This window comes from Schistocerca gregaria, chromosome 7 (genome assembly GCF_023897955.1).
Source record: "Schistocerca gregaria isolate iqSchGreg1 chromosome 7, iqSchGreg1.2, whole genome shotgun sequence".
Classification (NCBI taxonomy): domain Eukaryota; kingdom Metazoa; phylum Arthropoda; class Insecta; order Orthoptera; family Acrididae; genus Schistocerca; species Schistocerca gregaria.
This window is the reverse complement of record NC_064926.1, coordinates 396,345,425-396,597,913: the sequence shown is the minus strand read 5'-3', so window position 1 is coordinate 396,597,913 and position 252,489 is coordinate 396,345,425. Positions and strand designations below refer to the sequence as shown.

Genomic DNA, 252,489 nt, shown 5'->3' with positions numbered 1-252,489 from the left:
GTTATATAGCTTGTTACAGTACAGATTTTGCAAGCAGCAAAAAATTGTTATTTGTGGGTGATGTGATTGGAACAGAAATGCAGAATTGAAATTGATTTCTAATGAAATTTACTTTTTGAGGGGTTGGATTAATTGCTGCGTGGGTATGTTCTTTATCATTAATAACTCAAATCCAGATTTGCTTTTTACCTTCTGTTTATTGCTTCAGATAAACACCATATTTTGATGACATTCTTCAATTCTCACTGAATTGTACATTGTAAATTCTAAAAACATTTCAACATTTGTATACTGTGTACAAATACTAAGTAATAACGAATTCACGTGCTCTGAAATCTCTACGAAAAACTGCCTGCATGGTCTCTGCCATGCAATTATATATAATGTTTTAACACTCAAAATTTTACGAAACACTTTTAGAGAAATTACATAATACAGTTAAGAGGCAATATTTCATGAAAAGTGTGCTACAACATAATATTTTACAACACAGAAGAGAACTTTTGATATAATTACAATATTGGTAGGATTGCATTTTTAAGATGGTAGTTAATGAATTAACATTGTCAGACAACTACATTACAATATTTTTAATGACTTTTTGTTTATAGTGTCATTTTTCTTACATTCACTCAGTTTCTGCATGTGGTATGGAATATTATCCATTGAATGTTTTTGAGATAAACAAATAATAACAGATTTCAGGAACCAATGATAAACTGATTTTTCTAGAGTGTTCTATGGAAATGAATCTGTATTAAAATTAATCAATTGAAACCCAAAATTATGCCTAGATAACTCAGTAACTATACTCAAGTGGAGACAGGAGTGAATAAATTATCAAGTACCTACAGCATACCTGTATAATATGCAACTAGTGGATCATGTTGACCATGAGCTTTGGTATTGGTAATTGCAGTGTTATTACCCCGTTTTGCAATGTAACACACCCCTCTGCCCTATTCATTTCTTCCAGAGTCCTGTTCATACAAATTATGAACAAGACTCTGACAGCATGTGTCCAGAGCAAAGGACATGGGTAAATGTAGTGTATATGTCAAAAGTGGTTTTTTCTGTCTTTCTCCCCCCCCCCCCCCCCCCCCTCCCCAGTAGTTGGTACACATGATAAAATGAAATACATACAAATAAAATATTATGATAATCCTGATGCAGTTTTCATCAATTGATAGAGCATTAATTAAAAATGAAATAATGACTTAGAAATGTATTCCATTCAACTTGACTAATGAATTTTTGAGACAGGCAACATACTATCAGACTTTCAGAAAATATCATCCACACAATTCTAAAGATAAGTGCGAGATCTATCGCGCAATCAGTTTAACAGCTCACTCATCCAAATTGCTGACAATAACAATGTATATAACAATGTAAAAGAAAATTGAGGATCTTTTAGATGATCTGTTTGGCTTTAGGAAAGCTAAAAGCACCAGAGGGGCAGTCTTGACATTGCAGTTGATAACAGAAGCGAAACTGAAGGAACATCAACACATTTTCATAGGATTTAACAACTTAGAAAACGTGTTTGACATTATAAAATGGTGCAAAATGCTGAGAAAAATAGGAGTAAGCTGTATGAAAAGACAGCTAATGTACAAGAACCAATAGGGGACAAATAAGATCTGATGACCAAGAATGAAGTGCTTAGATTAAAAAGGGTAAAACAGGGATGCAATATTTTATCCCTACTGTTCAGTCTGTACACAGAAGAATCAATAATGAAACTAAGAGAAAGGTTGAAGAGTGGGAATAAAATTAAAAATGAAAGGTTATTAGTGATAAGATTTGATGATGACAGTGCTATCCTCAGTGAAGATGAATAGTTACAAGATCTTTTCAATGTGATTAACAGTCTAATTGGTACAAAATATGGGTTCAAAGGAGAAAGATGCAAGTAATGAAGAGCAGCAGAAATGAGGATACGGAGAAGCTTAACATCAGAATTGGTGATAAGTGGCGGAACTATGGAGTTCTGCTATCTAGTAAACAAAATGACATGATTGGCAAAGCAAGGATGACATAAAAAACAGAATAGCTGAGACGAAAAGGATGACCATGGCTAAATTAAGTATATTAGTATCAAACAAGAAAATTATGTAAATAAAATAGAAAGAAACTTCCACATGGGAAAAATATATTAAAAACAACGATTCCAAGACATACCAAGCGGGAAAGTTCTGGTAGACAGGCACAATAAATAAAACTCACACACAGAATTTCTAGCTTTCGCAACCAACGGTTGCTTCTTCAGGAAAGAGGGAAAGACGAAAGGACGTGGGTTTTAAGGAAGAGGGTAAGGAGTCATTCCAATACCGGGAGCGGAAAGACTTACCGTATGGGGAAAAAAGGACAGGTGTACACTCGCGCGCACACACACACACATATCCATCCGCACATACACAGACACAAGCAGACATTTGTAAAGACACAGAGATCGGGAAGAGATGTCAGTCGAGGCGGAAGTACAGAGGCAAAGAAGTTGTTGAAAGACAGGTGAGGTATGAGCGGCGGCAACTTGAAATTAGCGGAGGTTGAGGCCTGGTGGATATCGAGAAGAAAGGATATACTGAAGGGTGAGTTCCCATTTCCGGAGTTCGGATAGGTTGGTGTTGGTGGGAAGTATCCAGATAACCCGGACGGTGTTACACTGTGCCAAGATGTGCTGGCTGTGCACCAAGGCATGTTTAGCCACAGGGTGATCCTCATTACCAACAAACACTGTCTGCCTGTGTCCATTCATGCGAATGGACAGTTTGTTGTTGGTCATTCCCACATAGAAAGCGTCACAGTGTAGGCAGGTCAGTTGGTAAATCACGTGGGTGCTTTCACACATGGCTCTTCCTTTGATTGTGTACACCTTCCGGGTTACAGGACTGGAGCAGGTGGTGGTGGTGGGAGGGTGCATGAGACAGGTTTTACACCGGGGGCGGTTGCAAGGGTAGGAGCCAGAGGGTAGGGAAGGTGATTTGCGGATTTCATAGGGATGAACCAAGAGGTTACAAAGGTTAGGTGGACGGCGGAAAGACACTCTTGATGGAGTGGGGAGGATTTCATGAAGGATGGATCTCATTTCGGGGCAGGATTTTAGGAAGTCGTATCCCTGCTGGAGAGCCACATTCAGAATCTGATCCAGTCCCGGGAAGTATCCTGCACAAGTGGGGCATTTTTGGGGTTCTTCTGTGAGAGGTTCTGGGTTTGAGGGGATGAGGAAGTGGCCCTGGTTATTTGCTCTGTACCAGGTCAGGAGGGTAGTTGCGGGATGCAAAAGCTGTTTTCAGGTTGTTGGTGTAATGGTTCAGGGATTCCGGACTGGAGCAGATTCGTTTGCCACGAAGACCTAGGCTGTAGGGAAGGGACCGTTTGATATGGAATGGGTGGCAGCTGTCATAATGGAGGTACTGTTGCTTGTTGGTGGGTTTGATGTGGATGGATGTGTGAAGCTGGCCATTGGACAGATGGAGGTCACCGTCAAGGAAAGTGGCATGCAATTTGGAGTAGGACTAGGTGAATCTGATGGAACCAAAGGAGTTGATGTTGGAGAGGAAATTCTGGAGTTGTTCTTCACTGTGAGTCCAGATCATGAAGATGTCGTCAATAAATCTGTACCAAACTTTGGGTTGGCAGGCTTGGGTAACCAAGAAGGCTTCCTCTAAGCGACCCACAAATAGGTTGGCATACGAGGGGGCCATCCTGGTACCCATGGCTGTTCCCTTTAGTTGTTGGTATGTCTGGCCTTCAAAAGTGAAGAAGTTGTGGGTCAGGATGAAGCTGGCTAAGGTGATGAGGAAAGAGGTTTTAGGTAGGGTGGCAGGTGATCGGCGTGAAAGGAAGTGCTCCATTGCAGCGAGGCCCTGGACGTGCGGGATATTTGTGTATAGGGAAGTGGCATCAATGGTTACAAGGATGGTTTCCGGGGGTAACAGACTGGGTAAGGATTCCAGGCGTTCGAGAAAGTGGTTGGTGTCTTTGATGAAGGATGGGAGACTGCAGGTAATGGGTTAAAGGTGTTGATCGACATAGGCAGAGATACGTTCTGTGGGGGCTTGGTAACCAGCTACAATGGGACGGCTGGGATGTTTGGGTTTGTGAATTTTAGGAAGTAGGTAGAAGGTAGGAGTGCGAGGTGTCGGTGGGGTCAGGAGTTTGATGGAGTCAGGTGAAAGGTTTTGTAGGGGGCCTAAGGTTCTGAGGATTCCTTGAAGCTCTGCCTGGACATCAGGAATGGGATTACCTTGGCAAACTTTGTATGTAGAGTTGTCTGAAAGCTGACGCAGTGGCTCAGCCACATACTTCCGACGATCAAGTACCACGGTCGTGGAACCCTTGTCAGCCAGAAGAATGATGATTGATGATGGATCGGTCAGCTTTCAGAACACGGATAGCCTGGGCTTCGGCTGTGGTGATGTTGGGAGTAGGATTAAGGTTTTTCAAGAAAGATTGAGAGGCAAGGCTGGAAGTGAGAAATTCCTGGAGGGTTTGGAGAGGGTGATTTTGAGAAAGAGGAGGTGGGTCCTGCTTCTCGTTATCCACCAGGCCTCAATCTCCGCCACTCATACCTCACCTGTCATTCAACATCATCTTTGCCTCTGCTCTAACTCTTTGCTTTTAAATATGTCTGCTTGTGTCTGTACATGTGTGTGTGTGTGTGTGTGTGTGTGTGTGTGTGTGTGTGTGTGTGTGTGTGCGCGCCCGAGTATGTACCTATCCTTTTTTCCCGCTAAGGTGTCTTTCCGCTCCCGGGATTGGAATGACTCCTTACCTTCTCCCTTAAAACCCACATTCTTTCTTCTTTCACTCTCCTTCCCTCTTTCCTGAAGAAGCAACCGTTGGTTGCGAAAGCTAGAAATTTTGTGTGAGTGTTATTTTATTGTGCCTGTCTACTGGCACTTTCCCGCTTGGTAAGTCTCGGAATCTTTGTTTTTAATATATGGTATCAAACAAGATCTTAATATGAGGAAGAAATTTCTGAGAATGTACATTTGGAACACAGTTCTTTTTGGTAGTGAATCCTGGAGTGTGGTATAACTGGAACAAAAGAGAATCAAAGTGTGGTACACAATAATGTTGAAAATTAGGTAGACTGATAAGGTAAGGAATGAGATAGTTCTCCACAGAATCGGTGAAGAAAGGAACATACAGAAAACACTGTCAAGAAGAAGGGACAGAATGACACAACACGAGTTAAGACATCAGGCAATAACTTCCAAGATATTAGAGAAAGCTGTGCAGAAAGATAGACATTGGAATACATCCGACAAATAATTGAGGATGTTGGGTGTAGTGACTACTCTGAAATAAAGAAGTTTGCACAGAAGAGGAATATGTGGCAGGTGAAAGCAACACAGAACTCAATAAAAGAAGAAAATAGAATACAGCCTGAAGTTAGAATCCAATTCAAAAAGAAAAACTTTTACACAATATCTTTTTCATGAAGTATGTATATTATATACATATTATGATTATAACTGTTTTAAATTTCTCTTTCACAAATAAACAATAAAAGTTTTCTATACTTTCTTACAAACATTCACTTGGCTTGACCAACACATCTAGAATCTTTTCTCTTGGTTTTGTCATGTTCTTCAACAGAATTCACCTTTGTTATTTATTTACAGGAGAATTTACATATTGGCGTGTACTTCTCTTGTTGCCTCATGAGGTATCAGTCATAGTTCACAACCAGGAGATATCTGGAGTAATCTGCAGATCTTTGCCACCACAAGAAACCGTTGTAGCACAGACAGTGAAAGGAAAGGTATTTGGCATCTGATGCTCAAATGTTGACAAGGGTGATTACAGAAACTAATCTAATTGCTTAACACTAAACATATTTGCTTTAACATTGTAGATTGGTATATGACATTCATCGGCTTCATATGTTTTAAGTATTTTGTATATTTATTATACACAATACCTGCATAGAGATATACACAATGCAAGGTTTGGTTTGCAACCACAGGGCTGAGTTCGCAGATACAGGTATCAAAAAGGGCATTGCACCAGTGGACTTCTTATGGGAAGTAGATGAAACAGTTTGGAATTCAGTGCCAAAGTGGCTGAGACCAACTAGAATGTTCCTACTGGAATGTTGCAGAATACACCAAAATATTATAGAATCTTCTAGGAGATTTGGCCATGTTCTAGGTCCCTGAAGTAATTCGGAATTAGTGGGTGATGCATTACATACACATTCCGACATTTCTGGCACACACTTCCAGTTGTTCCAAAATCAACCCAAGAAGACTGAAGTCAATGTTTGTTTGAAGAAACCATTCTTTGGTCTCGAGTGAGGAAAGTACAGTTAAGAACAAATATAAGCATTCCACTGTCTAACACTGATGAAGCAAAACAATTTCTCAAAAACTCTTACAAATTAGTGAAGGCACCCCCAATTCATTGTGTAACTGGCCAAATTGAATCTTTCATCAACTTAATATTGACTTAAAAACCCTACAATGTGAAGAATTCTTTTTCTAAGGTGATTCATTGTTCTCCAGTGGGTCAAATTACACCAAAAGTGCTATAGTTACGTCATGACATGTCAATTACAGAAAACACTACAGTTATATTAGTTACGCTCAGTAGTTACACTGTTAGCATTACAAACACTTTATATGAAGTCGCAGAAAAGTTACTACAACCCCAAAAAAAAGTGTGGCAGCCCCCACTCTAAAAATAAATTAATCTGCCAATTTACAACAAGACTGCACCTTAAGCAAATCATCTCTACAGCAATACATTAGTTTATATTCAGTCCTCTTACAGAGAAGAGATGTGTCTTACTTTCATATAAAACATAGTAAAATAGTTTTACAAACAGTAACCAAAAATTACGATTGATTATAATAACCTAAAGCTACAATTGGCTTCAGGCAATTCGAGAACAACTGCTGTCATGTAGTGAAAATCAGCTGTGGCAAAAGGCAATTTATTCTCAGATATATAGCTAATAGACACCACACGGATTTTTAAAACCAAAAAGAGTATCCAAGGGCAATTTCTTACTAGAAATAAAACACAGCTATTAGTTCAAGGATCCACACAAACAAAGAATTTAAACTATAGAGAGATATGTGCCCCAGTGATCTGCTATAATTTGTTGAGGTATGGTTTAAATATTAAATATGGCCTAGACACAGATCACTTCATGATCTACTAGTACATCTACATCTATACTCGGCAAACTACTGTGTGGTACATGGCAGAGGGTATGTCCCACTGGACCAGTTATAAGGGTTGCTACCCATTCCATTCATATATTCCTAGAGTCATCATTAGAAGCCGGATCTTTCTTCAAGGGTCTGCTGGTTCAGTTTCTTCAGCATCACAGTAACACTCCCCCAAGGGCCAAAAAGCCAGTGACCATGTGTGCAGCTCGCCTCTGTATTCATTCATATCCCGTATTAGTTCTCTTTTGTATGTGCCACACATACTTGAGTAATATTCGAAACAGACAAGTAATTTATAAGCAATCTCCTTTATGAACTGATTGCACTTCCGCAGTACCCTGTCATTAAACCGAAGTCTACCGCATGCTTTGCCCACGACAGAACCTATGTGATAATTCCATTTCATATACCTAGAAAGTATTACACCCAGGTATTTGTATGAGTTGGCCAGTTCCAACAGTGACTCACTGATATTATAGTTGTAAGATACCACTTTTTTTCATTTTACGAACTGCACCATTTTACATTTCCGAACATTTAAAGCAAGTTGCCAATCTTAGAATCACCTGGAAATCCTATTGGGATCCGGCTGAATATTTATGCAGCTTCTTTCAGATAGTACTTCATTATAGACAATTGCATCATCTGCAAAACAGTCTGAGGTTTGCTATTAGTATTGTCTGCAAGCTAATCAAATCAATACAGAACATGAACAGCAAGGGTACCAACACATTTCCGTGGGGCACACCTGAAGTTACTTCTACATCAAACAATGACTCTCCAGCTACGACAGCATGCTGCATCCTCCCTATCAAAAGGTCCTCCATACAGTCACAAATTTCGCTTGATACGCCATATGACTGTGCTTATAACAATAAAGGTAGGTGTGGTACTGAGTAAAATACTTTTCAGAACTCAAGAAATACTGCATTTACCTGACTGCATTGAGCTAAAGCTTTCAGTATGTCATGTGAGAGAAGTGCAAGTTGGGTTTCACATGATCAATGTTTTCAGAATGCATGCTGGCTGGCATGAAGGATGTCATTCTGTTCAAGATACCACATTGTGTTTGAGCTCAGAATATGTTCTAAGATCCTACAACAAGTCAATGTCAAGGATATTGTATGGTAGTTTTGTGGATCACTTCTGCCTTACCTATCTTCTATATGGTTGTTTCCTATGCTTTTTTCCAAGAATTGGGCATTGTTTTTTGTTCCAGGGAGCTATGACAATTATAGTTAGAAGAGGGGCTAATTCAGGTGCAAATTCAGTATACAGGGCCGTCCATTGATAGTGACCAGGCCAAATATCTCATGAAATAAGCATCAAACAAAAAAACTGCAAAGAACGAAACTCATCTATCTTGAAGGGGGAAACCAGATGGCGCTATGATTGGCCCACTAGATGGCGCTGCTATAGGTCAAACAGATATCAACTGTGTTTTTTTAAATAGGAACCCTCATTTTTTATTACATATTCGTGTAGTATGTAAAGAGTTATGAATGTTTTAGTTGGACCACTTTTTTCGCTTTGTGATAGATAGCGCTGTAATAGTCACAAATGTATAAGTACATGGTATCAAGTAACATTCCGCCAGTCTGGACGGTATTTGCTTCATGATACATTACCCGTGTTATAATGGACCATTTACCAATTGTGGAAAAGGTCGATATCGTGTTGATGTATGGCTATTGTGATCAAAATGCCCAACGGGTGTGTGCTATGTATGCTGCTCGGTATCCTGGACGACATCATCCAAGTGTCTGGACTGTTTGCCAGATAGTTACGTTATTTAAGAAAACAGGAAGTGTTCAGCCACATGTGAGACATCAACCACGACCTGCAACAAATAATGATGCCCAAGTAGGTGTTTTAGCTCCTGTCGCGGCTAATCCACATATCAGTAGGAGATAAATTGTGCGAGAATTGGGAATCTCAAATACGTCGGTGTTGAGAATGCTACATCAACATCAATTGCACCCATACCATATTTCTATGCACCAGGAATTGCAGGACGACAACTTTGAATGTCGTGTACAGTTCTGCCACTGAGCACAAGAGAAATTATGGGACGATGACAGATTTTTCCACGGATTCTATTTAGCGACGAAGCGTCATTCACCAACAGCGGTAATGTAAACCGGCATAATATGCACTATTGGGCAATGGAAAATCCACGATGGCTGCGACAAGTGGAACATCAGCGACCTTGGCGGGTTAATGTATGGTGCGGCATTATGGGAGGAAGGATAATTGGCCCCCATTTTATCAATGGCAATCTAAATTGTGCAATGTATGCTGATTTCCTACGTAATGTTCTATCGATGTTACTACAAGATGTTTCACTGCATGACAGAATGGCAATGTACTTCCAACATGATGGATGTCTGGCACATAGCTCACATGCGGTTGAAGCAGTATTGAATAGCATATTTCATGTCAGGTGGATTGGAGGTCGAAGCACCATACCATGGCCTGCATGTTCACCAGATCTGACGTCCCCTGATTTCTTTCTGTGGGGAAAGTTGGATATTTGCTATCGTGATCCACCGACAACGCCTGACAACATGCGTCACCGCATTGTCAGTGCTTGTGCGAACATTACGGAAGCAAACTACTTGCTGTTGAGAGGAATGTCATTACACTTATTGCCAAATGCATTGAGGCTGATGGACATAATTTTGAGCATTTATTGCTTTAATGTGGTATTTACAGGTAATCACGCTGTAACAGCATGTGTTCTCAGAAATGGTAAGTTCACAAAGGTGCATGTATCACATTGGAACAATCGAAATAAAATGTTCAGATGTGCCTACGTTCTGTATTTTAATTTAAAAAACCTACCTGTTATCAACTGCTCGTCTAAAATTGTGAGCCATATGTTTGTGACTATTACAGCGCCATCTATCACAAAGTGAAAAAAATGGTCCAACTAAAACATTCATATTTCTTTATGTACTACACAAATTTGTAATAAAAAATGGGAGTTCCTATTTAAGAAAATGCAGTTGATATCCGTTTGACCTATGGCAGCGCCATCTAGCAGGCTAACCATACCGCCATCTGGTTTCCCCCTTCAAGATAGACAAGTTTCGTTCTCTGCAGTTTTTTCATTTGACACTTATTTCGTGAGATATTTGGCCTGGTCGCGATCAATGGACCACCCTGTAGAATCTGATAGGGATTCCATCGGGCCCTGGAGCTTTGTTCAATTTGAACAGTTGCAGTTGTTTCTCAACACCACTGACACTAATACCGATTTCATTCATCTCTTCAGTGGTACGAGGATTAAATTGGGGCAATTCGACTGAGTTTCCCTTTGTAAAGGAACATTTGAAAATGGAGTTAATCATTTCAGCTTTTGCTTTACTACTCTCAATTTCGTTTCCTGTCTCATTCACTAGAGACTTGACCATAACTTGAGGGCCACTTACAGCCTTTACATATGACCAGAATTTCTTTTGGTTTTGTGAAATATCATTTTACTATAATCTGCTGTGGTAGTCATTGCTCTCTTGATACCCAAATGCGTTTCAATCAGCACCGCTTTATCTATAGCTCTACCCTTTGTTTTACATCTATTATGCAGTAATCTCTGTTTCTTTAGAAGTTTCTATACAGGGACTGTGTACCATGGAGGTTCCCTCCCATAATCAACTGTTCTGCTGGGTACGTATCTATCCAGTGAATGGTCTACTACTCGAAACTTGAGCCATAGTTCACCTACATGTTCCTGCCCCGTGCTGAAAGTTTCAAGTCCTCACTGAGATATGAAGCATGTGATTTTTTTTTTTGTCTAATTTACTGAAGATATATATCTGTCTGCTTGTTTTAGTTGTCCTATGGTAATCATTGTTGTCACAACTGCATCATGGTCACTGACACCAGTTTCATCTACATCTACATTTATACTCCGCAAGCCACCCAACGGTGTGTGGCGGAGGGCACTCTACGTGCCACTGTCATTACCTCCCTTTTCTGTTCCAGTTGCGTATGGTTCGCGGGAAGAATGACTGTCTGAAAGCCTCCGTGCGCGCTCAAATCTCTCTAATTTCACATTCGTGATCTCCTCAGGAGGTATAAGTAGGGGGAAGCAATATGTTCGATACCTCATCCAGAAACGCACCCTCTCGAAACCTGACGAGCAAGCTACACCATGATGCAGAGCACCTCTCTTGCAGAGTCTGCCACTTGAGTTTGCTAAACATCTCCGTAACGCTATCACGGTTATCAAATAACCCTGTGACGAAACGCGTCGCTCTTCTTTGGATCTTCTCTATCTCCTCCGTCAACCCGATCTGGTACGGATCCCACACTGATGAGCAATACTCAAGTATAGGGAACAAGTGTTTTGTAAGCCACCTCCTTTGTTGATGGACTACATTTTCTAAGGACTCTCCCAATGAATCTCAACCTGGCACCTGCCTTACCAAAAATTAATTTTATATGATCATTCCACTTCAAATCGCTCCGCACGCATACTCCCAGATATTTTACAGAAGTAACTGCTACCAGTGTTTGTTCCGCTATCATATAATCATACAATAAAGGATCCTTCTTTCTATGTATTCACAATACATTACATTTGTCTATGTTAAGGGTCAGTTGCCACTCCCTGCACCAAGTGCCTATCCGCTGCAGTTCTTCCTGCATTTCGCTACAATTTTCTAATGCTGCAACCTCTCTGTATACTACAGCATCATCCGCAAAAAGCCGCATGGAACTTCCGACACTATCTACTAGGTCATTTATGTATATTGTTAAAAGCAATGGTCCCATAACACTCCCCTGTGGCACGCCAGAGGTTACTTTAACGTCTGTAGACGTCTCTCCATTGATAACAACATGCTGTGTTCTGTTTGCTAAAAACTCTTCAATCCAGCCACACAGCTGGTCTGATATTCCGTAGGCTCTTACTTTGTTTATCAGGCGACAGTTCGAAACTGTATCGAACGCCTTCCAGAAGTCAAGGAAAATAGCATCTACTTGGGAGCCTGTATCTAATATTTTCTGGGTCTCATGAACAAATAAAGCGAGTTGGGTCTCACACGATCGCTGTTTCCGGAATCCATGTTGATTTCTACAGAGTAGATTCTGGGTTTCCAAAAACGACATGATACTCGAGCAAAAACACGTTCTAAAATTCTACAAAAGATCAACGTCAGAGATATAGGTCTATAGTTTTGCGCATCTGCTCGACGACCCTTCTTGAAGATTGGGACTACCTATGCTCTTTTCCAATCATTTGGAACCTTCTGTTCCTCTAGAGACTTGCGGTACACGGCTGTTAGAAGGGGGGCAAGTTCGTTCGCGTACTCTGTGTGGAATCGAATTGGTATTCCGTCAGGTCCAGTGGACTTTCCTCTGTTGAGTGATTCCAGTTGCTTTTCTATTCCTTGGACACTTATTTTGATGTCAGCCATTTTTTCATTTGGGCGAGGATTTAGAGAAGGAACTGCAGTGCGGTCTTCCTCCGTGAAACAGCTTTGGAAAAAGATGTTTAGTATTTCAGCTTTACGCGTGTCATCCTCTGTTTCAATGCCATCATGATCCCGGAGTGTCTGGATATGATGTTTCAATTCACTTACTGATTTAACGTAAGACCAGAACTTCCTAGGGTTTTCTGTCAAGTTGGTACACAGAATTTTACTTTCGAATTCACTGAACGCTTCACGCATAGCCCTCCTTACGCTAGCTTTGACATCGTTTAGCTTCTGTTTGTCTGAGAGGTTTTGGCTGCGTTTAAACTTGGAGTGAAGCTCTCTTTGTTTTCGCAGTAGTTTCCTAACTTTGTTGTTGAACCACGGTGGGTCTTTCCCATCCCTCACAGTTTTACTCAGCATGTACCTGTCTAAAACGCATTTTACAATTCCCTTAAACTTTTTCCATAAACACTCAACATTGTCAATGTAGGAACAGAAATTTTCGTTTTGATCTGTTAGGTATTCTGAAATCTGCCTTCTTGCTAAACAGATAAACCTTCCTCCCTTTTTTTATATTCCTATTAACTTCCATATTAAGGGATGCTGCAACGGCCTTATGATCACTGATTCCCTGTTCTGCACTTACAGAGTCGAAAATTTCGGGTCTGTTTGTTATCAGTAGGTCCAAGATGTTATCTCCATGAGTTGGTTCTCTGTTTAATTGCTCCAGGTAATTTCCGGATAGTACACTCATTATAATGTCACTCGATGCTCTGTCCCTACCACCTGTCCTAAACAACCGAGTGTCCCAGTCTATATCTGGTAAATTGAAATCTCCACCTAAGACTATAATATGGTGAGAAAATTTATGTGAAATGTATTCCAAATTTTCTCTCAGTTGTTCTGCCACTAATGCTGCTGAGTCGGTAGGTCGGTAAAAGGAGCCAATTATTAACCTAGCTCGGTTGGTGAGTGTAACCTCCACCCATAATATTTCACAGGAACTATCCACTTCTACTTCACTACAGAATAAACTACTACTAACAGCGACAAACACGCCACCACCGGTTGCATGCAATCTATCCTTTCTAAACACCGACTGTGCCTTTGTAAAAATGTCAGCTGAATTTATCTCTGGCATCAGCCAGCTTTCTGTACCTATAACGATTTCAGCTTTGGTGCTTTCTATCAGCGCTTGAAGTTCCGATACTTTACCAATGCAGCTTAGACAATTTACAATTACAATACCAATTGCTGCTTGGTCCCCGCAAGTCCTGACTTTGCCCCGCACCCTTTGAGGCTCTTGCCCTTTCTGTGCTTGCCCGAGGCCATCTAACCTAAAAAACCGCCCAGTCCATGCTACACAACCCCTGCTACCCGTGTAGACGCTTGCTACGTGTAGTGGACTCCTGACCTATCCAGCGGAACCTGAAACCCGACCACCATGTGGCGCAAGTCAAGGAATCTGCAGCCCACACAGTCGCAGAACCGTCTCAGCCTCTGATTCAGACCCTCCACTCGGCTCTGTACTAAAGGTCCGCAGTCAGTCCTGCAGATGGTGAGCTCTGCTTTCATCCCACTAGCGAGACTGGTAGTTTTCACCAAACCAGATAGCCGCCGGAAGCCAGAGAGGATTTCCTCCGATCCATAGCGACACACATCATTGGTGTCGACATGAGCAACCACTTGCAGATGGGTGCACCCTGCACCCTCCATGGCATCCGGAAGGACCCTTTCCACATCTGGAATGACTCCCCCCGGTATGCACACGGAGTGCACATTGGTTTTCTTCCCCTCTCTTGCTGCCATATCCCTAAGGGGCCCCATTACGCGCCTGACGTTGGAGCTCCCAACTACCAGTAAGCCCACCCTCTGTGACTGCCCGGATCTTGCAGACTGAGGGCAACCTCTGGAACAGGACAAGCAGCCATGTCCAGCCGAACATCAGTATCAGCCGGAGACAGAGCGTGAAACCGGTTCGTCAGACAAACTGGAGAGGCCTTCCGTTCAGCCCTCCGGAATGTCTTTCGCCCCCTGCCACACCTCGAGACGACCTCCCACTCTACCACAGGTGAGGGATCAGCCTCAATGTGGGCAGTATCCCAGGCAGCCACAGTCGTAGTCCGATCGGGGGAAGTGTGGGACGAGCTGGCCGTTCCCGACAAACCCCCATCCGGACCCCCACAGTGATGCCCATTGGCAACAGCCTCAAGCTGTGTGACTGAAGCCAACACTGCCTGAAGCTGGGAGGGAAGGGATGCCAACTCAGCCTGCATCCGAACACAGCAGTTGCAGTCCCTATCCATGCTAAAAACTGTTGTGCAAAGAACGTCTGAATTAATCTACAGAGAGCACAAACGAATCGACACAAAATTTAAACAGTTAGTAAAATACAAGACTGCCTAGTAAATGCAGTAATGCTGCTACTTGCGCACTGCTGACACACTGCTTGGCGGCGGAAGGAGACTACGCAATTTTACACTATTCAGGTACTAAAAAGCGATGCTACAACTCTCAAATACTATAATATGCCTGAAATTTATGAATTAAACAATGCAAGTACCAAAAACACGCAAAGAAATTAAGAATTAAACTATGCAACAAATGAGTGAGCTAGGAGTATATGACTTTCTGCTGGCAGCTGCTTATCCAACGGCGGCAGGGAGCACACTGGCTGTGACCAACCGACACTGGCCGTTCAAAACAAGAACAGAAGACAGACGACTACGCGAATTTACACTATTCAGGTACTAAAACGCAATGCTACAACTCTCAAATACTATAATACGCCCAAAATTTATGAATAAACAATGCAAGTACCAAAAACATGCAAAGAAATTAAGAATTAATGTGGACAAAAACAGAAGACAGACGACTATGCGAGTTTACACTATTCAGGTACTAAAACGCGATGCTACAACTCTCAAATACTATAATACGCCCGAAATTTATGAATTAAACAATGCAAGTACCAAAAACATGCAAAGAAATTAAGAATTAATGTGGACACCCTCAAAGAGGTCAGGTCTATTTGTTGCCATTACTCCAATATATTTCCATCGTGAATATGGTCCATAACTGTGTGTTGTAGGTAGTTTTTGGGGAAGGCATTTAGTAATGTTTAACAGAAAGTTTCATCACACCCACCACAAACGGAACTGTAATTTTCCCAGTTAACTGTTGGATGATTAAAGTTTTCACTGGTGATTACAGTATGATCTGGGAACTTATGTACTACTGAACTGAAGATTTCTTTATAGTTTTTGGTTACATCAGGAGATGAATCTGGTAGGTGATAGAAAGATCCAATTATCATTTTCTGGTCACTCCTGATACTAAGTCTTGTCCAAACAATCTCACCTGCTGCTTCAATTCCTATCTCGGTGGATTTGAGTTTCTTGTCTACTGCAACAAATACACCAACTCTATTTCCCATTTGCCTCTCCAATCGATATACACTTAAATTTTCCCCAACAATCTCATTGATATCAATTTCAAGTTTCAACCAGATTTCTGTAACCAGTGTTTTGTAAGCTTAAGTGACTTTCACGTGTGCTTCAAACTTTGGTGCTTTGTTCCAAATGCTTCATCAGTTTACCATTAGAATTTTAATACTCTCACCTTTGGGAGGCATTTCTTTTGATCTCACACTGATACTTCTGGGTTTCCTACAGCTATCATTATCTGAATTAGATGGGGATTTGCCTAATCTAAAAACCCTTGTGTGGACCCCATACACAGTCAGCAACTTGAGTAGCAGCCTCAGATGTGTAATACACACCTAATCCATTTAGGGAGACCTACAGTTCTCAATCCTATGGTCCAGGTAGCTGCAGCCTATCTTATCACAAAACCTTTGACATCTCTGGCTCAGTCCTTCCACTTGACTCAGAACCAAAGGACCATGATCAGCTCAGTAGACAATGCTGCGAATTGTGAGCTTCATTGAATCTCCATGCACAAGGACAATCTTCTCAACCTTCTGTGCCAATCATTGGATAGACACACGTATGACCCAGAGACCAGACAACAGGCAGCATTTGCCCCAACATGCGGCACAGTCTGCAGTTGGTTGCACCCTGTTCCCTCAGTGGCTGCTGGAATAGCCTCTTCAGTATGTTGAATGAGGGCGCCAGACATACGCAATGAGTGCACCTAGTGTTCTTTCCTGTCCCTTGTTGGCATTTCACTATGGGGTACCATCATTTGCCATATGTTTGAACTGACAATGATTAATAGACCCATACTGTTTCATGTTTGCCTCTTGATACTGGAGAAAACAGGTTTCCCCAAAACAGGTTAAGTGAGTCCCACTGGCTCAGTTTCAGTGAAAGATGGCACCTCAAACTTGCTGATAAGGGAACTGGTATAACACTCCAAGTCCTCCCTGGTCCCTGTCCAGCCTGTACAGGACACCTAGATCTACCTTTGCCATGCCACTTAAAGTCAAGTGGACAACTAGTGGCAGATCCTACTCTTTCTACAGAGGAGACAGGATCCACAAGAGAGGATAGTACCTGAGGTACCTCTGGTATTGGCATCACAGGTACACAACTCTCGGTAGCTCTTCCAATATACCAATTCACAGCAGCTGCTAATCATCTGACTGCAGCCAGGGTGATTTCCAGCTGCTTATGAATGCCAACCAACTTAACCTATGTTCACGAACAGCATTCACAGTGGGGCTGCATTTTGGCTGATGCAGTGTATTACAAGGCACTGAACAAATAACTTAAATTAAGCGTGCTGATTCTCATTTAATATGTTACGCTAAAATGTTGCTAATTCCCTATAAGAGTTGAAGCAGAAACACAAAACGAGATTTCTATTAAGGCAACACAAAAATGTGTAATATAAATTACTAGTTTCCCAAAACACTTCAGGTTACTTACAGTTGTTAGCAAACTAAAAAACAGAGTTAATTTATTTTTAAAAAATGCAGGTGGTATACAGGGCTTCTCCTCTTCAAGGGAAAACTAGATGTAACACATTTTGTAGGAAGAATATCTGTTACAGTAACTAAATTACAAATGCCAATTTACTACAAATTGGTTGTAGATTATGCAAAGACTATGGTAGCTTCTGGAAATTCTCAAAAACAAATGTTTATTTGTGTTGATGTACAATGAAATTCAGGGGTGGTGATGTCTTTTGTGTATCCAGAACACTTAGATGTTGTCAAGAACGCATCAACGCTACGAGAACATTCCTACATGGTGATCTGAAAGAGAAGATTTGTGTCAAAATGCCAGGTAATATGGGGGCTGTCAAAATACTAGGTTTCGTGATTAATAGCAAATTATCAATGAATGAGCCCACAGTGTATGTGTGCTAAAACCTGTCTCATGTAACATACCCTCTGAGGAGACTGAAGGATGTATAAACTGACCAATATCTTATAACAGACATTATGTACTATTTCATAGCCAAATTAAGTATGGCCTGCTGTTATGGGGACAATCTTCATGTTTCAAGAATGTGTTAATGGCAATGGAAAAATCTGTCAGGATCATTACTTCAAGCAAAAGACTGGAGCGCTGCGAGCCTATATTCACCTGATTAGGTATAATGATTATTTTCAACTGTTTGTGTTTTTATGCCTGATCAGTGAAAACGAAAATGGGGGCTTTCAACTCGAGAAGTGCAATGTCTGCTACCAGGATTATTCAAAAGGAAAACTGCACAGTTTCAAACGCTTTAGATGAAAAAGACTCGATGTGGAGCTGATTTGCCAACTTCACACTGTTCTCACATAGTTGACTTACTTGGTACGCAAAGACGATCTTCCTCTCTGGATAGCCAGCCACGTCGATCCCCAAAAACTACTTCTCTGAAGAATAAAGCTGGTTAAGGGAATTTACCCGACTCTCTCTCTCTCTCTCTCTCTGTCTCTCTCTCTCTCTCTCTCTCTCTCTCTCTCTCTCTCTCTCTCTCTCTCTCTCTCTGTCTACTCTGAAATAAGTGAATACTCGTGGAATACTTTTAGTTTAGTCTTGGTATATTTCAACTTCCACAAAGAACAATTTCATCATTTCTCACAGAAATATTCAAAAGCTTGCAAGTCAATCAATTTGTCTCGCACTAGACTCAATTAAATATGTATACAATAGTGTTGGTTTAACAACCACATAATTTATGAACATGTCTTGTTTCTAGCAAGTCCAGCACATGAATTACTTGAAAGTCTAATCTCATCTCTTCATTAGTCCTTAACATCATCACAGTCACTACAAGCACTTAATAATACATAAACACTCCTTGTTCTTCTCTACACATACACTTAAACTCTATGGAACGTACAGCAGGTACTTGTCGGCCACTGTTCAGCTGCTGCGTCCACATTTTGCTTGTGACTGTTTTTAGACCTGCACACACAAACATGCAATGCACAGTAGGTCAGATTTGTCTCTCCCACACTTCTGTTTAAAATATCGTGTGTTTGAGATGGAGGAAGGCCAAGTGGTTCTAGAATTTACGTGGAAATTCTCGAAGCACTACATATTCCCCCCTTCAGATCGAACACACAATTTTTTATAGGTATGCAATCATTATGTACATTTATATCAAATATAATAACAATTCATATTTGAACAGTATACTTTGTTCTTTTCACAACTGTGAATGCCCTTTTTCTTATTATTTAGCCATTCCTTACTTTTTCCGTCTTACTTTAATTGTAAAATGTGAACATTTCAATCAATGTTGGAGTTCGTTTTCTTATATCTAGGAATCATGAGGACTACACCTTTAGTTTCCAATTGTAAGTTCCAAGTGTTCATGACACTTGAGTACTTCATTCTAATTCCTTGCACTATTTTCTCCTTAGTACGTACTAGTATTGTTATTTATAGTAGGTTATAGTCTGGAGGAATGCTGGGCAACTGAAAGTGTTTTTTTATTACACTTGTAAACTCACATAAAACATAATAAAGCTAGTGGTATATAGAATTCAAATTTACCAGAATATTTCCTATCAAATGTGTGACTTCTGTCACGATACTGTCTTTTTCCACTATGATCAGTAATTATACTTTACATGTGGGTTGACACTATGAGTTCACTTCCTCCTTCTGTTCTGGTAGGTATGCCCCTGAATAAAACATCCCTATTCATCAGACCACAGGCCGTCCTATCTCTATGTAGGTACACCTGCCCTATATCCTTAGCAAATGCTGGGTATGCCCCCCTTATCCTTTATGGATAGATCTCATGGTTCATTGCCCTAGTATACATCTTTATGTATACTATAATGAAATATTTTCTCATAAAATAAAAATCTATTTTACACTTCACTCTCACTTCTTAGTACCTCATTTAATACCCTCGAGTCCTCCTCTACTTCTCAACTTCTATATTCTTAGTTGATACTATGTCTACACATATTATTCAACTCATGGTAGATACTGTGTCTACCTGTTTTCTTCAATCCCCACTATCCTACTATTCATCAATTTATCCAAGTATTCGCTACACTGACATTTCTTAAATAAGCATCACAATTTACTCCAATCTGGCTTGCATTCTCCTTCATTACTCATGCTTCCTGCTTATGAATACTTGTTGTAAGACCATCATAGTTTTTCTATACTTATGTTCATATGCAATATGGAATCTTCATTGTTCTTATATATATTAAAAACAAAGATTCCAAGACTTACCAAGCGGGAAAGCGCCGGTAGACAGGCACAATAAAATAACACACAAACACACACACAAAATTTCTAGCTTTCGCAACCAACTGTTGCTTCTTCAGGAAAGAGGGAAGGAGAGGGAAAGACGAAAGGATGTGGGTTTTAAGGAAGAGGGTAAGGAGTCATTCCAATCCCGGGAGCAGGAAGACTTACCTTAGCGGGAAAAAAGGATAGGTATATACTCGCGCGCACGCACACACACACACACACACACACACACACACACACACACACACACACACACGCATCCATACATATACAGACACAAGCCATATTTAAAGGCAAAGAGTTTGGGCAGAGATGTCAGTCGAGGCGGAAGTGCAGAGGAAAATATGATGTTGAATGATAGGTGAGGTGGCAACTTGAAATTAGCGGAGATTGAGTCCTGGTGGATAACAAGAAGAGAGGATATATTGAAGGGCAAGTTCCCATCTCCGGAGTTCGGATAGGTTGGTGTTGGTGGGAAGTATCCAGATAACCCGGACGGTGTTACACTGTGCCAAGATGTGCTGGCCGTGCACCAAGGCATGTTTAGCCACAGGGTGATCCTCATTACCAACAAACACTGTCTGCCTGTGTCCATTCATGTGAATGGACAGGTTGTTGCTGGTCACTCCCACATAGAAAGCGTCACAGTGTAGGCAGGTCAGTTGGTAAATCACGTGGGTGCTCTCCCACTTGGTTCTGCCTTTGATTGTGTACACCTTCCGGGTTACAGGACTGGAGTAGGTGGTGGTGGGAGGGTGCATAGGACAGGTTTTACACTGGGGGTGGTTACAAGGGTAGGAGCCAGAGGGTAGGGAAGGTGGTTTGGGAATTTCATAGGGATGAACCAAGAGGTTACAAAGGTTAGGTGGACGGCGGGAAGACACTCTTGGTGGAGTGGGGAGGATTTCATGAAGGATGGATCTCATTTCGGGGCAGGATTTTAGGAAGTCGTATGCCTGCTGGAGAGCCACATTCAGAGTCTGATCCAGTCCCAGGAAGTATCCTGCACAAGTGGGGCATTTTTGGGGTTCTTCTGTGAGAGGTTCTGGGTTTGAGGGGATGAGGAAGTGGCTCTGATTATTTGCTTCTGTACCAGGTCAGGAGGGTAGTTGTAGGATGCAAAAGCTGTTTTCAGGTTGTTGGTGTAATGGTTCAGGGATTCAGGACTGGAGCAGATTCGTTTGCCACGAAGGCCTAGGCTGTAGGGACGGGACCGTTTGATGTGGAATGGGTGGCAGCTGTCATAATGGAGGTACTGTTGCTTGTTGGTGGGTTTGATGTGGATGGATGTGTGAAGCTGGCCATTGGACAGATGGAGGTCACCGTCAATTATATTAAAAACAAAGATTCCAAGACCCACCAAGCGTAAGTGTGTTTGTGTGTTCTGATTATTTGATCTTCTTATGTGAAAGTAAGTTGTAAGCTATTGGAAACCACGAAGACTAGGAAGGACTTCAATGATAGAAGTATATGAATATGGAAAGAGGGAAAAAATAGTTATGTCCTCAAAAGAGAAGTAAGAGAGGAAAAATTAGAACTGGTTGCTAAGATCGAAGAAGAGAAAGAAGATAGCCCCGAAGACAGGAAACCCTTCCCACCCCCCTTCCCCAGGAACCCTACCTCGCCGGTACTTGAGTGAGAAGCTGGAGGAGGTATGGTGTTAAATTGTCTCACACTGAATGGACATTCCCATCTCCGCCCTTGAGGTCCCCGAAAAAAATCTTAGCAACCCTATGGAAACGGCAAATGGTGAAGAACCAGTCACACTTGTTTGCGAGGGTTGTTTGAAAGGTGTGATGTTTGTTCTGTGTTAGCCATGATTTGTCTGTTGATATAAATCATGCTCTTATTTACACTACCCACCCCTTTCAAAATCAATACAAACCCTCCTGTCTACATCATATGTCATGAAAGGTATAAAATATTCTATACAAAATAGAAAATCCATACACTACAGTATGATGGTTGTTTAATTAGTTACATGATATTACCTTTTTCCACAAATATAATATTCTATTCTGTTAATTTCGTTCAGAGATCACTGTTTATCCGTGATTCTCTTAAATCATTTATTTTGTTGTCATATCCAGTTTTCTCAGTACTAAAATTACAGGATAATTTAAGAATTCACGAATAGATTACAGAATAGTTTAAGATTTGAAGGGAATTTGGTGCAGGAAACTATTTTGGCAGAAACACCGAAAACAACTCGGGATCCAACGGTTGTCACTCTGCCCATTAACACAGAGTGTTAATGTCCTTGGGGGTAGATGACTCCACCAGGATCCCATGGATCTGATATTAACTTTGCTTGAGCAACTGCAGACCAGTACTTCTCATTAAATTTTGTATGAAAGTCTCCCCACTGCAAAACAGTCACCACTTCACTAGGTAACACAACATTATGTGATGACAACTTTTTTTTACTTTGTTTTGGATAAGCTTGAATTCTTTCCACGTGTCGTCCATAACCTTGCTAGTTTCATTAAGTTTGGAAGAAGCAATAATTTAAAAGTTTCCAAAGGTTATATTCTCGGTAACTTTTCGATCTATAATTTGTTCAAATGGTTCCACCAAACTACATACATTTATAATATCAAAGTTAGATATATTCTCTTTGAAGTATCTATCGAAATTATCCACTCGTGTACTGACAACTGCAATTTGTGACTGGATTATTGGTATTAATTCACTATTCTTATCGAGGTACCCTTTTAAGGTATGCAGTCTCTGTTTTACAGCAACAAACTTAACATTACACACATTTTCAAATGATCCTAACCTTCCACTGAGTTCAGATTCCACATTAATACATTTATCTTCAATATCAAATTCTGACTTCTTTGTCAAATTATGGAACTGATCATTCTATCTTTGATTAAAGTCAGTGAACAGTTGATTTACGTGACTACTTAAAGAACTAGTTAGTTCACTTTTCAAATCTGTCTTGAGATTTTCTACTCTAGAAGTTAAAACCTCGAATTCAGTCTTAAAATTTCCAATACCTTCACATAAATTACTTAAGTCTTTACTTTGTGAATCTACCTTAGCACTTAACAAACCTAAAGTTTTATTCTGAACATCCAATTTATGATTTAAATGAGTATTCACTAAATCTAACTTAAGACTTTGAGCATTTAAAGCTGCATTTAATGCCTCTTTTAAAGCTGCTGAATCTGCACTTTGGGCTTCTAATTTAGCATTTTGAGCTTTGATTAGGTTTACTAATTCAGACCAGTCTGGCCCTTGTTTGCTAACTGTCACAGCCATGCCTGGTTCTGACATTTCTCCAATTTGCTGTTCCTGATCCATATTCTTATAATATTTAGACCCAGTAATCATTAAAAAAATTCAACTCTGAGTGTAATAACTACACCAATTAAAGTCAGTCTACAGTTTGTATCTGTTCTTGCTAAGGTACTAAAGTTCTATTTTGCGGGCACCCGGCATAGAGTTCTCGCAACGTAGGTAAGCAGATGTGATGTAGTGGTCAGCACCGATGAACAGCAAGCTGGTGGCATCAAACATTGGTGTCAACGTCGGAGTCGGTAGGCAGCTGTGGAAGCAGGTCAGCACCAGTGAACTGCAACTGGTGCCAGTGAAACGGATGTTGTTACCGTGTCAGCGTCGCCATAGTGTGTGTGTGAGTTGTATACTCCCCCACAACATCTTCTTAGTTGAGTTTCTCATAGTATCTCTTCTTAGTCCAATATGTTGACGTTTACTTTCTGTTCTTTTAATGTTATTACTTCCTTCCATCTTCCCTTTTGTTGCATCCACAAATTTTTCCATTTGATTTTTGGACTTAATCCAATTACATGAAACAGTTCTCATCTTGTTATATTCGGTTGCTATGCAACACATCATATCTTCTTCTTTGCTTTCTTCTTGAAATTCTCATTTTTTGAGTCCTTTTCACTGGTCACCATACTCTAACGCTTTAGACAATAGAATCTGTGGAGTAAATACATAAACTTTATTTGTTTACCAATGAACGATGATGTACTGGATTATGCAGAATAACATTGTCGCATTTGACATGTAAATATCTCCACCATCCTGTATTTCAATCACATTTTGAGCTTTAGAAACGCATTAAATTATCATTCATGAGCGAGATGGTTTAAGAACCATTCGTAAATATGAACATGTCTTGCTTCTAGCAAGTCCAACACATGAATTACTTGAAAGTCTAATCTCATCTCTTTATTTGTCCTTAACCATCATTACAGTCACTAAAAGCACAGAATAATGCATAAACACTCCTTGTTCTTCTCTACACATACACTGAAACTTTATGGATTCTACAGGAGGTACTTGTCGGCCACTGTTCAGCCGCTGCGTCCACATTTTGCTTGTGACTGTTTTTAGACCTGCACACACAAACATGCAATGCACATTAGGTCACATCTGTCTCTCTCACACTTCTATTTAAAATATCATGTGTTTGAAATGGAGGAAGGCCAAGTGGTTCTAGAATTTATGCGGAAATTCTCGAAGCACTACAATTCTTGAAACAGCTCCCATTATAAAACGTCCTGACAGATTAAAACTGTGTGCCCGACTGAGACTCGAACTCGAGGCCTTTGCCTTTCGCGGGCAAGTGCTCTACCATTTGATCTACCGAAGCACAACTCACGCCCGGTCCTCAAAGCTTCACTTCTGCAAGTATCTTGTCTCCTACCTTCCAAACTTTACAGAAGCTCTCCTGCGAACCTTGCAGAACTAGCACTCCTGAAAGAAAGGATACTGCGGAGACATGGCTTAGTCACAGCCTCGGGGATGTTTCCAGAATGAGATTTTCACTCTGCAGTGGAGTGTGCTCCGATATGAAACTTCCTGGCAGATTAAAACTGTGTGCCCGAACGAGACTCGAACTCGGGAATGTAGGAGACGAGATATTGGTAGAAGTAAAGCTGTGAGGACCGGGCGTGAGTCGTGCTTCGGTAGCTCAGATGGTAGAGCACTTAACCGCGAAAGGCAAAGACCCCGAGTTCGAGTCTCGGTCGGACACACAGTTTTAATCTGCAGGAAGTTTCACATCAGCGCACAGTCCGCTGCAGAGTGAAAATCTCATTCTGGAAACATCCCCCAGGCTGTGGCTAAGCCATGTCTCCACTACATCCTTTCTTTCAGGAGTACTAGTTCTGCAAGGTTCGCAGGAGAGCTTCTGTAACGTTTGGAAGGTAGGAGACGAGATACTGGCAGAAGTAAAGTTGTGGGGACCGGGCGTGAGTCGTGCTTCGGTAGCTCATATGGTGGAGCACTTGCCCGCGAAAGGCAAAGGTCCTGAGTTCGAGTCTCGGTTGGGCACACAGTTTTAATCTGCCAGGAAGTTTTATATCAGTGCACACTCCGCTGCAGAGTGCAAATCTCATTGTGGAAACATTCCCCAGGCTGTGGTTAAGCCGTGTCTTCGCAATATCCTTTCTTTCAGGAGTGCTAGTTCTGCAAGGTTCACAGGAGAGCTTCTGTAAAGTTTGGAAGGTAGGAGAAGAGATACTGGCAGAATTAAAGCTGTGAGGACTGGGGGTGAGTCGCGCTTCGGTAGCTCAGATGGTAGAGCACTTGCCCGTGAAAGGCAAAGGTCACAAGTTCAAGTCTCGGTTGGGCACACAGTTTTAATCTACCAGGAAGTTTCATATCAGCGCACACTCCGCTGCAGAGTGAAAATTTCATTCTGGAGCACCCATTATACTCTAATAGAGAATTTTTCAAGAGTGGCTAGAGTGACTGGACAAACTAACACTGTTTCAATTTGTTATATATGTCCAGGAGACAAAGAGAACAGCAAGTCAGTTACTGGTTTCCTATTTAAATCACAAGGAGCTGTAATTTCCTGGAACAGCAAGAAACAACCCAGAGAAGCTTCATCAACTATTGAAGCTGAATTCATGAGTCTGGCTTGAGCATGTCACAACGTAGTCTCACTCCGAAGGTTAGAAAAAAGAAATATCTTCATGCTCTGAAAGTGTCCTCAGAAAACATTATCATGATAACTTATCCATAATAAGTGGCTGTAGCGGAAGAACAAAACATATTGATATTGGACGTCATTTTGTAAGAGGAAAGGTAGACTTTTGTCAGCTCAGTTAGTAGTGGAACAAATCCCTACAAAGAAGTTGCTCACTGATATGTCAGCTAAGTCACTTGGAAGAACAAGACATTACAAAATGATTCAGAAATGTGGACTGATTGTATGAAGTTTTTTTAGGCACTGAATCTAGTGGGAATGCTGTAGATGTGAATCTATGCCCTGTTGATATAGTCCTATATGTTTTTTTGTCACTGACTCTGTCTATGTTCTTTATTATTGTTCCTATGTGTGAATTCTGAATTTTATGTGCATACATTTGTATTGCAAAATGTTTCTTGTGGGCGCTTCAAACCATGATTGCTTTACACAAGATTAAAGCCAAAAACAATAGGCTTCTCTATGATATACAGTTCCTCACCACAAACCCAGTAAATGTACAGAGAAAAATAAATTGTATTTGGAAAAACTTGAGGATTATAAACAAACACACCATGGAAAACTTTTATCAGCAACTACAGCTTGTAGACTGGTCTCCTGTATATGCCCCTGTAGATGTTAAATACAAATTAATATATTTATTAATGAAGTTCCAAGTCTATTTGAAGAAATCTTTCCTAAAAAGGTACTGAGAGGAAGAGCAAATAGGATCATGAGACTCCAAGTCAAGCTATGAACTATGAATTATTTGCAAGCCAGAGTACCAAGCATGCAAAACAGATATGGAGTAACAGTAGTCACTGTAACGGAAATTGACAGAATCATCAAGGCTCTGAAAAGTAAAAACTCTACTGGAGTTGACAAAATATGTGTTATTAAAATGCTACTACAGACAAATAAGTAAAATCCTTTGCTACATTTTTGCTATGTTACTCAAGTAAGGAAGAGTTCTTGAAAGGTTTGAGTCGGCAGCTATAAAATGACTATATAAGAAGGGAGATGATTCAGATACTGATCACTATCAACCTGTCTCACTATTCACAAGTTTTTCCAAGGTTTTAGGGAAACTAAGGCATGCCAAGATTGTTAAGCATCTTAATGGCTATAATATTCATCATCAGAAAGGATTATCAACAGAAAATGCAATATTTGCATATTCTGCCAATGTTTTGGTTTCTCTCGATAAAACAATGAAGATGGTTGTAATATTTCATGTTCTAACAAAACATTTGATTGTGTCAATCACCAAACACTTCTACACAATGCTGTGTACCTGGTTATAAATGGTACAGAAGTTAAGTGGCTTCATTGGTACACTTCTGACACAAACCAGAAATTTGTGTTGGATAATCAAGAAGGTGTCTCAACATTATCAGAATTTGGTAGCAGTACATGTGAAATTCCACAGAGTCCAGTTCTGGGACCGTTACTTTTTATCACTGCTGCTGTGGTTTAGTTCAAAAGTTACTAGTGACGATGGAACAAACGTGTATGTACAGACCGTGCTGTTTTACGATATATGGACATGTGTGCTCGCGCTACTCAGCAATGTTACGTTTGTATAACAGCAAATGACAATGACATGTAAATGTGTCAGTGTGTATAAAGTTGACATGGCTTAAAGCCAAAACATCTGCATCTGATAATTGCCTAAGGCCGAAATTGTAATAGTGGAAATAAAATGTTTAACAGTCACTGTCTTTCAAAAAATTCTACATGACTGTGAATCCCAGTTATGAAAAGTTAATTAAAAGTTAATTCAGTTTCACACAATCTCCAAAATTGAAGAAACAGGTTAAAAACTAGGTGATCTCATAAAGCTATGGTGCAACTCGACCTGGGGTTAAGCCAGTTTAAATCCTGGAAGGGGAAAAAATGTTCACTGCCAGTATTTGGCCAGCAAGGGGAAGAGAGGTGATGGCATAAATCTCCTGATCGCCAGACTTTGTGCCAAAATCCTGGTTTAAATACCAAACCTCTCTGCAGTGTCTCATGAAGCAAGAGCATGTGACATTGTTGATGGTGATATAAAACTGACATATTCCACATACGGTATGTACTCACAGCATGGGTCACCAGAAAACAAAATATATAAATGGAAACACATTCCTACAAGAGGAAGTCAAGAAGTAAAGGGACTTTTGAGAAAAGGAATATTTATTCTAATGACATAAAACTGAAACATACATTATTTTTCTACATAACCTCCCTGCATTATAACATACTTTGTCCAACATTTCACAAGTTTTTTGATTCTGTGAGATAAAAGATTTTTGGTTGTACCTGTAACCAATATTGCACCACATCAATGAATTCTGCATCAGTTGCAAATCTTCTTCACCTAAGTTCTTTCCTGAATGGTCCAAACATATGGAATTTGCTTGGAGCCAGGTCTGGACTGTATGGCAGGTGTTCCAGCAATTCGAATCCTAACTCTTTTATAGTTTCAGCCATCTGTTTGGCAGAATGTGGCCAATCATTATTTTGCTGCAGGATAACACCTGTTCACAGTTTTCTGTGACATTTTGATCTGAACGCAGGTTACAGTTTAGTTCGTAACACACGGCAATAGTTTTCACTGTTTACAGTTTTGCCTCTTGGGGTGAAATGAACGGGTACTACACCTTCCATGTCCCAGAATCATAATCTTACCAACTGATGGTTATAATTTAAATTCTTCAACTTCTGGTGGTTATGTGTGTTTGCCAATCCTGCTCACAGCATTACTTTCCAGTTTATGATAATGCATCCACATTTTGTCTACAGTAATGATCTGCTGTAAAAATCCATCTCCCTTGTGATGTGTATGCAACATGTCCTTCCTTTACTCCTAATGCTGCACTGACAATCCTTTTGGTACCCATCTTACACACCCTTTCTTAAAATTTAGCCTGTCGTGTAAGATGGAATATGCTGAACCTTGACTGACATATAAAGTATCTCTTCTTCTACATCTACATCTATACTCTACAAACCACCATCAGGTGCATGGCAGAGGGTACGTCCCACTGTACCAGTTATCTGAGTTTCTTCCTGTGCCATTCACATATGGAATGTGGGAAGAATGATTGAATGAATGTCTCTGTGTGTGCAGTAATTACTCTAATCTTATCCTCATGATCCCTAAGTGACTGATACATAGGGGGCTATATTTATAGTCATCGTTTGAAGCTGGTTCTTGAAACTTTGTTAACAGGCTTCCTGAGGATAGATTACATCTGTCTTCAAGAGTCTGCCATTTCAGTTCCTTTGTATCACTGTGATACTCTCCTACAGATTAAATAAATCTGTGACCATTCATCTTGCCCTTCTCTGTGTACATTCAGTTCCCCTGTTAGTTTATTTGGTATAGGTCCCACATAATCCAGCAATATTCTAGAACCAGTCACATGAGTGATTTGTAATCAATCTCCTTTGTAGACTGATTGCACTTCCTCAGTATTCTACCAATAAAGCGAAGTTCATCACCTCCATCATCCATGTCTGAGACAATGTGATCATTCCATTTCACATCCCTACAAAGTATTACATCCAGGTATTCATATGAATTGGCCAATTCCAACAGTGACTCATTGATATCACAGTCACAGGATAGTATTTTTTCATTTTTTTTCATTTTGTTAAATGCACAGTTTTACATTTCTGAACATTTAAAGCAAGTTGCCAATCTTAGCACCATGTTGAAGTCTTATGAAGATCTGGCTGAATATTTGTGCACTTTCTTCCAAACAGTACTTCATCACAGATAACTACATAATCTCCTAAAAGTGTTAGGTTACTACTAACATTGCCAGCAAAATTATCAACATACAACATGAACACCAAGGGTTCCAACAGACTTTCCTGGGGCACACCTGAAGTTACTTCTACATCTGACAATGACTCTCGAGCTAAGGTACTGTGTCCTTCCCACCAAAAGATCCTCAGTCCAGTCACTTTGGCAGTAAGTGTGGGTGCGCTACTGAGTCAAATGCTTTTTGGAAATCAAGGAATGCTGCATCTGCCTAATTGCCTTGATCAAAACCTTTCAGTATGTCATGTGAGAAAAGTGTGAGTTTCACATGATCGATGTTTTCAGAATGCACGCTGAGTGGCATTGAGGAGGCCATTCTGTTCAAGATACCGCATTATGTTTGAGCGCAGAATACTATCTAAGATTCTACAACAAACTGATGTCAAGGTTGTTGGACAGTAGTTTTGTGGATCACTTCTACTACCTTTCTTGATAACGGGTGTGACCTGTGCTGTTTTCCAAGAACTGGACATGGTTTGTTCAAGGGCTCTACAGTATATTATAGCTGAAAAGGGACTAACAACCACATATTCAGTACAGAATCTGACAGGGATTCTATCAGGCCCTGAAACTTTGTTCAACTGTTTCTCAACAACACTAATGCTAATACTTATTTCATTCATCTTTACAGTGGTGTGAGGATTAAATTGGGGCAGTTGTCCTGGGTTTACCTTTGTAAAGTAACATTTGAAAAGTGAGTTAATTGTTTCAGATTCTGCTTTGCTACCCATAATTTCAGTTCCTATCTCATTCACTAACTTTGGTGCCACTAATACTCTTTCCATACAACCAATAGACATCTATCTTCAAGCACCTGCCAGTTCAATTCTTTCAGCTCATTTATGACACTCTTACATGGGTTGAAAATGAACTTGTGACTACTTGTGCTGCAGTCTGTGACTGAGCCAATATTCTCATTCCATTACATATCCTCACCAATTGGTATATTCAGATATTTGTATGATTTGACTGATTCCAACTGTGACTCATTGAAAATCGTCATAGAATACTATCTATTTTGTTCTCCCCCCCCCCCCCCCCCCATTCTGTTTAGTGTATAGTTTTACATTTATGAACATTTAAAGCAAGTTGTCATTATTTGCACCACTTTGAAATCTTATCGAGATCTGACTAAATATTTGTGCAGCTCCTTTATGACATTATTTTGTTACAGGAAAACTACATCATCTGCAAAAGGTCTAAGGTCGCTATTATTATTGTCTGCAAGTTCATTAGTATAGGAAGTATCAAATGTCCCAACACACTTCCCTGTGTCACACCCAATGTTACTTCTATATGTGTCGATGGTTCTTCATCCAAGAGAACTTACTCCATCCTCCCTACCAAAAAAATCCTCAATCCAGGCACAAATTTCACTTGATACCCTATATGATCTTACTTTTGATAGTAAGTGTAGCTGTGGTTTTGAGCTGAATGCTTTTTGGAAATCGAGGAATATTGCAACTATTTGTACCTGTCTAATTCATTTTATTTTATTTATTTATTTCAAATCCCATAAATCCATATAGTGATGAATCACAAGGATGTGGAATGAGTCAGGTTTACATCTTTATAGACATACAACAACCATTAGAACAAATGACAAGAATGTAGATATCTAGTGATATAAGCTTAAAGGGTGAACTAAAATTAAATAAACATGAAGTAAACAACTGAAAATAACTTTTAGTACAGAAACAAGAAAATTCATATACTGATCATCTCAGGCAGCGAAGATGATTTATAGCTAACATAATATAAACAGAGACTAGAATATAAATAGGAAATACAATAACAGATTACAGCTTCAAGTCACAATATGGAAAGTTCGCACAATGGATGCTCTACCCCAGGTGGTAACTCTGATGAGGAATCCACCATTACATCATGTAATGCAATGCGACCTAAGATTCTGGGGAGTCCCAACATTTGCGATGAAGAAAAGATGAAATATATAGAAAAGCCTTCCAAGTTTTAGTTCAAGAAGAAGAACTAATTTGGAACGGTAAATTTAAATTCTCTTCTGAAAACTGGGAAACAAAAGGAATTATAATTATTTCTGCGGAAGAACGATATACAGATTATAGCAGTTCAGGAAACACGATTCTTAGATGAGGATGTAGTTGACACACAACATTATAGAATTTATAAAGGGAAACCAGCAGTGAGAATAACGGAAAAAATACCGATGTCTGGAAAAGCATTATATGTAAACAAAAAAATTGTAGATAGTATAACAGAATTTAGATCGAATTCAGAAAGGATATCCATGTTAACAATGAAGTGCAAGAGTAAAAGTTACACCCTCATAAATTGTCATGCACCTATAAATGCTGACAACAGAAGAAATCTGGAGAAAGTAAATAAATTCAAATAAAATTTCTGCCGTCTAAACCAAAAAAGGCGACCAAGAAAGTGATCAGATACAACACCACTACAGCTAATATTACAAAAGAAAATAAAGAAAAATTTAGAGAAGAAACTGAGACAAGTAAAGAAGGTGATTGGCGTGAACTCCAGATGAAATTAACTCAAGCAGCAGAGAATACTTTAGGATTAGCCAAGAATAAAAAGAAGACATGGTGGAATGAGGAGTGTGAAGAAGTACTAATACAAAGAGCTCAAAAATGGAGAAAATGGAGATGTTCGAAAAAAGAGGATGACCTTGAACAACTCAGACAACAAAGAAAAGAAACATCAAAAATAATCCGGAAAATCAAAAGGAACTTTGAAAATTGTCAGCTTATTGAAATAGAAGAAAATTTCACCAAAAATAATTCTAGAAATTTTTACCATACTTAAAGGATATCAGGCACCAAGTATTTGTTTCAAAGATGAAAATGGCAAAACAGGATTAAATAATAAAGAAAATTGTGAAATTTTAGCAAATTTTTTTGAAAAGTTGTTAAACTGTCCCGTTCCAACAGAGAAATTAGAATTTACAGTGACACCTCAAAATCTATAGGAAGATTTCCCGCCAACAGACCTAGAAATTCATGAAGTCATCAAAACACTCAAAACAATAAAGCAAGTGGTGAAGACTCCATTACAGCAAAATTATTGAAGTGGTCAAAACCAAAAATCATAAAGGATCTACAGCTGCTTTTTGAGAACATTTGGAAAACTGAAAAGATTCCAGTTGAATGGAAAACAGCATTAATCCACCCACTACATAAAAAGGGAGACAAACAAAATGTCAGTAATTACAGCGGAGTGTCACTTCTGCCAGTGGCATACAAAATATAATCAAAAATTCTCCTCAACAGAGTGGTAGATACTTCAGACAAACAACTAGGAGAATATCAGGGTGGTTTTCGAAAGGGAAGATCTTGTGCAGAACAAATTTTTAACTTAAAGTCAATAATTCGCCATATAATGTTAACCAGCAAACCAATACTAGTGTCATTTATAGATTTCAAGAAAACATTAGACTGTATATAAGAGAAACGATAGATAAGGTCATTAGAGAATCTGGTGTTAAATCAAAACTAGCAAACATAATTCGTGATACACTAACAGATAAAGTATCTAAAGACAAATTTATGGGAGAAGTATCTCAGCCTGGTCTAACTGGTGTTAGACAAAGTGACGGTTTATCACCTTTACTGTTTAACTGTGTTCTAGAAAAAATTGTAAGGATCTGGAATTCAGACCTAAAAAATCACAAAACTGAACCGATAACTCTGGGAAGGAAAACAAATGGAATTAAGGTAAACTGCCTGGCTTTTGTGGATGATTTTGCAATACTTTCAGAAAACCTAACAGTAGCAGTTACTCTAATAAACATTCTGGAAAAATTAGCAAACAAAACTGGTCTCAAAATTTCAGCTGAAGAAACAAAATTTATGACAACTATAAAAAAAATGCACCAAATTACATAGAAATACAAATAGGTAAAATAGAGCGAGTAAATAAATTTAAATATCTTGGAGAAACTATACAACAGAATGGGCTAGAAAAATCTGCAATAGATGTAATAATTAACAAAATGGAAAGAGTATATGGTTTGACCAAAAACATTTACAACAAGAAGTGTATACCTAGAAAAACAAAACTAAAACACTACACCACAGTGGTACGACCAGAATGTTTATATGGATCTGAATGCCCAACAATGAACTATAAGATGGACAAACTAGAGGTACTGGAAAGAAGGATTATTAGAAATAAATGGGTGCAATGAAAACTGCAGATGGTTGGAAAATAAGAAGTAATGAGGAGATCTACAAAAATATAGAGAAAAAACCTGAGAATGCCTAATGATGAACTATAAGATGGACAAACTAGAGGTACTGGAAAGAAGGATTATTAGAAAAATAATGGGTGCAATGAAAACTGCAGATGGTTGGAAAATAAGAAGTAATGAGGAGATCTACAAAAATATAGAGAAAAAATCTGAAGTAATGGCCAAACGAAGATTAACCTTTTTTTGGACATATCTACCGAATGGATAGAAATAGACTAACAAAACAAATACTCCTATATTTCTGGAAGAAGAAATTGACAATAGCATGGATTACATAAGTAAGAAAAGATCTTGAAAGAAACAACATCAAAGAATCAGAAATAGCAGAAAGAAACCATTTTAAAAACAAAACACTAAATTTGGAAGACTTTCAAAGCAGAAGAAATAAAAAATCGGGAGCAACATGGACAGAAGAAAGGAAGAGACTTCATGGGGAGAAAATGAGGGAATATCCATAATGCATTTTTTAAATTTAAATGTAAAATGTAAATGTAGGTGGGCAATTAATGTGGGCTTTGATATCACATGGAAGAGAATTGAGGAGTTCAGTGGCAGAATAATGAACACGTTTTTGTACAATACTTAGCTGTTTTAGATCTCTGTGTAAATCATTTTTAGACCTTGTATTGTGATCATGGTGTGTATTATTGGGTGTTAAGACAGAATGGTTATTCAAGACAAAAACCAGCAAAGAAAATAAGCATTGACATGTGGTGCTTAATATTTGGAGCTTCTGCAGGTTTCTGCAAGAATATCTTGGATGAACACTACTCATGATTCTAATTGCTCTCTTTTGTGGAGTAAAGATCTTTTCAGCTAAAGATTGATTACCCCAAAAAATTATACCGTATGACATGATGGAGTGAAAATAGCCAAAGCAAGCTGCTTTGATAGCACTCATATCACCAACAGGGGTAATTATACGCAGGACATAAGTTGCTACACTTGGTCTTTTATGAAGAGCTAAAATATGCGCAGACCAGTTTAACGTGTCATCAATTATAATTCCCAGAAACTTAAAGGTGGCACACTATAATATATTTTGACTGTCACAGTATAAGTTGATTGATTCATTTTCTTGGAGTGATGCATGAAATTGAATATGTTTCGTCTTAATTCATTAGACTTAAACCTGTGTAGGACATCTAACTACAGTGATACATTTACCTGCTAGTTGACTTTCAAGCATAATAGTAGTGTCATCAGCAAAAAGAGTAAATTTGCTCTCAGTGTTTGTACAGTGTGGTAGATTATTGACAAAGATAAGAAACTGTAAAGGCTCCAAAATGGATCTTTGTGGCACTTTAATCTGCCCCAGTCTCTGAGACAGGACAGCCATCAAAACCATTTAGTATCACCTTCTACCTACTATTGTGTAGAAATGATTCAATCCATCTACCAGTACTACCGTTCAAACCATAAAAGTTGGTCTTCTTTAAGAAAATACTGTGGTCAACACAGTCAAAGGCCTTTGACAAATCACAGAAAATCCCAATAGGTGACATTTTATTATTTAGTGACTCAATAATTTAATTTGTGAGAGAGGAAATAGCCTGCTCTGTTGATCTATTCATTTGGAAACAAAATTGATTTTTGTTGGGGAGTTGTGTATGGTGAGGTGCTGTACAATTCTTTTGTACTCTGCTTTCTCTAATATTTTTTAGAAGCAATTTAATAGAGATATTCGATGGTAGTTGGTCAAATTAGTTTTTTCACCCTTCTTAAAATGTGGTTTCAAAATAACAGTCTTCAATCACTCTGGGACAGTACCTTGCTGTAAAGATTCATTAAAGATGTGGCACAGGGCTTGACATATATAATCACTACAGTGCTTTACAACTTTCGATGAAATGTTTTCAATACCTGTGGAGTTTTTGTTTTTTAAGGATTTGATTATATTTTTGACTGCACTAGTAGTGACTGGAGCTGTTCAAATTATGTCATATATGTGTGGTCAGCTCTTTGTAATAAATTAATGACCATATTTAATGAACTGTTACAACCAACATGATCTGCTGCAGCTAAGAAATGATTGTTAAATAAGTAAGAAATTGCTACAGGATTATGTAGCACATTGTCATTATGGCTTATCTCTATGGTGTTATCTTCCTTATTTTTTATTTTGTTTTTAGAGTTATCAATTTCAGATTTAATATTTAAGCTTTTAGATTTGTGTATTGCCACTTTTAAAACTTTACACTACAATTTATAATAAGATCTTTTAAAGGTACCATTTGACAATCTCGATGAGGCACGTAATTCCCTCTTAGTCCTGAAGGAAGTTTAAATTCCTTATGTAATCCACGGTAGTAGTAGTAGAAGAAGCCTCAGTGTTCTTTCTGACAGTTCTTTTTGGAAAAAAACACTTCCAACAGGGAGATAAATTCATTTAACAAAATGTTAATACATCACTGACATCACTTTTCCTATAAACTGGGTCTCAATCTATTTGTGATAGATGGTAATTAAAGTCAGAAAGGGTTTCAATGCTTATACATCTAAAGAATTGGTAGGTGTGGGAGATTTTGCTGTACAAACTGATTTTATTAACACTAAGCAGTTGGCCATCATGATCAGAAAGACCATTTATCACTTGCCTTATACTTGCATTGTTGATTCTGTTCTTATCAATGAAAATATTGTCTATCAGACTTTTGCAGTTTTCTGTGACTAGTGGGGAAGTTAGCCGTAAGTTGTAAGAATTCATTAAATGTACCATGTCACTCCTATTGTGACTATCAATTAAGAAGTTGACATTTAAGTCACCAGCAACTATGAAATTTCTGGATTTAGAAAAAAGTTTGCACAAAAGTGTTTACAACTTACTCAGAAAAATACAAAATTTCCCTGATGGAGCTCTGTATTTTGTAAGCACTGTAACTGACAGGTTCTTTGCATGTACTTCGATCCCACAGACTATGCTAACTTGATTCATGGCTTTCAGTATGTCACGTGAGAAAAGCGCGTGCTGGCTTCTAGATGATCGATGTTTTCGGAACCATGGTGGAGGGCACTGTGCGAGTTACTTCATTAAACTGAATTTTAAATTGCCTACATATCAGAACAGGTCGTCTGCGATATCTGTCTTCCATCAGACTCGTTTTATGCCCAAAGTCATTACTACATGGAATACGAAATTTCTAACAACTATCCAGAATATAGTACAGTAAACTTACTACCGCGTCGTACTCCAAAAGCGTCCTGGAAGCGAGGCCAACTCTTTAGCATATGGCGCGATAACAATTACGATATGCCTGTCTTGAAATTTCCATAGTGTTAGCTGTATGTAGCTGTTTATACGTTTGTTTTCGGCCAAAGAGAAGGGCTACAGGTGGTCAATACTGGGTTGGGTCTATGTAGTTGAAACTGATGTCTATCATCGAAAGTAAACGGAATGTCTCCGCCGTCCATTGTCTTCTATCGTGGTATAAAAATATTTGACATTGCGAACTGCTGACCGTCTTCGCTTTGTCATTCAAAATCTTTAATAGCTTACTCCATGTTCACAAAACAGAAAATAAGGTGACGTGTGCACCAGCTGGCCGTGCCACGTCGACACTTTAACATTCCGAGCACTGCAGTCAGTATATGCGTACAGCTGCGTATGCTTTTCGTCTAGAGATCGTCTCCTCAGCTGCAAAGTCAAATATTTTACGGCGCCAGTACTTCAGAGCAGCGGTGAGTTGTTGCGTAGACTAGTTTCATACCGTATTATCCATAAGAGCTGATTTTATTGGCATTGCTCGTTCTACCGATTATTGCTATGAACTAGTTGGCCTTATTATCTGTCAGTGCTGATGGGATCCTTAGTGGCAGTTTATTGAACGATTGGTATCTTGAATCAAGCAAACATAAGAAGTGGAGGCAGTAATTTACTTTTGTCGCTTCGATAATGTGGTTAAATCGTACTGTGAACACTTTACAGACTTCCACGTATTATTGTTTTTAATAACTGCGACTAGATTATTGGTTTATTATCAACTGACTGCCTTGGCTGAGTATTTTTTGTTTCAGCTCCATTGCCAATTCACTGTGGATGCACCTTTCCTGGATGACACACGAATATTAGCATAACCCTACATTGCGTAATGACTTCACTTAAATTTTTGGGGCTCAGAATTAGTTGAATATAAAAAGAAAATTTTGTTATTCATATTCCACATGTGAGCTTTAGGAAAATGATTCTAATACTAGGACTTCTTGAGTATGGTTATTATGCATCATCTAATTAAATAGGACCCTTAGAGGCAGAACCTTAATTAAGTTTAGTTTACTATAGTTTCATTATATATATATTCCATGGATCATAACTGCGACCTCTTGCAATGATGGGTACGTGTAGTTTTTCAATTATAATACACTGCCTTAGTGAAAAATGTGGCAACATGCTGAGCATAGAACATAATTGTCTACGGTAACTATGTATTATCTCCTTTTTTTAAAGACGCACAAAGTGCGAGAAATTGCCGTTTTCTTTCTTCGCGTCTTGGGTCTATATGGCTGATCTGTTCTAGCCTGCTACTGTAACACGCCACTAAAACGCAGTCTGTTTTCCATTGATAGTAGCTATTCCTTCCAAATACGACAATCGAAATTCAATTGACCGGTGACAATGCTTCGACTTCCCACATTTTCTCATGTAACGCTGGTACGGTACCTGCTCGTAACTAAGCTCATCAAACATAAAATATAGACTACTAGTGTAAATAAATCTGTATTCTATTTTATTCGTGTACATCACATGAAAATGCCTTATCTTTTTGAAAGCAGTACGGTAGTGCACAAAAAATGTACCTGCCACATTCGGCACTTTGTTTTTAATGCTCATTTTTCATTGTACTTAACGCAAAGCTGTATTTGTTATAGTGTCACATTTTCACATACTAATTAAAGATAAAAATCGTTAGACTGAGACCTATATAATAAAAAAAATCTTTGTTACGAAACTGTTTCAGCAGCACCAAATACGGTACCAATTATTTTATTGAACAACTACTTTTGTAACCTGTCCTCCAAAATACATTTCTTAATATACAGTTCTATCAAATTTACCATGATTTAAAACGTTATATTCCATAATATGATTTACGTCTATTTTCATGACTCGTAAATACTAATGCTTCCCGCCAAAAATTGCGGTATGAAGGTTGTAGCACTGGTGTTTTTTTTTTCTTTTCTTTTTTTTTTTTTTTTTTTTTTTAAAAGAAGCAATTATAGGTATTTCTGTATAGATTCTTGTTAATACAAATTGCAGCGTATTGTTAGTCTTGAGGTCAGGAGTAAGTAGAAAGTTAAGCGTTAGTTAAATTTTTAATTTTAGCAAGTAACGTTCGGAAAACATGCTAATTAGGTTTCATTGTCTTGTCGAAAAAACACAAAAAGTGAGTACATATTAAGATTTGAAGAAACATTATAACTTACCAATAACTAAAGTTTTCACGATATGGCACGTGGCAATAACAGGACGAAGAAAACGAGAAAAACCCTAACATCTGTTACAGTGGGGCGTACCCTCCGCCATACACTTCACAGTGGTTTGCAGAGTACAAATGTAGACGTAGATGTAGAACATCTATGATATACAGTAAAAAATAATTACAATGTTATAAATCTGACAACACAAACATGTTCCGTTTCCCAGTGCCTACAACTAAAAAGCAATATGTGATTTCCAACTAGTGTGTTCAAATGAGTAACTTTAAACATGCAGTAAAAAATACGATAAGGTAGTTCTACAGAAAAAAAGAAATGTGCATATGTCATTATTGGCCGAACATTCCATCTGCCTGGTGCAAGTCTGATTTTAGATAACGTCGGCTACTTGTGCCGATGATGATGAAGTGGTGATGACAACACACACACGCTCAGTCCCAAGCGGAGAAAATCCAGACCCGGCCGGCAATAGAACCCGGAAGCCCATTGTAGAGAGGTAGCGAAACTATCCAAAAAGCGACCACTATATTTAACAAAATGGGAGGGTGCGCTGAAAAGTAATGCCTCAGAATTTTTTATGTAAAAATCTTAAAGCTTTTTAAGTAAAGCAAACGATATCAACATTCTACGTCTTTATTCTTCATGTCTACATATTTCTCAACAGTCAACCTGACGACGAACACATTTCTCGCAACAAGATACCATTTTGTTGATACCGACATTGTAGAATGTTTCACAACCTCGCCTCTGTTTGCGCCACTTCATCACTGTCAAATTGAAGGCCTTGAAGGCGTTTCTTAAATTTTGGAAACAGATGTAAATCGGATGGGGCCAAGTCGAGACTATATGGAGGATGATAGATGACAATGAACCGAAGGCGTCGGACTGTTGCAGATTGGTAGCGCTCGTATGTGGTTACGCATTGTTATATTGAAGGTGCGCCATGTGTGGACGGTCTCTTCAAATTCGAAATTCGATTACAGCACACTGTTTCTCAGGAATTGACACATTTACGTTACAAGCCGCAATGCTACACGCTACACTTCAGTGCTCTTAAGCTTTAAGAGTTTTCACATAAAAAATTTGGAGATATTATTTTTCAGTGCACACCCGTAGATAACACCTCATTGCAAGTTCTCGTAATGTTCTAATCATCATCTCATAACAGAAGTATCAGTTTCGATTAAAAGGTGTTGGTGCCCTACAAAAACTTTTTTTATTTCTTTATTGTTATTTTCAAACCTGTTTACAGGCAGGCCTGCAGCAGCATGCTACGCCGCTCTTTGGCCTCAGAGAAACATACAAGATACAAATGATGACAATGTGATATAAAAATACGGTGGACATAGAAACGGAGACAAACACTTTTTAAAATACAACGAGCTATTCACGGGCGTAGAGTCCAAGTTAAAGGTGTTCAGACACGTGGACAGATACATAGACGAAAATTGTCACACGTAAACGTAGGTGCACAAAACGAATAGCACTGAATCTCTTAAGCACAAAACGACGGCACACACAGAAAGACGAGGCGTTGATCTCCGGCCTACAATAACTTAACATTAGGCAATATCAAACAAATAGTGTAGAACGAGAGCAGTGACGTTCGCCTGTGATTTTAATGCTGGTAGCTCTTGTAATGTAAACGAATTATTGTAATTATATTAAACATTTTATGGTTATTAAAAGCCTGTTCTTGACATAAATGCTGTGAGAGTGCTGAATGGGAAACAGTTTAATCACAGGAAATACTGTAGAGTGGGGACAAACTGCCAAGTGCAAATTTGAAATAAAGCCTTTCAGTGCCAACCATTGCTAGCAAGGAGGGAAGGAGCAGAATATGTAAAGAAACACCAACAACCACAGAAGGTGCCTTATAAATAAAAGCCAAATGTGTCTGGAGTAATTCTCTTTGATTAAATTGCAGTCAGCTCTAGACAGATAACCTATAATAATAGATTTTAACAGATGCTGCAGAAGATGGTCACACAAACAAACGTATTATCTTTTGTGGATATACAGATGTTTGTGTTTGGAGTTGTTGCTTTGTTTGGCCTCAACCATTCCTTTCTTTTTCTTTTGTTAGCATATAGACTCCATTCCTTGGCACCAGTAATGATACAGGATAGAAATTGTCAGTGTTGTTCATGAGACAATTAATGATGAGCAAGCAGAGATATATATATATATATATGGCCATCCATTGACTTGTGATTTGGGCTAAGAGCATGCAGTACACAGACACCTGATTTTTTAAACTCAGATTTTGCACAATGGTACAATAATCACAGCTCATCACATTTGCTAGTTCTCAAGTGTAATGACATGGATCATTGTGGATTAATACGTTTAAGTGCTCTTCATCAAACCCCGATGGTCTTTCTGGAAGTAGAAAGTCACTAATGTCAAAAAAGATCCTACTTAAAATGAGAACATCACTTTCTTGCTGTGGTCTGCCCAATGGCATTATCCCCACACAGGGCTCAGATGTTTCTGACTGTTTCCACTGTTGTCACCCCTCTACTTAACCCAAACAGAAAAATATCTCAGAAATGTTCCGATTTCTCCACTTGGCTCTTCATTTTATTACACCCACAGCTCCATTCTCTATCTCCAAATGACAAAATGACAATGTGTAAACTCGTATAGCAGCAGTGAACTACAGGTAAAAAATGACAATCAATAAATAAATCCATAGTAACCAGAACACCAACATGCAAAACAAAAATACTATGAACTTTTGAACCAACCAGATACACACAGGACAAAAAGTTATTCCCTCCCCCTTGCCCCCTTCCCCCTGGAGATATCACACTAATACCATGCAATGCCACCACTACCTATGATAATTGTCTCAGTTAATTAAGGAAGAGAGTCCACAGTTTCTTTCAAATATTGCTATGTCCAGTTGAAGCCACTCTCTGACGAGTGAGAATTTGAAATAAACATTCTGGCTCATGTTCAGGATAACCTGAATGAGTTGTCCAAAGTCATGTTACAAAAAATACCCCCAAAACTATGCAAAAAAAAAACTCTGGCTAGAAATGTACTCTCCACATACCGTTGGTTAGATGCTTCATGAGACTGTTGATGCACTCCATGCGTTACATCATTAGAAAAGAGATAAATTTGTGAGTTGTCAGACCGCAATACATAACTCCAGTCAGCTGATGTCCACTTCCAGCATTGTTTGGCCCATTGAAGATACACAGTTTTTTGTGCCACTCTGATCAGTGGCGTTTTGTGAAGTACCCAATACCAAGTGCCCATTGAATGCAGTTCCCTTTCCAGTGTTTGCTTGGAAACTGGTTGAGGTGGACCTGTATTCACCGTCAGCAGCAATTCCTATTGGGTTTGAATCTGACTGCCATGATACGTGCCTCGAGCACTGTTGGTTAGGATCTTTTTACAACTGTTCTTACTCTGTGTTACATGACTGTGAGTGGTATCTAATTCCATATGGACATGTTAGACAGTCCTCATTGATGCACCAAGAAGTCGGACAACTTAATTCATGTTGTGGTCATGGAAATGTTCAAATATAATAACTCCTTTCTAATATCTGGCCATGTCTCCATGTTGACTTATCTTAGTGTGCTGATTCCATACAAGTTACTATCACATATAAACTACTTCATAGCCATGTGTTATGTCAGTGGGGGAGGATCACATGGCCAACTGGTGCCAGTTCTAGACCACCTACAGAGCTCCAGTGTCCATTATGTTCTTTTAAATAGAATAATATTTTGTCTGGTGTGATTATAATATGTATACTTATAAATGTGTTTGGCAACAGGTACATAAAATTTCATTATAACTTTTCCAAGTATTGAAAAAATAGGAAAAAAGACTTTCATAAGTTGCCCACATATGAAACAAGAAACTTGAAACCCCTGCTAGAACTGTTTTATAGCATATTGTACTCTACTCATGAATCGAATTTAATTTAGTTTTATTTGCTCCCGTGGGATTACATTGTGTACAGTAAATGTATAGGCCTATGTAATGTAGGAAATGTCAGAAACAGAAAATCTTCATTATCACTTGTTTCCTAAGGAGCATTCATTATGGCTACACTCGCCAACATGAGTGATTTTGAAGAACAATATATACAAATTTGGAGTTATTCTTGGTGGCAATAGTTAGTAACTCACCCTGTATAACCTTCTTACATGTTTATTAAACCAAGCAATATTCAAACATATGGTTGCTCTCCTTCCCCGCATCCACTGTTTGCTACTATTTTTCCTTCTCTTCTTTTTCCTACTATCAATTTCCATTCCCTCATCACAATTAAAATTTCATCTTTCCAGACTGTGGCTGATTGAGGTGATGAATGGTTAGCACACTGCACTCGCATTTGGTAGGACGATGGTTCAGGTACCCGTCCGACCATCCTGCTTCAGATTTTCTGTGATTTCCCTAAATCACTTATGGTGGTTCCTTTGAAAGAACATGGTCAATTTCCTGCCTCATCCTTTCTTACCCCAAGCTTGTACTCTATCTCTGATGACCTCACTGTTGATGAGACATTAAATTCTAAATATTCTTCCTTCCTTCCTTGCTTCCTTCTTTTTAAGACATTGGTTGGTGTCATTTCGAATACTGAGCATGATACATGCTCTTTTGATCTTGCTATTTACAAATCACTCTACCAGATGCTACCACTCTGACAGCCTTTGCAGCCTTTAAAGGTTGTTGATAATATACTATGGTTTTCTGGGAATTAGTCCATGGTCTTGGAGCATGTTTTTGTGCCTGAAGTTTTATCTCCTCTTTTTCAGATATTCTCAGAGGCACTGGAAGTGTGAATAGTTGACTCCAATGACTACGCTGTAAACAGTGGATCAATTTATATTGTGCTTGCTCAGCTGTCTCTCTTTTATTGATGAATTCCGGAGTGGAAACTTTCATATTACACACATTTAATTACTCTTAAAACAATTGCCACACTTTTCATATGAATTACCCTCTCTAGTGATAAATGAGTCTTGTTTTATGTTATTTCACACAGTCACTCTTACTACTACTTTACTTATGGCAATTATCCATGGTTTATAGGCAGTTTACCTTTGCCACTTTAGGCAGCCAAGGAGCTATTGATATGTATAGAAATCTGAAAGGAATTACACTTGATCCCATGATACCAAACTGACCTGGGATGAACCAAACAATACCAGAACTGCAACTTTGTGGGGTTACAACTGAATTACAATATTCTTTTCAATATTCTTCCCACATAATACAAAATAAATTATGTACCGTTTCCTATAAATCAACAAAATTCTGTTCAAGTAATGTTCCTTCTCATTCCATTGCCATTCCATATACTTCATAGCCATTTGTGACTGCACCATGTGTTCTGTTTATTACACTGCTGCAACCTACTGCAGTGCCATCATATGTAGTAACTACTTCATCAAGTGGAGAGCTATCTGTTAAGGAGATCACCTCATGTATCAGTTAATGTGTAGCCTTTGTTCAGGTTTCAGTTAGCTAGACAAGCATTTGTAGGACATTGGTGTGACTGGGTATCCGGAATGACACTTGTGGATGAGAGAATGAAATTTTGATACTTTATTTTAGTTGGTGCAATCTAGTGTACAGGCATGTCAGTAAAGCCATATACAAGAACAGACTAACTCACTCTTTCATTGTTGTTGTTGTTGTCTGCAGTCCTGAGACTGGTTTGATGCAGCTCTCCATGCTACTCTATCCTGTGCAAGCTTCTTCATCTCCCTGTACCTACTGCAACCTACATCCTTCTGAATCTGCTTAGTGTACTCATCTCTCGGTCTCCCTCTACGATTTTTACCCTCCACGCTGCCCTCCAATGCTAAATTTGTGATCCCTTGATGCCTCAAAACATGTCCTACCAACCAATCCCTTCTTCTAGTCAAGTTGTGCCACAAACTTCTCTTCTCCCCAATCCTATTCAATACCTCCTCATTTGTTATGTGATCTATCCACCTTATCTTCAGTATTCTTCTGTAGCACCACATTTTGAAAGCTTCTATTCTCTTCTTCTCCAAACTAGTTATCGTCCATGTTTCACTTCCATACATGGCTACACTCCAAACAAATACTTTCAGAAACGACTTCCTGATACATACATCTATATTCGATGTTAACAAATTTCTCTTCTTCAGAAACGCTTTCCTTGCCATTGCCAGTCTACATTTTATATCCTCTCTACTTTGACCATCATCAGTTATTTTACTTCCTATATAGCAAAACTCCTTTACTACTTTAAGTGTCTCATTTCCTAATCTAATTCCCTCAGCATCACCCGATTTAATTTGACTACATTCCATTATCCTCGTTCTGCTTTTGTTTATGTTCATCTTATATCCTCCTTTCAAGACACTGTCCATTCCGTTCAACTGCTCTTCCAAGTCCTTTGCCGTCTCTGACAGAATTACCATGTCATCAGCAAACCTCAAAGTTTTTACTTCTTCTCCATGAATTTTAATACCTACTCCAAATTTTTCTTTTGTTTCCTTCACTGCTTGCTCAATATACAGATTGAATAACATCGGGGAGAGGCTACAACCCTGTCTCACTCCTTTCCCAGCCACTGCTTCCCTTTCATGCCCCTCGACTCTTATGACTGCCGTCTGGTTTCTGTACAACTTGTAAATAGCCTTTCGCTCCCTGTATTTTACCCCTGCCATCTTTAGAATTTGAAAGAGAGTATTCCAGTCAACATTGTCAAAAGCTTTCTATAAGTCTACAAATGCTAGAAACGTAGGTTTGCCTTTTCTTAATCTTTCTTCTAAGATAAGTCATAAGGTCAGTATTGCCTTACGTGTTCCAACATTTCTACAGAATCGAAACTGATCCTCCCCGAGGTATGCATCTACCAGTTTTTCCATTCGTCTGTAAAGAATTCGCGTTAGTGTTTTGCTGCTGTGACTTATTAAACTGATAGTTCGGTAATTTTCACATCTGTCAGCACCTGCTTTCTTTGGGATTGGAATTATTATATTCTTCTTGAAGTCTGAGGGTATTTCGCCTGTCTCATACATCTTGCTCACCAGCTGGTAGAGTTTTGTCATGACTGGCTCTCCCAAGGCCGTCAGTACTTCTAATGGAATGTTGTCTACTGTGGGGGCTTTGTTTCGACTCAGGTCTTTCAGTGCTCTGACAAACTCTTCACTCAGTATCGTAACTCCCATTTCGTCTTCATCTACATCCTCTTCCAATTCCATAATATTGTCCTCAAGTACATTGCCCTTGTATAAACTTTCTATATACTCCTTCCACCTTTCTGCTTTCCCTTCTTTGCTTAGAACTGGGTTGCCATCTGAGCTCTTGATATTCATACACGTGGTTCTCTTCTCTCCAAAGGTCTCTTGAATTTTCCTGTAGGCAGTATCTATCTTACCCCTAGTGAGATAAGCTTCTACATCCTTACATTTGGCCTCTAGCCATCCCTGTTTAGCCATTTTGCACTTCCTGTCGATCTCATTTTTGAGACGTTTGTATTCCTTTTTGCCTGCTTCATTTACTGCATTTTTATATTTTCTCCTTTCATCAATTAAATTCAATATTTCTTCTGTTACCCAAGGATTTCTAGCAGCCCTCGTCTTTTTACCTACTTTATCCTCTGCTGCCTTCACTACTTCATCCCTCAGAGCTACCCATTCTTCTTCTACTGTATTTCTTTCCCCTATTCCTGTCAATTGTTCCCTTATGCTCTCCCTGAAACTCTGTACAACCTCTGGTTCTTTCAGTTTATCCATGTCCCATCTCCTTAAATTTCCACCTTTTTGCAGTTTCTTCAGTTTTAATCTACAGGTCATAACCAATAGGTTGTGGTCAGAGTCCACATCTAGCCCTGGAAATGTCTTACAACTTAAAACCTGGTCCTAAATCTCTGTCTTACCATTATATAATCTATCTGATACCTTTTAGTATCTCCAGGGTTCTTCCATGTATACAACCTTCTTTTATGATTCTTAAACCAAGTGTTAGCTATGATTAAGTTGTGCTCTGTGCAAAATTCTACTAGGTGGCTTCCTCTTTCATTTCTTAGCTCCAATCCATATTCACCTACTATGTTTCCTTCTCTCCCTTTTCCTTCACTCGAATTCCAGTCACCCATTACTATTAAATTTTCGTCTCCCTTCACTATCTGAATAATTTCTTTTATTTCATCGTACATTTCTTCAATTTCTTCGTCATCTGCAGAGCTAGTTGGCATATAAACTTGTACTACTGTAGTAGGTGTGGGCTTCGAATCTATCTTGGCCACAATAATGTGTTCACTATGTTGTTTGTAGTAGCTTACCCGCATTCCTATTTTCCTATTCATTATTAAACCTACTCCTGCATTACCCCTATTTGATTTTGTGTTTATAACCCTGTAGTCACCTGACCCGAAGTCTTGTTCCTCCTGCCACCGAACTTCACTAATTCGCACTATATCTAACTTTAACCTATCCATTTCCCTTTTTAAATTTTCTAACCTACCTGCCCGATTAAGGGATCTGACATTCCACACTCCGATCCGTAGAACGCCAGTTTTCTTTCTCCTGATAACGACATCCTCTTGAATAGTCCCCGCCCGGAGATCCGAATGGGGGACTATTTTACCTCCGGAATATTTTACCCAAGAGGATGCCATCATCATTTAATCATACAGTAAAGCTGCGTGTCCTCGGGAAAAATTACGGCTGTAGTTTCCCCTTGCTTTCAGCCGTTCGCAGTACCAGCACAGCAAGGCTGTTTTGGTTAATGTTACAAGGCCAGATCAGTCAATCATCCAGACTGTTGCCCCTGCAACTACTGAAAAGACTGCTGCCCCTCTTCAGGAACCACACGTTTGTCTGGCCTCTCAACAGATACCCCTCCGTTGTGGTTGCACCTGTGGTACGGCCATCTGTATTGCTGAGGCACGCAAGCCTCCCCACCAACGGCAAGGTCCATGGTTCATGGGGGGAAGCACTCTTTCATAGGGAAGATGAAATATCACACCAAAGAAAACTAGTTACTCTAAAATCAATGTACAATGAATATTGATAGATACTAAGTCCCTACAGATTGATACATTTATCTTGAAGTTTTCCTTATGTAACAAGTATTTCATAAGATTTTGGGACTGCAGCTGGATGATAATGACTTCTTGCAAGTATGTCCATTTTTAGTATGAACATAGTCATACACTCTAGTCATAAAATTCATCAGAAGAAGGCTGCCTGATTGTTAGCCACTGTGTTGAGGCAAGAAAGCAACATCATCTCCTCATTATTCTTGGATCAGCTTTTTATTCGGTCCACTTATCTTCATTGTGGCATCAGAAATTTTGCATTTTCTATCGGTTAGTTTCATTTTTCTTGAATTTTTTAATGAAGGTGCACTGATCTGTTTGCCCTCCATGAAATTAACATTTTTCTGGAATGAAATATTATAGAAATAACTGGAGATAGGGAAAATTTCTCAGCTTGAAACAGAGATGTTGTTTATACTAATGATTTATTTGTTTTGTAATATTGCCACATGTTACAAAATAAAGTTAGTCAAGTCCCAACTTGACATCCACATTAGCTTTGTGATTTTAAAATTTTCTTTTTGTGCGTATGTATGTTTTGATTACAACAAATTGTAATGTAATGCTGTAGAAAATCCATATTATTTTGATGACTTATTGCCAGTAGGAGGCCATCCAAAGTTTATGATGACTTACATTGAGTCAGCTGCTTCATTTACAACATTATGGACTGGATATCTGAAAACAAACACGGCTATACTTTTCAACAGAATGAAAAATGCTCCTCTCATAGCTAAAAAATAATGTGAATATGTCCCTGGACAGATGTAAAAGAAGGGAACAAGCTTTTTGAGTTATCTGGCTGCCTCAGAGACATTTAAATCAAAATATCTTGAAATATTCACATTTTGTTACTTGTTAGTATTAGCTTCCATGTCATGTAATGTAATGCATCATGTGAATAAAATGACATGATACATAATGTCATGTTGTATTACATGACACATGCTTTCATATCATCCAAAATGGCATTTGTCGTGTCATGCAGTGTGACACAATTTGTTTAAGTTTGGGATGCATGCATCCCCACTCTGAGACACTTACTATTACAGGTGCACACCCACTCTGGGTTTTTTCTATTGTGAATGCACTCTCTAGACACACATACATTTGTGTCTATTTGTTCTTACACCCCTCACCAGACATGTAACAAGGGATAGATTTGGGGACGAAATGATCTCCTCAGGGAAAAAGATCAGCTACCTCCAACCAGAAATTAAAAAAATATATATATATTAGCATTCCCACCAGGAGCAAACCCATAAAACTTTCTAGACCTATTACATTCTCTTCAGCCACATGATATTATCGTTGTTTACTATGGCTGGTGAATCTTTTGGATTTTTGGCACAGGATCAGAGACTTTAGATGATAAATTGTAAGATGCATGTGTACCAACACTTTGGAGCAAAGAGAGCTCACTGCCCTGGAAAAGTGGGGATAGCTCATAAAAAGTGCAAATATGTCAAAATGTTTTGATTTAAATTCCTGAAGCTGCCAGATAAGTGAAAACGCTAATTCCCTTCTTTTACATTGCTAACTCTGCCTAGGTCATATACATCTTTCTTATGTTAAAATATGAGCATTTTTCATTCTAGTTTAGCTTTTACTCTACCACGAAATGTTGCAACAACAAATCCAAATTAGTCACTATGATTGGCTGAAATAAGGAGAAGAGCTGTAAAACAATGTATGTGTGGCAAAATACTATCAACTGTTAAATCCTGTACAAAATTGTTGAACATAATCTTGTTTTGTCAAACAATAAATGTTCAACATGATAGCATAGTAGTTTTTGAAGATTTTACGTGCACCTTTTGTGCAACTTTAAACTGACTATTTCATGGCAGTGGAAAAGCTTTCACAAAGCCACAGAACAACAATTAATTACACACTATATATGTTTACCTTTTTACAAAATTTGAGGTGATTCACATGTTTGAAACATGAAAGTGGTACACATGAAAAAACCTCACAAAAAATGTTTTTTGCATATAAAATATGAATGAAGCTAGATCTTTGAAAGAAGGGTTTCAATTTTATAATAAGAATGCATTTTTTATGTAGGCCTATTTGTTTCACTTGAAACTGTTTCCAGGCATTCAGTTCACATAAAAATGAATTTTTACTTGATACCTTTAGCTTGACTGTAAACTAGTGTATCTTGACGATGGATGAAGATTATTGGAAAAAAATGCTTTTGATTTTATCCATTTACATACATTCATGCAAAGTTTGGACTGATTCATACAAGCTGAAAATACAGAAGTGGCATGCTTAAAAAAACTCCCAGAAAACATGTTTTTTTGCATGTTTTTTCTCACACAATCTTAGGAGTGCATATACAAATGATGCCATTATCTGAGCCCTAATTTCAACCCAATTAAAACCTTGTACAAAAGAAATTAATCAAATTAATCAGTTCAAACAATTTGCTGGATACCAGCTCTGGTCCATCGCCCAAACCTTGCTTAATATATTGGAACATAGCTATAGTAAGACAGATGTTTGAATAGTTATACAAATGGTAACTGGTCTGTGCTAAACCACAGAATTTTCACTCCATGTTCCTAGCTCAAGTATCAACTGAGCACCAAAACATGCCCCCCCCCCCCTGCCCTTCCCCAAAAAACTGCAATTCTGCGTTGTGAAAAACATCAGAAATTACACAATATGGCGTTGGTCAATTCAGTGACTAAAGATGTATGGAGTACCTGACACCATGCAAATACTAGAATACATATTACTGTATATTTTACATTAAGAATTAATTATGAGAATGCTTTGTGCATGTTGTGTATGAATTTCATTAATGTTAACTCTAATCATATGTACATATTCTATAAACTTAGTCCACATTATTTCAATAAAGGAATTGTTTAAACAATCTACACAAGATGTAACTAACTAATTGTCTAGACCATTTAAAAAACAATCCAATTAATTTTATTTGCCGATTTATTACTGTAGATGATGTGTGTGCACAGCTCCATTCTATAAACAGAACGTTAGTCAAAGAATTGTCTGGAAAGTTAATTTCGTACTTTGAAAAATTTATAGCTAGAGTTTTCTGGGGTGAAAAGTGGATTATTGTTATTGCTTAGCTTCTGGAGGATACAATTTTGCTGTTGACTACTGCATGACTAATCTGGACAAATTTGATGAAAAATGTACCAGAAGAGGTCTGTACTGCAAAAGAGAGAAAATATTTTTTTTTTTTTGACAGAATAGTGCACATGTACATCAAGGGAAACAGGATTTTAAAGACCCACTAAATACACCACTGTTTCCACCTACAGACTGTATCTACATCTACATACATACATACTCCGCAAGCCTGCATATGGCAAGTGGTGGAGGGTACCCTGTAATAGTACGATATAGTGCACAGGATTGATGACGGCGATATGCATGTGGGCAGCATTTGGTTTACTGACGAAGCTTATTTTTACCTGGACGGCTTCATCAATAAACAGAACTGGCGCATATGTGGAACTGAAAAGCCCCATGTTGCAGTCCCATCGTCCCTGCATCCTCAAAAAGTACTGGTCTGGACCGCCATTTCTTCCAAAGGAATCATTGGCCCATTTTTCAGATCCGAAACGATTACTGCATCACACTATCTGGACATTCTTCGTGAATTTGTGGCGGTACAAACTGCCTTAGACGATACTGCGAACACCTCGTGTTTTATGCAAGATGGTGCCCGGCCACATCGCACGGCCGACGTCTTTAATTTCCTGAATGAATATTTCGATGATCGTGTGATTGCTTTGGGCTATCCGAAACATACAGGAGGCGGCATGGATTGGCCTCCCTATTCGCCAGACATGAACCCCTGTGACTTCTTTCTGTGGGGACACTTGAAAGACCAGGTGTACCGCCAGAATCCAGAAACAATTGAACAACTGAAGCAGTACATCTCATCTGCATGTGAAGCCATTCCGCCAGACACGTTGTCAAAGGTTTCGGGTAATTTCATTCAGAGACTACGCCATATTATATGCTACGCATGGTGGATATGTGGAAAATATCGTACTATAGAATTTACCAGACCGCAGCACCATCTGTTGTTGACAATTGTAACTACTGTAATTTCGAAAGTTTGTCTGCCTGAAAATGTACTGTTGTCCCAAGCATATTGCAACAAACGGTGTATTTCTATCGCTGCTCGTTTAGTTTGTATTGCCGTTTCAAATATACCGGTCATTTTTGAAACACCCTGTAGTTGTCATTTGTGGTATCTTGTTCCTTTCTTGCCCTCTCACTATGTTTACTGACAAGTTGCAGTGCAGATCTGTCAGAGTTATCCTCCATATATTTGTTACTTTTGTTGTTTAACTAAATCTGCCAAATAAATTTTTACTATTTTATAGCATTACATCAGTAATTATAGATATTGATAACTGTCAACTTCTCAGAAAGAAAGATGGTTTGCGAAATTATATTGTTCAGTAGAGACAAGTTTCGGGACAACTGACAGAAAGACATGGAAGTAGATAACAATACACTTTGCTTTTGAAACTACAGTTTCCTTTTTCAAGGAAGAAACAAGAAATTGTTAGGGGAGGGTGAACTGGTGAGAGGACAACCAGAACTCATAAGGTGATTTATTCTTCTTAGCTTGGGTTCTGAGAAGGTTATCTCCTAGTCCATCATTCTCCAGTTATATACTCTTTCATCCCTGAAGAAGGAACATATGGTTCTAAACGTTAGGAGTGTTGTTGTCTACTTGTATGTTTCTGGAGCTGTTCTGAAAGCTTTCAGTCATGAAAACAATAATTTAATGGTCTATCTTTCCATCTATGAATTAAGGATGCTTATAACTTTCAGGTAACTAATAATTTTTTATCTTTCTTGAAGCAGAAATGCTATATGGTGACTATGATCAGGAAATGCAAAAATATGATGCCTTCTGCTATGAATATTACTGCAGATTAAGGCAAAATAATGCTGCATTATACCGAGCATTATATGAAAACTGGTACAGTGCAAATAATTTTTACCCAGCACATTATGGATGGATTAGAGACATGAATTTCAGCAGCAAATTTTCTGACTCGGAGAGGTATGTAATTTTTTGATGTTGGGAAAAGAAACTTGATTTGACAGATAATGATGTAGTTTGTTGATCTGAATGTATTTAAAAAAAAATACCATCCTGGACTGATATTAATAAGTGAAAATTTCCCCCATTAGCTTCACCTATCTTCCACTGTGCCTAAAATGAGAAATAACGTTTCAAGAACCCTCCTACCTCACCTCCCCCCCCCCCCCCCCCCTACCCCCCAAAATGGTGTTCAGCCAAAGAATCAGGCAAAATTTGAGCCACACTCTCCATCAACTGCTCATTGAACTGCTGTCATGTCAAAATACTTATGCTTCAATCACATCTCAAATGCCTTTATACACCTCATTTCATTTTATTTTTTTATTTCTGGAATATCAATACTTTCATTACTGTATGATTAAAATTACTTAATAGTTGACACTTCAGCACCTGGAACTTAGTTACTCTACTCAGAGCTGTCACCATCACACAAACTGTCTACTGGTGTCAGTGTGTCATAACAAAGCATCAGTTCACTTCCAATGCTTGAGTAATTTGATTTACGTGCATAATCTGTTATTGGGCACTGCCATCAGAACATTTAACTAGTGCCAGCCGTAATACAGAAAAGTCTGTTCCATTCATATTACACAAGCTTTAACAGAGGTGCAACAGATATCCAGTGAGGCAAAGCTGTAGTGCCACATGACAAACATCAAACAACAAGCAGTTTTAATCAGAGTATAGTAGTAACACTGTTTTTTTGGCTGTTCTCTTGAAATATGCAGACTCTGTCATCTGCAATCTTAACTGTTGAAATATGATTTCTTCCTGTCTACATCTACAGCCATCCTCTAAAACCACAGTGAAGTGTGTGGCAGAGGGTGCATACCATCGTGCCAATTATTAGAGTTTCTTCCTGTTCCATTCAAATATGGAGCACAGGTGAAATGGTTGTTTGAATGTCTGTGTGTGCTGTAATAATCCTAATCTTGTCTTCATGATATATATGTGGGTGATAAGTAGGGGGTTGTAGTATATTCCTAGAGTCATCTTTTGAAGCCAGTTCTTGGAACTTTGTTAGTAGACTTTCTCAAAATAGTTTAAGTCTATCTTCAAGAGCCTGCCAGTACAGTTTCTTCAGCATCACTGTAACATTCTCCCACAGGTCAAACAAACCTGTAACCATTCATGCTGCTGTTCTCTATATATGTTCAACACCCCCTGTGGAAGAACCCTGGAGATACTAAAAGGTATCAGATAGATTATATAATGGTAAGACAGAGATTTAAGAACCGGGTTTTAAATTGTAAGTCTTTTCCAGGGGCAGATGTGGACTCTGACCACAACCTGTTGGTTATGACCTGTAGATTAAAACTGAAGAAACTGCAAAAAGGTGGAAATTTAAGGAGATGGGACCTGGATAAACTGAAAGAACCAGAGGTTGTACAGAGTTTCAGGGAGAGCATAAGGGAACAATTGACAGGAATACAGTAGTAGAAGAATGGATAGCTTTGAGGGATGAAGTAGTGAAGGCAGCAGAGGATCAAGTAGGTAAAAAGACGAGGGATAGTAGAAATCTTTGGGTAACAGAAGAAATATTGAATTTAATTGATGAAAGGAGAAAATATAAAAATGCAGTAAATGAAGCAGGCAAAAAGGAATACAAACGTCTCAAAAATGAGATCGACAGGAAGTGCAAAATGGCTAAGTAGGGATGGCTAGAGGACAAATGTAAGGATGTAGAAGCTTATCTCACTAGGGGTAAGATAGATACTGCCTACAGGAAAATTAAAGAGACCTTTGGAGAAAAGAGAACCACTTGTATGAACATCAAGAGCTCAGATGGAAACCCAGTTCTAAGCAAAGACGGGAAAGCAGTAAGGTGGAAGGAGTATATAGAGGGTCTATACAAGGGCGATGTACTTGAGGACAATATTATGGAAATGGAAGAGGATGTAGATGAAGATGAAATGGGAGATACGATACTGTGCGAAGAATTTGACAGAGCACTGAAAGACCTGAGTCGAAACAAGGCCCCGGAGTAGACAACATTCCATTGGAACTACTGACGGCCTTGGGAGAGCCAGTCCTGACAAAACTCTACCATCTGGTTAGCAAGATGTATGAAACAGGCTAAATACCCTCAGACTTCAAGAAGAATATAATAATTCCAATCCCAAAGAAAGCAGATGGGAAAATTACCGAACAGTCAGTTTAATAAGCCACTGCTGCAAAATACTAACACGAATTCTTTACAGACGAATGGAAAAACTAGTAGAAGCCGACCTCGGGGAAGATCAGTTTGGATTCCGTAGAAATACTGGAACACGTGAGGCAATACTGACCTTACGACTTATCTTAGAAGAAAGATTAAGGAAAGGCAAACCTACGTTTCTAGCATTTGTAGACTTGGAGAAAGCTCTTGTCAATGTTGACTGGAATACTCTCTTTCAAATTCTAAAGGTGGCAGGGGTAAAATACAGGGAGCGAAAGGCTATTTACAATTTCTACAGAAACCAGATGGCAGTTATAAGAGTCAAGGGGCATGAAAGGGAGGCAGTGGTTGGGAAAGGAGTGAGACAGGGTTGTAGCCTATCCCCGATGCTATTTAATCTGTATATTGAGCAAGCAGTAAAGAAAACAAAAGAAGAATTCGGAGTAGGTATTAAAGTCCATGGAGAAGAAATAAAAACTTTGAGGTTCGCCGATGACATTGTAATTCTTCAGAGTCAGCAAAGGACTTGGAAGAGCAGTTGAATGGAATGGACAGTGTCTTGAAAGGAGGATACAAGATGAACATAAACGAAAGCAAAACGAGGATAATGGAATGTAGTCGAATTAAGTCGGGTGATGCTGAGGGAATTAGATTAGGAAATGAGACACTTAAAGTAGTAAAGGAGTTTTGCTATTTGGGGAGCAAAATAACTGATGATGGTCGAAGTAGAGAGGATATAAAATGTAGACTGGCAATGGCAAGGAAAGCGATTCTGAAGAAGAGAAATTTGTTAACATCGAGTATTGATTGAAGTGTGAGGATGTCATTTCTGAAAGTATTTGTATGGAGTGTAGCCATGTATGGAAGTGAAACATGGAAGATAAATAGTTTGGACAAGAAGAGAATAGAAGCTTTCAAAATGTGGCGCTACAGAAGAATGCTGAAGATCAGATTGGTAGATCACATAACTAATGAGGAAGTATTGAATAAGATTGGAGAGAAGAGAAGTTTGTGGCACAACTTGACCAGAAGAAGGGATCGGTTGGTAGGACATGTTCTGAGGCATCAAGGGATAACCACGTTAGTATTGGAGGGCAGCGTGGAGGGTAAAAATCGTAGAGGGAGACCAGGAGATGAATACACTAAGCAGATTCAGAAGGACGTAGGTTGCAGTAGGTACTGGGAGATGAAGAAGCTTGCACAGGATAGAGTAGCATGGAGAGCTGCATCAAACCAGTCTTAGGACTGAAGATCACAACAACAACACCCCCTGTTATCCTATTTGGTATGGGTTCCACACAGTTAGCAATATTCTAGAATGGGTCACGCGAGTGATTTGTAAGTAATCTCCTTTGTAGACTGATTACACATCCCCAGTATTCCACCAGTAAACTGAGGCCTACCACATACCTTACCCATGACTGAGCATATATGATGATTCCATGTCATATCTCTACAAAGTGTTACCCCCAAGAATTTGTATGAGTTGGCCAGTTCCAAATGTGACTCACTGATATTTTATTCATAGGACACAAAGTTTTTTCATTTTGTGAAGTACACAATTTTGCATTTCTGAACGTTTAAAGCAAGCTACAGTATCTGCAGCCCTCTGAAATCTTATGAAGATCTGACTGAATATTTTTGCAATATAATGTAATTCGATAGATAAAAAATCTGCTCCCCAAGTGGCAGCAGGAGAATACGCATATAGAGAAAGGTTTTATGTACACAAGCTTTCAGAGCCAGTGGCTTCTTCCAGTACAAGGGTGGAAGAGGAAGGAAGAGGGGTGAAGGAAAAGGACTGGAGAGGTTTAGGAGAAGGGTTAGAGTTCAGAAAAGTCATCCAGAACCCCGGGTCAGGGGAGACTCACTGGATGGGATGAGAAGGAAAGGCTGATTTTTGGGAGCTGCAATGAACAAGATTTGAAAACCTTAGAGCTGAAACATGGAAGAAAGGGTCATACGAAAGACACATATTACTGCTAAAATATTGTGCACAAGTTAATAAGAGTGAAAAGCTAAGTGCTTTGTATGTTACAGAGGTGGGAGGGGGTTGGCGAAAAATACACGTCAGAAAATGAAAGATGTAGAAAACTCTAAAACTGAGTGAAGAAGGGAGTAGTTACTGTGAAGAAATGTTGAGACAGAAGAAATTAGTGCAAATTAAGTCCGGGTGGGTTGTGAGAACCAAGGCATGTTATAGCATGAGTTCCTACCCGTGGAGTTCTGAGAAACTGATGTCTAGGGGAAGAATCCAAATGGCATGTGTGGTGAAACAGGCACCAGTGTCACAGGTGTCATGTTTTACAGCATGCTCTGCCAGTTAACAGGGCTGGTGTACGTGGTTTTTAGGAGGGTGCATAGGGCAAGTCTTGCAATAGGGATGATCACAGGTATAGGAGCCATAGGGTAGGGAGATGGGTGCAGGAGGAGCATAGCATCTAACAAGAATATTGCAGAGATTGACAGGATGAAGAAAAGCTATTCCAGGTGTGATGGGCAAAATCTCAGACAAAATGGATCTCATTTCATGGCATGATTTTAGAAAGTTGTGGCCTTTTCAGAGACCAGGATGAGTGACGAGTGGTGTGCTCTGAAGTTATTTTTTTGGAGGGATCAGCAGTATCTGGATTGTATGTGATGGCCAGGGGAGTATGTTTTTGAACTCAGCTGGTGGGGTAATTACTTCCAATGACAGATGAAGTGAGAATGATGCCATATTACTGTAAAGAGTCTGCATCCGAACAAATACGTTTGCCTCAAATGCCAAGGCTGTATGGGAGGAAATTTTTGAAATGGAAAGCATGGAAACCATCAAAATGTAAGTACTGTTGTTTGTTGGTAGGTTTAATATGGACAGAAGTGTGTAGCTGCCTTTTGCTGTTGATGACATCAAGGAAAGTGGCATGGGATTGGGAATAGGACCATGTGAAATTTAATAAGGAGAAGGTATTTAGAGATTCCAGGAATTTTTAACAGGCCAGCCTCACCATGAGTCCATACAGCAAAGATATCATCATTGTATCTAAACCATATGTAGAATTGAAGGCTTATGGATCCCAAGAAATACCCTTCTAAAAGACTCCTAAAAAGATTGGGATAGGAAAGAGCCGTCCTGGCTTCCATGGCTGTACCGCTGATCCTTTTGTATGTCCTCCCTGCTCACCTTAATTAACTTTATACTTACCAACACTACTTCACCTTTGAGGGGCAGACATACAAACAGATCAGGGGTATGGCCATGGAACCACAATACTTCACCTTTGAGGGGCAGACATACAAACAGATTGGGGTTATGGCCATGGGAACCAGGATGACTCCTTCCTGTGCCAACCTTTTCATGGGTCATTTAGAGTGGGGTTTCCTGGGACCCATAAGCCTTCAGTCCCAGGTTTGGTTTAGATACATTGGTGACATCTTTGCTGTATGGACTTACGATGAGGCTGACCTGTTAAAATTCCTGGAATCTCTAAATAACTTCTGCCAACTAAATTTCAAGTTTCCCTATTCTGAATTTCATGCTAGTTTCCTTGTGTTCATCTCATCCACACGAAAAGCCAGCTGCACTACATTTTGCATCAACTTACGCTATGTTATCAAAAGTATCCAGACACCTGGGTGAAAACGACTTACAAGTTCGTGGCGCCATCCAACGGTAACTCTGGAATTCAGTATGGTGTTGGTCCATCCTTAGTCCTAATGACAGCTTCCACTCTCGCAGGCATATGTTCAACCAGGTGCTGGAAAGTTTCTTAGGGAATGGCAGCCCATTCTTCACAGAGTGCTGCACTGAGGAGAGGTATCAATGTCGGTCGGTGAGACCTGGCATGAAGTCGGCGTTGCAGAACATCCCAAAGGTGTTGTATAGGTGTTGTGAGGACTCTGTGCGGGCCATTCCATTACAGGGATGTTATTGTTGTGTAAGCACTCCGCCACAGGCCGTGCATTATGAACAGGTGCCCAATCCTGTTGAAAGATGACCACACCATAACACCACTGCACCCAAATTTTACTGTTGGCACTACACACATTGGCAGATGACTTTCACCAGGCAGTCACCATACCCACACCCTGTGTCATTGGATCACCATGTTGTGCATTGTGATTTGCCACTCCAGACTACATTTTTTCACTGTTCAATCATCCAGTGTTTACACTCCTTACACCAAGCGAGTCGTCATGTGGCATTTACCAACGTTATGTGTGACTTATGAGCCGCTGCTCAACCTCGAAATCCATGTTTTTTCACCTCCCACCTAACTGTCATAGTACTTGCAGTGGATCCTGATGCAGTTTGGAATTCCTCTGTGATGGCCTGGATAGATGTCTGCCTGTTACACATTACAACCCTCTTCAACTGTTGGCAGTCTCTGTCAGTCAACAGACGAGGTCGGCCTGTACACTTTTGTGCTGTAAGTGTCACGTCACATTTCCACTTCACTATCACGTTGAAAATAGTGGACCTAGGGATGAGTAGGAGTGTGAAAATCTTGCTTACAGATGTATGAAACAAGTGATACTCAATCACCTGACCACGTTCGAAGTCCACGAGTTCCACGGAGCACCCCATTCTGCTCTCTCACGATGTTCAATGACTACTGAGGTTGCTGATATGGAGTATCTGCCAGTAGGTGGCAGCACAATGCGCCTAATATGAAAGACTTATGTTTTCGGGGGTGTCCGGATACTTTTGATCACATAGTGTATCGTTTAGGGTGAATAGGCATAGGCAGTGGGTGTATACCAGCAACACACAATATCCTGTTGCGTATCATGCTCTACAGCATGACAGTCATGACCTTGATGGCTGTCTCACCATTAGTGCCATCTGGATTCTTCCCTGAGACACGAGTTTCTCAGAACTCTGTGGGTGCCAACTAACGTTACAGCATATCCTTGTTTCTTGCCACCCACCTTGCTTTAATTTATGCTAATTTCTTTTGTCTCAAAATTTTTTCACAGTAAGTACTCATTTCTTCACTCTGTTTTAGTTTTCTGGATCTTTAATTTTCTGATCTGTCTATTTTTTGCTACCCCCCTCCCACCTCTGTTACACACAATACACTTAACTTTTCACTCTTATTAACTTGTGCACAGTCTTTTAGCAAGAATCTCTGTCTTGCATATTATCCAGTCTTCCATGTTTAAACTCTAAGGTTTTGAAATCTCATCTGATACAGACCCCAACAATGAGTCTTTCCTTCTCATCCCAATGGTAAGTCTCCCTTGATTAAGGGTTCTGGGTGATTTTTCTGAACTCTAACCCTCTTCCTAAACCTCTCCGGTCCTTTTCCTTCACCCCTCTTCCTTCCCCTTCAAGCCTTCTGCCAGAAGAAGGAGCCACTGACTCTGAAAGCTTTTATACATAAATCCTTTATTTATATGTGTGTTATCATGCCACTGCATTATGAGTGGATTTTTTATCTATCCAATTACTGAATATTTATGCAGCTTCTTTCAGACAGTATTTCATTACAGATAACTGTATTGTCTGCAACAAGTATGAGATTAATATTAATGTTGTCTGCAAGGTCACTAATATACAACATGAACAACAAGTGTCGCAACACTATTTCCTGGGGCACACTGGAAGTTATTTCTACATCTGAACATGACCTTCCATCCAAGATAACTTGTTGTGTACTACGTACCAAAAAGTTCTCAGTCTAACATGTTAGAAGTTTCTTTTTTGTCTTGCATATACTTTTTTTAAATTGTTCCTCTTGATCATATTTTCATAGTACTTCTTCACACTCTTTAAAAAACATTTATAGTTAATTTTGTTTAATTCAGCAAATTCTGCCATGTTCCCATTAGTCTTTTCTTAAAACTCTTGCCTTCTCTTAGTAGCTGTTTTATTCCCTTAAATATTTTAATTTCTTTTTCTCTCCTCCTGTTTGCAACATCTTGTTCTGTTTGCATAAGTGTCTTTATTATATGATTTTCCTTTCATTTAGTAGTGTGTAATCATCTCTTTTGAAGATGCTAAATTTATTTATGCAGCCCATTTGATCATGTGCAGTAGTGTGCTAGATATTAGACTTAAATCATGTGTTTATAAAGCAAAGTAATCATGTTTACATATATCAAACAGTGGAATATCCAGGATGGAATTTATCAATATCATGAAAAGGAAAGTTGCTACTCTCCTTATAGCGGAGATGCTGAATTGCAGATAGGCACAACAAAAAGACTCTCACATTAAAGCTTTCGGCCTTTTGGGTTCGTTTGCGTGCACACGCACTCGTGTGTGTGTGTGTGTGTGTGTGTGTGTGTGTGTGTGTGTGTGTGTGCGCACGCGTTTGTGTCTGTTGTTGACGAAGGCCTATCTGCAACTCAGCATCTCCATTATATGGTGAGCAGCAACTTTCCTTCTCATGTTTACATATATGTATATTAAAAATTACCAATTGCATAACTTGAATTTCTGTTTTGACTTACTAGATAGAAGCAGTGTTGATGTATATATTCTCTAATGGAGCTTGCAAATGCATTTATATTTTATGTATCTTTTAGAGTATCTGGCAGCTTGGACAATTTTATTTCTGTAGAGCATGTACCTTTCAGGCATATACTATAGTGACTGAGATTACATGAAAGTTTCCTGTTAATTTTTTATTGTGTTTATGTAGAATTGACATATTCAGTATATATATCCCATTTTAGGTCACTTTGGATGCCAACACCAATAATTTTGTTACCTTTTTTTATGATGGGTTGATTGTTGATGGTGACATCGTAGTAATGCGATATGTTATTTTGACAGCTATGGAAGTTCATTAATACTATCTCTCAGGTTTTCTTACCACGATTGATTAATTGTGTTCTTTATGATGTACAACTGAGTTTTGATTCTGTTTTATGCACAGTACTTTGATGATCGTTGGGGTCATCATCTTCAGGTTGTTCAAGCAGTGTTGTTGTACATACTTGTTCCTGGGACTCCAACCAGATGGTGAACTATTGTTGTTGTCATGCTACTATTTATAGCAGAGCACCTGTTCTTCCTGTTGATTCTCATGTATTTTTCAGAGCTTGCACCATTATTCCATGAAAAAAAACATTCTCTCAGCTCTTTCAAGCTTGGTTTTTAAAGTATGTTTTTAATTCTACTAATGTATCTTTGGACTTCTGCAATTATTGTCCTTATGTAAAAAGTAGTAGAAGCAGTTGGGTTTCTAAGGTCCATGTTTCATCTGTTCAGCAATGTTTGTGTAGTGAGGTGCTGGCACAGAATTAGCAGAGCATCCTCATGGCGCTGTAAGAGTTCCCTCAGGCCACTGCTCGTAATATTCTTTCATCGTAGCTGCAGCGCAGACATCCCAGGAACCCTGTCAATTCTATATAATGGGCGCACTATCCTGCCAGGGCCTGAAGAGGGGACAAGAGTGACTTAAATAATTGTAGACCAATCTCATTGCTGACTTCATTTTCTACAATATTTGAAAAAGTTATGTATTCAAGAGTAGTCTCACATTTAAGTGAAAATAATTTACTCAGCATGTCACAGTTCTGATTCTGGAAGGGTTACTCGACTGAGAATGCTATCTATGCATTTACCCATCAAATAGTACAAGCCCTAAATAACAAATTATCGCCAGTTGGTATTTTTTGTGATCTCTCCAAGGCATTTGACTGTGTGGATCATGTCACACTCTTAGAAAAACTCTGGTTTTATGGAATTGAAGGCTATACACACAGCTGGTTTGAATCATACTTAATGAACAGAAAGCAAAAACATGTTTTTCGGGGTGCCCAGATACTTTTGTTCACATAGTGTATATGCTGATCATATTCCACGGAGTCTTCCAGTCTCCATTCTATTATCGTTACTAACAGTCAGTTTTTGTATCACTTGTAGTAATTTGATAAGTGGATATCACACTGTCTGTAGTTGAGGTTGGTGAGCATAAAGTGATTCAGCTAGATTGCTGTATAGCAAAAACATCTAGATTGAATATTAAGATCTACCCCAGAGGGATTCCTAACTTTCCATTAACATGTAATGTAGGCTCCCCCCCCCCCCCCCCACCCCCCCCCCCCCCCCACCCCCCACACACACACACACTATTCTTGGTAGTTTCACCTTTTAAAGCTTTTTGTCTAGGCATACATTCAAAAATGTACATGTTAAAGAAGATTTTACAGAGGTATTTTTGTTTAGATTAGATTTCTCCATTGGTTCACATGATTTAAAGTGAATTACATGTGTTTGCTGAACTTATAAATTTTGTACCTCAAAATAAAGAATAGTCACAATGGTATTATTTTGTTAAGTTTTGCTGTCTTCTCAAAACAGCCAAAGTGCTTGTATTTCACATGAATGTGGGGTGGTCATTAGATGTAACATCATCAGTTAAACTGCTCCAGATCCCTTGAGAATCGATGCTCCTGGCAGCGGTAGATCCACCAGCATTAGCCAACTAAATGAAAGAGGTGACATAGTGGGAAAGTACCTCAGATCTTGGAAGAGATGTGAAAGCACAGGAATTAAAGTGATTTTATATTGTACAACATAGGTGGGACATCAGTACCTTTAGTCAGGAAGTTATGGGATTAATGCGTAGCACAGGTAAGGCTGCTATAGCACCAGTGGCGGGGAAATTATAAGATTATTCTACAACACAGGTGGGGCTGGTATAACACCTATAGCTTGGAGAATTATAGGATTATTGCACAGCACGGGTGGAACTGGTGTAGCACTTGTAGCGAGGTCACAAGTGTGAGAAGGGGAAAAAAGTCTGCATAGATTCTCAATCCACAATGTCTTGAAACCATCATTAAAGCAAGGCTATAATGGCTCTCCTGCTGTTGTAAATAAACTTTTCTGAGCTGCTAAGATATAATAATACGGACAAAAAGAAATATTTGCCAATTGCAGAGCTCACGTAAGCCAGTGTTGGTAAGCAGTAGGTCAGTGCACAAACCATTCTGTTTGTGTAGGACAGATCTGTTCCTCCTATAGGTTAAGGTAGAATGCAGCCCACAGTATTTGGCTTCTCCATGTTAGTTGATAATGATAAGCAATAAGATAATAGCATAAACCTGTAGATAGTTTTCACTATTTGCTATTTCTTAGTGCTAAAGAAACAGGGTAGTATGTGTATTGATTAATGAAAAGAGAATTGTACAGGCCAAGGAGTGCCTGTTTTTATGTTAACTCTGGATATCATGTAATATTGTTTGTATACATCTGGGGTATGGCTTTTTGTATTTGGGACTACTGTTCGAGTTGTTAGAAGAATGTGATATAAGTAATAGGCAAATGTGGGAGATGGCATTTAACATGCAGAAAGTTAGTAGGAAAGATTTCCTTCCTGATTCCCTTTACCCTCTCACAAGGTAAAATGACACAATTTTTAATAGGACTTAAAGTGATCTGAACTACGAAGTGTGAAAATCAGGACATTTGGACTCAGTAGTTGAGATAAAATGTAAACAGTGCAGAGGACAAAGTGACATCATGAGAGGAGGTGGACATGTGAAATATAAAAAAAATTGTAAAGAAACTAGTGTTTCTGTTCCAGCAGAATTTAAGGGTGAATTTTCTTCATGAAAGGGAGAAAATTTTAAAGGGTGAAACTTATAAATGAGACATGGAACTAGCAGTGCAGTGCCAGAGCAGAATTGGGCCATGCCAAAGTCAGATGCTGGCCAGTGGATTGCATGTTCATCAGCTTCACTGGGTCAGCCTGCAGGAGGTATTGTGACAGTGGCATTGATGCAACCCAGAAATACCTCTGTTACCACAAAATTGGCTGCCAACAGTAGTACTTGGTCACATACAACCCAGCTTGTCATCATTTGGCCAGATGGGCAGTATGTAATGCCCAGTCTGTGTGAGTTGGAGCCATCACGACTGCTAAGATGGCGGCGAGTATAGACGTTATAGTAAACTGCTCCACGAAATTTAGTAGTATTATTGATATAAATTGCGTATTGTGCAATGAAGAGGTTATAGAAGGTATCAGATTGTGTCCAGTGATTAATAAGTGGATTCACTCATTGTGTTTGTGTAAAACAAATATGACAGATCACTCATGTTGTTGTGGCCAGGCGCAGTGTGATCCACAAGTAACTGCTCTCACGAAATTTTTAAATGGTCACAATGAATCCGTTGAAGATTGTTTGAAACAGGATTTACAGAATGCAAGAAAATACATCCTCGACATTGAAAAAGTGGTAAGTTCTTTTGAAAAAAGAAGAAACTCGGAAGAAAGTGTTATTTGTAATCGTTTCCCTAATCCTATAGAAACGATCCATTCAAAACATCATGAACCTATGTTAACATTATTCTCGGCAAATACTAACAAGTGCAGCAAGCTGTTATTATACAGGCCTACTGAACAATTAAATGCTGCGAGTGTGATGTTTAAGTCTGCCAATGATGAAAACAGCAACCTCAAAAAAGTGAGTTTAACTTCTAAATCTACAGGGAAGAAACTTAATGTCAATCCAGTGCCAAATAAAAGTGAAATATGTATATTAGGAGATAGCCATGCCAAAGGAGTAGCCAGTATAATGATAGCTATGCAATCTCGCTACAAAATTACTAGTGTTGTGAAATCAGGTGCACCTCTTGGCGAGATTGTGAAAAACTGTGAAAAGCTAACAAAAAATTCCTCTGTCTGTGTCATAATAGGTGGTGCAAACGATGTTTATCGTAATGAAAGCCATCATGCAACAAGAGCACTCAAAGAAACTTTGGAAAAACTCTCACATATAAAAGTTTTCGTGCTTAGTGTTCCACATAGGCATGACTTAATAAGTAGCTCGTGTGTTAACCTAGAAATTAACAAAGTCAACAGGAAAATAAGAAAACTCTGCTGCAGTTTCCCACAGGCTACCTTTATTGACGCAAACAGCATGGAGAGAGCTCACTTTACAAAGCATGGTATGCACAGGAACACACAGGGAAAGGAAGCTATGTGCAAACAATTGTTAAATACTATTAACTGCAACACAGTGGAAGGTCGTGCTGTAATCCCTCTGCCAGTATGCTTAATAACAAAAATGAAGAAAATGAATGGATCAGAAGTTTCAGTACCTAGATGCTCAGATGATTCTGTTTCTTCACCAAACAGAGATAACTCAATGGTTACATGTACTGCAGAAGAAGAAAAGGCAGCATTTCCACTCTGTGAACCTACAGCAACACCACTTGTGCACCTGCCTACATGCAGTTCGTCAAAAATATCACTGCCAGCAGAAACACCAGCTGCAACAGCAGTACAACCCCTGGAGCCTAGAGCAACAGCAATCTTATCCCCACCTGCAAGCTAGTCAATAGCTTCATCATCTTCAAGGGAATTGACAGCATCAGCTCAAGGTAAATCAACAAGCAAGTCAACAGTTTCATCATCTTCAGTAAAGAAGGAAGCATCTACTGAAGAAAAATCGACATCATCACAGAGAACAGGAGGTAAATGTAAAGTTGTGTGTCCTCCTCATCTGAAGGATTTTTTAACCACAGGCACGAGAAAGAAGAAACCACCAAAATAGATAATAATCCAAACAACTTCTCCATTTTTCATCAAAACATAAGGGGAATAAGAAGCAAACTAGATCAATTAGAAGTTAACATAAATAACAAAAACTTTATGAACAATGCTCAGATCTTATGTTTCTCAGAACACCATATTACAGAAGGAATTGAAATGTTACATATAGACAGTTATAGCCTTGCCACCTACTACTGTAGAGATAGCATGAGAAAAGGTGGAGTAGTAATTTTCATTAAGAATAATTTAACTTTTAGATCTGTAGATGTAAGGAAATATTGCAGTGACCAACAGTTTGAAGTGTGTGCAATAGAAGTGACATTAAACAGTTCCAAATTAATAGTAGTTACAGTGTACAGGGCACCAGGAACCAATTTCACAGTCTTTATGGTTCAGTTAGAATTGTTACTATCAACCTTATTTTCTAAAAATAATGACATTATCTTACTTGGGGACTTTAATGTCAACTTCGCAATGGAATGCAACAACAAAGTAGAGCTCTAGAATTTGCTGAGTTCCTACAATCTTACATCAGTGGTTGACTTTCCTACTAGGATCACACCTGACTGTCTATCTCTGATAGACAATATATTTTTAGATGTAAATTTATACCAGAACTTCACTGTCACTGCAATAGTAAATGGTGTATCAGACCATGATGGACAGCTCCTCACTCTACATGACTACAGACCTGTCAAGAAAGCAGTCCCATCCTGGAAGGCAATCAGACTTATGAACAAAGAGACCCTGGAATTTTTTAACCATAAGCTGCAGCATGAAGATTGGAATTCAGTTCGCAGAGTAGATGATGTTGATACAAAGTTCAACATATTCATAAATGAATTCCTATCCCACTTTGAAGAAGCTTTTCCTAAAAAGTTTGTTAGGAACAATATTTCCTCGTCCTTAAAGAAGCCATGGATCACAAAGGGTATTCGAGTGTCAGAGATCCGGGGTACAGCATAGAGTGTGACCTGGCAAAGATTGCATCGGCATCGAATCATACCAGTGTTGGGTTTGTGTCGGTTCTGGAGCGCCACGACCGACCTCATTTGACCTCTTCTGTCAGGAGAGTTAATTTGGAGTTGGAACGGCTACTTGGATCTGGTGCGGGGTCACACATTGGTGTGGTTCGTGTTGATTCACTCTGTAGGTGGGACTATACTAGACATGGCCTACACCTCAACAGGAAAGGGAAGGGTAAACTGGCTGGGCTGATAGCAGGAAATTTAAAGGGGGGAGGAACTACATCTCATGGTGGAAACTCTTTTTTAGTGTAAGATCAGTGTCCAGTGGGAAACTCAGCCATGCAAGTACTAAAGATGTCAAAAAAGTTCAAGATAGTTGCAAAAGTAAAATGAAAAATGTTAGTATATTTCATCAAAATATTGGGGGATTGAACAATAAAATTGATGAGCTTCTGCTTTGTTTAGAAGATATAGAAACTGAGAATGTAATAGATGTACTATGCCTGTCTGAGCATCACATTGTCACTGATATGCAAAAGGTTAGCATCAATGGGTACAAATTAGCTGCACATGTAAGTAGAGATAATATGATGAGAGGAGGAGTTGCCATATATGTCAAAAGCTTCCACAGTGCAAAAAATTTAGAAACTAAAAAATTTTGTGTAGAGCAACATATGGAAGCATGTGCCACTGAACTTAAACTAAAGGATGGCACTTTCATAATTGTAACAGTGTATAGGTCCCCCTCAGGGAATTTCCAGCTATTTCTGGAAAACTTGGATGCTTTGTTGTGCTATCTGTCAGACAGGGGGAAGCAAATTATCATTTGTGGGGATTTCAATGTTGATTCCCTGAAAGAGTGTAATAGGAAGAATGACCTTTTAGTATTACTCAGTTCTTTCAATTTGAGCTCCGTCATTGATTTTCCTACTCGGATAACAAAGAACAGCAGTACATTGATAGATAACTTTTTTATAGACCAAGATAAGTTTAAGGACATAAATGCTTATCCTGTTGAGAATGGTCTTTCAGATCATAGTGCACAGCTTGTTACAGTACATGACATAGCTCCATGCAGTATAATAAATCAGACTTTCAAAGCAGTGCGTTCAATTAACAATATAAATATTGCAAACTTTAGGGAAAGCCTACAGCAGCTAGACTGGGATGAAGTGTATAAGGAACCCGATGCAAACTTGAAATATAACTTATTTCACAATACATTTTTAAGGGTATTTGAAAATTGTTTTCCCAAGAAAATAGTTAAACATAATTCCAAGAAAACATATAAAAAACCTTGGCTAACTAAAGGAATAAGAATATCTTGCAACCGCAAAAGAGAACTGTATCTAACAGCAAGATGGAGTACTGACCCCGAAATTGTTCAATATTATAAAAACTATTGTGCGGTACTAAGAAAAGTTATTAAAAAGTCCAGAAGCATGTGTATCATGTCTGAGATCAGTAACTCTGATAATAAAATTAAAGCAATTTGGAATATTATTGAAAGGGAAACAGGGCAACCAAGAGCACAGGAAGACTTTAGTGCAATAAAATTGAATGACAAGTGCACTAACAAACAATCAGAAATTGAAAATATTTTGAATAATCATTTTTTAAATGTTGTGGAGAAAATAGGATCTAGATCTTCACTAGAAGAGGCAAGGCTATTAATAGAAGAGGCCATACCTGCACAGTTTGAAACAGCTGTAATTCCACCAACCTCTCCCTCTGAAATCAGTAAAATAATAAACTCACTAAAAAGTAAAAGCTCTTACGGAATTGATGGCATTTCCAGCAAAGTACTTAAAGCTTGTTCCCCACAGATAAGTAGAATTCTCAGCCACGTATGTAATAGCTCTTTGGAGCAGGGTGTTTTCCCTGATAGACTGAAATATGCCATTGTAAAACCATTGCATAAAAAGGGGGATATGTCGGATGTCAACAACTACCGCCCAATCTCTCTTCTGACAGCTCTATCAAAAATTTTTGAGAAAGTAATGTATTCAAGAGTAGCCTCCCATATTTGTAAAAATAAAGTACTAACAAAATGTCAGTTTGGTTTTCAGAAAGGCTTTTCAACAGAAAATGCTATATATGCTTTCACTGATCAAATATTAAATGCTCTGAATAACCGGACATCACCCATTGGTATTTTTTGTGATCTCTCAAAGGCCTTTGATTGTGTAAATCATGGAATTCTTTTAGATAAGCTAAATCATTATGGTTTGAGTGGGGCAGTGCACAAATGGTTTAATTCATACTTAACTGGAAGAATGCAGAAAGTTGAAATAAGTGGTTCGTGTAATGTTAAAACAGCTGATTCCTCAAACTGGGGTGCTATCAAGCACGGGGTCCCACAGGGTTCGGTCTTAGGTCCTTTACTGTTCTTGATATACATTAATGACTTACCATTCCACATTGATGAAGATGCAAAGTTAGTTCTTTTTGCTGATGATACAAGTATAGTAATAACATCCAAAAACCAAGAACTAAGTGATGTAATTGTAAATGATGTTTTTCACAAAATTATTAAGTGGTTCTCAGCAAACGGACTCTCTTTAAATTTTGATAAAACACAGTATATACAGTTCCGTACAGTAAATGGCAAAACTCCAGTAATAAATATAGAATTTGAACAGAAGTCTGTAGCTAAGGTAGAATTTTCAAAATTTTTAGGTGTGTCCATTGATGAGAGGTTAAACTGGAAGCAACACATTGATGGTCTGCTGAAACGTCTGAGTTCAGCTACGTATGCTATTAGGGTTATTGCAAATTTTGGTGATAAGAATCTCAGTAAATTAGCTTACTATGCCTACTTTCATTCACTGCTTTCGTATGGCATCATATTCTGGGGTAATTCATCGTTGAGTAGAAAAGTATTCATTGCACAAAAACGTGTAATCAGAATAATTGCTGGAGCCCACCCACGGTCATCCTGCAGACATCTATTTAAGGATCTAGGGATCCTCACAGTAACCTCACAGTATATATATTCCCTTATGAAATTTGTTGATAATAATCCAACCCAATTCAAAAGTAATAGCAGTGTGCATACCTATAACACCAGGAGAAAGGATGATCTTCACTATGCAGGGTTAAATCTGACTTTGGCACAGAAAGGGGTAAATTATGCTGCCACAAAAGTCTTTGGGCACCTACCAAACAGCATCAAAAGCCTGACAGATAGCCAACTAACATTTAAAAATAAATTAAAAGAATTTCTAGATGACAACTCCTTCTACTCATTGGCTGAATTTTTAGATATAAAGTAAGAAAAAAAAAAAAAAAAAACTTAATCATTAGTGTCATGCAATATTTTGTGTAATGTAATTTCTTGTACAGACATCTTTTATTAACCTGACACGTTCCACATCATTACGAAGTGTCGTATTCATGATCTATGGAACAAGTATTAATCTAATCTAATCTAATCTAATCTAATCTAATCTGTAAATATAAGAGAGAACTTTATGTTGCAACCAGAGGGTCAAGGGACAGAGAATTAATCAGCCATTATAACATGTATTGTAAAATCCTAAAGAAAGTTATTCAGACATCAAAAGCACTGTATTATGTAAAAGAAATTGATAACTCCAATAATAAAATGAAGACTGTCTGGCAAATAGTTAACAAGGAGACAGGGAACAATAAAAAAAGAGCTGTAGAAAACTTCATAATCAAACATGAAGGGAATCTTGTGCAAAATCCTGAGATCATAGCTGAAATCTTTAATAAACACTTCCTGTCAGTGTCTGAGCAAATAGGCTGCAAGGGTTCTGTGAATGATGCCCTGACCTTTTTGCGAAATGCTTTCCCTAACAAAATCATCCAAATGCATATTAGACCTGTTACAGTATCAGAAATTGAAAGAACAATTGCCTCCATGAAAACCAAGAACTCCTGTGGAGTAGACAATATTTCTAGCAAATTGTTAAAGCAGTGTTGTACTTCTGTAAGCAATATACTGTGTCATACTTTCAATGCCTCTTTGCAGCAAGGAATTGTTCCTGATAGACTAAAGTATGCTATCGTGAAGCCTCTCTTTAAGAAAGGGAGAAAACTGATGTTAAAAATTTCAGACCAATATCTCTCCTGACTGTGTTTTCAAAGGTACTAGAAAAGCTCATGTATTCTAGAATTTTAGAACACCTACATAAATTCAATATTCTCAGCAAACATCAGTTTGGTTTCCGGAAAGGTCTGTCAACTGAACAAGCAATATATGCTTTTATAGATAAGGTTTTGGAATCTCTAAATGAGAAAATGGTGACAACAGGGTTATTTTGTGATTTATGTAAAGCCTTTGACACTGTGAACCATCAAATACTGTTACTGAAGGCAGACCATCTAGGAATAAGTGGTGTAGCAAATAACTGGCTTCAGTCATACCTGACAGAGAGGAAACAGAAAGTAGTCTTAGATAAGTCAGACAATTTGTGTGGTGGAATGATTTCATCGGAATGGAGAGACATAAATTGTGGAGTTCCACAGGGCTCTATTCTTGGTCCTTTACTGTTCCTGTTATTTATAAATGATTTACCTTATTCTTCAATGATTCAGTGCAATTTTACCATCTTTGCAGATGATACTAACATAATGGTTAATGGTCTTAAATGTGAAAATGTTCAAGAGTCTGTTAATACTATTCCTATAGATTTAATGAAATGGTTTACTGCAAATGGTCTTTCACTTAACCTTAGTAAGACTAATTATATTCAGTTCACCCCAACTGCCAAAACTGAGGAAGAAATGACTGTTAAATATGCCACACAGGTCATAGAAAGAGTGGAAGTAACAAAGTTTCTAGGCGTGAAGATTGACTGTAGAGTAAACTGGTCCCATCACATTTTAGATCTTTACAAGAGACTCAGCTCTTCAGTTTTTGCAATGCGAATCATCTCTGACAGTGCAAACTTAAGCATTAAAAAAGCTGCATACTATGGTTACTTCCATTCTTTGATGGCATATGGAATTATTTTCTGGGGAAATCAACCTCTTGCAAAGAAAATATTCATTGCTCAGAAGCGTGTTGTAAGAGTGATGTCTGGTGTAGATCCTAGATGCAGCTGCAGAAGCCTATTCAGGAATCTGGGAATTCTTACAACTACTTCTCAATATATATACTCACTTATGTGTTTCATAAGTAAAAACACTGATTTATACAAATGTAACAGTGAATACCATCAGTATAACACAAGGAGGAAACATGATTTCCACACTGAAGGTAAAAATTTGAAGATTGTGCAGAAGGGTGTACAGTCCTCTGGTATAAAGATATTTAATGCTCTTCCTCCAGAAATCAAATGTGAAATTGCCAACAAATCTACATTTAAAGAGCTTCTGAGGCAATTTCTTTTAGCCATGTCATTTTACAGTTTGGAAGAGTTTATGAAACACAGTGAGAAACGGCCTTAAAATAAGATGTATTATCATATAAATTGAACATTAAGCTGAACATTCTTGTCACATATGTAACTCTTTTAGTGTTAACTGCTTATATTTAACAGTCTGGGTTATATGACCTTTTCAGGTTTAATTTACTTTGTTTTATACCTGTAATCTGTAGGTCTAAGGATTCTCATTCCATTATGTTGTATTATGGATCATTGTAGTGGTTAAGTAACTTTATATTCTTTACCTGTAAACATAGTGTACAAGTACTTGTCATTGACAATGTAAAAATTGACACACACTACATCCATGTGAAATTGTCACAGTTGGATCCATGGTGTAAGAAATAAATAAATAAATAAATAAATAAATAAAATCACTTTAACACTGCAGCCACTAGGTCATGAACAGGGGACTACTGCCTGTCTGCTTAGCTCGGGCAGCCAACAATGCACCAGCTACCCACTCCTGCTCTTCAGCATTAGTCCAGACTTCTACAACGGACAACACCATTGTTGTGCTGCTGAGACTCTGTGACCTTTCACAATAGAGAAGATGTTGGTGGCCATGTGTGACGAAATTGTGGCCATGCCCTGCTGCCTCATCCAGCATACCAGAAATGCCAGCTCAGTGCTCTGCCTCTCGGTCAGTGTGTGCACTCTGCTTGCCGAGAATCATTGCCTGCAATTACAGCGCTGAATATTACAAGGGAATACTGGACCTTGCCAGAAAATAGAAGTGACTCAGAAGGCTGTTTGAGCTGAATAAACTAATAAAGAGCTGTTTTATGGTCACCGCTGGTTTATCTGCAGCTTTCCCATGAGCCGTACCCACGTATCGTACCTGTCTCCAAACCGTATATGATTCCAGACATCACCCACAGAAGACTCAGTCATGCCCTGGCAGGCAAGAATTACACAACTGTTCATGTCCCCTTCTGCACCATTATAGTGCTGTGAGAACATTTTTATTTTTTAAAAATAAAGCATGTGAATGTGCTTAGAACAATAGAGTCCCTCTCCCCCTCCCCACTGCAAGTGTGAAGTGTGAAGTGCATACTATATTCAGTTTCTTCCAGTTGGGGTGTGCAATACTGCCAAAATTCATTGACAGATAAATAATCTATAAGGTGAAACTTTCATGAGTGGCAGCAAATGATGCGGAGACTTTGAATCATGACATACAGGTGTTCATGTTTCAGGCTGTCAGGGAAGGAAACTAGTGTCAATCAGTGAGCTTGTTCAGCAAGTGGATCAGACGATTCCAGAAATTTGCTGATTCACAGTTTCTGTGTTGAATGATTCATTTCCCAAAATTGCAAGGGCACCTCTCTCTACCATCGTCAGTGAGAGACTTCAGTATTGCAAATTCTGTGTGAGATGGTTTCCCAAGATCATTGGTGAACATTACAAAACATAGCAAATTGTCACTGTCTTAATGTTTCTCCAGCACTACACTGAAGAAGAAGATTTTTCAACTGAAGAAGCAAAAGAGCAATCCAAACAGTGGATCCATTCTCATTCTCTGAGTAAGAAGTGCAAGCAAACATTCTCCATCAGAAAGTTCATGACTGCTATGTTCTGGGACTGAAAAGAAGTTTTGCTGGTGGAATTGATGGAATGTAATGCAATCATCACTGCAGCCTCAAAAAGCTTGACTCTTCACCATGTACAAAAGGCAGTTCAGAACAGGCCAAGAGAAATGTTGTCATCAGGCATTGTACTTCTTCATGACAATGTTTGCCTACACATTGCAGCTGCAGCAGAGATGCTCCTGCAGTGGTTTCAATGTTAATAGACTGTAGGCTTGGATGCCTTAGATTCTCATCTCTTTACACACATAAAACACTGGCTAGGAGACAGCACATTGGTACATACAATGAGCTGTAGACCAGCATAGAGAATGTGCTGAAAGCACAGCCAACTGCCTTCTATGATGAGAGTATTAGAAAGTTGGTACCTCACCACAACAAATCTCAACGTCATAGTGGCAGCTATGTCGAGAGGTAGTTGGAAGGTGAAGCTAAATGTAGCAAATAAAAAACTCTTTATTTTCACTGTGGTTTCCATTTTGTGACCGATCAGATGGTGAAAAAAAGAAGTAGCTGTCATAATTACATAATACTGTCATGAGCTGTTTGCATGCCCTGGGGCATAGTGGTTAGCACCACTGGCTGGTGTACTGCAGTTCACCAGTCCAAACACAGCCACCAGCAGTTATTTGGGTATTTATCATTTCTAGAATGTTCTTGAAATATCTTATGTTTCTAATGTTTGTATATTCTTGACCATTCAATGATTGTGGAAGTACCAGCATTCTGGAATATTTGATGTTCCTATACATAGCTGCACTCTCCATCCAGGAAGTCAGTTCTGTTCTGACTGTAGTACATTGGTGTTTGCTATAAATGTGCTTATGATGCTAAGTGTTGTATTTAATTGTTGACCCTGGTTTCAGATTTGGACTTGAATGTGGTTAGACATAATATTGTTTACATGAAATGTATACACTGTTGTGAATATGGATACCCTCAGTTGTATAATGGAATGTGCCAGGCTAGGACTCGAACCTGGATCTTCTGCCTATTGCAAGTGGTTGCCTTATCCTACCTGTCTGAAGGAACATTGCATCATACTTCTGAATAACACAGGCATTATAATATTGTTTATAACAATGTTTGATTACAACACTAGGCATTTCAAAATATCTGTATTACTGAGCTCCAAATAGGCAATGTAACAACCATCACTTACATGGACAGGAACCATAATACAAGACTTACATCATTCTCATGGTCTGTGTTTTTAGGAGACTAATGAATTCCAAACCAGCAGTAAGTCAATTGCACAACAGACACATGCCAGTTTTCTTCAGAGTTACTGGTCACGAAATGAAATGATTTGATTGTGTCACAAAATTCAGTAAGTGGGATAACATGACATGTTCGACAAATAAGTCCTTTTACTTGGAGGACAAATGCAGCAGTGGTTAGAGAATGATGGAGAAATGCTGGGACAAATTTCGGTGTGGCCTGAGAAAGCATATGGTGTCAATCAGCAACAAGTCAGTTTAGTTAAAGAACAATTGAAGGATAGGGCTCAATATCATAGAGAAATGATACAGTCCTACGTACAGAATGCTTTGGCCTCATGCCACATTATGAATACAAAAGTGATAGAAGCTGACAGAACCCCACAGTTGATGCAAGGAGCTGTAAAAGACATGTACCAAGCTCTTCTGCTAAAGGATGTCACAACAACCAAGGAATTAATCAAGTGATGCCAGTGTATCAAGGAAATGCAACAGCAAATAATTCACAAAAGAAATATGACTGACTCTTGAATATGGTCCCTGTGGGAGACCAGCAAGACCTCGCCTCTCATATACACCAGGTAGTGAAAGAAGAGATAAGAGCATTTTATAGTAACCAGAACAGTTGGACTCAGTAAGCAAGAGACAGCAGCCATGAATTTCCTGTTGAATCAGGAAGTAATGACAAATTTGAAGAGAATCTTTGCCACCAGCCAAACATGCCAGGAAGAATGAACTCAGCTAACTCTGACTTTTTCCTCTACCATTAAGTGACAACCCAGAACCTGATGTCACAGGTACAACCAACATCTATGCCAAGCATGAACAGACCTTTGGAGGATAGAGGACAACATGACTATATGTTTCCATTGGTCATCCTGGGTGCCTGTACACTACAGCAGAGAAAGAAAGATAAATGTTTGATGATTACTACACCACCAGACATAAACCATCACAATAGTTCTATTCATGCCAGTCATCTGCAGATGATTATAGTTGACCTGTGATATACAGCCTATCGATGTACCCTGGATGAGGTGATTTCCCAACATGCTGTAGCCATTCCCTGTTGCCATACAGAGGTTAGCACCTTTGGAGATGAGGTCATCACAGACCCTCCATGAACAATAGTCACCGAGATTCTTGGAAACCTCACTGAGGTCATCATCGACAGTCAACTTGTCAGTGTGCTAGTTGACTCAGGGGCTTCATTTTTTGTAATGTCAGATGCTTATTGTCATCATCTAAAGAAGAGTACGTTCAGTGCTATGAAGGTAGTTGTGCTCAAAGTCACAGATGGGAAATATGTCCAGGCAACAGAAACATGTATTGCAAGAATTACTATTAGTGACAGAACACAGGCTTCAGAGTTTGTTGTTTCAACAGAATGTAGTCATAATGTTATTGTTGGATGGGAATAAATGGAAAACAATCTCCACTCAACACCTCAACTGCTATGCTGTCACTAAAGCTGTAGTAACTGCCTAAGCTCCAGAAATTGCAAAGTTTTTTTTTAATGAAAGACATCATTTTGAAGCATGGAACATCCCCTGTGATGATCTAGATCAAGGAAAAGTTTTCCATTAGAGACAAGCACCAGAGATAATTTCATGATGCATCATCCACAGGATGATGACTGCTTACCATCCACAGGTGAATGGTCTTCAAGAACACTTCAATAAGATGTTGTCAAATATGCTCTCAGAGTATTCTGATTTCAAACTGCGCGAGTGGGATACAGTACTGCCTGTCATGACATTTGCAGTGAAGCAAGATACTACAGGCTTTACATTATTCTTTCTGCTCCATGGTCATGAGGCTTAAATAATAGTGGATGCACATTTTTCATATCGACTGGATGATGCTCAGCTTACTACATGAAACACCTTATCACCAGGACCGAAAGTGTAGATGGCTCACATGTGGACCCTGGATGCTCAGGAAGAAGATCAAGAGCATTATAAAGTCAAACAGCTACTAGTAAGATACAGCGTGGGAGATTTGGTATGGACATTTTCCTTAGTCAAGGATTACGATTCTTTGTCAAAAAGAAAAAAAAAAACCAACAAAGAGATGTCATCCAAATCCTTGGTATAAAGCCCTACTACAGAGGCACAGATTGACGATGGAAACTTAAGATGGACCATTGACAAGATCTAGGTCCAGTGTGCTGTTGTTGTCTCCAGAGAGAACTTCTGTTTCTCCAAGAGGGGCAGGAATGCAGTGAGCTGTGTTGCATGCGATATTGTGAAGTAGTTAGCTTCACTGGCTGGAGTGCTAAGGGTCACCAGTTCAAACCCAACTACCAGTTATTATGTGTTACTTAGTATTTATCATTTCTAGAAAGTTCTTGAAATAGCATAACATTTGTAATAAACATTCTGTGTAACTGCAAGGGGACAAGCTGGGGCCTGATGCCAAAATTCAAACCCTTACTATCATCCACAACGTCAGCATTTACACCATGCCAGCAGCTCCATCCATTGCTGGTGCAGTAATCGGCATTTCAAAACACTTTGATGGCGTTTGGCAGGCCACATAGGTGAGCTCGTTGACAACAAGGCCTGCCTTGTTTTGCATAACAGCAGGCTGTCCAGCCAGGTTGGGTTTGTTGACACAGCTGGGCTACAAATTGGCATCAGCTGTGAACTGGCTGCTGCTGTTAGGTCTCCAACATTCTTCCTGGTGCAGGATGCCACCAGATTGTGTAAGGGTTGAACCAAGGCCCTCCTAGTCACTGAGCCTTGGTGCCATTACCAAAAACTTAGCCTGTCTGGACAGGACATACCCATCACACCAGCAGCATAACAAAAACATAAAGCAGCTACATCAAAAGCAGCACTATTGAGGCACACTGACCGTGCAAGGCCTCATCACGACTGGGGCAGCAGCTACTACTATCCTTGTGACACCACTTGCCACCAACATGAGCTGCAGGATTGATTCCTGACCACGAGTGTGGTATATGGACACCAGCGTGAACATGGGGTGTGCCATCAGATGAGGGTGTGCACTTATGACTGTTGTAACTTGTTGGAGTAATTAAAAGTTTTCATGCTCATTATCACTCTAGCTGTAGCCATCTTCAACTCTGATGGACTCCCTAAGTCCTTGGTAACTCAGTAAACCCACAATACCCAAATGGGAGTGCAAGTGCCACACTGACCACTAGAAGACTGGCTCTTCCACCCCTCTGTAGCAATCATTGCACCACTGATGCTCTACATGTTGGCACCCAGTGTGCAATCATCCATCTTCCTGCATCTCTACATTTGGTGACAGCAGCGGTATTGCCAAAGGTGCTATGATCATCAGCAATTCAAGTAAGTAGCAGCATGTGTATTGTGAATTTTAAAATTTTCCTGGCGAATTGACTGTTCCAACAAATTTCGGGCTTGCAGCCGGTCGTCGTTCAATAGTTCGCATGATATTTTAACTGGGCACCTGTCAGTCATCTTCAGGTGAGCCGTCGCAGATTGGTGAAAATGTCCTCCGTTCCGCAATATATAGCGTACTGTAACTATTCTGCACATGCGTCGAAAACTTGATAGATGAACCACACTGCCCGCCGGCAGTGCCCTCGCTGCTGGAATAGCGGAACTCAGTCCCCCTCTGCGTTGCTGTTTGCCACGGCCGTCGACGCACTCTGTTGTCTTCGATTTGAGCAAATTGTGGAGATGATGGGATTCCATGCACTGTCCAGATAGTAGCCGTTGGCACGGTTTAACAGATTTTCTGCCAGTCATATTTCTACGGATTCTTTAATAATGGAGTCCCAGAGAGTCAGTTGCTATGGACAAAATCATTGTTTTCTCATACTCCATTGAATGTCCAGTAGAAATACAATGTTCAGCAATTGCGGACTTGCTTGGCTGCAAAAGTTGGGTGTAACGTTGATGTTCAGTGCAGCGTTCTTTCATGGTGCGTGTGGTTTGACCTATGTAAGCCATACCACATTGGCATGGTATCTTGTAAATTCCGGCCTTTCCTAGTAACAGATTGTACTTAACTGATCCCACAAGGTCCGCAATCTTCGATGGTGGGCGGAAAACCACTTTTACCTGAAATTTTCGGAGGATTTTTGCTATTTTAAACGAAGTGTTGCCAACAATAGGAAGAAAAGCTAAAGATAGTTCTGGCATGTTGTCCTCTTTATTTACTTCCTGCTTCTTAGTTTTAACTGTTAGTGCCCTATTAATCTGCCGGATGGAATACCCATTTTCGCTGAATACTGTCTTTAGATGGGCGAGTTCTTAAGGTAAGCTATCTAGATCTAAGACAGTATGAGCTCTATGAACAAGTGTTTTAAGCAAACTCATAGTTTGCAATGGGTATGGCAACTCGATGCTTGCAGGTACAAATCAGTATGAGTGGGTTTCCGGTAAACTGAATGCCCTAGAGAACCATCATTCCTCCTTCGAACCAGGACATCCAAGAAAGGCAAACAACCATCTTTCTCTATTTCCACGGTGAACCGGATGTTGCTATGAATGGAGTTGAGGTGATATAGAAACTCCATTAATTTATCTTCTCCATGAGGCCACACTATGAAAGTGTCATCCACATACCGCCAAAAAACTGTTGGTTTCAGGGCAGCTGATTCAAGCGCTCTATCTTCAAAATCCTCCATAGAAAGGTTGACCACCAAAGGAGACAGGGGGCTACCCATGAGGACACCGTTAGTCTGTTCAAAATATTCTTGATTAAACATAAAATAAGTTGAGGAAAGAGCGTGCCTGAACAAAGCCGTGATATCAACAGGAAACATGTTGCCAATCATCGTCAAAGAATCTGCAAGAGGAAATTTTGTAAAAAGTGATACCACATCAAAACTTTCTAGAAGGTCTACACTGCTGAGACGAAGAGCCCCCAGTCTGTTGATACCTTAGCTTGAAATTTTATAACAAACTCCCAAAGGTTGTGTGTGAACTACTGATGAATAAGTTTAAGCAATTTCATTAATAGCTCTTTCTAGAACTACATGCAGTTTGGAGAAGAATGCAACAGAGCTGATGAAATGCTTCAACAAACTTTTGTAATGTAAATGTTGCCAAGCGAAGGCAATGCAAAAATAAAAAAGAAAGCATTCACTCTATAATGTAAAGTTCAGCTAAAGGTTTTTGGGGTGCAATTTGCTATTTGTCATAGTGTTTGAAACCTGTAGAAACAAAACAAACTTAGTATTTGCTAATGTGACTGTTGAAAGGTCATTGATATACCCAAGAAAAGAAAGGACTCTTAAGACGGAACCTTGCAGGACACAACACCGCAACATGCAATCAGTTACGATTCAAATAATAGCTGAACACTTAATTATTTTGTATGGACACACGTTGTTTTCTGTCAAATAGTGGAAAAAGCAGAATGGTATAATGACAGTATTATGGAAAAGGTAGATGTTGAGTCACAAACAGGCACAACAAAAATAGTGCTAAACAAGTAAGCTTTTGACCAAAAGGCTTTCGTCTATATATTTACACACACAAATTCATACATGCATGACTCACACACGCACGTAACCACTGTCTCTGGCGGCCAAGGCCAGACTGTCAGACAGATATGACTTGAACTGTTTTGAAGGATTCCCTGTTACACAATAATGTTTTAATTTACTTAGAAGGGTGTTGTGATTTACACTGTTAAATATGTTTGACAGATCACAGAATATACCAGTAACCAGTAATTTATTATCTAATAAATGAAGTACATTCTCACTATATTCATAAATAGCCTCCTCAGTAACAGTACCATTTAGAAATTCAAACTATGGATTTGACAGTATGTTATTTATAGTCAGTTGTTTAAGGATCCACTCATATATTAAAGAGTCTAAACTTTGTGAGAACAATAATGAAAGTGAAGATAGTCAGTTTTGATACAGTGCCTTAACTACAGCGTGTTTAACCCAATCAGTAAGTGTTGCACTAGTAAATAACTGGTTACCCAAATAACTGGAGATTTTATTAAAATCAGTAAGCTACTTTTATTAACTTTGTGATACCATGATTATTGTAAAATAAAGTTTTGGTTTTAAAGATTTTTTTGATAGCTGTTACATTTTCTGATGTAATGAGGAACATATTTGCATTCCTGGAATTGTTTGTAATGGGCTGGGCTTCAGCATTCCAGGGCAGCATTTATTGAGCCTGAACCATCTTATTAATTACCTATTTTAAGTGCTTGTTAAGGAGTGAGCTTATCTGTACAACACATATGTTGCCCATGTGTCAACTATTCTTTAACTCATCTGCTCCTCTACAACTGTAGATTTACAAGTTTCCTTATTCACTATAAATCATATTGTTGACTGATGTGGCAATCACCACCTCATAATGCATTTCCTCTGACGTCTGGATTACTTTCTTCAATGCTCGTATGTTTGTCTTTTAATGAACTCCTATTCTATTTCTGGATTCAAATTGCCTGCATATGTTTCATACTACATATTCACATTTTCACTTCTTGTCTGTGTACTACCATTCAAGTAATCACAGTGAAACAGAATGGAAGAAAAATTACATTTGTATTTCTCAGTTTCTGTTGTCTTCTTTCTAGTGAGATCATTCGATCCTTAACTTTGGTGCTTGGTATTGCTTTGGTACCAGAAAAGAAGAGAATCAAAGTGTTTTACATTTGTTGCTCTAGAAGTACACTGAAAATAAAGTTGCCTTACAAGATAAGAAATCAAGCAGTTCTCCTCTTAATTGACAATGACAGAAATATCTGGAAAACACAGACAAGAAGAAGGGACACAATGGTAGGGCGTTTGCTAAGCTATCGTGGTATTAGAGGAAGCTGTAGAAGGAATAAACTGGAAGCTGTAGAGGGTATAAACTGTAGGGGAAGACAGAGATTATAGTATATCCAACAAAGAATTGAGGATGTTGAGTGTAACTGCTACTTTTAGATGAAAAGATTGACACAGGAGAAGAAATCATTTAGTTGCTGCAAGAAAGATGATAAATTAAGTGCTACTTAATAATTTCTTTCTGTGACTCATTGTTGGCACACAATTGAACTTCACCTTTGGTTAAACTTTATTTTATAATTACTTCTACTATGAACTTGAGCAACAATGTTTAATGTTTGACTCTCTTTTCCTCTAACTGTCCTAGCATTTATCCTGTTGCACAGGGTCCATTGTTCTTATGATTTTGCAAATTTATTTCAGTTTAATTTTATGAAAGATGCCCTTCCTCTCACCATCATCATCAGTTAACCTAAGGAAAGGAAGTTGAGCACACCATCTGTTTGGCAATCATGTTAGTTGTTTTCTGTGCGTTATCATATTTTAACTGTTTGTGTATTGTGAAGGGGGAACAACTCAGCATTTCCATAAATGATTGTGGCAAACCACTTAAAAATCACACTCAGGTTGGCCAGTGTACCCATCCAGTGGTTGTTAATGTGCCACACACATTCCGTCTGGGTCTGGCTCACATCCATGTATCAAAAAATAGTGTGCTGCATGAACTGCATGAGCAGGTCTGTGTTAGTTCTGGATTATCTGCATGATAGTAATGCTGGAACTTTGTAGTTCTTATTACTGGCCTCTAGTATGAGGGTAGGATCATACACATCTGCAGCTAGCAGACATTTGATAGCTGTGAATGTGTGTGTATGTGAGAGCATGCGCATGTGTGTGTGTGTGTGTGTGCAAGAAGCAACTGAGTCCTTTATCCCCCAAGTTGTCATGTAAACTTTTTACAAGATAAAGATCACTGACCTATTTGAAATTTCTAAGTAGCTTTAAATTATCCAAGTATCGCAGAAGAAAGTACTGCTTTATGGAAGGTTTTGTGTTTTCTTGAATAATAAAAGGAGTGATTTAAAACTAGAGGGGACACTACAACACTTTTTAACTCTGTCAAACATTTCTGAACATGTGTTTTTATTTCCACAATTTCTTTGTTCAGGTCATCATTGCCTATAGTCCAGTCAAATGAAGAATGGCAGAAAAGTAATGACTACTCAACAGCTACAGGTAAGCTACTTCAGGCAGCAGAATGATAAACATTACGACTCACTGAATATTTGATACACTGAGCTTCAGGAGCAGTAGTCATGCACATAAACAAGACTAATTTTCACAATGAGCAGTAGGAGCAGTAGCTGGGGTGAAGGATTGTGCAAGATGGAAAGGGGGAGAAGAACAGGGAGTCAACAGGGAGTCGTGGAGAGGACGGGAAGGGGGAGAGGTGAATGAAAGGAACACGGCAGCTAGGTGAGGTAGTGGCAGCAGTTGACTGGGATAAGAATTGGGCAGTGCTGTGCTTGTCCCAATGTAGGCAGGGGAGAAGAGGTGTGAACAGGCGACAGGTGGCATCAGTGGGGAAGAAAAAGAGGAGTAACAGAGGCTATATGATCTCCAAGGAATGATTTCATCCGAAAACTAAGCTATTGGTTCAGCCTTACTTATATTATGTATATATCTTCCTCACAATGTCATAACTATACTGTAACTGGTTATTGTCACTCCTTCAATTCTACCCAGGACTTTCCAATTCTATATTAGAAGTAAGTTACTTCACCATTTCTATATTATATTATTGAAGTTTATACAGCTTTGATTGTTAAACATTTCTTTTCTTAGGTATGGAAAATAATGAAAGACCAGAAATAGATTTTCAGTATTATGATTCGTATTTCTATGGGTTTTATGATGCCATGAGAAGAATTAACCCAACAATGTATGCAATACTTTATGCAAAATGGTGTGCATCACATCATTTACCTGTTAATGAGGCTTACAGGAGTCAAATTCCACATAATATAACAGCTAGAGAATCTTCACATTTGGCGAGGTATGCCTTATCTCACCGTATATATTTTATTTGAATTATTGTTTTGCTGAAATAATATTCCAGCTTATGATTCTCAAGTATGTTGCGCATTTCCATTTATTATTAAGGATTCATTTGTCATAGCTGTCCAGTAAATCATATAATTGTAAGATGCTACCCAAAATAAATTGAGAATTTTATTGCAAAAATAAAAAACTGTATTTATATCTTAATGTCCTCCACCACCTCCAAAGTAGTCACCTTGGGTATGTATGCAACTATAACAGCATTGTTCCCTTTCTTGGAAGCATTCCTGGAAAGCCGTAGGGTGAAGGGTGTTCACGACCCATTGCGATTCCACTTGAACGTCATAAATCTAGTCATCACAACGCCATTTGAACTCAATTTTATCTTCAGGAACATGTAGAAATCACAGGGGCTATGTCTGGGGAGTAGGGAGTGTGAGCGTCTGTTGCCATGTTGTCTTTTGTGTAGAATTCCTTCACAACAAGCGAGGTGTGCGTGGTTACATTTTCATTGTGCACCAACCAATCTTCTTTTACTCACAACTCTGCTGTTTGTGCCAAGCATTTTCCCTTAGTCGCCCCAAACATTTGCAGTAAAATTGCCTGTTGACAATCTGATGAGGTAGAACAAACTCCTTATGCACTGTTGTTGTTGTTGTGGTCTTCAGTCCAGAGACTGGTTTGATGCAGCTCTCCATGCTACTCTGTCCTGTACAAGGTTCATCATCTCCCTGTACCTACTGCAACCTACATCCTTCTGAATCTGTTTAGTGTATTCATCTCTTGGTCTCCCTCTACAATTTTTACCCTCCACACTGCCCTCTAGTACTAAATTGGTGATCCCTTGATGCCTCAGAATATGCCCTATCAACCGATCCCTTCTTCTAGTCAAGTTGTGATACAAATTTCTCTTCTCTCCAATTCTATTCAATGCCTCCTCATTAGTTATGTGATCTACCCATCTAATCTTCAGCATTCTTCTGTAGCACCATATTTCGAAAGCTTCTATTCTCTTCTTGTCTAAACTATTTATCGTCTACATTACACTTCCATACATTGCTACACTCCATACAAATACTTATGCTTCTTGATACTTAAATCTATACTTGATGTTAACAAATGTCTCTTCTTCAGAAACGCTTTCCTTGCCGTTGCCAGTCTACATTTTATATTCATTCCCTGAAATTTGAAGGGAGAAAAAAAAAACATTGAAACTGACTTCATGTAGCTGTGAACATGTTGAGCTTTTATCAGCCTTGGTGAAGATGGCATTTTCCATTGTGATGATTACTGCTTGGCTTCAGGGTCATAAGAGTAGACCCAAGAATCATCACCTGCTATGACTCTGGATAAGAATTTTGGACACTCTCGAACTCTTTGTTGCAGCTCAGTGCACATCTGAATCCTGAAGTTTTGTTGGCTGATTCTGAGAAGGCGAGGGACAAACTTTGCTGCAGTTCATCAGCGAGAATTCATTAATATGTACTGTATGACAGCCAAAATTTGTTAAAATCCTCAAGAATTGTCTGCCTTTGATCTTTGCGAATCACATCATGCACTTTCATGATCATTTCTATTGTTGTACTTGTTGACAATTGACCAGAATGTGTGCCATCTTCCAAAGATTCTAATCCTTCCTTGAAGTACTTGAACCACTCAGATGTTCTTACTTGACTTAGTGCACTCTCACTAGATGTCTCTGTCAGTGTGCGGTGAGTTTCAACTACAGTTTTCCTTAACTTAAAACAGAATTTGATGCAAATCCATTGCTCCTTCACTCTATCCATTTCACAGTTCACAGAAGCACTGATACACATGCTGGCATGCACAGCTACAACTCACAACTGCATGCCCCAAAGATGATGCAACATTGTGCTGTAGTGGCTAAGACGTGTACCTTGTGACATATAGCAACAAAATGTAGTACTGCTACTGGTTTGACCAGTACAATGAAATGCTCAGATATTTTGGGCAGTACCTTGTATGTTTGAAAATATAATAAATGTGAGAGACATTGACTTTAGTCCACTTTCAGGCAGTATTGAAGAAACACTAAGACTAGAAAAATTGTTATCACAGTGCTAAATTCAAATACAAACAGTATATATGAAGCTGTTTTGTTTCATTAATTCACTTCAACAGTAGTAACATTTTCAAAAAAATGTAAGACGCTGTTACCCATCCAAATGAATTTTCTGAATTGCTTACGTCTGCTCTTATTGTTACACTTGTTACTCCTGTTTTCCTTTAATTTTGCTTCTGTTTTATTTGAATCAGTCCATCCCTATCGCTCCTGATTTCCTTTGTATCTCTACCTTGTTATTTACTCAACATTTCTACTGAACTTACTTTTCAGTCAAACCCAACTCTTTCTCCTGGATCTTTTATTTGTTTCTTTTGGCCTTATATCAGTACTACAAATCTTTTCAATTTGTTGTTACATGTTTCTGCCTCTCCTTTTTCGAACTTTGTTTGTAATGTGCAGTTAGTAAATCCTTTGGTTGAAGCTGTCAAATTAAAACAATGGCTGTTTACAGTTTTTTGCTAGTGGAAAGTTTGCTTTTGAGCAGGAATTCCAGAACAGTCTGTCTAAGGAGTGGAGGAGGTAGATGCCAAGAACATTTTCCAGTTCTAAGGGAGTTTTGTTTCCTCAGATAAGACCATACATGAAGGGGTTAGAAACAGAACATAAAAGGTTTCCAAATTTTACCATTTGGTATGTCAGATGCTTTGAGATGAAACATTTCACCAGGCTTCGAAAACAGCCTGTATGAAACTTACCTCCTGCATATAGTAAAATATGATCTGGAAGCAGTAACAGTTACTGGACCAAATAAGAACTGAATCCTGGCAACAGATATGAAGGTCCTCTGTTCGTATTACAGAAAACAAAAATAGATAGTTAAGGATTGAGGATATCAACAAACAGCAAGAATTAGGAAGAAGCCTTCAGGGATCCTTTACTGAAGTTATTGCTGTGGCATGAGCAGATGAACAATATGGCTCACCACAGTATCTCATTGGGTTACCTTGACTAAGATGTCCCAGGAAGAGGCCAAAAGTAAGACCTTCAAATTTGAGGTGGCCACCGGCAGCAGATAAAAGTGCAACAGCTGTGGAATGACAAGGTAAGTTGTAGGAGGCTTATCTACAATCTCAACTTGCTTACCAGAGTGAAAAATGATGGTGATGGTGAAAATAAAAGATGAATATGGAAATATGAAAATTTATATGAAAAACATTTGTTCTGCTTTGAAGTTCTTAGATGTTTAGCAGAAAATATGAATAACAGAAGCCTGAAAGCATAAAACTGAATGTGGTAAAGGTAACTGACTCATGTCCAGGAAACACAAGCTTCAAATTCAAATCCCACCATCCTGATATGGGTTTCAGTTACGGCCTGTTATAGTATTAGCATCTGGTACTTTTTGTCCCAGCAGATCCCAATTGTCTCAGCTTTTTTTTTTTTTTAATTCTCTTTTGAATGATAGAAACTATGGGCAGTGTTTCTCAAAACCATGCTTACCTCTGTTATCTAGTCTACATTTTCTTATAACATGTTAACAATTGTTACAAAAATTAGCATTCCTTGTTTAACATTGCAGTAATTGCACTGTGGTTTGTCAGTCTGCATGGCAGTAAATATAGATTTATAAGTAAAAATCAACAAAGTCATTGCGTATATACAGCTTACTGTGTTGAATTTTAATGTGCTAAGTACATACCCCACCCCCCTATCCCTCCACGAACCATGGACCTTGCCGTTGGTGGGAAGGCTTGGGTGCCTCAACGATACAGATAGCCATACCGTAGGTGCAACCATAACGGAGGGGTATCTGTTGAGAGGCCAGCCTTTTCAGTAGTTGCAGGGGCAACAGTCTCGATGATTGACTGATCTGGCCTTGTAACATTAACCAAAATGGCCTTGCTATTCTGGTACTGCGAACGGCTGAAAGCAAGGGGAAACTACAGCCGTAATTTTTCCTGAGGGCATGCAGCTTTACTGTATGATTAAATGATGATGGTGTCCTCTTGGGTAAAATATTCCGGAGGTAAAATAGTCCCCCATTCGGATCTCCGGGCAGGGACTACTCAAGAGGACGTCATTATCAGGAGAAAGAATACTGGTGTTCTACGGATCGGAGCGTGGAATGTCAGATCCCTTAATCGGGCAGGTAGATTAGAAAATTTAAAAAGGGAAATGGATAGATTAAAGTTAGATATAGTGGGAATTAGTGAAGTTTGGTGGCAGGAGGAACAAGACTTTTGGTCAGGTGAATACTGAGTTATAAATACAAAATCAAATAGGGGTAATGCAGGAGTAGGTTTAATAATGAATAAAAAAATAGGAGTGCGGGTAAGCTACTATGAACAGCATAGTGAACGCATTATTGTGGCCACAATAGACACAAAGCCTATGCCTACTACAGTAGTACAAGTTTGTATGCCAACTAGCTCTGCAGATGATGAAGAAATTGATGAAATGTATGATGAGATAAAAGAAATTGTTCAAGTAGTGAGGGGAGACGAAAATTTAATAGTCATGGGTGACTGGAATTCGTCAGTAGGAAAAGGGAGAGAAGGAAAGATAGTAGGTGATTCCTTTGATGGAGGTGCACAGTCTCTGAATCAAAGCAGCTGGAGTATTATGTACTTACCGTGTCCCTCTGCTTATGTTCCAACATACACTTTGATATCAACAGTATAGTACATCCTGGTGTCACAAAGAGCAAATATTTTTATTCTGTGTTTGTTTGGTTTGCTGGGTATATACTGTCTAAACTGACAATTGCCTCAAACTCACTGTAACTTCTTACTGATTGTGAGGTATCCGCAGGGAGTAAATACTGTTTTGCAAATCTGGATAAACCTATCAAAAATGTTTCTTACTGGAGCTAACTTGTCATATTTTGGTGTATATGATAGGTGATCATCATGCCCTGAATTGATGGACATCCTACTCAATATTCTCTCCACTCGTTCTAAACTGGTGTTCCATCACCTACTCAACATCTGCAGCATCCTAGTCCATCCCTATGTCACTCCCAATCCCATCCCATTGCCCCAAGGTTCATATCCCTGTGGAAGGCCCAGATGCCAGATCTGCCCAATCCGCCTACCCAGCACATCCTAATCCAGTCCTCTCACAGGTTCATGCTATCCCATCAGGGGCTGGGCCACCTGTGAAAGCAGCCATATAATTTACCAGCTCTGCTGTAATCAAAGCACAACTTTTTTATTGGTATGACTACCAACCAGCTCACAATTAATAAAATGTTCTGGGCTATTATGCCATGCTCGAATGGATTTCATGTTAAAGCAAAATGTTTCATCCTCATTTTCAGAGGGCATTTTCAAGGAGGATCATATTTTCTTCAATTGTCCAATTTACACCTTGGCTTACTACTGACGATAGCAAAATTCCACTTCTTCATACTTCCACACAGTCGCGACATCAGATGTTTTCAATTCACTAGTGCAATTGGTCATAGTCCACGGCCGTCATCCACTGTTGCTATCACACCCTGGTGGGAAGACTGGTACACATCTTCTTCAACACCAGAATCCAGATGTCATACAATTTCACACCCTCCTCCTTCCCAGTGAAATTCTTGGTGTGTTTTACAATCTCTATAGCCTTTCAGTATAGCCTTTTATGGTATCCGCTTGTCACTGTCAGTACTTGAGTACTATCAAACTGAATGCAGTGGTGTCCTGGTTGCAGAGCATGTTCTGTAACAGCTGATCCATTAATATCCCCATTTCTCCAATTGCCCTTGTGCTGTTCTAGTTGGTTTTTGACTCTTCTTTTTGTGACACCCACATACAAGTCCCCATAGCAGTGGTTGGCTAGCAACCTTGGATGATTTTAGGTGATCTTATACCTTCTGGGTGGTTTGTGGATTACTGTGATGTTCTGCTCTTTAAAGATTTTTCCTATGTGGTCAGCAATGTCCATAGTGAAAGGCGCGAAAACTTACAATTTCACCAGCACTTGAGCATATGATTTCTACACAGTGGTCTGAACACCCTTTTCACTGCAGCTAACGAATAACCATTCTTGAGCAATGTATTAGTGAAATGTTGTAATTCTGCATCAAGCAGCTCTGGTTCACAAATTTTCCTTGCTCTATCTGCTAATGTTTTTATGATGCCTGACTTTTGTTGTGAGTGGTGGTTCAAGTCCTGGTGTAGGTAACAGTCTGTGTGTGTTGGTCTTTGGTAAACCATGTGGTCAAGCTATCATCTTCTTTCTTGAGAACTAGCATATCAAGAAAATTGGATCTTCCATTTGCATCCTCCTCCATGTTAAACTGAATCTTCCGGTTGCTCCCATTGAGATGTTGGTGAAAACAACCCAGTTCCTCCTTGCCATGCCACTACAAAACAAACATATCATCCACATTTCGGAACCAAATATTGATTTTCTTGTTCACAGTTTCCAATGCCTGCTCCTTGAACTTTTCTGTAAAGGCCTTAAGCGCTTCCCATAGTGACACTATTCATCTGTTCATAGAATTCACTGCTACATTTGAAATATGTGGTTGTGAGGCAGTATTTAAAGAGTTCTGCATCATTGCGAGGGAAAATTCCCATTCAACTGTTGCAGCACTTCATTGAGCAGAATCATGGTGAATAGTGATAACCACGTCAAACTAATTAATGTGTACTCTGGCTGTACCACTATTCCATTTAATTTACTAATAAAATGTGCGTTTTTCATGATATACAAATCCAATTGGACCCCATATGGTTGTAAGAATGTTGTCAAGAACTTGTCAGTCAAATAGGTGGACGAACCAAAAGCACACATTATGGGCTTTAGAGGAACGTGTATTTCGTGCACCTTCAGCTATCCATAAAGTCTGGGTGGTAGTGCAATTGAACTGAATAGACTTTCCTGAATGCTTTGGTTGATAGAAGCCTTTTTTATCAAATGTGTAGCAGTTTTAAGAACTTTGTCAGTGGGGTCAGTACTCAGTTTCCTATAATTTTTGTGGATCTAATAAGTCATTAATCTTGCTATCATAGTCGGTCACATTCAAAACAGCCATTGCATTTCCATTGTCAGTGGGGAGAATGATAACACTATTATCCTCACTCAGACATGTTTGCCATTCCTCACAGCCACAGTTAAATTACTTTTTGGAAGCTTTGTGTGAGACAATACACTTACAGCTTCTATATGCATTTCTTCAACTGTAACTGTGTCCACACAACATACGCCTGCTTCTACACTGGCTGTTATTTCATCTGTGGTCACAACTTACAGTGTAATGGCAAAATTTCAGCCCTTGGCAAGTTTAGATCTCTCATCGTCAGGCAACTAATGTCCTGATAAATTGATAACCGCACAGGTAGCATCCAAATGGCTGATCGTCTGATTAGGTTGCAAATTATCAAATTTCTTCTTTGGTCTATTAGATGTTGTCAACATAACCTTCCTAAAACTATTGTGCAATAGTCTGTCAATTCTATGCCAGACACCACTACACAATTTATTGCTGACAGTAATTGGGACAGACATTAACTACAGTCTGTGCTAGCGAGGTTCTGGTGGATCTGTTGAATCTGCTCTCGTAGTAAAGCCTCTTCCATCCATTTGAAAATCTGCGACACCATGTCCAAGCTGCATAGCTGCTTAATCCTCGAAAACTTTGGAATAATGCTGACCACTCTGCAACAGGAATGTGAGGAAACACAAATACTGCACCCTCTTTTTCTGGAGACCTTCTGTGGGTGACAAATTTCTTGTCATCTCCTCCCTGTAGAGCCATATAATTGTAGAATGTAAAGTTTCAGTAGCAGAAATGTCACAATTAATAAAATATTCCAGGCTATTAATCCATCATCAAATGGATTTCACTTTAAAACCCAACATTTCATCCCTATCTGCAGACACTTGACCATGGCGTAATAGCCTGAAACATTTTATTAATTGTTTTATAAGAAGGAAAGCTGCTACTTACCATATAGCGGAGATGCTGTGATGATGCAGTGTGGTTTCAGTTACCTGAGATGGCAGTCATTTGTGTGAGTATGTGTGTGTGTGTGTGTGTGTGTGTGTGTGTGTGTGTGTGTGTCTGTATCTGTGCCTGTGTGTGTGTCTATTGTTGACAAAGGCCTTAATGGCCAAAAGCTATAATTGTGAGAGTCTTTTTGTTGTGCCTATCGTGACTCCACATCTCCGCTATATGGTGAGTAGCAACTTTCCTTTTCATAATTTTGTTACATTCCATCCTGGATTTTCCATTGTTTGATTTCATCAGTTGTGAAATTTCTGGGTGTGAAAGCTTACATTTTACAATGAGATGCCTCTACAGGGAGGAGATGCCAAGAAATTTGCCAAGCATGAAAAGTCTCCAGAAGAAGAGAGTGTAGTTTTTGTGTTTACTCACATTCCTGTCTTGTTGCAGAGTGGTCAAGTGTTATTCCAAAGTTTTTGTATGATGACAGATCTATGCTTGTCAAAGATGGAAATTTTGTCATTAGCCCAAAAGTTGTGCCCACCTGAGAAATAATAGCCAGTATAGAAGTAGGCATTCATAGTGTGAACATGGTTACACCTGAAGAAATCTTTATAGAAGCTGTAAGAGTATTGCATTGTGCAAAGCCTCCAAAAAGTAACTTAACTGTGGGTGAGAGGAATGCCATAAAATGCCTGAATGAGGACAGTAGTGTTATTGTTCCCCCTCTGAAAAGGGAAATGCTACATTTGTTTTGAATGTGACTGACTATGATAGTAAGATTAATGATTTACTAGATCTACAAACATAAAGGAAACTGAGTAAAAACCCCATTGACAAAGTTCTTAGAACTGTTTTGCAGTTGATAAAGAAGTCATTTACCAAACAGAGCATTCAGAGAACACTGTTCAGTGCAGTTGCACTACCACCAAGACTTTATGGATTATTGAAGATGCACAAAGAACATGTTCCTCTTTAAGGCCCATACTGAGTGCTGTTGGTTTGTCCTCCTATTTGATTGAAAGGTTCTTGATAACATAATAACAACCATATGTGGACTGATCAGATTCATATATTAAGAATATAGCATATTTTATCAATAAATTAAACAACATAATGATACAACCAGAGGATACTTCAGTTAGTTTTGATGTGGTATCATTATTCACTATGCTCAATGAGCTAATGCAACAGCTGAATGGGAATTTTTTCTCCCGATGATGCAGAACTCTTTAAATATTGCCTCACAACCACATATTTCAAATGGAACATATGAATAGTGCCCCCACCCCCCCCCCCCCCCCCCCCCCACCCCCCAACATGAACCATGGAACTTGCCATTGGTGGGGAGGCTTGCGTGCCTCAGTGATACAGATAGCCGTACCGTAGGTGCAAACACAACAGAGGGGTACCTGTTGAGAGGCCAGACAAACGTGTGGTTACTGAAGAGGGGCAGCAGCCTTTTCAGTAGTTGCAGGGGCAACAGTCTCGATGATTGACTGATCTGGCCTTGTAACATTAACCAAGATCGCCATGCTGTTCTGCTACTGCGAACGGCTGAAAGCAAGGGGAAACTACAGTCATAATTTTTCCTGAGGGCATGCAGCTTTACTGTATGATTAAATGATGATGGTGTCCTCTTGGGTAAAATATTACGGAGGTAAAATAGTCCCCCATTCGGATCACCTGGCGGGTACAACTCAGGAGGACGTTGCTATCAGGAGAAAGAAAGCTGGCGTTCTACGGATCGGAGCGTGGAATGTCAGATTCCTTAATTGGGCAGGTAGATTAGAAAATTTAAAAAGGGAAATGGATAGGTTAAAGTTAGATATAGTGGGAATTAGTGAAGTTTGGTGGCAGGACGAACAAGACTTTTGGTCAGGTGAATACAGGGTTATAAATAGAAAATCAAACAGGGGTAATGCAGGGGTAGGTTTAATCATGAATAAAAAAATAGGACTGCGGGTAAGCTACTACAAACAGCATAGGGAACGCATTATTGTGGCCAAGATAGACACGAAGCCCACACCTACTACAGTAGTGCAAGTTTATATGCCAACTAGCTCTGCAGATGATGAAAAAATTGAAGAAATGTATGAGGAAATAAATAAATTCTTCAGGCAGTGAAGGGAGATGAAAATTCAATAGTCATGGGTGACTGGAATTCGAGAGTAGGAAAAAGGAGAGAAGGAAACATAGTAGGTGATTATGGATTGGGGGTAAGAAATGAAAGAAGAAGGCGCCTGGTAGAATTTTGCGCAGAGCATAACTTAATCATAGCTAACACTTGCTTTAAGAATAATGAAAGAAGGTTCTATACATGGAAGAACCCTGGAGATACTGAAAGGTATCAGATAGATATAATGGTAAGACACAGGTTTAGGAACAAGGTTTTAAATTGTAAGACATTGCCAGGGGCAGATGTGGACTCTGACCACAATCTATTGGTTATGAACTGTAGACTAAAACTGAAGAAACTGCAAAAAGGTGAGAAATTAAGGAGGTGGGACCTGGATAAACTGAAAGAACCAGAGGTTATACAGAGTTTCAGGGAGAGCATAAGGGAACAATTGACAGGAATGGGGGAAAGAAAAACCATAGAAGAAGAATGGGTAGCTATGAGGGATGAAATAGTGAAGGCAGCAGAGGATCAAATAGGTAAAAAGACGAGGGCTGGTAGAAATCCTTGGGTAACTGAAGAAATATTAAATTTAATTGATGAAAGGAGAAAATATAAAAATGCAGTAAATGAAGCAGGCAAAAAGGAATACAAACGTCTCAAAAATGAGATTGACAGGAAGTGCAAAATGGCTAAGCAGGGATGGATAGAAGACAAATGTAAGGTTGTAGAGACTTATCTCACTAGGGGTAAGATAGATAGTGCCTACTGGAAAATTAAAGAGGCCTTTGGAGAAAAGAGAACCACATGTATGAATATCAAGAGCTCAGATGGAAACACAGTGCTAAGCAAAGAAGGGAAAGCAGAAAGGTGGAAGGTGTATATAGAGGGTCTATACAAGGGCAATGTACTTGAGGACAATATTTTGGAAATAAAAGAGGATGTAGATGAAGATGAAATGGGAGATACGATACTGTATGAAGAGTTTGACAGAGCACTGAAAGACCTGAGTCAATACAAGGCCCTGGGAATAGACAACATTCCATTAGAACTCCTGGTGGCCTTGGGAGAGCCAGTCCTGACAAAACTCTACCATCTGGTGGGCAAGATGTACGAGACAGGTGAAATACCCTCAGACTTCAAGAAGTATATTATAATTCCAATTCAAAGAAAGCAGGTGTTTACTGAACTACCAGTTTAATAAGTCACAGCTGCAAAATACTAACGCGAATTCTTTACAAACGAATGGAAGAACTGGTTGAAGCTGACCTTGGGGAAGATCAATTTGGATTCCGCAGAAATGTTGCAACACATGAGGCAATACTGACCCTATGACTTATCTTAGAAGAAAGATTAAGAAAAGGCAATCCTACATTTCTAGCATTTGTAGACTTAGAGAAAGCTTTTGACAATGTTGATTGGAATACTCTATTCCAAATTCTGAAGGTGGCAGGGTTAAAATACAGGGAGCGAAAGGCTATTTACAATTTGTACAGAAAGCAGATGACCGTTATAAGAGTCGAGGGACATGAAAGGGCAGCAGTGGTTGGGAAGGGAGTGAGACAGGGTTGTAGCCTTTCCCCGATGCTATTCAAACTGTATATTGAGCAAGTAGTAAAAGAAACAAAAGAGAATTTCGGAGTAGGTATTAAAATCCATGGAGAATAAATAAAAACTTTGAATTTTGCCGATGACATTGTAATTCTGTCAGAGACATAATAGGACTTGGAAGAGCAGTTGAACGGAATGGACAGTGTCTTGAAAGGAGGGTATAATATGAACGTCAACAAAAGAAAAACGAGGATAATGGAATGTAGTCGAATTAATTCGGGTGATGCTGAGTGAATTAGATTAGGAAATGAGACACTTAAAGTAGTAAAGGAGTTTTGCTATTTGGGGAGCAAAATAACTGATGATGGTCGAAGTAGAGAGGATATAAAATGTAGACTGGCAATGGCTAGGAAAGCGTTTCTGAAGAAGAGAAATTTGTTAACATCGAGTGTGCTCCCTGCCGCCGTTGGATAAGCAGCTGCAGCAGCAAGTTGTATAACCCTAGCTTACTTATTTGTTAGATAGTTTAATTAATTTCTTTGCGTGTTTTTGGGTACTTGCATTGTTTAATTCATATATTTCGGGCGTATTATAGTATTTGACAGTTGTAGCATCGCGCTTTAGTGTTTACTTCGTAGATTCTTATTTAAATTGCATGTGAGTTTCGTATAGGAGGTGCAATTTCGAGTTTTAGTTACTGTAATCGTAAATTCAGCAGATTGTAGTGCAGTCGTTAGGCATTTGTACAGGTTAGTTGATACATTCTTTGCGTGTTCCGCTTGCGTAATATAGGCACGGACTCGTGTTTCGGTAACTGTTGTTAAACATCGATTAGAATGAACAGGGACTGCGATTGCTGTGTTCGGATGAGGGCTGACTTAGCATCCCTTCGCTCACAGCTGCAATCGGCGTTGACTTCGGTCGCGCAGCTTGAGGCTGTTGCCAATGGGCACCACTGTGGGGAGCCGGACTTGGGTATCACGGGGATGTCAACCTCGTCCCGTCTGTCCACAGATCGGTCTGCTGCTGTGGTTGCCCCGGTTGCTGCCCGCACTGGGGCTGAGCCCTCGCCTGTGGTTGATTGGGAGGTCGTTCCAAGGCGTGGCAGGCAGCGAAAGGCGTCCCCGGAGGCTGATCAGAAAGCCTCCCCGGTGCGTCTGACAAACCGGTTTCAGGAACTGTCTCTGGCTGAGCCAGATGCAGCTGCCTGCCCTGTTTCAGAGGATCATTCTCAGCCTTCAAGGTCCGGGCAATCGCAGAGGGTGGGCTTACTGGTAGTTGGGAGCTCCAATGTTAGGCGCGTAATGGGGCCCCTTAGGGATACGGCGGCTAAGGAGGGGAAGAAATCCAGTGTGCACTCTGTGTGCATTCCGGGAGGAGTCATTCCTGATGTGGAAAGGGTCCTTCCGGATGCCATGAAGAGCACAGGGTGCAGCCAGCTGCAGGTGGTGGCACATGTCGGCACTAATGACGTGTGTCGCTTTGGATCTGAGGAAATTCTCTCTGGATTCCAGCGGCTATCTGATTTGGTGAAGGCTGCCGGTCTTGATTACGAGATGAAGGCAGAGCTCACCATCTGCAGCATCGTTGACAGAACCGACTGCGGACCTTTGGTGCAGAGCTGGGTAGAGGGTCTGAATCAGAGGCTCAGACAGTTTTGCGACCGTATTGGCTGCAGATTCCTTGACTTGCGCCATAGGGTGGTGGGGTTTCGGGTTCCGCTGAATAGGTCAGGAGTTCACTACACTCAGCTGGCGGCTACACGGGTAGCGGAGGCTGTGTGGTGTGGACTGGGCGGTTTTTTAGGTTAGAAGGCCTCGGGAAAGTGCGGGATGGGCTGCAATGTCAAAGGGTGCTTGGCAATTACAGGACGTGCTTGGATCAAGGAACAGTTGGAATTATAGTTGTAAATTGTTGTAGTTGCGCTGGAAAAGTCCCTGAGCTTCAAGCGGTAATAGAAAGCACAGAAGCTGATATCGTTATAGGTACAGAAAGCTGGCTAAAGCCTGAAATAAGTTCTGCAGAAATTTTTACGAAGTCTCAGACGGTGTTCAGGAAAGATAGATTAGGCAGAATTGGTGGTGGAGTGTTTGTGTCTGTCAGTAGTGGCTTATCTTGTAGTGAAGTCGAAGTAGATAGTCCGTGCGAATTGGTGTGGGTGGAGGTTATACTTAACAGCCGAATTAAGTTAATAATTGGCTCCTTCTACCGACCCCCAGACTCCGATGATATAGTTGCGGAACAGTTCAGAGAAAGTTTGAGTCTCGTAACAAATAAATACCCCACTCATACGGTTATAGTTGGTGGGGACTTCAACCTACCCTCGGTATGTTGGTAAAAATACTTGTTCAAAACCGGTGGTAGGCAGAAAACGTCTTCCGAGATTGTCCTAAATGCATTCTCCGAAAATTATTTCGAGCAGTTAGTCCATGAACCCACGTGAATTGTAAATGGTTGCGAAAACACACTTGACCTCTTGGCCACAAACAATCCAGAGCTGATAGAGAGCATCATGACTGATACAGGGATTAGTGATCACAAGGTCATTGTAGCTAGGCTAAATACCATTTCTTCCAAATCCATCAGAAACAAACGCAAAATAATTTTATTTAAAAAAGCGGATAAAATGCCGCTAGAAGCCTTCCTAAAAGACAATTTCCATTCCTTCCGAACTGACTATGCGAATGTAGACGAGATGTGGCTCAAATTCAAAGATATAGTAGCAACAGCAATTGAGATATTCATACCTCATAAGTTGGTAAGAGATGGAACGGATCCCCTGTGGTACACAAAAAAGGTCCGAACGCTGTTGCAGAGGCAACGGAAAAAGCATGCGAAGTTCAGAAGAACGCGAAATCCTGAAGATGGGCTAAAATTTACAGACGCGCGAAATTTGGCACGTACTTCGATGCGAGATGCCTTTAATAGGTTCCACAAAGAAACATTGTCTCGAAATTTGGTAGAAAATCCGAAGAAATTCTGGTCGTATGTAAAGTACACAAGCGGCAAGACGCAGTCAATACCTTCGCTGCGCAGTGCCGATGATACTGTTATCGACGACTGTGCCGCTAAAGCGGAGTTATTGAACGCAGTTTTCCGAAATTCTTTCACCAGGGAAGACGAATGGAATATTCCAGAATTTGAAACACGAACATCTGTTAGCATGAGTTTCTTAGAAGTAGATACCTTAGGGGTTGCGAAGCAACTCAAATTGCTTGATACGGGCAAGTCTTCAGGTCCAGATTGTATACCGATTAGGTTCCTTTCAGATTACGCTGATACTATAGCTCCCTACTTAGCACTCATATACAACCACTCGCTCACCGATAGATCTGTACCTACAGATTGGAAAGTTGCGCAGGTCGCACGAGTGTTCAAGAAGGGTAGTAGGAGTAATCCATTTAACTACAGACCTATATCATTGATGTCGGTTTGCAGTAGGGTTTTGGAGCATATACTGTATTCAAACATTATGAATCACCTCGAAGGGAATGATCTATTGACACGTAATCAGCATGGCTTCAGAAAACATCGCTCTTGTGCAACGCAGCTAGCTCTTTATTTGCACGAAGTAATGGCCGCTATCGACAGGGGATCTCAAGTTGATTCCGTATTTCTAGATTTCCGGAAAGCTTTTGACACCGTTCCTCACAAGCGACTTCTAATCAAGCTGCGGAGCTATGGGGTATCATCTCAGTTGTGCGACTGGATTCGTGATTTCCTGTCAGGAAGGTCGCAGTTCGTAGTAATAGACGGCAAATCATCGAGTAAAACTGAAGTGATATCAGGTGTTCCCCAGGGAAGCGTCCTGGGACCTCTACTGTTCCTGATCTATATAAATGACCTGGGTGACAATCTGAGCAGTTCTCTTAGACTGTTCGCAGATGATGCTGTAATTTACCGTCTAGTAAGGTCATCCGAAGACCAGTATCAGCTGCAAAGCGATTTAGAAAAGATTGCTGTATGGTGTGTCAGGTGGCAGTTGACGCTAAATAACGAAAAGTGTGAGATGATCCACATGAGTTCCAAAAGAAATCCGTTGGAATTCGATTACTCGATAAATAGTACAATTCTCAAGGCTGTCAATTCAACTGAGTACCTGGGTGTTAAAATTACGAACAACTTCAGTTGGAAGGACCACATAGATAATATTGTCGGGAAGGCGAGCCAAAGGTTGCGTTTCATTGGCAGGACACTTAGAAGATGCAACAAGTCCACTAAAGAGACAGCTTACACTACACTCGTTCGTCCTCTGTTAGAATATTGCTGCGCGGTGTGGGATCCTTACCAGGTGGGATTGACGGAGGACATCGAAAGGGTGCAAAAAAGGGCAGCTTGTTTTGTATTATCGCGTTATAGGGGTGAGAGTGTGGCAGATATGATACACGAGTTGGGATGGAAGTCATTACAGCATAGACGTTTTTCGTCGCGGCGAGACCTTTTTACGAAATTTCAGTCACCAACTTTCTCTTCCGAATGCGAAAATATTTTGTTGAGCCCAACCTACATAGGTAGGAATGATCATCAAAATAAAATACGAGAAATCAGAGCTCGAACAGAAAGGTTTAGGTGTTCGTTTTTCCCGCTCTCTGATCGGGAGTGGAATAGTAGAGAGATAGTATGATTGTGGTTTGATGAACCCTCTGCCAAGCACTTAAATGTGAATTGCAGAGTAGTCATGTAGATGTAGATGTATAAATTTAAGCATCAGGAAGTCGTTTGTGAGAGTATCTGTATGGAGTGTAGCCATGTATGGAAGTGAAACATGGACGATAAATAGCTTAGACAAGAAGAGAATATAAGCTTTCAAAATGTGGTGCTACAGAAGAATGCTGAAGATTAGATGGGTAGATCACATACCTAATGAGGAGGCATTGAATAGAAATGGGGAGAAGAGGAGCTTGTGGCACAACTTGACTAGAAGAAGGGATCGGTTGGTAGGACACATTCTGAGACATCGAGGGATCACCAATTTAGTATTGGAGGGCAGTGTGGAGGGTAAAAATCGTAGAGGGAGACCAAGGGATGAATACACAAAGCAGATTCAGAAGGATGTAGGCTGCAGTAGGTACTGGGAGATGAAGAAGCTTGTACAGGACAGAGTAGCATGGAGAGCTGCATCAAACCAGTCTCAGGACTGAAGATCACAACAACAACATGAATGGTGTCACTATGGGCAGGACGTTAACCCCAGTTATAGTGAACTTCTTTACAGAAAAATTCATGGAGCAGGCATTGGAAACAGTGAACAAGAAACCGAATATTTCGTTGATATGTGGATGGTACATTTGCTGCGTGGTGGCATGGCTGGAAGGAACTGGAACGTTTTCACCAACATCTCAATGGGATCAGTCTGAAGATTCAGTTTACTGTGGAGGAGGAGGCAGGTAGAAGATTAAATCTTCTTAACGTGGTAGTTTCCAAGAAAGAAGATGATAACTTGGCTACACTGTTTACCAAGAACCAATGCACACAGACTGTTACAGCGTTTGTACCCACAACCAAAACGAAGCATCATAAAAACATTGGCAGATAGAACAACGAAAATCTGTGAAACAGAGCTGCTTAACACAGAATTAAAACATCTTACCAATGAATTGCTGAAGCATGGTTATTGTTTAGCAGAGGTGAAAATAGTGTTAAGACCACTGTAGAAATCATAGTGATGCTCAAGCACCAGTGAAATAGAAAGTTTTCCTGTCTTTCATTAATGGTGTTACTGACCACATAGGAAAAATAGTGAAAATGTGGAACATCACAGTAATATACAAACCCACCTGGAAGATATAAAAGCAAGCAGCCAACCACAAAAAAAAGAACAGGTATTTACAGGATTCCACGTTGTTGTGGGAAGTTGTTTGTAGGTGCTACAAAAAGAACAGTGAAAAAATGACTAGATGAGCACAAGAGCAATTGCAGAAATGGGGAGATTGACAGATCAGCTGTCGCAGAACCTGATTTTCATCCAGGAGATCACTGCATTCATTTTGATAGGACTCAACACTGGCAGCCACAAGCAGATACAGATACCTTGAAAGTTATACTGAGCGGCCAGTGAAAATGAATGATATCTGGATTCTGGTGCCGAAGAAAACGTGTACCAGTCTTCCACCAGTGGGCGATAGAAACAGTAATATGGCAGTCGACAATGGCCAATTACACTTGCATATTGAAAACCTGTGTCATCACGTGTCTGTGTGGAAGCACACAGAAGTGGAATTTTGCTATAGTCAGTTAAGAGCCAAGGTGTGAATTGGACATTGAAAGAAACTATGATCCCCCATGAAAAATCTCCTCTGCTAATGGGGCTGAAATGTTTTATTTTAAGGTGGAATCCATTTAGTCATGGCATAAAGGCCCAGAAAATTTTATTGTTTGTGATATGTCTCTGCGGAAGTGTACATTTTACAACTAACAGCCAGTTGTTCACTGCCAAACTGTGGCCATGAGCAGAGTAGACCATCCTGTGGCACAACATTCAGCTGAATATAAAGTCCTTTCAGTAGCTTCTTCACTATGTGATCCATCTGGATATTCCTCTCCACCTCCAGCTTTTCTGAACTGCACAGATGGGAGTTACACTTAAAACACATCCTCTGTTCCTATAATTATCCCAGCCTCAACCTACGGTAATATACTGTCCTCACATCTTCTTCCACTCAACAGTTTCCATCCCCTCTGTCCTCTCTGCTACACTCTTTGTTTTTGCCACCCTCTGCCAACGCACCTGCCTATCGTTACTAGGCAATGAAAACCTCGTAACTCCATCTGACAATGAAATCCATGTAACTGCATTACCAAATGTAGATAATTATGCCACATAGGCTGTTGAAACCTTCCTTCTTCGAGTTGAATGGTGTTGCCATCTATTGGCAATAATGAAAAACTCACATCTCCAGCGATATGTAGTTTGTGGTGTAAACCTCGCATCTCCGATAATCGCCATTGTTAGTGTTCGCCAAGATTAAAACGTTTTTTGATGTGATAGTAACTTTTTTAACTGACAGACCCAACACTGTTTTATTGCTACAGGTACGTGTTAGTATTTCTAGGTATTTATGTATTGTATTGTAAAATACAGAATTAATAATGACCTCGTTAAATACAATGTTGACTTACGAGTTTTTCATCGCGCGTAAAGCAGACTGCACTCGGTACATATGAGGTTCTAATTTTAGAACTGAACAGAATCCTATACGTTCTACGTAACTACTTTGTTTTTAGCTATGGGTAAAGAGAGTGAATTCACTCTTCACCTTGTGAAACAAGCCGACAAAGGATCATATCGTATAAAATCACCAGCAGAAGATTCTATTCAGGTTCCCTCTTGTCCTGCACCAAAGGAAAGAGTAGACCCACAAAATGAAGGTAAACTGTAGTTCATATTGTTGTAACTTCAAGTAAGATCCTTGTTTGGAAGTTGAGGTGATTAAATTATTTAAATATTATTGATGACATTATTGTTTACACTACAGATAATGTGGAAAAAGAAGCCAATACAGAGGTGAATTCCACTTCTGAGTTTGAAAGTCTTTTCGAACACAGCAGCGAGGATGATATCTCCAGTGGCAGTAGTAATGTGTATGATCCAGATAAAAACAAAAATGACCATAGCAGTAACAGCAGCATGAAAGACGATGATGACAAAGTTGATGTGGGAGTAAAAAGTAGTAAGCAGTGCCGTAAAAGAAAAAGCAATCAATCACTTCAAAGTTTGCAGAAAGAAAAATGTATGTGGGGACAGGATTATTTAGGAATGCAAAAAGTTGAGTTTGGGAAAAAGAGACCAACAATGAGCAGAAGTGGGAGGGAAATGAAACCACGATGTACTTGTAAACATTTTTCCTTAAATCGGAACAGGAATTGCAAGGATATTACAGAAGAGCAGAGGCAGCAAATATTTAATCATTGCTGGCAGGATATGTCTTGGGGTGAAAGAAAAATTTTTCTTAGAAGTCATGTCTACTACGTTCCAGTTAAAAGACGCAGAAATAATTCAGAATCTAATAAATCTCTCCGTTCTAACACACTATATTACAATTTTGTAATAGAAGGACAGAGAGAAACTGTCTGCAAGACTATGTTTCTGAATACTTTGTGCTTAGGCGAATGGAGTGTCAGAACATGGGCATCTAGTGCATCAGGAAGAACGCTTGCAGGAGGGCCTCAAATGCAGGAGAGACCAACGAAAGTTTCAGGTGGATGGCAATCAGCATCAGATTTTTTTGCAGAGTTGCCGAAACTGGAATCGCATTACTGCCGTTGTTCTTCCACAAAACTCTACTTGGAACCTAACTGGCAGAGTAAATCAGAACTACATAGGGGATATATAAAATTTTGCAAGAAAAGAGGACAAATCCCAACTGCTTACAAACAGTTCTGCGAGGTATTCGATGAAAATAATCTTAACTTATTTTCGCCTAAAAAGGACCAGTGTGATCTTTGTTGTTCTCACCAGACTGGCAATCTCTCAGACAATGAATACTCTTTGCATATGACCCAAAAAGCTGAGGCAAGGGAAGCGAAAAATAGTGATAAATTAGGATCACCTAGAGTGTTTACAATGGACCTTCAAGCACTTCTGCTTTCTCCCAGACTAAAAGCATCTGCACTGTACTATAAAAGCAAACTGAAGGTCCACAACTTTACCATCTATGATTTAAAAAGTAACGATGGTTATTGTTACCTTTGGCATGAGAGTGAAGGTGGACTAACAGCTTCAGAATTTGCCAGCATACTTGTGCATTTTATAGAAATGTACGTCCAGAATTATTCAGAAGCTATTTTCTATAGCGACGGATGCATGTACCAGAATCGAAACTCAGCCATGAGTAATGCACTGGCTCATCTCGCCAATCAGAAAGGCATTACAATAGTGCAAAAATTTCTGGAGAAAAGTCACACTCAAATGGAGTGTGATTCTATGCATTCCACCATAGAAAGGAAGTTAAAACACAGACACATTTATACTCCTGCTGGCTATGTAGAAGTTTGTGCTACCGCAAGATGAAATCCTAGACCTTATTTTGTCAATTATTTGGACCACACGTTTTTCAAGTCCTATGATAAACTCTTGTTGTATTCGTCTATTCGGCCAGGATCCAAAATCGGGTATCCAACAGTGACTGATATCCGGTGTCTCAAGTATGATCCCTCCGGAAAAATGGAATATAAATTGAAATTCAGCGATACATGGGAACCACTTCCAAGAAGGATGTCAAACATACTCGGCTCATTTACAGTGCCCCCTCTCTACAGTTCACCACTAAAGATCAGCGCAGAAAAGTGTATGCATTTGCAACAACTAAAGCTGGTCCTTCCTAAGGAAATGCATTCATTTTATGACACACTGCCTCACATTTGTAATGAGAGAACATGTCCGTGTCTAAAAAAATGCAGCCGAACATAAACTTGTTTACAGCCACCTATGACTGTGAGTGTAGCAGCAATAGTAACAATCTTAAATGTTAATAAACTGCACAAATGTTTACAGTAATAAAAGGTTAATTAAAGCTAGCAGCATTGTTTCTATGTTTTTTAAACACTGTAATTTATTAACATCCATATTCCAATATTTTGATCAATGTGAAATTATTCATTTCACTTTATATCTGTATTGTTACAGATGTTTCATAATACACAAATAATGCAAAATTTAAGTAAGTTTCTTAAAAGAAATTCATTTCAATTCTTAACCGTGCACTCGTTACATGCCTCTTATCTCCATCCCTACCAAAAAAATAATTGTGAAAACCTCATAACTCCAAAACCGGCAGACAATTTGAAGTGCATAATAAAGTCTTATGTACCAATGACTGGATCCATATTGTGTAGCAGAAACCACTACATTTGACTAATCAGGTCCTCATGTGATTTTTTCATTGCATAGCGACGCTATCTTTCCCCACTCCTTTCCTGTTTCACTCTGTTTTCCCCACTGCCTTGTCCCACAATCTACTGTTGCACCTGTTGGCATTCCAGTCCCTGCACACTCCACCAGACAGTACTCTTTCCTTCCCACACTGGTACACTACTATTGCTTCCCCTACCCCTTCCCCTTCCCCGCACCTTCTAGATTGCTGCATTCATCCCACATGATAGTTGCATTCTAGCCGGAGTTGACAGTCATGTGTGCATGTGGTATGCTTGTTTGTTTGAGTGAATGGTGCTGGTTTCCCTTTCTCTTTTTCCAATGAAGGTTGAGGCTGAAAGCTTATGTGTAAATGTGTTTTAATTGTGCTTGTCTGCACTTGGCTTGTTATCTTTATGGTAAGTAGCAATCTATCCTTTCTTATATTGTTGTTAAACAACTGATTAAGATTCTCTTAATTGGACATGTTTATGATTTATACAGAACATAAGGTAAACAAAAATAATAAATGCCCCTGGCCTGGCATGAGAGCCATGCTTGGGATGCTAGCTGATTCTGGCCACATTGCTTTCCAGTTTTAGTGCATTTCTCAGACTCTTTTGTGAAAAGTTTCAATGCCAGTACTAAAAAATACTATATTACTGTAATTGTTTTTCCGAGAGCTGTTGAATGGAGCTATGAAAAGTGTATGTTTCCATTAAAAATGTACTTGTTTCAATATCTGGGCTGATAAAAGAATTCAGAACATTATACATACAAAATATTATATGCCCCTCAGCATACTATCAATTTGCAGAAATCCTTGTTTCGTTATAGGGAACCATTCAGGGAACAAAATAGGTGTTACATATTACTTGACTCAACCTGTATAAGGAAACAGAGCTACATGCTTGTAAGGGAAAGTACAATTAAGAAAAATCTTTAAGGCAGACCTCTTACTGTTTAGGAAACAGATAAACAACTGTACAATAGAGCATTCAGCCAGCATAGGTGCAGCATCCCACAGGCCATTCAATAAACATTGTAAAACTGCCAGTAAGGTGGTCAATGAACCTGTCAAATTAGACATGGAGCCTACCTGCTAAAAGATCCAACTACAATATGCAATTTATAAAATAAGCCCTTTATCTCTCATTTTGACCAACCAGCCACCATTATAGATTTTCAAGCTGGGATACCATAATGTCATAGCAGAGCTCAGAGCTCAGATTTAGGTGAATGTGCATAAGATATTAGACACAATTTATAAACTAAAGAATAAACACTACCTGGGTGGGATGGTATTTGAAGCATAGTGTTAAAGAAATTTGGGAATGAAATTATGAAAACCCTCACCATTTTATTGTAGTATTAAAGAAAACTTTTATCAAAGTGCCTTAAAAATAAGTGTGATTAACCAGTGCACAAGAAAGGAAGCAAGGAACAAATGTCAAGTTAGACCAAGATCACTAAATCCCATCTTCAGTAAAATATCTGAAACTGTTATATCCTATCTCAACTCACTGTCTTCTTCTGAAACCTCGAAATGCTTTCTGAATTACAGCTTTAATTTGCTTTATTTTTTACCTCTTAACACAATTTTAGATGCAGGAGCCTGTCAACAGAGTGCAATTATAGCATTATTTTGCACACTCCAGGAAGTTTTTGACACTATTCTGCAATTATTAAATTTGTGCATAGGACTATAATATACTCCACAATGAGCAGTTGGTTTTGTATGCAATTTAGTAATACACTTATTGCTAGGACAAAAGTATTGCATACCTTATTATTCATGTTAGTGGGCATTTATGGCTAAACCACTACTTAAATTGCTTCTTAAAAGTATCTTCAGTCAACATCTTAAGATCATCTACTAAAAAATTATGAAAAACAGCTCCTTTTCACACAATGCCTTTTTGATGTTAACATTAATCTTATTTTAACCCTATGTAAATCTTTTTATGCCTTGCATCATAGTTCTGAATTTGCAAGGTCCATATTTGTGTCCTTAGTGATTTCTTCATTTAAAATAATGGTTTGCAGCATATAGGTGGCATAAAATGTAAGGATGTTAAAACTAGTAAGTAAAAGAAACAGTGGAAAAGTTAGGATGGAATAACAATAAGAATAGGGTAGATTGCTCAGCGCCACACAGAGGAGGGACTGAACACCAGACATGCACATTTAAAAGTAGGCTATTCTGTATTTTTTTAAGTATCAGAAAAGTTCTTCATGAGATGAAGTAAAACACACACATACTCACTCACGTACAACTCACACATGCATTGCTACTGTCATCTACAGCCACTATGGTCCCACTGGAGCAAGTAGTGATCTTAACTGGGGTGGACAGTGGAGGTACAGAGGAGGCCTAGGAGGAATGGTTCAAATGGCTCTGAGCACTATGGGACTCAACTGCTGTGGTCATTAGTCCCCTAGAACTACTTAAACCTAACTAACCTAAGGACATCACACACATCCATGCCCGAGGCAGGATTCGAACCTGCGACCGTAGCAGTCGCACGGTTCCGGACTGCGCGCCTAGAACCGCGAGACCTCCGCGGCCGGCGCCTAGGAGGGAAAAGGATAGTAGTGTAGAGGGGGCAAAAGATTTGTTGTGCTGCTTGTGAGGACATGAAGGGATGTGTGGGGAGAGGATGGTGGGTTGCAAGAATCAGTGTCAGAAGAGCTATGATGATAGAAAATAGGGAGATGAGAGAAGCAAAGAAGTGAACAGAACTATGAATGTGAACTGGTGAACTGGGGATACAAGAGGTGTGAACCATAGACCTTGTTGTTGGTGGGGAGGCTTGCGTACCTCAGCGATACAGATAACTGTACCATAGGTGCAACCACAATGGAGGGATATCTGTTGAGAGGCCAGACAAACGTATGGTTCCTGAAGAGGAGCTTCAGCCTTTTCAGTAGTTGCAGGGGCAACAGTCTCGATGATTGACTGATCTGGCCTTGTAACACTAACCAAAACGGCCTTGCTGTGCTGGTACTGCGAACGGCTTATAGCAAGGGGAAACTATGGCTGTAATTTTTCCCGAGGGCATGCAGCTTTACTGTATGGATAAATGATGATGGCATCCTCTTGGGTAAAATATTCCGGAGGTAAAATAGTCCCCCATTTGGATCTCCAGGCAGGGACTACTCAGGAGGACATCGTTATCAGGAGAAAGAAAGCTGGCGTTCTACAGATCAGAGCGTGGAATGTCAATTCCTTAATCGGGCAGGTAGGTTAGAAAATTTAAAAGGATAATGGATGGTTTAAAGTTGGATATAGTGGGAATTAGTGAAGTTCGGTGGCAGGAGGAACAAGGCTTTTGGTTAGGTGAATACAGGGTTATAAATACAAAATCAAACATGGGTAATGCAGGAGTAGGTTTATTAATGAATAAAACAATAGGATTGCGGTTAAGCCGCTACAAACGGCACAGGGAACGCATTGTTGTGGCCAAGATAGACCCGAAGCCCACACCTAAGTCAGTAGTACAAGTCTATTTGCCAACTAGTTCTACAGATGATGAAGAAATTGAAGAAATGTATGATGAAATAAAAGAAATTATTCAGATAGTGAGGGGAGACAATAATTTAATAGTCATGGGTGACTGGAATTCGGTAGTAGGAAACAGGAGAGAAGGAAACATAGTAGGCAAATATGGATTGGGGGTAAGAAATGAAAGAGGAAGCCGCCTGGTAGAATTTTGCGCAGAGCATAACTTAATCATAGCTAACACTTGGTTCAAGAATTGTAAAAGAAGGTTGTATACATGGGAGAAGCCTGGAGATACTGACAGGTTTCAGATAGATTATATAATGGTAAGACAGAGATTTAGGAACCAGGTTTTAATTTGTAAGACATTTCCAGGGGCAGATGTGGACTCTGACCACAATCTATTGGTGATGAACTGTAGATTAAAACTGAAGAAACTGCAAAAAGGTGGGAATTTAAGGAGATGGGACCTGGATAAACTGACTAAACCAGAGGTTGTACAGAGTTTCAGGGAGAGCATAAGGGAACAATTGGCAATAATGGGGGAAAGAAATACAGTAGAAGAAGAATGAGTAGCTTTGGGGGATGAAGTAGTGAAGGCAGCAGAGGATCAATTAGGTAAAAAGACAATGGCTAATAGAAATCCTTGGGTGACAGAAGAAATATTGAATTTAATTGATGAAAGGAGAAAATATAAAAATACAGTAAATGAAGCAGGCAAAAAGGAATGCAAACGTCTCAAAAATAAGATCAACAGGAAGTGCAAAATGGCTATGCAGGCATGACTAGAAGACAAATGTAAGGATGTAGAGGCTATCTCACTAGAGGTAAGATAGATACTGCCTACAGGAAAATTAAAGAGGCCTTTGGAGAAAAGAGAACCACTTGTATGAAAATCAAGAGCTCAGATAGAAAAACAGTGCTAAGCAAAGAAGGGAAAGCAAAAAGTGGAAGGAATATATAGAGGGTCTATACAAGGGTGATGTACTTGAGGACAATATTATGGAAATGGAAGAGGATGTAGATGAAGGTGAAATGGGAGATATGATACTGTGTGAAGAGTTTGACAGAGCACTGAAAGACCTGAGTCAAAACAAGGCCCCGGGAGTAGACAACATCCCATTAGAACTATTGATAGTCTTGGGAGAGCCAGTCTGACAAAACTCTACCTTCTGGTGAGCAAAATGTATGAAACAGGTGAAATACCCTCAGACTTCAAGAATAATATAGTAATTCCAATCCCAAAGAACGCAGGCATTGACAGATGTTAAACTATCAGTTTAATAAGTCACGGCTGAAAAATACTAACACGAATTCTTTACAGACGAATGGAAAAACTGGTAGAAGCCGACCTTGGGGAAGATCAGTTTGGATTCTGTAGAAATATGGGAACGCGTGAGGCCATACTGACCCTGCTACTTATTTTAGAAGTTAGATTAAGAAAAGGCAAACCTACATTTCTGGCATTTGACAATGTTGACAAAGTTGACTGGCATACACACTTTAAATTCTGAAGGTGACAGGAGTAAAATACAGGGAGCGAAAGGCTATTTACAATTTGTACAGAAACAAGATGGCAGTTAATAAGAGTCGAGGGACATGAAAGGGCAACAGTGGTTGGGAAGGGTTGTAGCCTGTCCCCGATGTTGTTCAATCTGTATATTGAGCAAGCAGTAAAGGAAACAAAAGAAAAATTCAGAGTAGGTATTAAAATCCAAGGAGAAGAAATAAAAACTTTGAGGTTCGCCGATGACATTGCAATTCTGTCAGAGACAGCAAAGGCCTTGGAAGAGCAGTTGAACGGAATGGACATTGTCTTGAAATGAGGATATAAGATGAACATCAACAAAAGCAAAACGAGGATAATGGAATGTAGTCGAATTAAGTTGGGTGATGCTGAGGGAATTAGATTAGGAAATGATACACTTAAAGTAGTAAACGAGTTTTGCTATTCGGGAAGCAAAATAACTGATGGTGGTCAACGTAGAGAGGATATAAAATGTAGACTGGCAATGGCAAGGAAGTCGTTTCTGAAAATATATGTATGGAGTGTAGCCATGTATATATGTGAAACATGGACGATAACTAGTTTGGACAAGAAGAGAATAGAAGCTTTCGAAATGTGGTGCTACAGAAGAATGCTGAAGATTAGATGGGTAGATCACATAACTAATGAGGAGGTACTGAATAGGATTGGGGAGAAGAGGAGTTTGTGGCACAACTTGACTAGAAGAAGGGATTGGTCAGTAGAACATGTTCTGAGGCATCAAGGGATCACAAATTCAGTATTGGATGGCAGTGTGGAGGGTAAAAATCGTAGAGGGAGACCAAGAGATGAATACACTAAGCAGATTCAGAAGGATGTAGGTTGCAGTAGGTACTGGGAGATGAAGAAGCTTGCACAGGATAGAGTAGCATGGAGAGCTGCATCAAACCAGTCTCAGGACTGAAGACCACAACAACAACAACTTTTGACAAACCTGTTAACTATTTTGGAATTAATTAAGTGCTGGCTTTGCCAATATGTTTTTGAACAGAGCCAAATAAACACTTTAATAATCCTAGTAGTTCTTCTTCCATATGTTTATAATTAGTACAGAATTTATATTTGTTTATAAGTCAACAATACAATCTAAGGCGCAAAAAAATTACCTTGATTTCACCCTACAATGACCGATAGCAAAAGATATTAACTAGGAATGGTCAAAATAAATTAGAAAATTAATTACATACACAAAAGTAATAACAAAATTAGATCTACATCTACATCAATACTCCGCAAGCCACCTGACGGTGTGTGGCGGAGGGTACCTTGAGTACCTCTGTCGTTTCTCCCTTCTATTCCAGTCTTGTATTGTTCGTGGAAGAAGTATTGTTGGTATGCCTCTGTGTGGGCTCTAATCTCTCTGATTTTATCCTCATGGTTTCTTCGCGAGATATATGTAGGAAGGAGCAATATACTGCTTGACTCCTCGGTGAAGGTATGTTCTCGAAACTTCAACAAAAGCCCGTACCGAGCTACTGAGCATCTCTCCTGCAGAGTCTTCCGTCTTCCACTGGAGTTTATCCATCATCTCTGTAATGCTTTCGCGATTACTAAATGATCCTGTAACGAAGTGTGCTGCTCTCTGTTGGATCTTCTCTATCTTTTCTATCAACCTTATCTGGTACGGATCCCACACTGCTGAGCAGTATTCAAGCAATGCTGTGAAGTTCCCTTTGCTTCTGCTGCAGTTTTCTAATGCGGTAATTGTACCACGGTGGCTCTTTTCCATCTCTTACAATCTTGCTTGGCACATACTCATCCAAAGCATTTTGTATGATGGTTTTGAACTTTGTCCACTGATCCTCAACACTATTTGTACTTAAAATAAAACTTTTGTGTTGAGCCATCAGGTACTCTGAAATCTGCTTTTTGTCACTTTTGCTAAACAGAAAAATCTTCCTACCTTTTTTAATATTTCTATTTACAGCTGAAATCATCGATGCAGTAACCGCTTTATGATTGCTGATTCCCTGTTCTGCATTAACTGTTTCAAATAGCATCTGGTGTTATATTCCTCAAGATTGAGGGCCAATCTTTCTCTTTTATGTAAATGCAGATTATACACATTCATGTTAATGGTAATTAGGCAAAAATGAATATAAAAGAATTTAAAATGGCAGACAGCAAAACAAGAGAGGAAGTAAAGAGATCCCAGCTTGCTTCATGACACAGTCAGTGGATATGTAGGTCCACTTCAGTAGCTGATTGGCCAGTATGTATGGCTGCTATGCAGAGGACCCAGTTTCAATTCAAGTCTTGTAAATAAATTATATCAAAAGTTATGAAAAGGATAGAGTGCTAATCACTGTAAAGTTGATACACTGAAATAGACAGGCACAACAAAAAGACTGTTACATACTAAGCATTCAGCCAAAGTGTTCTTCAGAAAAGAAAGGAAAACAGACACACATTCACACAACGAGGTACATTGCATACACATGATCGCTATCTCTGGCTGCTTTAGCCGGACAAAAAAAAGTCAAAAGGCTGTGGGTGATGGAGGCGTAAGGAGAGCGGAAAAAGCGGAAAACGAGAAGAGCAGACGAAGGAAATGATGGGGTGGGGTGGGGGGTGGGGGGGGGGGGGGGGGGAGGGGGGGTGAGTGGATAGCCAGAGAGTAGCACAATGAGGGTGAGGGGATGTGAATTATCCAGAGATTATAGGACAGAAACTGTTGGGTGCAATGTGTGGGCACAGTAGGTTATTGTAGGTTGAGGCCGGATAATTTCGGGGGTGGAGAATGCATTGTAAGTATAACTCCCATCTGTACAGTTCTGAAGAGCTGATGGTGGAGCAGGATCCAGATGCCCAGATTGTGAAGTACTGTTAAAATCAAGCCTTTTATGATCAGAACTGCATGTTCTGCCACAGGACTGTCTTATCCCATCAGAGGTCAGGCCACCTGCAAAAGCAGTCATGTCATATACCAGCTCTGCTGCAATCATTGCTCAGATTTATATATAATAGAGGGAAACATTCCACATGGGAAAAATATATCTAAAAACAAAGATGATGTAACTTACCAAACAAAAGCGTTGGCATGTTGATACACACACACACACACACACACACACACACAATTCAAGCTTTCGCAACCAACGGTTGCTTCGTCTTTGTTTTTATATATGACATTTGCAAAAGTTAGCATATTGATGACTCCATGCAAAGAGAAGTAAATAAGCAAATAAAAATAAATTTATAAGGTGGGAGTGAAGTGTGTTAGTAGAGGTATTCATCAAATGGCCCACATACTGCGAGCAAAATGTGACCTACTAATTGTGTTTATGTTGAATCATATTAATATTTACAATAATTAACACTGTAAAATCTGTTTTTTCCTTCAGAGAGCGATTGCCAAAGGACTTTATCACTGCTCATTGTGATACAGATGGTAAGTTAAATACATATGAAATATTAGTTTCTTTTAGAGTAACAAACTCATTTTTTTCTTATTTTGTCATTACTTATCAAGAAATAAGATTTTTTCACCATTGATTTTTTTAAATTTGAAATTACTTCATGCGAGTTACACAAAAATGATATAAATAAATGGATATAGTTGATTCTAAGCAAAGTTACACTATGAACTAAAGTAAATAATTTGCATGTAATAGAACTCTTTTTTTTTTATTAAAAATGGATTATCTGACAGTGAATTACACAGATATGTTTTCAAAATTTCAAATAGCATTGACCCAGGAGAGAGGTATAATCTGTTAACCATTCTGAAGGCATTTGCTTTGAATTTTGTTGTTACTAGCCTATTTATTGGGATGGCAAAATTTTGTATGGTTATCCAGAAACAAAATCCACAGTGTTGTTCCTGATAGGGTCAGAGATATAAAGATTAACAACTGTTAGTACTTGGAGTTTTGCCTGGATTTCAAAGTAGCTTATCGATAGCAAACCAATCCAATGAACAGTTGAAAGATCCATGCATTTCCTGACAAAGAGCTAAGATATAACAAGGTTATGTCCTCAGCATAAGAATTGATTGACTATGACTCACAATAGGACCAATCATTGATAGCTTTTTTGAGAAAGCTGGGTCCAGAAACAAAGCCATGTGGAACATCAGTACTAATTTCTAATAAGCAATAGCGTCTATTTCTGAGTAAGACAAATTGCCTTACTTCATATAAACAGGAAGATATTAAGGTTATTTATACAATAATACTCCAATTTTGTTAGTGTGATGTCAGAAATAGGACAGTCAAACGGTTTTTTTAGATAACATAATGCAAGTGACATTGTCTTTCTACTTTCCAAATTTTCAGGCTGGTATCAGGGTATTTTTAGGCAACTGAAAATTAAATTCATTGTTACACTGTAGGTCACTAGCCCTAATTGGATGCATGTGAGTAATATACATACACAGACACAAGCAGACATATTTAAAGGCAAAAATATGTCTGTGTATGTGCGGATGGATGTGTGTGTGTGTGTGTGTGTGTGTGTGTGTGTGTGTGTGTGTGTGTGTGTGTGCGTGCGTGAGTGTACACCTGTCCTTTTTTTCCCCAAGGGAAGTCTTTCCGCTCCCGGGATTGGAATGACTCCTTACCCTCTCCCTTAAAACCCACATCCTTTCATCTTTCCCTCTCCTTCCTGAAGAAGCAACCATCAGTTGCGAAAGCTAGTAATTCTGTGTGTGTGTTTGTGTGTTTTGTTCATTGTGCCTGTCTGCCGGCGCTTTCCCGCTTGGTAAGTCTTGGAATCTTTGTTTTTAATATATATTAGAGTATTGGCACAATGGACCCTGGTTAGAAGCCCCGTGGGTCTTCTTTGTTACCTTCTTTTGGTACTGTGTGAGCAAATGGGTCAAGAAGAGATCCATATTCTGAACATGTTCTGTTTTTGAAAATAAAACTTATATGCAGAGTGTGTCTCCTGAGAATCATCGAGCACATTTTTCATGGTGTTTTGGCCCAGATTTATGCAATTTTGTTTTGAGAATCTGTAGCTGGAGCTAGTGCAAACAAATACTGCAGATCATATGTTTCATGTACCAGCCAGCATCAACAGAAATCATCAGTTTGTTTCCTGTTACAAACAAAATAATTTTTAAAGCAGAGTTTTACTTCCTCATTTGACTGAGCAGTTCCTAATTCTTCTAATGTGATGTATGTTTTAATGAGATGTATTAACAGGGACAGTAAAACAGGTAGAATAACCAGTGCTTCAATGATGACTGAGCTACACTGGTGCATGTTGATAGCGGACAGAATGACAAAAGGCTGCATACATGTCATTGCTGAAGCACTCTTATTTTTCCTATTTCACTGCCCCTGTCAATACATATCAATAAAATGAATATTGCACTAGACTAATTTTGAACTGCTCTTTCAAATGGGTGCATAAAATTTCACTTCAGAAATAATTTTGTATGTAGTGGGAAACAAACTGTCACTTTTTATTGACACTGGGTATCACATGAAAGGTGTGGTGAACCGTATTTGTTTGGGCTGACTTCAATTACATTGTAAAAATGAAGTTATAAATATCTGCTGAAGTCCCATTGAAATTCAATCCTAATAACCCTTAGGACAGACACCTGGTATAAAATGTAAAATTCTTTTCATAATGTTAGACCTCCAGTAGCAGTCCCTAATTTTGGAATCAGAGAATTTAGATGTACTGCAACATATCATTCGCTTGTGACAGTGGCTGAAATGTTTGTCTGTACAACAACATGGTGATACTGTCACATGCTTAGATAAATTTTACTGTAGTTCTTTGCTGCTTATAATTTATTTGGACCTCCTTTTCCATAACTTTCACAAACTACTTTTTTGGTAAATGTAAGCTTAGCTTTATAGAACTTAAAAAAATATATGAACTGCACTTTTCAATTCCATCTTTCCCTATTTGACATTTACAGACAAATTCACAATTTGTGTTACTTAAACTATCAATAAACTGCATAGTGTATTCTTCTCTCAGAGCTCTTATCCATGCTGCACCATATCCCCTGGGATGCACTGTTTGCTTATCAACTGTGTTAGAAGCAGTGGATCAATGTCTGCAAAACCTCCACCTGCAAAGCTAACCATATTCATATACTTCTGTGAAAATTAAGAAGAATATTATCTGTTCAGGCATCATTACAAGCAGTATATTTGTTTGTGCAATACAAGTCAATGTTGAAATATCCACAGAAAGCAAAACTGGTTTTAAACATCTGTAGTTAATACTCAAATATTTCAAATAGGGTGTCAGAATAGTTAAAATGTGGCAGCTACTATTCTTAAGCAAAACATTAGTCTTAAGAATGAAAGTTTTAACTCTAATTATGAGTAGTCATATATTGTGAGAAAATGTAACCACTCACAACATTATGAAAGCATCATGACATACATCAGTAACGTCTTGTAGCCCCTTACTCTCCTTCTGAACCCTCCGTACCATAATCATTACACAATACAACATTGAGGTTATATAAGCACTTGAGCTATGTTTTGAAATGTGGGATATCCTTTGTAAAGTCTTCCCCATATCTACAAAAGTGGTATTAACTATCTGTCCAACCCATGAAATATCTTGGTCCTCCTATACCCCTTTTCTTCTTCCTCTGTTTTTTCTGCCTATTGTGTAATAGGAATGACAGAACTTGATGTGTGAATGAATATTGAGGCAAAAGATACCTGCACATCATGTCGTATTGCAGTCATATCACATATCATACCTCACAGGGCTCATGGTTACCAGTTGTGTCTTACCTTTGCTGAAATACTGTGTTGCATTCTGAGCAATGAAAAACTCTATTGAGCTGCTTATTGATATGGTTATCAAAGACAAATTACAACTAAGGACAATTTTGTTTGCGTAGAGCGACATGCATTTCTATCAAAATGAGGTGTGGTGATATATACCATTCCAGGGGAATGAGACATATCCTTACGTCTTCTTCAATGAGTGATACTCACAGCAAAAGTAAGTTACATGATAAGAAAATAGTAATATAAAATAATATGTCTCATATATGGGTACAGACATTGTGCATTGGTTTTATTTTTGGTGTACATGTAGTGAGCCATATTGTGGGATGGCAAATGTCTTCAGCATAGAGTGGCAATTGTTGTGACTTAGCTTGAGAAAATACTTGCCTGGAGGCAACAGTAAGTATTTCATGGACTGCCATCCTACCCTGAAGATGCTTGGACATACCAAGACCTGTTATATCGACCATAGATGCATGTTAAAATGGAAGATAGATGAACTTTTGTGATTGGTATTGATCTTACATGCAGAAGCATTAATATATCAAGTTAGTATGAGTTATCACTGCATCTGTAGCAGGATACACAAGAATTCGCCACACAAGTAAAGCTCTTGCTTGTGTGCCATAGCTCTCTTGCCTAGCTGTACACTTCCCCCTCCACCATACCACACTGTCTGAGCACAGGGAGGGGGAAGAGAGGCAAACTAGGAGAGTGGAAAACACACACACATTCACACAAGCAAAACATACCCACAAATGACCTCTGCCTCTGGTTTCAGTGGCAGTCTTTCTGTTGGGCCTGTCTGCAACACAACATTGTGAATAACAGTCTGTCCTTTGCATAACATTGTCACAATACTTACAGCATCAAGATTTTTGGAGGCCCATTTTTCCTACTTGTTGTGTATGATGAAAATAGGATAAACATGGAATGAACAACTGGATGTGTTTGCAAACTAGTCAATTAAAACGCTTTCAATGAACAAACAACTGTTGTTGTTGTCTTCAGTCCTGAGACTGGTTTGATGCAGCTCTCCATGCTACTCTATCCTGTGCAAGCTTCTTCATCTCCCAGTACCTACTGCAACCTACATCTTTCTGAATCTGCTTAGTGTATTCATCTCTTGGTCTCCCTCTACGATTTTTACCCTCCACGCTGCCCTCCAGTGTTAAATTTGTGATCCATTGATGCCTCAGAACATGCCCTACCAACCGGTCCCTTCTTCTAGTCAAGTTGTGCCACAAGCTCCTGTTCTCCCCAATTCTATTCAATACCTCCTCATTAGTTATGTGATCTACCCATCTAATTTTCAGCATTCTTCTGTAGCACCACATTTCAAAAGCTTCTATTCTCTTCTTGTCCAAACTATTTATCATCCATGTTTCACTTCCATACATGGCTACACTCCATACAAATACTTTCAGAAACGACTTCCCTGCACTTAAATCTATACTTGATGTTAACAATTTCTCTTCTTCAGAAACGATTTCCTTGCCATTGCCAGTCTACATTTTATATCCTCTCTACTTCGACCATCATCAGTTATTTTGCTCCCCAAAATGCAGAACTCCTTTACTACTTTAAGTGTCTCATTTCCTAATCTTATACCCTTAACATCACCTGACTTAATTCGACTACATTCCATTATCCTCGTTTTGCTTTTGTATATGTTCATCTTATAGCCTCCTTTCAAGACACTGTCTATTCCGTTCAACAACTCTTCCAAGTCCTTTGCTGTCTCTGATAGAATTACAATGTCATCGGCGAACCTCAACGTTTTTATATCTTCTCCATGGATTTTAATACCTAATCCAAACTTTTCCTTTGTTTCCTTTAGTGCTTGCTCAATATACAATTGAATAGCATCGGGGTGAGGCTACAACCCTGTCTCACTCCCTTCCCAACCATTGCTTCCCTTTCATACCCCTCGACTCTTACAACTGCCATCTGCTTTCTGTACAAAATGTAAATAGCTTTTCGCTCCCTGTATTTTACCCCTGCCACCTTTAGATTTTGAAAGAGCGTATTCCATTCAACATTGTCAAAAGCTTTCTCTAAGTGTACAAATGCCAGAAATGTAGGTTTGCCTTTTCTTAATCTTTCTTCTAAGATAAGTCGTAAGGTCAGTATTGCCTCACGTGTTGCAACATTTCTGCGGAATCCAAACTGATCTTCGCCGAGGTCAGCTTCTACCAGTTTTTCCATTCATCTGTAAAGAATTCGCATTAGTATTTTGCAGCTGTGACTTATTAAACTGATAGTTGGGTAATTTTCACATCTGTCAACACCTGCTTTCTTTGGGATTGGAAGTATTATATTCTTCTTGAAGTCTGAGGGTATTTTGCCTGTCTCATAAATCTTGCTCACCAGATGGTAGAGTTTTGTCAGGACTGGCTCTCCCAAGGCTGTCAGTAGTTGTAATGGAATGTTGTCTACTCCCGGGGCCTTGTTTTGACTCAGGTCTTTCGGTGCTCTGTCAAACTCTTCAAGCAGTATCGTATCTCCCATTTCGTCTTCATCTACATGCTCTTCCATTTCCATAATATTGTCCTCAAGTACATCGCCCTTGTATAGACCCTCTATATACTCCTTCCACCTTTCTGCTTTCCCTTCTTTGCTTAGAACTGGGTTTCCATCTGAGCTCTTGATTTTCATACAAGTGGCTCTCTTTTCTCCAAAGGTCTCTTTAATTTTCCTGTAGGCAGTATCTATCTAACCCCTAGTGAGATAAGCCTCTACATCCTTACATTAGTCTTCTAGCCATCCCTGCTTAGCCATTTTACACTTCCTGTCGGTATCATTTTTGAGACGGTTGTATTCCTTTTTGCCTGCTTCATTTACTGCATTTCTATATTTTCTCCTTTCATCAATTAAATTCAATATTTCTTCAGTTACCCAGGGATTTCTAGTAGCCCTCTTCTTTTTACCTACTTGATCCTCTGCTGCCTTCACTACTTCATCCCTCAGAGCTACCCATTCTTCTTCTACTGTATTTCTTTCCCCTATTCCTGTCAATCTTTCCCTTATGCTCTCCCTGAAACTCTGTACAACCTCTGGTTCTTTCAGTTTATGCAGGTCCCATCTCCTTAAATTCCCACCTTTTTGCAAGTTTCTTCAGTTTTAATCTACAGTTCATGACCAATAGATTGTGGTCAGAGTCCACATCTGCCCCTGGAAATGTCTTACAATTTAAAATCTGGTTCCTGAATCTTACCATTATATAATCTATTTGATATCTTTTAGTATCTCCAGGATTCTTCCATGTATACAATCTTCTTTTATGGACACTATATTTGAGGCAGTGACCATTAGAGTACAGCTGAGTCTAAAGGTGATAATCTGTAATATTTACATTCATCATGACCAAGATATTACCTACATTGAAATGTAAGATCTAATTAAAAAGTTACACTCATCTTCTCTACCTAACAATTTTGGAGGATCCAACTCACTTCAGCACCATCTGTGGCTAATACGTTGCAGTAGATTTGACATTCCGCAGTCATAGTGTCCCACTTGAGATCAATTGGAAAATTCTTGATGACCTTTGCAGTAGTTATCATTGTCCTATCATTGCATTGGCCCCTTATCTACAACACAGCAATAGTTTACCACATTGATAACTGCAAAAAAAACCATTTGGGATAATTTCACTACTAAAGTGCAAGTCAGTAGAAATAGAGAGAAGAGAACTGATGAAATAGTAGAAGATCCAACAGAATGATCATCCAAGTTATGAACACTAGAATACCATTCTTTTTTGGTAGTTCTTGATGTAAGCCTGTGTTAGTGTAGTGCTGAGATGTTGCAGATGCCATCAGAGAACAACAATCAACTGTACAAAGACATATGTATGATGCCTTTATTTGAAAATTTAATTTTATTCGAAAGATCAAGAACAAAATCATGTTACTTAGTGAAACAAAAGAAGAAAGAATTTTGGGAATTATATGTTTCTCTAAAGACAGTACATGCACGAGCTTCAGAATTGTGGTCCAAATGATGGTGGAGTAGTGGATTTCATGTCACTAATGCAATTCAGGGAATCGATGATGAAGTGAAAATTAACACCAGTTCCTCTGCCATTGATGAACTGTTAACAGTATATTATGCACAAATGTTGGCATCTAAGAACTGCCATCCTACTTTCACACATCACCGTTCAGTATACTACAAAACAATATCTTTTATTTTGAAATTAATTCCTAGGACTAAATGTAGACAGGAACTTGAACTGGAACACACATATTGACTCCTTATCAAATAAACTGAGCAATTTTGCATTGTAATGCAGATACTTGCAAATTCTACCGACATTAGCACACAAATAATAGCATACCACAGTTATTTTGAATCTGTAACTAGGTATGGTATAATATCTGGGGAAGTTCAAGTAGTGTAGGCCCAGTTCATATACTGAAACTCCAGAAAAAAATTATCAGATACATGTGTACTGCACAAAAAACAGAATCTTGTCACCCATTATTTTGACAACTGCAAATCCTAACTGTACCCTCCATATACATTTATTTTATTTGATTTTTTATTGGTCCAGTTTTATCATATAGCACAAATTGTACAATTGATATTGGACAGGTCAAAGATAAGTTACTGTAATACATAGTATTAACAATTAAAATTAGGTACCTACTACAATTAATTTTGTTACTTATTCAGGAATTCTCTGACAGAATAGAAACAGTGCTTTATTAGAAATGCCTTTAGTTTAGCTTTAAATATTGGATGAGTGGTACTTTTTATTTCCTCTGGTATCTTATTGTGTATTATTACACCAATGCTAAATATGCTCCTCTGATAGGTGGTTGTTCTGTGATATTTTTGATGTATATTTGATTCCCTTGTGGTACTGTAGTTGTGTACACTTTTGTTCTGTAGCAGTTTGCCTGTTTTTATGAAATTATTATCTTCCTACACAGTAGGCATAAATTATTTGAGGAAAATCATTTTAACCACACATACAACACAATAAATAAAAATAATTTTATGCTTCCCACACACAAATTGAAATTGTATGAATGGGCTCCACAGTATATGAAGATGACAGTATATAACAAATTAATGGGCAAAAATATATTTAATGTTAAGCCAGAGATCATAAAAATAAGTCTACATCAGATTCTGGAGGAGAAATGCTACTACTTGATAAAAGAATTTTAAGAGGATGACATGATAATTTGAGTTATAATTTAGTGCTAGATTTTTAGATAGTATTTTTATTATTGTTATTATTATTATCTCTGCCTTTTGCGTGTATAAAACAAAATTGTATTATTATGGTGATGCTGTATGTAAAGATCAGCGTTCTATATTTACGGTAAATTTTACCAAACTTTTGACGTGTCTCTTGTACATGAATCAAATGATTTTGATTATATATGTATTGAGACAAATAAATCACAATTCTAAAAAAAAAAAAAAAAAAGTGCCTGCTTGCAGTAAAAGTGAAATCCGGGTTTAGTGCCAGTCTGGCACAAATTTTCTTATGTCACCATACTTAATACAACAGATGTCATGGAATTCACTGTCACACTGTCAGCGAATTAATTTAGAAATATTTCATATAGCTGTGGATTGTCAACAGTATCTTTTCTTTCAGACGTACATGTAAGTGTTGCAAACACAAGCACCTATGTGATGATAACAACATTGTTCTTGATTCCTTGTTGTCTCATGCACCCTGAGGTGGAAACACAAGTAATGTTGTGAGCATTAGGTGGAGATTTTAGTGCACTTTTATATAAAGATATAAATAGCATGACATATAGAAGTTTTGGGCAGTCCAGGGAGCATGCACGGAAATCGGGGTTCCAGTCCAGCACAAATTTTCATATGTTGCTATAGCTAATAGAGCTGATGTCAAGAATTCACTGTCAACAAATTACTTTTGAAGTATTTCATGCAGTGTTGATCAGCAACTGTATCTGCTCTTTCAGACATGCATCAAATTATCTTTTATCTCAATAGACTTGGCAACCTCAGTGCACCCTTTACAAACTGGGAACTAAATAACGCTTTGAAACAATGTAGGAACACATTCCCAGGACAAGACAACACCCATTATCAAAAGCTTTAGGATCTTGGTGAAAACAGTAAATCTCTACTTTAAAAATTTACACAAGATTTGGAAAGATGGAGGATTTCAGTTGCAATGAAGAGGGAAATCACAATACCTCTACTAATGCCAAAACAAGACCCAGATACGGAAATAGCTACAGACCATCAGCCTAACATGTAACTTATGTAAAGTGCTGGAAAGGATGGTTGATACACTGCTTTGTTAGTATTTGGAATCTAGAAATCTCCTTTCCCAATTCCAGTATTGATTCTGGAGATGGCCGAACCACCGATGATCATCTCATACAATTAGAGTTTGTGCTTAGAGAGGCCTTTGTGCATCACTGACATCTGATCACAGTATTTTTTGATTCACACAACGCATATGATATAATATGATGACATCACATTTTATCATTTCTGCATGGGCGTAGTTTTATAGGAACCTGTGTTCATGCAAATTTTTTGTTACTAAACTCTTTACAGTGAGGATGGGCACAATCCTTAGTCACCAATACTTACAGAAAAATGGAGTCCCACAGGAATAATGTATAAGTGACACACTTGTTGCAATTGTAATAAATGTGATAGTAGATGAGGTGGAACATAAAGCCATACCACCACACTGTGTGTTGATAGCCTTTGTTTATATTACAATTACGTATTATTATGTACAGCAGAATGCCAACTGCAGACAGCTATACAGACAACACGAAAATGGGCACAAAGACATGGCTACCATTTTTCACTGACTACATCACATGTTGTGGCCTTTCTGTAGAAACCAGACTATTGAAAGTATTGTTTTCTAGGACTACTTTTTGAACTTGCAAGGGTATCACATACACAACAACTCAAGACTTCCTGCCTGAAGGAAGTCAATACTCTCGATTTCGTTGGTAATAGATCCTGGGGTGCAAATTGAACTGTTTCGTTAATGTTTTACAAAGTGCTCTTTTCACCTCTTTAGGATATGGAAGCATTGTTTATGAACCAGGAGCACAGCTCTAGGACTAGAGATAATAGATTCCATCCACAACAGGAGAGCCAGTTTGGCAACTGGAGGTTTCTGAATGAGTCCTCTTGATACCCTTATTGTAAAAGTGGGTATACCACCACCGAAAATATGACACCACCAGATTTTATTTAACTATGCTTTAATGATTATACAAATTCCAAAGCTTCCCTGTTCTCACAGTTTATTCCACACCCCAGCATTCTACTTCATGAACCATCTCAGAACAAGACAGGCAGCAGCAGTACAAGTGGAATTACCTGTAAGTGATACTTTCATTTGTGAATGCCTCCAGGGTATGTTTCCCAGCCAGCAGTAAGTATGGACCTAGGCTCAAAACCAAAGACAATTTAACTTCCAATTTTTGTAGCTGTGCATTTTATTTAGTCATCCAAGACAATCCACATTTTAATCTCCTTTAAGGTTACTTCACATTGGCCATCTTAGCACTGTGATGTCACGACACTGTCACGTCAAGGTATATTCACACTGGCCATCATATCAAATCATTTCAAGCCCTGTGATCTCAACTCTCACATGGCTGTACTGTCCTCAATTGCTCTCCCTCCCCCCCCCCCCCCCCCCCACCCCCACCCCCAGGAATTGTGATCTTCACAAGATGATTTTCAACTGTTTTTACACTTGAAGTTCATATATACAATGCAGTAGTTTATGCCTGTGTGCTGCAGTCTACATTTGTACTAAAACGAAATTTATTAACCTCAAATGGTGTGCAGCTTGCAGGGGTAGCTTGTGCATTAATGAAGAAAGACAGAAGTGCAAAACAACACAAAAACCAGTGTGGATCCACAAAATGTCGTTATATGGTACAGAAGGGGAATTTCACACACTATGCAAGGAGCTTGAGGAAGAAGGATCTGCCTTTTATATTTTAGAAAGTTAAAGCACCAGTTTATTTTCATTTGTTACATCAAACTGCACCCAGAATTACTAAAGGAACACAGTATTACAAGCTGCCTATCACATCCCATGAAAAATTGGTTTGTTTAAATTTAGTTGCCACTCCAGAGCAAATTTTTGTGCAGTAGTCATATCTCTATCAGTATCTTTCCCTTAGAGATTTATAGGTTTCCTTCATACCTTGTATTTGGATTTTAATAGTTTTAACATATTATTTGTACTGAGGTTAGCTAGTGAAATGACATATGACCACTGATGCTTGCAAAACTGTTTCAATATCAGTCTCCTAAATAAACTTACTGGTTGTAAATTGGCTACCAGCTTTTGTAGGACCAATGGGTATGAAGGCTCTTGCATACTAGTTAATTCCATGGTAGACTACGATATCAGACAGAATTTTAGCCATCTCAATGAAGAAGGTACATTTGAAAGTTGTTCTATATAACTTAAAGAGTATAACATACTTCAAATGCAAAAAACAAATCAAAAGCTATTTGGTCTGTTATAAGAATCGAAGTTGGCAGTGAGGCAGAGAGAAAATGCCCTTCTAAAACAGTGATAAATGGTAGAGCTGTTACAGAACCCAGTCCCATTTGTGAATCATTCAATGACTTTTTCATAAACTGTAACAAATTTGGTGGCTGTTCACCACCAAAAACAAAGCCCAATATTACAGATAGCAATTGCCCATATTTTAAGTTTTCACATGTTTCCATCTCAGATGTCATCAAAATCATAATGTCCCTAAAAAATTCAAAATCTGTGGGTTGGGATGAGGTCCCCACTGAAATAATAAAAATAGTCCGTCACAGTAGTGCATATCCACTCTCTTTCATAATCAACCAATCTTTTGATGAGGGACGTTTCCCAGATCGATTAAAATATGTAGAAGTTCGGCCCATAAACATAAAAAAGGCAAACAAGATGAATTGGGCAACTATAGGCCAATCTCACTGTTACCAATTTTCTCAAAAATATTTGAAAGAGCTGCATGTGATCCGATCGAAAATAACAATTCATCTAACAGCATTATCGTAGGCAATCAATATGGTTTCAGAAAAGGCCGCAGCACAATCCATGCAATAAATGAATTAGTTACAAAAGTCAGCAGATGTCTTGATGATAGAACGTGTGTGTCAGGCATCTTTTGTGACCTGTCCAAAGCCTTCGACACAGTAAATCTTGACCTGCTTCTCCAAAAATTGGCACGCTATAGTTTTCAAGGCAAATCTCTTAGCTGGATGTCATTACACTTGGCAAACAGAAAACAAAGAGTACTTACTAACATCAATGGCAAGAAATTTCTCTCTGGCTGGAAAAACACTCAGTTAGGTGTTCCAGAAGGTTCAATATTAGGGCCACTGCATTTTCTGTATTATATTAATGACATGCCATGTCCGGCCCAGTCTGATACTATTCTCTATGCAGATGGCTCAACAGCTTTAGTCTGTTGTAAAAATGAGGTAGACCTAATTTGTCATATTGAACAAACACTTGGGGAAGTGGAAGCATGGGTCAAAAACAATAACTTGACATTAAATTTTACAAAAACAGAAATTGTTCATTTTATCACAAAACAATCTGCACAGTCTATAAGTGAAATAAGGTATATGGACAAAAAATTAGAGACTGCAGACTGTGTCAAATACCTTGGTGTGTTAGTCAATAAAAACCTGTTAAGGAGTCACCATGTGGACAACATACTGGGTCGACTGAATAGCCTTGTATATATTATGAATATCTTATATAGTATTACTGACATAGCCGTAAGAAAAACTGTATATAATGCATATTTTGTTTCAGTCATTAGGTATAGTATAATTTTCTGGGGGTCTGAAAAAACAAAAAAGAATCATCCGAGCAATGGTGGGAGCAAAACCAAAGCAATATTGCAAACCTTTATTTGCAAAACTAGATCTAATGAGCATTCCAAGCATATACATCTATGAAACTCACACTTTCACTAAAAGAAACCCACAACTTTTTGAGGGCAACTTCTTCTTGTATCAATATGATACTAGATATAGAATGATGTAAATAAAATAGAAAGAAACTTCCACATGGGAAAAATATATTAAAAACAAAGATTCCAAGACTTACCAAGAGGGAAAGCGCCGGTAGACAGGCACAATAAATAAAGCACACAAACACACACACAAAATTTCTAGCTTTCGCAACCGACGGTTGCTTCTTCAGGAAAGAGGGAAGGAGAGGGAAAGACGATGTGGGTTTTAAGGGAGAGGGTAAGGAGTCATTCCAATCCCAGGAGCGGAAAGACTTACCTTAGGGGGAAAAAAGGACAGGTGTACACTCGTGCACACACACACACACACACACACACACACACACACACACACACACACACACACATCCATCCGCACATACACAGACACAAGCAGACATTTTGCTTGTGTCTGCTAATTTAGTACACTCACGTCATACAATTAAGACCTCTGCCACACTGCTTCTATTAGTCTCTTGCTGTTTATTGTAAATTTTAACAAAAGAAATAACGAAATGAAACAGTTAATAAGTAATAACAAACAAACAACAAGTGATATCACTGAAGAAATCCACGAACAAATAAAATTTGGAGATCTGCACATGGCTGTGTATTGAGAGGAAATGAGCTTGGGGGTCATGTGATCAACAATGGACAGATGATGTCAGCAATCAAATCTTTCTTTCCAAGAAACCTTGATGGTGCCATGACATGATGTGATGTGACAGGGTGGCCAATGTGGACAGTGCCATTTGAAATGCATTGCAGATTGTTTTGATGGGAAGTGCTGTGTCATGACATGATGGCCAGTGTGAATAGCCTTTACACAGACAGCTCCAAAGATAATGAGTGAGTTAGCTATGCATATATACATACACAACTGGCCACAAGAACATAATTCTCTCTGACAAGTATGCAATATTTATACTGCAGAGCTAATGGCCATCCATAGAGCATTACAGAACACAATGACTTTCCATCAAAAGAATTTCACTACATGCCGTGACTCCTTGAGCGCTTTGCTAACAGTAGACAAGCTCTGTACAAAATGTCCTTTGGTCTCTGCCATTCATGATCAACTGTGTGTACTCCACAGTACTGGGATATCTACTGCTTTTCTCTGGATAGTGAATCACCTGAGCAATTGAGACACTAGAACTAAATATTCCAAGTACTGACTTGAGGACACACATTTGACTGCACATTATGAAGAAATGGGAAGGAAAACGCCAAGATAGTGTAGTACACAATGCAATAAACTACAGACTGTCAAACAGTCCACCAATATCTGGCATACATTACTACAAAGCACAAGGAGGAGGATAATGCCTTATGGTGTCTCAGAATTGGATATACCAAAATAATAATTTCTGCAGCGTCAGGAAGAACATCCACTGTGTGTTTGTGGACAGAAATTAACAGTTCACTATATCCTTGAAGATTAAATGACTGCCCAAGATCTGTGACATCAAATGGACCTAGGACACCACCTATGAATGATTGTAGAGGATGATAAAACAGCAGTAAATTGTGTGCAACACTTCCTATAAAAAGAGTGGATATTACAACAAGGTTTATAGACAACGCTGTAGCACATTGGCTTAGGGAGAGGAGGTGGGAGGGTGGGTCACGCTAACTATTTAATCCCAAGAGGCCAACCAGTCCATTCTTCACACATGAACCTGCCATTAATGACAAAATATCTCTGTAATGAATTCTTGAGTGATATAACTGTATAGTCACTCAAGCATTGTCTACTTCTGCAGGTGGGACATTCACATGCATCTAGAGGGGGGTGCTATGTCCTGACATATTTTATCAATTGGAAGTCCACTATTACAGTTTATTGGATGTCCACTGCCTCTATAACAGCAGAGTCCCAGAAATCATTGACGGTACATTGCTTCTTCTTTTTTTGAAATTCGAAAGTGTATCTCTCATTGATGGTAATCACTGCTACCACAGACTTGTTTGTCTGTCCTAGTCATACATTCCTGATGTGCTCTGTGGGGGTCTGTGAGATACATTTCTCTGTCTGCCCAATGTACTACATCCCACATCCACACTTGTTACTGTAGATACCTGGCTGTTGCAGGCCTAGCTGATCTTTGGTCGAGCTAAGTGTGTCCTTATCATTTTATGTTACGTTGAAGACTGCTGTTATTTGGTGCTTCTTTAATATTCTTGTGATCCTGGCTATCGGCAGCTCAGCATATGGCAAGAATCCCACACGTTTTACTTCATCGTCTTCTGCTTTGTCCTTCCACCAATTGTCTGCACGTAAGGAACATCTTATTTGTGTCTCATAGTAGCTGTTTTTATGGAAAGTTTCGTGCAGATGCTGCAAATCCTGCAGCAAGCTCTTCCTGTTGCAGATTTAGTTGAATCTTTGAACTAGGATGTTTAGCACTGAGTTACATTGCTCTGGATGATGGCAGCTCCATGCATTAATATGTAGTATGTAAAACATATAGCATTTTCACCGAAGCTGGGCCTCTGACAGCCAGGATCATAAGAATATTAAAGAAGCGCCAAATACTAACAGTCTTCCATGCAACCTTAATATTTAAGGACATACTTGGCTTGACAAAAGATCAGCTAGATCAGCAGAAGCCGGGTATCTACAGTATCGAGTGTGAATGTGGGATGCAGTTCATTGGGTAGACACACCAATGTGTTGCACGTTGCCATAAGGAGCACATCAGAAACATATGACTAGGCCAGACAAACAAGTCTGTGGTAACACAGCACAACAGCAATGTGTGACACACTTTTGAATTTGAAAAAAAATGAAGAAGTTATGCAGTGCCAACAGTTTCTATGACTCACCTGTCAAAAAGACAGTGGAAATACATATTCAATCAATATTGTGAACCATGATAGTGGATTCAGCTCAGCGCAACATAGGATTTAGCAATTGAAAAAATTCGTCAGGAACACTTAGTTGTGAAAACAGCAGTATCCACAGACAGATTGGGCAGCAATCAGGACTTGTTACCTATGCCAGGGCTGTGCCATGATCCTCCACCACTGGTCACGTTGCTTTCCCTCACCACTGATGAGGTTCCCCCTACCAAAGGCAAGTGACTGCCACACTTGCAGAAGTGGACAGTGTTCAAATGACTGTATAGGTGGGTGTAACATAGCATCCAACAATTCACTTGAAGATGATGGGTACGGAACTTATCGAAATGTAGTGACAAGATTAACTTGGCTGACCATCCGAGAGGATTTTGTCATTGGAATACATCCAGAAAGGATGCAATCACAAAAATATCTCTATTTCTATCTCTGAACATAAGATACTAACTGCATATTTTAGGTTGCATTTTAAATTTACACAGTGATCTTGTTTTCATATTTTAACAGCTGAATTTTAGTTGGATATTTATCCATTCATGTATCTGCTATGAAACATATGATAGTTTTATTACTTTTAAACAGAGGGACAAAAAAGGCTTGCACCTATATTATTGGGCGCCAAGAGAGAATCTAGAAACTAATAACCATATATTTGAGTACCATTAGATTTACAATCATCATCATACATATTCAGTAATTGTTACCACTCCAACTTTTCTCATGAAATTAAACACAGTAGAAGTAATTATAAAATAAAGGTAAACCAAAGGTGAAGTTAAGGAAAGAAACAGTTAACTTGCACCTAATTTGCCATCTTTCTTGCAATAACAAAACAATTTCCTCTCCTGCTCATTATCTTCATCTCAGAGTAGCACTTACACATACCTTACCCTATTATTTGTTGGATGTATTCCAGTCTCTTTCTCCCTCTACAGTTTTTCCTTCTACTGCTTCCTATAGTACCAAGGAAGTTATTCCTTAATGTCTTGACACATGCTCTGTCATTCTATCCTTTCCCATCTGCTTGCCATTATTTTCCACATATTTCATATCTCACTGGTTCAGTGGAGGAATTCCTCACTTCTTATCACATCAATCTACTTAATTTTCAATATCCATCTACAGTACCATATCCCAGATACTTCAGTTCTCTTCTTTTCTTATGCCAAAGCAGTCCCAAGCTTACTAAAGATGTTACGAGCAAACTAAAGAAAGTTTACGTGCCATAGTGCATATTGAAATAGTTCACAGGTGAACTGCTGGATGTCAATGTTCAATGGGCACAATATTTCAGCAAATGACCATGTTGCCATCATAAAGTACGCTGATGAACTGACAGATGTGTGTCTCGCTCTATACTTTCATCTCCTCCCTCTCTCCCTCTGATCAGTCTTTCCATTAGCCGTTAATGCCCTGCATCCCTACCCCTACTCCCCCGGCCAACACAGTGTGCCATGCTAGGTTTGCGCCCAGTTGTGCATACTGGTGGCACCTCTATGTTCCCCCACCTACCGCAAAGTCAAGAACGTGAACATCTGAGAGTGGTTTTTTGGAAGATTAGCTGCAAAGAGAGTAGATGTGGAGATCCCTACACCCTATACCCTCTGTACAATTGGCAGAACTAGAAAATGATTCTGAGGAGGATTTGACCATTGCATTTATTCTTTTTTGTGGTGCATTATCCAGGAAGATAGGTTGAATTCTCCAGAAATACGTAGTGAAGAGGCTCTTCCGCCCACCAGGTGAAACACAGACACTGCTTGGTAGGGGGAAAGACGATGTATGACTTAGGAAATTTTGGGTCTGTCAGATACACTGCCAATGTGGTTACGACATACATAGGCCCGATGGTGTGTACTATCAAAGATAATTGTTGAGGACACCAATGCCACACCAGTTTGCAGCTAACTAACAAGTCGGCAGTCACAGTACTTTGTGTGATGGAATTATATGGAATGTATTATGACCACACCAAGGTTCTGACACAGACATCCAACTCATGGGACTGCATCATTAAGGAATCTATTGAGATTTGAGTAAGGGAACTGCTCATAAATTATGATAGTGGGTACATCCTTAGTAAGGCATGGGACCCCACCATGAGAGTGGTCAAGAAGTGAAAAGAGGTACCATAAATTGACCTGACTTTGGGGGTAGGTGGTGGAACAGTAGAGGTACTTCCAGCACACTCATCTGGAACAATGTGTCGGTGGGAGGTGTGGGAGTATGGATTCTGGGTGCAGATGGCCGATGGAATAGGAATTATAGTGAATAAGATAAAGACGTTGAGGAGCCAATGGGTTTACAATTGGATAATGTGTGGGTAACGTGTAGTGCAGATAAGCTCACTCTTTAACAAGAACCTAAAATTGGTACTTAATAAGGACCTGTCTGAATCGATAAATGCTACTCCGGGAACACCAGAGCTCTGCCTTCACAAATAACTTCAGTGATGTGAATATAATATGATCCTCACTACATCAGCAGAAGTAATGACTATCAAATAAACTTTATGATCAAAACTAATTGTGGTTATTCTAAAATACCAACACAGTTAATAAAAATATCCAACGGATTTTATTTAATCTCCATTTATTTGGGTTCCAGTGCTTTGTTAATGGAACATTAAGTTATTGGCTTAGATATGCTGAAGTTAAGACACTGTTTTAAAAAAGACCATGTTTACTTTTGGCACTATCCTTAAAAATTTCAGAAAATTTAATATATGAGTGACTCCTTAAACAACTTGAAACATATTTTAGCTGTTATTTCTTGACTGAACTCAATTAATCATCTCATAAAGTCCCCAATATTGCTGCAGTCTGCTTTTATGACTAGTTTTTTGAATAATTTACTCAACACAGGGCTGCTTTTCACATTTATTATCACCCTTAGCAACACAAAGACCAGTCTCAGATCTCTGGAATGTTATTCACAGGTAGCAACTTTCAGTAAATTGTGAATCAGTATGATTAGATTAGATTAGATTAGATTAGATTAATACTTGTTCCATAGATCATGAATACGACACTTCGTAATGATGTGGAACGTGTCAGGTTAATAAAAGATGTCTGTACAAGAAATTACATTACACAAAATATTGCATGACACTAAAGATTAAGTTTTTTTTATTTATTTTTTTTACTTAGTTTATATCTAAAAATTCAGCCAATGAGTAGAAGGAGTTGTCATCTAGAAATTCTTTTAATTTATTTTTAAATGTTAGTTGGCTATCTGTCAGGCTTTTGATGCTGTTTGGTAGGTGCCCAAAGACTTTTGTGGCAGCATAATTTACCCCTTTCTGTGCCAAAGTCAGATTTAACCCTGCATAGTGAAGATCATCCTTTCTCCTGGTGTTATAGGTATGCACACTGCTATTACTTTTGAATTGGGTTGGATTATTATCAACAAATTTCATAAGGGAATATATATGCTGTGAGGTTACTGTGAGGATCCCTAGATCCTTAAATAGATGTCTGCAGGATGACCGTGGGTGGGCTCCAGCAATTATTCTGATTACACGTTTTTGTGCAATGAATACTTTTCTACTCAACGATGAATTACCCCAGAATATGATGCCATACGAAAGCAGTGAATGAAAGTAGGCATAGTAAGCTAATTTACTGAGATTCTTATCACCAAAATTTGCAATAACCCTAATAGCATACGTAGCTGAACTCAGACGTTTCAGCAGACCATCAATGTGTTGCTTCCAGTTTAACCTCTCATCAATGGACACACCTAAAAATTTTGAAAATTCTACCTTAGCTACAGACTTCTTTTCAAATTCTATATTTATTACTGGAGTTGTGCCATTTACTGTACGGAACTGTATATACTGTGTTTTATCAAAATTTAAAGAGAGTCCGTTTGCTGAGAACCACTTAATAATTTTGTGAAAAACATAATTTACAATTACATCACTTAGTTCTTGGTTTTCTGATGTTATTACTATACTTGTATCATCAGCAAAAAGAACTAACTTTGCATCTTCATCAATGTGAAATGGTAAGTCATTAATGTATATCAAGAACAGTAAAGGACCTAAGACCGAACCCTGTGGGACCCCGTGCTTGATAGCACCCCAGTTTGAGGAATCAGCTGTTGTTTTAACATTACACGAACCACTTATTTCAACTTTCTGCATTCTTCCAGTTAAGGATGAATTAAACCATTTGTGCACTGCCCCACTCAAACCATAATGATTTAGCTTATCTAAAAGAATTCCATGATTTACACAATCAAAGGCCTTTGAGAGATCACAAAAAATACCAATGGGTGATGTCCGGTTATTCAGAGCCTTTAATATTTGATCAGTGAAAGCATATATAGCATTTTCTGTTGAAAAACCTTTCTGAAAACCAAACTGACATTTTGTTAGTACTTTATTTTTACAAATATGGGAGGCTACTCTTGAATACATTACTTTCTCAAAAATTTTTGATAGAGCTGTCAGAAGAGAGATTGAGTGGTAGTTGTTGACATCCGACGTATCCCCCTTTTTATGCAATGGTTCTACAATGGCATATTTCAGTCTATCAGGGAAAACACCCTGCTCCAAAGAGCTATTACATATGACAGTGGTGAAAATGCTTACAGTGCACTTTCAATACCATTTCTGTCAAATTAATATCAGAAGGTTGGTTTTTGATCCCACAGTCAGTGAACATGTATTATTTTCTGTCCCCTTGCTGTAAGCGAGGGAATAGTAGCACCAACACACATTAACATATTCATCACAATTTGATTCACAAACACTATAACAAAAGTGAAGTTAAATAAGAGCCTGTTCAGTCAAAGCACAAAGTTGTTGTTTTATTGGTTGATAGTCACTGCAAACACAATAAACTTTCTGAAAACTTATAAAAATAAAGAAATGTCCATGTTGCTTGAACGAAGTTACTCGTAGACTGATTTTTGCCAAATAAGTTTACAAAGATTACTTAATTAATGAGTGATGCAGAGATTTAGTACAGTGCTTGTTGTGCACAGACTGACAGACCCCCCCCCCCCCCCCCCCCCCCCCTCCCCTCTCCTGGTAGTGCAGAGCATAGGGGAGATGTTGGACAGGACACATTGCTCACAACAAAGTCCTGTAGCCATACACACTATGTGATCAATAGTATCCGGACGCCTGGCTGAAAATGACTTACAAGTTCATGATGCCCTCCTTCGGTAATGCTGGAATCCAGTATGGTATTGGCCTGTCCTTAGCCTTTATGACAGCTTCCACTCTCATAGGCATATCTTCAATCAGGTGCAAGAAAATTTCTTGGGGAATGGCAGCCCATTCCGCATGGAGTGCTGCACTGAGGAGAGGTATCGATATTGTTCAGTGAGGCCTGGTGCGACATCAGTGTTCCAAAACATCCCAAAGGTGTTCTTGTGCAGGCCAATCCATTACAGGGATGTTATTGTCATGTAACCACTCTGCCATAGCCAAAGGTGCTTGATTGTTTTTAAAGATGCAGTCGCCGTCCCCCAATTGCTCTTCAACAGTGGGAAGCAAAAAAGCTGCTTAAAACATCCGCGTTGGCCTGTGTGGTGATAGTGCCATGCAAAACAACAAGAAGTGCAAGACCCCTCCATAAAAAATATGACCACACCATAACACCAATGTGTCTGAATTTTACTGTTGACACTACACATGCTGGCAGATGACTTTCAGTGGGCAATCGCCTTACCCACATCCTGCCATGGGATCACCACATTGTGTACCATGATTTGTCACTCCACTCAACGTTTTTCCACTGTTCAGTTGTCCAATGTTTACACTCCTTACACCAAGTGAGGTGTCGTTTGGCATTTACCAGCGAAACATGTGGCTTATGAGTAGCCCCTTGGCCATGAAATCCAAGTTTTCTCACCTCCTGCCAAATGTCATAGTACTTGCAGTGGATTCTGGTGCAGTTTGGAATTCCTGTGTGATGGTCTGGATCTGCCTATTACACATTATGACCCTCTTCAACTGTTGGCAATCTCTTTCAGTCAACATACAAGGTTGGCCTCTACACTTTTATGCTGTAAGTGTCCCTTCACATTTCCACTTCACTATCACTTCGAAAACAGTGGACCCAGGGATTTTAAGAATATGGAAATGTCGCATACAGACATATGACACAAGTGACACCCAATCCCCTGACTGCGTTTGAAGTCAGTGCGTCCCGTGGAGTGCCCCGTTCTGCTTTCTCACGATGTCTAATAACTACTGAGGTTGGTGACATGGAGTACCTGGCAGTAGGTAGGAGCACAATGCACCTAATATGAAAAACATGTGTTTTTGGGGGTGTCCAGATACTTTTGGTGTGTGTGTGTGTGTGTGTGTGTGTGTGTGTGTGTGTGTGTGTGTGTGTGGTCCACAGATGGCAGGCAAAGAGGGACCGTCACATGAGATTTTGGCCAAGATATGATCATCATCTGTGTCGGCTGGCAGCTGGAAGACGTCCAGTAGTTGGATGTGTGTTGTGGATGTGTCAGGGTGTGCTGTCAGAGAGACGAGGAAGAAGGCTGTGCCATCATGTATGTCAATGACGAGTTCACCTAAGGCTCAGAACTTTGGTAAACACTGTAGGTGGGGTGTATGTGTGTGAAGGGATAGAGAGAGAATTGTCACATGGGGGCATGATGTCATTGCACACTTGATGTCCTGTGTCCTCTAAGAATGCATCGTTCACACCATCAGGGAGAGAAATGTTGTCATTTGTGCCTGGAGCATAGCAGTGTTCAGTTAGGGAGGAGTCATCGACTAAGTTGCATATTCACACACCGTGCAGTGAAATCAAGTCCAAAACAGGTGTGTTCATGGGACTGTGCAGCTTGTGGAATGGTAAGATCAGCATGAGCTTGAGTAGACAGTGGAGTTGATGTATATGGTTCCCGCCATTGTGAATCCAGGTAGGTTAGGAAGCTTATGTTTGTCACATGTGGAAGTAAATGTTCCTGGTCCATTTTAACTATGGTGTGTGTCAGCAGGAATGTTTGAGCTTCACAATCTGGAGCCAAGACGTAAGGAGAAAACACAAGATTTGGTACATTGTACAGTGAACGGTTCATTGTTTGTAGCATACATGCACCACACAATAAACAGACATCAGAATAAAGTGCAGAGAAATGAAAATGAGTTCGGGGTCACAAATTTGGTATTTTTTCACCCCTCACCAAAGATGTGCGAATAGTAGTATCAATACACATTAACTTGCTGGACACAATTTTATTCATAAATATCTAATACACAAGAGTGCAGTATGCAAACCAGCAATTGTATGAAAAAAAAATGAAGTAATACCAAAGAGTCTGTTCAGTCAAAGCACAAACACAATATTTAGTATGAAGTTTACTATAGCATGATTTTTGCCAAAGAATTTCACAAAGGTAAATGACCACATGTTGATTAATAAATGAGTGATGCGGAGATGTTAGTACAGTGAAAGCTGTACATGGACTGGATTTTTTTTTTTTGGGAGGGGGGGGGGGGGTAGTTTATATAGACTGGTGCTTGTGGCTGTTTTTTAATCTTGATAGTTATATTATACTTTATAAAATAGCAGGCTGAAAATTTAATAGTATAGATGACCTATAGATTCTAATAATGATGTTCTCTAATTAATATACAGCTGGTTAGAAAAGTGTAAATGTTAACAGCACTGTCTGATTAGCATGCTGTATGCCTCCATGGTGAATTACCTATTTATGTGTAAAGTTGTTATCTTTTAAATTTTGCTAATTTGTGCAGAGTTTTAATTATAGGGTAATTTGAATAGTGCACATAGTTATGTGGTTCAGAAAAATTATGGCAACAAATTTGTACTGTCAAATCCTGTAATATAACCAACATAATGGCTCAAATGGCAAAAGTAATTTTTGTAGGACACACATATAAAAAAGGTATTACCACTGCTAGCTTTTGGAGCCTGTGGCTCCTTCTTCTGGCAGAAAGGTTGAAGGTGAATAAAGATGGATGAAGGAAAAGGACTTGTGAGGTTTGGGAAAAGGGGCGGAGTTCAGAAGAGTCACCCAGAACTCTGTGTCAGGGGAGAGTTACTTATCAGGATGAGAAAGAAAGAGCCTTTCCTTCACATCCCATCCATAGTCCAGGATGTATCGCTTCTGGACAATGTTTTCCTCATATGGGCATTGACATCACTGATGAGTGGTTTTGGAATTCCAGCCACCTTGAAATTTCCTGCTTATGGAGTCCATTTTGTATTGTTTTGGTGGGCAGGGTTTGTGAGTGCTACATTCAGTTCTGCAGTGAGTTTTGCAGCTGTTACCCTTTTATTTTTCATCACATTCCTCTTCAGTGACAGTCACTTATTACATATTTACACAAACATTGATTTTTGTGCTTTCCATATTTGTGATATAAATCTTTCATATGGTGCCTCTTGAAATGCTATACACTCTGGCTACCTTGGTTATGGAAGTACTCACCATATTAGTGAAAATGATTTGCCCATGCATGAATTCACTTAGCTCCAGCATAATGCATTCATAACTACATAGGACACTGTTCTGAACATGGATGATCTACACAGTGTATTTAGGACAATGCACAGGTGCTGTTCATGATCAAATACAACAGTGCAACATGCTGGTTTGGCTGTCATCTGCATTTCTCATGGTGTTTTCTCTTTTTTTCCCAACCCCTGTATATTGTGCAGTGGATGTGAGGATTTCAAGTAACTTGATGGATTTCTGCATGTGATTCAGCTCATGTTTCTTGTGACTCCATTCTGTGCAAGTAGCAGTTTTTAACCAGTGGGTGATTTCCCTGAAAGATGATTCCATGTGCTATAGTGCCATGAAAATAGCCATAATAATTTGATTTAATAGTTTCCACATTTCTAGAAGAGCAGACAGTGATAATCATAAGTTGCTGAACAGTCTTTTTTACAGATCCAGGATGTGGTTTGACTAGTTCACTATCAGTATGTAAGCCCAGGTATTTTGGAATATCCACCATAGCTGACTTCAGGTCACCTAGATTTTTTCTTATTTCTTCATCTTTAGTGACTGTGTGAAACTGAGTAAAGCTTCTTTTACTATAATTAACACAGAGACCATTTACTCTGTTGGAGAATGTTTACATATATAAAGGGTTTTTATAAATACTTAAATGTATGAAGTGTATTATTTATAATTATAAATATGCATGTGCTGAAATCACTTTCACCTTTAGACATATAAATTGACTTGTCGATAGTCTTCTGTATAAGCTGCTTTTGTAGCTGACAAATTGAATGTAAATACAATAGATTTATAGACTAGTCCACAATATCCCTAAAAACAAATGTTAAAAACAAACAGTTGACCAAAACTTGGACAATTCTAGTGCGTTCTCCAAGGCCTGATAAAAGTCATCGTCTGAGCAGGAGTTTGGCCACAGTTAACTCTGAAGCATATGTTTAACTGTCTGATCTTCTCCACAGTCAAATTTGACATTATCACCTTTGTTGTAGCCTTATCTTGCCATATTAACCATGGATCTGTCCACTCCTCATCCTGATCAATCCAAGAACCATGTCAGCCATCCCTTGCCATTGGCAGGTGGTAAAGTTTCAGATACTTTTTTTTTACCCAGAGGGAAGAGGATCCTTAGCTTCCCACAACTGCAGCCTGGCTATTTCAGCAGTGGTTGCGAGTTCATCTGAAGTTCTGAGAAAGCTCTTCCTAGATTTTGTTCTTGGCATATGCATTTTATCTCTGCAAAAGGGATGAGTTACCTCCTGCTTCATTTGATTGCTTTTCTTGTTTACAGCAGTTTATCTTCAAACATGAAGTGGACCTGATCTTCCAGCTGATAAAGCCACATGATAATTTATTTTAAACAGCCCGTTATAAGGCTGCGTGTGCCACTGAGGGCTATATCCATGTGTTTGGTGTGAGTTGAGTTATAACAAACAGGACAAGTGTATCCTACAGCTACGCAGTACTTTTGCAGAAGTTAAAATTGTTTCAGCATGACTTCCTCACTGTGAACAAGCCAGTTTTACAAGGATATTGTTCCTGGTCGAAAATTTCACTTGGTGTTCATGCAATGGTTCTGGTATGTAGGAGATATGTCAAATGTCATTCCTAGGTATTCTGGAGGGTAACATTGTTCCAGTTTGACCCTTGACTAAGAACTCCCTGTATTGAGGGACCATAGGTTGATCTCATATATATATATATATATATATATATATATATATACAAAAATTCCAAGACTTACCAAGCGGGAAAGCGCCGGCAGACAGGTACATGAACAAAACACACAAACACACACACAGAATTACTAGCTTTCGCAACCGATGGTTGCTTCTTCAGGAAGGAGAGGGAAAGACAAGAGGATGTGGGTTTTAAGGGAGAGGGTAAGAAGTCATTCCAATCCCGGGAGTGGAAAGACTTCCCTTAGGGGAAAAAAAGGACAGGTGTACACTCGCACACACACACACACACACACACACACACACATATCCATCTGCACATACACAGACACAAGCAGACATATTTAGGCAAAGAGTAAAGGCAGAGATGTCAGTCGAGGCGGAAGTACAGAGGCAAAGAAGTTGTTGAAAGACAGGTGAGGTATGAGCGGCGGAAACTTGAAATTAGCGGAGGTTGAGGCCTGGCGGATATCGAGAAGAGAGGATATACTGAAGGGCGAGTTCCCATCTCCGGAGTTCGGATAGGTTGGTGTTGGTGGGAAGTATCCAGATAACTCGGACGGTGTAACACTGTGCCAAGATGTGCTGGCCGTGCACCAAGGCATGTTTAGCCACAGGGTGATCCTCATTACCAACAAACACTGTCTGCCTGTGTCCATTCATGCGAATGGACAGTTTGTTGCTGGTCATTCCCACATAGAAAGCGTCACAGTGCAGGCAGGTCAGTTGGTAAATCACGTGGGTGCTTTCACACGTGGCTCTCCCTTTGATCGTGTACACCTTCCGGGTTACAGGACTGGAGTAGGTGGTGGTGGGAGGGTGCATAGGACAGGTTTTACACCGGGGGCGGTTGCAAGGGTAGGAGCCAGAGGGTAGGGAAGGTGGTTTGGGGATTTCATAGGGATGAACCAAGAGGTTACAAAGGTTAGGTGGACAGCAGAAAGACACTCTTGGTGGAGTGGGGAGGATTTCATGAAGGATGGATCTCATTTCGGGGCAGGATTTTAGGAAGTCGTATCCCTGCTGGAGAGCCACATTCAAGGTCTGATCCAGTCCCGGGAAGTATTCTGTCACAAGTGGGGCACTTTTGGGGTTCTTCTGTGAGAGGTTCTGGGTTTGAGGGGATGAGGAAGTGGCTCTGGTTATCTGCTTCTGTACTAGGTCGGGAGGGTAGTTGCGGGATGCAAAAGCTGTTTTCAGGTTGTTGGTGTAATGGTCGAGGGATTCAGGACTGGAGCAGATTCGTTTGCCACGAAGGCCTAGGCTGTAGGGAAGGGACCGTTTGATATGGAATGGGTGGCAGCTGTCATAATGGAGGTACTGTTGCTTGTTGGTGGGTTTGATGTGGACGGATGTGTGAAGCTGGCCATTGGACAGATGGAGGTCAACGTCTAGGAAAGTGGCATGGGATTTGGAGTAGGACCAGGTGAATCTGATGGAACCAAAGGAGTTGAGGTTGGAGAGGAAATTCTGGAGTTGTTCTTCACTGTGAGTCCAGATCATGAAGATGTCATCAATAAATCTGTACCAAACTTTGGGTTGGCAGGCTTGGGTAACCAAGAAGGCTTCCTCTAAGCGACCCATAAATAGGTTGGCATACGAGGGGGCCATCCTGGTACCCATGGCTGTTCCCTTTAATTGTTGGTATGTCTGGCCTTCAAAAGTGAAGAAGTTGTGGGTCAGGATGAAGCTGGCTAAGGTGACGAGGAAAGAGGTTTTAGGTAGGGTGACAGGTGATCAGCGTGAAAGGAAGTGCTCCATTGCAGCGAGGCCCTGGACGTGTGGGATATTCGTGTATAGGGAAGTGGCATCAATGGTTACAAGGATGGTTTCCGGGGGTAACAGACTGGGTACGGATTCCAGGCATTCGAGAAAGTGGTTGGTGTCTTGATGAAGGATGGGAGACTGCATGTAATGGGTTGAAGGTGTTGATCTACGTAGGCAGAGATACGTTCTGTGGGGGCTTGGTAACCAGCTACAATGGGAGGGCCAGGATGTTTGGGTTTGTGAATTTTAGGAAGTAGGTAGAAGGTAGGAGTGCGAGGTGTCGGTGGGGTCAGGAGTTTGATGGAGTTAGGTGAAAGGTTTTGTAGGGGGCCTAAGGTTCTGAGGATTCCTTGAAGCTCCGCCTGGACATCAGGAATGGGATTACCTTGGCAAACTTTGTATGTAAAGTTGTCTGAAAGCTGACGCAGTCCCTCAGCCACATACTCCCGACGATCAAGTACCACGGTCATGGAACCCTTGTCAGCCCGAAGAATGATGATGGATCGGTCAGCTTTCAGATCACGGATAGCCTGGGCTTCGGCTGTGGTGATGTTGGGAGTAGGATTAAGGTTTTTCAAGAAAGATTGAGAGGCAAGACTGGAAGTGAGAAATTCCTGGAAGGTTTGGAGAGGGTGATTTTGAGGAAGAGGAGGTGGGTCCCGCTGTGATGGAGGATGGAACTGTTGCAGGCAGGGTTCAATTTGGATAGTGTCTTGGGGAGTTGGATCATTAGGAGTGGGATCAGGATTATTTTTCTTCGTGGCAAAGTGATATTTCCAGCAGAGACTACGAGTGTAGGACAGTAAATCTTTGACAAGGGCAGTTTGGTTGAACCTGGGAGTGGGGCTGAAGGTGAGGCCTCTGGATAGGACAGAGGTTTGGGATTGGGAGAGGGGTTTGGAGGAAAGGTTAATTACTGAATTGGGGTGTTGTGGTTCCAGATTGTGTTGACTAGAATTTTGAGGTGTTGGGGGGATTGGAGCTGGAAGTGGGAGATTGGGTAGATGGGAGAGACTGGGTCTGTGGGCAATGAGAGGAGGTTGAGGTTTGTTGGAAAGGTTGTGGAGGGTGAGTGAGTTGCCTTTCCGGAGGTGGGAAACCAGGAGATTGGATAGTTTTTTGAGGTGGAGGTGGCATGCTGTTCTAATTTGCGCTTGGCCTGTAGGAGGATGCTATGTACAGCCGGTGTGGATGTGGGAGAGGAAAGATTGAGGACTTTGATTTGGGATAGGAGTTGACGGGTGTGTTCATTGGCCGAGTCGATGTATAGGTGAAGGATTAGTCGGGTGAGAGCTATGGATTGTGCTGTTTGGAACTGTTATAAGGACTGATGGAAAGAAGGATTGCAGCCAGAGATGGGAACTTTAAGTGTGAGGCCTTTGGGGGTAATGCTAAATGTCAGACAAGCCTGAGTAAATAAAATATGGGAGCGTAATCTGGCTAGGGTGAAGGCATGTTTGCGGAGGGAATGTAAATAAAATTTAATGGGGTCGTTGTAGGGATGTTGTGAGGTTGACATGGTATTAGAAGGTGGAAAGGGTAATATGAGGTTAAAGTGAAAGTAAATAGAAATTTATATAGGGAGATTTGGTGAAGGCTGCCGGTCTTGCTTACGAGATGAAGGCAGAGCTCACCATCTACAGCATCGTTGACAGAACCGACTGCGGACCTTTGGTGCAGAGCCGGGTGGAGGGTCTGAATCAGAGGCTCAGACGGTTTTGCGACCGTATTGGCTGCAGATTCCTTGACTTGCGCCATAGTGTGGTGGGGTTTCGGGTTCCGCTGAATAGGTCAGGAGTTCACTACACTCAGCTGGCGGCTACACGGGTAGCGGAGGCTGTGTGGCATGGACTGGGCAGTTTTTTAGGTTAGAAGGCCTCGGGAAAGTGCGGGATGGGCTGCAATGTCAAAGGGTGCTTGGCAATTACAGGACGTGCTTGGATCAAGGAACAGTCGGAATTATAGTTGTAAATTGTTGTAGTTGCGCTGGAAAAGTCCCTGAGCTTCAAGCGCTAATAGAAAGCACAGAAGCTGATATCGTTATAGGTACAGAAAGCTGGCTAAAGCCTGAAATAAGTTCTGCAGAAATTTTTACGAAGTCTCAGACGGTGTTCAGGAAAGATAGATTAGGCAGAATTGGTGGTGGAGTGTTTGTGTCTGTCAGTAGTGGTTTATCTTGTAGTGAAGTCGAAGTAGAATTGGTGTGGGTGGAGGTTATACTTAACAGCCGAATTAAGTTAATAATTGGCTCCATCTACCGACCCCCAGACTCCGATTATACAGTTGCGGAACAGTTCAGAGAAAGTTTGAGTCTCGTAACAAATAAATACCCCACTCATACGGTTATAGTTGGTGGGGACTTCAACCTACCCTCGGTATGTTGGCAAAAATACTTGTTCAAAACCGGTGGTAGGCAGAAAACGTCTTCCGAGATTGTCCTAAATGCATTCTCCGAAAATTATTTCGAGCAGTTAGTCCACGCACCCACGCGAATTGTAAATGGTTGCGAAAACACACTTGACCTCTTGGCCACAAACAATCCAGAGCTGATAGAGAGCATCATGACTGATACAGGGATTAGTGATCACAAGGTCATTGTAGCTAGGCTCAATACCATTTCTTCCAAATCCATCAGAAACAAACGCAAAATAATTTTATTTAAAAAAGCGGATAAAGTGCCACTAGAAGCCTTCCTAAAAGACAATTTCCATTCCTTCCGAACTGACTATGCGAATGTAGACGAGATGTGGCTCAAATTCAAAGATATAGTAGTAACAGCAATTGAGATATTCATACCTCATAAATTGGTAAGAGATGGAACGGATCCCCCGTGGTACACAAAAAAGGTCCGAACGCTGTTGCAGAGGCAACAGAAAAAGCATGCGAAGTTCAGAAGAATGCGAAATCCTGAAGATGGGCTAAAATTTACAGACCCGCGAAATTTGGCACGTACTTCGATGCGAGATGCCTTTAATAGGTTCCACAACGAAACATTGTCTCGAAATTTGGTAGAAAATCCGAAGAAATTCTGGTCGTATGTAAAGTACACAAGCGGCAAGACGCAGTCAATACCTTCACTGCGCAGTGCCGATGGTACTGTTATCGACGACTGTGCCGCTAAAGCGGAGTTATTGAACGCAGTTTTCCGAAATTCCTTCACCAGGGAAGACGAATGGAATATTCCAGAATTTGAAACACGAACATCTGCTAGCATGAGTTTCTTAGAAGTAGATACCTTAGGGGTTGCGAAGCAACTCAAATCGCTTGATACGGGCAAGTCTTCAGGTCCAAATTGTATACCAATTAGGTTCCTTTCAGATTACGCTGATACTATAGCTCCCTACTTAGCACTCATATACAACCGCTCGCTCACCGATAGATCTGTACCTACAGATTGGAAAATTGCGCAGGTCGCACCAGTGTTCAAGAGGGGTAGTAGGAGTAATCCATTTAACTACAGACCTATATCATTGACGTTGGTTTGCAGTAGGGTTTTGGAGCATATACTGTATTCAAACATTATGAATCACCTCGAAGGGAACGATCTATTGACACGTAATCAGCATGGCTTCAGAAAACATCGCTCTTGTGCAACGCAGCTAGCTCTTTATTCGCACGAAGTAATGGCCGCTATCGACAGGGGATCTCAAGTTGATTCCGTATTTCTAGATTTCCGGAAAGCTTTTGACACCGTTCCTCACAAGCGACTTCTAATCAAGCTGCGGAGCTATGGGCTATCGTCTCAGTTGTGCGACTGGATTCGTGATTTCCTGTCAGGAAGGTCGCAGTTCGTAGTAATAGACGGCAAATCATCGAGTAAAACTGAAGTGATATCAGGTGTTCCCCAGGGAAGCGTCCTGGGACCTCTACTGTTCCTGATCTATATAAATGACCTGGGTGACAATCTGATCAGTTCTCTTAGACTGTTCGCAGATGATGCTGTAATTTACCGTCTAGTAAGGTCATCCGAAGACCAGTATCAGCTGCAAAGCGATTTAGAAAAGATTGCTGTATGGTGTGTCAGGTGGCAGTTGACGCTAAATAACGAAAAGTGTGAGATGATCCACATGAGTTCCAAAAGAAATCCGTTGGAATTCGATTACTCGATAAATAGTACAATTCTCAAGGCTGTCAATTCAACTAAGTACCTGGGTGTTAAAATTACGAACAACTTCAGTTGGAAGGACCACATAGATAATATTGTCGGGAAGGCGAGCCAAAGGTTGCGTTTCATTGGCAGGACACTTAGAAGATGCAACAAGTCCACTAAAGAGACAGCTTACACTACACTCGTTCGTCCTCTGTTAGAATATTGCTGCGCGGTGTGGGATCCTTACCAGGTGGGATTGACGGAGGACATCGAAAGAGTGCAAAAAAGGGCAGCTCGTTTTGTATTATCACGTTATAGGGGAGAGAGTGTGGCAGATATGATACACGAGTTGGGATGGAAGTTATTACAGCATAGACGTTTTTCGTCACGGCGAGACCTTTTTACGAAATTTCAGTCACCAACTTTCTCTTCCGAATGCGAAAATATTTTGTTGAGCCCAACCTACATAGGTAGGAATGATCATTAAAATAAAATAAGAGAAATCAGAGCTCGAACAGAAAGGTTTAGGTGTTCGTTTTTCCCGCTCGCTGTTCGGGAGTGGAATAGTAGAGAGATAGTATGATTGTGGTTCGATGAACCCTCTGCCAAGCACTTAAATGTGAATTGCAGAGTAGTGATGTAGATGTAGATGTAGATAAAGGTGTGATAAAAGGCGAAAAAGTGTTGGTTTGAGATGAGCTATGTTGAACCTGTGCTGAACTTAGGTTGGTGAACAACAATGGGTGCAAAGGTAAGGTAGTTATGTTGTCTCCAGATCACGTAAAAGGGTGGCGAAATTCAAGTAAAATTCGAAAAACATTTTTCGAAAAAAGTTTCGAAAGAAAAAAAGTTTCGAAAGAAAAAAAGGTTTCGAAAGAAAAAAACAGTTTCGAAAAAATAATTTCCGAAAAAATAAAATTCGAAAAAAAATTTCGAATAAAATCTCGACAAATATGTGTGTAAATGTATTCAAAGGACTGGTTGTGGACTGGCAGGTTATGATAATGAGGGTAACAATTGTTTGATGAAGAAATAATAACGTGTAAACCTGTGGGAAGCTGCTAAAAAATGATCGGTTATGTGGGAAAAACGGGAATGGAAATAAAACGAAAGTTGTTGGAAATAACTGAGATGGTTCTTTAATGGCTGAAAGGAACTGAAGCTGTGAAATAGTATTCACGAGTTTACATGAAATGTTTGTAAACTTGGAACAGTGGATTTTATAGCAGCGGTTATGTTGAAAGCGTTAAAAAAATTTTAGGTTATAGTTTGGAAGTAAATTACGTATTATTGAGTATAATTAGGCAGGATAAAATGTAGGGTAGATTCGGAAAAAGGGAAGATGAATACAAAATGAAACTACTTGTACAAACGAGAAGAGAAAGTAAGATGACGGAGAAGATTTCGAAATGCAACAGAGACAATAACAAACGTAATTGTTGGGTTCAAATTAATGATGACGTAAATAAAATAGAAAGAAACTTCCACATGGGAAAAATATATTAAAAACAAAGATTCCAAGACTTACCAAGAGGGAAAGCGCCGGCAGACAGGCACAATGAACAAAACACACAAAAAACACAAACACACACACACAGAATTACTAGCTTCATCAAAGACACCAACTACTTTCTCGAACGCCTGGAATCCGTACCCAGTCTGTTACCCCCGGAAACCATCCTTGTAACCATTGATGCCACTTCAATATACACGAATATCCCGCACGTCCAGGGCCTCGCTGCAATGGAGCACTTCCTTTCACGCCGATCACCTGCAACCCTACCTAAAACCTCTTTCCTCGTCACCTTAGCCAGCTTCATCCTGACCCACAAGTTCTTCACTTTTGAAGGCCAGACATACCAACAATTAAAGGGAACAGCCATGGGTACCAGGATGGCCCCCTCGTATGCCAACCTATTTATGGGTCGCTTAGAGGAAGCCTTCTTGGTTACCCAAGCCTGCCAACCCAAAGTTTGGTACAGATTTATTGATGACATCTTCATGATCTGGACTCACAGTGAAGAACAACTCCAGAATTTCCACTCCAACCTCAACTCCTTTGGTTCCATCAGATTCACCTGGTCCTACTCCAAATCCCATGCCACTTTCCTAGACGTTGACCTCCATCTGTCCAATGGCCAGCTTCACACATCCGTCCACATCAAACCCACCAATAAGCAACAGTACCTCCATTATGACATCTGCCACCCATTCCATATCAAACGGTCTCTTCCCTACAGCCTAGGCCTTCGTGGCAAACGAATCTGCTCCAGTCCTGAATCCCTCGACCATTACACCAACAACCTGAAAACAGCTTTCGCATCCCGCAACTACCCTCCCGACCTGGTACAGAAGCAGATAACCAGAGCCACTTCCTCATCCCCTCAAACCCAGAACCTCCCACAGAAGAACCCCAAAAGTGCCCCACTTGTGACAGAATACTTCCCGGGACTGGATCAGACCTTGAATGTGGCTCTCCAGCAGGGATACGACTTCCTAAAATCCTGCCCCGAAATGAGATCCATACTTCATGAAATCTTCCCCACTCCACCAAGAGTGTCTTTCCGCCGTCCACCTAACCTTTGTAACCTCTTGGTTCATCCCTATGAAATCCCCAAACCACCTTCCCTACCCTCTGGCTCCTACCCTTGCAACCGCCCCCGGTGTAAAACCTGTCCTATGCACCCTCCCACCACCACCTACTCCAGTCCTGTAACCCGGAAGGTGTACACGATCAAAGGGAGAGCCACGTGTGAAAGCACCCACGTGATTTACCAACTGACCTGCCTGCACTGTGACGCTTTCTATGTGGGAATGACCAGCAACAAACTGTCCATTCGCATGAATGGACACAGGCAGACAGTGTTTGTTGGTAATGAGGATCACCCTGTGGCTAAACATGCCTTGGTGCACGGCCAGCACATCTTGGCACAGTGTTACACCGTCCGAGTTATCTGGATACTTCCCACCAACACCAACCTATCCGAACTCCGGAGATGGGAACTCGCCCTTCAGTATATCCTCTCTTCTCGATATCCGCCAGGCCTCAACCTCCGCTAATTTCAAGTTTCCGCCGCTCATACCTCACCTGTCTTTCAACAACTTCTTTGCCTCTGTACTTCCGCCTCGACTGACATCTCTGCCTTTACTCTTTGCCTAAATATGTCTGCTTGTGTCTGTGTATGTGCGGATGGATATGTGTGTGTGTGTGTGTGTGTGTGTGTGTGTGTGTGTGTGTGTGTGTGCGAGTGTACACCTGTCCTTTTTTTCCCCTAAGGGAAGTCTTTCCACTCCCGGGATTGGAATGACTCCTTACCCTCTCCCTTAAAACCCACATCCTCTCGTCTTTCCCTCTCCTTCCTGAAGAAGCAACCATCGGTTGCGAAAGCTAGTAATTTTGTGTGTGTGTTTGTGTGTTTTGTTCATGTGCCTGTCTGCCGGCGCTTTCCCACTTGGTAAGTCTTGGAATCTTTGTTTTTAATATATTTTTTCCATGTGGATGTTTCTTTCTATTTTATATATATATATATATATATATATATATATATATATATATATATATATATATATATATATATATGTGGAAAACGCGCTTGAAGGACTTTTACAGTACTACAGTCCAAATTGGCTTAAACCAATTAGAGAAACGGGGTGCCACTCAGAAATTAAATGTGGTTTAGTCAAGGGTCACACTGGAACAATGTTACCCTCCAAAACACCTAGGAATGACATTTGACATATCTCCTACATACCAGAACCATTGCATGAACACCAAGTGAAGTTTTCGACCAGGAACAATATCCTTGTAAAACTGGCTTGTTCACAGTGAGGAAGTCACGCTGAAACAATTTTAACTTCTGCAAAAGCACTGTGTAGCTGTAGAATACACTTGTCCTGTTTGTTATAACTCAACTCACACCAAACACATGGATATAGCTCTCAGTGGCACAAGCGGAAGTGTGGAGGCAAAGATGTTGTTGAAAGACAGGTGAGGTATGAGTGACGGCAACTTGAAATTAGCGGAGATTGAGGCCTGGTGGATAACGAGAAGAGAGGATATACTGAACGGCAAGTTCCCATCTCCGGAGTTCTTATAGGTTAGTGTAAGTGGGAAGTATCCAGATAACCTGGACGGTGTAACACTGTGCCAAGATGTGCTGGCCGTGCACCAAGGCATGTTTAGCCACAGGGTGATCCTCATTACCAACAAACACTGTCTGCCTGTGTCCATTCATGCGTATGGACAGTTTGTTGCTGGTTATTCCCACATAGAAAGCGTCACAGTGTAGGCAGGTCAGTTGGTAAATCACATGGGGGTTTCACACGTGGTTCTGCCTTTGATCGTGTACACATTCCGGGTTACAGGACTGGAGTAGGTGGTGGTGGGATGGTGCATGGGACAGGTTTTATGCCGGGGGTGGTTACAAGGATAGGAGCCAGAGGGTAGGGAAGGTGGTTTGGGGATTTCATAGGGATGAACCAAGAGGTTACCCACCAGGCCTCAACCTCTGCTAATTTCAAGTTGCCGCCACTCATACCTCACCTGTCATTCAATAACATCTTTGCCTCTGTACTTGATTGCTTTTCTTGTTTACAGCAGTTTATCTTCAAACATGAAGTGGACGTGATCTTCCAGCTGACATCTCTGTCCAAACTCTTTGCCTTTACAAATGTCTGCTTGTGTCTGTATATGTGCAGATGGATATGTGTGAGTGTATACCTGTCCTTTTTTCCCCCTAAGGTAAGTCTTTCTGCTCCCGGGACTGGAATGACTCCTTACCCTCTCCCTTAAAACCCACATCCTTTCGTCTTTCCCTCTCCTTCCCTCTTTCCTGATGAAGCATCCGTGGGTTGCGAAAGCTTGAATTTTGTGTGAGTGTTTGTGTTTATTTGTGTTTCTATCAACATACCAACACTTTCGTTTGGTAAGTTACATCATCTTCGTTTTTATATATATTGAACAGGATAATAAAACCAATTGCCAAATGCAGTATTATGAATATGAGGTAGTTATGCTATTCAAGTTAAAAACTTTAATAATGAGCTATGTGAAGTTCTGACTTGAGGTATGGTGTAATATCAGACCATCTGCATGACTGTTACATCAAGTGCAACTGTGGCTTGACAATATTATTCACAGCTTGTGGAAAGACCTCGAAAATAGGTTCCCATTGATTGTTATGTCTGAATGAGGAAAAAGAGCACAAATAAACCTGGAGCTATTTTGACATAACTCTTTTATAACACAGTTGCAATCTCGAACATTGTATATCTGCATTCACAGTCAAATACAAGTTGCTCAAACTATTACCAGCCATTGGGCTGCGTAAAAATCTCCAAAAAAGTGAACACCACCAGAATAAGTTAATGTTGAGCAATGTGAGTCAAGAGAAATTTGAAGGGAGAGATATGATCAAATGAGTTACCCTTCACTTCATTCAAATTTTATGTTGGGGTCATGCATTTCAGACACTCAAAGAATCTTTTGCACTGAATTTTATTCACAGCAATCAAACAGTGAGATAGCTCTATGATGGTGAGCTTTTGTTTGATAATGTTCCATTGGTTCTTCTGTCAGAGTCAGGGAGTGGTTGTAAATGAGGATTACGCAGACATCTTGTATTGTTTTGAGCATTTATGTCACAAATATCATTCCTCAATAATGCTCCCTTTGGCATGTTTTGCCCTTAAAAATCTTCATTGCCTTGACACGAAGATCAATCCAGTTTCAGCATTCTTCTCTATCACTACATTACAAAAGCTTATATTCTCTTCTTTTCTGCACTGTTTAATGTCCATGTTACAATTCTGTAAAATGTTGTGCTCCAGACAAATAACTTCAGAAAATACTTCATAACATTTAAATAAATATTCATTGTGTAGCAAATTTCACTTTTTCAGAAACGGTTTTCTCGGTAAATCTACATTTTATATCATCTCTACAATAGTTATCATAAGTTGTTTTGCTGCCCAAACAGCTAAACCCAACTCCTTTTAGTGTCTTGTTTCCGAATCTACTAGCATAAACTGATTTAATTCATACATTGCATTACTACTATTTTATACTCTTGGTGTTCATTTAATGTTCCATTCAAGGGACAACATAAAAATGGACATCAAGGGAAGAATAGCAGTGGGAATGAAATACAATCATTCCCTCAGAGAGACGTTTGGCTCTAAATCAATTTCAGTAGACACTAAGATGAAAATCTTGTGATATGGCCAACAGTAATGTATGGTTCTGAAACATGGAGCATGACTAAGTAATGAAAGGAAAAACTATTAATATTTGAAAGAAGAGTAATGAGGAAGATATGGAGACCAGTTTTAGATAATGGGGAGGAGGAAAAACAAGGAAATCTACCTTCTGATGTGACAACCAACTATCCTACAGAAGATAAAGAGCAAAGGGACACAATGGGTGGGCTGTGTAGCTCATATGCCAGATGGAAGACAGGCGAAGATGGCACTAAACGGGAAACCAAACCCCAAATGCCCCATTGAATGACCATGGCAGCTCTGGATGGGTGACCTAGTGAAGGACCTAGCAGATCTGGGGATTGAAGACACCTGGAGGTATCTGGCACAAAACAGAAAGGAACAGAGGCAGTTTGTGGAAGCAGCGTGTGGTGTGCAGGGCCTGTAATTGCTGGATATCTATCTATCATTCCATTCAATTCTACTTCAACTGCCTGTCTTAAGGAATTGCAATGTCACTGGCAAGCTTCAAAGTTTCATTGATTCTCCCTGAACTTCAGTTCCCTTTCCAAATTTCACTGCTTGTTCAGTGCATAGATTATACAGCACTGGTGAAGATACACTACGGCAGTTCATCAGTCACCTGAATGGTGTCCATCCCAACATTAAATTTACTGTTGAGATGGAGAAGCATGGCAAGCTACCATTCTTGGATGTTTTGGTGGAGCGGAAGGCAGGAGGCCAGCTTGGTCATTCGGTCTACCGGAAACCTACACACACTGATCAGTACTTGAACGCAATAGTTTCCACCAACCTGTACACACGAAAGTGGTCCTAAACCCGTTGGTTCATAGAGCCAGGATTATCTCTGATGATGACCACCTACAGTCTGAATGGCAGAACTTAAAACATGTTTTCAGGAAAAATTGATACAGCAAAAGAGACATCGCAAATGCTTTCAAAGGCCACTGACAAAAGACACCTGGTAAATCAGTAGAAGAGGCCAAATGGACTACATTCCTTCCATACTGTGGAGCAACTAGCAGAAAGTTAGGACATCTGCTGCAGAAACATGGCTTAAGACCAGTGTTCGGCCCGCCCCCAATATACGAGATATGTTGCTCCCTGTTAAAGACAACATTGCTCTTCGAGTGTCTGGCATGTATGGTGTACCCTGTGAATGTGGCAGCATGTATATCGGACAAACAATTTGCGCAGTTGCGGAGCATTGTAGTGAGCACAAGCGCCATATAAAACAAAGGGAGCTTGACAAGTCAGCCATAGCGGAGAATTGCCTGGAGAATGGACATAAAATACAGTTTGATAATAAAAAAGTGTTGGCTCTACATATTGGGACTCCATTATAAAGGAAGAGGCTGCAATTTGTTTAAACAATGACAATTTCAACAGAGACCATGGGTACATACTCAGCAGGGCATGGGGGCGGGCGTTGGACATCAAAAGAAAGCAAAGATAGATGTCTGATGCTGGAGCGGCAGTTTCAAATGTGGCGCTTACCCCTGGTGCCACCTGACATCATCAGTGCTGCCACGAGCAATAGCTCCACTAGCTGTCCGGGTAGCTTACGCATGTGTGCTGCATTGGGTTTATCTGATTGGCTGTTGATGATGTCATCATGCCTATATAAGCGAGAAACCGTAGCAGCCCTGGCAGTCAGTGAACTCCTGACAACGATGGTGGAGATTATCATTGAAAGCTGGAGGATTTTATTCGAATTGATGCGGCTTGAAAACCGAGAACGTTTTATTCAATGCTGTGAAGAGACTACAACCCATTCTTATTCCCTTCTTGACTACAGCTTCCCTTTCAAATCCTTTGACTCTTATAAATGCAGCCTGGTTTCTGAACAAGTTGTAGATAATTTTTTGTTCTCTGCATTTTATCCATGCTACTTTCAAAATTTCAAAGAGTGTCTTCCAAACAACAAGGATTTCTCTAAACAAGTGTAGGTTTGCCTGACTCCATCACAGGATCAGTATTGCCTTATGTGTCCCAACATTTATGCTCAGCCAAATCTGGTCTCCAACATGATCAGCTTCTACCAGTTTATGTATTTTTCTATAAATAATTTTGTTTATTTGATCTTTTGCTGACCTTACATGCCTTTCCACTGCTTCAGTCATTTGTTGTCCAATGTTACCTGTGAAACTCTTAATAACCTCTTCTATCAATTTATCTAGGCCTATCTCCTTAAATTCTTACCTTTCTGTGATTTCTTGAGTTTTAATCCACAGTTCATAACCATAAATTTTGACAGACTCAACATTTTCCCCCTGGATATTTTTGCCATTTAAAATCTGTAGTGGTATCTCTGTCTTACCATTATGGAATGTATTTGAAATCTTCTGGTGTCTCTATGTGTCTTCCATGTATTCAACCTTATTTCATGTTTCCTAAACCAAGTGCTGGCAGTTATTAAATTGCTTTCTGTGCAAAATTCTGTTAATTTAGAAATCAGAATTTAAAATGCAGAATATTCCCAGGAGCAAATGTGGACTCTAACCATAATTTATTGTGTATCAACTGAAGATTAAAGTTGAAGGTATTACGTAAAGGCATAAAATCAAAGAGGTGGAACATGGATAAGTTGGAAGAACCAGAGGTTGTTGTGCAGGCAATAGTTGACTGAAGCGGTTGAAAGTAATGCAATAGAAGATGAAATGGTAGCTGTGAGAGATAAAATAATTAAGGTATCAGAGAAGAAACAGGAAAAAGAGACTGTACAGTAGAAATTGTTGGCCAACATGTGAGATATTGAATTTAATTGATGAACAATGAAAAGAGAAAGCATGAAGCATCAAGCAATGTAGGCAAAATGGAATACAGACCTCTAAAAATAAAATTATCAGAAAGTGCAAAATGGTAAAGCAGGAATGGGTAGAGGAGAAACAAAAAACTGTTTAAGCTCAGAGGACTGGGAAACTAGATGTTGCATATAGCAATATAAAAGAAACCATTGAAGAAATAGCTGTATAAATGCCAAGAAGACAGAGGGCAAGCCATCATTAAGCAGAGAAGGAAATGGTGAAGCTGGAAGGAATATATACAAGGTCACTACAAAAGAGAGAAACTTGAAGACAGTATTATAGAAAGGGAAGACAAACTGGAAGATGATGTGGTAGTTGTGATACTCCAATAAGAATATGACTGAGCACCAGAAGACCTCCCAGGCACCTTATATTGAACAATTCTATCAGAATTATTGAGATCTTTGGGAGAACATACAGTAAAAAACTACATTGCTGGCTACTAAAATTGCAAAACCAGCAAGGATAGAAATAACAAACTTTTACTGAACTGCAACTGAAAATGGATAAAACAGAGTTTCGTGCTGTAATTACACATTTTCATTTGAAGGGTTGGAGTGCCACACAAATCAAAACAGAATGGATGATGTTCCGGACTCTGCACCAATATTGAAAACCATTTGCTTTTGGATTAATGAGTTTAAACATGATGAGACAAACATTGAAGACGAAGCATGCTCGGACCATCTAATTGAGATCACCACAAACGAAGTTATTGACAAAATCTGTGATATGGTAATGCAAGACAGCCGAATAAAAATTTGTGAGACTGCTCAAGTGAGTGAATCTTGACTGAGGGAACTGGCCATGAAGAACCTATCTTCAAGGTGGTTGCCACGATTGCTCACCATCAACCCATAGCACATCCTGCACATTTAACCACAATGTCTGATGATATTTAATCGCAATCTGGAAGACTTTTTATGCCAATTTGTGACTGTTGATGAAAGCTGGATCAATCATTATGCACCAGAGTCAAATGGGGGTTGAAACAAAGGACATAGGCTGGTGGAAGGGCATTGAAAAAGACAAAAATCATTATATCAGTTGGTAAGGTAATAACCACAGTTTTCTGGGATTCCAGATAATAATTCTCATAGATTTCTTGGAAAAAGGCAGAACCATAACTGGATCCTATTATGTTTCATTGTTAGATCTTCTGAAACTTTCATTGGCTGAAAAAGGACTAAGGTTTGCATGCAGAAAAGTGCTCTTTCGCCAGGATAATGCACCATACCACACAGGAGTGATAACACTGGCAAATGATCATGAATTTTGGCCTCTGAATTGGTTCCTCATCCACCCTATTCACCAGATATATCCCCAAGTGACTTCTTCTTGTTCCCTAATTTGAAACTTTGGCTTTTTGAGAAGAAATTAGCATCAAATGAAGAAGTGATAGTTGCAGTCAATGAGTATTCCACAGAGTTTGACAGAGCCCATTTTTCCAATAGGATGAAGAACTGGAGGATTGAGGAACCAAGCTTGTATTCCTCTAAGTAGACTATGTCGAGAAATAAGGTGAGTTGTGTATGTAACAAACATTTTTTTCTTCCTCCTTTACTGGAGTTATTAAACCAAGATCATACAGTGGGAAGCATACTTAACTAACTTTTGTAGCTCATTTGGGGGTTCATAGAGTCTAAAATTTAGCACACGGAGCTGTCATCTATGACGGCAACAATAACCCTAACTGGCTGTGAATCAAGTTGGTCATTCCACTCTGCTTCACCTCTATGCCATTGTTCATCAACCATAGCAGCTGACAGGTTGTGGTAAGCCAACTTCTCAGCAATCTGTGACCTGATGTTTTCAACAGGTGAGATGTGGAAAATGTGTTGACCAGGGCAACTGTTGAACCCCTTTTTATCAAGGTACGTCAGGACAGCACAGGCAATGTTCAGGTTTTTGTTGTCATGTTGAAAGATTAAGATGGAGAGCAAGAAGATAGGGCACAGCCACTGACCTTAGCATGTCAGCATTGCAATGGCTGCTATTCAAATTACTGGCTATGCAAACCAGAGATGACCATGTTGTGTAGCCAGTCACAAACTATACCATCACACCAGGCACTGTGCGAGTATGACTATGAAGAATACAATCTGGCAACATTCATTCTCTACTTAGCCTCTGCACATGGATACATCCATTGTGTTACAGTATGCAGAACTGGTACTTTCTGAAAAGACAATATGATTCCACTCTTGTGTCGAGTGTTGTCGTCGGGCCTGCCACTGTCAGATCAGCTCTCTGTGCCATCCTGTCAAGGAAAGCCACAATGGTGGTCACTGTATTGACAGGATTGATCCAGATGTCATTGCACTGTCCATATGGATACTTCTCTTTCACAAACAAGTCTATTTCCATACTCCGGCTGCATGATGTAAGGCTGTATGATCCTGCATGGCAAACTATCCAGTATGTCTATCCTTTGGGAACCATTCGTTTGGCGCTAGGGAAATTGAGTATGGCCCCTCCTAAACCTGTGGCTCCCATATTCACATGACAAGCATGCTGACTGGAGGTTATTGTGGGGGTTTGTCTTCCTATCATATCCCAGACCTACTCTATTGATGACATGTCATGTGACTGGGAAGGCCAGTCAAGGATCCTTACGTTCCTCAGGCATTTGTGTTGTGAATTGCAGTGTGAGATCTTGCATTACCCTGCTGGAATATGCCATTTTGTACCATGGCCATGAATGGTATGACAGTAGGGTTTACCACTCAGCTGCTTTTCAACAATTACCAAATCGGGCCTGTTCTCACATTCAATACCTACACTATGATTTGAGGTACTGGAGAGATATGGATCTTGGGAATTGCTGCTTCTTGTGGCCTTTCAGTGGATCATATATGGACGCACTAGCATTGTTCTAACCACCATGAACAGAAGGGAGACTCTTAGCTGAGCACCATAAAATGCCATTCAGTGCCCCAATTGACTCTGGCTCTACATCATACAACTCTATTGTCTGTGGTATGGTGGCAATAACAAATGACGTATGGTAACTCAAGATCTCAATCCATCTATGAGTAATCTGTTTATGAAAATTTATGGTGACATTCTGTAATGTCTGGCCAGAATTTAGCAGTTATCATCCACCTGTTCATCAGAGCCAGTCAAACAATCCTGCAATCCTCTTGTGGTCTAACCCTTATAGAAGAACCTGTCCCTACCCTTCATGCAGCATGTTGTTCTGAGTGCATCTTGTCACTACTCGTTCTGCAATCATAGCTCTACAGCCAACTACCTGTGTGATATGTCACTATAATGCACACCCATGTACATAATACCAATGATATGACTGTTTTCTAAGTTCAAAAGATGGCGATCCAGTTTGGTAGCGTATAATGTTAATTGATCACTCTCATATGAAGAAAGTCACATAGTAGTAGTAGTACATAAGTTTCCTTTACATTGTTAGCATTTATCGCTCTTCCCTTCAGCCAACATTGTTATTTGACATTTTTACAAAAATTTCCTCCAGTACTTTTTCTTATGGTTGTTCTGTTTTAATGTTCTGGTTTACTTTCAGGAAGTGAAATTCTTACTTCTGATTCTTCATCATCTCCAGAAACCAAGGTGAGTTTCAGTTCTACAAATGACGTTTGGATTTATGAGAATTATTGTTGTGTTGTTCCTGAGTTATATTGTATGTTTGCATAAAAAATAAGTGATGAAACCTATGTCTCAGCTGTATGTAGTAGAAAGAGGGTCCAATTTAAAATTTTATGCTTTTTATAAAACAGTCACATTGACTATCCTCCTGGTGGATATCTTACATGTCTATGTCAATATATTCCTTATAATTTTGTAATTTGAAAGTGGTTAGTTCATTTCCTATTTGTCTTGCATGGATGGTCTCATACCTTCATAACAAAGAGTCTTACTTATGCAGGGGATCACAGGAGTGAAACCAACATCACAATGGAAAAACGTAACTTGTGTGGTTCCACAAGAATTTGTACTGAACTCACTCTTGTCCTTAATATGCATAATTGATCTTACTTTTACTTTATAGAGCTGTTCAGAAACTGTTAAAACTGTTGATGAAATAAGTATAGTAATCAAGGCTGCAAATGCAACTTCATCTCAGATGATATAGATCATAGTTTACGAATAACAGTCTAAATCGTAATCTCACAAAGACTCATACTTATATTTCATTCCAGACAAGCAATATTGACCTGTTAGCACCAGAAGTAAATATTAATGGTCATTCACTAAATGAAACACCCTGTGTAAAATTCCTTGGAATTCAGTTGAGCAGAGTTAATCTAATGAAAAAGCTCAGTTCAGGATCTGTTATTGTGTTGACCTAAACCCAAAATTGTTGTTATAATTTGCGTATTTTCACTCCTCATTGGCTGATGGAGTATCTGCTGGGGCACCATGCTTAAAGTAAATACAATATGTATTCAGCTGGAACGAGCAGCAGAAGCAAGCATAAAGTAAATATTGTGAATTGTGAATTGTGTTTTATTCATCTCATGACGTACATTTGCAATCCATTTGGTTTGCGTACAGGAGACATGTCAAAAATTTATAAAACAATTACAATGATTTTTACATTAATTAATGATAGCACTATAATAAATAACAACACTATAAGGATATTTCTTGGAACATGTAACACATTGTACCCAGCTCAAATTTCCAGATTGTCCTGCATGAATTCATCCACTGAGTAATAACACTTCATTGTCAGTACCTCATATAGCTTTCTTTTAAGTGAACCTAAATTCATCTGCATCAACTTGTTCCCTTTTAATTTATTAAAAATTTTCATTCCCATGTATTGAGGTCCCTGGGCAAACAGTCTGAGGCGGTGGGTGGGGAGCATAAAATTTTCTTTGTTTCTGGTATCATGTGAATGGACAAAATGGTTTCCCTCAAATAAGTCGCGTCTGGAGTACAAAAATATAATAATCTCATATATGTATAAGGATGGCAGAGTTAATATTTTGAGTTTCCTAAATAATGGTCGACATGGTTCTTTGTGATTGGCAGTGCACATATTTCGTATGATTTTTTTCTGTATTTTTAGTATCCGCACTATGTTTGTCGAGTTACCCCAAAAAACAATACCATACCTAATAATGGATTCAAAGTAGCTTGTATATGCTACTTTCCGCGTGTCAATGTCCGTTGCAGTTGATAATATATGCATTGCAAATGCAAAGCTGCTCAATTTGTTTGCAAGGTATTCAATGTGTGCCTGCCACCTCAAATTTTCATCTACTTTTAGACCTAAGAATTTGACTGAGTCAACTTCTTCTATAACTTGGTTGTTGTGTACAATCTTAATTTGCTCACATTTTGACTGTTTGGTTTTGAACTGCATCACGTGAGTCTTAGATATGTTTAGATTCAGCCCATTTAGCTGAAACCAAGTTTCTAAGGTACTGAGGGTACTGATCACAGATTTGAGAATTTTTTCTGAATCCTGATCTTCAACTAAGACAGAAGTATCATCTGCGAACAGAACTGATGGGGAGCTGATATTTAATGGTAAGTCATTAACATAAAAGAGAAATAGGACTGGGCCTAATATGGAGCCTTGTGGAACACCCTGAGTAATTTTTTTCCAGTCAGAAAAATAATATGCGCCATTTGAAGAAATGCTAACTCTTTGCTTTCTGTTGGATAAGTAGGATTTAAGCCATTGTAGGGCACTGCCGCCAATGCCATACTTTTCAAGTTTGTAAACAAGCAATGCGTGGTTTACGGAATCGAATGCCTTTGTGAGGTCGCAGAAAATTCCTGCCACCTTATTTCTCTTGTCTAATGACGTACTTATTTTCTCAATGAAACTGTTAACTGCATCTACGGTGTTTTTCCCTTGCTGAAAACCAAATTGATTGTTTAGAATAACAGAATATTTTGCAATGAAGTTTTGGATTTGAGCAACAGCAAGTTTTTCAAATATTTTAGATAGGACTGGGAGAATTGAGATAGGACGATAATTTCCCATGATCTCTCTTGATCCCTTCTTGAAGAGTGGTTTGACTTCAGCATATTTCAGTACCTCTGGGAAACAGCCCTCTTCAAAACATTGATTTATTATCTGAGCTAGTGGGTTTGCAATTCTATTGTGTACCACTTTAATAACTTTGGTGGGTATTCTATCCCAACCTGCAGATTTTTTGTTTCTTAATGTTAAAATAGCATTTTCTACATCCTCAAAAGAAACTTTTGAGAATTTTGTAAAGTTTTCAGAGTTTTTGCCTAGGCCAAAGGGATTTACTTTGTTGTGATAATCTGCTACATCTACATCAGATTTTGCTACATTTATAAAGAATTCATTAAAGTACTCTGGTATTTGAGTTGGATTTACAACAGTTTTTCCTTCAATGTCAATTTTTGGAATTTCTTGGTTACAGGCTTTAACACCTAACTCAGATTTAATGACTGACCACACAGCCTTTGTCTTATTTTTATGATTTAAAATTAACCTGTTGTTTGCCAGTTGTTTTGCTGCCTTGACAACTCTTTTAAATATGGTTTTATAGAGTCTAACATATTTAATGAAATTTATATCTTTATTATATTTTAGTTCTCTGTGCAGTTGCCTTTTCCTTACACTGGAAATTTTTATGCCCTGGGTAATCCACTTTACTGTATTTGTTATCTTATTGCTGCAGAGTCTAGGTGGAAATGTTTCATTAAAGTCTGCAAGAAAACTATTTAGGAATTTCTCAAAGTTTTTATCACTTGAGTTACCATAATCAAAAGGCCATGTTTTATCTCTTAGCTTCTCACTAAATGTTAGCAAGTTTTCTTTGCTAAAGTTCCTGCTCATATGGGTTCTTGTATGTGAAATGTTTGTGTCTGTCTGTGGCAGCTCAATAAACAATACATAATGATCTGAAATACCTAGATCTACACAAAATTTATACACATCTTCATATACATAATTAGTTAGAACATTGTCAATGCATGTTGCTGATTGCCCATTGTCCCTGGTAGATTCAAAGAAATTCAATTTGAAACCATATTTCTTAACTAAGTCAGTGAACCTTGAAGCTTGGCTACTATTACATGTGATATCAATATTAAAATCAGCAGCTATTACAACTTTTTTCTTTGTTTCTCTACAAAGGTCTTCTAGCATAATTTGAAGCTTAGATAAGAATAGTTCTGTTGTTGATGTCCCTGGAATTCTGTATATTGAGATTATTATAACATTTGCTAGCGAGTCCACTATTTCTACACAACAGCTCTCGAACACACATTCTTCATTTAAATAATTAAAACAGTTTCTGGTCTCATAATTTATGTCATTGTGTAGAAGTATACATGAGCCTCCACGTAACTTGTTTCTTCTACAAAAGCTACTTGCTAATCTGAAGTTCCCTATTTTGTTCAGAATTTTAATTGTCCCCTCAGTCAACCAGTGTTCATTTAAACAAACAACTTTAATATTTGCATATTCTGACAGAATGATTTCCAATTCATCTATTTTGGAGCTTTTATTATTAGAAGCATCAGTGTTTAAGCCATTTATATTCCAGTGGATAACATACCTACTTTGACTATTTCTTACAGGCTTTAGCATATTTCTTGCCAGATAATGGTTTGGTTTTTTCTTTCTTAATGCTACACACGTTTTTTCACCCCCATCACTACTTATAAGTTTCCCTTATTTTTTATGATCTGGCAAGTATCTAAGAACATCTTACTGAATATTTTTGAGCCCAACCTGTTCAGATGTAGACCATCTTTGGCAAGACACTTTGCACTTAGAAATTTGTTGGGATCAATAAAAACGACTCCTAGCTTATTGCACTGTTCTTTAATATCGCCGTTTATTCGCTGCACATAGCTGTCACTCACCGATCTCCTGTACACAATGCCACTTATTATTATTCTGGAATTCGGGTACAGTCTTCTGGCCGTTCGGATGAGGTTCCTTGTGTGGTTTACAATTTCTTCCTCACTGTTGGTTCGAAGCGAATTTGTTCCCACATGGATAAAAACACCTTTTGGATTTCTGCTATGCTTATTTCCTGCGTTCTTCTTGAGTTTAAGACGTTGTTTAGGTGTGTATACAATTGATGCGTCCTGATTCCAGGCCGAACGTCAATTTCGGAGTTTGGTACGATTATGTTTTTCAATAATGAGTCACCTATAATAAAAAATTCACTTTCTGTCTTATTATAATGCTTCTTTCTGTCTTTTTTGTACGTTACGCTGGTCCACTTATATTTATTTGGTACGTCAGTATCTTTAGTTTCTTTTTCTTTCGTAATGGCGGCTGAATTTTTTCGTTCTTTGTCAGTTGTATCACTCCGCGTATTTGCCGAAGTAGGTCCATCCAATACTTGAGTTTTTTCACATGCACAACACTTTTCACGTTTCAATGCTATATTTTCTTGCTTTAGTAACGTCAGTTCTGCTTTCAGAGCATCAATGTCACTTTGAAGAAGACGGATAATTTCGTCCTTAGAGCTTAGTGCGGATGTTAGTCGCGCATGTTCGTCACTAGTACAGTCGAGGCACGTCCACTGAATATCGTCATTTATAAATTTCAGACACACGTTTGCGCACTTCTCATGTAACCAAAAGCTGCACTTAATGCACCGAATTCCTTTGACTACACGTTTTTTACACTTTCTACATGAAGAACTATTTAATTTCAACTGATTTTGGAGCATCATATCACCACACAATCCTAACGGCGCCATCTTGAAACACAATATTTATTTAGAAGAAGTGAGCATTAGATAACCAGCCATCTGTCAGAAGTCTTTTTAAGGGTGATGGAATTCTTATACTTAATTCCCATTATATTCAGTCCTTTTGTTATTGACAGTAATAATCAGTTCCAGCTGAATTGTGATTTGGAAAATCATAAAACAGAACACTGTAAGTAATTTTGATGCAGACTTTGTCTCACTGCCTAGGGTTCAGAGTGGTTGTGTACTCTGGTTTAACAAGCTCCCATCTAATATAAAGCAAACAATAAATTGGGAATCCAACCAGACCAAAAGAAAATCAAAAGGTACTTCATTGACACTCTCTCTACACATTTCTGAATGTCTAGATTTAAAAATTGATAAGGTGTGTTAAGTAATGAAAGGCATGCACTGTAAATAGATGTATTTAACTATTTGCTTAAAATTCACAAATGTTATCAAGTAAATATTAAGCTTCGAGGAGGAGATAAACAGCTTCTGTTTATTGTAATGGAGAAGGCATCATCTTTTCCAAAATAATAAAATGAAAAAAATTAGTATCCTGTGACTATAATATCATTAAGTTGCCATTGGAATCAGTCAACTCGTACAAATACCTGGTGTAGCACTTTGTAGGGATATGAAATGGAATAATCACATAGGTTCAGCTGTGGGTAAAGCACGTGGTAGACTTCAGCTTGTTGGTGAATACTGGGAAAGTGCAATCAGCCTATAAAAGACATTTCGTACAAATCGACCTAGATTATTGCTCAAGTTTATGGGACCCATACTGGATCGGACTAAGAGGAGGTTTGAACATATAGAGACAAGGGCAGCATCAATGGTCACAGGTCCATTTAATCCATGGAAGAGTATCACAGAGATACTGAAGGAACTGAAATGACAGATGCATGAAGAAGTCTATTAACAAAGTTTCAAAAACTGGCTTTAAATGATTTCCATAGGGATATACTACTATTCCCTATGTATCATTCTCACAGGGACCATGAGGATAAGATTAGAATAATTACTGCATGCACAGATGCACTCAAACAATCATTCTTCGAACACTCCACAAACGAAAAGAACACGGAGAAACCCTAACAACTGGTACAATGGGATGTACCCTCTGCCATGCACCTCACAGTCATTTGCAGAGTGTAGATGTAGATGTAACAGCTTTCCTTCTAATTTACTTATTAAATTTTCATGTATGCTTATTGAACATCACAAAAATTGTGTAAATTATGTAAAAAAAAAACATCTGTCATCCCATCATACGGTGAAAGAGACTTATCATGTTACAACACAATGCATATTTTGTAATATTTTCTTGATGTTCAATATGCATATAACTAGAGAGTGTGCATCATGATGGAACTTTTTGTTGATTTTTACCACATTTGAGGACGGAAATAATATGCTGAAACCAGTAATTTGAATGTTTGCTGTAATTAGGTGATGCTGACATAAATTACATGAACATTTACACAGTCATATCATTCCATTTGATAATGTCATTTCTTAAAAATCCAATAAATTGCCCATACTACAAAAGTAATGATTTTCTGTGTTTGTATTTACATAGGGTATAGAGGCTTCAGAAAGTATGCTGTTTTGAAATGTCTGTGACTTTTATAATAGATTATTAGAACAATGTTGTTAGGATATTGACATCTGTGATACTAGAGACATATATTTGACAGATGCTTTGTGGGTTGGCAAATTTTCATTATCATTGAGTGACATGTAAATGCTTAATGTTAGTAAAAGAAGTAAACCACATTATAAGAATGAAGAAGTTCCATGGAGACTGCTGGAAAGTTCCAAATTGTCAGATGAGTCAGTTCGATCCAGGATGATTAAGGAATTTGAAGAACTAGATCTACAGAAAGCATCACATGCTCCAGGAATCTTTGAAAAGGCTGGTATTCAGTCAAAATTGATAACTGTGTGTGACACTGTTAGTATGTATCTACATAATTTGATTCTACATTGATCTTAGCAGCTATGTTTAACAGTAGCCACACAACAGCTTATTCTGATGAAAAACCTGCATTCAAGCATGTGCAAACTACAGTTAACACAAGAGCTGTCAGTAACTATTATAAACTGGAGCAGATTGCTGAAGGACTTAGGATAAAGTTTGGATGGAAATAAGTTTAAGCTGTCAGACACTCTTCTTTCCAATTTGATGTGCTGTTTCAGGAAGTGAGATAACTGCTGTATTTAAGAATTGTCATACAGAGACTTCAACAACAAAATACAAACTGCTGATCCAGCCACTAGGCCTGGTTTATTTTCCATAGCCAATCCCATGTAACACATTTGCTGTGCCCTCTGCTACACATATGATTCTACTACCACTCTCTGAATCTGTTCCCATACCAGTGGAGTGCCAGGATCCATCCCTCCTTGAACTGGCCCTTAGAGCAGTGATGCCAGGATTGAAAGCTGAACAGATGACATAGGGAGATGAGGTAAGATGGCATCCATGCCAATACCTTGCTGACAATTGTGAGCAGGGCCTCAGAGACTTGCTCATCTGGTGGACAGTGATTTGATCTTCATAGTACCAATAGTCTGTTGCCCATGGTAGTTTTGCATGATGGCCCTTCAATACGGGCAGTGGTTGCAATCATGTCACACAGGGAGTGGAGGTGAGATTTTTTTTATTTTTTGGTGTGTGGGTCTGGATGGCAGTAACATAGATTTGGACCAGCTGGGAGGCATAGCCAGTAATGGTGGCAATCTCATGTGGCTAAGTGGGCCTTATGAATTCATGTCAGGGGCATAACATTATTTTTTGTGGCCAGAGCTGATTGCAGTTTTGCATGACATGCTCTTGCCACAAGGAACTTCAAGAAGTTGACATCCTCTGTAACCAGTGATGATCCCTTGAGTCGACTCTGCTTTATAGCCATATGTGCAAGCTCAGATTAATGAGTTCATACAATAGTACGAGTATGGTGGTGAGAACTGCACTCAGTGGGTTTGGTGCAGAAGGTAGAAAAGCATATGGTGTTTGTGTCATGCAGCAGTCTGAACTACTGAGGGTGGTCAGATGTATTATGCTATTGTTTATATATATGGGAAAAATATATTAAAAACAAAGATTCCAAGACTTACCAAGCGGGAAAGCGCTGGTAGACAGGCACAATAAAATAACACACAAACACACACACAAAATTTCTAGCTTTCGCAACCAACAGTTGCTTCTTTAGGAAAGAGGGAAGGAGAGGGAAAGACGAAAGGATGTGGGTTTTAAGGGAGAGGGTAAGGAGTCATTCCAATCCCGGGAGCGGAAAGACTTACCATAGGGGGAAAAAAGGACAGGTGTACACTCGCACACACACACATATCCATCCGCACATACACAGACACAAGCTGACATTCTGCTTATGTCTGTGTATGTGCGGATGGATATGTGTGTGTGTGTATAGAAGTGTACACCTGTCCTTTTTTCCCCCTACGGTAAGTCTTTCCGCTCCCAGGATTGGAATGACTCCTTACCCTTTCCCTTAAAACCCACATCCTTTCGTCTTTCCCTCTCCTTCCCTCTTTCCTGAAGAAGCAATCGTTGGTTGCGAAAACTAGAAACTTTGTGTGTGTGTTATTTTATTGTGCCTGTCTACCGCCGCTTTCCTGCTTGGTAAGTCTTGGAAAAATTAAAAACAAGGATTCCAAGACTTACCAAGCAGGAAAGCGCCGGTAGACAGGCACAATAAAATAACACACAAAATTACGAGCTTTCGCAACCGGCGGTTGCTTCGTCAGGAAAGGGGGGGAGGGGGGGAGAAGGAAAGATGGAAGGATGTGGGTTTTAAGGGAGAGGGTAAGGAGCCATTCCAATCCCGGGAGTGGAAAGTCTTACCTTAGGGGGGAAAAAGGATTGGTATATACTCGTGCACACACACACACACACACACATATCCATCCATACATATGCAGACACAAGCAGACATATTTAAAGGCAAAGAGTTTGGGCAGAGATGTCAGTCAGTGCGGAAGTGCAGAGGCAAAGATGATGCTGAAAGACAGGTGAGGTATGAGAGGCGGCAACTTGAAATTAGCGGAGATTGAGGCCTGGTGGATAACAAAAAGAGAGGATATATTGAAGGGCAAGTTCCCATCTCCGGAGTTTGGATAAGTTGGTGTTGGTGGAAAGTATCCAGATAACCCGGACGGTGTAACACTGTGCCAAGATGTGCTGGCCATGCCCAAGGCATGTTTAGCCACAGGGTGATCCTCATTACCAACAAACACTGTCTGTCTGTGTCCATTCATGCGAATGGACTATTTGTTACTGGTCATTCCCACACAGAAAGCGTCACAGTGTAGGCAGGTCAGTTGGTAAATCATTTAGGTGCTTTCACACGTGGCTCTGCCTTTTATCGTGTAAACCTTCCGGGTTACAGGACTGGAGTAAGTGGTGGTGGGAGGGTGCATAGGACAGGTTTTACACCGGGGGCGGTTACAAGGGTAGGAGCCAGAGGGTAGGAAAGTGGTTTGGGGATTTCATAGGGATGAACCAAGAGGTTTCGAAGGTTAGGTGGACGGCGGAAAGACGCTCTTGGTGGAGTGGGGAGGATTTCATGAAGGATGGATCTCATTTCGGGGCAGGATTTTAGGGAGTCGTATCCCTGCTGGAGAGCCACATTCAGAGTCTGATCGAGTCCCGGGAAGTATCCTGTCACAAGTGGGGCACTTTTGGGGTTCTCCTGTGAGAGGTTCTGGGTTTGAGGGGATGAGGAAGTGGCTCTGGTTATTTGCTTCTGTACCAGGTTTGGAGGGTAGTTGCGGGATGCGAAAGCCGTTTTCAGGTTTTTTGTGTAATGGTTCAGGGATTCAGGACTGGAGCAGATTCGTTTGCCACGAAGGCCTACGCTGAAGGGAAGTGAAGGTTTGATATGGAATGGGTGGCAGCTGTCATAATGGAGGTACTGTTGCTTGTTGGTGGGTTTGATGTGGACGGATGTGTTACTCAGGCTTGTCTGACATTTAGCATTACCCCCAAAGGCCTCACACTTAAAGTTCCCATCTCTGGCTGCAATCCTTCTTTCCATCAGTCCTTATACCAGTTTCAAACTGCACAATCCATTGCCCTCACCCGCCTAATCCTTCACCTATACATCGACTCGGCCAATGAACACACCCGTCAACTCCTATCACAAATCAAAGTCCTCAATCTTTACTCTCCCACATCCACACCAGCTGTTCATAGCATCCTCCTACAGGCCAAGCGCAAATTAGAACAGCATGCCACCCTCCACCTCAAAAAACTATCTAGTCTCCTGATTTCCCTCCTCCGGAAAGGCAACTCACTCACCCTCCACAACCTTTCCAGCAAACCTTAACCTCCTCTTATTGCACACAGACCCAGTCTCTCCCATCTACTCAATCTCCCACTTCCAGCTCCACTCCCCCCAACACCTCAAAATTCTAGTCAACACAATCTGGAACCACAACACCCCAATTCAGTAGTTAACCTTTCCTCCAAACCTCTCTCCCAATCCGAAACCTCTGTCCTATCCAAAGGCCTCACCTTCAGCCCCACTCCCATATTCAACCAAACTGCCCTTGTCAAAGATTTACTGTCCTACACTCGTAGTGTCTCCTGGAAATATCACTTTGCCACGAAGAAAAATAATCCTGATCCCACTCCTAATGATCCAACTCCACAAGATACTATGCAAATTGAACCCTACCTGGAACAGTTCCGTCCTCCATCACAGCGGGACCCACCTCCTCTTCCTCAAAATCACCCTCTCCAAACCTTCCAGGAATTTCTCACTTCCAGCCATGCCTCTCAATCTTTCTTGAAAAACCTTAATCCTGCTCCCAACATCACCACAGCCGAAGCCCAGGCTATCCGTGATCTGAAAGCTGACCGATCCATCATCATTCTTCCGGCTGACAAGGGTTCCACGACCATGGTACTTGATCGTCGGGAGTATGTGGCTGAGGGACTGCGTCAGCTTTCAGACAACTCTACATTCAAAGTTTGCCAAGGTAATCCCATTCCTGATGTCCAGGCGGAGCTTCAAGGAATCCTCAGAACCTTAGGCCTCCTACAAAACCTTTCACCTGACTCCATCAAACTCCTGACCCCGCCGACACCTCGCACTCCTACCTTCTACCTGTTGTTGTTGTCTTCAGTCCTGAGACTGGTTTGATGCAGCTCTCCATGCTACTCTATCCTGTCCAAGCTTCTTCATCTCCCAGTACCTACTGCAACCTACACCCTTCTGAATCGGCTTAGTGTATTCATCTCTTGGTCTCCCTCTACGATTTTTACCCTCCACGCTGCCCTCCAATGCTAAATTTGTGATCCCTTGATGCCTCAAAACATGTCCTACCAACCGATCCCTTCTTCTAGTCAAGTTGTGCCACAAGCTCCTCTTCTCCCCAATTCTATTCAATACCTCCTCATTAGTTATGTGATCTACCCATCTAATCTTCAGCATCCTTCTGTAGCACCACATTTTGAAAGCTTATATTCTCTTCTTGTCTAAGCTATTTATCGACCATGTTTCACTTTCATACATGGCTACACTCCATACAGATACTCTCACAAACGACTTCCTGACGCTTAAATTTATACTCGATGTTAACAAATTTCTCTTCTTCAGAAACGCTTTCCTAGCCATTGCCAGTCTACATTTTATATCCTTTCTACTTCGACCATCATCAGTTATTTTGCTCCCCAAATAGCAAAACTCGTTTACTACTTTAAGTGTCTCATTTCCTAATCTAATTCACTCAGCATCACCCGAATTAATTCGACTACATTCCATTATCCTCGTTTTGCTTTTGTTGACATTCATCTTATACCCTCCTTTCAAGACACTGTCCATTCCATTCAACTGCTTTTCCAAGTCCTTTGCCGTCTCTGACAGAATTACAATGTCATCGGTGAACCTCAAAGTTTTTACTTCTTCTCCATGAATTTTAATACCTACTCCAAATTTTTCTTTTGTTTCCTTTACTGCTTGCTCAATATACAGATTTAATAACATCGGCGAGAGGCTACAACCCTGTCTCACTCCTTTCCCAACCACTGCTTCCCTTTCATGCCCCTCGACTCTTATGACTGCCATCTGGTTTCTGTACAAATTGTAAATAGCCTTTCGCTCCCTGTATTTTACCCCTGCCACCTTTAGAATTTGAAAGAGAGTATTCCAGTCAACATTGTCAAAAGCTTTTTCTAAGTCTACAAATGCTAGAAACGTAGGTTTGCCTTTTCTTAATCTTTCTTCTAAGATAAATCGTAAGGTCAGTATTGCCTCAAGTGTTCCAACATTTCTACGGAATCCAAACTGATCCTCCCCAAGGTCCGCATCTACCAGTTTTTCCATTCGTCTTTAAAAAAATTCGCATTAGTATTTTGCAGCTGTGATTTATTAAACTGACAGTTCGGTAATTTTCACATCTGTCAGCACCTACTTTCTTTGGGAATGGAGTTATTATATTCTTCTTGAATCTGATACATACATTTCATACATCTTCACTTTTGAAGGCCAGACATGCCAACATCTTGCTCACTAGCGGGTGGAGTTTTGTCATGACTGGCTCTCCCAAGGCCGTCAGTAGTTCTAATGGAATGTAGTCTACTCCAGGGGCCTTTTTTCGACTCAGGTCTTTCAGTGCTCTGTCAAACTCTTCACGCAGTATCGTATCTCCCATTTCGTCTACATCTACATCCTCTTCCATTTCCATAATATTGTCCTCAAGTACATCACCCTTGTATAGACCCTATATATATTCCTTCCACCTTTCTGCCTTCCCTTCTTTGCTTAGAACTGGGTTGCCATCTGAGCTCTTGATATTCATACAGATGGTTCTCTTGCCTCCAAAGGTCTCTTCAATTTTCCTGTAGGCAGTATCTATCTTACCCCTAGTGAGATAAGCTTCTACATCCTTACATTTGTCCTCTAGCCATCCCTGCTTAGCCATTTTGCACTTCCTGTCGATCTCACTTTTGAGACGTTTGTATTCCTTTTTGCCTGCTTCATTTACTGCATTTTTACATTTTCTCCTTTCATCAATTAAATTCAATATTTCTTCTGTTACCCAAAGATTTCTGTCAGCCCTCGTCTTTTTACCTAATTTATCCTCTGCTGCCTTCACTACTTCATCCCTCAAAGCTACCCATTCTTCTTCTACTGTGTTTCTTTTCCTGTCAATTGTTTCCTTATGCTCTCCTTGAAACTCTGTACAACCTCTGGTTCTTTCAGCTTATCCAGATCCCATGTCCTTAAATTCCCAACTTTTTGCAGTTTCTTCAGTTTTAACCTACAGGTCATAACCAATAGATTGTGGTCAGAGTCCACATCTGCCCTTGGAAATGTCCTAAAATTTAAAACCTGATTCCTAAATTTCTGTCTTACCATTATATAATCTATCTGATACCTTTTAGTATCTCCAGGATTCTTCCATAAATACAACCTTCTTTTATGATTCTTGAACCAAGTGTTAGCTATGATTAAGTTATGCTCTGTGCAAAATTCTACCAGACGGCTTCGTCTTTCATTTCTTAGCCCCAATCCATAATCACCTACTATCTTTCCTTCTCTCCCTTTTCCTACTGACGAATTCCAGTCACCCATGACTATTAAATTTTCGTCTCCCCTCACTACTTGAATAATTTCTTTCATCTCATCATACATTTCATCAATTTCTTCATCATCTGCAGAGCTAGTTGGCATATAAACTTGTACTACTGTAGTAGGCATAGGCTTTGTGTCTATCGTGGCCACAATAATGTGTTCACTATGCTGTTCATAGTTGCTTACCCGCACTCCTATTTTTTTATTCATTATTAAACCTACTCCTGCATTACCCCTATTTGATTTTGTATTTATAACTCGGTATTCACCTGACCAAAAGTCTTGTTCGTCCTGCCACCGAACTTCACTAATTCCCACTATATCTAACTTTAACCTATCCATTTCCCTTTTTAAATTTTCTAGCCTACCTGCCCGATTAAGGGATCTGACATTCCACGCTCCGATCCGTAGAACGCCAGTTTTCTTTCTCCTGATAATGACGTCCTTCTGAGTAGTCCCCACCCAGAGATCCAAATGGGGGACTATTTTACCTCTGGAATATTTTACCCAAGAGGACACGATCATCATTTAATCATACAGTAAAGCTGCATGTCATCGGGAAAAATTATAGCTGTAGTTTCCCCTTGCTTTCAGCCGTTCGCAGTACCAGCACAGTAAGGCCGTTTTGGTTAATGTTGCAAGGCCAGATCAGTCAATCATCCAGACTGTTGCCCCTGCAACTACTCAAAACGCTGCTGCCCCACTTCAGGAACCACATGTTTGTCTGGCCTCTCAACAGATACCCCTCCGTTGTGGTTCCACCTACGGTATGGCCATCTGTATCGCTGAAGCACGCAAGCCTCCCCACCAACGGCAAAGTTCATGGTTCATGGGGGGACCTTCTACATACTTCCTAAAATTCACAAACCCAAACATCCCGGCTGCCCCATTGTATCTGGTTACCAGACCCCCACAGAACGTATCTCTGCCTACGTAGATCAACACCTTCAACCCATTACATGCAGTCTCCCATCCTTCATCAAAGACACCAACCACTTTCTCAAATGCCTGGAATCCTTACCCAGTCTGTTACCCCCAGAAACCATCCTTGTAACCATTGATGCCACTTCCCTATACACAAATATCCCACACGTCCAGGGCCTCACTGCAATGGAGCACTTCCTTTCACGCCGGTCACCTGCCACCCTACCTAAATGGTTCAAATGGCTCTGAGCACTATGGGACTCAACTGCTGTTGTCATTAGTCCCCTAGAACTTAGAACTACTTAAACCTAACTAACCTAAGAACATCACACACATCCATGCCCCAGGCAGGATTCGAACCTGCGACAGTAGCAGTCGCACGGTTCCGGACTGCGCACCTAGAACCCTACCTAAAACCTCTTTCCTCATCACCTTAGCCAGCTTCATCCTGACCCACAACTTCTTCACTTTTGAAGGCCAGACATGCCAACAATTAAAGGGAACAGCCATGGGTACCAGGATGGCCCCCTCGTATGCCAACCTATTTATGGGTCGCTTAGAGGAAGCCTTCTTGGTTACCCAAGCCTGCCAACCCAAAGTTTGGTACAGATTTATTGATGACATTTTCATGATCTGGACTCACAGTGAAGAACAACTCCAGAATTTCCTCTCCAACCTCAACTACTTTGGTTCCAACAGATTCACCTGGACCTACTCCAAATCCCATGCCACTTTCCTTGACGTTGACCTCCATCTGTCCAATGGCCAGCTTCACACATCCGTCCACATCAAACCCAACAACAAGCAACAGTACCTCCTTTATGACAGCTGCCACCCATTCCATATCAAACGGTCCCTTCCCTACAGCCTAGGCCGTCGTGGCAAACGAATCTGCTCCAGTCCTGAATCCCTGAACCATTACACCAAAAACCTGAAAACAGCTTTCGCATCCCGCAACTACCCTCCCGACCTGGTACAGAAGCAAATAACCAGAGCCACTTCCTCATCCCCTCAAAAACAGAACCTCTCACAGAAGAACCCCAAAGTGCCCCACTTGTGACAGGATACTTCCGGTGACTGGATCAGACTCTGAATGTGGCTCTCCAGCAGGGATACGACTTCCTAAAATCCTGCCCCGAAATGAGATCCATCCTTCAAGAAATCCTCCCCACTCCACCAAGAGTGTCTTTCTGCCGTCCACCTAACCTTTGTAACCTCTTGGTTCATCCCTATGAAATCCCCAAACCACCTTCCCTACCCTTTGGCTCCTACCCTTGTAACTTCCCCCGGTGTAAAACCTGTCCTATGCACCCTCCCACCACCACCTACTCCAGTCCTGTAACCCAGAAGGTGTACACGATAAAAGGCAGAGCCACGTGTGAAAGCACCTAAATGATTTACCAACTGACCTGCCTACACTGTGACGCTTTCTGTGTGGGAATGACCAGTAACAAATAGTCCATTCGCATGAATGGACACAGACAGACAGTGTTTGTTGGTAATGAGGATCACCCTGTGGCTAAACATGCCTTGGTACACGGCCAGCGTATCTTGGCACAGTGTTACACCGTACGGGTTATCTGGATACTTCCCACTAACACCAACCTATCTGAACTCCGGAGATGGGAACTTGCCCTTCAATATATCTTCTCTTCTCGTTATCTACCAGGCCTCAATCTCCGCTAATTTCAAGTTGCCGCCACTCATACCTCACCTCACTGTCATTCAACATCATCTTTGCCTTGACTGACATCTTTGCCCAAACTTTTTGCCTTTAAATATGTCTGCTTGTGTCTGTATATATATGGATGGATATGTGTGTGTGCACGCAAGTATATACCTATCCTTTCTTCCCCCTAAGGTAAGTCTTTCCGCTCCCGTGATTGGAATGGCTCCTTACCCTCTCCCTTAAAACACACATCCTTTCATCTTTCCTTCTCCTTCCCTCTTTCCTGACGAAGCAACCACTGGTTGCGAAAGCTCGTAATTTTGTGTGTTATTTTATTGTGCCTGTCTACCGGTGCTTTCCCACTTGAGAAATCTTGGTAAATAAAATAGAAAGAAACTTCCACATGGGAAAAATATATTAAAAACAAAGATTCCAAGACTTACCAAGCGGGAAAGCGCCGGCAGACAGGCACATGAACAAAACACACACACAGAATTACTAGTTTTCGCAACTGATGGTTGCCTCTTCAGGAAGGAGAGGGAAAGACGAAAGGATGTGGGTTTTAAGGGAGAGGGTAAGGAGTCATTCCAATCGCGGGAGCGGAAAGACTTCCCTTAGGGGAAAAAAAGGACAGGTGTACACTCGCGCACACACACACACACACACACACACACACACACACACACACACACACACACACACACACACATATCCATCCGCACATACACAGCAATTGTATGTGCGGATGGATATGTGTGTGTGTGTGTGTGTGTGTAAGTGTACACCTGTCCTTTTTTTCCCCTGAGGGAAGTCTTTCCTCGCCCGGGATTGGAATGACTCCTTACCCTCTCCCTTAAAACCCACATCCTTTCGTCTTTCCCTCTCCTTCCTGAAGAAGCAACCATCGGTTGCGAAAGCTAGTAATTCAGTGTGTGTGTTTGTGTGTTTTGTTCATGTGCCTGTCTGCTGGCGCTTTCCCCCTTGGTAAGTCTTGGAATCTTTGTTTTTAATAAATAAAATAGATAGAAACTTCCACATGGGAAAAATATATTAAAAACAAAGATTCCAAGACTTACCAAGCGGGAAAGCGCCGGTAGACAGGCACAATAAATAAAACACACAAACACACACACACAGAATTTCTAGCTTTCGCAACTGATGGTTGCTTCTTCAGGAAAGAGGGAAGGAGAGGGAAAGACGAAAGGATGTGGGTTTTAAGTTAGAGGGTAAAGAGTCGTTTCTATCCCGGGAGCGGAAAGACTTGCCTTAGGGGGAAAAGGGGACAGGTATACATTCACACACACACAAATATCCATCCGCACATATACAGACACAAGCAGACATGTCTGAGTGTGACACTGATATGACATGCGGGTTGGTGTGGTAGTCACTGAAACAAAGACAGTTTTATTTGTGGCAAGATCTTTTTACAAAATTTCAATCACCAACTTTCTCTTCCGAATGCGAAAATATTTTGTGGACCCCCACCTATGTAGAGAGAAATGATCATCATAATAAAATAAGAGAAATCAGAGCTCGAATGGAAAGATTTAGTTATTCCTTTTTCCAATATGCCATTTGAGAGTGGAATTGTGGAGAATTAGTAGAAAATGGTTTGAAGAACCCTCTGCCAGGCACTTAAGCGTGAATTGCAGAGTAATCATGTAGATGTAGATGTAGATTGGGTGCAGTGGTGTGGTGCTCACTCTATAGCAAAGATAGTTGCCAGTGCACAGATTGTAGCTACTGATGTTGTTGATGACACTCTTTCTACATAGTGTAAGCTAGAGAGAACACTTGCCGCAAGCAAACACCTAGACATTTAGAACAGGCCTACAAAGCTGGTACGTTTGTGGTCCCATGTATGATCAGGAGTTACATGTTTGACAGGTCTGGATGAAACATTCAGTGTCAGCAGCAGTGCTTAGTCAATACCTCGCTAATACTTTCATCCTTGATGTCTCTCAATGTGCCTCATGTAGTAGCTCAAGGACTTGGACTCTTCCATAGCCAGGGAAAGTACCATCTGCCTGACATTAAGTCCATGGCACACGAAAAAATGGAGAATTTTTCCATCACATTCACAGTGTTCTCATCACACTGGAAATTTATTTATTTATTGCAGAATTAAAAACTTGTTACCTAATGTTTTAAAACATCTTACAGTTTTAATTTCTTGTCTTTCTTGTAGGTTTTTTGTTTTCTTTTTTGTTTTTATCTACACCATTTGACAAAGACTAATACTTTTTTAAAATAACAGTAATTTAACGTTGAAATATAAATAAAAGGTTTTAGGATGAGGAGAGATTTCTTAGTGCCATCACCAGTTGCGACTGGTGCTGAATATCTCAGAATGGTTTCCTCGAGCTGTTGACCACCCGTCACAACAAAAAAGTTTGGTTAGTAGTAGGGAAATAGTATTACTAATCCTATACATTAACATTAGATGCTTATTGGGCACTTTCTTGGTGAAATTGCAAGCACTTAAACATATTTATTGTTACATCTCATCTCCCTCCTCCTTCTGCTGTTCCTCTTCAGTGCCACTGTTTTCACTGTCACTGTGGATATCACTGTCCACCCTCTCCAAGCTGTTATTATGTTGCATATAGGCATGTCTGGTATGTTGCATCCACAGGCACTCTTTATGTGTTGTTTTTGAAATACTGTTTGTCATTGCATTTGGTTGTGCCCATTACTCTTCATGTCTTATTGCTGTGTATATATGTGTGTGTGTTTCTGTGTGGTCTAAGTGTAGTGTATGTCTGTTGTTCGTGTATTGTCTGCAGAAGAAGAAAGTGTGTTCCGAGGAACATTCTTCCCACATATGCTTGTAGGTGCCTGTCTCTGACTCATGAGGTTTAAGTGCATGGGATAAGATCCATGTCCAGTTAAGAAAAATACCATACTGTGGCTAGGATTGATATATTTTGTTCTTGACTGCTCCCATATGTCAGGGAGGAAGTTGTGCAGTCTGTGTCCCTTATCGCTCCTACTCACATTGCCATGTATCCAAATGCCAACTTTTAAGGAGGCAAAGATTTGTGCCCTTTGGGCTGAATTAGAACAGACAAAATTTGAACTAGATAGTACGCTCAAGTGGAAGAAAGATAATGGGAACTGGTTAAATGTAACAAGCAATAGAGAAAAGGGGAACAGCTCTTCAACTTTCTCATCTACATTTTAGCTTACAGTAGTGAATAAGTATGACTTTTTACCTGAAGTGGAGGGGAAGAACCTCATCCAGCTATAGGTCACAGTAGGGTACAGCAGTCTTCCAACAAGCACTAAATGTAGGTTGGTACCAAAACAAAGGAGTAGGAAATGAGTCTTTCTGCTAGATAGTAGTCATGGGAGAAGCATAGACCAGATGGTACAGGACAAATTAGGTTGGTTGGTTGATTTGGGGGCAGGGGAACAAAGATCGAGTTCATCGGTCCCATCAGATTAGGAAAGGACGGAGAAGGAAATTGGCTGTGCCCTTTCAAAGGAACCATCCTGGCATTTTCCTGAAGTTATTTAAGGAAATCACAGAAAACCTAAATCAGGATGGCCAGATGCGGATTTGAACCATCATCCTCCTGAATATGAGTCCAGTGTGCTAATTACTGTGCCACCTTGCTCAGTAACAAATTAGGAAGAGGGTACCAGGTTAAAAGTATTGTGAAGCCAAGTGCTAGCTTTAGCTTATTAAAATGTTAGAGGATTGTGTATTAAGATATAGGAGCTCCTTTTCTGTTTGGAAAATTTAGAGAGTTTTGAAATGGTAAACATTTTGTAACTGTCTGTACGTATGGCTTAAACAAACCAATATCAAAGACAACACACACAACTGCAAACACCTGTACACAAATAGATCATATATTCACAGATCTATGTGATATTCAGTACAAAAGTGAAATTATAGAAACAGCCCTGCTTGCATTAAAAATATGCTTAAATTGAACAAAATGCAACAGCCCTTAGGTTTAAACTTAGGAAAGAAGGATAGGAAATATTGGGAAAAGATTTCACACTGGATCAGAAAGTAACATATTTCATAAATGTCTTTTCTTATTACCTTCAAATAACGTGCCCAATACAAAGACCAGTAGCATAGTCACCAACAAAAATAAATACAGGACAACAAAAGGAATTTTAGTCTCTAAAGACAAAATAGAAATGTAGCACAGGATGTATAAAACAGCAATGAAGAAAAATTTTAAATGTATTACAGAAAATACTAAAAAAATGTGCAAATGAACTGCATGCAGCCTAACAACAAGAAGCAAAATCTTACTTAAGTAATGCTGACAATAAAAACAAGGCTTGTTGGTCTATTATAAATGCAAATTGTATTCCATCAAACCCACAGGAACACAGCAAAAATACAGTTTATGATAAGCAAAATGATAATAAAATAGCAGAATAACACTGTTAATCTCTTCAGTGACCATTTTGCCACAGTAGGCCAAAAACTAAGAGAAAAGACAAACTAAAGACACAATAGCACATGGAATATGCATATTCAAAACACTATGGTTCTATTTCCAGTGACACAAGAAGAAACAATGCAGATAATAAAAAGTCTAAAGTAGCCAAAATCGTGGAATTGTTGGAATATCGTCCTTAGAAATTAAATATTGTATGTAGGAACTCAAAACACCACTTACACAACTAATCAACAAGTCTTTCATGGAAGGAATTTCTCCAAACTGTTTGAACAGAGCATTGATAAAACCAATACATAGAAAGGGAAACGAATACCAACCAGAAAATTATAAACCCATAGCTCTTTTACCAGTCATATCAAAAATATTTTAACGAGCCTATGCTCAGAGGCTCATTGCATTTCTGATGAAATATGGGTTAATCAGTAAAAACCAATTTGGCTTCCAGTTATAGTTCTAATTAAGTATGTCATAACCAACTTAGACAGTAGTAATAAGTGTGTAGGGGTATTTATGGATTTAACAAAAGCTTTTGACTCTGTAGACCATAAAACATTAGCAGAAATATTAGGGGCATCTGGGATAAGAGGCACGGCAGGAGACTGGATCCTGTCATACCTAGAAAACAGGAACCAATACACAGAAATTACAAATATGACAGGAGAGAAAAAAGATCTGATGCAAGAATTCTACACTTACCTGTTCCACAGGGAACTATAGTTGGCCCATTGCCCTTCATTTTACATACAAATCACATCCCAAATACTGTAAATTATGGACATACAATACTTATGCAGATGATACAACTCTGCTATTCATGGAAAATAACACAGAAAATCTGGAAATAAAAGCCAACTTGGAAATAAGTTATGTTATCCAAAGCTCTGCAGAAATAAATCTCCATAACAACATTGCTAAAACACTTTGTTTAAATTTCAGACTAAAATACCAATACATTGAAGATATCAACATTTGTATAGATGGTTGCCTAGCAGGAAATTCCAAATACACAAAATTTCTTGACATAATAACTGATGAAAATTTAAACTGGGACAAGCACATAGAATGTATAAGTGGAAAGCTCAGCTCAAACCTCTATGTTTTCCGCAAACTCAGCTTCCTAAAAGACACAAATATTATGAAAATTACATACTACTCACTAATTCGTTCCACATTAAGGTATGGCATAATTTTGTGGGGAGGCGCCTCCAAAACAAACCCAAATAGAATATTCAAAATGCAGAAAAGAACAACAAGAATAATAGCCAACCTTAAGCAGAGAGAATCATGTCAGTCAGCATTCAAAGCACTCAAAATACTAACACTGTCAAGCATTTACCTATATGAACTCTTGTGCTGAACAAAATTCAAATATGTATCCAATACTCAATGTACCAAGCCTCGGCACACTAGGAAGTGAAACTTCTTCCACGAACCCAGACATAACAACATGAATTTTAAAACAAAGCCATCCTATGCAGGCCCAAAAGCCCTTGAAAAACTTCCTTCATACTTGAGGGAGATAAACAACAAAAATATTTTCAAAAAGTCTCTCAAAACGTTTTTGATAGAAAACTGTTACTATACTGTAAATGATGTCATGTGCATAGCAGAATAATCCAAAATTTCCATCCTAATAGTATGTACAAAAGTAGATGTAGACGAGTTTGAGATGTAAGATGCATACTAAAATAAGACAAATTGCAATGTAATAGTGTGTACTAAATACAATGTGTCTTACAAAACCACAAAAATGTAGAAAAAACTCTCTAATTATGTAGAAATATGTATGTATACATATGTAGATTATGTAAGCAAACTGTAATTAAAATGTATGATATGGTTCTAGAATATTGATGTATACAGTAATAATCTGCTAAATGATAGTTATTAAGCATATTATACTACTTCAATTCTTGTGATACAAATTTGACTTGATCCTATAATGTATATTGTCTACAGATCCAATGAAAAAAAAAAATTCTGAGTACCAGGGTTAGACAAGTTACATGTAATAGATTACACTCCAGCAGCTTCCTTATCTAGAACTAATACTGGAAAAAGAGGAGTTGTTCCATATATTAAGACAGAACACACGTTCAGAAACATTAAGAGTAGTAGATTTTGTAGTGATCAGCACATAGAAGTGTGTGCTTTCAAATTAATACTGAAATTTATTTCATGTTAAATTATAACTGTTCGTAGATTCGCAGTAGGAAATTTATAACTGGTTATGAAGAATCTGGATCCCTTATTATGTTATCTGTCAGAAAGCAGATAATATCCTTTGGTGAGTGTTGATTTTCTAAAGGATTCTGAAAGGAAAAATGATCTGGAAACTTTGTTTGGATCATATGATTTTATCTCATTACTTAACTTTCCAGCACAGGTGGATAAAACAGGAGGACCATAATTGATATTGTTTTCGTTTGTGAAGCTCAAAGCAAGGAAATAACTGTTTACACAATAACAAACACTCTCACTGATCATGATGCACTGCTATTTAGGATATGGTAAATAACAGAGCCTTACAGTATGGATACTCCTCAGTGGAAATCAGTTAGAATAATTAATGACTCAATGGAAAATGCTTTTAAGAATAGTTTGCAAGAGATGTCCTGGGATGAAATTTATGAACCATTGCTAACATAAAATTTAATCTACTCCATGATAAATTCTTATCATAGTTTTCCACAGAAGCTAATCAGAAAGGACATTAAATAGCCATGTTAAAAATCTTGGACCACTAGAGGGATTAAAATACCTTGTGGAAGGAAAAGGGAAATGTATCTGTTAGCAGAACAAGTAGAGATCCTGCAGTAGTTTCACACTACAAAAACTACTCCAAATTGCCAAGAAAAGGTACTGAAAATCAAGTAACTTGCACATTATGTCAGAAATCAGTAATTCTGACCAGTAATTCTGACAAGGCTAAATGAAATGTAGTGGAATGAGAGACAGGACAACCAGCCATAGAACAGGAGAACTTCACTATTGAAATGAATGTAAGGGCTATAATTGAGAGTCACGGGTAGCAGACATATTTAATAATCATTTCTTAAACATAGTAGAAAGCAAGGAACAAATAGTTCACGAGCAAAATCACAGCAGTATGTTGAAAATGTAACTTTCATAAAATTCAATCTTATGAATGTATCACCAATTTCTCCTTCTAAAATTAAGAAAATTATACATTCTCTCAAAAATGAAAGCTAATCTGGTGTTTCCAATAGAGTACTAAAAATTTGTTCCCATGTAATAAGCCCAGTCTTATCTGAAATATGTAATTCATCACTAACTCAAGGCATTTTTTCAGAGAAACTGAAATATGCCAATGTCAGACTCCCCCATAAGAAAGCTGATAGGAAATATGTCAATAAATACTAACATGTTTCAAGTGCTGATGTCATTTTCCAAGTTTTTTGAGAAGGTGATGTATTCTAGAGTAGTATCTCACAATATACTCAGCATTTCACAGCTTGTATTTTGGAAGAGTTGTTCTACTAACAGTGCATTTACATGTTCACTCACAAAATTTTACAAGCATTAAGTATTGAAATAGCACCAGATGACATTTTCTGCGACCTATTTAAGGCATTTGACTGTGTGACTCACAGTATCCCCCTACATAAATTGAATTTTTATGGGATTTATGGTATAGCCAACCACCAATTCACATCATATGGATTCTTTACTACCCCTACCCTTACACTAGGTAATAGCATATCATCTTAAACGGTCCAGTTGAGAACTGCTCCTCCAACACAACTTCAGCCTCAGAATTCTGTATACTTGCCTGAGCTTTCAGTGGTTGTCTTCCTGCTGCAAGCTTCCCATTTCCATTGCTGTTTTCCTGTCCTTCCATCCTCTTCTGTCACTCTTCGGTTTATTCCTCTACTATTCTCATCTGTACAGGTGACCACATACAGAACCCTTGTGTAACCCATTCATGAAAACTGATCAAATGTTTGGGGTCTCTACTAGCATGGGTTAAAGGAAGATCCTGAAACAATTAAGAGGCTTGCTGTCAGATATATTACCAGGAGATTCGACCAACACGCAAGTACTACAGAAATGCTTCATGAACTCGAAGGTAGAAGACATTTTTTTTCCTAAAACACTATTGAGAAACTTTAGTGAACAGGTGTTTGTGACAGACTGCAGAACTATCCTGCAGCCATAAACATACATCTTGCATAAGGACCATGAAAACATGATAAGAGAAGTCAGGGCTCATACTGAAACATATAGACAATCATTTTTCCCTTTATCCATTTGCAAGTGGAACAGGAAATAGAATATCCAGCAGTGGTAAAAGGTATCCTGCATCATGCATGGTAGGGCTGCTTGTGGAGTTTGTAAATGTAGATTTATGCTCAAACAGTTATGATCTTATGGTTAACAGTACCCAGTATTTTTGCAGAGCTGTAGTTGTCAAATGCTGCAACTTGTGCAAGCATAGTCATAAATAAGAGTGCAGAATGAACATTAATTTGATAGGACTTTGAACAAAAAGTCATTAATTTGTAATAAATTGAGCAAATTCATGCTTCTTGTTATTTTGTTTTTATTGTAGTGTTGTGTGATTTTACATAGATGATGAGTAATTTTTTTCTTATGCAGTTTAAAAATAATTTTTTTTTTCAATTTCCTGAGAACAGAATATGACCCTAAAACTGAACTGGTATTTTAGCAGTTGTATATTAACACAGCTACTGCTTGAGGATTGAACAGTTGTGAAAATAACTTTAATATACCTGTATAATTAAATTTCATAACAGACCAGATGGAAGTTGTTATCATTTGTAAGTAGGTTTTTAGGGGAAATTTGATATCTATCATAAAGAGTCTTTCAATACAGGTTTTTCAGCATTTCTGTGACACTTCCTCGTGGGTCGAAAAAAATCTGTGACAATTTATGCTGTCCCATTTTGTATGCAAAATACACTGTTAACCATATCTGATATGGGTGCTACATTCTAGAACAGTGTTGTAGGATGGGTCTAAAAGTGTTTTGTAAACAGTCTCCTTTTTAGAGAGATTATATTTTTCTGATATTGTGCCAATGGACAAAAAAGTCTGTCTCCTGCTTGACCTATGAATATTTATGTTTCAATGTGTTCCATAACCAAAACAAATTTTCTGTATGACAACATTCTGCTGCACTCACTGTCATTATTTGGAATAAACTATTCTTTTATTTCAAATTCTCTAGAATTGTACAGTTTAGGCTATGTGACCATTTTCAAATGAGTCTGAAATACAACTCAGGTGTAAATAGCTGATCAGCTGCTTGCAAGGTATTGCTGTACATAGTCTCCTGTACTCTTGTACTAGTAAGTGGTATATTATGTCACTGCTTTTTAGGAAACACATGGTGCTGTGTTTTTGATTTTAAAAAGCAATAATGTGGTAGAATGTTTTATTTATATTCTTCCTCAGTATGGTTAACACTTTGTAATTGTCTCTCTTTCCTAGTATTTATTCTGTTGTTTAGGATACACTGTTTTTCTGATTTGGTAAGTTTATTTTTTATTTTAACTTTGTGTCTACGTTTCTTTCCTGTCAGCGTTGTCATCACTTAATCTAAGAGAGGAAAATAGTGTGCATCATCTGCCTGTGAATTATGCAGACTTTGTTTCATCTATTGTCATATTTCAAGACTTTGTGTGTCATATTAAATAAGGTGGAGATTGTAATCAAGCACAAAATTTGCCTAAACAGATTTGACAGATCACATTCATACTGGCCAGTCTAACGGGCCAAATGTTGTTAATCCTCTGTGTGAATTCTGTCTGACCGGGGCTCACCTCTTTGCCTCTCAACCTAGTGCACTGCACGTTAAGGTATATGAGCAGGGCATCCCTTTCTGATTCCACTAGTGCTTGATTCTGTTGTGTACATTGTCCATCCACTACTTTTTTTAATTAATTTATAACTAAGCCAACATTTAGATTCTGTCTCAAATATGTTCACTGATGGGATATAGTCATGTACTATGTATGGCCTCTTTCTGTTTTATTATTAGTTATTATTTTTTTAACTAAAGAATCACAGGTGTTTTTGTATTTGTATTTCAATTATATTAAACTTGGTATGTATTTAAGACTTACTTCAAAACAGATGCATGTCCAAAGCTGTGCAGTAGTTGATAATCCAAAATAAAATGATATTTTAGTCCAACTTACAATAATATAGCCTAATGTTGTCATTCAGAATTTTTTTTAAATATCATCATTGTGGTTATATGATCGTACCATTTCACATTCCTCCAAATTATTACATCCTGGTATTTGTAATTAATATTATCTACCAAGTCCTTAATATGCAAAATGAACAGTAACAGTCCCAACAAATTTCCTTGATATATACCTAAACTTACTTCTACATGTGTTGATAACTCTCCATCAAAGGCAAGAGACTGCATCCTTCTTATAAAAAAATCTGCAATCCAGTCACAAATCTCATTTACTACCCCATTTTAGAGGACTTTTATTAATACATGTTGGCATAATACTGCTCACTGAAGGTCAAAAATTCTGTCTTCAGCTAATTGCCTTGGCTCTCAAAATGTCATGTGAGAAAAATATGAATTGGGTTTTACATGACTGATGTTTCTGGAACCCATGATTGTTGGTTTGGAGGAGGTCATTCTGTTCAAGATACCTCATTATGTGTGATCACTGAATATGTTCCAGGATTCTACAACACATGAATGTCAATGAGATGGTTAATAGGTTTGTACATCACCTGTGCTACCCGTCTAGAAGACTTGTACTGTTTCCCACCTATTGAAAAAACTTATGAAATTGCAATTTGTCAATTGATTGTTGGATAAATAAAGCCTTTTTCAGTGGTGGCTGTACTATTTGCCAACATTTGTATTACCGAGCTGAGGTTTTATCTGATGTTTACAGGTACAGCTGGGGATGAGTCTGTTGGCTGATAAAATGATCCAGTTACAAGTTGATGCCCACCTTTGGTACTGAGTCATGCCCAAATTGCTTTATCCAAAAAATAAAATTTTACAGGATACACACTTATTTAGTTAAGAAACAAATTGAGAGAGAATTTTTTTTACAATTAGCAAATTCCATAGAGTTTTGAATACGATTTGAGATAGTCTTTATGTGTACACATTACCTTTGATAGTTTATCAACTGTTGGGAGTAGAAAAACAGGTTTGTTTTTCAAAATTCCTTTATGCTCAAATTAGATCAGAGATACATGAATGTCAAATGCCTGTTTTTTACATTAAAGTTACTTTTTTTTCTTCTACACAATTTCAGAGAACCCTTTTCATAAATTTTGCGTGAGCTGTCGTGATCTTGATACTTCTCACCACTTGTAGAGACTGTATCACTGTAGAAACTTGCTGCGTCATTAGGAATCGTAGAGAAACAAATGAGCTTCATTACATCATTATTTTTTTCCTGCACTCACATGACTTATCTTGGGAACAATCACATGTTTCATGGCTTTGAACAAAGGAATGTTCTTCTTCAAACTTCACAACATACTTCTGATCCAGGTAAATACATTGTATTAACAGCACATTGAATCTTATCATTCTCTGTGGGTTATTGCTTTTACATCCATCATTTTGAAATGCAAGGTAGAATTTAATATTTCCTTATAAATCCACTACGAGTTGTAGAAAAACCAGTCTTTTCCCCACACCAGCATCTTTACAAACTTTGTTAAAATATTCCTGTAGTCACAATGTAGTATGACCTCTTGTTCCTCCTGATATTTTTTCTTGGCTATACCAAATACCTGATCTGACAGTGAGGAACTATGCCTGAAAATAGGAAAATACAGGGTACATTTGGAAAATACATCATAAAATATGCTAGTATACGGAGAATTACAGAATTCTTGTTCAGGTTGGTGCACCAGTCTGGAAAAAGGTCAAGTTTCAATCCTCTCTCACCAATACCTGTAAACCTCTCTTCCAAATAGGAGAAAATGTTGTAGTGTATATGTGATTTCATTTGCATCTCTTCCAGCTTCTGTTTTACACCAAGTATATTAAGAAATGTTATCAGTACCTTTCTTTGGCTCACTTGTCATCACAGTCTGGTTATAGAAGCATACCTGTCATGCATAAAAGACTTCTTGAATAGGGAGTCTTGGCAGACACTGATTTGTTGTATATCAAAGACAGTGTCTACATTGCCTTCAGAGTGTATATCAGGAATAGCTCTAACAGCTTCAGCATACTAAGTAGAGTAAAGTGAGTTTTGAAAATATCCCTATGTATGCATGAGGCAACTTTTGCAAAAAGAGCTGTCCTCTCTGTTCTGAAAGTGTGGAATAAAGCAAGTTTTGCTGAAGCCTGCTGCATAGGCTTGTAGAAGAAGCTTAACAGTATTTGTTAAGAAAAAATACCTGTTTTCAAAACAAAAAAAATGCATAAAGCAAGTTTTGTATTTAAAACGGTACTCATTTATCTTGCCTAAAGAGTAAATTTCTATCTTGGTAAGTTTGAGTTTCTTGTCTGTTGTTACGAGTACTCCACCTCCATTTGTCATTAGTCTTTCTTTTTAATATTCACTTAGATTTACAGCAAAAATCTCACAACTGTCTCTTTCAGGTCTTAGACAGTCCAGCACTCACTGGAATAACCCAGGTAAGAACCTGGAACTCTAGTACACAGCATGATGACACAATTATGACAAGGGAAAAATGCTACAGAAAGATGCAGCACATTTACATGAATACTATTAGGTGCAGTCTGTGAATCCACTTTTCTCTGATTACTTCTGAGTTGCATAGGATATCAAATACAAGCCAAATCAACCTGACACCATCACTGTCAAACTAACAGTTGTCCTTCTAGAGCATCTTTTGACAATGTCAAAGAAGTGGAATGGAGACAGTGATAAAAAGTTGTTAACTGCCTTTGAGCTAGGCTTTTATATAGACTTATTTCAGAAAAAGATATGTTCTACCTCACAAATAGGGTTCTGAAAGAGATAAGCAAGGAAAATTTAACAGTTAATATTTTGCATTATAAGGCCAGGACCTTTGATTGCATGTATAATAATGTACATGGGGGACTAATATGTTATAATGTTAATAGCACACAAAGCAAAGATAGGGAAAAAATCAATTACAATGTTGATGTTGTTCCATCTATGTAGCTGAGCAGTTAGCATGTGTGTTCTATGATGTGGAGGACCCAGGTCCATTTCCTGCTATGGCCAGGTAATTTTTCTTGGTTGGAGAGTTAAAATGGGAGAAGTGTGGTGGACTCATCCCCTGAGACTGAGGCCAATTGAGGAGCTGTTTGAATGAGAAGTAAAGGCTTCAAGCTCTGGAAAGCTGACAATGGCTGGGGTAGTAGTTTGCAGACCCAGTACCTCTATGCCCTATCCTGAATAACACCATTATTTTTATTCACTAATTCATACATTGCATTCTGTATATCTTTTCAAGAAGGAGAACTTTCATGGATATTGAACTAGTCAAGGTTAATGTATAACAAAAGTGAAGCAACTCTTAAAAGCTTTGAAGGACTACATTATTTCTACCAAGCCTGTACATTTGATGGAATTAGTATTTATTTATACCACCATTGGCTGGTTTTGGCTGTAGAGTTATTTTCAGTGGTCATACATAAAATCACACCAAAAATACCAAATTTACAAAGCAACACAGTCATTGAGAACTTTTTTAAAGTATATTAATTATTTAGAGATAATACTGAGAAGTTAGATAAAATGTGATGAACACATAAAATCTGCAGTACAAAAGACGACTGAAAGACTTTGATTTGTTGAAAGGGTTCTGGGAAAGTGTAGTGCATCTTTAAAGGAACTCACATTCCAAGTGCTACTGTGATAAATGTTAGAGTACTACTACAGTCCTTATCTTGGCAGCAGACATTGGACAAATTAAAAAATGTACTGATAGGAGTGTAACAAACAGTAAAGTTTATAAGAAAGACTATCAGAAATTGTGTGTGTGTGTCTTTTTGGCACAATGAGCCTATTTTTTAACTCAGTCCATGACAGACGAAGCACTGGTGTGGATTTTGATTTTTTGTAATTTATTCAATCTCTCAAGTATGGTGCCTGTATTTCTTGCATTGCTTTTTAATAGTGTGGCATGTTTGACAAATGTAGGATTTCCTTTATATACTAGCATGAAATTTCACAAACGCCTTGCTAACTGAGACCCAGGTAATTGTTAACAAAAGTCAAGAGAGTATTTGTGCATGTTAAGGACTTTTCCAAACTTGGACATAACATTATTGGCATGGGCAATTTGATTTTTGTGGTTGCATTATCTGATTCTCAGGTACAAGTCAAAAAACCGAATCTGTTGCGAAGCCTATTCATTCTGCTGTGAAATGATCCATGTCTGTCTGAACACTTCTTGTAAATGTTTTGGATCTGAAATAGATCAAGCCTTTGTGTGAGTATCCATAGTACTCTGCTGTGCAGAGATGGATGATGTCAGCTTGTTGCCCATCATAAAGAATACAGATTATCTAATGATGATTTATATCATAAATGAGTAACAGCTGCATCTACGTTGTAATGCACATCTTGATTTATTTACATTCTTGGTGGTTGTGCTATCTTTGGAACAATTAGTGTGAATGAATAAGAATAACAGAATCTACTTACCTGGCCAAAAGTGAGACACACATAGCAGAGACACAAATAAGTGTTTAAATTAGTGTAATTAGGCACACTGTTACATATTTTATTTAAAATAGTTCTGTAATACCTATCTGATTTTGAGATGGCATCTGCTATTTTTCAGGAGATGGAACATTTAGACAGGGGTCTTGTTGAAGAATATTGCCAGGTTACCTCAGGAAGTGGACACCAGGGAAATGACAGAGATATTACATCAGAAGCACAACTACATGGAGGTATGTTACATTTCTGCACAGGTATTACAGTAATTAAAGTCCTGCTAGAACATGATTTTATTCTTTGTCCATAGGTTTTGCTGCTGATAGGGTGCTACCAAAATTCTATGAACCAGGAGACACGAATTCTAGACAGGAGACAAAGGCAACTATTTTTTGCTGTCTTCATAGTGTCTGTTTTTACCAAAAGTTCCTAATAACCTTTTATGCAATTTGTATTGGGTAAATTATGAGTTTTATAATATTATTCCTAAAGATAAGGTCTGGAAAACATTATGTATAACTGAAATGTATTGGTATAAACTGCAGTGGTGAAGCATTAAAACACACTTAGTAAAACTGTCATGATGTGATTGAAAATGAAGTAATTTTTTGTTGCCCTCATCAGATGTCACGTTTAGGCTTGTATATTGTCATGTTGTAATCACTATAATTTCATATCTTATAGTATTGGGGATCAAGGCATGAATCTTCTAACCACGTACCTATTGAATTGTAAGCAAAGCACTAAATTGTCATACAAACTAGATAATAAAATCATGAACGCCCAGTCATCCAGTGAACCTGTATTACAAGGTGTATAACAGAGCTCAATCTTGGACCTTTTCTCTTCCTTATATATATATATATTAACAACATTGCACAAACCATTAACTCCCATATTGTAAGCTATGCAGATGATATGTCTATCTTATTCTATGGGAGCAAATCTAAAGAACTAGAATCTCTTGCTACTAGTGGTGTAACAGAAGTAACAAAATACTTCAATGATCAGGGACTCAAGGTGAATGTCACCAAATCTCAACTACCGACATTTAAAACAGGCAGTTCTCACCACAACAAAAAATGAATAGTGTGTGTAATATCTCTGCAACAGAAAATGGTAACTGTAAATTCCTGGGTGTATAAGTTGATGAAAATTTGTGATTGACATACCACATTAATTTCGTATGCGGAAAAGTCAGTAGTGCCATATATATCCTCAGCCAGCTCGCAAAGATAGTTCCTAGCCAAGCACTGAAATTAGTATATTATGGAACACTTTACCACTTTCTCAATTACGGAATTGAACTATGGGGCTGTGGAGCTGATGCACAGTTAAAAAGAATACTACTACTACAGAAAAGAGCAATAAGACTTATACATGATATGGGACACAGAGATTCATGTCGTGAAGTGTTTGTGCAGCACAAATATCTGACAATATATTCTCTGTACATCTTCAAAATAGTTGTATTTTTTATAAGTCAATCAACAGAAGCTATCCAGGGCAGTGATGTACACAATCACAACACTAGAACAAAGTGTAACTATTTCCGTAACAGAACAATGTTAAAAATGAACAATAAAAGTGCATATATCAGTGGTTTGATTTGGTATAACAAGCTACCAAACTCTCTCAGAACGTACATGGGAAATGCTTTTAAACCAAAATTAAAATCTTTTTTAATAGAAAAATGTTTATATTCTTTCAATGAATTTTGGGATAGTGATTGTAACATGAGGCATTAGCATATCAGTTGTAATGTGATAAATGTAAAAAATAGACATAAGAAGCAACAGCTAGAGAATATAGTGTATTTTATAAGTATAAATATAACCATAGTATTAAGTCTGATGTTTCCAAAAGCCATCATTACAATGGCTCCACGCAAAGAAAATGTAAATAAGTAAATAAATAAATATTATTTAATTAGAGTACATCATTAATAACATTCTGTGATTTGTTGAACTTCAGTATGACTGGAGGAAATACAAACTATAATGCTCTGACACTGATAAAATGTGTAAAATAATTACTCAAGCAGTAGTCCTACTTTACAATAACTCTGTTGGTTTTCTATTGAAGTTGATGAGTCTCCGGGCAGAAATAACCAACTTTTATAATCAAACTTTCTTTATTCATGCACAATCAGATGAAAATGTAGCACAGCATGTGAAAACAACCGAAGTCAAAATGTTTTCCAAAGCTCACTGAACCCGAAGATAGCACTCTTTATTCTAGAGTCATTTTCAATCAATAATTGCCTGCTAGCCAGAGAAAATGAGAATGTCATCTAGGTATGGATAGCAGTAAGAGGAGTTAAAGAGAAGTGAGCCAGTGAAACATTGTCAAGCTTGAGCTGCATTTTCGAGGTGGTGAGGCATGTAACAAAATTGTCGAGGCCAAAGGGGGTGATCATGGCTGTTTTGGTATGTCACTCTTTCCCATAAGTATTTGTAAGTATGCCTTGTGGCAATCCAAAACACTGAAAATAGGACATATTATGGTTAGTGCATTGAGATGATGACAGTCACCAAAGAGGCACACTGTGCTGTCCTTCTTGGGGACTAAGTGTATGACAGAAGACCATTTACTTTCCTACAGTTGAACAAAGTCTGCCCACAGAAGTTCATCCATTGCAGTCATAGCAAGGCATAGTTTGTGTGGTGGGATGATGCAATGGGGCGGGGCGGCATCTGTTGCAGCAATTTTATGTATCATTTTATGTATCAGCATTCATTTCAACTGACAAACACGACAGTGGGATGTGTTGAGCAGGAGCCGATAACACATAAGAGTCACTAAACTAAGATGTTGTCGATGTGGGTGAGGGTGGACGCACCAGAGTTGTAAGAGGTGCACTGCTGATGACGAGGCACAGCAGTATAGACAGTTGGTGTATGAGACACTGTGCATCAGCAGGGGCCTGCTTAGCTATCAATTTGGTGCAGTTCAGTTCTGAGTTTCAAGCATGAAGGTCGTCAACTGCAGAGCACTTGTATTGGAGCTGAGTGACAGAAGCGGTAAGGCAGTTTACCAGAGAAGAGGACTCCATGAGATCTGCATCAGTATCATCAGGGGGCTGCGGGGAAGTAGGAGCAGAGGGAGCGCCTGAGCATGCACTATGTGTACCCAAAGCATGGTGCACTAAAAGCAGGCAACAGGAGGTCAGATGACAAGCCGAAGTGAATCTGGATATCAGACATTGGCCACATGGAAGAACCACATGAATGATTCACCGGGAATGAGTTTAATAACATGACCATGCCAATCAACAAAAAGTGTCAATTTATTGGCTGCTTGAAGGAAAAGTTTGTTTGCATCATATCTGCTACAGTGAATGATAGTGGGACAACACTAATGTCAGCTCCAGTGTTGATGAGGAAACGACAAAGTGAGTGTAAATCCAAGGCATACAGAAGGCTTTGTGGAGTAGAGGATCAAACAAAATGCAACATCTGTAGGCAACCTTCATCATTCTTGTGAGCTGTGGTGTTTACTGTAGCCCATGTGAAACTTTTGGGAATGCACAGGGCAGCTGACAGCTGCGGTTGGCTTTCCCAAAATTTGTATGGATCCAGCGTAGTGGATATTCTGGATGAGGTGGTGCACGCAAGTCAGTATGGATTGCCAAGCCTTTTGCAGCAGCAGAAGAGGGGAGAGCAGAGGGAGGGAGGGAGGAGGGCGGGAAGATGAAGGAAGGGTGGCATATTGCCAGAAGCAGCTGGGGGTTCTCGTTGCTGGCCGCTATGTGCCTGCAGTTTGTTATAGTGCTCAAGGTGAGCCCGTGCCAAACTGCTACCGGCCAATGGAGGAAGCATAAGCACTGGCCTGCCTACCTCAATAGCAGTTGCTGCACTGCATGAGAGAAGTAGATGGTGGTGTCAAATAATGGCATGTGCCTGGTCACCCAACTGTATTTATCCTCGCATGAGGAAGCACTTTTAGTTGTAACTCGTGTGCAGTAGTTTAACTAGCCACAGTTCCCAGAGCACTAAGTCTGGCAGGTTCTCTCTGTGATCTGAGCATGGAGACATTACCACAGCTGGGAAGGGTTTCTGTCACCTAAACTCTCTTCATAAATGATGCCATGGATTGCATCTGCTAGTGTGTATGAACAATGATCGATAAGAAGTACACAAGCAGCAGCATATTTATTATGCTCAGGTGGGTTTAGCAAAAAATTACTAATAAGATCAGGATTGTCATGAAAATGGTTCACCAATCAAACAAAACGAGTGCCATCATCTATGATACCATTATGTCCAAAAAGCTGTCCACCAAGGAAACCACATCAGGGGGTTACCCATTTGTCTCAGCGGCAGCTTCAGAAAATAACCTGGAGGCAGAGCTTGTGGCAGAGTTAGTAGAGCACTGACCGCACAAGGGTTTGGAGAAGTAACATCCACTGGAATTGACTGTGCAACAGTGACAGGCATGATGTTCTTATGAAAGTCCGGCACTTGTATTGGTGTGATATGATGCCCAGCACTCAGAGGTCAAGTAGAGAAGGTCCCTGTATGGGCACACAATGAACACAGCATGGCTGGCACAGGAAAATTCGTGAAGCAAGACAGGTGAAACAAAAGCAGTAGTGTGGAGGTGTGCTGCTGGTGATCCGTTGTCCATGGTCTATGGTCTGTGTAGGAGGGGCCAGCACATGACCATGAGCGAAACCCAATGCTGAACCATCGATGACTGATGTGGATGGATTTCTGAAGGAAGGCACGAAATCGCAATTGAATACCAAGTGGCAGGGCAGAACCTTGGTTGGTATGTTGCCCAGATACTGAATTTGGTCTTCCGAAGTTGTTTCACCACAGAAGATTGTAACACTGTCCCTCCTTTAAATCATCGTATGAACATTGTACTGGCAGATACTGAGATAACTGATTGCAGAACTGAAAAGCAGCTACAATCGCTTATTAGCAGAAAGGCTTCAGGACCAGTTTGAAAGGTACCTAATGACTGGAAAAAGTGCAGGTCATTCCCATTTTTAAGAAAAGCTGTGAGACAGATTCACACAATTATAGACTGATATCATTGACATCAATCCGTTGTAGAATTATAGAACATGTTTTATGCTCAAGAGTTATGATGTTTTTGGAAAATGAACATGTCCTCTATAAAAATTAACATGGATATTGTGGAGATCCTGCAAAACTCAGCTTGGTCTGTTCTTCCATGAGATCAACAGCGCAGTGGATGATGGTGCTCAGGTTGATGCCATATTAGTTGATTTCAGTAAGGAATTTGATGCCGTCCCGAATTGCTGTTTAATGAAAAAAATATGAGCTTACAGAGTATCGGAGCAGACCTATCATTGGATTCAAGACTTTCTTGCAGATAGAACTCAACACATTGCCCTTAACGAAAATAAATTGACCAATGTAAAGGTAATATCAGGAGTACCACAGGGAAGTGTGATATGACCATTGCTGTTTACAGTATATATAAATGATCTTGTAGAAAGCGTTGGGTGCTCTTTAAGGTTATTCACAGATGATGCAGTTGTCTATACCAAAGTAGCAACGCCATAAGAATGTAAGAATTTGCAGAATGATCTGCAGAGAATTGGTGGAGGCTCTGGCAGTTGACCCTGAACATAAATAAATGTAACATATTGTGGATACATAGGAAAATAAATCCACTACTGTATAGCTACACTATTGATGACATACAGCTGGAGACAGTGTCTGCCATAAAATATCTAGGCGTAACTATCCAGAGTGATCTTAAGTGGAATGACAATATAAAACTGATAGTGGGAAAAGCGGATGACAGACTCAGATTCATTCGAAGAATATTAAGGAACTGTAACTCATCCATGAAAAAAGTGGCTTATAAGATGCTTGTTCACCAGATTCTTGAGTATTGTTCATCTATATGGGATCCCTACCAGATAGGACTGACAGAAGAGATAGAGAAGATCCAACTAAGAGTGGCACGTTTCATCATGGGATCATTTAGCTGGCGATAGAGTGTTATGGAGATGCTAAACAAACTCCACTGGCAAACATTACAGGAGAGGCATTGTACATCATGGAGAGATTTACTATTGAAATTTCAGGACAGTACTTTTCAGGAGGAGTCGGACAACATATTTCTTCCCCCCCCCCCCCCCCTCATATATCTCGCGTACTGACCATGAGGAGAAAATTCAAGAAATGAGACCCAATACAGAGGCTTACCGACAATCATTCTTCCCACATACTATTCGCAAGTGGAACAGGGTTGGAGAGATCAGATAGTGGTACCAGAAGTACCACACACCACTGGGTGGCTTGTGGAGTATGATGTAGATGTAGAAGGTCTGCACGGTCCTGCATGGTGTGGTAGGTCGAGTAGCTGAAGGGCTGTCCTGTTGCAGAAGCCATGCATGTGGACTCTGAAACTGTACAGCCGAGTGGTTTGTATTGGAGTCAGGTAAAAACTCCAGAGAGCGGATGCCAAAATCTCATGCAGAAGAAATTTCCTGGCAAACATAGAATCCAGCAGCAAGTGTCAGTGCAGGCAAGTGTGTGCCGCTCCAAGTGCAACATGACAGAGGGAGTCATCTGTTCTGACAGAGTAAACACTGGAGAAATGGGCATTCACATTGTATTGGTAACATCCATGAAAATCTTCACAACTGAAAGTCAGTTCCACAGTAGTAACATCCTGCACTCTCAGGAAGGTTGGAAGTTGAGTCATTGTTTGAGCTGAAGTGAAACCAGTGGTAAGAGATGCATAAACTGAAGTGTATTCATGTGACTGGAGGCCACCAGTGTGGGTTTCCTATCAATGTTGAAGAGTCTCTAGATAGAACTAACCAACATTTACAATCAAACCCTTTTTATTCACACACAATCACAAGAAAATATAGCACAGCATGCAAAAACAATCAATGTCCAAGCCTTTTCCATAGTTCACTGAATTCAAAGATAGATCACCCCTCATTCTAGAGTCACTGGCAAGCGATGATTGCCACAACTCAAAATAAATTAAATGATTTTTACAGCCACAGGGTTAATATTTCATGAAACATCCAACATTGATCTTAGCTATGGATTTTCAACTAAACTACCACAGTTGTCCTTCCAGTATGTAGTGTATTGACTCATGGGTATTTGACTTGTAAGATGTTTGATTATTTTTATGACTGCTCATTTCAGTTGATTACTGTAAAAGTAGCAACACTGGAACTTCCCTCATACCATTTGGGAAGTCTTTACAAAATGTTATCTCTCAGACTTCACACATACAGAAGGTTTGCAGTTTTCTATTTTTCATTGAAATTGTGGGATTTGCACATAATTGGAAATCCTCTTCTGAGTACAGAACCAAATCTGACCAATGTTTATGCACAGGTGTAAAAATAGATGTTGGCCAATCTGCTGTGGATGTGAAACACAGTGTGCACACACTTGTTGTGATGCCTATGGTTCTTTACTGCTGTTAGAAAGAATACAGAACATGTATTCTTCACCTAATTGTTTCTGTAGCATTATGTAGATAGTTTATTGTTAATGTTGAAGAAATAGGCAAACTTACTAAGTAAAATGTTAGAGTGCACAGTGAGTGAAGACTGTAAAATAGTTGGAAGTATTTTGTTGTAAAATGCAGTGAGATGTGTCTTAAATTCCTGCTGTTATAAATACCTGGAGACACAAATGTAATCTTATAAAATTTATTTCTTAGGTTATTTCATCAGAACAACTGCAAACTTCGTGCGCTGCTGTTAATAAGAGCCTAAACAAAACAGATGATCCATCTGAAAAGGAGCAAGGGAAGTCATGGATAAATATGTTTCTGAACAAAATGGGTTTCTCAAAAACAGAAGCACATCTACCAGATGATGACTGTCCAACAGTAAGAATTACATTGAAACAAAATTTATATTAAAATTCTTCCAATATCTCAAACTCTTTGTGAAAAGCATTCTTGCTTATTCTGCAGTCTCTTATTTTTACAAGAATCTCTTTAAAGTACAAATACTTTATAGATAAGAGCCAAAATCTGTAATGATTATGTGCTAAACTTATTTAGAGGAGAATAGTTTTAAGAGTAGTTGCTCTTTGTCATTTTATTATGTGGTTATTTCATAATTTTAAAATTTTGAAAGTGCTCATCTGTTCATTCAAACTTAAGGCATATCCTTTCTGATTTTGAAGAACCTCTTCCATTTGTTATTACCAAATTCTGTCTCAATATGTGTTTCTCTAAGAGATACTGTGATTTCTCTTCTTACTGTGCCTATTTTGACTGTGAGTCGCTTTTATCCAAGATCTGTTCAGCTGTATTTGACTATCTGGCTGTGGTTGTAAATTATTTTTCAGCAGTCAAAACAATTATTTTTCAGCAGTGAAAACAAGAATGAATAGTCTTTAGTTGGAGCATATGATTACTGTACTGTGTACAGTACAGTGCCACTTCCAGCAGTATCTTGTGGGAAGACACTTTTCTTGTAGCAACACTTCAGAACAGTTCTTATTTCGGCCAATGGCATAATACAATATAATCATTCATTATATAGAGGCAGCTTTTGGTAGTGCAGGACACAGGCACATAAATACCATGATGAATGTGGTAATTCAGTTTTGAATTTGCAGTTTCCATTATAGCACATATGTATTGTACATACACACATACTATTCTAAACTTTCTTCCATTGCTACTCCCTAATGAAGGTGAGCATTTTTCTTGAATTGTCTGGGTCTGATGAGTGCCCCAGAAAGCAAAGAATGGGACTTTTTTTAGTGATACACTGAAAGAGATACAGAAGGGAACTAAGATAAGAATACAGTCAACCTCCCAGATGCATGCAGGGAGAGTGCAGCTTGCATGCGGATGTACTTTGGGGAGAGGCATGAAATCAGGGGAGGTCATTGATGAACCAGTGTGGAGAAAAGGTAGAGGATAAATAATGAGAGAAGGTGTAGAAGTCAGGATGACAGGTATACAGAGAGACTGCAAACATACTTCAAAGATGTAGGAAGCTACCCTTTGTCAGAGGCTGAACAGTGAGAGGGGTGGAAACAGGCATATGGAATAAGGATAGGTAGAGGTAGCTGGAGCACAGAAACTATGAAAAGTAGAGGCTGGATGGGTAATTAGACTAAAGGATGTATTGAAAAGACTATTCTCACTTGCATAGTTCAAAGAAGTTGGTGTTGAATGATGAGCAGAGCATTTGGACCTTGAGGGGGAAGCTTGATAAACTCGGTTGCAAAGCACTAGTAGAGTTGGCCTCACAGTGCTGAGCTGTGGGTTTTGCAAGTTGGTGGTAAAGCTTTCTTTTGGCCATGGTGTGCCCACTTTTGTAAAAGATGATCTACACGCACAACCATCAGAGGCTGACCCATTTTATTCACACCAAAAGATAGATGCAGGATGTTCCTTGGAAGCAATGCAAGCTGTCTTACATCTGAACCCCAAAGCAAAGTCCAGTCCTTGCCGTAACAAAGTACTTGCTGTGAAAGTAGTCCACAATATAAACACCCTAAAAAAACCATAATATACTCATCATGCTCTCCACAGATTGCATTAGAAATGACTCAGACTGGTCTTGGGCAAACATATATGCCAGATTCTGGAATTTTGTCATCAGAGGAAATCTTGATGATAAGCATCCTGTGGATAGTGTGCCACAGTGATCAACAGTTTGGGTATGCTAGCTGTTTGGGTTCCATAGTGATATTGGATGGCACCACTACAATCACCAGGCAGTGACTGCCTGTGGAGAAGAGGATGTCACTGTGGAAGATCAAGGCAAGTCAGTGGAAGATACATGAGTCACCGTGTGACTGGGAGGATCTGCGAGAAGCAGAGAAGCAGGGTGTCGGAACAAATTTGATTGTGATGGTTCTGCACATGCTCATTGGTGGAGGCAACAGTATACTTCATGGACCTGTGGTGTAGAGAGATTGTCCCATGGAACCAGGTTAGGCGGTTGTTGAGCTGAAGAGCACACACCAGGGAATGGCCTCAGCAGGAGAGATTGTCCCTTGGAACCAGGTAGGGTAGCGCCTGAACTGAAAAGCACGCATCAGGGAATGGCCTCAGCAGTGATGTGTGCTGGTGGTGGGTACAACATATCTAAGAGGGTGTGATGTGGACAGCCATTCATGGGTTCCACCAGACTGCGGCCCTCATTCTTGGTGGCCCTGTAAGCTCCTATAAAACTGCAGAGGGCATTAAATGCAGTGTTGGTGTCATTTGCTTGTAGAGCTGGGTTTGGAAGGTACAGTTAAAACATTCCATGTAACTGTTTGAGACTGAGAGAAAAGTTGTAGTATGAAGGTGTTGAATTCTGTTATGGGCACAAACCCATTTGAAGTCACAGGAGATAAACACTGTCCCATTATCAGAAATCAGTGTGTGGGGGGTACCTTCGAGGGCAAAGATATTTCCCAAGGCCACAATAGTAGTGGCAGCAGTGACTTGACACTTACAAAACACAAAAACGAAGTAAGAAAAGGAGCCAATCATGACCAACCACATAAAGTCCAAAAACCAGCAAGCAGAATCCAAGTGGATATGCTCTGACAGCTCCACAGCATCAAGCCAGGAAGAAAACCACTATCCAGGTGCAGTTTGACAGGGCTTGTGGGTGGAACATTGGTGAACCAGGTCCGCAATGTTAAAATCATATTCAGGCAGAATTCATGTTACTGTGCCAAACTTTTCATCCAGGATATGCCCCAATAGGCAGCGCGCAAGAGACACAGAACTTGTGGCCAAAGACAGAGGAATCAGGATGTGGCCGTAGTCTTAATCTGAGACCCACAACAGAACCCCTTGGTATAGTTTCAGTTCAGCCATCATGGCCAGTATGGGCGAAATTTTGGCCAGAAGGCATGTCTGGCAACTGGTGTTAGTACAAAGTCGGTTACACTGCTCAGTGATAAGGAAAAGGTTGAAATTGCTTAATTCATAGCTGAAACAAGCTGGAAACACACTAGTTAATGTTGTGTGAAGGCTGGGTCAGGTGCTGTGAAGAATCGGGACTGCCTCTGTTCATAAAGGAATAATTTAAATATCTGAACTGCATAAATGATAGCAACACCCTCCCGCTCTGTTTGAGAATAGCTTTCCTGAGAAGGAGCATAGTCCCCCAGTGTATTCTAGAAATTGGCATGAATGTCCTTTGCTTTCATACCTTTCTTTATGAGGTACTTAATTACTGCTCGAATCTCAATTTTTTCCATCTTCGCAAATCACTACATGGGAACATCAACAGAGCCATCTCACCGCCACAGCTCTCTTCCAAGGGCACTGATGTGGCACCTGTTTACAGGTAATAGTCCAATGAATATCATGTGACAACTCGTTGCGCTAGCACTGACCTCTTGTAGTGATTGCGAGAACTTTTCAAATCACCCCCGTACTTATAGGACAAGACAGTGCCAATACCATAGAAGGACAAATTATTTTTTTACTACCAGAGACAGAATGGTAATGCATTTGTCAAACAAGGCCACTGCTTAGGTAAGCTTTTAAACCCTGCAAAGTTTGTTGACAGTTAATACTTCAGAGTGCATTAATTATATCAGTGTTATTCCATATAAATTATTGATGTTTAAAAACTGTGATTTTTTCAGCCGAGAGGAAAGAAAAAAGTTGCTTTTGTGTTCTTGTCCCCATACCTCACATCCTCAGTATTTTTTTTTTGTTTTTTGTTTTTTTCTTTTTCTTTCAAGTTTGATTAGCAACCCACATTGATCTTATCCTGAAATGTTGGTAAGTCTTTTATATTCATGTTGCATTTAAATTCTTTTGGCTTCTGGAACAAAAGCTTGAGTTCATGAAGATGATCCTCTGGAGCTGCACTTCGAACAAAAAAATATCAATAAATTATGTGGCATTGTGGGCCATACCTTCTAATAACTCATCCATAAAATGCTGAAGAGATTCCATAAGGTAACCAATTACAACAGCAAAGGCTGCTGGTGGATTTAACGCTAGATAAACTAGTGATGCAGCATACAAGAGCATTTGAAAGTATACCTCAGCAAGGTCAATTTTACTGAATAATGTGCCAGGGCCTAATTTTGCAAATAGTTCATCCATGGTTGAAAGATTAATATCAATTTCAGCTTGTGCATTTAGCATTCCTTAAAATCAACAGAAAGTCTGAAGGTTCAGTTAGCTTTGTGTACTGTTATCAGGTGTGTGACCCATTGAGTATTGAAATAGGCATTAACATGTCTCTGTGAGTGAGTCTATCACCTCAGTTTTGAGGGCATCCTTTAGCACAGTGGTTCACAACTTTTCTAGGATCATTAGCCCTGAGTACAATCAGACATTAGCTAGGACCCTCGCCCCAAACTGCTGCTATTGCCCCCCCCCCCCCCCATCCACCACATTATCACCAGCTTTAGCAACTAATTACGCAGTAGAATGAGATTTTCTTAGAACTCTTTTATTTTGAAAATGATGAAAGATGAATGATATTTAGTGTGTGTGTGTACTTCCTATGGATTACCCTTCTCCTTTGTGGCACTTGCTTGTCTTGCACACTGCAATCCCACTTAAAATGAATCTAGTTAAATGTGTGCTCTATACTTAATGTTTGTAAATCACATAATTGCTGCACTGCTTACTTCTGAACTAGCAGAAATTGGAAGACTTCCAGCTTGTAATGCTGTGTATCTTAACACAGCCACTAATAGAAATAATAATAATAATAATAATAATAATAGTAATAATAGTTATACTGTTACAGCACTTATGAAGTTACTACTGTGTCCTGCTGTCAATCAATTCATTTATCTGTTTTGAAGTGAGTAATGAAGCAATTTCTGGATTACTGTAGGTACTATCTACAACTTGGAGAAGACTTTTTCCTTAGATATTTAGCATTTGTTATGTATAGGTCTTACTTTTATCATCAACAATGTACAGGTCAAAGCACAATATATGTGTGTGGGGGGTGGATGAGGTGAGACACTTGCAACCTCCACCATATTACTGCTGCTAATTGAGAAAATGTAATTATTGGTAGCATATATAATCAATATTAGATTCTTGCAAAATTGTGATAATAGTAATAATTTTTTGAAAATAATTTAGTTTCATGATTGAAACAGATTTGAATCATTTAGTTTTTACCCCTAAGAAAATTTCATTTTACCTCTCAGGGAGGAATTACCCCAGGTTGGGAACCACTGCTTTCGAGGCAAGGGCTCTGGAAAAGCTTAAAAAAATGTGGGGCTGCCATTGTTCTAAGAGAGGTCTGTGCTTTAGATCCGTTCTTTTCCCAAATACAGTTGAGATACTTTTAGCATATCTATCACAGAGAGTCTTTAGGGCAGTGCTAGGCCTTTTGGATTGCATGGCATGCACTGTTTCATGAACCATAAATCCAAAAGTATGGAAAGAGACTATTCCAAAAACATTGTCCATTTTGGGTTCAACTGCCATCATAAAATTTGCTGGATGAGTGACCTGGTTGTAAGTGAATCAAATTGGAAACTCTCCTAACAAGAACTAATGATGATATTCATATGTGAAAAGATTTTTCTTGGCTGGTTGCAAAGAAGGCAACCCTAAATTTAACTAAGTAGATGGATTTAGCAAATACACAAAAGCATCAGTGTGTAAGAGTAACCTCACAAAATGAATGCATCTAATTACTTTTTCTGTGCTGCATGCTGAGAATTCTACACTTAAGTTAGACTGCTTAATCACTTGATCAACTTCTGCATGTTAGGGTGTATTTGCAGCAGAACTACTAAAACATAGCTCTCACAAGTGACCCTTTTTTAAGCTAGTGCAGCATGTTGTGCAGAAATTGGACAAGCTGACAAATATAACTGTAGTCAGTGGTGATAAGCATCTCACTCTTCACATTGTTCATTAAAAGGAAAACCTATAATCAGTTTTGACATGGGAGACATTTGTACTAGATTCACCAACATTTGCACTGCCTATAATATAGCTATTGTTAGCTTCTGATAATCATGCATGGTTTGCATTAGTAGTAGTTGTAAGTGTTCGGTCAGTGAAAATTTGCACTTTCACCTAATTACAAAAATGTTCAAGGTACAGTTTGTGTATGTCATACATCTTGAATAATCTCCACTATGTGATATGCACATATAACCACTTTATTCATAACAAAAACATAGATACGTAATAACAAAAACAATCACTTTTTGACAAAATACAAAAAGACAGAGAAAGAATCTACTCACCAAGCGGCAGCAGGACATAGACATAAAAGAAGATTATAATTAGGCAAGCTATTGGAGCCAGTGGTTCCTTCTTCTGACAAAGTAGGTCAGCCTCACCATGAGTCCATTTGGTAAAAATGTCATCAATATATCTAAACATATACAGAAATACCAAGAGATCAAGAGTACATCCATGGGAACCAGGATGGCTCCTTCCTACGCCAACCTTTCCGTGGGTTTCTGGGAGAGGGCTTTTCTGGAATCCACAATTCCTCTTCCTCTGGTTTAGTTTATATACGTTGATGACATCTTTACCATATAGGCTGATGGTGAGGCTGCCCTATTAAAATTCGTGGAATCTCTGAACACTTTCTCCCAGTTAAATTTCACATGGTCGTATTCCAAATCCTGTTCCACTTTTCTCTATATTGATTTCACCCTCACCAGAGGCCATCTATGTACTTCCATCCACATTAAATCTACTAACAAACAACAGTACTTACATTTCAACAGTTGCCATCCTTCCCAAGTCAAACATTCCCTCCCATACAGTCTTGGCATTCAAGGCAAACATATTTTTTTTATGCAGATTCTTTCCAGCAGTATGCTACCATTTTCAGCTCAGCCCAGTTCAAAAGCAGATTTCCCAGGCCATCACATCCAATCCTGGTACTGCTGATCCCTCCAAAAAGCAACTTTGGAACACACCACTAGTCACTCAGTATTATGCTGGTCTGGAATGTATTAATCAGCTACTTCGACAAGACCAAGACTTCGTAAAATCATGCCCTGAAATGAGATCAATTCTGTCTCAGATTTTGCCCACCACACCTAGAATAGCCTTTTGTTGCTCTCCCAATCTCTGCAACATTCTTGTCAGACCCTGTGCTCCTTCTGCACTCATCTCCATATCTTATGGCTCCTACCCCTGTGACCATCCTTGTTGCAAGGCTTGCCCTGTGCACCCTCCTAACACAATCCATAGTAGCCCCGTAGCTGGCATGTACTATCAAAGGGAGAGCCATATGTGAAACAATATGTCTTATACCAACTGTTATGTAAACACTACCCAGCCTTTTACGTCGGTATGAGTACCACCAAATTATCAAATAGGATGAATGGGCATAGACAGAGGGTGTATACTGGCAACACGCAATATCCTTTCGCAAATCATGCTCTATAACATGACAATCATGACCTTGGTGCCTGTTTCACCAAATGCGCCATCTGGATTCTGCCCCCAGACACCAGTCTCTCAGAACTCCGCAGGTGGGAACCAGCGCTACAAAATATCCTTTGGTCATGCCAACCACCTGGCCTTAATTTACGTTAATTTCTTCTGTCAGAGCATTTCTTCACAGTAGCTACTCTTTTCTTCACTCCATTTTAGTTTTCTACATCTTTCATTGTCTTGCCCGTCTATTTTTCACCACCCACTTCCCATCTCTGTTACATACAATGCATTTAGCTTTTCACTCTTATTAACTCATGTACAATGTTTAGGCAGTAATCTCTGTCTTGCATATTACTGTGTCTTTGACCTTTAAGCTCTCAGGTTTCCAAATTTCATTTAAGACAGTCCTCAATAACCAGTCTTTCCTTCTCATCCCATTCAGTAAGAATCCCCTTTTTGTAGATGTCTCTAGTCCTTTTCTTTCACCCATCTTCCTTCCCCGTCAGCCCTTCTGCCTGAAGAAGTATGGTTACCTGCATGATACTGCATCCCGTGGAGGCCACTTTGAGCATCTGTTGTGCGTGGATGCACTGCAGCTCTGTACTGTGTTCCGGGATGATCTGTTGTTGTTACACACACACACACACACACACACACACACACACACACACACACACACACACACACACTTCCTCAATTTTCTGTAAGGATTCAGTCACTGGAGTTTGTCAGTTTTATTAATGTTCACACTGAATATAAATGCATACATTGATATAAAGAGCAAGGATCTGAAATTATCAGTTTCTTGTTACAAAAACAAACTGAAGGCTGTACGTACTGTTTTATAAAGAGACATTACAACTTGAAATCTTCTACTGAATAACAACTTTTCTGTATTAACAAATGCATCAGTTTATTCTCTAAGATAAATTAGCTCTTTTGAAATCAGATGGTCCTATTTTAAATTAACTGTTCCTATTTTATGTGGACTACAGTGTGCAGCCTTTGTTTACTTGTAGTTTTGTGAAAGTCGTCCCGTATTTTTGTATTGTAGTTATGTACAATATTGTTTATTACATTATGTTCTGGATTTAGTGTCACAAACATGACTGCATGCAGTATGTACAAAGTGTATATGCGAAGTATTATATATTTTTTGAAAATTTCTCTGCATGGCTCTAGCTTTTTAACTTATCTACCATCCTTGCTGCTTTTTTTCTAGTCTAAAAGGCCTGTCTATATAGACTGATGGTGCCCCACTCCATATCTCAGTATCATGCTGAAGATGTGGTGTATCAGTCTGAAGTACATTTGCTATAAGCTATGAAATGAAAATGAAGTGATCGTATGGCATGGTTGACCGGGAAGCCCCTTTCGGGGAAGTTCAGCCGCCTTATTGCAAGTCCTTTTTAGGTGATGCCACATTGGCATTGGCCCATGAAGGATGAGACCCATTACCGTAGATACAAGTATGTAGTGATTTTCTTAGAAATATGATCTATGTGCTCTTCCCATGACAGGCATTCATTAGCAATGCCAAAAATGTGTGTATATTTGTATACCACTAGAGATGTAAATTGAGCACAGTTTGTGTTGTAATTACAATGCCACTGTCTTTTCATTATTTACAAGTAGCTTATTTCCGTAAGGTAAGTTGACCAAAATTTGTAATTAGCCTTTTGCACAACATTTTCTGTGTGTTCCTTCCAATTTAAGTTGTTCGTATATGTAATTCCTACATATTTAGCTGAATTTACGGCCTTTAGATTAGATTTGACTGATTTATCATGTAACAGAAGTTTAATGGATTCCGTTTAGCACTCATGTGGATAACCTCACCCTTTTCATTGTTTAGGGTCAATTGCCAATTTTTGCATTCCAGATATCATTTCTAAATCATTTTGCAATTTGTTTTGATCTTCTGATGACTTTATTAATCGATAAACGACAGCATCATCTGGAAACAACCTAAGACAGCTGTTCAGATTGTCTCCCAGATCATTTATATAAGTAAGGAACAGCAAAAGACCTACAACACAACCTCAGGGAATGCCAGAAACCACTTCTGTTTTACTCAGTGACTTTTTGTCAATTACTACACTGTGACCTCTCTGAGAGGAAATCACAGATCCAGTCACATAACTGAGATGACATTCCATAAGAACACAATTTCACTACAAGCTGTTTGTGGTGTACAGTGTCAAAAGCCTTCCAGAAATCCAAAAATATGGAATCAATCTGAAATCCCTTGTCAATAGCTCTCAACACTTCATTCAAGTAAAGAGCTACTTGTGTTTCAGAAGAACGATGTTTTCTAAATCCATGTTGACTACGTGTCAATATACCATTTTCTTCGAGGTAATTCATAATGTTCTAACAAAATATATGTTCCAGAATCCTGCTGCATATAGACATTAATGATATGGGCTTGTAATTTAGTGGATTACTCCTACTACTTTTCTTGAATATTTGTGTGATCTATGCAACTTTCCAATCTTTGGGTATGGATCTTTCGTTGAGTGAATGGTTGTATATGATTGTTAAGTACGGAGCTATTGCATCAGCATACTCTGAAATGAACCTAATTGGTATACAGTCTGGACCTGAAGACTTGCTTTTATTAAGTGATTTAAGTTGCTTCACTACGTCGAGGATATCTACTTCTACATTAGTCATGTTGGCAGCTGTTCTTGAATCGAATTCTCTATGTTTAATTCATCTTCTTTTGTGAAGGCATTTTGGAAGTCTGTGTTTAGTACCTTTGCTTTGGCAGCACTGTCTTCTATAGGGTCTCCATTGCTATAGGCAGAGGAGGCACTGATTGTGTCTTGCCACTAGTGTACTTAACATACACTCAGAATCTATTTGGATTTTCTGCTAGGTTTTGAGATAAAGTTTCATTGTAGACAGGTATAGGTGTGACTTAAGCTTTCTTCCACCTACTCGGCACAGTTTTTTGTGTGAGGGATCTATGGTAGAATATAGTTAGAAGAGGGGCTAGCTCAACTGCAGATTCAGTATAGAATCTGACAGGGATTCCGTTGGACCCTTAAGAATTTATTCAGTTTTATCTGTTTCAGCTGTTTCCCAACACCAACAACACTAGTCCTTATTTCAGTCATCTTTTCAGTGGTACAGGTATTAAGTTGAGTTTATTCTTGTGGTTTTTCTTTTGTAAAGAGAGTTTTTAAACAGAGTTAAGCATTTCAGCTTTTGCTTTGCTACACTCAATTTCAGCTTCTGTCTCATTTACTAGGGGCTGGACACTAAATTTGGTGCCACTCACAACCTTAGTACATAACCAGAATTTTTTTGGATTTTGTGAAAGATCACTTGATGATGTGAAGTGAAGTGAGCATACGGCATTGTGATCCAGGAGTCCCCCCATTCGGGGAAGTTTGACCACCAAGGGCAAGTACTTATTGCATTCGACGCCACATTGGGTGACTTGCACGTCCAAGATGGGGATGAAAGGATAATGAGGACAACACAACACCCAGTCTCTGAGTGGAGAAAATCTCCTGCCTCAGCTGGGAATTGAACCCGGGCCCCTTGGTGTGGTATATGCGCTGAAAGTATCCTGTTCCTCATTGAGATATAAAGCTACTCATTTTTTGTCTAGCTTACTGAACACATATATCTGTAACCTGTTACACCGTCCGAGTTATCTGGATACTTTCCACTAACACCAACCTGTCAGAACTCGAGAGATGGGAACTTGCCCTTCAGTATATCCTCTCTTCTCGTTATCCGCCAGGCCTCAACCTCCGCTAATTTCAAGTTGCCGCCGTTCATACCTTACCTGTCTTTCAACAACATCTTTGCCTCTGTACTTCCACCTCGACTGACATCTCTGCCCAAACTCTTTGCGTTTACAAATGTCTGCTTGTGACTGTGTATGTGTGGATTGATAAGTGTGTTTGTGTGAGAGTGTATACCTGTCCTTTTTTCCCCCTAAGGTAAGTCTTTCCGCTCCCTGGATTGGAATGACTCTTTACCCTCTCCCTTAAAACCCACATCCTTTCATCTTTCCCCCTCCTTCCATCTTTCCTGATGAAGCAACTGTTGGTTGGGAAATCTTGAATTTTGTGTGTATGTTTGTGTTTGTTTGTGTATCTATCAACCTGCCAGCGCTTTCGTTTGGTAAGTCACATCATCTTTGTTTTTAGATATATATTTCCCATGTGGAATGTTTCCCTCTATTATATATATACATTTGGATAGCCTCTGATGTCTGGTGCACATGTGATTCATTTAACGGGACCCTACAGTTCTCAACCCTGTGGCACAAGTCCAGGAAGTCACACCGTAGTTTGTCACAGAACCTTCAAAGTCTTTGGTTCAGTCTTTCCACTTGACTCTGAACCAAACAGCCATGACCCAATCTGGGGCAATGCTGCGAATTGTGAGCTTCAATGAAGCTCTGTGTGCGAGACTGATCTTTTCACTCTTCTACGTTAATTGCCTGAATGATTCAAATATATCCTCAGAGCCCAGATGACAGGTATTATTTTTTCCAATGTGCACCACAATCTGCAGTTGGTTGCACCCTGCCCCCTCAATTGCTGCAGGGACAATGTCTTTAACACATTAAGTGTTTGCCACTAGCACCACAGAAGGCGTGATGAAAGAACAAGGAGTAATTTTGTAGTAGTCCTTGCTGTTTTAGTGACTGTGATTATTGTTAAAGAAAAATGAACACTTAAATATAGACTTTTAAGACTTCAAGTATTGGACGCTCTAGAGGCAAGACATGTTTTAAATTACAATTGGTTCTTAAACCAACTCACTTATGAATGTTAATTTAATGCACTTCTAAAGCTCAAAATATGAGTGATATACGAGTAGACAGAGATATTTATATGTGAACTGCAAGAATGTTATTCTGCGTAATCCAATACATTGTTAATTGGTGAAAACATAAAGTTTGTATATTTACTCCACACGTTCTATCGTCAAAGAAGTGTTAGAACGTGGGAACCAGTGAAAAGGACTCGAAAAAACAGGAACTTTGAGAGGAAATTGAAGCAGAAGATATGATGTGTTACCAAAGCAGCCAGGTATAACAAGACAAGAGGACTGCTTCGCATCATTGGATTAAGTCCAAAAATCAAATGAAAAAAATTGTGAGTGCAATACAGTGAAAGACATATGAAAGTAATAATGTTAAAAGGACAGAAAGAGGACCTCGATGTATTAGACTAAGGAGAGATACGACAAGAATAAATCAACTAAGAAGATCCAGTGTGGGAGGTGTACAGTTCTCACACGTATAGCCAGGACGCAGACACGGAGACAACATCCGACACCACCTGCACCAGTTGCTGCTAACCACTGCTGATTCTGCATCAGCTCACTGATGCCAACACGGAAACCAGCAACCAACACCACTGGCACCAGTTAGTGTTCGCCAGTGCTGATTCCACACCTGATCACCGACACAGCCGAAAACTCTACGTTGGGTCAGCAAAAAACAATGATTGTTCGAGTATATAGTTGAAGAAACCATTCACTAAATTGCATTAGTGTAGTTATTATGCTCAGTTTTTTTAAAGTTATTACTAGATCTAAAGTTGGTAAAACCATGGAAAACATACAGCCAGCTGAAGAGACTTCTGAACCAACAGTAGCTATGAGAATTAGTAGAGAGAGACCTGATTGTCTTAGTTAGCGAATCTCATCAAAGCTCAGAGTTTACAATTAAATTCTAGATTATATGCACAAAGTAAAGAACTAGGCTTAATGAATGTCCAAAATATTTCTTTAAGAAAGGAACTAAGTGAAGAATTCGGCTTAATGAATGCCCAAAATGCTTCTTTAGGAAAGGAACTAAGTTTTAAATTAGACTCAGTAAATACTCAATTGTATGATAAAGTAGATAACCTGGGTGCTTCTTTGAGAAATGAAGTAAGTGCAACTTTAAGTGAAAAACTCAGTGCACATAGTGCTAATTTAAGTAGAGAATTAGATACAGTGAATACTCAATTAAATAATAAATTGGATGATCAGAATAAAACTTTAGGATTGTTACGTGCTAAGTAGATTCACGAAGTAAAGATTTTAGTAATTTATGTGAAGGTGTGAGAAATTTGACACTTTAACTACTAAAGTAGAAAATCTTAAAATAGATTTGAAAGGTGAATTAACTAGTTCTTTAAGCAGTCATGTAAATCAACTGTTCACTGACTTTAATCAGAGACAGAATGATCAATTCCAGAATTTGAAAAAAAAGTTAGAATTTGATGTTGAAGATAAATGTAATAGTACAGAAACTGAACTGAGTGAAAAATTAGGATCATTTCAAAATGTATGTAATGTTACATTTGATGCTGTGAAGCAGAGGTTGCATACCATAAAATAAAATTTTGAAAATCAGGAAAGGTTAATACCAATAGTCGAATCGCAAATTGCAGGTGTTAACACTCGAGTAGATAATGTGGAAAGAATCTTTAAAGAGAAACTAGCAACCTCAGACATAATAAATATAAGCAGTCTGGAGGAAGCGGTAGAAGAGATGAGAGACCGAAAAGTTGCCACAAGAGTAACCTCCGACAACATATCTCCCATTTTTTCTTCAGACCTTAGTAATACCAAGAGAGGTATAGATGACTTGTGGAAAGATTTTAAACTTATCCAGGATAGAGTAGAACATGGACTAACTTCACCTAAAGTGGTATTGACTAGTGAAGGGGTGATTGTTTTGCAGTGGGGAGACTTTCAAACAACATTTAATGGGAAGTACTGGTCTGCACTTGCTCAAGTGAAGTTAATATCAGCTCCATGGGATCCAGGCGGAGTCATCTATCTCCCAGGGATGTTAACGTTTGATGTTAACAGGCTGAGTGACAACCGTCAGATCGCAAATTGTTTTTGGTGTTTCTTCTGTAATAACATTTTCCTGCGTCATCTTCGATTATTAGAGAGTTTGGCCCGCTAGGAGTTTGACTGTGTCATCCTCGGTTGTTAGAGAGTTGCGCTTGCTAGGAGTTTTACTGCATCATCCTCGGTTGTTAGAGAGTTGTGCCCGCTAGGAACTTTGATTGCATCATCCTCGGTTATTCCAGGGGTGCCCCTACCTGCCCTCATGACTTGTCCCATCTTATCCCAACTTATTCTGACTTGCTAGGTGATGACAAGAGATGGGAATTGGTTCCTACATTATCCCTGAGGTAAGATAGACGAAATCTGCCTAGCCAGCCAGTCTCTCCCGCTCTCCACGTATAGTTAGGTTTTATTTTTGCATGAATTAGTTTTTGTAAGTAATCGCTTCATCAATTTCTGTGCAAATCTGTGTACAGGAGTCTGGGTGAAGTCAACATCATTGAATCTATTAATACAGGGTGTTACAAAAAGGTACGGCCAAACTTTCAGTAAACATTCCTCACACACAAATAAAGAAAAGATGTTATGTGGACATGTGTCCAGAAACGCTTAATTTCCATGTTAGAGCTCATTTTAGTTTGTTCTTCCACCTACGCTCAATGGAGCACGTTACCATGATTTCATATGGGATACTCTACCTGTGCTGCTAGAACATGTGCCTTTACAAGTACGATACAACATGTGGTTCATGCATGATGGAGCTCCTGCACATTTCAGTCGAAGTGTTAGTACGCTTCTCAACAACAGATTCGGTGACCGATGGATTGGTAGAGGCAGACCAATTCCATGGTCTCCACACTCTCCTGACTTCAACCCTCTTGACTTTCATTTATGGGGGCATTTGAAAGCTCTTGTCTACGCAACCCCGGTACCAAATGTAAATACTCTTCGTGCTCGTATTGTGAACGGCTGTGATACAACAAGCCATTCTCCAGGGCTGCAACAGCGCATCAGGGATTCCATGCGACGGAGGGTGGATGCATGTATCCTCGCTAACGGAGGACATTTTTACATTTCCTGTAACAAAGTGTTTGAAGTGACACTGGTAAGTTCTGTTGCTGTGTGTTTCCATTCCATGATTAATGTGATTTGAAGAGAAGTTATAAAATGAACTCTAACTTGGAAAGTAAACGTTTCCAGACACATGTCCACATAAAATATTTTTTTCTTTGTGTGTGAGGAATGTTTCCTGAAAGTTTGGCCGTACCTTTTTGTAACACCCTGTATAAATGATTCCAAAAAATGGTTTTCTTGAAAGCTGCCTGGTAATCCTAGTCATAAGTAAATAGGGAGAACCATACCTGGCACATAACTTTTGAATACTTTCCAAATTCGTGAGAATACTGTTCTCAAACTGAATGTAAGATAATTGAGTTAAAGGCACTGAACCATAATTTTCCTAGTAAACTGAATGGAATATTATATTTGTGGAAAATATAACATTGCGTGACTAGTTAAATGACTGTGATAATGGATTATATAATTTTATACTTAGTACAGAATATTTTATACCTTTTATGAGATGTGACGTAGAGGGGAGGGTTTGTATCGATTTTGAAAGGGGGTGGGTATTGTAGGTAATAGCAAGATTTACACTAACAGATAAACCATGACTAACACAAGACACACATCACACCTTTCAAACGGCCCTCGCAAACAAGTGTGTCTGATTCTTCACTATTTGCCTTTTCCATAGGGTTGCTATGATTTTATTCGGGGACCTCAAAGGTGTAGGTGGGAATATTCGTTCTGTAGGAGACGATTTTAACACCATACCTCCTCCGGCTTCTCACTCAAGTACCGGCGAGGTAGGGGTCCTGGGGAAGCGGGGTGGGAAGGGTTTCCTGTCTTTGGGACTGTCTTCTTTCTCTTTTTCGATCTTAGCAACCACATCTATGTTTTTTCCTTTCTTACTTCTCATTTGAGCACCTATCTATTTCTCCCTCTTTCCATATTCATCTACTGCTATCGCAGAAGTCCTTCCTGGTTTCTGTGGTTTCCATTAACCTACAACTTATCTTCAGGTAAGAAGGCCAAAGAATCAGCAAACACACATCAGCATACACCCAAAGATACACGGGTATGCAAACAATGAAACCACTTACTAGAAACCTGTCAAAAGGTGAGAACCGTGAAGTGTTGTAGGGGGAAGGTAACTCTTATAGCCTAAGTAAACATATTATATATTGAAAAGTGTGGAGAGACATAGTATATACCAAGTAAGTATAAGTTGAAAAGCAGGGGAGGACTCCAGGACTAAATGAAGAATCAAAAAGTGAGAGTGAAGTGTAAAACAGATTTTTATTTTTGCCAGGAAATATTTAATTGTAGTATACATAAAGATGTATACTAGGCCAATGAACCAGGAGGCCTATTCACAAAAGACAAGGGGGCGTACCTGGCATTTGTTAAGGATATGGTGCAGGCGTACGTACATAGAGATAGGACGACCTGTGCCCTGATGAATAGGGATGTTTTATGATGAGGCATACCTACCAGAATGGAAGGTGGAAGTGCACTCATAGGGTCAATCCACATGTAAGATATAGGTACTGATACTAGGGGAAAAGGACAGTGTTGTGGCAGAAGTCACACATTTTATAGGAATTATTCTGGTAAGTTTGAATTCTATATACCACTAGCATTATTATGTGTTATGAGTGTTGGAAAGAACACTTTCATTTGCCCAGAGTTCCTCCAGACTACAAACTACTGTGAACAATGAAACTGGTACGTGCTAAAGAAAAAAAAAAAAATAGTACAAAGAATTAGAATAAAAGATGAAATAATCAAGTGATTATGACACCTGGAGTTTACGACTGGAAATCAGAAATGTTGTCCGCACGATTCCTAGATATAAAAGAACTGACTCCAACATTAGGTGAAATTCTCAATTTGTTATTACCAAAGTAGAATGAAAAAAAGAATAGCTAAGTATTAAATAAGAGGCTGTTCACGGTTATTAAAAGAAATAGAATGTGTACTGGTTAAAATGTGAATTAGTATTATGTGGGATATTAACGTACATGATGATTATGTATAAAATATCGTATGTTCGAGCTGAGTTGAGGGATATGTAGTGCTTCGAGAATTTTCGAGTAAATTCTATAATCACTCGTCCTTCTACCATCTCGAACCCACGATATTTTAAAGGTAAGTGGGAGAGTGTGTACTGGGCCACCTGTTTCTGTGTGTAGGTTGGAAGTTTGTTATGAGAAGACTGTAAGCATGGCAGTCGAATGACGCTGACAAATGTTTGCCACTAGCACCACAGTTGCTGCGATGAAAGAACAAGGAGTAATTTTGTAGTAGTCCTTGCTGTTTTAGTGACTGTGATTATTGTTAAAGAAAAATGAACACTTAAATATAGAATTTTAAGTACTTCAAGTATGGGACTCTCTAGAGGCAAGATGGGTTCATAGATTATGTGGTTGTTAAACCAGTTTTATTGCAGGTGTATTTTATCAAGTCTAATGCCAGATGAATATGTTGACTTGTAAACATTCGATTATTAATGTGAGAAATGGTGAATATGTTATTGGTGGAAGTTGAAATATACAAAGATTGAGCTAAAAGTTTTCTTCGAGTACTAAATTATTTCAAAAATAGAGAGTGAGTCTTATAAATTCCTGTAACCAGCATAATTCTTCGGAGAAGAAGGTTTTGGAGATCGACAGATCTGGCAATCCAGAGAAGAAGATTGGCTGTGCAGATATCAAGTTAGTCAACTGATGTGAGAGAGGTGTGAATTTTGCAATCCAACTTCTCATTGCTTCGGGTCGTCTAAAGTGTTAGAACTTTTGCACTTGCACCCTCTTGACAGCAGATAAAACTGGTTTCCCCAAAACAGGTAAGTTATACCTAATGGCTCAGTTACAGTTTCAGTGCTGGACAGCATCTAGAACATGTTGACTAGGGAGATCGGTATAACACCCTGTCCCTGTTCACCCTGTACAGGATGCCTAGAACTACTGTTTAAATGCCACTCACAGTCAAATGGATGAGTAATCACAGTTCCTGTAATTTGTGCAAAGGAGACAGGATCCACATGAGAGGACAGTACATGAGGAACCTTCAGTAGTGGTACCACAGGTACATGACTCTCGGGAACTCTTCCAACACATCGATTTGCAGGAGCCGCCAATAATTTGACAGTAGTCAGTTTGATTTCCATCTGCTTACATATATCAATTGCGTGTTTGAGAACAGCATTCACAGTGAGCTGCATTTTGTCACGGTGGCCAGAGGTACTGTGTGTGTGAGCTGTGCTTGCAAGAATGATTGTGTGTTGTCTACTTTAAAAGAGGTTTTTTGGCCAGAAACTCACTTGTTTAGCAGTCTTTTAGTCATGCCTGTCTGCAACTCAGCATCTCCATTATATGGTGAGTAGCAATCTATCCTTTTCATAATATTATCATTATTCCATCCTGGATTATTTGAAATATTCTATGATAGTTTTAGCAACAACAACAAAAAAATCTTTAAAGCACTTATTGTTGTTGGTTTATTTCCCAGAATCCACTTCAAAGTCCATAGTAGTCTTATTTTTATGTGCCACTTTTTCCGTCTGCTTTCATATTTCATTATCACAGTTACATTTTCAAATTTTATGTGTAACACTATTTCTGGCATTGAAAACCACTAAAAGCATTACTGTTTCAATTCTTATGTCAGACAATATCCACAATTGTAATATATCTAATCTGAAACAGCAATAGCCAAAAAGTTGAACATTAATCAATGCCAGTACATTTTTTTTATTAATTGTAACACTACCTAACAATATTTCTCTTTATAATCAAGAAGAAATTATAAACTTATCTGTCTTTCTGTGTCACTTCCAGCTAGTTTGCAGCTTGATTTCTACATGATGGGTTTATTATTGTAATGACTGCAAACGTGACTACCTTCCATCTTTTTGAAAATTGACCTTCCATTTTTTTTATATTCACTTCATCAAACTCACTTTTCACAACATGACATAGTCTGATTAAATATCAGAAAAATAATAGGCAGCTCATCACAGCTGGTTTACAAAACTGATCGTAAGATGTTGACAGATTGAACCCAACTAAACATGACAAAAGATCTGAATAAAAAGACTTCTTTTTGCCATGCCTGTAATTTAATTTTTGGCACTCAAAACTTCTCACTTTTTAGAAAATAATACTGTTTTCCAACTATAACATGAATTTTAAGAAAAAAATATATACTGTACTATATGTCGTTTAAATTATTTTCAGACTTATAAATGACTGTACTAGATTTATAAACTTTCTTTTGTAAATAACATTTTTGAAAGAAGTACTTGTTGAATGAAAAAAACTATTCTTTCATCAGAAGATAACAGAATGTTTCAGTAGAGGTACTTGATTTAATACAATTAACTTTTAACTTTGTAGAAATTTTGTATAATGTGTATTTTTATACATCATAATTCTATATTAAACACAATGTTTTAACAAAATGTAATCCATTTTTACATTCAGGACACTGATGACTAAATACAGAATAATAAGTTTTAGTTCCAATCATTCTAAGTATATTTTTAAAAGTTTCTGAAATTTGTGTAGCACTCATTTTTTATTTGATAAATTACAAATAAAAAACAGGAGTGGTGAGTAAATAGGTAGCTCCTTGTTTTTTATTTCTAGCTGCCTCCTCTGTTCAGAAATAAATGATGAGATGACAAACCTTTATTGTTATATGTTGAAGATGTTCTACTGGACAATAACACAAACAAAGTACTTCTGTTACAACATATACTTAATGAATTAATAACTTCAGCATGATCACTTGTATCAGATTATACATAGATATAAGTTTTTATTGTGAGATATATGAAAGATTTTGATTGACTACTTCAGAAAAGAGATAGAAATTTCAGCAGTGGACATAAAATGGCAATTGAGTTCTTCTATCACCCACCAGACTTGTTTCCTGATGTGACTAAAAACTTTAGAAAAAACTTCAGTTCACTTGTATGTGAGTTCCCCAAGCATACTGTAATCATCAGTGGAGACTAAACATCTAACTATGAATTGGAAAAATTACAGTTTTGTTAGTGGTGTCCGTGATAAGACATCCTGTGAAACATTACTGAACGCCTTTTCTGAAAATGTCTAGAACAGATAGTGTGGAACCCCATTCATCATAGAAGTATATTGAATGAAATGGCAACAATTACAACCTGACCTTGTTGAGGATGTCCACATCAAAATTGGTATCAGTGATAAGATGTGGTTGTTGCAATAATGCTTACCAAAGTACAAAGGACAACTAAAACATGCCAAAAGATATATGTTCATTGAACTAGATAAAAAGCTGGTAGTGTCATAACACAAAGTAGAACTTGAAACTTTTGTCACAGGGCAGGAACATATAAAGGAGCAATGGCTCACATTTAAATTAATGGTTGACTATGCACTGTACAGATTGTGACGATTCAGTTTATCGTCCTTTGTAATTATTATAGTGTATTACAGTGTAACACAGGTGTTTTAATTAACAAAAATGCACTTGCATTGATTAATATTCAACTTTATGGCTATTGTGGTTTTGGATTAGATATATTACAGTTGTGGGTATTGTCTGAGATATGAATTGGTACAGTAATGCTTTCAGTGTTTTTCAGTGCCAGAAATAGTACTGCACATAAAATTTAAAAATGTAACTGTGATAATGAAATATGAAAGCAGACAGAAAAAGGGACACACAAAAATAAGATTACTATGGACTTTGAAGTTGACTCTGGACAAAAAACTAAAATATACGTATTTTAAAGAAAAAATTGTGTGTTTTGTGTTTGGATTTTGGCTAAAACTATCAGAGAATATTTTAAATAATGGAAAATCCTGGATGAAATAATGATAATATTATGAAAAGCCTAGATTGCCACTCACCTTATAGTGGACATGCTGATTTGCAGACAGACACGACAAAAAGACTGCTAAACTAGTGAGCTCCTGGCAAAAAGGTCTTCTTCTAAAGTAGACAACACATGCTCATTCGCGCAGGTATGACCCAAATACATGTGACCACTGTCTCTGGCCATCAAGGCGAAATGCAGCCCTCGGTGAATGCTGTTCTCAAACAGTTTATAATGTGAGGTATCCTTTATGGTACACAGCCACAGTAAGGAAACTACTGAATAAAGAGAAACTACTGTGTAATAGATGTAAAACCAAACACAGGACTGTAGATAGAGACATGTTGAATGAAACACGGTTGACTGTCAAGATAGCAATGAATGACACCTTCCGTGACTATCAGAGCAGAATATTGTCAAATGATCTTTTGCAAAATCTAAAGAAATTCTGGTCATATGTAAAGGATGTTAGTGGCACCAAAGTTAGTGTCCAGCCCCTAGCAAATGAGACGGGGACTGAAGTTGAGGGTAGCAAAGCAAAAGCTGAAGTGTGTGAAGCCATTTTCAAAAGTTCCTTTACAAAGCAAAAACCACAAGAACAGTGCTAGTTTAATACTCGTACCACTGAAAAGATGACTGAAATAAGCGTTAGTGCTGTCAGTGTTGAGAAACAGCTGAAATTGTGAAAATTGAATAAATTCTGGGATCCAGTGGAACTCCTCTGCTGAAGTTGCATTTGAGTTAGCCCCTCTTCTAACCAAATTCTATCATAGATCTCTCAAACAAAAAACTGTGCTGAGTAGTTGGAAGAAAGCTGAGTCACACCTGTCTACAAGAAGGGTAGAAGAAGTGATCCATAAAACTGCTGTCCAATATCCTTGACATCAATTTGTTGTAAAATCTTAGAATGTATTCTGAACTCAAATATAATGAGGTATCTTGAACAGAATGAACTCCTCTAAGCAAATCAGCATGGATTCTGAAAATATTGATCATAGGAAAACCAACTTACACTTTTCTCACAAGACGTACTGAAAGTTTTGTATCAAGGCAGTCAGGTAGATGCAGTGTTTCTTGATTTCTGAAAATGATTTGGCTCAGTACCACACCTATGCTTATTGTCAAAAGCACAATCATGTGTGATATCAAGTGATATTTATGACTGGATTATAGAGTTTTTGGAAGGGCGGATGCAGCGTGTTGTCTTGGATGGAGAGTCTTTGTCAGATAGAAAAGTAACTTCAGGTGTCCCTGAGGAAAATCTTTTGTATATTAATGACTTCGCAGACAATATTAATAGTAACCTCAGACTTTTTGCAGATGATGCAAATATCTATAATAAAGTATTATCTGAAAGAAGCTGCATACATATTCAGTCAGATCTTGATAGGATTTGAAAGTGGTGCAAAGATTGGCAACTTGCTTCAAATGTTCAGAAATGTTAAACCATGTGCTTCACAATTCAAAAACGCATAGTATCCTATGACTGTAATATCATTGATTCTCAGTTAGAATTGGCCAACTCTACAAATTTCTGGGTGTGGCATTTAGTAGGATATGAAATGGAGTTATCAGATAGCCTCAGTCATGGGTAAAGCAAATGATAGACTTCAGTTTATTGGTTGAATAGTGGGGAAGTGCAACCACTGTACAGAGTGCTCATTGACTCATTCTGAAGTGTGGAAGATCTATACCAAATAAGACAACAGGAGATATTGAATGTACCCAGAGAAGGGCAGCATAAATGGTGACAGATTTGTTTGACCTACGGGAGAGTGTCACAGAGAAGGTGAAGCATCTGAACTGGCAGGCTCTTGAAGACAGACATAAACTATCCTGAGAAAGTCTACTAACAAATCTAAGCATAGGCTTCCACAGTTATTGTCACAGTCAATAAAATTCTTTTTGGTCTGTGATGTATTATCAATGTGTAAAACTTCTAATGTGTCAGCCATTTGCAGTAATGGCAGAATTGTCAGAAGTTTTACACATTAACAGTGTGGTTACAGACCCAAAAGAAATCTACTAACAAAGTTTGAAGAATCACCTTTAAATGATGAGTCTAGGAATGTATTGCAAATTCATACATACAATTCACATAGGTATCATGCGTACAAGGTTAGATTATTTAAAGAATGCACAGATGCATTCAAACATTATTCCTGCACTCCATATGTGAATGGAACAGGAAGAAACCTTAACAACCTGCACAATGGGACATAACCTCTGCCATGAACTCACCAGGTTTTGCAAAGTGTAGATGTAGATGTATCTTATAGCAAATGCCTATAGCAGGCTGTTCCAATCGAGCTCCAGGGAGCCGAAGCACTCCGGAGCGCTCACTGCGGTAGCTCAGAGCCCGCTTGCAGGGGGAAAGCGAACTCACTGCCCCCTGGCCACATGCAGCCGCAACTGCCGCAATAATCCGTGTCCAATGATAGCTATGACTAGCCGCGGGAGCCCTGTACTTCTATTCTACATCTACATGTACATCCATACTCCGCAAGCCACCTGACGGTGTGTGGCGGAGGGTACCCTGAGTACCTATTGGAGGATACCTTTCTATTCATTGAGAGGGATGGTCGTCCGCAGTGTTTTGTATGTCATAAAGTATTTAATTCTGCGAAGAGGTACAATATACAATGACTTTATACACATCTTCAAGTAACTGAAGAACTCTTGGATGTGGTACCACACGATTACACCGCAACAGGACGTGACATTTTTGAAGCTGTTTGTGAATCAGTGGACAATATGAATTTGACGTGGGATAAGCTCCATTCTGTAGCGACAGACGGTGCACCACAAATGATCAGGTGTCACCTAGGTTTTGCTTCTCGTTTGGGGGGGGGGGGGGGGGGGGGGAACTCCAGGATGAATTCGGGAAAGACATTTTGACTCTTCATTGTTTTATTCATCAAGAGGCACTGTGTGCTGAAACAGTAGAGCTAGGTGGTGCAATGAAATATGTCGTGAAGTATCATCACCAATTCAAAGGATTCCTGAAAGATATGGAAGCAGAGTATGGGGATATACCTTACCACAGTACTGTTCATTGACTGAGTGGGAGAAAAGTTCTTGATGTTTTCTTTGCCATTTGTGAGGAAGTATCCCTTTTTCTCGAAATGAAAGAGGAAGAAATGCGATGTCTGAAAGATATAAAATGGATATCAGACCTGGCGTTCCTAGCTGACATAACTATGCATCTAAATAATTTAAATCTGTCATTGCAGGACAAGGGCAGCTAATCATTAGCATGCACGACCATATCAAAGTGTTCATGTGAAAGTTACGTTTCTTTGAGAGGCAGATGACTGATGGACATTTAACGTTCTTCAATAGTCTTGCTTCTTTAAAACTACATGAAGGTACTACTTTCGGCGATTACCAAGCAAAGTTAAAGCAGCTCATCACGTTGTTTGAAACACGATTCCGAGACATCACTAGTTTGGAAATGGAACTTAAGGTGTTCAGCACTCCTTTTTCAGTTTCCTCCGATGACTTGTCATCGTCAGTTCAGTTGGAGATTATTGATTTGCAAAATTCAACTTTGTTGAAATTGAGGTACTACAACACGTTGCATTTGTCACGATGGTATCGTTCATTACAGCAAAAAACCTTTCCCAAGCTACACAAGATTGCGGCTCAGATCATGTGCATGTTTGGTTCTATGTATTGTTGTGAGCAGCTTTTCTCAGCAATGAAAAGAGTAAAAAGTAAGGAACGATCATTTCTTCAGGATGCAACAATGGAGGCCATCCTCCGCATTAACGCTGCGAACTCTTTGACGACTGATATTTCCGATCTTGTAATGGAAATAAAATTTCAAGCTACAGGGGCCCAATAAATTTAGTATGCAATTTCTTGTAAAACAGTTGTTTCTTATTTATTTCCTGAACATTGTATTTCCTTCTGTAGCATGTCACCACGTCTTAATAGCTAAGAGTACGAGGTTGCCGATCCTGTAAGACGTAGCTGGCACATCAAAACGCTTACTTTGTCGCCTGCCTCAGCCAGCCATGGCTACACCCCATACAAATACTTTCAGAAATGTCGTCCTGACACTTAAATCTGTACTCGATGTTAACAATTTCTCTTCTTCAGAAACGCTTTCCTTGCCATTGCCAGTCTACATTTTATATCCTCTCTACTTTGACCATCATCAGTTATTTTGCTCCCCAAATAGCAAAACTCCTTTACTACTTTAAGTGTCTCATTTCCTAATCTAATTCCCTCAGGATCAGCCAATTTAATTCGACTACAGTCCATTATCCTCGTTTTGCTTTTGTTGATGTTCATCTTACATCCTCCTCTCAAGACACTGTCCATTCCATTCAACTGCACTTCCAAGTCCTTTGCTGTCTCTGACAGAATTACAATGTCATCAGCAAACCGCAAAGTTTTTATCTCTTCTCCATGGATTTTAATACCTACTCTGAGTTTTTCTTTTGTTTCCTTTACTGCTTGCTCAATTTACAGATTGAATAACATCGGGGATAGGCTACAACCCTGTCTCACTCCCTTCCCAACCACTGCTGCCCTTTCATATCCCTCAACTGCCATCTGGTTTCTGTACAAATTGTAAGTAGCCTTTCGCTCCCTGTATTTTACCCCTGCCACCTTCAGAATTTGAAAGAGAGTATTCCAGTCAACATTGTCAAAAGCTTTCTCTAAGTCTACAAATGCTAGAAATGTAGGTTTGCCTTTCCTTAATCTATTTTCTAAGATAAGTCATAAGGCCAGTATTGCCTCATGTGTTTCAATATTTCTACGAAATCCAAATTGATCTTCCTCAAGATTGGCTTCTACCAGTTTTTCCATTCGTCTGTAAAGAATTCGCGTTAGTATTTTGCAGTTGTGACTTATTAAACTGATAGTTCGGTGACTTTCACATCTGTTAACACCTGCTTTCTTTGGGATTGGAATTATTATATTCTTCTTGAAGTCTGAGGGTATTTCGCCTGTCTCATACATCCTGCTCACTATATGGTAGAGTTTTGTCAAGACTGGCTCTCCCAAGGCTGTCAGTAGTTGTAATGGAATGTTGTCTACTCCAGAGGCCTTGTTTCGATTCAGGTCTTCTAGTGCTCTGTCAAACTCTTCACACAGTATCATATCTCCCATTTCATCTTCATCTACATTCTTTTCCATTTCCATGATATTGTCCTCAAGTACATCGCCCTTGTATAGACCCTCTATATACTCCTTCCACCTTTCTGCCTTACCTTCTTTGCTTAGAACTGGGTTTCCATCTGTGCTCTTGATATTCATTCAAGTGGTTCTCTTTTCTCCAAAGGTCTCTTTAATTTTCCTGTATGCAGTATCTACCTTACCCCTAATGAGATAAGCCTCTATACCCTTACATTTGTCCTCTAGCCATCTCTGCTTAGCCGTATTGCTCTTCCTATTGATCTCATTTTTGAGACATTTGTATTCCTTTTTGCCTGCTTCATTTACTGCATTTTTGTATTTCTCCTTTCACCAATTAAATTCAATATTTCTTCTGTTACCCAAGGATTTCTACTAGCCCTCATCTTTTTACCTACTTGATCCTCTGCTGCCTTCACTACTTCATCCCTCAGAGCTAGCCATTCTTCTTCTACTGTATTTCTTTCCCCCATTCCTGTCAATTGTTCCCTTATGCTCTCCCTGAAACTCTGTACAACCTGTGGTTTAGTCAGTTTATCCAGGTCCCATCTTCTTAAATTCCCACCTTCTTGCAGTTTCTTCAGTTTTAATCTACAGTTCATAACCAATAGATTGTGGTCAGAGTCCACATCTGCCCCTGGAAATGTCTTACAATTTAAAATCTGGTTCCTAAACCTCTGCCTTACCATTATATAATCTATCTGATACCTTTCAATATCTCCAGGGTTCTTCCATGTATACAACCTTCTTTCATGAATCTTAAACCAAGTGTTAGCTATGATTAAGTTATGCTCTGCGCAAAATTCTACCAGGCGCCTTCTTCTTTCATTTCTTACCCCCAATCCATAATCACCTACTATGTTTCCTTCTCTCCATTTTCCTACTATTGAATTCCAGTCACCCATGACTATTAAATTTTCGTCTCCCTTCACTATCTGAATAATTTCTTTTATCTCATCATACATTTCATCAATTTCTTCGTCTGTATGAAATGAAATTTAAAACACTTGCAGCTATCTCCTTTGCATTTAATTTATTAATGCAACTAGTTTTGTTGTTCCATTATGCCATCTTCAGGTCCCCTGACCAATTGGGATGAATCCGATATCATTTGAAGTCATAACAGGAGCCAATATTAAGTAACTGCTTTCCATAGATTTCTGGTTTACATGACACTGACCCTTAGTTCATCAACTAATGACTGTCAGGACAGCAAGAGATTGAGTTCCTCCAAATTTATGTTGGTCAAGGGGCCTGAAGGTGGTGTAATAGTATGCTGAAACTGGTGTATAAATGAATTAAATGCAAAAGAGACACTGCAAATGTTTTAATTTTTATTTAGTTCAGCAAAGGAATGTTGTTGACACCCACATACATTTGAACATGACCCAATCAGTAAATATGAAAGACTGAGTTATGAGCTCTATGGAACTGAAAGTTCCATTGTGTGTGTATAGCTAGTAAAGTATACTTTATTCTCATTACCAACTACATGTATGTTTATATGTTACTCTAGTCATTTTAATGGAATAGTTTTTTTTTTAAGCATCAAATTCATAGGAGTTGATACACTTACTAATTGTCATTCATTTATCTTTTGAAGATTGTATGGGATAATGATAGGAAACAGTGGATTGATACAACTACAAATGAAAACAGTTACTCTGGTGGTCTGCTTTTGCCTCCAAAGTCATCTGGGGTTGGTCCATGTGGAGCCAACAATGTCTACAGGCTCAAAAAATCAAGAGGTAGGTATCCATGTTTTATCTAATTGCTTCCAGTACACACTGTTATATTTGTTTTTTATGTAGCAGAACACTTTCACTCTTTCCATTGTTATATATCTACTTACATTTGTGATGTACTTTTTTCCTTTTTATTTTAACTATGGTAAAGCTATTTCGATGAATTAGTAGAGTGGACCCATTTTTTCTATCTGAAAAGCAGTTACATATGTTTCATCCAACCATTTAAACAGACCAATAAATATTTTTGCTGACCACTTGAAAGTGTGGAACATGTTGCTAATAATCTACAGAACAAAAATTTTATAAACTCTGAATGCAGAATTCTCAAATGAAAGTATGGTTAGACAAAATAATATTGTTGTCTAGTAGATCAGCGATAGAAAACGCCTGTAAGTGGTAGTTACACTCCATTTTGTTACAGATACCCGTTTCATAAATGTACATAAATTCAGTCAGATGTCATTAGAAATATATTATTATACTATCTCCTACATGTTTGTATCAGGCAGCATTTCACTGTAAACAAGTGGAAATTTTGGCTGTTATCCTAAATTTCACTACAAGCAATGGCAAGTTCAGAATGGAATAACAACAATGTGGAAAGGGTAGACTGCTACTCACCAGGGGAGGTGTTGAGTTGCAGACAGGCAGAATCAAAAAGGCTGCTAAAGTATTAATACTTTCAGACAGAGCTCTCCTTCTGTAGTAGAACCCCCCCCCCCCCCTCCCCCCACCACACACACAGAGGTGCGCGTACGCAAGCGCTAGTGTGTGTGTGTGTGTGTGTGTGTGTGTGTGTGTGTGTGTGTGTGTGTGTGTGAGGGCACGTGCGCGCATGCTTATGCACACACCTCACACACGCAATCACTGTGTCAGAATACTGGAGCCCGACTACAACTCAGCGCCACCTCTATATGGTGCGTACCTGTCTATTCTTTCCGTGTTGTTATAAATTTCACTACAGTTACGTCAATGACACATAATTTTCCACTTGACACGAGCCTTTCTTTCCACACTTGTTCAGCAACCCAAGAGGGAATGTAACTGTTGAATTACTGAAGCAGTTCAGTTAGATCTATAAGTCAGTGATGCTGACGTGATCTCATCCTGTACCGCATTTTCTTTAGAAACTTAGTCTACCGCTCGTGGTCTTGCGGTGCATTCTTGCTTCCCGCGCACGGGGTCCCAGGTTCGATTCCCGGTGGGGTCAGGGATTTGATCTGCCTCGAGATGACTGGGTATTGTGTGTCCTTCATCATCATTTCATCATCATGTCGCCGAAGTGGCGTCAACTAAAAAGAACTTGTGATACAGCGGCCCAACTGCCCTGCATGGGGCCTCCTGGCCAACAATGTCATACGATCCTTTCATTTTCATTTAGAAACTTACATCCTAAATACTTTATGTACACAGTGGTCAAAAGAGCATCTAATTTCCTTGTATCTTTTGAATCTTGCTTTAAATGTAATATTCTTGTTGCCCTATATGTTGAACAGCTGTTGCAGTATAAGATACATAAAGAAATAATATGCGTATATTTATGACTAGAATAATCTACCAATTTACTAGCAGATTTTATTTATATTTGTGTACATTAACATAGCTAGAGAGTGTGTTGTCATTTCTATATCCTATAGCCACTGTTGTTCAGAATTTTGATGTCTTATTAACTGCATTGTGATCTATCTATGAAATATAACCACAAACAAACACAAACATACACACAAAATTTGAGCTTTCGCAACCGGCGGTTGCTTCGTCAGGAAGGAGGGAAGGAGAGGGAAAGATGAAAGGATGTGGGTTTTAAGGGAGAGGTAAGGAGTCATTCCAGTCCCGGGAGCGGAAAGACTTACCTTAGCACACACACACACACACACACACACACACACACACATCCATCCACACATACACAGACACAAGCAGACACAGTGGCTATAGGACATAGAAATGTCTGCTTGTGTCTTCCCACTAACACCAACCTATCCGAACTCCGGAGATGGGAACTTGCCCTTCAATATATCCTCTCTTCCCGTTATCCACCAGGCCTCAATCTCTGCTAATTTCAAGTTGCCGCCAGTCATACCTCACCTGTCATTCAACATCATCTTTGCCTCTGCACATTCTATTCGACTGACATCTCTGCCCAAGCTCCTTGCCTTTAAATATGTCTGCTTGTGTCTGTATATGTGTGGATGGATATGTGTGTGTGTGTGCAAGTGTATACCTGTCCTTTTTCCCCCTAAGGTAAGTCTTTTTGCTCCCAGGATTGGAATGACTCCTTACCCTCTCCCTTAAAACCCACATCTTTTCATCTTTCCCTCTTTCCTGACGAAGCAATCATGGATTGTGAAAGCTCGAAATATTGTGTGAGTGTTTGTGTGTTTTTTTAGGAGAGGGAAAGACGAAAGGATGTGGGTTTTAGGGGAGTGGGTAAGGAGTCATTCCAATCCCAGGAGCGGAAAGACTTACCTTAGAGGGAAAAAAGGACAGCATACACTTGCGCGCGCGCACACACACACACACACACACACACACACACACACACACACACACAGACACAAGTGTGTGTGTGTGTGTGTGTGTGTGTGTTTTTAATATATTTTTCCCATGTGGAAGTTTCTTTCTGTTAAGATTCCAAGACTTACCAAGCGGGAAAGCGCCGGCAGGCAGGCACATGAACAAAACACACAAACACACACACAGAATTACGAGCTTTCGCAACTGGCAGTTGCTTCCTCAGGAAAGAGGGAAGGAGAGGGAAAAATGAAAGGATGTGGGTTTTAAGGGAGAGGGTAAGGAGTCATTCCAATCCCGGGAGCGGAAAGACTTCCCTTAGGGGAAAAAAAGGACAGGTGTACACTCGCACACACACACATATCCATCCGCACATACACAGACACAAGCAGACATATTTAAAGGCAAAGAGTTAAGGGCAGAGATGTCAGTCGAGGCGGAAGTACAGAGGCAAAGAAGTTGTTGAAAGACAGGTGAGGTATGAGCGGCGGCAACTTGAAATTAGCGGAGGTTGAGGCCTGGCGGATATCGAGAAGAGAGGATATACTGAAGGGCAAGTTCCCATCTCCGGAGTTCGGATAGGTTGGTGTTGGTGGGAAGTATCCAGATAACTCGGACGGTGTAACACTGTGCCAAGATGTGCTGGCCGTGCATCAAGGCATGTTTAGCCACAGGGTGATCCTCATTACCAACAAACACTGTCTGCCTGTGTCCATTCATGCGAATGGACAGTTTGTTGCTGGTCATTCCCACATAGAAAGCATCACAGTGCAGGCAGGTCAGTTGGTAGATCACATGGGTGCTTTCACATGTGGCTCTCCCTTTGATTGTGTACACCTTCCGGGTTACAGGACTGGAGTAGGTGGTGGTGGGAGGGTGCATAGGACAGGTTTTACACTGGGGGCGGTTGCAAGGGTAGGAGCCAGAGGGTAGGGGAGGTGGTTTGGGGATTTCATAGGGATGAACCAAGAGGTTACGAAGGTTAGGTGGACGGCGGAAAGACACTCTTGGTGGAGTGGGGAGGATTTCATGAAGGATGGATCTCATTTCGGGGCAGGATTTTAGGAAGTCGTATCCCTGCTGGAGAGCCACATTCAAGGTCTGATCCAGTCCCGGGAAGTATTCTGTTACAAGTGGGGCACTTTTGGGGTTCTTCTGTGAGAGGTTCTGGGTTTGAGGGGATGAGGAAGTGGCTCTGGTTATCTGCTTCTGTACCAGGTTGGGAGGATAGTTGCGGGATGCGAAAGCTGTTTTCAGGTTGTTGGTGTAATGGTCGAGGGATTCAGGACTGGAGCAGATTCGTTTGCCACGAAGGCCTAGGCTGTAGGGAAGGGACCGTTTGATATGGAATGGGTGGCAGCTGTCATAATGGAGGTACTGTTGCTTGTTGGTGGGTTTGATGTGGACGGATGTGTGTGTTTGTGATTGTTAGTGTCTCTATCAACATACCAACGCTTTAGTTTGGTAAGTTACATCATTGTTTTTAGATATATTTTTCCCACGTAGAATGTTTCCCTCTATTGTATATACTCCTGGAAATTGAAATAAGAACACCGTGAATTCATTGTTTCAGGAAGGGGAAACTTTATTGACACATTCCTGGGGTCAGATACATCACATGATCACACTGACAGAACCACAGGCACATAGACACAGGCAACAGAGCATGCACAATGTCGGCTCTAGTACAGTGTATATCCACCTTTCGCAGCAATGCAGGCTGCTATTCTCCCATGGAGACGATCGTAGAGATGCTAGATGTAGTCCTGTGGAACGGCTTGCCATGCCATTTCCACCTGGCGCCTCAGTTGGACCAGCGTTCGTGCTGGACGTGCAGACCACATGAGACGACGCTTCATCCAGTCCCAAACATGCTCAATGGGGGACAGATCCGGAGATCTTGCTGGCCAGGGTAGTTGACTTACACCTTCTAGAGCACGTTGGGTGGCACGGGATACATGCGGACGTGCATTGTCCTGTTGGAACAGCAAGTTCCCTTGCCGGTCTAGGAATGGTAGAACGATGGGTTCGATGACGGTTTGGATGTACCATGCACTATTCAGTGTCCCCTCGACGATCACCAGAGGTGTACGGCCAGTGTAGGAGATCGCTCCCCACACCATGATGCCGGGTGTTGGCCCTGTGTGCCTCGGTCGTATGCAGTCCTGATTGTGGCGCTCACCTGCATGGCGCCAAATATGCATACGACCATCATTGGCACCAAGGCGGAAGCGACTCTCATTGCTGAAGACGACACGTCTCCATTCGTCCCTCCATTCATGCCTGTCGCGACACCACTGGAGGCGGGCTGCACGATGTTTGGGCGTGAGCGGAAGACGGCCTAACGGTGTGCGGGACCGTAGCCCAGCTTCATGGAGACGGTTGCGAATGGTCCTCGCCGATACCCCAGGAGCAACAGTGTCCCTAATTTGCTGGGAAGTGGCGGTGCGGTCCCCTACGGCACTCGTAGGATCCTACGGTCTTGACGTGCATCCATGCTTCGCTGCGGTCCGGTCCCAGGTCGACGGGCACGTGCGCCTTCCGCCGACCACTGGCGACAACATCGATGAACTGTGGAGACCTCACGCCCCAAGTGTTGAGCAATTCGGCGGTACGTCCACCCGGCCTCCCGGATGCCCACTATACGCCCTCGCTCAAAGTCCGTCAACTGCACATACGGTTCACGTCCACGCTGTCGCGGCATGCTACCAGTGTTAAAGACTGCGATGGAGCTCCGTATGCCACGGCAAACTGGCTGACACTGCCGGTGGCGGAGCACAAATGCTGCGCAGCTAGCGCCATTCGACGGCCAACACCGCAGTTTCTGGTGTGTCCGCTGTGCCATGCGTGTGATCATTGCTTGTACAGCCCTCTCGCAGTGTCTGGAGCAAGTATGGTGGGTCTGACACACCGGTGTCAATGTGTTCTTTTTTCCATTTCAAGGAGTGTATATACACACACAAAGATGATGTGACTTACCAAACAAAACTGCAGGCAGGTCGATAGGCACACAAACAAACACAAACATACACACAAAATTCAAGCTTCCGCAACAAACCGTTGCTTCATCAGGAAAGGGGGAAGGAGATGGAAAGACGAAAGGATGTGGGTTTTAAGGGAGAGGGTAAGGAGTCATTCCAATCCCGGGAGTGGAAAGACTCACCTTAGGGGGAAAAAAGGATAGGTATATACTCGTGCCCACACACACACACACACACACACACACACACATATCCATCCATACATATACAGACACAAGCAGACATATTTACAGGCCTTTTTTTGTGGGTCAGGATGAAGCTGGCTAAGGTGATGAGGAAAGAGGTTTTAGGTAGGGTGGCAGGTGATCGGCGTGAAAGGAAGTGCTCCATTGCAGCGAGGCCCTGGATGTGCGGGATATTTGTGTATAGGGAAGTGGCATCAATGGTTACAAGGATGGTTTCCGGGGGTTACAGACTGGGTACGGATTCCAGGCGTTCGAGAAAGTGGTTGGTGTCTTTGATGAAGGATGGGAGACTGCATGTAATGGGTTGAAGGTGTTGATCTACGTAGGCAGAGATACGTTCTGTGGGGGCTTGGTAACCAGCTACAATGGGGCGGCCAGGATGTTTGGGTTTGTGAATTTTAGGAAGTAGGTAGAAGGTAGGAGTGCGAGGTGTCGGTGGGGTCAGGAGTTTGATGGAGTCAGGTGAAAGGTTTTGTAGGGGGGCTAAGGTTCTGAGGATTCCTTGAAGCTCCACCTGGACATCAGGAATGGGATTACCTTGGCAAACTTTGTATGTAGAGTTGTCTGAAAGCTGACGCAGTCCCTCAGCCACATACTCCCGACGATCAAGTACCATGGTCGTGGAACCCTTGTCAGCTGGGAGAATGATGATGGATTGTTCAGCTTTCAGATCACGGATAGCGTGGTCTTCGGCTGTGGTGATGTTGGGAGTAGGATTAAGGTTTTTCAAGAAAGATTGAGAGGCAAGACTGGAAGTAAGAAATTCCTGGAAGGTTTGGAGAGGGTGATTTTGAGGAAGAGGAGGTGGGTCCCGATGTGATGGAGGATGGAACTGTTGCAGGCAGGGTTCAATTTGGATAGTGTCCTGGGGAGTTGGATCATTAGGAGTGGGATCAGGATTATTTTTCTCCGTGGCATAGTGATATTTCCAGCAGAGACTACGAGTGTAGGACAGTAAATCTTTGACAAGGGCAGTTTGGTTGAATCTGGGAGTGGGCTGAAGGTGAGGCCTTTGGATAGGACAGAGGTTTCGGATTGGGAGAGAGGTTTGGAGGAAAGGTTAACTACTGAATTGGGGTGTTGTGGTTCCAGATTGTGTTGACTAGAATTTTGAGGTGTTGGGGGGAGTGGAGCTGGAAGTGGGATATTGAGTAGATGGGAGAGACTGGGTCTGTGTGCAATGAGAGGAGGTTAAGGTTTGCTGGAAAGGTTGTGGAGGGTGAGTGAGTTGCCTTTCCGGAGGTGGGAAACCAGGAGATTGGATAGTTTTTTGAGGTGTAGGGTGGCATGCTGTTCTAATTTGCGGTTGGCCTGTAGGAGGATGCTATGAACAGCCGGTGTGGATGTGGGAGAGGAAAGATTGAGGACTTTGATTTGGGATAGGAGTTGACAGGTGTGTTCATTGGCCGAGTCGATGTATAGGTGAAGGATTAGGCGGGTGAGGGCGATGGATTGTGCAGTTTGAAACTGGTATAAGGACTGATGGAAAGAAGGATTGCAGCCAGAGATGGGAACTTTAAGTGTGAGGCCTTTGGGGGTAATGCCAAATGTCAGACAAGCCTGAGTAAATAAAATATGGGAGCGTAATCTGGCTAAGGTGAAGGCATGTTTGCTGAGGGAATGTAAATAAAATTTAATGGGGTCGTTGTAGGGATGTTGTGAGGTTGACATGGTATTAGAAGGTGGAAAGGGTAATATGAGGTTAAAGTGAAAATAAATAGAAATATATATAGGGAGAGTTAAAGGTGTGAAAAAAGTCGAAAAATTGTTGGTTTGAGATGAGCTATGTTGATCCTGTGCTGAACTTAGGTTGGTGAACAACAATGGGTGCAAAGGTTAGGCAGTTGTGTTGTCTCCAAAGCACGTTAAAGGGTGGGGAAATTCAGGAAACTTTCGAAAAAAAAATTTCGAAAAAAATGCGTGTAAATGTATTCAGAGCACTGGTTATAGACTGGCAGGTTGTGAAAATGAGGCTAACAATTGTTTGACGAAGAAATAATAACGTTTAAACCTGTGGAAAGCTGCTAAAAAATTATCGGTTATGTGGGAAAAATGGGAATGGAAATAAAACGAAAGTTGTTGGAAATAGCTGAGATGGTTGTTTAATGGGTGAAAGCAACTGAAATAGTATTCACGAGTTTACACAAAATGTTTGTAAACTTGGAACAGTGGATTTTATAGCAGCGGTAATGTTGAAAGCGTTAAAGTTTTTAGGTTATGGTTTGGAAGTAAATTACGTATTATTGAGTATAATTAGGCAGGATAAAATGTATGGTAGATTACGGAAAAAGGGAAGATGAATACAAAGTGAAACTACTTGTACAAACAAAAAGAGAAAGTAATATGATAGAAAAGATTTCGAAATGCAACAGAGACAATAACAATTGTTGGGTTCAAATTCATGATGTAAATAAAATAGAAAGAAACTTCCACTTGGGAAAAATATATTACAAACAAAGATTCCAAGACTTACCAAGCGGGAAAGCGCCGGTAGACAGGCACAATAAAATAACACACAAACACACACACAAAATTTCTAGCTTTCGCAACCAACGGTTGCTTCTTCAGGAAAGAGGGAAGGAGAGGGAAAGACGAAAGGATGTGGGTTTTAAGGGAGAGGGTAAGGAGTCATTCCAATCCCAGGAGCGGAAAGACTTACCTTAGGGGGAAAAAAGGATAGGTATATACTCGCGCGCACACACACACACACACACACACACACACACACACACACACACACACACACACACACACATATCCATCCATACGTATACAGACACAAGCAGACATATTTACAGGCCAAAATATGTCTGCTTGTAGTGGTCTGATGCATATCGCACAAAACATGTAATAGAATAAAGTATTCACATTAGCTTTTGAGTTCTTGCTCTTTCTCTAGTAGAAGAACACACAGATACCTACCCAACGACCTGCACACACAGACAAACAGTCGCAGCAATACTGTTTATTAAGTATCCTATGGCCCTATTTATGGGCCATGTAGAAGAAGCCTTCCTATCCAGTCAGCACCTAAAGCACCTTGTCTAGTTCAGATTCATTGAAAGCCTTTACGTTATCTGGGCTCGTGGCAGGGTCAATCTTTTCTCTTTTCTCCATAACCTCAACATCTGCTCCCAAATCCTCTTTACCTTGTCCTTCTCAACTCAACAAACCACCTTCCTAGATGTCAATGTCCACATCCCAGATAGCTCCACTAATACATCTGATCATCTGAAGTGCGCCAACAACCCAACCAACAGAAACTTTAATTTGACAACTGTCACTCAATCAGTGTCAAAAATATCTTCCTTGCAGACTCACCAGCCCTGAAAGCTGTATCTCCAGTGGAAAGTAGGAGTTGTTGAAATATATCAATAACCTTACCAGAGCCTTTATTGACAGTAATATCATACCCAGCTCATTTGTAAACAGATCTCCCCTGCCATCTCCTCCTCTGACACCAGAAAACCTGTTAACCAGCCACCGACCAGCACTCCAATGGTCAGCCAGTATCACCCTGGCAAAAGCACAACCACTTCTTTTACCAGAGTTTTGACTACCTCTCGTCATGCCCTGAGATGAGGGATATCCTACCCAAAATCTTATTCACATCACCCAAAGTAATGTTCTGCTGCCTACGCAACCTATAGAATATTCCTGTCCATCCCTGCTCCAGTCCTGCTCCCAATCTGGCAACCCTCTTGTAATTCCCTTATGATTGACCCATGTGCAAGACCTGTTCCATACACCCACCCACCATCTCCGCCCACAGTCCAGTCACAGGCTTCTCGTACCCAATTGAAGGCAGGGCCACCTTGAAAGCAGAAGTGTTACATATCAGCTATGCTGCAACTGCTGTACAGCTTTATGTGTGAACTTTACAGTAACCAACTCCCTTACATCATGAATGCCCATTGCCAAACTGTGGCAAGCTTCAAATTTGACCATCCAGTTGCTGAGCATGCTGTGCACCACAACACAAATGACTTCAGCAGCTGCTTCACTAGACAAACAATTTGGATACTTCTTTCCAGCACAAGTTTCTCTGAACTGCACAGGTGAAAATTGTGCACTCTTGCAGCCCATCGCCTAAATCTCCACTAACCTGTTTCATCTCTCTTATATCTACACTATTCCTTCCCCATCCAGATTGTGTAGTGCCTTCTCCCACCACTCTTTCTCCCTCCCTTCCCCTGCAAAACCCTGCCCCCACCTCTCTCTCTCTCTTTCCCTCCCCCTCCCTCTTCCCCTCTCCACCCATCTTCCTTTCTCTCTATCTATCCTCTGAACTCCTTTCATCACACTGTGAAGTTGATGAGTCATCTGTTGAAATAAAGACCTACCTGATACTATTCCACTATACTGTCCTTACTTGGTGAGTCTTTCTCTACCATCTTCCTATCTCCGTCCACTTAGGCAACTGCTCTCAATTTCTGGTATCAAATAACCAGTCTCAGACCATGGAAGTGTGCATTTTGATGTCTGGGTGGTTGTGTGTGTAAACATGTGTACTTTTACTAGAGAAAGACCAAGAGCTCCAAAGCTAGTGTGAGTACTGTTTTCTGTTATATGTTTCTGTGCATCATGCATCGATTTGCTAGAGGTGAGTGGTTGACTTTCCCCATTTTACAAATTTTTGCTATCCAGGAATTTCGACTATAATTATAAAAATATATGAATAATTATGAAAAATGCATAAATATGAGCTATTGTAGCCATGTGATGGAAAACAGTATAAGTCTGTAGCTTGTCATAAATGCACTGAGTGTCAAAAAGTTTCATTTGTAGACTATTTAATTTCTTACATATATAAATTACTTGACATGCCCCCATAATCTCATAAAATCAGTGTGTGATGTGTGTCTTTGGAAATGACATATTTTTGTTCACTGATTAGTTGTGGCATCTTATACCGGGAGAATTATTCATTGAGAAAGATATTGTTCATTGTCTAGCAACATGTAACAAGGATAGCATGTGGTGTCCATTCTACGGTTTGTGAGTTCACAGATTAATTTCCTGTTTTAAAATGATATACTATCTGGCGATGAACATGGTAATATTTCTCAAAAATCGTTATAATTATTTTCCATTGCAGATGTAAGGTCGAAGTATGTGGATGTTCTACAGACCAGCAACAATTTTCAAATGTGATACTAGGTTTCAAGAACAGCCCCGAAGAGAAATCATATTTTTAACAAGTGAACTATGGTAACTACATCAGTGATTGATAATGTAAATTGGTAAATGTGACATTTTTGAAAATAATTTGTATTGTTTGGGTGACAAAATATTGTTAACTGAAAATTCCTGAAACTGAAAAGAACCTATTGTCTCATTTATGATCAACAATCAGACCCAAGAGCATTTGAATCACCTGGCTGTACTAGCAACAGAAAATGATATGAATGGGCTTTGAGAATGTGATAAATGTGTTTGCTGATAATGATGTGACAAGAAAGTCATTGAAATACTGACATTTGTTTTTGATATACCAATCCTTTTGTTACTGCACTATCATTTGTCTGTACATGTGTGCAGTTAATAACAGTATATGAATAGTGTCTCCATTCTAAATTTTGGATATAAAAAACATTCTGTCTTCAGGCCACACGTGGCCCATCGGGACCATCCGACCGCCATGTCATCCTCAGTTGAGGATTGTTTGTAGTTTTGCTGCTAAATGTCTTTCAGGCTCGTCAAGTTTGTTTTGGGGCAGGGGACAGCGAAAGAAATTACTGGGTCCATGGGTGAAAAATTACCTAAACAGGGGGCTGAAAAGAATGATAAGTAATCTGAATGAGAAGTGAAATCATGAGGAAAGATAACAATTTGTTGGAAGAAAACTAAAAGGTTAAAATAGGATTGACACTTTGTGTAATCGCAAGTGGGGTGGAAATGACAACATCTACATCTATACTCTGCAAACCACTGTGAAGTACAGGAAGAGGATACATCCCATTGTACTAGTAATTAGCATTTCTTCCTGTTCCATTCACATATGGAGTGTGGGAAGAATGATTGTTTGAATGCCTCTGTGGGTGCAGAAATTATTCTAATCATGTCCTCATGATTCCTATCTGAGTGATACATAAGAAGTTGTTGTATATTCCTAAAGTTATCAATTGAAGCCAGTGTGTGAAACTTCATTAATTAACTCTATTGGAGTAGTTTATATCTATCTTCAAGAGTCTTCCAGTTCAGTTTCTTCAGTATCTCTGTGACACTTTACTGCAGATCAACAAACCTGTGACCACTTGTGATGCCCTTCTCTGTATACATTCAATATCCATGGTTACTCCTATCTGCTGTAATTAATCTAATTCATGACAATCCATTTTTGAGCAATATGTAGGGGATTGCAGTACATTCCTAGAGTCATCATTTAAAGGTGATTCTTGAACTTTGTTAGTACACTTTCGCAGAATAGTTTACTTGTATCTTCAAGAGCCAGTCAATTCAGTTTCTTTGGCATCTCTGTGACACACTCCCATGGGGCAGACAAATCTGTGACCATTTGTAGTGCCCTTCTCTGTATACAATCAATATTTCTTGTTAGTCCTATTTGGCATGAGCCCTTCATGCTCCAGCAATTTTCTAGAACCAGTTGCAGGCATGATTCATAAGCAATGTACATTCATAGACTGATTGTGCTTCACCAATATTCTACCAATAAACTGAAGTCTAACACCTACCTTACGTTCGACTGGGTCTATGTGATCATTCCATCTCATATCCCTACAAAGTGCTACACCCAGGTATTTGAATGAGTTGGCCAGTTCCTACAGTGACTCATTGACATTATAGTCATAGGATACTAGCTTTTTCATTTTTTTAAGTTCACAATTTTAAATTTTGAAACATTTAAAGCAAGTTGGCAATCTCTGCACCATGTTGAAATTGATATCAAGAACTGACTGAATATTTAAGCAGGTTCTTTCAGATAGTATTCCATCGTAGATAACTGCATCATCTGCAGAAAGTCTGAGGTTACTATTAACATTGTGTCCAAGGTCATTAATATACAACATGAACAGCAAGGGTCCCAACACACTTTCCTGGAGCACACCTGACAGTACTTCCACATCTGATGTTGGCTCTCCACCCTAGATAACATGCTGCATCCTCTCTAACAAAAAGTCCTCAATCCAGTCACAAATTTCACATGATCAGACTTCAGACTATAAGCAAAGGTGTGGTACTGCATCAAATGCCTCTTGGAAATCAAGAAATACTGCATCTACCCGACTGCATTGATCCAGACCTTTCACTATGTCAGGTCAGAATTGTGCAAGTTGAGTTTCACATGATCGATATTTTCAGAATACATTCTGATTGACATTTAGCTTGTCATCTCACTCAAAATACCTCATTATGTTTGAGCCCAGAATATGTAGTAAGATTCTGCAACAAATTGATTTCAAGGATATTGGATGGTAATTTGTGGATTCCTTCTACTACCCTTCTTGTAGGTGGGTGTGACCTGTGCTTTTTTTCCAAGAACTGGGCACTGTATTTTTGTTTGAGGGATCTTCTATAGATTATAGTTAGAACAGAGGCTGGCTCTGCTGGAAATTTAGTATAGCATCTGATATGGATTGTGTCAGGTCCTGGAGCTTTGTTCAAAACAGAGTTTTTTTCAAAACAGAGTTAAGCATTTCAACTTTTGCTCTACTACCCACAGTTTCAGTTACTGTCTCATTTCCTAGGGACTGGACTCTAATTTGGGTGCCAGTAGCAACATTTACATATGGCCAGAATTTCTTTGGGTTTTGTGAAAGATCATTGGACAATATTCTGCTTTGGTAGTTATCAAAGGTTTCACACACTGTCCTCTTGATAGCCACATGCGTTTCATTGAGCGTCTCTTTGTGTATAATCCTATGCTTTGTTTTATACCTATTATGCAATAGTCTCCATTTCTTTAGAAGTTTCTTTACAGTGACTGTATACCATTGAGGGTCCCTCCTATTATGAACTGTTCTACTGGGTATGTATCTATCAAGTGCATGGTCAACTATCCTTTTAAACTTGAGCCAGAGTTCCTCTACATGCTCCTGCCCTGTGCTGAAAGTTTCAAGTTCCTTATTTAGATATGACCCTACTGATTCTTTTCTAGTTTACTGATGATATACAGTAAAACTTCGTTAACACGAATATCAGATGTTAGTGTTAAAAAAATTCGTGTTACGTGAAAAACACAGATTTTAATAAGTATACATGTACTGCACTGCACTAATGTGTAATACACTACACTATCAGTCACGTTCTTTTGGACTTATAACACTATAAAATGATTGTAAAATCCAAGTACTCACAAATTATGTACGTTACTTTCTTGGAAAAAAATCTGTCATGGTTTGCTGACGTTCATGGGAATGATAATATTTTGTAATTTCACAATCAGTTGTAATGATAGCGTCTGTAAACCCAGCAGTGACATCAGATGTTGCAGAGAAGCGTTCTAAACAGTACAAGGCTGTAAACATCTCCTGACAGGTAGGCAGAATGGTATCTGTATTCTCTTCCTCTTCACTTTCTTCTGATGGCCCTTCTTGCACCTCGTTCACAGCTTTTGGCACATCCAATTCCACAGAAGCACATACAGCAACATAGTCGTCTACACTAATGAATTCTTCGAAACTAATACCAGGGTTCACAACGTCCTGCAGAACTGTCCGTTCATCAGGTGTAGTGGCATCTTCTAACTCGTGGATATCTTCAGTGTTGCTATGTCTCCAAGCTCCATTAAAGCACATCCCTATATGTTGTGGCGATACTGAGTTCCAGGCTCCTGTGATGGCTTTTATTGTGTCAAGCAGATTCCAATTTGGGGTTGCGCTATTGTTTTCAGCAGCACAAATTTCAGCTCTTACAAGTCGCTTACAATAAGCTCTCTTTATGAGAGACATTAATGCCTTGGTCCGAAGGCTGAAGGCGGCTTGTGGCCTTGGATGGAATAAACTGAACCTTTATGTTGGATAGGTTCAGATCATGAATGTTATGGGCAATACATCTGTCCAATGTAAGAAGAATATGTCTATTTTGAGCAACCATTTGATTGTTAAATGAAGAAGCCACTTGCGAAATGATGTGCCATCAATCCAAGGTTTCTTGTGGTGAGAGTAGATGCAAGGTAAAGTGCCCATATTCATGTTTCTAAAATAACATGGTTTCTCGGATTTACCGATAACCCAGGGATGAAACTTCTCACTGCCACCAGCATTACAGCACAGTACAACAGTCACATGTTGTTTGCTTTATACTCCTCCGTGACACTTATCACCTTTTATCCCCAGGGTGTGATGTGGAAAAAGATTGTAGAAAAATCCAGTTTCATCCATATTAAACACGTCACATAAGGCATACTATTCCCTCACTTGGTTGAATTCATGCAACCAGCTGTTTGACCTTTCTTCATCAACTTTATTTGCTTCACCACAAATTTGTACAGATGAAATTGAATGTCTCTTTTGGAACTGATACAACCAACCAGCAGAAGAACGGAAGTCTTAAATGCCCATATCTTTAGCAATATCATTTGCTTTTGACTGAATCACAGGGCCAGTTAAAGGTATGTTAGATACACGCATATGATTGAACCATTCTAGCAGTAACATCTTGATGTCTTTATACTTGGCGGTACGAAGTCGTTTAGATTTGTTTCCAGAACCTGATGCCGCAGCATTAATAATATTTGCTCGATTCTTAATAATTGTAGATGAAGTAGATTTAGGTATTCCAAACTGCTCTGCAATTGCTGTTTTCTTGGTACCACAGTCCACTTCATCTAGAATCTTAAACTTTAACTGTGCATTTAGAGCTGTCTGCCATTTTCGTGTGCCACAGTACCGGTTGTAACTGTAGTTTTTATTCAGTATTCCAGCTCAATACGGCTACGACTAACAGAGCACTTGTCAAATCTGGCACTGAGTACTTTCCTAAATGCTGCTGCACACATTATTGAATGTCTACAATGTACAGCATACGCTGATTGTTGAGCTGATAATCACGGCTACCGACCTACAATACATTAAAATCGAGTCAACAATAAGTGTAATTAGCTTTGTAGCTACATTTCCTGCACTTATTTCGGAAAAAAATTATGCTTTAGAATACTCTAAGGTTGGAAGTTTGTGTTAGAGTGAAATTTAATTATGCTAGGAACTGAAACAGAGTTTGTAATTCGCCTTAACCAAAATTCGTGTTAACCAATAAAACATACCATAAGAACTAACGTATTCCTGGCGAGTTCGTCTTATGCGAGTTCACGCTAACGAGGTTACACTGTATATCTTTCTGCTTGTTTTAGTCATCCTTTGTACTTTGGTAATCATTGTTGCCACATCCACATCATGGTCTCTGATCCAGTTTCAATGTGGACATTCTCAAAGAGGTCAGATCTGTTTGTTGCCATTTCATCCAATACATTTCTATGATGAGAGGGATTCCAGACTATCTGTTCTAAGTCATTCTCAGAGAAGGCATTTAGTAAAGTTTCACTGGATGTCCTGTCATGCTCACAACTAACAAAACTGTAATTTTTCCAATTTATTGTTGGATTATTAAAGTCTCCACCAATGATAGCAGTATGATTGAGGAACTTACATACAAGTTAAATGAAGTTTTCTCTAAAGTTTTTGGTTACATCAGGAGATGAGTCAGTGGGTGAGAGAAGGATCCAATTATCATTTTATGCCCACTAGTGATACAGAGTCTTGCCCAAACAATCTCACATGCAGCTTCAATTTCTATCTTGCTGTATTGGAGTCTACTGCGACAAATACGCCACCTCCATTTCCCATTTGCCTACTCTTACTGCTGTCAATTTCAGGTTTCAACCACCAACTTTTTCTACCTAGTATTATGTGAGCTTCACTGCTTTTAAGGAGCACTTCAAACTGAGGCAATTTGTTATGAATACTTCAAGATTTAACGATTAGGGTTTTAATATTCTCACCTGTGGGAAGCATTTCTTTCAATCTTACAATGATTATTCTGTGTTCCCTACATCTGTCATCATCTGGATTGGATGGAGAGTTGCCTAATCTACAAAATCATTGTGTGCATCACACACACAGTCAGGTAGCTGGGAAGCAGCCTCTGATGAGAGTGCACACCTGAACCACTTAGGGGACCCTAAAGTTCTCAACCTTAGGGCGCAAGTCCAAGAAGTCACAGCCTAGCTTGTCACAGAACCCCCGAAGTCCATGTTTTAAGTTCATCCACTTGCCTCAGAACCAAGGGGCCACAATCCATTCTGGGACAGTGCTGTAAATTGTGAGTTTCATTAAAACTCTGTGCACAAGGCTGGTCTTTTCAATCTTCTATGCCAGTTGCTTGAATGATCCAAGTATGTCCTTGGAGCTCAGATGGCAGGTATCATTTGTTCCAACATGCACCACAAGCAGCAGTTGCTTCCACCCTGTTCTCTCAAAGGCTGCATGAATGATGTCTTCAACATATTGAAGGAGGCCCCTAGGTAACATACTGAGTAAATCTGGTGTCGTTTCCTGTCTCACTAAGTGGTACCATCATTCACTGTATGTTTGAGAAGAAATATCAGTGATAAATAAGCCTACATATTTGCATTTGCTTTCACCTGACACTGGACAAAACAGGTTTCCCAAAACAGGTAAGTGAGTTCCACTGGCTCTGTTTCAGTTTCATTGAAAGACAGCACCTCAAACTTGTTGTTTATGGTAATAAGTTCAACATCCGAGTCCTCTCTGGTCCCTGTCCACCCTGTACAGGATGCCTAGATCTACCATTGATTCGCCACTCACAGTCAAGTGGATGAGTAATGACAGATCCTGTCCTTTGTGCACAGGAGATGGGAACCACAGGAGAGGATAGTACTTGAGGTACCTCTGGTACCATCATTCCAGGGACATGACTCCTGGGAGCTCTTCCAGCACACCAATTTTCTGCAGCTGCCAATCATTTTACAGTAGTACGGTGATTTCCAGTTGCTTATGAATGTCAACCATCATTGATAAGAGGACAATAAATTGAAATGAGTGTGAGTCTGAAAGATTGAAGTCTGGCATGCCTCATTTTAAATGTCTTCATATTGTCTCGTCCAAAACATTATATTATACAAGCTACTAAATGAAAAAAGAAAAATTAGATGATGATAGATAAAAAGTCATTTTGTCCACTTTATCTTCTATCTTTGTTTATGGGATGGATGGCACAACCAACCAATAGATAGTATCATGTCTAACCATAAGAATGCAAACCAAGTGGCAGCAGGAAAATACACACATAAAATGTTTTACATATGCAAGTTTTCTGAGCCTGTGGTTCCTTCTTCTGACAGAAGAATTGAAGAGAAAGGAAGAGGGGTGACGGAAAATGACTGGTGAGGTTTAGGGAAAGGGGTAGAGTCTGGAAGAGTCACCCTGAACCCTGAGACTTAATGGACAGGATGAAAATTCCCCCCTGACCTCGTGCTCTGGATGATTTTTTCGAACTCTGTCCCTTTTCCTAAATCTCACCAGGCCTTTTCACTCACCCCTCTTCCTTCCCCTTCAACCCTTCTGTCAGAAGAAGAAGAAGCCACTGGTTCCAAAAGCTTGCATATTTAATATGTTTTATATGTGTGTTCTCCTGCTGTTGCTTGGTAAGTAGATTTTTCCATCCATCCAATTACATTGTTTTCAAAAAAAGAGTTATACTTAGTAATTCAACCAATACAGTCTGGGGAAGTAATTCTTACTGGGGAAAAATCATGTCTGGGGTCCCCCAGGCTCAGTCTTAGGTCCGTTACTGTTTCTCATATATGTAATGATTTTCCGTCTAATATACAACAAGCAGATTAGCTATTTTTGCAGATTACATTAGTGTTGTGATCAATCCAGGCATACGAGTTCTTTTTCAGATGTTACTAGTGTTGTAATCAATTCAAGTATATGCATGGAATCAAAAGAAATGGTAAGCAGTGTTGTTGAAAGTATCATTGGCTGGTTTTCTGCCATTGGTCTCATCCTCATCAACTTCATCATCATCTTCGTTTACCCTCTATACAACATCTGGCTGGGTTGGGGTATCGTTGGTACTTCGCCACTTATTTGGTCTCATCCTGAATTTTAAAAAGACACAACATATTCAGTTCCACACATATAGGTGTACTACACCAATGATAAGTGTAATACATGGTGAAGAAATAATAAATAGCATGGAAACTTCAAAATTTGTAGATGCCTATATAGATTTAAACTGGAAAAAACACATTTTGGAACCCCTAAAACAAGTTATTTCAGCATTGCTGTACTTATTATCACTGCGAATCTTGGGGAGAGACAAATCAATACACTGATGTATTTTACATATTTTTATTCATTAATGTCATATGGAATAATGTTCTGGGGTAATTCAGCTTTAAGATGGATAGTCATCATTGCTCAAAAGCTTTCTGTAAGAATAATATGTGTTGCTTGCCTACGTTCATCTTGTACGCATCTGTTTAAGTAGTTGGGCATTCTGACTACTTCTTCACAGTAAATGAAGTTTCCTCATGAAGTTTGTTGTAAACAATCCACTACAGTCCCTTTTGAGCAATGATTTACACAATTACAATATCAGAATGAAAAATGGCATTAATTACTCCACATTAAGGTTGTCTTTAGTGTAGTATGGGATACACAATACTCCAATTAAAATTTTTAATCATATACTGAGCAGTATAAAATGTCTGACAGACTGCAAAGAGAAATTCGAAAACAAACTGAAAAAGTTTCTCCCTTGCAACACCTTTTATTCTGTAGAAGTATTTCTGTTATTGTAGTGTTTAAAAGAGTATGAGTGTGAATTACCATACATGTTAAAACACTTATAAAGGTTCAGCATGTATTAATATTTACAAAATTAAATTACATGCACACTCTACAAAGTACTGTGAGGTACATGGTAGAGGATAAAGCCCATTGTACCATGTATGCAGGTTGCAGTAGGTGCGGGGAGATGAAGAAGCTTGAACAGGATAGAGTAGCATGGAGAGATGCATCAAATCAGTCTCTGGACTGGAGGCCACAACAACAACAATCACGTCTTAGAGTTTCTTCTCATTTCATTTATGCAAGAAGAATGACTGTTTAAAAGCCTCTGTGTGCACTGTAATTTGAGTAATCTTGCCTGTGTAGTTCCTAAGTGAGTGATAAATAGGAGAATGTAGTATCTTCATAAATTCTTCACAGAATACTGGATTTTGAGACTTTATAAGCAGGTTCTCATGGGATAACTGTTGTCTATCTTCAAGTGTCTGCCAATTCAGGTTTTTCAGTATTTCCATGGTTGTCTCTCACGAGTCAAACAAACTTACAACCATTGATGCTGTTTTTCTTTGTATATATTCAATCTCCCCCGACAATCCTGCCTGCTGCAGGTCTGACACATTTGAGCTATATTTTAAGATGGCACCAGCCATTGTTTTGTAAGTGCCCTGTTTTGTAGACTAACTACATTTTTCCAGACTGCTACCAATGAGCTAAAGTCTGCCACCTGCTTTTCCTATTCCATTTCATATCCCACAAACTGTAACACTCGGGTGTTGGTATGAATCCACTAATTCCTATCATGACTCATTGATATTGTAGTCTTAAGATGTTGCTTCTGCATATTGTAAAGTGTGCAGTTTTATATTGCAATACATTTAAAGGAGTTTTTCAAACTTCATGACACTGGATGGATATTTGTGCACAATTTTTCAGATAACTGCATCATCTCCAAAAAGTGTGAGATTACTATAGATATTGTCTGCCAGGTCATTAATATACAACATGAATGGTCTGGGTCCCACCACACTTCCCTTAGGATACATTGATTGCTACTTTTATTTCTTCAAGTGGGACTGGGTCATGTGCTCTTCTGAAGTCACAAACCACTTCATTCACATGATTTTCTTGGTCTGTGGCTTTCAGGTTGTCATGTAGGAAGAGTGCATATTTCATGACTGATGTTTTGAAATTTTTCCTGGTTGGCAGGGAGGAGCTCATTCTGTTCAAGATATCTCACTAAGTTTCCACCTTGTAATGTGTTCTAATATTCTACACCGAATATCAATTATATAGGGCAGTAGTGTTTTATAATGTACACATTCCACTGAACAGTTTATTCTTGTGAGATTGATTGTTTTTCTCTTGTTGGTTTAGGCTTTTATGTAGCTGCCGGCTCACTCCTTGTAGTTCAAGCTGAGTCAGAACACTTCATGAGATCTGTCGCCCCATGTAACATCTCACATATTTACATTTTTCTTTCAGTCCAGTCACCTTAGTTCATTATCTTGAAGTTGAGGTCCTGTTAATCAGTACCTCTGAAATCTCGTGTAGCTGAGGAAAGGCTTAACTTCTTCATGTTCTGCAGCTGTTGTTGGAGCAAAAGAAGATAACTTCTACTCATATCACAAAAAGGCACATCCACTGCCTTCCTTTTATAAACATATATTTCCTTGAATGGGTGTAAAGTTCATGTGTGTGATTTATGAATTAGAGTAGAACACAACTTTTATATCAGACATACCTCAAAGTCTCAACACGACAATGCAGATTAAAATGTATTTCATTTGTCACAAAACCATCCTGTATTTTGTTTTCATTGTTGGAGTGTGGTTGCTCTTTGATGTTTGTGTCAATGCCAAGTGGTGATGCCAGTGATGCCAAACTGTAAAAGGCCCCACTCACAACAGGAGAAGCCATTTATTTGACATCACATCTTGCCATTTTCTCATGTTCCACACCTTCCACTTAATATCTGCACTTACAAAAACAAACACCCTTGTGCAGAGTATATATCTGACAACCTACTCCCTACTTAATATTATTCTGTCACGATCATTTTTACTTGTACTGCACATTTGCCAAAATGGCGTTAACACTTCGTATTTCCCCACTTAAAGGATAGATGTTGTGACCTCTCACAATCTCAAAAAAATTTGATTTCTCATTAACATACAACTATAAACAACCTAATTACATAAAAAACACTTGATATTTTTTGTTCTTTAACTAGGAATAAAACTTCATTTTTAATAACAAGTCTTTTCAATTTTGTTGCTTCATGTCAGGTAAGTTATGTTGAAGAATGTTAGTCTACTTTGCATGACTTCATCTTATTTACTTCTGATCCTGTTTGAAGTAAGTAATTGTCCTGTAATGGCCAGTCTTTCTATAAAATATGATATCACTTTGCATCAACTTACTTATGGTTTTTATACTTATTTATCAATTGTTGTCTTCAAGCCAGTATATTCAAGAGTTTCTTGTTTACTTCTTGTATGTGTACATAGTTACCTGTTATTCTTTCTCACATGATTATTACCTGAAGAGTTTCTTGTCAGGTAAATGCGTACTATCAGTCTCTAGAATCAAATCTCAGTACAGTCTCTAGTCAGCAAGCATGGAACATTCCTGCTCCAGCCATTTCATCTCTACTATCAGGTAAGTTTATTTGATTATAGAATTACTTTGGAGAAAACTTTTTTAACCATGACCAGCAGTCATTATACAGTTTCCTACTTCTGTATTCACTGCACTTGCACTTCCTCCTTAAGGCAGTCACTGTGTTAAACCTCCATACCATTATAGATGTGTGTATACCCTTATTTCCCTTAAAAATATGGTACAGGTCATTCCCTCAGTGGATTCACCATCCCTTCTATGGGTCCTTCTAACCATCCTCTCACCTACTTCCATTAAATGGTACAAGTCATTCCTTCCAAGGATCCACCTGATCACGGTATAGGCCATTCCTTCTATGGATCTGCTTACCCTTTTCCTCTCCTACATCTTATCCACTGTTTGGATTTGCCCCATCTTAACTTCAGCTGTAAACACAGTTACTAGCACCCTTTTACTATCTGTTCTCACTCTAAAAGATAAGTTTCTCCCATAATTGCTTTCTGCTGACATTACATGATTGCTCTCTATCTAAATATCTTACCTCCTCTCTTCTAACTTCATTTTTCTCCTTACTTCACACGCATTTGTGTCTCACTTCTGCTTACTGATAATATACAGATGATCCCTTAATTTCCTTTAATTGATAGATTTAGACCATACAAAAGATTTTATTCTAGATATTTCTTGTGAATAGACTAGGCTAACATTAGCACTTTGTCTCCTGCTATTATTCCTTGTTGAATACTAGTTATCAAACTTTCTTGTTGTTGTTAACTCTTTAAGATCTTGCTTCTTATTCGGCTATGGAAGTTGGCAGTCCATCAGTCTACCTTGCCTTTCATCTTGCTGTGGCTTCACCATCACAGACACTCTGAAAATTGATCCTAACAAACTCCTTTGAAATGCAGTGGAATTGGCAAGTATATTCATGTGAGTCATTGTCAATGGTCAATATAATTTCTGTGGTTAGCCTAGTGGTTGGTCAATACTCAATAAAATTCTAACAAAAACCCACCCATTCTGTTCATCTTTCTTTATGTTCAAAAAAATGTACAAAACCTGTAAGTTCTTACTCTATATTGCTGTGTTCAGATGAGGGCTGACTTGGCATCCCTTCGCTCACACCTGCAATCGGCGCTGACTTCGGTCGCGCAGCTTGAGGCTGTTGCCAATGGGCACCACTGTGGGGAGCCGGACTTGGGTATCACGGGGATGTCAACCTCGTCCCGTCTGTCCCCAGATCGGTCTGCCACTGTGGTTGCCCCGGTTGCTGCCCGCAGTGGGGCTGAGCCCTCGCCTGTGGTTGATTGGGAGGTCGTTCCAAGGTGTGGCAGGCAGCGAAAGGCGTCCCCGGAGGCTGATCAGAAAGCCTCCCCGGTGCGTCTAACAAACCGGTTTCAGGCACTGTCTCTGGCTGAGCCAGATGCAGCTGCCTGCCCTGTTTCAGAGGATCATTCTCAGCCTTCAAGGTCCGGGCAATCGCAGAGGGTGGGCTTACTAGTAGTTGGGAGCTCCAATGTTAGGCGCGTAATGGGGCCCCTTAGGGATACGGCGGCTAAGGAGGGGAAGAAATCCAGTGTGCACTCCATGTGCATTCCGGGAGGAGTCATTCCTGATGTGGAAAGGGTCCTTCCGGATGCCATGAAGAGCACAGGGTGCAGCCAGCTGCAGGTGGTGGCACATGTAGGCACTAATGACGTGTGTCGCTTTGGATCTGAGGAAATTCTCTCTGGATTCCAGCGGCTATCTGATTTGGTGAAGGCTGCCGGTCTTGCTTACGAGATAAAGGCAGAGCTCACCATCTGCAGCATCGTTGACAGAACCGACTGCGGACCTTTGGTGCAGAGCCGGGTGGAGGGTCTGAATCAGAGGCTCAGACGGTTTTGCGACCGTATTGGCTGCAGATTCCTTGACTTGCGCCATAGGGTGGTGGGGTTTCGGGTTCCGCTGAATAGGTCAGGAGTTCACTACACTCAGCTGGCGGCTACATGGGTAGCGGAGGCTGTGTGGTGTGGACCGGGCGGTTTTTTATGTTAGAAGGCCTCGGGAAAGTGCGGGATGGGCTGCAATGTCAAAGGGTGCTTGGCAATTACAGGACGTGCTTGGATCAAGGAACAGTCGGAATTATAGTTGTAAATTGTTGTAGTTGCGCTGGAAAAGTCCCTGAGCTTCAAGCGCTAATAGAAAGCACAGAAGCTGATATCGTTATAGGTACAGAAAGCTGGCTAAAGCCTGAAATAAGTTCTGCAGAAATTTTTACGAAGTCTCAGACGGTGTTCAGGAAAGATAGATTAGGCAGAATTGGTGGTGGAGTGTTTGTGTCTGTCAGTAGTGGTTCATCTTGTAGTGAAGTTGAAGTAGATACTCCGTGCGAATTGGTATGGGTGGAGGCTATACTTGACAGCCGAATTAAGTTAATAATTGGCTCCTTCTACCAACCCCAGACTTCGATGATACAGTTGCGGAACAGTTCAGAATAAGTTTGAGTCTCGTAACAAATAAATACCCCACTCATACGGTTATAGTTGGTGGGGACTTCAACCTACCCTCGGTATGTTGGCAAAAATACTTGTTCAAATCCGGTGGTAGGCAGAAAACGTCTTCTGAGATTGTCCTGAATGCTTTCTCCGAAAATTATTTCGAGCAGTTAGTCCACAAACCCACGCGAATTGCAAATGGTTGCGAAAACACAGTTGACCTCTTAGCCACAAAC

General features: G+C 39.5%; 1 protein-coding gene across 1 annotated transcript; it reads left to right on the top strand.

The window, feature by feature from the left end:
- The first annotated feature begins 37,844 nt into the window (after nucleotides 1-37,844).
- Nucleotides 37,845-238,856, top strand: LOC126281238 (uncharacterized). The gene is made up of 11 exons (XM_049980010.1): nucleotides 37,845-37,983; nucleotides 53,657-53,858; nucleotides 84,649-84,716; nucleotides 85,326-85,536; nucleotides 115,421-115,467; nucleotides 160,237-160,283; nucleotides 191,788-191,899; nucleotides 191,974-192,044; nucleotides 199,344-199,514; nucleotides 227,495-227,639; nucleotides 238,478-238,856. The coding sequence occupies exons 2-11, from the start codon at nucleotides 53,659-53,661 to the stop codon at nucleotides 238,531-238,533; spliced, it is 1,128 nt and encodes a 375-aa protein (XP_049835967.1). The 5' UTR covers nucleotides 37,845-37,983; nucleotides 53,657-53,658; the 3' UTR covers nucleotides 238,534-238,856.
- The last annotated feature ends 13,633 nt before the right edge of the window (nucleotides 238,857-252,489 follow it).

What these genes read in the sequence shown, in the direction of transcription:
- LOC126281238 (XM_049980010.1), top strand. Translation starts at nt 53,659, where the DNA reads ATGCTATATGGTGACTATGATCAGGAAATGCAAAAATATGATGCCTTC. An exon ending in CAGATGATGACTGTCCAACA is followed by an intron (nt 199,515 to 227,494) that starts GTAAGAATTACA and finishes TATCTTTTGAAG; the next exon opens with ATTGTATGGGATAATGATAG. An exon ending in CAGGCTCAAAAAATCAAGAG is followed by an intron (nt 227,640 to 238,477) that starts GTAGGTATCCAT and finishes TTTCCATTGCAG; the next exon opens with ATGTAAGGTCGAAGTATGTG.